A 251,807-nucleotide genomic window follows, 5' to 3' on the forward strand; every position below is an offset into this window, starting at 1 on the left:
ACTCAATCTTATAGTGTGATCATTTTCATTCCCATTATATGATTTTCATTAAGGTTACACACAGACTCACACACACAAACACACACACACACATGCGTGCACGTACACACACGTGCGCGTGTATCTTCGAGTTGGATTTACATAAATTATATCATTTAACATTGATAAAAGTTATGTGAGATACCTAGTTAATGCACTATTATCCACAGCTGACCTAAGATAAAACCCAGGATTGGGAAGGCTAATTATGTTTAGAATTGGAACTATTTAGTAAGCTGTGGCACAACTGGGATATGAATCCAAAATAGCAAGCACCTCAATTTTAGCCTGTGCTGAGTTCTTGCATTTCTTTAGTCCTATCAGCCTAGTGCACTGACTCTTGAGGTAGGTCCATTCTGGGACAATATACAAGAGAGGCAGGAAAGCTTCCTGGGAGAACATTTATTATAAAGGAAAAACCAATGGGTAAATTTGATGATGGGTAAAAGACCAGGATCCCAGGTAAGGAGAGATACTGAGAACAGCATGTTGTCTTACCACTGATTGCCCTCTTTGTGGCAGTGTGCTATGGGGACATTTTGCCAAGAGTCATGCAAGGGAGTTGTTACTAGGGATGGTTTGGCCACTAAGGTGAGAATTTCTATGCTTACCGAAGGTGACAATGAACCCCCAAAGATGGGGCTTCTGGTGTTAATGCTTTGACAAAATAAAATAAACTCCCTCACCTGCTCTCCCAAGTAGATGCCAACCCTATCCCACATTGACCTAAAATCTGTGATATTTTCCGCAGAAATCTAGTAAGCGGTATGGGTTTGAATCAGCACAATTGTGTTAACTCTCAACTTGGTATTATTGCTGGCGGTGTGGGATAGGGCAAGTTACTAAAGCATTCTGAAACTCTGCTTCCTTACCAATGAGAGGAAGACAATAATATTACCTTCACAGTGTTCCTGGTGAAAGGTAAGTAGGGTAATATTTGGGAAGTATCAACAGAATCCTCAAAATAATGTAAACACATCCTTTTTCCTGTACTCTCAGACCCTCAGCCCTCTGAAAACTGTGACTCATGCTAAAAATAATAAATATATATACATATATATATAATGCCAAAATATAATTTATTAGAATCCTAGTACTCAAATACCAAGAATTAATAGACGCTTCTCGTATAGTCAGCATTTCCTGCAATTTATTAACAAAACAGCGTGAGTGAGTGAGTGAGTGAGTGAGTGTGTGTGTGTGTCAGAGCCACTTCTCACACTTCTCAGACTTATCGGAGGACATCTCTTTATAATTTATCTACATCACAGTCACAGAAGCTTGGTCTTTTTGGCCTAGTCTTTCTCAAGAATTTTTGAACTGAAGTAAGAGTGAATGCCAGCCACTGGTTTTTCCAATAAGCCCTTGTAGAAAAGCTCTGAATTCACACCTATAGTTTCTGTTTTGTGTGAGAGAAATTATCTTATATTTTTCTCTTCCTCTTCCATCTTAGGGTCTTAACTTTAATAGAAGGTATACATATGTTAGAGAACCTAATAATATTTCTAGATATAGTTAAAACGTCAGTTTTTATGAAACTATTGCCTATTTTTTTTTTTTATCTTTCTACCTTTAAAACAGGATACACAGTAATCCATAGTGCTTCTTGTTACATTTAGAACCAATATTTATTTCCTTGTTCAAATTGTTCTAATTGGGGTCAGGGGAATGTGGGTCAAGGTTCGTGGATTTCTGGGCATGGAAATGTCCTGATACTGCAGAGATAAGAAGACTAAGATAATGGCCAGAGACACAAGTGTTGCCCACTTAAACTAATGAGCAGAACTGTCAATGAGTAAAATGCTCAGTAATGAGGCTTTTTGAGAACTGAGAGGAAAACAGGAGAGAGGATAGAGGGAAAATTTTTACCTTTGTTTCCTAATTTCATGGGAGAAGAAAGATATGGAATGATAATGCCATATAAGAGAATTAGATTAAAAAAAGAAATCTACAGAAAACACCGTAATACACTATCGCATATACCACACACTTGAATAGCACATGATACATCAAGAATAGAGAGGAAGAGAATTCAAACGGTACCATAATGATCGTATTAAATCACTATTATCATACCGTGCTGGCCGCTTCAGTCTCAAACTTGTGTTAAAAGAAAACAAATTTTTCTTCCATATCGTTCTGACAATCTGTGGCCAGAATAAGTGATTTACAGCACCTAGAGCAGGTGCTCTTTGGAATTTTGTGAGATTCCTACAAGTCCTCATCAGACCTGTCGTGTTATTGGTGCTCGACATGGGTCTAAAGTGCTAGGTCAAGCTATCAGCCTCCCTCCACGCTTTCTTCCTCCACAACACTTCTTATTTCTGTAATAGTTTCTGTAGTCATCATCCTGATGGTCAACTGTCACCTATATCCAACTCTGTAACCTGAACTCTGGAAACGGTAACTCTCCCTAATAACTGACTCTCACATTATTCTAAACACGAACTCTTTCTACTCAAATGGTGAAGAGTGGAATGAAATGAAACAAAGACCCTGATATTTCTCTGTCTCTCATACAGAATATTCAGAAAATTAAGCTTTGGTGTGCATAGAAACAGATTCATTAGGCTCAGATTCAGATGCTTTTCCAGAATGAATGTCATCATCATTAGATGTTAAGTTCTACAGCAGGCAGCTGACTCTACCCATAGTCCTTCCTGCATTTTTCCGTAGGGGACTGCTTCTCCAGGGTCGGTATTCCATTTTGTTAGAGGTGTGCTCCTGTAGCCGCGCAAGTTATGGGATGATTAGCATATGTGTACAGCAAAAAGCGAGTTGGAAATGACTGAGAAATTTACAAAGATATTTGAGAGAACAAATCCTCAGAAAAACAGAAACCAGACCTTAGGTAGCGCTGGGTCCTGGCTGTAGAAGTTCATAGCTCTATCTCTGTATTTCCACTACATGACTCTTATGTCATAGCCTGTGCTCTCTGTGACTTTCTGCTTACGCTTTGTGGTGTGGACATTACCCCATGTTTAAGGACAGATCTCATCAATGCACGTTCTTGATATCAGAAATCTAAGACATGAGATTTTAGGGTATTTATATCACCATTTCCTCAAATCTCACAGAGAACAACATCTTCCACCTTCAAGACTCTCCCTGGCATGTCTCACATTGATCTCTGTTTCCACTTCACTCTCCTCAGGGCGCCCTTGACCTCTGCGTTCCTCAGGCTGTAGATCAGTGGGTTCAGCATAGGGTTGAAAAGGCTGTAAAACAGGGAAAGGATCTTCTGCTGCTCCTCAGGATGGCGGGACTTGGGGGCCATGTACATGACGATGGCACTGCCAAAGAAGAGCCCGACCACGCAGAGGTGGGACGAGCAGGTGGAGAAGGCCTTTCTGCGGCCGTCCCCAGACTGGATCCGCAGGATGGCAACAAGGATGCACGTGTAGGACACCAGCACCAGGCTGAGGGGCCCCACTAGGATGAACACAGCAGCAGCAAAGATGACAACTTGGTTGAGCCATGTGTCAGCACAGGCCAGCTTGAGGACAGACAGGATTTCACAGAAGAAGTGGTTGATTTCATTGGGTCCACAGAAGGGCAGCCTCAGAGTGAGAATCACATGGACCAGAGCCAGGAGGGAGCCACATGCCCAGGAAGTGACACCAAGGACTGTGCATGCTCTCCAGCTCATGATGACGGAGTAATGCAGGGGGTGGCAGATTGCCACAAACCGATCATAGGACATCACCACCAAAATCAAGCACTCTGTGTGAGCAAAGGCCATGTACAAATAAGTCTGCATAAGGCAAGGGACAAAGGAGATGGTTTTTCTCTCATTCAAAAGGTTTGCCAGCATCTTAGGAACATTGTTTGAAGCATATGAAATATCAACAATGGCCAGTTGTGAGAGGAAGAAGTACATGGGGGTATGCAGTCGGGAGTCAAGCAAGATGAGCCCCATGATGACCCCATTCCCCAAAAGTGTGAAAGCATATAACAGGGAGAACAGCCCACAGAGAAGCATCTGCATCTTTGGGCTGACCGAGAATCCCAGGAGAATGAATTCTGTGACCCATGTTTGATTTTCCATCATGCTCTGGCGAGTGCCTATATTGGTCACTGAGGTGACTGTGCTCTGAGGAGCAAATGCAAATCTGGATTAGTTATTAAGCAGAAATAAGGAGTTTACAGTGTACACTGTGTTTGGCTAGTTAGAAATCCTTTTCAGAGTCATTGTGTCAAGTTCTTTAATCCACAGTAAAGCAGAAAGACAATAGGTTCAGAAAACTTGCATAAGTAAGCATGGGGTGTCATACATCATTTCCATTTCTACAGAATTTTATTTAAGTTTGATTACAAGATCCATATTTTAACCATGATGATAGCAGACACAGAATAAACTATTTTCCAAAATAACTAAGCATTTTATTTTTGAAAAAGGCCCATAGTCATATTCTCATATAATTTTACTTTCTAATTCATTTAGTTTTCAAATTTTGTTCCCACTTTCTCTTTATCATTTGATTCACTCTTATTTTATAATGTGTGCAGAACATATTGAACATAGTAGGTACTCAATAAGTGAACACAGAGTAAATATATGAAGCCACTAAACTAATGTAAACTAACATATGAATTAGGGAAAGAGATTTACAAGTGCAACTCTGTGTTCACTAGGTTTAGGGCTTAAGCAAAGGAAGTTGGCACTACGTTTTTTTATTTCCTAATGCTATGCAGGAAAACCTGGCTGTTTCCCTTCTGGCACAAGCAGAGCGATATCACTGATCTGGCTGGCATTCAAAGAGTAAGCAATATCAAACTACCCCTCCTGCCCTGCCCCAGCCTCCTGCAGGGCTTCTTCCCTGGTCTGAATAGATGCTCTTTTCTGGGCCCCATTGCTTTTGAATAATGTCCAATACATTTGGATGGATGGATGGATGGATGGATGGATGGATGGATGGATGGATGGATAGGTGGGAGGACAGATGGATGGATTAAAGGTATTATATTAGAAATAACATCTACAGTGCACATCCTGTAATTTAATCAAGTCGTTTGTTTCATTTTCAAGTCGTTTTATCATTTTCTCTGGCTGCCATTCCATCAACCATGGAGCCACAGGGATGACAGAAAGGGAAAACCTGAAATGTTCCATAGAAGTGTATACGAAAATTTGTGACAATGCATGATACACAGGATCATTCTCAATGGAAAGCTTATGACCCAAGCTCTGCAAATTCCAAGCCTGTCTTAAGCCCTGAAAGCTGCCTTTTTGTTGACCCTGAACCTCCCATTCTGGAAGCTGCCTTCTGGAGCCCTCCCTTCCTCCAGACCCAGCTTCTCTATCTAAACTGCCACGCTTTGCAGAAGATATTTTACTCACTGTGGCACCAGCCCTGGCCTTATCTCAGAGATACCAGATTTAGAGAAACTTGCACAGAAGTGAGAAGAAATTATGAAGGTCAGACATGAGGATCTTTCTCTCTCCAACAGTCTCTGAAAGCGGGGGACTCTGAGATGCAGGAGTTGTCTCTGTTAACTGGATGCAGACTGACACAGGAACTGAGACCTGCTCAGCTGTGAGACCCAGCTGTGAAGATTTTATAGTGAGGTTAATCTCCACTCAAGCCCTCCCAGATTGTTCCTGGGGGTCTCTGAGGGAAATGGGACAAGGACACAAAAGATGCAGACATCATCTCTACCAGGAGAACCAAAAGTTGTTTGTCTTTCTGTTTCCATTTCTCTGGGCCCTGGGGATGAATGTTCAGGAGGAAATAAAACAAGCTGATATGCTGGTATTATTGACTTAATACCCAGATGGGTCCATACATATGAAACTTGTATAGTTGTAAGGACAAACATTCTCCTGGGACCACCACATTGTAAATTATACTCCCCAAGTACTTGGGTGGTGATGGGTTCCTGGATCTCAGTCTTACCCCAGATGGATTTAGTGGAGCTTGGAGAAGGCAAAGGATCATCCTTAATGAGACAATGACTTCAAAATTTAACATTAATGTCTTTCTCTTTTTCTCCTTAGATAATTCTAAGTTGGGTATTGGTAGATAACAAAAACACCTCTATCAACTTTTCCACCCTATGGAAAGACAGACACTGAGACCTTTCCACATGGCACCTGAGATTTTATATGGGGTATTGTAAATAAGGAAAGAGAAAATCTTGAAGAAATGTTGTGGAGTTTAGAGGGCAGGAAATGTTGAATTCTTATTTTTCCTATGATATAATCACGAAGTTCAGTGAACCTTCTGATATGACGATGCCTTGGAATAAGGTGTTGTCTTTATATTCACGTAATAAAATACAAAGAGAATTTCTTATTTATTTCCGATTGTCCCCATTATGTACATCAGGCCTACATAAGTTAATGCGTGTATTTATGTGTGTGTGTCTGGATGTGTGTATTTTCTCATTGGGCAAAGTTTTGGAGAGAGACATCCCAAACTCATTTATCAGAATACATTTGGTTCTTAACTCAAGAGAGGATTAATGTGTGAGCAGTGTGGTTCTCTGTTAACAAGGGGGAGAAGAAAATATGTCTATGGTTTTGGGCTCAAAGACTAATCAATAATTCAAAACACATATTTTTATAGACAAAAGAAAGAAGCTCAATGAATGATGTCCTAAAATCTTTGGAGAACTGAAAAGTTTAGAAACTATATATAGTGGTTACAAAACTAACTGGAACACTTAACGAGATAAAAATAGATTTACTGACTACTGAATAATTAAATAAATTAAAACTGAATAATTAAATATTACCAAGATGTTTCCATTTACATATAGTATCCATATATGGATACTTTATATTCATAATTTCTATATGTAGATACTTAGTAATTAGAGTCATTCATTAATCGACCCATTCAATTTACATTTATTGAATATCTGCTATATGTGGGCATTGTCTGAGACACTGGAGAAGCAAACACAAATGAGATACTGCCTTGATCTTCGAGGATCTTATAGTTTCTCTACAGAGGGAGCCATGCAAATAAAAAATTTAGGGGCTGTTTTAGAAGTATGCACAGTATACTATGGGACCAAAGGAGGGTGTGTTAGATTATTCTGAAAGAGAGTGGAGATAGGCTTCATGATGAATGGAACACTTAAACACTCTCCAGGAAGATATGAAATAGACAGGACATGCCAGCTGTAATTTGGGGTATGAAAAGGACACAGCAAAAGAAGGGTATTGGAAAGGGGGTCCACAGACAAGTTTTGGTAGTGTGTCACAGATACTGTACTTCATTATAAATAAAGAGTAGAATGATATGACTAAATATGTGATTACAAAGATTACTTTTTGTTCAGTGTAGAGGGTTCTTTAAAAGAATAGGTTTGGAGACTGTGAGGCCAAATTACAGGAAGAGTCGATGATACATTCAAGTGAGTACCCGAGTTAAGGTGATTGCCATGGGAATGAGTAGGAGAGAATGTATATGAACGGGCAAAGGAAATACAATTATCAGAATATAGTGACTTTTTGCTGCGGGGTGAGACAAAAAGCAGAACTGGGATGTTTCCCAGGTTTCTGGCTTAAATGGCCACACATAGGTAGAGTGGTTTCATTCATTTATACAGAGAATACCTGGAAGAAATGTATTTATGGCAAGGGTTGAAAAGGAGTATAGTGTTTAACATGACGTGCCTATGGGATATACAGGTGGGTATTTCCAGCAGAAATAAACTAAATTGTCTTGGAGTTCATGAAAGATATCTAAGCCAATGATATGGATTTAGGAATCATATGCACAGGTGATAAAGTCATGGTCATTAACAAGGTCACATAAGGAGAGCAGGTTCAGTGAGAAGAAGGAGAAGAACCATATCTTCAGAATGACCAATATTTAAGACACAAATAGAAGAAGATGCATCTCCAAAAGAGAATGAGAAGAAAGATCAGAGAGACAGGCAGCAAACTAGAAAATAGGCCAGGATGCAAACAAAGATATTCACTTTAATCGTGTGAGTAATTCTAATTTTTAGATGCAAGAGTATTTTTCCATAGGGCTACACTGAGGTTAACATTTATAGAAAAATAAAATATAACCAAAATTACTAAAAGAAAGGCATTATTTTCCTTCAAAAATAATATAGCACTTTTTTGCATCATTTCTCATTTGCACTGACAAGTACAGAGGTGAATATTATGCTACATGTATAGAAAATTTTAATTTCCAAACTTCGTGGGATTCAGCAGTTAACCAGAAATATTATACAAATGTTCAGTGACTTCATTGTGAAAATTGAAAGTAGTTATTACCCTGTGTGAAACAGGACTAGATGGATAGAATATGATGTCCAGGATAGACAGATGATCAAAGCTCCCCAACAAGATACTTCAATAGTCTACCCTGCCAGGAATCCGCCACATTCAAAAGGAGCTTCTGTCAGTACCCAGGAAGCACATCTCTACTCCAGCAACTTATTAAGTTTATTCTTAATTTTTCAGCACACTCAGAAAGGGCTGATGATTGAGAAAGTAATCAATTTCACACTATCTCATTTTTCTCCAATTAGAGGACAAAAGTCAACACTCTCTCTCAGATCTCCAGGACCATAGTATAAACTCTAGGGGAAGAACAAGGAGCAATGGCATCTTCGAACACAGAAAAATCAGTATTAGATATTCAGTGCATTAATCAATATAAACCTAAAAGACAAATTGTACACCTGTTAATTTGTTGGGGCTTTTTTTAGAAAACTATTAAATTCTCCTTCTTTCTCTCAACCGCTAAGCATTTGATAAGAGTCCTTACATGATAAAGTGTTTCTCAAAGCAGGGTCCAAGGACCACCAGCATGAGAACAGTACTTTACTCTTAATAAGAAAACAACAAGCACTTTGCAAACTTGAAGGCTTAAAGTAAATGTAAGGTATTATTTTAAAAAAAAAGTTTTTATGCATGCAAAAAACCTCAGAGACCACTGTAACCAAAAGTGTCATTTTAAAGTTAAGAATACTGAAGGTAGGAAGCTAGGACTTCTTCAAGACTAAAGGCAGATTTATGATAAGAACCCAGACATCTCGAATTTAGTGTATTCGAAATGGAATGCTTAATTTTTCTTGTCTTACCTTTCACAGTAAGTTTCATAACTATCCCTTCGAGGTACTCAAGTGAGAAACTGAGTCATTCTTGCGCTGCTTCTTCTCCAAAATTTATCTGAATTCTGTTCACTCCTCTCCATTTCCAACTTCGATACTCCACAGTCTCTGAGGGGTGCCTGGATTAGAAGAGAGGGAGAGAGGTTAGAGCTTTATAGTTAAAAAGGGCCTTAAATATATATGTTTAGCTTTAATTTTAAATTTAATAATATAAAGATATAGATTAGCTACATCGATTAAAACTTATTGAATAATCTTAAATATGTGTCCTATTTCTGGACCACACTGCCTATAGTATACTATAAATATTATTTTATAATCTCGTAATTATCTTAGCTCTAACAAAGAGATTGTTATTATTTTTGCCTTAAAAGCATTAATTAGTTAAATTAAAATACTCGATCTTGTACCTTTCTTAATTTCTGTGGGGCTTTATTTTAGTTGGGCTGACAAAATCCAATAAATGAATATAAAGTCTCTTAATTTGGCCTCTGGCTTCCATTCCTGTCACCACACAAGCCATTCTCTACATGGTAACAATTATTCCTTTAAAATGCAAAGCATATTAACATATTTCTCATGAAAATCTCCAACACCCTCTCTTTGAACAATAAAAAATCCAAATTCCCTTTAAGTCTTTGACAGCACTGAATGTCCAGTTCTTCCTCCCTCTTAAACCACATCTCTGTTTTTCTTCCTCTTTCATAGTGTGTTAAGCAATACTGGACCTCGAACAAGTTGTAGATCAGATTAACATTCTAGCCACAGGGTTTTTGCACTTGCTCGTCCCTGGGCCAGAAGTGCGTTCTCAGTGTATCACTTAGCTCCTTCTTCCCCAATCACACTTACCTCATCTAGCACAGCAGCACATGTCACAAATAAAATTGTCATTTCATTGTTTGCTTCATTGTCTTCTCTTCTAGAAGGAAAGTCCTTAAGTGCAGGGACTAAGTGCTGTTTTATTATACTGAAATCTCGGTAGCTTCTTGTAGTAGGTGCTCACTTAATTTGCTGGATAAATAAGTCAACACATAAATGGTGATTAGCCTTATTTCACAGTGACTATTTAAATAATTAAGGACATAATGTATTCGTCATTTTCTTTATCCTTTTCATGAAATAAACGTTTTCATTGAAAAATATTTTTATGGCCTTAGAAAAGCAGATTTTCCTCATATGTTTGCTCATGGATTGCCACTGTCACTAAATTAAACTTAGCATGACTTATAAGAGTGGGAATTAACCATCAAAGTGAATTACCAGTCAGTACCCTTTGATAAAATCTTTTCAAATAAATAAAAATTGTCTAGTTTAAATGTGTGCACTCTGCTTAGTTGTATTCTCTATCGGGACCTACATTTTGTTGCTAACTTTATCCTCAAACCTTGAATTGAGTTCTAGAAACATAATCTTTCATCTTCTAAAACCCTAACTGGTAACGATAAATGACATATCAGTTCAAGTCTTGATACATGTCAGAAACTGTTCCAGGAACTCTCATGCAGCAACTGATAAAAATATACTGACACAGAAGGACTAGATGTGAATGAGAGGATTGAGACTCTTAAGAAGTTAAATAACCTTGAACCCAGGTCTGGCTGACTACACATTCCATGCTCTTAACCACTGCCCTATGTTGCATGTGGTAAGCCCAGGAGGCACATGAATATAGATGCCCTATGGCAAAATGGTCCTGCTCCCACTCCACTTTCATTTACCTTACTGCTTGTTACACAGAACAGCTTTTAAATTCTTTCTTCCTTCCTTAATTTTAAATTAATGTATATGCTCAAAATAGAGGAAAATGAAATTCACCCAGACCACCATTCAGAGATAAATTTTAACATTCGCTGTATCTTTTTTCAGATTTCATGTATTATTAACATGGTCGAGCTCATGAAACTTCCTATGCTGTACTACTCACCATCATAATTTAGGCAATATATCAATTAACTTCATTTTAATTGTTGTATAATATCCCATTGTATGAGCATATCATGATTTACTTAATCATTTTTTAGATATTGATTTTTTCATGTACTAAAAATATTATACTATTTTTAAATACTATAGTAATGTTATGCAGATTATAGTACATACATACTTTTTCTATAAGTTTAAAATAATATCAAGATAAATAATTTACAAAAATAAAAAAAATTATTACTAAGAAATTTCACCTTTAAAAAAATTATCCTTTACAACTTTTTAAACTTATATTGAAAATTTTACTGGTAAATTTAAACTATGCAAGGGATTTTGAAATTTACATATGCACATACATCTACAACTATTATTATATTTATGTGCATATTTTTAACCATGACTTCACTAAAAAATGATAACTTGTACTTCACCAAAATTAAAAACTTCTGGTTTTTGAAAGCACCAATAAGAAAATGAAAAGGTAAGCTACTGAATTAAATATCTGTAAGACACATTTCTGAGAAAGGACATCAATCCAGAATATATAAAGATTTCTTAAATTTAAAAAGGAGACAAATGACTCAAATAATAAATGGGCTAATGGTTTGAACAGATACTTCACAAAAGAAGATATATAAAGAATCAATAAGCACATTAAAAGATTTTCAACCAAAAGTCATCAGAAAATACATATCGAAACAAGGAGATACCACAAAAGCCCACTATAAAGGTTAAAATTTTAAAACCCAATTATAGTAAAGATGTTGGTCAATTGGAATTCCCACATACTGCCAGTGAGTAATGTAAAATGGAACAATTTTTCAGTGCCTCATCTACTAAAACATTTCTACATGGTAAAGTAAGGAAATATTTTCAGGTATTTTCCAAAGAAAATGAAAGTATGTTTACACAAAGACATGTACACAAATGTTCAGAGCTGCTTTATAGAAAATAGCAATAGTTAAGCGAAAGAAAACAGGCAGAAAAGATAATATTCTGTATGAATGCATTCATATGATATAGTGGAACCAGCAAAACTATTCTACAGTGGAGGAAATTTATAGAGCTGTTATCAGTGGTTACATAGGTCAAAGAGTGGAGAGACATAAATACATTGTAAAAAGATACCAGAAAATTTTGGGGTGATGGGAATGATCTATATCCTGATCATATTGATTTGTCATAACTCATTGGACTATATTCTTAAAATAGATATACTTGTGTATAAACCAGTAAAGTTGACTGTAAAACAAAATAACTTTATGCTGATGTTTCCAATGCCAATCTTACCTATCTGCACGCTTTCTAGCCTATCACCAGCACACAGCTGTATCTTCCTCAACTGTAGGAAAGTTCTCAAAGTACTTGCTTATTTGCTCAATAAATTACTTATTTGCTCAATCCATCCAATGTCCCTACCATGCTATCTCCATACTGTGCATCTTGGGTGCCTCCAGTGCATGTCCACAGGTTCATGCACCACCACTCAACCCACACCCAAACTACTGGCTCATTTCTTCTTCTAGGAAAAGAAGGTAGGAAAATGGTAATATCTGTTATTTCATAATTTTTTTCTCTTTTCTTTATCATTTCTGTTTTCACTGACTTCTTTCTTTTGCTTTTTGTTTTTCCTTCTTATTGGAAAATCCATACATGGAGTTTTATATACGATGATAGGGTGGTCCAGCTAGTCATTTTATTGTGATACTTTCAAATACAAATGTCTCTTGGACTGTATGGCTTATTCAATGAGTTCTTCAACCTCTTGTCTAATTGTGAGCAGGAGGGGTAGCATACACCTGAATGTGAGAGTCTGGGGTACAGGGAGTGTAAATGAGCTCACACTCTCATCCATCAGTGCTCAGACTTTCTCTTAATTCCTGTTTGCAGACCCAAGCCTCATTGGCTTCTGTTTTGTTTGGGATCCCAGAATCTAGGGTTTCTTATCTTCAGTTTCTCCACAGAATGAACCTCGGGGCTCCAGCACAGAGTGAGTTTTTGCCTAGCTGTGTGGGGATGCTGCAGAAGTCAGAAGATCCAACCGCTGTCACAACAGACTTTCAGCTTACCTCCACTGCGCCCGTTCACATACCCCCACCCTCCACTAGTGCTAGGTCTGTAGCCCAGCAGGGGCCCCTGGAGGTAGCCTGTCTTACTTCCTGTTGGCTTCCCCTTCTGCATGCTCATTAGTAGGTAGCTTCTTCTCTAATAAGTTAGTTACCATTCCCCTGTGTGTTTTCCATATTCAAATACATGCTGCAATTTCTCTTGTTCACATATGCCTCCTCTGCCATTCTATTTGTTCCTGTGGGTTATGCCTTTTGCTCTTGTCATTTCAATGGTATCTGGGAAGGGAGAAGAGATAAATGTGTACAGTTTCCTTGTGCTAAGAGACCACTTATTATAACTTATAATCGTGTATTTGTCAATTCTTCACTCTAAGAATTCTCTCTCTAAAGTGAATTAAATCTAATTCATCTAAATTGTCACATAAGAAAATTGCCATAGCATATTAAAGAAAATATTTTGACTATTAGTACCTTGCTGGCTTTCTTTTTTTTTTTTTCAGAAGGGATTTGAGAAACAGGGAATTATTTACCTACAAGTTATAAACTGAAGATCCTTTATTAAATTCTATTAGAGATGTCATGTTACTATCTTTCCTGCCTAAACTGTCCATAATAAATCTAATCCATCCAAGCTTCTTCTTTCATTTAGCTTAATCCCAACACTGTTCCACTGGCATGTTTGATAGATGGTAAGCATGAAAACCAATGTAAACACAAGGTCAAGAAATTCGAAAGAATTGGTCACTTCAACAATAAATATCAGTCTGCTCCATTGCTTAGCTTCATGAACCCAAACTTACTCCTACAAAAGAGTATGAATTAATGTTTTTCATCCTTAATAGATAAATCTGTTTAATTAAATGTTCAATCTGGTTTGAGTATAAGCAGATATATACACATTCTTTGTGTGCTGATTTCCTCGGGTGAGGGTATCACCTACCATACCCGTCAGGTCAAAGACATGAGGTAGCCTGAACGTGTGCATGGGGTTGCTGAGAGGGCATTTATACTCTTCATTGCAGACCAGGTCAGTGCTCTATGTCCTCCACTTGCTAGCTGACAGGACAAAACTGAGAGGCCCAAAGTTTGCACTCAACTAATTGGAAGAGCCTCAACCTATCAGTGACCTATTAAGTCCCTCTGGAGTACTCTCCATCACTTCCTCCCTCCCTCAGTGGCTATGAATAAATCTAGAGAGATTCTAAGTTGAAAGGTATGTGCCCTTCTGAGTCTGCCCAGAGAATCACCTTCAGGGTTTCACATAAGTTTTCTTTCCCTTGCTCCCAAGAGCTCCTACAACTTCAGTTATTTCAACTAAAGAACTTCAAGGCTCAGGTGCCATTTAGAGAACTCATTAAAAAGACAAAGCTGGAAATTACCTCAGACATCTTGACAAAGATATTTTTTAAAGTTTTTAATTGATCTCAAAGGGACAGAAATTATTACAGGATCTAAAAAGTAAGTGTCAGGAAAAAAAAACCTCCTTGTGGAGTTCATTAACACTTCACCACTATTAATTACAGAGGATCACTCTCATCTAGGCAACTGCTCAAGAGACCAAGGGGGCAGTTGGCCTTTTGGGGAAAAGTCCTTGTTATTTAGCTGCGGGGCCCCACAGTTAATGCTTAAGTATATTGAGACACTTTTGTTGGAGGCTGCCTCTCCAAGCATCTTATCAATGAATTGCGCTCTTTTCTCATCCACACAAAAAGACAAGAGAATAACAAACCAAATAAACTGCTATATATTCCAGGCATATTACTAAGACCTTCATATGAATTATTACCAATCATCAAAATATTTAAAAAGTGAATATTTATTGCCTTGTTTATAAAAGAAGCTAGTTCAATCAAGTTAAATAACTCATCCTAGCTCATGTAAGTGACAGCCCCCCAATTTAAAACCGATTCCAAATCTTTTCCCATTTTTCTACTGATACAGTCTAGCATGAATTCAAGCACTTTCTCTCTAGGTGTACTCATAGTCCCTAGTTCAGCCACCTAAACCACTATGCTGTATATTTCTTCCTTGGCACAGCAAGTAAGACAAAACAGGGAAACATTACATGAAGACATGATGATAAAGGATATAAGCCAGAACTTCTCCGAATTATCATTATTCCAACATTAACATTTCCTGCTGCTATCGTATGTCTGTCCCAGTTACTATTAACTCCAGGTCTGACTCCACCATCTCCTGTCACAAAGTCCATTTGGACACCTTTACTGATGCACTAAGACAATAGAATCTTTCTCAGTACACGGATACCAAATTGATGTTAAATTATTCAACTCTCTTAGTCCTGTAAGCCTTAACTAAGTGTGAAGGAATGCTTAGGGTTAATAAGCTGCGATGTTTGTCTGAGTCCTCCAAGATCAGATATCAAGACAAGATTAGATGTGCAAACGAAACACCACCATGAGGTAAAATTAGGAGGGATCCAATGAAAGTTTGGAAGGCCATTTGATGCAGGTTTGTTTCCTGTGAAGGAGAGAAGGAAGAGATCAAGGCATATGTATTAACTAGAGTCACAACCAGAAACAGATGGTTCATTCAAATTTGGTAATTAGAAGAAAGTTTAACAAAGGGAGTATTTATGAAGGGCATGTGGAAACCACAAGGGAAAGTGCAAGATCCCAGGATAGTGCAGGATCCTCCGCTGGCAATAAAACCTCTTGATAAATTCTAGGCCCGCAAAAGGAGATTGCTGATCCTAGAACCTAGAGACAAAGAAGAATGTGTAGAAAGGGTGGCCTGATAGAAACTGGAATCATAAATCAATTGAACCAGTCCACACTGACCTAGTAGGAAGTGAAAGAATTCTAGACTTCATTCTCCTCCCTCTCTCCAATCTTTTGTCTCTGTTTCCAATTAGCCAGACCCAACAAGAACCCAGAGGGCAGTGAAGCCTCATAGTGTAGGATATACAGATCAGGCTTACCGAACACAGAACAGAGCAGAAAAAGATGAAGTATGGATATAGGGGGCAAAAGAAAGGTGTCCACATAGCATTTGGTGTGTATATTCATCAAAACTGGCCATGGTTTTGAACTCCGTCAGATCAGAATACTCAAGGAAATTTCATACATTCTATTTACAAATATTTACTTATAAGAAAAATAACATTTTGAATTATCATAAAAAGTACATGACTTAATAGTGATAGGAAAGAGAGAAAGTTCTTCAGAAAAGAATGTCAATTAACAGTTGTAAAAAGTTAATGACAGTATTAGAAAATCACTAATTTAGAGCCAACTTAATAGCTCATTCAATAGATGCTAAAATTATTGGCTGAAAATATTGTTAGGAGATAGTTTCCTCCCATAATCTCCAAGATCAAGCTATAGAATACAAATTAACTTAAAAGGAGGAAATTTTTTTTTTAATGAAGAAATCTGGAAATCTGGAAACCTCTTAACCAAATCACCAACCTTAACATGATCACTGATGGAAGAGACTGACATCATGTGCCTCCTAATAATCTGCACTGAGAAGAGCACAACATCATCTGTACAGAATTCCTCCCAAAAAAGTTTGATCTCAATCTATATATGATGAATCGAAATTTCAGGACGTTTTACAAAACAACTAGCCTGGACTCTTCAAAAATGTCAATGACATGAAAGAAAGAGGAAAGAAATCCTTCAAGATTAAATGAGACTGAAGAGATATAAAACTAAATGCAATGAATGATCTTTGATTAGAGCCTAAATTGAAAAAAAGCCCAGAGGTTCATTAGTAGTTAATATTATTGTATCAATGTTAAATTTTGTGAGTGTGATAATGGTATTGTATTTAATACTTGTTTTTAGGAGATACACACTAAATTGTTCAGGGGTAAATAGTGTATACATACATGCTCTTTTAAAGTTAACTCATAATGTCTAAATCATACTTTTAAATGAGTCGGCAAAATTATATATTTGGGAATCATATATATTATTTTATATATGTTATCATATAATTACAGGTATTATATAATATTGTTATGTGTGTGTGTGTGTATACATATTCCCCTCCTTAATCTCAGCACTATTGACATTTTGAGCTTGGTAAGCCTTTGTTGTAAAGGGCTATCCTACACATTGCAGGATGGTTAGCGGCATCTCTGGTCTCCACCCACTAGATACCGGTAGCACCCTTCTCAAATTATAACAATCAAAAACATCTACAGGTATTATCATCTGTCCCCTGGGAAACAGGCACAAAACTGCCACTAATATATGTGTATTTATATTAATGTCTACGTAGCTGGCTATGAAGAGAAAGCAATATAGACAGATGATAGATAGATGTATATACATACACATATACATGATAGAAAATGTGAAAATACTAACAATTAGCTATTAGCAAATATAAGTGTAGATATGGATATTCATTATATTATTCTTTCCAAAATTCTGTAATATAAAATTTTCACACAAAAAATAGAGAAAAAGAAAAATTAAATAATATATAATATGGATTGACAAAAAATGTAATTAAAAAATAAGACAAAAAAAAAGCAAAATATATAGAATACTGTATGACAGTCTGACTTTGACTCACTTTTCTTCTCATTATTTACCTTGACTTATTTTTTATAGCCACAAGGTACAAAAAATTTGTTCATATATATTTTATATCTCTTACTTTTCTAAATTATCCAACACAGACCAGTTATCTGGCACAGAGGTAGCCATCAAAAGTCAATTGTTATTACTGTAAGACTTTTAGGGTCAATATCAACTTTAGTCATGTTAAATAATCAAACTAATATACGAAGAAACCCTACCCTGAAAGGTCAGTCCAATTAATGAGCACACCTCTCCCAGGCGACCTGTTTGTGCTCCTTCACTCCGATCTTTTCTCTTTTTCTTACCCCATTTGCCAGTCTCTCCTCTCATACATAACTCCTGAGTTTAATTTAAATGTTTTTTTTTAAGTGTTTTTTCCACATTTAAGCCTTCCAATAAGGTCATTCATCTTTGGTTAATTGTAATTCAGTTATTTAACCTAAAGCTTAGTAATTTTACTGAGCTACTTTTTAAAAAATGAAACTGATGTGACTTAAAAAGAGAAAAGGAAGAAAACACACTGGGGGGATAAAAGGCACAGATGATAGAGGCTCTGTTCATTCCTCTTGCAACTAAATCAAAGTTGTTGTAGAAACACGGAGCAAACAGCAAGCAGTCACCTGGGATCTAGAAAAACAGAAGCACTACATCTAGGGAGAGAAACAATCAACCTGCAATGGTAGAAGGTAGGAGGGGGCGAAGATACAAGGCTGCCCGGTCCCAAGTGGCTGAGTGGGGCAGAGACTGTGGTAGTGGCAGCGGCAGCTGCAGATACCTCTTAAATAGGCCATGTCCACCAGCAGACTTTCACGGTGACAGACCTGCTCACTCTGAGCACCAGTACTAGGTGGGCTGCCCCAGGGGCACTAGGGACTTACAGGGGTACACCGAGTTATCAGAATGAGGGCCAGAGGTGAGGCTCTCTCCAGGGCAGAAGTGCCTTGGAATCCACTGTTCCTCTGCTGAGCCCTCCCCAGTCTCAGTGTGCAAATGCAGTACTACCATAGCTGAAGGGTCATCGAACTGGATAACAGAGGTTCTCCGCAAAGAGAATTCCCTGGAACTCTGCCTTCCCCAACTCACGGCCCCATCCAAGTCACACTGAGTTTGTCCTCTGTGAGTCCGGTGTTCCTTGCTGAGCTAACTCCAAGACTCACACCAGTGGCAGCTAACCACGGTTTCTGGTGTGGCCTCTTGAGGCAACTATAAGCACAGCATCTGTGGATTGCTTGCCAAATCTTAACAAGTGGCCTCATGGGGGCACAGGCTGGGGTTAAACTTGGCTTGCAACTGAACGCCTCTCAGATCTGTGTCACTGGACACCTACTACACAAAGCCGCAGTAATAAGTCCAGGAGACTCAGGAGCTTTGCTTAATACATAGAAACAGACACAGAATGGCAGCCAAAATGGGAAAACAAAGAAGCAGAAACCATATGAGAGAAGAGAACGGAGATCCAGAAATAACGAAGTCAAGCAATCTTAACAGATTTAGAGTTCAAAACACTGGTTATGAAGATGTTCAATGAACTTAGGGGAAGAGTAGATAAACTCAGTGAGAACTTTAAAAAAGGGATAAAAAACATAAAATGAAAATGGAAATTATTAAAGAGAACCAGTCAGAAATGAAGGACATATTATCTGAGATGAAAAGAATGGTAGAGGGAATCAATGGAATTAATAGAGAGGATCCAACCACTGATATAGAGAATGGGGAAGCCAAGGACACCTAATCATAATGGCAAGAAAAAAGACTCCAAGACTATAAAAATTTAAGGAGCCTATAGGGCACAATTAAATGTAAAAATATCCATGTCATAGTGATACCGAAAGGAAAACAAGAAGTTGAAGAGCTATTTGAAGAAATAATGATGGAAAACTTCCCTCGCCTGATGAAGGAAATAGACATACAACCCCAGGAAGCTCAGAGAGTCCTAAAAACCAGGAACCCAAAGAGGCCCACACCAAGAAACATTATAATTAAAATGCCAAAGGTTAACTACAAAGAGAGAATCTTAAAAGCAGCAAGAGAAAAGCAGTTTGTTACCTACAAGGGAGCACCCATAAGACTGGCAGCTAATTTCTCAAAAGAAACTATGCAAGACAGAAGGGCTTGACACACACACACACACACACACACACACACACACACACACACACACACAAAATTCAAAGTGATGAAGACCCGAGATCTACAACCAAGAATACTTTATCCAGCAAAGCTATCATTTAGAGTTGAAGGACAGATAAAGAGCCTCCCAAAACAAAACAAAAAAATACCTAAAGGAATTTATCAGCACTAAGCCAATATTACAGAAAATGTCAGAGGGACTTTTTTAAGAAGAATAAAACAGGTATCAAAAACAAGAATAAAGAACGGTTAACAACTACAATCCTATCAACAAGTACCTCAAATAGAAAATAACTAAGTGCTCCAACCAAAAGACAGAGAGACTGAATAGATAGAAAAATAAGACCCCTACATATGCTGCCTAAAAGAGATTCAGTTCAGATTAAAAGACACACACAGACTAAAAGGAAGGGGATGGAAAAAGATACTGCCTTGGTGGACCTAGAGAGTATTGTACTGAATAAAATAAGTCAGATAAAGACAAATATCACATGATTTCAAGTACGTGTGGAATCTAAAAAACAAAATAAACAACAACAAGAAAAACAGAAATAAACTCATAGATACAGAGAATATTTTGACGGATATTAGATGGGAAGGGGTTGGGTGGGATGGCGAAAAAGGGCAAAGGGATTAAAAAGTTCAAATGGATAGTTACAAAATAGACATTGAGATATGGAGTGTAGCATAAGGAAAATAGTTAACAGCGTTGTAATGAGTATGTAAGGGGAAAGAGGGATACTAGATTTAGTGGGGTGATCACTTTGTGGTTCTATAGATCTCTAATCACTATGCTGTACAACTGAAACGAATATATTATTGTATGCCAACTATAATTGAAAAAAACTCATTGAATTGTACAATGTAAAAAAAAGAAAGAAAGAAAAGCACACTATGTACCTATTAATCTCCTTTATTTCCCCTTCTTTTCTCACTCTCTGCCATTGTCACAGGGAGCCTTGTGGTCATTCATAACCTTTTAAACATTAAATCCACTCATCAGCTTTCTCATTCATTTAAGTCCACTTATCCTGGTTCTCTGACCACATAGGAACCTCTTGTCCATTGTTCCTCCTTTTCTTCTATTAGCTTTCACTTATTTTCTTATCATGCTTACGCTCCATGTCCCATCATTTTAACGATGTTTTTAATAGATCATCTCATTCTTATTGTCCTTTCACTGAAACTTCCTGAAACACACATCATTCTTGAGTCAATTCCATGGTCTTACCATTTTCCCCCTCACATTCAGGCTTACCACTGACACACACACACACACACACACACACACACACACACACACACACAAATGGCATTACTGAAGAAGCAGTTTCCAACACCTTTCCTAGAAAATATAATGGCGGATAAAGAACTTCACATACAAAAAAAAAATTTCCCCACACAACATGTGAAAATGTAGCTGACAGAAGTGAAGTATGAAAAACAAAGCTTAAAACAGAAATAAAAAACTACATTAAAATACTCCAGAAATGAAGCTGAAATAGGAATGGGGAAAACAGGAGAGAGACACTGGTGGAAACACACTAAAGAATACTGAACATTTAATAAGAAAAGCACTCATAATCAAACCAAAATTGAGAATTAAAATGAAGTAGTAGGAAAATAAAAGGTATGGAAGATAGGCATATCAGAGCTAATACTTATTTTTTAGAAAATATAAGTTATAAAATACAAATATTTTAAAATATAATTCAAGAAAATTTTCCTCAGGTAAAAAAATACATAACTCTAGAGATTAAAAATAAAAACTAAGTCTCTGGGAAACTGACACAGAATGGTTATATAATGATATATCTTACTATTATTACTAGGTTAAAAGATAAATAATTATAAAGTTACCTGGAAAAAATTAAAATCTACTTATTAAAAGCAAAAAGAATCAGTTGGAATGTATACATTTCCATAACAATATTCAAAATTTGTGAAAAAACACCTACGCAATTCTCCTGGAAAGAAAGTATCATCCAAGTTTTATACCTAGCTGAATGGTTGTACAAATGCAAAGGCACAAACAGTATAGAAAATGAAGGAATTAAAGAATATTAGTCCTAAAAAATCTATAGCAAAACAATTGGCAGTGAACACTGAATCTTTTTTAGTTGTAGGACTGTGAATATAAATATGAGGATTAAGGTGGTAGAACAGAATTCAAATGCTTAAAATGTGCTCTGACAATGTAGAAACAAATATTAACAACAAAAGTTGAGAGAAGATAGGAAATTGTGTAATGCTGAATTCCTTACCTTTAATAGTTGGGAGAAGTGTTTCACTTAAATATGATAAATCAGTTAAAGAGATATAAGTGCATTTAATTGATGAGAGTAATTACCAAGTGTGATAATAAAATCAAAGAAAGTCAGGTGAGGCAGGAGAAAGAAGGCAGGATAAAGAGTATATAAATTTTATTATTGCCCATAGTAGGTAATTGTCTACCATTGACAGGTAATTAAATTCAATATGAAGAAATAGAAGAATAAGGATGCTATACAAAATTATAGATATAAAATAGAACCCTTAGGAAGAAACCATTGTCATAGCAATAAATATAGTCTTAAACTCACTTATTAAAAGAACTTTAAGATTGGATTTTTAAAAAGTTCAATTCTATACTGCTCACAAGAAATAGTTACAGCAGAGAAATCCAAAATATCAAGAAAGAAAAGTGTGGGGGAATGGTAAACGGCAAAAACACAAAAGTATGAGTTGTAATCTTACTATCAGAAAAAGTTCAATGCAGAGCCAATAAAGCATCAATAAATCATGTAATAGCATTGATAACACCAAGAAACAAAACTAACAAAGATGATAGTTTTAACTATATAACTTCAAATAAAAAAGGTTAACCTTCAAGCAAAAACTACAAGCTATTTAAAAAGAAATGGCAAGGAAAACAGAAGCAATAGGAGACATTAGTGTACCCTGCCCAGACTTTTCAGATCTTTGAAAAAATTTAAGATCTAGAGGACTAAAAATAGTATAATTAATAAAGTACATCTAATTAATATTTCACTGACTCTGAATCCTGAAAACAGACAATAAGTCTTCTTTTCAAATGCTAAAACATCTCCAAAAGAGAAAAAAAGGGAAAGAAAAGGATGAAAAGGGCCATGTATCAAGTTCCCCAAAATACTAATTTCAAAATATAGAATATAGGCACTATTTTCTAAACACAATGAAAAAACTAGAAAATACTGATAAGAACAATGAAATTCCATACCTTAAAATTTTAATATAACATGTAAACACTGTGAAGAAAACTTTAAAACACTCCTTAGTAATACAACAACCTAATCTAATGAAAAATTACCATACTCTTGAATAGGAAGCATTACAAATATTCCAACTCACCCAAGCAATTCAGTAAATAGGCAATCCCAAAGCAGCAACAGTATTTGTTTTGTAATTATATAGGATGATGCTAAAATCATACAGAAAAGTAAAAAGTATGAACTACCAGGAAAATCCGATGAGTTACAAGGTAGATCAGCCTTTTTTAAAAAATTATTTTTATGGTGACATTAATTAATGAAATCCGGTTAAGTTTCAGCTATAAGATACACACACACACACACACACACACACACACACACACACACACAGTGTGCTCACTTCCCATAGTTAGATTTCTTTCTGTCACCACATATTTGACCCCTTTTCCCCCATCTACCTCCTCCCTTCCCCTTCCTCCTACCCTCTGTTAACCAGTAGTCTATAGTCCATGTCCATGAACCTCTGTTTGTCCTGTTCCTTTGTTGCTTTTAGGTTTATGTTCCACATATAAATGATATCATGTAATTTTCAATTTTTTGTCTGGCTTATTTCGCTTGGCATGATTATCTCAAGGTTTATCCATGTTGTCGCAAATGGCAGTACCTCATCTCTTCTTATGGTTGAGTAATATTTCATTGTATGTATGTACCACAGCTTCTTTATCCAATCATCTATCATAGGACATTTCGGTTGCTTCCATGTCCTGGCCATCGTGAATCATGCTATGAAAATTGGTGTACAAATACCTTTTCAGATTTGAGTTTTCAAGTCCTTGGGGTAAATACTCAGTAGAGGAACTGCTGAATCCTCTGGTAGATCAATTCTTAGTTTTTTGAGAATTTCCATACTGTTTTCCATAGTGGCTGTACCAATTCCAGTCCCACCAGCAGTGTGCGAGGGTTCCTTTTTCTAAGCCTCCTCTCCAATACTTGTTATTATTTGTCCTGTTGATAACAGCTATGCTAACAAGTGTGAGATGGTATCTCACTGTGGTTTTGCTTTGCACTTCCCTAGTAGCTAGCAACATTGAGCGTCTTTTCATATATTTGTTGGCCATTTATTTATATGTCCTCTAGGGAGAAGTGTCTGTTCAGGTCCTTTGCCCATTTTTTGATTGGATTGCTTGTTTTTTTTGTTGTTGTTATTGAGTCGTATGAGTTCTTTGTATATTTTGGATATTAGGCTCTTATTGGAGGCGTTGCTTACAAATGTACTCTCCCATTCGGATAGTTGTCTCTTTACCTCATTGACAGGTTTTTTTTTTGCTGAGCAGAGGCTTTTTAGTTTGATGCAGTCTCATTCATTTATTTTAGCTTTTACCTCCCTTGCCTTTGAGTCATTAATCCATTTTGAGTTAATTTTGGTGTGGTGATGGACAACAGTCTAGTTTCACTCTTTTGCAGGTGGCCATCCAATTTTCCCAGCATCATTTATTGAAGAGGCTTTCCTTTCTCCACTGTATATTTTTGGCCCTTTTGTCAAAAATTATTTGCCCATATAAATATGGGATTACTTCTGTACTCTCGTTTCTGGTCCATTGGTCTGTATGTCTGTTTTGCTGCCAATACCATGCCGTTTTGATTACTGTCTCTGTGCAGTATAATTTGAAGTCAGGCAAAGTGATGCCTCCAGCCTTGTTCTTTTTTCTCAGGATGGCTTTGGCAATTCGGGCTCTTTTGTGGTTCCATACAAATCTGATTTTTTGTTCTATTTCTTTAAAAAATGTCAATGAGATTTTGATGCGGATTGAGTTAAATCCATAGAAAGCTTTAGGTAATATGGTCATTTTAACTATGTTGATTTTCCAAATCCAAGAACACAGAATATCTTTCCATTTCTTCGTGTCTTCTTTGAGTTCTTTCAATAGGGTCTTATGGTTTTCCTTATATAGGTCCTTCACATGTTTCGTTACATTTATTCCTAGGTATTTTATTCTTTTGGTTGCACTTGCAAAAAAATTATTTTTTCCTTTTCTTTTTCTGACACTTCATTATTAGAGTATAGGAACGCTATGGATTTTTGAATGTTGATTTTGTATCCAGAAACTTTACTATATTTGCTTAGTTTCTAGAAATGTTCTTGTGAAGTCTTTAGGGTTTTCTGTAGAGAGAATCTTGTCATCCACAAATAGTGACAGTTTGACTTCTTCGTTTCCTATTTGGATGCCTTTTATATCATTCTCTTGCCTGACAGCACTCGCTAGGACCTCCAATGTTTATTGAATAAGAGTGGAGATAGTGGACAACCTTGACTTGTTCTTGATCTTAGAGAAAAAGTTTTTAGTTTTTCACCATTAAGTATAATGTTGGCTGAGGGTTTGTCATACATGGCCTTTATTAAGTTAAGGTACTTTCCCTCTATATTAATTTTGTTAAGTGTTTTAAAGATCAGCCTTTTTGTATTTTCAATTTAAATAAAATCTTTCATTATTAAACAATATGTTACTGGTTGATGACTAAAGAGATATATAATAGAGCAGAATAAAAAAACTGGAGATAAATAAATAAACTAGAATTTTAATTATGATGAAAATATCTCAAATCGGTGATGCAAAGATGGATTACACATAAATGTACTGAAACTATTAAATGTACTAGAAAATAATAAAATTGGATGTATATCTCTTGCTTCATACTGTTATTTCTTCCAGAAATCCAAATTCATTCCCAAGACGTAAGAAGCAAGGAAAACATTTTCGCTATATTCTTTTGAATTTTAAAACATGTAAATGCATAAACTTTTTTAAAAAGTAAAATGCAAAGATATTTTTATAATTTTCAGTTTTGAAATAGGGTATTTTTCTTATTATAAAAGGGACATATGTTGTAGAAATGTAAGGAATATAGAACACATAGAAATGATCAAGACAAAAAAATTTCAATAAATACAAAAAGAAAGCAAACAGCCTCATTATCTCCTCCTCCCTTTTTATGCTTCTGTTTAACTTATTTAATTACTTTTTTCAATTACATGTAATAGTCAATGATGAATGATTTAGGCATAATACTTTTTTTTTTTTTAGGTGAGGCAACCCTTGGACGACCTCACAGATTGCAAGGACCTTGTCAGTTTACAATCCCTTTTTTTTTAACATCTATAGCACTTGGTTTTCCTAGGTGGTCTCCTATCTAAGTACTAACCAGGCCTGACCCTGCTTAGCTTCTGAGATCAGACAGGATCAGGCTTGTTCAGGGTGACGTGGCTATAGACTACATAATTCTTTCTAATTTAATTTCATGCCTCAATTTTATTCTAACTCTTCACCTATGTCTTTGACATCAGAGTCTTTGTCATCAGAGCTACATTTTGAATTACCTAACAGTTTTCCATACTATTTTCACCTTCCTTTAAATTATTTGAAATAGAACATCTTTTGAATCGACATATTACTCTTTAGTGAATCTCATAAGCTACAAGTGCTCTTTCATATAACCTTAGACTATTTGTCTTTTTTCTTCCTATATTAATTTTTTAATATAACCACTGTTAAGAGAATTTAAATTACAAACGCCAAGATTTTGCCTTTGACTACATTCGCTATACTGACTCAGTTTAATGATTCAAATGTACAGTTATCGTTTACTTTCTCACGCCAAGTTGATTTAAAGCTTTCCTTTATATTTCATTTTCCCAACCTCCATTTCACTTAGTCAGTGCACTATTATCTCTCTCATTCTTATGGCCATTGACCCCTAACTATATCTTAATCTGTCCTTTCCATTGCATTAAATGTTTCTTGCTTCTTTAGCTGTCCAAATCCCCAAATCCTACACTGCTTTCAGGATTCAACAAAGTCCACCTCCTCTAAAAACTTTTATTTTTTTTATTCTCTGACCACTTATAGCAGTTTTTAAAGCTTCTAATTCAGAGAAATTTTTTTCTGTATATTTTATCAAGCAGTTTTTACTCATATTAAATAATTCAAATATTTTATTGCCGTCTTTTACATATCAATTTATCTTACATCCTCAAGTCGGTGGTAAATGATGTGAGTGTCTGAACCATACAATTCTCAGTAGCCCATCAGTTTAGTTCATATATTAGGTGCTCTGCCTTATTCAGACCTTGAGAAACTTAAATTTTCAAAATCTCAGTTTATAAATTTGTATAATGGAAGAGTGTTAGACCCGCCCAAAGATCTTCAAAGGCCTGTCTCTGATGAACTGTCCAATGTCAATTTGTCGAGCATTGCTCATACTTCCCACTAGATGGTACCAGCGCCTAACACTACTTGAGAAAATTGACTTTTTTAAATGAGTTGCAAAAATGAGTGATCAGAAAAGGTAGCCTGTTATATATAACAGTTATAATTTGTGAAATAAAATATAGAAAATTATAGATTTTTTTTCTAATTTGTTCACTGGACAGGTATTTGGTAATAATTTAATGAGCATGCCCCTAAAAATATTTAGTGTAATGTTTATGAAATCAATCCAAAATCTTATTTAACAAATATTTACTGTGTATAGCTCTGTACACAACAATATGACAATGTTTGTGGCTACAGAAAGACAAATCATACATGACGCTCTTACAAGGAAAATAAGACTTACGTTTTTAAAAGCCACATACAAGTGAAAAATGAGAACATTCAGAGCTTGTGGACACTACTTTCAGCTGTGGAAATGAGCATCGGTCTTCATGGAAATTGGGGTATTTTAGATGAATTTTGGGTTATGAGTTCAATTTTCTATGTCACAAAAAAAAGAAAAGCATGTTCAAGCAGACAGTGGAGGATACTGAATGTCAAACTCATGTCTTTGAACTTTATTTAGTAGTTAATGGGACAAAATAAAAGACTGTACAGAGTTTCATAATCAGAATTGTGTTTGTAAAAGTTATGTCTGCTCAGAGGAAGACTGTCTGAGGTCACTTAAAATAATCTAGCTCATAGAAGCAGAGAGTAGAATGGTAATTGGCAAGAACTGGAGGGAGAAAGGAAAGTTGATGGTCAAAGGGTACAAAGTTTCGGTAATGCAAGAAAAAAATAAGTTCAGGAGATCTACACAGCACCTATAGATAACAGTACTGCATTGTATACTTAAAACTTTCTAAGAGTATAACTGAATGTTAACTGCTCTTATTACAAAAATAACAATAATTAATAATAATAATAAAGGAGGCAGTAAGAAACTTTTAGAGGCGATGGATATGCTTATAACCTTGATGGTGGTGACAGTTTCAAGCATATATACTCATCGAGTTGTATACATTAACTCAGTACATCTTTTTACATGTTAATTATAACTAAATAGAGTAATTTTTTTTTTTTTAAAAGATACATCTGCTGGTGGTGTGGCTATTTGAGAATGAGAGAAACAAAACAGGGCTACTTGTTGAAGAGATATGACTGCCTATTCACAGGATGGCTTGAAAATGAACAACAGTTACAGTGATGAAGGATTTAAGGCATCGGTGATCTTAGCAAAGGATGAATTGAAATGAAAGTCAAAGAAATAAGAACAAAGATTAATAGCTAAAAAATAAGTGGGAAAAACTGGAATTTCTTGTGAGTTATAAAGGAATTAAAAATCATTAATTCCAGATATCTTGAGTTTTAGAAACTGACACTACAGCTTCTCTCCCAATAAATGTGGGGTTTTTTTCTGCTCAGTAATAGCAACAGCTCTCAAATCCTGTTTTTATAGCATGCTACGTCTTTGCTAATGATTTTAAAAGCTACTCAATCTGCTGATCAAGTATGATTGCAGCACCATCTAAAGCAAGTAATTCATGTTGTCTTTGCTGAGTCTGTTAGTAATAGCTACAGAACTGTGTAGATTTTTTAGATTCTTCTTTTAAGAAATGTTTTCAAGACATTTAGGGTAGTAGTGGAGAAATACCCTGCATGGCCCCAGGAGATTTCTTTGTCCCTTTCCTTTTTCTCAGAAGCACTAATTCTCCCTTAATTCAGTTCACTTTGAATCAACCATGTTTATCGAACACCAAATATATGCCAGGGACAGTGAGAGATTCTAGGAGCACAAAGATGAGTAAGACAAGATTCCCGCTTCTTGGAGCTCAGAGAAGAGAAAACTCTGGCAGGACGAGGAGGCACTAGTTGGTAAGGTTCCTGGAGGAAGCGATCCCTAAATTGAATTAGGAGAAAAACAACAACAACAACAACAACAACAACAACAACAACAACTAATCACATACCTGTAGATGGAAGAATGTTTTAAGTCCAGGAAATAGCCTAAACAAGACAAGGAAACGGTACGGTGTACTTTAGAAACGACAAGAAAATTGAGAACATAAAGTGCTGGTGGGAGGATCGGGCACTGATGCTGGAGAAGCAGGTGCTAAGGCCGGAAGCAGAGGCAGGAACACATCTCAGAGAGCTTATGACCAAGCAAAGGACCCCACTTCTGTAGACGGTGGAGAGAAACACTGACATGTTTTAAAGACAAGTATGACAGTGCACATTAGCATTTTAATTTAGACAGGGTGGATTATTTTATCTTAGAAACAAGCAATTCAGCATTTATTAAATTTTTTAAAAAAGTAGAAAATATGAGGTAAATGAAAAAGGAGGAAGACCAGGGGGATAAAGGAGAAATATAAAACTCCTGCTGTCCATGTACTCCTAGACAAATACTTCTTAAATTTTGTATCTATACCTTATGATTATTTTCTTATTCAATTATTATTGATTACATGGTCTCCGCACATAATGAGAATATTTCAGTGTCTCAGCCTAAACATGATTCAAAAGGGAAAATCTCCAAATGTTAACTCTGTTTTATGTAAACTTATAATAGCTGCTTTGGCAGACTCTCAGGTCTGAGCCCTACCATCACCATGACAACCTTCAGAGCAAAAGGCAAAGTTGATGAAATTGATCTGATCCACAAGTTTTGCCCTGCTGTTCAATGCTTCATAATTTCTCACAGCAAATAAATCTCAGCCAGCCTTCATGCAAACTCTGTCATATGTCAGAAATCTTAAATACCTGAATTTCATATTTCAATATGACATGTTTTCCCCATGTACACACTTATGAAGTCATAACTAGCCCATCCCATGGGTGTTTCTGGATCTCAGAAGAATCTGGCAGTGAACGAAAGAAGAAAAGGAAAATCATTCTGTATGTATTTTAACACTCATTGTTATTGAGCCTTGGTATAATGTCCTAGTACAAAATGGGAGAGGAAGCAGGTTTAAGAGGCAGCTGCCTCAGTTTTCTTAAACTCTGTTGGACTATTAAACCTTGATTAGTATTTGACCCATCTTCTCCCACCTCTGCGTCCCTAAACTTATCAATGTTTTCTCCTTTTATTCCTTTTCATAGAAGTACACATATGCCACATAGGCATGCATTTTTATGGGGTTATTCTGTACATGTTTTTGTAAGTACCTATTTGCAAACTATTTTTTCACACAATAATATATATTACAAGCCACTTACTGTGCCATTCTTTTAGCTACATTTTCCATAAGGACATGCAACATTTTACTTTATCCAACACGTTGGGGTTTCCTTTTTTTCCTTTTATAAACAACATTGTAATGAGCATCCCATTAGTTATTTCTACAGGTATGCATTTCCTTAGTATAACTGTCTAAATTAGATTACACTGCAATTTTATTTTACTTCCAGCATTATTAGCCTTCTTCATGGAACATACTACTCTAGTTCTCACTATAAGCTTCTACACTAAATATTTGTTCTGCCTATAAAGATTTTGTCCCGAATAAAAAATATATATACTTCATTGAACATATATTCAATTCTGAGCACTAATCAAAGTACTTTACCTATTCTTACTTATTTAATCTTCGAAACAATGCAATGGGATAGGTATAGTTATTAGCTTATGAAGAAAATGAGGCACAGAAAGATTAAGCTTGCCCAAGTGTACACAGCCACAGAGCCTGTGCTTTTCAGTCATACACTATACTTGTCATGATCCACCCCCTCCCATCATTCAGACTTTGTGTACAGTGCTGCCTCGTCCTGGGCCTTCCCAGACCACTGTCTGTGAAGAACTCCCCGTCACACACACCATCACCATGCTGCTTATTCCACAGTTGCCTTGCCCTGCCCTGCCCCACTGCCCTTACTCTCTGACAAATGAACGTGCCAATCTTGACCTTGTTAGTGAAAGACACAGCAGGAAAACAAAAGGAATTGTTCCAAAAGCATTCGGGAACAGAAATTCATAGTCAGCCAGGAAAGGAATACCAAAATAAAGTAACCGAGTTAGATAAAAGCCTGGCAAACTTTTTACAGTCCAATAAGCCATATTAACTTTGACTCAACTTCTCTAACTAGGCTGCAAAATTATAACATCTTACCAATGCCCCCTTCTCTCATTAGGAACTTGTCATTGGATTTAGTGCCCACCCAGATAATCCAAGAGGGTCTTATTTCAAGATCCTTAAATCTATTTTAAGACCCTTTTTTCAAATCAGTAAACCAAGTTGAAGATACAGATGTATCTTTTGGGGAGCCACCATCCAACCCACGACAGGTATGTTTATAGGTATGTTTATATGTATTACATATGTACAAATATATAGCCTGATATTTGTTCCAACCTGTAAGGGTTGTTACTATGTATCCCTTCCAATTAAAATGGTGCCTAATATATAGTAGATACTCAATAAATATTACTTGAATGAATTGTTTTTAGTCACTAAAAAATATATATTATGTGTAATTAACATATTTTTATTTCATTTTATGAACTTCTTAATGAGTTTGATTGGTGATAACTAAGTCCTGAGGGCTTAATCTCTAGGTGAACTGCTAAAGCTGACTACAAGAGTCTATATCATGGCTACCTAACCCCAAGAACACTGACCCGAAACTTCTAAGTTGCTTTATGTGTCGCACCTTACAAATTCTATGTGTATGTAACCATTACACTGCTGTAAATTATCTCCCTCCAAAGGCAGATTCCTACACTGGTCTGCTCTGTACCCCTTATTTTACTCAGCCTGTGCAGTTACATGCTCTTCTCACAAAGAGGTCGAGGCTACATTGATTCCCATCTGCTCTTTGAAACACAATTTCATAAGAGTTTATAAAGAAATATTACTTCCACTCTCTCACCAACCCGTTTATGAGAAATAATAAAGAAACGACAGCCCTGCTATTTGGAGTCTCCCAGGGTAGGTATGAGGAGCTGTCGGTGTGGGATGGTTTAAGACAGGCCTGCACAGCCTTCTCCACTGCTTTTCCCTTAAGCCCAGGTGGAGTTTCAGCCTGCTTTGATCTTACACTGGCCCGGATTTTAATCAAGGTCTTTTGCATCACATCGGTTGATCCTCATAACCATTGTGTGGGGAAGCAGAGCAAGTATTACTATTCCTATTTTACATATGAAGTATCAGTGTCTCATAAAGTTTATATGGGTTTTCCCAGGCCACGTGATAAAAACATATCTAGGACTAAAACTTAGATAGCCAGTCAGTTCTTTTCATGCCTCCTTTATTTATTCTTGCTGAATACGTCTTCGTCTGCTTTCCCATGTACATTACTTCATAGCCTTACATGCCTGTGCCACTACGTTTTCACATGAATTGTCTCAAAAAATAATCGCTTTTCTTTATATGTTTGGGTTTTAAATAGAAATATATATATTCACAACCACTTCGTTGTATATTCTCTAAAGTGAGGTAGGCTTGCATTTCCTCTTTGTTTCTTTTCTTTCCCGAGTACTAAACTTCACATTTCGTCATTTTTATTTTACTAACTTCTCCAGGTATAGTAATTGATGATTCCAAACATGTCCCTGTACAATTTACTTCCAAATTCAGCTTGCTGAAGAAATGTTTTTCTCTCTCTGGAGAGATCCACAAGCTAAGAAAGGACCCAGGGTTCAGAATTAGGACACCTGGGCTTTTGACCTCCGCTCCCCACTGTCTATGAATGTACATTATTTACTTCCTTAAGCTTATGTTCTCAAAGTTTATAAAACATAGCAAAGAATTCCACTTAATTCCTCTGCAAGAGAGAAAACATTCTTGAAAATGTTATTCGCTCTTAGATAAAAGATTGTTGCAAATGCTAAAAGCGATCCTATTTTTCACTATTCTGAAGAAATATTTAAATTCCCGCTGACACTAGCATGTTATATGGAATATGGCTTAAAGTATAGATATATTTTCATCACTGGCAGAACTATAAACCAAAGAGGGCATAACTATATAAGAGTCTGTGGGTGTGTGGGCATGTTTGATAAGAAAGGACCAGCATACATGGGTAAAGTGTCAGATAAACAAGTGAGAGACTGGAGAGTCGCTGTGGCATAAAACAAAAATCTGTCAAATCCTAAAATTAGGCTCACTGCTTGTATATGAGGTGTGTGCTAAGAGAGTGAAGGCCACAGGAAATATAAAAAAATGAAGAGGAATGAGAGAACATTGAGCTCAGAAGAAAAGCTGACTGATGAGGGTTTCATTCAACAAATATATATATTTGATGATATTTATTTACTTATCTATTTGCTCATCCACAAAAGGATACAAACATATTGTGACATGTAGAAAGGAAATGAGAAAGTCAATACAAAGCAACTGCGTAAGTTACATCGGAAGACAAAATATAATTGTATAAGGCATTGTTCACATACAGATAGCAGAAAGCACTCTCGCTATCTGAAACAGAAAGCTGTTTCATACAGGAAACGAGGTGCTAGCAAAGAGTTGGAAGGCCTAGAGGAGAAGTCTCCAGTCTCTGCTACCAAGACTGACTCCCAACTCAACACCCTGAATGGGACTGCTGGGGAAGCTGCTATATCTGTCTCAGTTAGGAAGCTGGAAGTCAGGAAGCCATCACCAATCTGTTGGCTTCCAAGCCCTTAAAGTGTGCTAGATCCCAAAACAGGTAACTCATACGTTGCCGTATCTCTCCCCCACTTAACTCAGTTTAGAATTACTCACAGTCTTAGAAATCCCATTTTGGGTCATAGCCAAAGAGAATCCTCTATACAAGGGCATTTTTGTAAAGCACAGACAACATACACAGATACAGACTTCATTCGGGACACAACCAAGAGCCTATGGTTGACGAGGTTGTTGTGATGTTCTAGTAACATGAGTCATACAGAGCTGAGGCATTAAAAAAGAAAGAACAGAGAATGAAAGATCAGGCACCAAATCAAGTCATTTCTTTTTAATCATTTGTAAGAGACTAGTCGGATCGGATGGCCTGGCAATAGATCAGTTTCTTCAAAGCCTCTTTGACCTCTCGGTTCCTTAGGCAATAAATGAAAGGGTTGAGAGCAGGGGTGACAATGGCATAGAAGATAGAAATGACTTTGTTCATGTTGAAGGCATGGATGGCTCGGGGCCGGGCATACATAAATATTGTGGCAGAATAGAAGATGGTGACCACCACGAGGTGGGAGGCACAAGTAGAGAAGGCTTTCTGCTTTCCTGTGGGCATGCGTAGAACAGTGGCCAGAATGCATCCGTAGGACAGGACCGTGATAGACAGGGGAAAGAGGAAGATGACCAGTGCCAGGACAAAGTCCACCAACTCAGCTATGGACATGTCTGTGCAGGAGAGGTTAAGTACTGGAGAGATGTCACAGAAGAAGTGATTGATGACATTGGGGCCACAGAAGCTGAGGCGAGAGATGAAGTAGATCTTAGCCAAGGAGATGCCAAAGCCAATGGCCCAGGAAGCAAAAGCCAGGCGGAAGCAGAGCCCATGGCTCATGATTGTGGGGTAGTGGAGTGGGCGGCAGATGGCTACATAGCGGTCATAGGCCATGGCAGCCAGAAGCACACACTCTGTGCACATGAGCGCAATAAAGAAGTAAAGCTGTATCATACAGTGAGTGAAGGAGATGCTATTGCTCACAGACCAAAAACTAAACAGCAATTTGGGTACAGTAACTGAGATGTACCACGTTTCCAAGAAGGACAGGTTGGCCAGAAAGAAGTACATAGGCTTGTGCAGCGGCCGGTTCTGTTGCACCAATAGGATGATGATGACGTTTTCGGCCACTGTCAAAATATAGGCCATGAGGAACATGAGGAACACAGCTGCACGCATGCCCCAGTTCCCAGGGAACCCCACCAGAATAAACTTGGTGACTCTTGTCTGGTTCTCCACTTCCATATTATAGACACGGGGCTTAGCTCTCCTGGAGGAAAAAAAATCACTTGGTCAGGCTCATGGTCCAGTTAGAATTTTTCACCCTTTGCCTTCTCTAACTAGCATTAACAGTAACAAATATCATTTAGTAAAACTATATTAGAGGGTAGTCCATACACTGGATACGTTATGCAGATAACGTAACTTAATTCACACATAGCCTCTTTATATATGTTATTATATGATGAAGAAACTGAGTCTTACAGAGGTACCACATTCAAGTCTAAGTCTAAAGCCTATGTTCTGTCTAACATCCTATACTGTCTTTCACAACCTTCCCTGAATTTAACATTGGCAAACCTCCACGTCCCATGTTACCTCACCAGTTACAAAGAATATACCTGGCTCATCATCTACCCAGAGCTCTGGAAGTTCTTCAACACTCAGATATCCCTCACCTGCTATTACTTTCTTTTTCTCTGATATCCATAGATATGGAGTCATAGCTGTCATCAACTGTGAGGTACATGAGAAAGTGAGATGGGAAGAGTCAAGACTTGGACCATGTCTGTTATATCACCTTGAAATATCCTCTCTGAAACCCAATTTCCTCCTCTGTAAATAGTAAATATTAATATTCATTCAGCTTATATTTCTGTGGATCAAAACCCAAATGAAATAATGTAAATAAAATTTTATCTGAGCTATAAATAACAATAAGTATGAAGGGGCTCTTATCCCATAATAGAGCATTAAAAAGGTAGGTATGGGCAGGGAGGGGAGTAAATGCTATGAACCAAGCAGAGTGGGAGGAAAAAAATTATGGGCTTCTTCTCAGGAAGCTTTCCATTCCTGCAGAAGGGGGTGAGAGTCTCTGGATAGAGTTTTTTTAAAAAAATAAACAAAGACGGAAATATATAATAAAATTTGAGACATTTTCTATGAAGGTTAGAAAACAAAATGATGCTAATGTGATCAGGAAAAGTCCTCTGACCAAGGAGCAGTGACATGCAGGCAGAGAAGGATTCCATGGCCCCAGCCCTTTGAAGAGCTGAGCTGAAAGACTGCTGCTCTAAAATGAGGCCACCACTGCTGTGCAGTGATGGATGGGGAGGGCGCAGAGGAACAGGTGGGAAGGGTGGGCAGGGCTAAAATGTCCAAGACCTCGTGGGCTGTAATAAAGGATTTGAATAGTGTTCTAAATACAATGAGGAGCAAGTGAAGGTGAACACGGGCATGATATGATTTTTGCACTGGAAAGATAACTCTGGAATCGCCAAAGACTTCACGAAAGCAAGAGTGGGAGTTGTGAGACTCACTGGGCGCTATTCAGAGAAGTCAACGGTAACCTTGACTACTGCAGTGGTTTCAGAGAAGTGGGCTGATATAATATACATTTTAGAAGAATCTTTACCATTAAGTGATGGACTGAATATGTGGGTAAAGGAAACGAGAAATCAAGGAGGAATCTCATATATAAGCTTGTTACAGAGAAGTGATGCCAGTTACTAAAATGGGGAAAACTTGGGATGTTTACAGGCATCCTTCTCACAGCTGAGGACACGTCATTGGGCAAGAATTTGGTAGGCTTATGGTTTGATTAGTTTTAATGTGAAGCCTAAGCAATCCAGAAAATTCTCTAATAATCTTTTGAGCACTTACTAGGTGCCAGAAAGTTTGCTAAATACTTTTCACACACTACCTCACTTAATACACACTACAATGCTAATGAGTTATTGTTAATTTAATTCCACAGAAGACACTCACTTAGATTACCATTTCCAAGTTATAGATTTAAAAAAAATAATAAAGCCAAGGTCTATTTGAATGTAGAATGGATTCAGACATAATGCGTAACCATTAGGCTGTCATACAGAGATGAAGAATACCAGATTTTGGACTCGCCACCTCTTTTTACATTTAAATTTTCTGACTGTTTTAGGAAATGTTCTCTAATCCTACTGAAATTTTGTATAGGCACAAGTTATAATGATAAGCCCAGGTCCATAGGAGTCTGGGCATATGCCACAGACACATATTCAACTAGACATGCAAAGGAGAAATGAACAGACAGAAATGCTTGGTAAATACATCAGAGAAGAGGTAACTATTGGACTGAGTCGTGAATTATAAATAAGAAAAAGGATGAGGCAGTTAGGCAGATGAATGAGAGAACAGAGGCATGGAGGTATGAAACTGCCTGGAATTTTCAGGGAAGCAACTCATTATGGCCTGATTGCAGTGTTGAGTGGACAAATTATAAGTGAATAAGGGTGAAAAGGGATGGAGGGAGAGAAAGAGAGACTAAAATAGTGTCAAGGGCCAGATCATGGAAACCTTCACATCAAATATGAAAGCATTTAAAAACTATCCTGCAGTAAAGACAATAAGTAATCACTGAATGTTTTTTAGATGATTTAAACATCCTATCACCCTGGCTTTTGACGTGGGTGTGGGTTTGGATGGGTCAGGGATGCCAAACTAGAGATTGAGAGACTAGTTGGAAGACACCCTCATAGAAGACACTTAAAGACACGCAAAGAGAAAAACCACCCCAGTTATATCTGTTAAAAAAAAAATAGACATAGTTAGACATCGCTGTTCACAAATTACACAAGTTACTTTGCACTCCTAGAGGAAGCTGAACAACAAAAAATATTTCCTATTCCTTATCAACTAAATGAAGAGTGAACAGGCACTAATTATTGCATACTAAGGGAGGAATTAACTGTATTTGTCAGTGTATTATTTTGCCATAAAATTTAGACTTTTTTCAGTCATAATAGTTTCTACTCCATTATAGTGTAATCACACCTGCTACCCCTCAAACAGATTTTTACCATTGATCTAAGATCAAATATCACAGCTGCTTCTATTATTGTGCCTGTCATTTGTGGGCTTTCCCTTAATTTTGTCTGGATTCTGCATAATTTCATCCGTAGGTTCCAAGTAATTCAAATTTCATGAAAATATAACTTTCATTCCTGCTACAACAGCAGCAGTCGTTGCAAGCACCATCACGAAGGAAGTGCTGGGAAGACGCAGCAGCCTGCAGTGCGGAAAGCCAGAAGCCACGGCAGGGATCTGCAGGTTGAAGTCAGAATCTGGGCACTTATTTCTGATACAAAATGAAGAGATGCCCCTCAGAAGTAGAGGGAAGTATGTTCCCTCAGCTCACTACATACCTGGCTGCATTTAAGAGTTCAAAATATGAGATTATCAATCACCCTCTCCGATAACTGGGAATAGAGTTTGAATAGAGGGAAAAGTGTGACTATAGAATTAAATGTTTAGAACTTAAACATCATTGTGCCATAGGAGCCTGGAACAGAGCTGCCTGCATAAGCAGAAAGTGATGCTCTAAGAAGGGACACTTACCTTGGCTTGGCAGCCTCTGATGGGGTGGAATGTGGGAAAAAAGTCTTCACTAATTCTAAAATAGGAAGAAGTAGAAAAGAAAGATTCAAGTGTTGAACAGATGGGAGGAACCCACTCTCTAAACCTGGGAGTGAATGGGCACAGGTTACCCAAGTGCTTCCAGACTGACAGCCGGCACTAGATGAGAGGTGAGCTATAGGCACTGAGACCACGGTGGTGCTTGATGTGGCACCACGCTGGTTCTCTGAACACCCTGGGGCCAGAACACCCATCGCCTGCCTGCAGAAAGCTGCAGTGGTCTCAGGCACACCAAGCTGTACAGATCTTTGGATTCTGAGGGCTTTATATGGTTTCAAGACTTTCCTTCCATCTCTGCCAAAACCCAAGAGAAAAAAAACCTTGCTGATGGCAGTTGAGGTCTCTGTGGGAGCCATGAAAAATTTCTCTGTGCCTATTGTGGCAGTCTGGTTTGTTTTAGATACTAGTTCCATACAAGTGAAAATCTACTTATGGCTACATGCTTTGGGAAAAAAATACATTCGAATTCATTCTTTATTGAAATATAAAGAAGAAAAAATTACTACCTTTAAATCTATTAATGTATTTTCAATTATTATTCAATCATCAGCTTACTTGAAACAGGAGTTTTATCAGTGCTCAAAAAGATATTAATACTCAAAGTACTTACTTGTTGCACTTTAGTAAATTTTTTAATTATTTTATTGTCATAAATGATTGTGCCATAATTGTGTGCTAAATGAATTTATCATGATGGGATCATCGTTACTTTGTCAGCTGCCTTTGGGAGCCACTTGACCAATATTTTACATCACTTTGCTATAACCTGTCAAATTCACTGTGGTTTCATGAAATGGTAAATGAAAATATTGACAGTGGTAAACAATTCAGTCTGCCAAACTTGGTGATGATAACTAAGCAGCCTTTAATACAGTTTCTCTGTAGGGCTGAAGCATGAAAACCAAACTGCAGCAAGTAAAAATAACGTACTTCTTTCAAATTTCAGGCATTGATTTATCTCAAAGTCCCAGAAAAATTGACATCCCCTAGAATGTGTAATTTGATATTATTTACAATTTTCCAACAGGGATTTTAAGTATACTGTGATGTGGTAGTCATTAATAAAAATAAAATTAGTGTCCACCAAACAGTTGCACTAATGACATTCTGGTCACCTGGGTGGTGGCAGTTGCCAAGGAGACTGAAAAGGGGAGTGCCCTTCTCCAAAGAGTTCTATGGATTACTGTGGCTGCGATGCTTCATACGAGATATCTTGAGTGCAAATTCCAAACGAAGAACTCCAAATAGGTTGGAGATGTTCAGCAGATACAAACTGGCTATATCCTATGACATGGCGATACTGTCTTATCCTAGAATTCAACTATATAGGCTTTTCTTGGATCTGTTATGTGTATCTGTTGGTAGCTCCAGCCTGGAGAATTCTGAAGATCTCTGTCTAGGATATACGAGAAGCAATCAGAAAACCCAGAGAACTCATTGTCGTGCTATCCCTCAGGTCCTGATGTCCCTTGACTGTCTTTTTTTTTTTTTTTGTCTCCTGTTATGTCCATGTTTTTTAATCGTAAGGGACAGGTTTTTGTTTGTTTTTTATTGCTGAGTAGTATTCCAGTATATGGATGTTATCACAGTTTGTTATCTAATCACAACTTAGATATTTGGTTCTGTTTGGGGCATTCCTTCAAAATTTACCTAGGCTATTTACAACACTGCCTTCACCTCTATTTCCTACTGTGCAGAGACTGAAGTTTTGTTCAAGATTTTTCTAAGCCCGTGTCCAGCCCAGGGCATGCATTTGGCTTTCTCTTGCTATTTTTGGATAGCAACCTAAACCAGAAATGCGGGCTGTCACCTTGACTGTCACCAGTCTGGGAAGGGGGGGGCCGGGAGGGGGGTGACAGGTGGGCAACTGAAATGCCCAGCATTACGTTATCACAATGCAGCAGCTTCATTCTTCATTAATCTTTCCTTTCTTTGTTGTCAATTTTTTACTAAATTCCACAGTTTGAAAGATTTTTGTCAGTTTATTAGTTGTTTTTATGGAGAGATAGAGTCTAGGCTTCCCTACACCTAGACTCAGTGATATTTACTGAAACATCATTAAAGTAAATATATATTCCAACAAAACAGGTTTGTGCTGCATGGATCCACTTATGTGAATTTTTTTTCAATAAATACTATAAATGTATTTTCTATTCTTTATTACTTTCTTAATAATTTCATTTTCCTTAGCTTACTTTAAGAATACAGTATACAATGTTTACAACATACAAGACATGTGCTATCGATTTTTTATGTTACCGTTAAGGCTTCTGGTCAATAGGCTATTAGTAATTAAGTTTTGGGGGAGTCAAAAACTATACATGAATTGTTGACTGTGCAAAGGGTCAGCACTCCTAACTCTCCATTGTTCAAGGGTCAACTGTATATATATACACACTATGCATTTATTTACATATTCATATATTACATGTATTTATATTGACACATAAATTTATATATTTATATATTTATTTATATACTGTCTTTGCATATTTCTATCTTGTCAGTCTCTTTTATTAATTCTAGGACCTTTATTGTAGATTCTTTGGGATTTTCTATGTAGATGATAATGCTGCCTGAGAATAAAAATGATTTTCTTTCTTTCTAATTTGCATTCCTTTTATTTCTTCTTCTGGCCTTAACACTTTGGCTAGAATTTTCAGTGGAAGAAAAATGATGAGCATGAACACCCAGATCTTATTCTCAATCTCACAGGGAAAATTATTCAGTCTTTTACCATTAAGTATATTTTAGCTGTAAGTTATTTATACAAACTCTTTATCAAGTTAAGAAGTTCCCTTCTATATCCAGTTTTTAAAAATCTTTGTTAAAAAATAATGCTGATTAACCTCTTTTGCATCTATCAAGATAATCAATTGCTTATTGTTTTAATCTGTTGATAGAATAAACTACACTGATTTATTTTTTGATGCTGAACCAAACTTGCATTCCTTGCATATACTCCCCAAGGTCATGATCCATTATATCTTTGTGAATTATTGGATTTTATTTGGCAATATTTTATTAGAACTGCTGTGTGCCTGTTCGTGAAGGGTTTTGGTCTCTGGTTTCCTTTTCTCATGTCTTGGTTTGGTTTTGGTGTAAGGTAATTCTGGCTCCATGAAATGATGTGGTAAATATGTCCCCTCATATTTTCTAGCCATTTGTATAGAGCTAGTATTATGTATCACTTTTGGTAGAATTTATTAGTGGAGCCACCTGCACCTGAAGTTTTCTTTGTGGGAAGATTTTTAACTGTAATTTCTTTCATAGAAAATTTTCAAGCTACCTATTTTTTTCCTATGGGGGCTTTGGTAGTTTATTACTTTCCAGGTATCTATTTAAGTTCAAAAGTTACTTTCCAGGTATCTAAGTTCTAAAAATAACTGATGTAAATCTATTAAAAATATTGCCTTAGTATTTTTTAATGTCTGTAGAATCTGTAAAGATGTGTCTCTTTATTTCTTAATATTGTTATTTGTGTTTTTTCTCTTTGTTTCTTGGTAAGTCTTAGCTATGGATTTATCAATGTGATTAAACTTGAAAGAACCTGATTTGGGTTACATTGAATTTCTCAAATTGTTTTTCTGCAGATTTTTTTTCCTTCTGCATCTTATGTGTTTAATTTTATCTCCTTTGTTTAGTTTCTTAAAGGTATAGCTTGAGTCATTGATTTGAGACATTTTTAACATAAGCGTTTAATGCTTTAAAATTTCTTATAAGTTCCGTTTCAGCTGCCAGGTACAAATTTTATATGTTGTATTTCCTTGTTATTCAAATCAAATATTTTTCTAATTACCTTTGTGATTTATAGATTACTTAGAATAAATAGGGTTCAGTTTGCACATATTTGGAATTTTTCAGAGGTCTTTATCTTACTTATTTCTAATTCCATTATGTTCAGACAAGATATTCTTAATGATTTCAATTATTTTACAAGTGTTGGCATTTGTATTCTTCTGTTGCTGGACGAAGTGTGCTAAAACTTTCAATTAGGTCAGGTTGTTTCAAGGATGTTATATCTATTGGTTCTTATCTATTTGATCTATCAAATACTGAAAAATTATGTTAACATCTCCAGTAATGGTGGTGAATTTGTCTATGTACTTTTTATGTATTTGTAGGTCTAGTAGATTAGAATATTTGTCCTCTTGATTAATCAATATTCTTATTGTCTTATTTTTCCTCCAATATTCTTTTTTCTTCTGATTACTTCATTTGATGTTAATACACTCTAACTTTCTGATTTTAGTATTGCATGGTATGTCGTTTTTATCTTTTTACTTTTAATCCATCTATGTCTTTATATTAAAAATAAATTGACTGTATAGAGCACATAATTAAATCTATTTTTTAAATGCCTACAGCACTGAATCTGTTTTTATCATATGATTTCCTTCTAATTACTATGCTTAGGCAGTTTTCATTTAATGTTATTATAGACAAACTTGCATTTAAACCTACCATCTTGCTATTTGCTTCCATTTTGCCTCATTTGTTCTTTGCTTCTCATTTCTGCTTCTTTTTATGTTATTTGAATTACTTTATTTTATACCTATTGGCTCATTAAACCTCTTTCAAGTAAGCAATAAGATTTGGAAGAACTTTCCAGACTAACACTCATCTCCATTCATGACACTGGCTGAAGCAGCACAGTGAATAGTAGTATTCTTCAAAGCCATTCCTGAAAGCCAACCTGTGTGACTAGCAATAAATTGGACTGTGAATCATATTAAAATGTGTCCTACTGAATTCGAACCAAGTGTACCTACACTGGTTTGACTGGTGTCCCCTCAAAATACATGTCTGCCCAGAACCTCAGAATGCGACCTTATTTGGAAATAGGATCTTTGCAAATTTCATTCCTTAAGGTTCTCAAGGTGAAATCATCCTGGATTTAGAGTGGGCCCAATATTCAATGACTGGAGTCTTTATAAGAAGAGATGACACAAAGAGCTACATAGAGAAGAAAGCCGTGTGGAGACAGAGGTAAACAGAGATGGGAATTAGTCTGACACAAACCAAGGAACATCTGGGGCTACCAGAACCCAGAAGAGGTTAGGCATGATTCTTTCCCAGAGTCAGCAAAGGGAGCATGGCCCTACTGACATTCTGATCTAACTTCTAGCCTCCAGAACTATGAGGGAATGAACTTTTGTGGTTTTAAGCCACTCAGTTTGTGGTACTTTGTCATGGCAGCTCAAGGAAATGAATTCAGTACCTCAACTCAATTTTCCATTAGTTGGATCCCCAAAATGCTCATAGCCTCTCTAGTATTACCTGCCTCTAGGGTAAGTATGAAAAATGGAAAGTAAGAATGGGAAGTGATATTAGCCCAACCAACTGCAATTAAAATTCTTAATTTTGAAAATTTTCACAAGGCATATTTAAAAAAACAAAAACACATAACCATGTACCTTGGAGGACCTCATGCAAGTAAAAACCCATGAAGCTTAAGTTTATTAGCTTCATGGTAAATCTGCTTCTGGATATAGGAGAGGGGGTTTAACTGCAGATGCAATATCCTTGAGATGACCACAGAGTATATGTAAGGAATGATCATACAAATGGGCATGGAACCTGTGCTGGGTAAGAGGGGTGATAAGACAAAGTGTAGATGAGAAAAATGTGTTAAGGTAGTAGAGGTCAAAATCTAATGAAGTGATAAGACTACATGATATGAACTGGAAAGATAAAAATTGGAGCGAGCAGTCAGAGCGGGGTCCCTGATATGGAGATGTTAGAGGCAATGCAGTGATTGGCAATAGAAAGGGCACCATCACAGAAGTGGGTGACAGAGGTGGTTAGTGGTCGAAAACACAGGAAGGAGATAGAACTCAACTGAGAGGCCAGGATGCCAAATGGATCTCCTGCATAGATGCAGAAATTTACATATGATGACAAAATTAGTGGTAAAACAGTTTTACAAGGAGGATAGATAGTAAATGAAGAAAAGAAGGGATGATGGTGCTATAGTTTGACAGCATGTGCTTCAGAGAAGCTAAAGTTATTTAGAGTAAAAAGCAATGGAAGTAGCAGAGCATCAAGAAAGATACCCTCTTTACCTGCCTACCCCGTATCAGAGGAAATATCGGAGGCGAAGGGTCTGTATTTGAGAGGGATGAGGGAAATAAGAATTCTCAGTGAAAAGCCAGGTTAAAGTTAGAGCAAAAAAAAAGAAGAATGTATTCAAGAAAGACACTCAGCATATGGAGTCTTTTGCTGAAAACGGAGCATGAGTTTCAGATGACAACTGAAAATGATTATGGTATCACAGGAGGTCATAGTATTTTGGTCAGTTGTGTTCGGCAAACTGAGATTTTAAAGCACAGATTATGGACAACCTGTAAAGTGTGGACCTCCTGTCAAGCCTCAGATAAACAGGTTTTTGATGCAGGAAGAATTCTTTGGGATAGTCTTTTAGGGAAAAGCGATTAATCGGATCTAATTAAAACCTCTTTCTCAACTGGGCTCTAAGTCCTCATTGTTGGGGTAGGGGGGGCAGCAGCTTCATTTTGTATTGATTACTCTGGCTTTGATTTCTTCACTTTCAATACATAAAAAACATAAAAGTATATAGCTTTTAAAACTTAATTTTATACTTAGAAGGTTTTAGCTCATTGCTTGTCTTATTCACACTTAATTTTTATGTTGCCAGTTCTTTATTTAAGCCATTTTTTGTTACCTCAAGTTGTTTTCACATTTTTCTTGTTGTAATTGTTACAATCTTAATAAAGAATGAAAGGATGAATGTTCCTGTGTTCTTGCATATGTAAATATGTATTTCTGTCACAATTGGAAAGTGAAGGATGTCAAGAGAATGAAAAGACAAGCCACACACTGGAAAAAAGGTGTTGCGAAAGGCGTACCTGATAAAGAACGGTTATCAAAGATAGACAAAGAACTCTTAAAACTTGACAATGAGAAAACAATCTGATTAAAAACGACCCAAATACCTTAACACACACCTCACTAAAGAAGATATACAGATGGTAAATAAGTATATGAAAATATATGCTTCACATCATATGTCATTAGGGAAGTGAAAATTAAAACAACAATGAAATAGCACTACGCATCTGTCAGAATGGCCAAAATTCAGCACATCGACACCACCAATTGCTGGTGAAACATGGAACCACAGAAATTCTCATTCATTGCTGGTGGGAATGCAAAATGGTACAGCCACTTTGGAAAAACAGTTTGATGATTTCTTGCAAAACTAAACATACATTTACCATATGATTCAGAAATCATAGGTCTTGGTATTTACTCAAAGGAATCAAAAAATATGTCCACACAAAACATGACACAAATGTTTACAGAAACTTTATTAATAATTACCAAAATGTAAAAACAAACAGGGTGTCCTTCAGTAAGTGAATGGATAAACTGTGGTAGATACGATGGAATATTATTCAGTTCTAAAAAGAAATAAATTAAGCCATGAAAAGACATAGAGGAAATTTAAATGTGTATTACTAAGGCAAAGAAGCCAGTCTGAAAAGGTTATATATGACATCTGGACCCATTTTTGCTACCTGGATGTAGGTTCACAGTAATATATAATTGACATGTACTATTTTGATATTTCTTTTTATAACTTTTTCTGCTTATTACATTTATAGAACAGAAAGATTAAGTAAACTAATAGAACTGGAGATTCATAATTCAAAATAATCATGGCAGGCTCTGTGATATGTGAAAATCGATAATAAAATTAGCAAAACTAAATATATGTACCTACATTTAAGTTTTAAAAAAAAGAGTTCAAAGGGTGCGGAGACTTTGTAACCAGTGTATAGGAAACAGGTCTTGGGAAATTAGTTAAATAAAATACTACGGCGATGAATAATTTTGGAAATAAATATGGTGATGTTTGCACATCTCGAATGCAATTAATGCCACTGAATTGTACACTTAAAAATGGCAAAAATGGCAGATTTTATGTTATATTTATATTTTACTATGATAAGATTATAGTAAAGCCATGGATATTTTGTATCTTAAAAACAAATTTGCTTCTTGAAAAGGAAAGTGGATCCAGCATACTGGTCTAAACAAATATTGTATATTATTTATTTCAGGATACCATTTCACTTTCTAGATTAATGCATAAAAGGTGCTGAAAGTTATAAAATAGCTGTCATTCAAGAAAGAGATGAAGAAACCATTTGTAATTATTCTGGAGGAAATCAGGTTGTTCTACAAATAACTGACATATTGTCATGTAGAAAGAGGAACAGACATTCTCCATTCTGTTCCACAAGATAGAGGTAGACCTAGTAGGTAGAATTCACCTGTCTATTCATTCCACAAACCAGGTCTGCTTGCTAAAGCCGTGGGTCATTCCTTTGGGCATTGATACACTAATAAAAAATGTGGATAGCTGAGACAAGATGATCTAAGATGAGGCTCTCATGGATCACTGACACGTAAATTATGTGATATCGACCTATGTAAGAAAATTCATTAATCGGCGGGGGGTGGGGGGGGAGAGGACACTTTATTTAGTGCAAGGAGCTGATCATAATAGTCTTCTTGAGCGTAAGTGTAGGAGTCCCACCTACACTTATCTGATCTCCTTTTCAGTTTTGATGATAGATAACAGTAAGTTCTTACAGTCTACTCTTTACTCTGAACTTCTCTAAAACTTTCCAGAGAGCAGCCAGGACATCCTTATTCTTCAAGCTGTAGATCACAGGGTTTAACATAGGTGCCACCACAGCATAAAATAGAGCAATCATCTTCTCCTTTTTCACTGAAGATGCTGACCGTGGCCCCAGGTACGTAAACATGGTAGCCCCAAAGCACATGCTAACCACAGTGAGGTGAGAGGCACAAGTCCCAAAGGCTTTGCTACGTCCCTGAGTAGAACGAATGCGCAGAATGGCAGCAACTATATGACCATAGGAGAATAAAACCAGGGAACAGGGAAGCATGATCACCAGAAACCCTGAGATGGCCACCATGACCATGTTGAGGGAAATGTCCACACAGGCTAGCCGTAGAACAGCTAGGGTCTCACAGGCAAAGTGATTAATAATATTGTGGCACAGGGGAAGTCGAAAAGTGATGATTGTTTCCATCAGAGAATTAATTAAACCAGCCCCCAAGCAGCCAGCAGCCAACCCCAGGCACAGCCCTCCGTGCATGATGACTGTGTAGTGCAGTGGGTGGCACACCGCCACATAGCGGTCATAGGCCATAGCTCCCAGCAGGAAGAACTCAGACCCACCCAGTGCCAGGGAGGCATAGAGCTGGAGCACACAGCTGTGGAATGGGATGGACTTCTGTGCTGAGAGCAGGTGGGCCAGCATTTGTGGGACAATACTATTTGCATAACAAAGGTCTACAAAGGATAAAACAGTAAGGAAGAAGTACATGGGGGTATGAAGCCTGTTGTCCAGTCTGATCAGAAGAAGAAGAAGAGAATTTCCCACAACAGTCACCAAGTACATGGTCAGAAACAAGACAAAGAGAAAGACCTGAGTCCCCCAGTCACTGGACAGCCCCAGCAGAATGAACTCACTCACCCATGTCTGTGTTTTATTTTCTTGGCTCATGAATTTCTGAAGACCAAACTAAAGATGTCAAAATAACAAATGACAGAAACTCGGGATTAGAAGAGTGGCTCTTAGACCATATGGAGAACCTGCCCATCTGAACTTTTAAAGTTTTCCTAGAACATCTCAGCCAAATCACCAACCAAACTCTGCTTGAACATATCCATAGATGAAGAAGACAATGGGACCCAGCTGTGCAGCTGGAAATGAAGGAAAAAAATAAGTTACATTCTTGGAATTCAATTTACTGTAACATAATTTCTCTCAAACATCTGCTCTTAAACTGGGAAAGAAAATTAATGAAGTATTTAGACTTAAAATCCTACTCAATTTGTTATAGGAGATAATTCCTGTCTTTCTGGTGAGAAAGTTTTTGGTCTACAAGGCAGATTATTCTGATTTCTGAATGATGTTCAGTACCATTTAACCTCTTTTTGTTTACTGAGTTTCCTTTCTATGTATCTCTGACAAAACCCTACTTGCCTCTCCTCGGTGTGATATATCGATCTATGAAGCCCTGAATGTTTTACATATTCTTACAGTTTTTTTACTAAGTGATTTTAAATTTATCTTCTGTAACTTGCCTTTTACTTTTAGAGTTTCAAGTAGGAGGTCTCTTCTTCACCTGCCTCACACCAATGTGGCTCAGCTGGGCAAGATGGCCAGCTTCAAGAATCAAGAGTCACATGAAGAGAAGTTATACAGAGCTTCTAAACGTCATCTCTTATGGGGGCAAATTTGATGAAGTGTTTAATGATGTCAGGTTATTACTTAGTAACAGTGTTTCTCAGGAAAGGAAAGCTCATTCATTTCACAATGTAAAACTGATTAGTCCTTGCCAGTGAAGATAGAAGGATGATCAGGTCATAATTACAGAACATGATGACATAGGCACTAGTAGTTTTTTGACCCCGAACCAAAATTTCTTTATTGTTTGCTCACTTACCAAAGAAAAGAAGTGATTCATAACTAAAGTATACAGATGAGAGTCTGAGGTCTTAGAGACAATTCTGTGATAGATCCACATGAAAATTCATTGTTCCAATGGCTTCTATATTATTCATTCTATAATTATAGACAGCAGACTACAGCTGCATTTATTGAAAGCCTAAAAATTTTTAGAATAATTGTTAGATATCATACTACTTATATCAATTGGTTTGGAAGACTTAAGGTTTTAATTCATAATTATAAAGATAGTAATATTCAGATGGTTAGTCATAAAATAGTCAGAATTTAGTATTGTTTTGAGTAAGGTCCAAAATTTCAAGCAATTTCTTAAAAACAGAGCTTTCGGAAATTAACTGTCACACAATAATTAGTGGAAATGATAAAACAATGTCAGATACCACATTCAAGCCCTTACAATAGAAGCTTCAGTCATCTCATCAAAATTAATTGGAACAAGACACTCAGCTACAAGACTGGTAAAGAAATATACAATCCTTAAAGGTGTAAGGAAGATTCGGCACTGAGTCAAAAGATGAAATAAAGAATTCAAAATCTTCATGACAAATAGTTTATAATCAAGAATAATAGTTTTTCAGAATGTTCAAAATTAACAACTTGTTTAGTTTCATGGCTGAAAACCTTTGTATTATACCTACTTGTACATCAATTTCTTTTAACACTGGAATAGAAAATATTGACATTAAACTAGTTGGAAAATTTCCTAACCATGAAGCCCTGATAAAAAATATGGACAGGTAATGTTTACAGTGCTTGCCCAGCCCTATGTAAATGTACTTCTGAATCTCTTTTTTTTTTTTTTTTTTTGAGATTTACCAATAGCTAAAGAAAACACACTATAAAATACGGCTAACTGCAAGACTCATCCATCCTTCCCCATCCAGCTGCATTGTTCCCAACATATGGCTTCCTACCCTTATAGTTTTCAGAATATTTGGAACTGTGGGGGTCATCAGGCCCATTTTCATAGGCAAGGAAGTTTTCTGGAAAATTCGTTATAACTACTTTCCCTAGGGATATCATTTTAAATATGAATATCTGAACTATATTTCCTCCATATGGAAATGTTTGCTTTTATCTTTTTATTTTTTGTACCTAGTATCATAATGGCTACAGATGGCAAATATGTGTGTATATACATATACATATATTTCAAAAATTGTTGGTAACATAGACGTTGAAGAAATCAATAGTTATTTTGTGCTTACTAGTTTGTGTTAGAATTTAACTAAATATTTAAACTGAACAACTACACAAATCACAAATAAAAACTAAAACATACCAAAGTGGGATAAATTGTCTTCAATAAGTGTTTCTATGGTGCCCTATTTTTTAAAGGCATACCAGTGACTTTCTTCTACATTATATGTTAGACCTATCATCAATAACCTTCCTTCAGTCCTGTCTGCCAAGGGTTCAAAAGGAACTGTGATACAGCAACTCCTCTAGGTTTATCAGCACGTATGTATGTGCACAGTTAGGTGGCATGGACATGAAGGTGATGGTTAATGGCAGATTCACTTATACTATTTACACTTCTATAATCAGGACTTAAAGTGTGTCAGTTTTTAAAAAGCAAACAAATAACAACAAAACAAGTGGTATTTTCCTACCTATCTCTGAACACATTTCCAAAGAAGGGTATTTGTGTGTAAAGCCATGCTGTTTTTGCTCAATACTTTAGGCAGACAAGTGTATTTCCAAGTGACACAATACTTGTGTGAGCAATTTTTTAATAAAATATAGTTGATATTTTTTAAAAAGTGATGTGTTAAAGTCAAAGTAAAACCTGTTTCTCTGTAAAATTGTTTCAAATAACTTATCCAAGTCAATTACCCTGTGAATCATTGAATGGTCAGGTTCGGTTTCAGAAAATCTTCTCAATCCTGTGTATTATTTTGGTGGCAGACAGTGGGAAGAAAACGAACAAGTTCCTGAAACACTCTTGCCAAGACAGAGTGCAAACAGTCCCTGGGGTGGGAAGAATGTTAAGAGAAGAATTTAAAACCATAACTGTACTTTTTTCTATATTAAGTTGATATAAACACTTATTTGCTGAACACTTGCTCTAAATATACATCTATATACACAAATAATAATTTTCACAACAACACTCTGAACTTTGGCTTATCACTTCTATTTTGCAGATGGAAAAAGGTGGAGCAGATAGTGAAGTTAGCAGGTAAACTGATTATCTGATAATTTGGGACACACCACCATGCCACTCCTATACACGGCATGAACCTGCACACAGCACAACAGCCATTGCTGAATGGCTGTGGATTCATCTAACACAAAAATCAGGAGACTTACCAAGAGGACTAATTGAGTTCCTCCACACTTTGGTCTCATTCACTTTGAAGCCATGGTGGACCAGAGTAGGCCCCTCCCACTCACCTGTGAAGTTCAAGTCTGGCTCTAAGCCATGTCGCCAACATGAAGAGGAGGAGGAATACAGCACATGTCTCCCATTAGAGACTGTCTTGTTGCAGGATGTGGTTAACTGGCCTCTTCTGTAAACTTGAAAAGGTAATCACACTTCTTTGTGTCTGGGTGACGAATATGACAGCTTATGGGGGGCTCCATGGCAGGAAGTCGATTCTTCCTCCTCTAAGAATAAACGAAGGGCTCTGATTATGTACAATAAGAACACGAAAATGCTCTAATATCGGGAACAGATATATTAAGTACTTAACATTTAAAAATCAACTTTCAAAAGATGTGAACCTGAGGACATTTTTGTATAGCCAAAAGAATATCCTTAACAGGTAAAAGGTGAGGCCTGATATAGGATTCTGGACTTGCGGGGATGAGTCTTATCTGGTGGGAAAGATTTGTCCCTTCTGAGCTGTCTCCCCAGGGGAACTAGATAGAAGTCCAGTGAACTAGATAGCAGTGAGTGCTTATAAATAGTGCCAACACATCCCCCACTGTTTGTGTAAATAGTCACTGTCCCACTAACATAAAAAGAAGGTTGTTTCCAGGTTACTTGGCAATCATATGAAAGGCAGAGGTAAACTCTGAGTGGCCATGTAGTGAAGCCAAAGTCATTATGAAGGTGGAGCTAAGAACCAGTTCTTTCCAGTCACAGGAATGCTTTCCACAGTGTCCCTTGGGATGCCATATACGAACACACTCACTCATGCCCAAGCTGTTCTCAGACTTCTTTTCATACCTATTTAGCTATATAGTCACATGCATAAAACCAAAACACTGTGCATGTACTAAATGCCACTGAACTGTACACTATAAAATAGTTAATTTTGAGTTATGTGAATTTCACATTGATTTAAAATGAAAAAGGCTTCCCAGACTGGTGATATATATTAATAAAATGTCTTTCTCAAAAAAAATAAAGAAAACTAGCCCAAATTTAAATAAATAACTAGTAGATGTAAACAGACAAATATCTGAAAGAGAAAGATAGGCAAAATGGGTAAATAAGAAAAGGAGAGGATATTGAAATGTTAATGAAAATAAATGGGAGAGGTTACTGATAAGCCATCTGTGAAAAAAGTAAAATATTAGAGAGAGAATGAATAGTTAGGGAAAAGGAAATCGGAAAGGAAGACAAAGTAAAAAGGGCACAATGAAGAAGCCAAGGCAATAAAAATGAAAAAAAAAGAAAGAAAGAAATGCAAACAATGAAAAATTGAAATAAGCTTTTATAAATCCATTTTATCAGCATTTAATCAATTTACACATTGCTAGTTATCTATTATTTTATATACGAGGGCTTCCAATATTTTATTTATCCTGGTACTCAGTCCTGGAGTGTTGTTTAGTCCTTCCTTGCAGTGAGATTTTCTAGAATTTGATTCTATCATGGTGGAAATACAATTACAAGAAAAATCAATGGATCCTCAGAAAACTTGGACAGAGAGGTCCAAATTTAGAACACTCTCCTCCAACATACATACGAATCTTCGCAATTTCTTTTCAGTTACATTACTGAAAAACCTAAAATTCCTCACCAAAAAATAAAAGATTCAGACACACATAGCTAGTGGATATATATTTGGCATTATTATTTTCACACGAGCTTAATTTCTGTTCTTCAGCCCCTTTATCATAATCTCCTTTGTAAAGAGGAACAAATACTTCACCAGAATCATCCCTGTATTGCCAAAGCACAGTGGAAATGATCATAAACCCATGTTCCTTTATGTAAGCCTAGTTTTGAGAGGAGACGGATACTGGATGAAGACAAGACGACCAAGCAGGATGCACGGAGAGAAGAAAGGAAGCGGGGCAGATGGCACAGACAGAGCTGGAGCAGAAGCCAGGGCTGCAGGATCATACTGCCTCCCGTGGGCCTGTCTCCCCTCCGCCCCACTCAGACCTTTCTAGCCCTCTGCCGCTATCAGGTTTTCTCTTCTTTGCCCAGAGTACTTAGAGAATGAACACCAAGCTAGAACGGTCACAGGAGTAGCTGACACAAATTTTAATTACAAGTAGAATATCTGCATTTATCATAACCAACAAAAGGCTGCACCCTTGGATCATTTTTATGCAGCTCAAACATCTTATTTTCATTTTCGAAGACCCTTTCCACTGGACTGATGCTTTATAGAAATGCACATATTCTCCTAAAATCCTACTACATCAGTTTTCACATCTGTAAAATGAAGGTAATAGCATAAATAATCCCTTTCCCAGAGGAATACACATAGTTAGCTAGCATTAATAAAAACAACAAAAATGATTAATATACAAATGAAAGTAAACTTGTAAAATACAAATGGAAATAAACTTACGATGTTTAGTGCATAAGTGTAAGACTTTTAAAAACATGCACTAGCTAAGTAACCTATTCAGCATGCAAGTGTGGAGACTGGGACCTAGCCCTCGATTTGCAGTCCTGGGAAGCATTTCAGATAGGGATGTTACTTTAAATACTTTTCCCTACACAGAAATTCTATATGGAGAGAAATAAACTAGTTTCTGAGGGTTATCTTTCTCCTGGCATCTGCAAAGAAAATGTCCATCAGTACAGACTTGGCCCCTGACCCCTATTTCCAGGAGTCAGTGAAAAGGACAGATAGAGACTACAGACCTGATGTTGACTCATTAGTAGGCCCGGGCCCATCACAAGTGGGGAACCCTTAAAACACTTGAACAGTTGTGGCTTCCTAACTTGAGTAGCCAGAACATATTTTCTCAGGACAAATTTCTACTAGAGGACAGTTAAGTCAAACCACCATAATCTTGGGCTTAAAGATTACAGGAAGAAGCCATGGATTGCAGGATTTGGTTTCATAATTTATGCGCCTAAGTAAGTGTTGAAGACCGAAAAATGCCAGACTCACCTTTGGAGAGTGGAGGAGGCCGTCCTGTGCAGGGTGGGGAAAGTTGTGCAACTTGAAGCAAGTGCAATTGGAAAAGGTAACTTTAACTTTACTTATGACATCTCAAGGGGCCAATTATGTTTTGTTTATTAGATTTCTTTTATTTTCCCTCTTCCTGTCTAGTCACTTCTGCACTGAACATTCTAACCTATATTTCAACTTTGCCAATGAAAGTTGTTTCCTTGTCCCTGGGGCATGGGAAGAAACTTGCCAAACTTTAATTTCTCGGGGGAGGGGGAGTTACAACTGAGTGTTCAGTGATATCACCTTCAAATGGTAAGAACTGTCATCCATTTCATGAGCATGAAGATGTGATTACATCTCAACTTCCTCATTTCGATTCACCCATCTCCACACTCCTTTGAGCAGTAGCTCCCAGGCCAGGTGACTCAGGGGACCGCTGAGACACTCTGTGGTACATCATCTAATCTGAGCATAGGCAAGAAGACTTTTTATGCCAGTCTCTAGACAGAAGCTGCTTACTATTGGGCTGCTCTCCACATTCTGGAATGTTCTTAAAAACTTTACTGTTCTTTTCACTTTAAGGAAGACAACCTCCTAGAGCCTTCGTTTGGACTTAGGGATCTTCAATACTCAAAATTGTTAATAAAAGTAAAACCACCCTGCATGGAAAAAACACAACTGAGGGTGTTAAGCACAGCACAATGAGCATGAAGAAGCTCCGTGCATTCCTCCCTTCCCCTCCACAGGACTGGGGGAGACTTCCACCCATGTGTCCCGTGTCCACGCGAGAAGCAGCAAGAGCAATAGTTCTTTTTTTTTTCTTCTAACTATGTTAAGAATGAGATTCATGTGATATAAGTGAAGGTGTAAAGCAAGCAACCGGGCAAATATGTTTAGGGCTCAAGAGAAAGGTCTTGCCTGGCTTGGAGCTAAGAAAAACAAGACCTTTAGCAATGGATTGTATGGGAGGGACTGGACAGGAGGGATGTATGGGTGGGATAGGTAGGACGGGTGGATGGGTCGGAGGAATATCTCTGAGACTCTCCCCAGGTCTCTGTATCTCTGGGTCTCCCTCTCTGAGTCTCAATCTCTGAGTCTCTCCCTTCTGTGCCTCTATCTCTGAATCTCTCCCTCTTGAATCTCATAATTCTCAGTCTTTTGCTCTTGAGTCCATTTCTCTGAGTCTCTTTATCTCTGAGTATCTCTCCCTAAATCTTTATATCTCTGAGTATATTTCTGAGTCTCCATCTGGGTCTCTATATCTCTGAGTCTCCCCCTCTGAGTCCCTGTATCTCTGGGTCTTCCCCAAGTCTCTATATCTCTGAGTCTCCCAAGTCCTGTATATCTAAGTCTAAACAGTCCATGTGAAGCACTTGAACATGGCTTGACAAAATCAGCTCTCATACGCCAATCCAACTAGTCAGCCCTCTAACCCACACAATCAGTACTTGTTTCTTTATCTCCTTCCTGGTTGCCAGGGCAATGCAGTTGATGATTGTCATATCTGAGTTGGGTGGGAGAACACACAGCCAAAGCTCTTTTCTCTGAATGATGCTCATGATTCATCAAGTTGCCAGTTTTGATGTTAATCCAGATAATTTCCCTAACAGCTTCTGCCAGGCCCCCTTCACTTCCTTATTCCTTAGACTGTAAATCATGGGGTTCAGCATGGGTGTCAAAATGGCATAAAAGAGAGAGATCAGCTTCTCCTGAAGAACAGAGGGGCCGGAGCGGGGCTGGATGTAAGTGAAAATGGCCATGCCATAGCACAGGACAACCACTGTGAGGTGAGAGGTACACGTGTGGAAGGCATTCTTTCTTCCTTCTGTGGACTGAATCTTTACAATGGTGGTGATGATCTTGATATATGACAAGAGAACCAAACAGAAAGGTGTCATCAGCAGGACAATGCTAGAAACCATGATTGTGACCTCATTGGAAGAGATGTCCACACAGGCTAGTCTGACCACAGCCAGGATTTCACATGATATGTGATCAATAAACTTGTTTGCACACATGGGCAGCTGAAAGGTGATGGTAGTATGTACAAGAGAGTTGATAGAGCCACTGACCCAGGATGTGATGGCCAACCTAGCACAGAGCCCTCCACTCATGATGACCGAGTATCGCAGGGGGTCACACACAGCCACATAGCGGTCATAGGCCATCACCGCCAGTAGAACAAACTCAATCCCACCCAAGGCCAAGGAGAAAAATAACTGGGATGCACAGCTCACGAATGGGATTACTTTATGTTCTGCAAGAAGATGCACCAGCATCTGAGGGACGATGCTTGTGGCATAAGAGACATCGACGACAGAGAGGTGGGTGAGAAAGAAATACATGGGAGTGTGGAGTCGGCTGTCCAGTCTGATCAGAAGAACAATGAGGAAGTTTCCCAGCACGGTCACCAGGTATGTGAGGGAGAATAAAACAAAGAGAGGGACCTGAGTGCCCCAGTCACTGGACAGGCCGAGGAGAATAAACTCTTTCGCCCACGTCTGGTTATCTGTTCCCATTTAAAAAATGTGAGGATTATTAATCTGCAGAGAGAGTCAGAAATAACAGAAGCTGTTGAATTACAAAACTATAAGAATAATTTTTTATCAATACCTGCTATATACAACTGGCCAGCCTTAGCCAGATGTTTCAGATGATATGGCCCATCGTCACAGGCTGTATCCCAATGTACGTTATATATATTCTGCATCAGAGACAGGCCAGCACCTTGATAAGGACAAGCCTGGAGATAATGCAATTCAATTTTAGGAGTTTTACATTTTTACCAACTTACCTCAGATTTGGGGGCAAGGAGAGCTTGGTGGGTGACAGTGGTGGGAAAGATGAAAAAGATCTCAAATCAGAGAAACAAGTTTGAAAACTAATTTTATTTGGCAGTTATGTGATTTTGGTTTAGAGACAAATTTTAACGTATGAAGCAGAATAGTGTTTTACAACTCACAAGTACATTGAAGCCCAAATGTAAATAACTTATGAGGAAAGTATTTGTGGATTGTGACTGGTAGTAGTACATAACAGCATGAATATTAGTACTAACATGATCTCTACCCTGTGGTAGATAAGATATCAAATGTGATTTTCTCTCAGACATCATCCAAAATTTCAGACATAAATAATTGGAGGCTACCTTTAATGAACCTGAGGGCTTCGGGATGGATGGGAATCTGAGGACCTGCCGTCCTTATGGCGTTTTCATAGCTCTGGTCTCCTCATCCTTCAGTGAGATGAGATGGAGAAGGGGATTGTAATTGTAATCGTATGTTGTTCTTTTTATTTTTATTATTTTTACAACTACCACTATTAATATCTGCCCTCTGTATACAGACTCAAAAAGAGCAAAGACAACTTGGTACAAGAAAGAAAAGCAAATGTCTAAGTACTCTTTATCGTTCAAGGCAGAGAAGGGGGCGTGGACTCACGCAGCTGCACATTCGAGCGGCGTGCCCGTGCCCCTTTTGTTTTCTTTTGCTTGGGAAGTGCTTTTTAGTAGTCCTAGCATGTTATAACATTTTGAACATTAAACAGAAATGGTTTAATTTTAAAAATGTATTTGAAGCACCGACTCGATCTTATTGTGTCTTCATGTCTGCCTATTCGCTGACTTCCCTTTTCTTCGATGTTCAAAATAAGTGAAAGTCGGAGATACAGGCAGCAGGTAGGATTGAGCAGCTTTTCTCATTCTGGAACCATACGGGGGTCAAGTTAGGGTCTCTGAGCAGAAAAGTGAAGACTTTCTGTGCTTAACTTACCTCTTAAAGGACAAAACAAAATAAATCATACCAGAAATGCCCATCTAGTCATGGTTAAGAGACATACGCTTTTATACACCTCTTTCCTCATGTCTTCCCAAAACCCGATCTCTCCTTCGACGGTTCCTCCCTTCCCACTGCGCCATCGCACTCCCATCACTACTCCTCACTCTGCTTTTCTTTAATCATGATCAGTTCGAGAAAACGCCTACTTGCCTGGAAACCAGTGTTGACAAACACCACAGTTAAGAGTCAGCCCTAATTAGCTCTTTCTCCCGCGTTCTCTGTTCAGTATTTATTACAACTCTGGCTACTATATATTCTTGCCAGGTACCTAATGCTCCTTTAATAGACAATCAAATCTTAGAAAGGATGTCAGCAAATTGGCAGAGTAAGAGTGTCCTGATGTTCCCTCCTCTTAAGGATGTACTGCATAACCACCTACACACAGATCGACTCCCTGTAACAGAAATCCAGAAACTAGTTGAGAGACTCCTAAACACTGGATGTTGAGAAAATACCCACATTAAAACAGGTGGAAGCTGCTGAGGCACATTTGTGCTACAAACACCACCACTAGCACAATGCCTTACAATTGGGGAGGAACCTAGCTTCTCCCTAAGGATCTAAGGGCTAGGAACACACATCCAGCAACCCAACTTTTATGGCTGTGACCTGAGGTACTGGCTTCCAAATCAACAGCTCTGAGATCTAATGGGTCTCAGCATTCAAGAGTCCTCAAAGAGTCAGTTTCAAAGAGACGCACAAGCGTTTCCAGTAGCTATTTCTCTGGGCTCAGTACAGAGGGAGCAAGCAAAAATCTATAGCTCCAACCTACTCCCTGGAAGGGGCTGACAGCATACTTTCCTAGCTGGTCCCTGAGGGTCAAGCTTCTAATCTGGGAGAAAACAGATTGGTAGTCCTCCATGAGACTGAACAAGTGAGTGGGCACTTCCCGTGCCTTCTCTCCCCAGAAAACGGAAAGCTTCTAATCTAAAATAATTAACACAGCAAGGATTCCTATTCTCATCATTTCTACTCAATACAGTACTAGATGTATTACCAAGAGTAAACAGACAAGAAAAAAAAAAAAGCACCCTAATCAGAAAGGAAGAAGTAAAATTATATTTTTGCAGAGATAGAGTATTATACAAAGAAAACCCTAACTACTTCATCAAAACAGAACTATATCTAGATTCAATAAAGTTCCAGGAGGAAAATCAACTTACAAAAATCATTGACATTTTTTATACCAACAACAATCTATCCGAAAAGGAACTCAAAGAAACAATCCCATTTACAATAATATGAAAAGAACAAAATACTTAAGAATAAATTTAACCAAGCAAATTAAAGATCTGTACACTGAAAACTACAAAATATTGATGAAGGAAACTGAAAAACAAATAAATGGAAAGAGCTTCCATATTCATGTTTTGGAAGAATTAATATTGTTAAAATATCCACATTACACAAAGCAATCCAAAGATCCAATGTAATCTCTATCAAAAATCCAATGGTATTTTATACAGAAATAGAAAACTTATCCTAAAATTCATATGGCAATACAAGATACCCTAAATAGACAAACAAATCTTGAGAAAGAAGGCATAACAATTCCTGATTTCAAAATATTACAAAGCTATTGTGATCAAAACAGTACGGTACTGGCATAAAAACATATACATAGACCAATTAAACAATAGGGAGCCCAGAAATAAACTCAAACATATAGCCAACTAATTTTTGACAAAGGCTTCAAGAATACACAATGGGGAAAGGACAGCCTCTTCAATAAATGGTGTGAGAAAAACTGGATATCCACATGCAAAAGAATGAAATAGATTATAGTCCCCCCACCACACACACACACATACACAGTCATAAACACACCCCTCAAAAATAAAGACATAAATGTATGACTTGAAATTTCACAGAAGAAAATATAGGGTAAGCCTCCTTGATAATAGCATTGGAAATAAATTTTTGAATGTTGACACTATAAGCTCTGGTGACAAAAGCAAAAATAAACAAGTGAGAATATGTCAAACTAAAAAGCTTCTGCACAGCAAAGTAAACAATCAATAAAATGGAAAGTCAACCCAGAGATTAGGAGAAAATATTTGCAGCCATACAGCTCATAAAGGATTACTCTCCAAAACACATGAATAGGCATACAACTCAACAGCAGAATCAATGACCCAATTTTAAAAATTGGCAAAAGTTCTGAACAGACATTTTTTCCCAAAGAAGACATATGAATGGCTAACAGGTATATGAAAATATATCTCAAAATTACTACTCATCCTAGAAATGCAAATCAAAACCCTAATGAGATATTACCTCACACCTGTTAGAAAGGTTATTGTCAAAAAATAAATAAAATATAAGATAACAAGCATTGGCAAGATTGTAGAGTAAAGGGAACCCTTATGCACTGTTGGTAGGAATGTAAATTGGTACAGCCACTATGGAAAACAGTCTAGAGATCCCTCAAAAAATTAAACATAGAACTACCATATGATCCAGCAATCCCACCTCTGATATATACCCAAAGGAAATGAAATCAGGCCCTCAAAAAGACATCTGCACTCTCAAGTTCACTGCAGCATTATTCACAATAGCCAAGATACAGAAACGAATTGTCCGCAGAAGAACAGATAAAGAAATTGTGCTATACATACATAAAATGGAGTATTTTTCAGACTTAAAAAAAACAGATCCTGTCATATGCAACGACAAGGGTGTACTGGGAGGACATTATGCTAAGTAAAATAAACCAGATTCAGGAAAAAAAAAACACTTCATGTTCTCAATTATATATAGAATCTAAAATGTCAAATACAGAGAAACAGAATAGAAAGGTGGTTAGCAAGGGTGAGGAGGTGGAGGAAATGAGGAGATGCTGGTCAAAGTGTACAAAGTTGTGGTTATTTAGGAGGAGTAAGTCTAGAGATCCATGATGACTATAATAATACTGTCTTTAATAATGTAAATTTACTAAGAGTTTAAGTGCTCATCATGAAAAATTAACTATGAAATATGTTAATTGACTATAGTAACCATTTCACTATGTAAATGCAAATAAAATCATTTTGTACACCTTAAATAAAATTTAATTAATTATTGCTACTTTACATCCTTTGTGTCATAGCATGCTAACAGTCAGCAAATTTCAAGCCACACCTCTCTATGTATGTTTTGAGCTTTCCTTGTGTACTCAAAAATAGTCAATGCTGCCTACTCAGAACATTGTAATGAAAAATGATATACCCCTGTGGTTCACCCACTTGGACATGAGTACCATGAAGAAAAGAATTCACCATGTTTATGTTTAATAAACTATGGTGGATATAGAATAATTACTGTGGCAATAACTAATAGAACACAATACATGATAAAATATAATAGGTGTCACTGAAATAGTCCATGAAAAATTATCTGTTTAAGGCACTGTCACGGATGTCTGAAATCTATTAATTTTATGTTAAACATAGTACTTTTTATGAAATGATTAAAAATGAAATAGAGATGAGAGTTTTAAAATATGAAGTACCTCATCTTGCTGTGAACTAGTCTTTCAGGTTACACTGACCTTAAACATAGGTCAAGCAAGAAGAGAACACTGAGAGCTTCCATGTGAATGACACTGAAATTGCAAGACTGCAAAGACCAACTTTTTTAATTTAAAGTATTACCTTTCTGGGACTCTAGTTAAAAGTACTTCCATATCGTTCAGCTAGTATCCAGTAATTATTAGTTACAGAAAATATCAGTACTGAAATGTTTTCATCTCTTTGACAAAAGTAAAAACAAAAAATAGATATTCAGATTTTCAAAAAAACCCATTTTACACCTACTTATAAGTTAAATTTTAGTTGATCATTATATTCATTTTTTAAATAAAGTGCATTTGTCCATCAATTCTAGAGAAACTGTTATATTTTCATATTCTAAAAAATGATGTAAACTGTACCAAATTCAATGTTATTTTTACCTTATTCTAACTCCAAAAATTCAACTACAATTATTTTTCCTATTATTTCAATCTCCTATTACCTGAGAACACCTTCAGCTGAAAATATATGTGGAAAGCCAAGTAAAGAAATCCAGACTCACCGGCTTTGTATCTCTTGTCCCCTACAGATAAGACTAGGACATTTTTCTACAGTATAATTCCCTCAGTTTACATTTCTCCACAGTGCAGCCCCTACAGCCCATTCCAGAGGACCCAACACTAAATGAGAGTCAGGAAACCTCAATTCTAGTCCCAGCTCACAGTCTGAGTCTCTATGACTTTGAGCAACCCATTTAACCATCTTACATTTCAAATTTCTCTCATTAATAAAACAAACAAAAAAACAAATATTTTGAATACATACTCTTAGGAAAATAATTGAGAAAAGATATTTTAAAGAGGCTGATAATTTATCTTTTCTGGAAATGTAATATACTTCTAACTTCTACTACATGTTCAAAATTATCAATACCTAATTGACTATTTTACAGATCTTGGCTTGTTTCCTAAGTGTATTGTCCCCTAAAATGCAGAATTTAACCACAGGAACTCCAATTTAATCTTTCTCTCTGCCAGTACTAAGTTTAGAATTGAGAATCCTATAGAATAAAATATAATTAAATATAATTAATCATCCAGCTTCTGGAAAGCAGAATCATTTTACTACATTTACCACACTATTTAGGGTGACATTTCAACATTCATGAGTCAATCTCTGATTCAAAGTCCATAACAAATCACATCGGTCCTATTTCTGCCCCTCTGGAAACCTCTGTGTACACCCCGCCCTCTGCTGATACCTCAAATACCGATATTAGAGCTCTCAAATACCGATCAGTGGCAGACAAAATGTCCATGTCTACTTCCATCTAGGTTTAAGTTGGTTTCTACAGAGTGCCACCTTCCAACAAAGTGACAGACCATGGAGATGAAGCGGCCCAGACTCCTTGGTTCCCAAGCACTCACCTGGGACTAAGAGCTGACACTGAGGGAAACTGCTGGGAGGAAGTTCACAGGTGCCCCCAGTTGGCTCAGAGACAAACCTAATGAAGTGCAGCAGTGGCTGAATTAGCAATGTGGGGCTGCTGGATTCCCCCCAGGAGCTCTATGCGTTAGTGTTAATTGTTGTCACCACTCCCCATTCTCAAGGGCAGGGTCTTGATGCTGCCCAACTTCTCCCTGTGCGGGTCTATTCTTTCCATCCTCCTCAGCCCACAACAATCCACTGAAGCCTAAGGTCACTCTAAAAAGTCAATGAAGCCAGTACTCATGCCCCTATTCTAGTGAACATGAATAGGCCTGCATCCAAACCCTGTGGAAAACAAAACACAACAAAACAATTATCCCCTTAGGCTCCAGGATGCCCTCATCTGTCTTTCAGAAGATAAGAGCATTGTGCTCCAGTCCCCCCAGGTATGCGCGAAGGGACTAACAGACTGCTGCCGTGAGCATTGTAAGGTCGGCAGGGCACCTCCACACATGTCTCATAACACTATTCAAGGTTTTAAAATAATAACATTGCATAAAATGATTTAAGATTTCAAATAAGATCCCAAAAAGAAGATGAAGAGAATGTTATGACTCACAGGGCAAAAAAAAAAAAAAAAAAAAATGGCAGGGGCAAGGGGAAGGTCATCTGAAATCCTCAACACAGAGTGTTAACTTTCTATACCTCTTCCCTCTTTGAATCTTTAATGCTTATGAATAGATTCAATGTAATTTTGATAGAATACAGTAGCATTACCACTCTCTGATATATTTATGTTCAGGTGCTCTTTAAGTGAATCATTTATCCATTTATCATCTGCCAAGTAGAATATCAGGAACTCTCAATACCACCATTTACATATCCATTCATTTACCCAACACTCCATCACCATCTCAATACTCATTCCTCCATTTGCTCATATGCTCATCCGCCCATTTATGCATTCCATCAGTCATCCACATGATAACCTATCTGTAGCCCTAATGTCCATTAAATATTCATCAAATCCTTTATACACACCCAACGTATCATCCTTCTGCTTATCCACTAATTTACTCCATCATGGCACCATGGCCTCTGATATTACAGCACCCAGTGACTATGACAAAGTGATAGTCCAAGAAATAGAAACTAGAGATGCTTCTCATTCCTCACCTGAATTGCTGAACTCACATAGAATTTTCTCTGAAGAAAGCTGGAAAAATTCCATGGCTGTAAAGACTTTACTCAAAGTGTCCAGAAGTTCACATGACTACTGTTTTTCTCCACTCATTTGTAGACAGCAAAGTTGAACTCCCAAATTCCAAGCTTTCAACAGGAACTCCACAGCACTGTCACTCCGCTCAAAACTAAGGGAAATCTTTCTTCTCGTTCACCCTCTACTCAGTAAGTTGTATTAACTCTTATTTTGAAATCAGAAGTCCTTATGACTTGGATTAAATTTAGCTTTAAATTCTAACTCTAGAAATCATCTCTTTATATTAACACTTACTTTGAAACATGTCACATAGATCCTTCCTTTTCATTATTAATACTGCTGGTCTCTTATCGTTTTAGTATTTGTACCTAAGAGCCTTTCAAAGAGTGATAGGCTTCATTCTCCCAACTTACTAAAGCAGAAATTATGCAGAGTCCAATAAATTGTGTTTTAATGAGCATTACAGGTATTTCAGAATAAAATTTGAAGCTACTAGAACAATTCATTCTATAGACCACTTTCATGTTACTATTTCATTACAACACTTGATTCTACCACTACCCACCTCACAAAGATTTGATCTAAAGTTTCTAATGACTCAGTGCCATATCTCAGCTGAGAGTGAAGAGCTTCAAAGTCAACCACAATCTAAGTTCTTCCATGCTTCCCTCATGTGAGCTCCCACCCATCCTTCAATTCTATTCCCCAAACAGGAAACGCTCTCTCCTCTGCTCAGAAAGGTCATCTAATAGGTATTTACCGAGAAATTGAATTAGTTTCTTCAAGAAGCATTTTTGACACACACTAATATATACGATCAATGTGTATGCTTGGATTTGCAAAAACAAAAAACAAAAAAACAAAAAACATGTACATAACAAATTATTCCATCCTAGGCACTATGTATATAATTTGGATAAGTGACTTACAGAACAGTTGTTTGACTTAAAATACCTTGGCCTAAAAGTATTATCTGCAACTGTTACAGTATATAGTTAAAACAGCAACTATTTCCCCCATTTTACTTTGTCTGTTAACAGACCTTTAAAGAGTAATCTAGCTTCTTTCAGATTCCATTTAGTTTGTAAAGGAGAAAAAACCATTACTTCTACCTTAAACAAAAAAAGACCAGATAATCTATGAAATCATAACTATTCTTGAAACCATCCAAGAGCTGAGGTTGCAGGAAAACCAGCTAGAAATAAATCTTGGGAAAGATAGGTACATCCAGAGAGCCATGAATGTGAGCACTGCCTTACCTGGGCCAGAATATGGGAGAAATAAGGTGCCACCAGAAAACTCGTTTTATCAAATTTAAAGGCTCAATTTATGGGTAGTATGGATATATAATGGCTAAGAGACACAGAAAAGAAACAACTTCACATCTATTCTCAAGATTCCTCCACAGACTTAGAACAGTCCCCACAAGAACTTTTGGGGAAGGGAGGAAAACCAGACAAAGCCCCCTTCATGGCGCAGGTCTGGTGACAGCAGCCACGGCCTCTGCAGTAAGCAGGAGGCAGGCTCCCACCACCAAGTCTGTCCCCTTATGGAACAAAGGCCTGAAGCCACTGGCGAAGGGCAGCAAACCCCGTTTCCCTCAGAGACAGATGAGGACTCACTGCTGAGGGAACAGAAGTGGGGCGGGGGGGTCCAACTCATGTGGGGAGTCCCTGGGGTGGGAATCACTGTGTTCAGACCACAGTCTCCATGTCCTCACACTGTGGCAGAGCAAGAGCACAAAGAAAGCCCCCACCCTGAGGCTTAGGGACACAGGGAGAAAGGACCTGCCTAAGACTGAGATGGAAGCAGGACAACAAATAATAATCCCTCATTCTCCATCACCCACTGAGCAGGAACTGAGGGACAAAGAACAGCTGTTTACCGTGGGGAGAGGCAGGGTGTGGGCAGACACACTCTGACAGTCCCACGGGGAGAGCTTAAAACTAAGGGTGGAGCAGCAATACTGGGGAAAACCCTGCAACCCCTGAAGATGCCACCTAAGCACAAGTAACGCTGGAGAAAACCGAGTGTCATGCAGTGAGGATAACCACGGCAACAACAAAACTCAAACCGAGCTCAACCGTGACTGCACTGATCCGCACAGTCTCTCCCCACTAACAAGACTGCAGGACAAACAGGAGATGTGCCCATTGCAAAGCATAATACTGTTTTATCTCAGAGTCTATGATTCTACACATAGAATGTCTGGGTTTCAATCAAAATTAAAAATCAGAGAAAAGCAAAATTACTGTTCCTGGCTGGACAAAGCAATTAACAGAACCAGAATCAGATATTACTTGGGTATAGAAACTATCATACAGAGAATTAAAAAAAGTCTCACTGATAAGTCACAAGACCTAGAAGAAAAGATGAATGTCCTGTATAAATGCATGAGGAATTTCAGGAGAGAACTGAAAACTACACAGGAGAATCGAACGAAAACGCTGGACATGAACACAGTAACAGAGATGAAGGAGGCTAACCAGAAGCAACAATCAGTGAAGATAAAGATAAGTCAATAGAAATTAGCAAAACTGAAACACACAGAAACAATGATGATAAAAAGAGAATATCCAATATCAAACAATGGGACAATCATGCAATCTGACATACATACAATTAGAAAATCTCAGAAAATAACTTGGGACAGAAAGAGTACAAATATTTAATGTGATAATGGTGAGGAAAACTTTGAAAGTAATCATAAAAAGAATAACTAAAAACAAACAAAGCGAAAACTAGATACATCATATTCAAACTGCCAAAAAGCCAAAATAAAGTGAAAAATTTTGAAGGCAGTCTGAGGAAAACAGACACCACCTAGAGAAAAATAAATATCCAAATCAAATTAGATTTCTTGTCAAAAACAATCCCATCCTGAACAAATAGAATGACATTTGAAGTCTTGGAAGGAGATTGGGGGGAACTGTCAACTGAGAATTCTTTATGCACAGAAAACATTTTTTGAGAATTTAGAAAAAAATAATTTCTAGACAGATGAAAATTAAATGAATTCATTGCAAACTGATCTAGACCACCAGAAATGTTAATGGAAGTTCTTCAGGCAAAAGAAATGTAATACCACACAGAAAATTGGACCTATACTCAAAAAAAGTGAGGAAGAGAAAAAAGAAGGGAAAGAAGAAAGGAACAAAGAGAGGAGGAGGAATTGCCATCACCATCTTGAAAATAGTGCAATTGAAGGCTAACATAAAATTTCTTTAAAAATTTTTAACACACAGTCAGATAATTATCTGATGCAAAAAGAATGTATTTACCAACGTACTTAATGTTTATACCTTATGTGATGTCAAATGTATGACAATAATACAAAAATGGGAGAGAGCAAACACGTAGAACCTGTTTCAAGATTCTTATGGGACACATGAAGAGATATTGAACCATTTATGATCGACTATGATTAATTTTAAAGATGTATCATGTAAACTCTAGAGAAACCACTAAAGTTTTTTAAGTGGTGTAAAAATAAGCTAATAGTAATGATAAAATACAATAAAAACACAATTATTCAAAAATCATGTGAGAAATTTAAAAAATGAAAAAAAAAACACATGGACAAAAAAAACTAGAAGACTGTAGGGTGAAATCAGAATAACCATAATTACATTGAATAGAAGTGGTCTAAGCAGACGGACTAAAATTTGAGATTATGAGATTAGATAAAAACATCAGATTTAATTATATTCTATCCACAAGAAAAGACATAGATATGTAAAACAGATGAAAAGGGTATGCCATGGAAACATCAATCAAAAGAAAGCTGGAGTACCTATATCAATATCAGACAAAATAGACGTAAGAACAAAATATATTAACAGGGATAAAGAGCAACATTGCACAATGAAAAGAGTCAATTAATTAAGAAGTCATAAATGTATTTCAATCCTAAATGTATATGCACTAACAAGAGGATTCTAAATTTGATAAAGCAAACTGATAGAACTAAAAAAAGAAATAGATAAACTCACAATTTTAGTTGAAGATTTCAGCATCACTTGCTCAGTAACCAAGAGGAAGTACACAGAAAGTAAGGATATAAAAGACTTGAAAAACACCACCAAACAACCTGATCTAATGACATTATAGACCATTGCACCCAACAGAAGCCAAATACACATCTTTGCAAGCTCACTAAAAATATTCACCAAGATAGACTACATTCCGAGCCATAAAAAGCTCCCAAAATACTTTTTAAAACTTGAAATAATACCATGTTTTTATTTTTATTTTTAAATTTATTTATTTAATACTAAGTATGTTTTTAAACAAAAGTGAAATTAAAGTAGAAATCAAAAACAGAAAAATATATGTAAAACCTCCAAATATTAAAAAAACTAGGCAATCCACTTCTAAATAATTCAGGGATGAAAAAAATGGAAATTAGAAAATATTTTAATTGCATGAAAATGAAAAAAATCAAAAATTGTACAACACAACTAAAGGAGTACTTAGAAACTTAGAGAATGGTATGCTTATATGAGAAAACAAGAAAAGCCCTAAATCAATCATTTAAACTTCCAGCTAAAGAAATAACAAGATGAACAAATTGAACTCAAAGAAGCAGATGGAGGAATAAAATAAAAATAAAGGCAGAAATTAATAAAGTTGAAAAAAGGAAAAATAAAGAAATATCAATGAAACCAAAGATTGACTCTTAAAAGACTGAATTGATCATTGCATCCACATTTCAGAAGTTAGAACTTGGCCTCACTGCAAGGGAAGCTCACATTTAGTCTGTATACCAGTCAGAAATTAGTTTGGTGAAGAACTAGCTCTTAGTCTCTCTGCCACATGCACGGACTCTGACTTGATCAGGCTACATTTGAGATCACGTGCTTACGTCATACCTTTACAATTTAAAAGAAAACTTTAGAATATTCAAACTCCATGATACAGTAATCAGGGGGATCACTTTATAAACTATGTAAATGTCTAATCAATGTACTATATACCTGAAACTAATAAAAAATGATAATAATAATTTTTTAAGATTTTAGCATCATGCTCCAACATGCTTGTCAAATGTCTAGAATTATTGCTGGAGCCACTCCCAAAGAGGGCAAGTGTCCTTGTTGAAGATACTGAACACGAGAACCTCATTTGAGAGGGATAATTTTCAGCGTTACCACACTCACAAAAGCCAGTAATATCTGCATTCACCAGGCAGAGTTTGTTTTACAGGTGTTAGGAAACCTGTGGGACCTCCGAGGCCCTACAGTCCCAATAAACTCTGAGCTGCAAGTCTCTCTGAAAGACTCATTTGGCCAATTCGAACTTCTGGCAAAGAGAGGCAAAGGGAGGCTAACCCTGAAGGTCCACGACAGCTCCACTGATCCCTGCAGGAACTGCAGACTCCTTTTGCTCAATCCTGCTTTTTCTTTCCTCTCACAGGTAGTAGTCCCCAATAAACTCCTGTATTAAAAAAAAAAAAAAAAAAAAAAAAAAAAAAAAAAAAACCAGCAAACCCCATAGAAGAAAGCCCTTACTGGTACGAAGTCTGAAACCATGCTAGGGAGTAAATGTTGAGGAGCACTCGGCCTCATCATTTCCTCCCCCAGTGTCATCTCAGAAGGACCCAGGAGCAGCTTGCAGTCTTCAACCTCAACAGACCAGATAACAGAATCTGATCCAGATTGGAGATAGAGTTTGCTTTTAAACTGATTTGCTCTTAATTCAAGAAAAAATTAGTACAAAGAATATTCTTTAATGTAGGTAGGGAACAGGTTGCATCTCATAAAAATTCCTTGTAAGTAACAATACCTGCAGCCCATGAAGTAGGACAGCAAGTCAGTAGGACAACATTACACCATAAGAGGCAAAGACTTCTCTAATCAATGAACTATGTCATGAAGGCCTTAATCACTGAGTATCCAGCCTTGAATTTTTTTTTGTAAAAACACCAATGCAATCTCCCGTTTATCTGCACCTGTGCTTCAAGACTCAGAGTTTTCCATATTTGTCTGTTTGAGGGTTTACCATGAGAAGGCTAATCAGGTCAGAGTACCATGGATGCGATTTTCCAGAGCAGCTCAAAGAAAGAGAAGACTCTCCAAATGGTTCATCTGCAGTACAAACAATTCTGCTACTTGGTCCTTATGACCCCATGTTTCAACTGGTACTTGAAGTTTCTACGGCAGATTGGGATGCTGAATAAAGCCGGTGGAGAGAATTGATTGAAGAATCAAAGTGCCGGTCCATAGGGTTTGGGGAAAAAAATTATGCCTCTTTGTCAAAGTAGCTGCTCTTTCAAGAAAAAGATCTTGCTTATTATTGGACCCTAATAGGAACTAAATGGCTAGCTATGGGAAAGTGGTCACCATGCACTAGAAGAAACAAACCATAGAGCAGTATATACGGAACGAGGTCTGAAGTGATCCTGAAGACTCAAGCAACTGTCATGAACAGCTTATACTCCCATCATGTCTTTTCCTAACATACTGACACTGTGCCTTCAACCCAGAATATGGCCTCTTACATTATCTTTATGACTGTTTAACCGAGAAGGTGTTGACCTGAAAGACTATGGAGAAAGCATTCCTCCTAAAGGGAAGAATTTTGAACAACACATTTCACCACCAGTTTGTCTGGAAGGAAGACAATATGAAGCCACGGTACACACTGATTTAAAGGCCATGCATAATCTTTGCCTAGATATAAAAGATGAAGTTCAGAGGGTTGGGACACAGCTTTAGGAAAGAAACAGGAGTAAATTTGTGTGTGTTCCACATGAATTCTCAAGACAAAGGAGGTTCTGTTTTCATCTGGACAAGAATATAGGCATACTGTAGCAGTAAGTCAGCCTCATTTCCCAAGCATATGAGTAGTCATGGTGGCAAAGGTGATGGCTATTTATGTGTTCAACATACTGGATTTCATCTAACCAAGACTAATTCAATTCTACCATTAGTGACTATCTGTCTTGCCAACAGCAGAACCAACTCTAACCTCCAGCAGAATATGGTACTCAGATTGTGGTCTCTAAATTTCATTTCCACCAAAAAGAGCAATGCTTCTTGGAGAAATAATTTCAATTATAAAACAGGAAAGGTAAATGATGTGATTATAATACTGTAAAGGAAGCTATTAAGATTCTAAAGTCATGAAGAAATAAAATTAAGTAGCCAGCCTGAATAGGCTCTTTAGTAGTCAGTTATGACCCCCTTCAGACGTTCTCCTCCAGAGATGTTCTATCTCCAGACCCTATGAATATGACGCCTTACAAGTTAAAAACAGTGTAATATTATATAGGTTTACTTCTATGTTAGCAATACATCCATAACATTACCCAGTTTCAACATGCTTCTTTAAAATAAACCCTAGAAAAGAAAAACCGAACACTGTTCACCTCTTGATAGAAGTATATGCCACCATCTAGAAAGTACTCTTGCCAGAAAAAGCACACTCAAATCTGATTAAATCACTAGCTCTAACAGGAAATAACAGGGTCAATGGAACCTGCAAAACTACATTCAAAAATGGGATATCATCAAAATGTCCTGACTACTTGGAAATCCAGGTGGGAAAAAACACCCTGTTTTATTTAACAAATAATTCCAAGGGGATAAAAACGAAATTGAGAGTGAACTTACAGATCAGACAAGTGTTCAGAGACATAGTAGACAACTGCAAATGTATGAATCTTATTTAATATCTTATTTGAATAAACTGTAACTTTTATATATATTTAAGCTATTTTTTTACAAAGTACCTCAGCGATGTCCTTATGGTTATTAAATAATAAGCAAAATTTTAATGCTCAAATATTTTTCAGTGTCTAACATTTGAAAAAAGTTCTTTAATAGATTTGTTGTTTAAAATATCATCTTATTTTTGCCTCTTCATCAACAGTACATTCCTCCCTTATATCGGAAATGCTATTCACAAGCTGCTACTAATGAGGAATGTCTTCTGTCACAAAGTAGCCAATAATTTAACTAATGAAAATTTAACTTACTAAGAAAAGGCAGTTTTAAAATTAAAAGTCCTTAAATGAAAAGGATAAAAAAGAAATTTAAGATATGGAATATAAGGTTACACTTATTGGTTTCTACATATTGAAAGCCCATTCTCAACATATCTGCTTCCTAAGAAATGACCATTTGGATAACCCTTCTGGTGAACCCAAACATGCTAAGTTGCTAGGGGAGGACAAAGGGATCATGGGACAGAAGGTGGAGAAAAGTCAAACTAGGACCACGGACCAGTCATAGAAATGATGATACGGCATCTTCACAAAGTATCCTTCAAGTGTCATGTGTATATTTGTAATTTTTTTCTCTTTATGTATGTACTTCTGACTGATTTTCTTCTTTCATCTCTTTCTCCTCCCATTTTATCTGGGGTGTGTTCATGGTGGAATATTTTTCAGTTAACTCCATAATTTTCATAATATTTAGACAGGATTATGACATTTTAGGGAATAGGATCCACGTAGATATTCAAAACTGGAAAAAAGTAAAGTGTCCCTCTGACATCTCTTTTAAATCATGTGACATGACTTTCCTCCTTCCCCACTGCCACTACTCCAGTTCAGATTCCAATAATGTCTCATTAGCAATTGCGGAGCAGCCCCCTAACTGGTCTCCGCGGTTCCTATTTTTCTTCTGACTCACGTGACAGAGTGATAATTCAAAAGTGTTAACTTCGTCAAGGCGTGCTTTTGCTTAAAAATCTTTACTGGCTCCTGTCACTACTGAAGGTAAAAGATGTTTTGACATCACTGCCCTCAATGATTTGACCCTTCTTTAGCTGCCAGCTTCATCCCCACTACTTCCTCCATCTTCTCTGCCCTGCAGGTGCACCTCGGGTCACTCTTGAATCCTCGCACTCTCCCGCCGCTCTGCACCATCCACAGGTCACTCCTGTGCTCCGGTCGCTTGCTATCTGGACCGCTTGTTCTCACTTTCCTGGTCTCCACCTAAACTTTTCTTGGTCTTTGCATACAGGAAGACCTCTGCGATCGCCCCGGAGGCTCAGTCTCTGTGACACGAGGCTGCATTTTAATTGTTCGCTCTCATCCTGCTATGCAGTCATATCCTTCTCAGAACTGTGGCATATCGACTACTGTGTCTCAAGAACCATTCGTTGTTACAGACACATTGACTCTCCTGTAATTTTTCCTTGAAATAACACCGAGAAAACTATAGCTCCCTAGCACTGACTTCTTTGGGATGCTTAGACAAGCATTGCAAAATTTAGGATTGAATTTTTTTAAGGTAAAATTAAAATATCAAATGGGCTCTGGACTATATGAGCCTTCAACTCTGCTTCAATGCTGAGAGCCTGCGTTGTATTCACAGATGAAAGAACTACACATCGACTGACTGAAAGAAGAGACAATGGGAAGAAAGGGCTTTGAGACTTCTTCAAGGAAGACAGAGGATGAGCTACTGTCACATTCTGTCTCCTCTTTCCCCTTCCTTATCCCTTGTACAATTATTCCTTCCCCCTCTTCAACCTTATTTAACTTGTGCTTTTCCTCAGAGGTGCAGTCTACTCTCAGACTACTCCAGCTCGGTTGATTTACGAACACCAAGCAGGCCCTGTGGTGTGTGTGGATGGGAGAAGGGTTCAACATGGAGACTAGAGGTGACATCTGCACAGAAGACTGAACTATCCGGAGTCACAAAATCCATGTTAAAGTTGTCTTATCTCTCATAGCCTTTGGCTGAGGAATCTTCCCTTAGATAACTATGTCTTTAAGATTTTACACATTATTTCATATTTTATGTGCTTATTTTGTAGCACTGAGTTACCCCTCTAGCAATCAAGGCAAGCACATTATGTCCACATGAAGGTCCTGCACAAAAGCATTTTAATCCACTTGATAGCAACCCTCTCCTTAGAACAGTAACTCACACAATGCTGGATGTGGTTACCTGCTTCTTTTTAAGTGATTCTAAAATGTGAAAAGGTTTTGTTCCCAATGGAAACACAATAACCTTATACAAAATGTGGATGCAGCAGTCCAAATTAAGTCCATGATAGGTCCATGGCAATTTTTCTTTCAATTACTCTCATATCATAGAAAAAGAGACTGAGTAGTTATGAAGTCATTACAGCAGTGAACATGCTGCTGTGAAAGAAAAAGACTCCCACATCTCACACCCCAATCCAACTAGTCAGCCCTCTAACCCACACAATCAGTACTTGTTTCTTTATCTCCTTCCTGGTTGCCAGGGCAATGCAGTTGATGATTGTCGTATCTGAGTTGGGTGGGAGAACACACAGCCAAAGCTCTTTTCTCTGAATGATGCTCATGATTCATCAAGTTGCTAGTTTTGATGTTAATCCAGATAATTTCCCTAACAGCTTCTGCCAGGCCCCCTTCACTTCCTTATTCCTTAGACTGTAAATCATGGGGTTCAGCATGGGTGTCAAAATGGCATAAAAGAGAGAGATCAGCTTCTCCTGAAGGACAGAGGGGCCGGAGCGGGGCTGGATGTAAGTGAAAATGGCCATGCCATAGCACAGGACAACCACTGTGAGGTGAGAGGTACAGGTGTGGAAGGCTTTCTTTCTTCCTTCTGTGGACTGAATCTTTACAATGGTGGTGATGATCTTGATATATGACAAGAGAACCAAACAGAAAGGTGTCATCAGCAGGACAATGCTAGAAACCATGATTGCAATCTCATTGGAAGAGGTGTCCACACAGGCTAGTCTGACCACAGCTAAGAGTTCGCATGATATGTGATCAATAAACTTGTTTGCGCACATGGGCAGCTGAAAGGTGATGGCAGTCTGCATGAGAGAGTTGACAGAGCCACTGACCCAGGATGTGATGGCCAACCTAGCACAGAGACCTCCACTCATGATGACCGAGTATCGCAGGGGGTCACACACAGCCACATAGCGGTCATAGGCCATCACTGCCAGTAGAACAAACTCAATCCCACCCAAGGCCAAGGAGAAAAATAACTGGGATACACAGCTCACGAATGGGATTACTTTATGTTCTGCAAGAAGATGCACCAGCATCTGAGGGACGATGCTTGTGGCATAAGAGACATCGACGACAGAGAGGTGGGTGAGAAAGAAATACATGGGAGTGTGGAGTCGGCTGTCCAGTCTGATCAGAAGAACAATGAAGAAGTTTCCCAGCACGGTCACCAAGTATGTGAGGGAGAATAAAACAAAGAGAGGGACCTGAGTGCCCCAGTCACTGGACAGGCCGAGGAGAATAAACTCTTTTGCCCACGTCTGGTTATCTGTTCCCATTTAAAAAATGTGAGGATTATTAATCTGCAGAGAGGGTCAGAAATAAGAGAAGCTGTTGAATTACAAAACTACAATTTTTTATCAATACCTGCTATATACAACTGGCCAGCCTTAGCCAGATGTTTCAGATGATATGGCCCATCGTCACAGGCTGTATCCCAATGTACGTTATATATATTCTGCATCAGAGACAGGCCAGCACCTTGATAAGGACAAGCCTGAAGATGATGCAATTCGATTTTAGGAGTTTTATATTTTTACCAACTTACCTCAGATCGAAGCTGAAGAGAGTTTGATAGGTAACCGTGATAGATAAAATGATAAACAATGAAGAAAACCCAGTAGGAAAGTTACAAAAACTACCTTAAAAATGTCAACCAGACCCATGTTGATGAAATGGGTAAAGTTATTACAAAAGGAAATATTGGGAAGAGGCTGGTGCTTGTAAAAAGATCAGGAATTAGAGAATGTAGGTTTGAAACCTCATTTTATTTAGCAGCTATGTGATTTTGGTTTAGTGACAAACTTTTATATATGAAACAGGATATTATAAAACTTGCAAGTCTATTTAAGCTCAGATGTAGATGATGTTGGAAAGAGTACTCCATGAACTGTCCTGGTAGTAATATTATAGTTGGATGAATACCGCCTTGTGGTTGATAAAGCAGCAAATGCGATTTTCCCATGCATCCCCTCCACAAATTCACACCTAAATAACACTGAAGGTATTCTTTAATAGAACTGAGGGCTTAGGAATAATTGGGTCACTTCGAGGACATGGAGACCTTTTGTCTTTCTGATGCCCTTTGATCTCTTCAGCCGCAGTGGCATACAATGGGGTACAGGATTGTAATTGTATCTTGTTATTTTTATTTTTCTCTTTCCAACTTGCTGCTGTTAAGAATCCATTTTTATATGAGCTCAAAAGAAAGGAAATAAGAGTGAATGTCTGACTGTCTACTTAAGTGAGAGGAAGGGAAGCAAATGTTTAAGGACAGTTCTTCCTGGTCCAAGGCAGAGAAGAAGGTATGAACTCATGAAGATGTACATTAGAACAGAGTTTCTCTTGTGTTTTGTTTTGTCCCAAAAGTGCTTCTTCAATGGAACTATATGATACTAATTCTGAACATTAAATAGAAATTGTTTACATTTTTAAAATTTTTTATAGAACTGATTTATTACTATTTCCCCTGGCTTAGTTACTAACTTTCCTTGTCTTGCAATGTAAAAATAAGGGAAAATAGAGGATAAAAGTAGTAAGAGCACTTGAGAGCAGAATAAAGATGTTTGCATCATTCCAAAACCTATAGGAGCCAGCCTAGGATCTTTGAGTAGAAAGGTGAAGACTGTCTACACTTCAACACTCTTACCTGATAAAAACAATAGAAACAAACAAACAAACAAAAAAAAAAAGTAGTTCCAGAAATGTCCTTTTCTTTCATGGATAGTTCACGCACATACATTTTTATAAACTTCTTTCCAAACCTTATCTCCCTTTTCAACAGTTCCTCCTGTACTATCCTATCGTAATCCTTGAGAAAACATTTACTTGTGTCAAAGACTTTCAAATTTAATTCTAAAACCTCAAGAAAATACTTGATTCTAAAAATCTGTTAGTTGTTGAATGTATAGATCAGCAGCAGAAAGTAAACATTTGCTTATCTATTTATTTGGCAAGCATCTATAAAGTATCATCTTCACTAAATGCTAGTATTTCAAAGTGATTATTACACTTCCCTGTGCTCAAAGATTTGACCCATTCAAAGAAGAAATGACACAAAACCGACTGTCATCACACATCATTTTTTCCCTTGTACATATAACTGCCTGGAGAACATGACAGCCAATGACTCACTGTTCCTCTTACAAACCCTGCAAATACCTCTACTACAGCCTTTATCTCATTACTAATGAGTAACTCACATCCCAGAGAAAGTGGGATCTTCAGGGCGTCATTTTCTGCTTTCCTCTCTGAGTCTCATAATTCTTCATCTGCAAAATGTGGCTAACATTAGCCAACAGAAGGAGTGACAGGTGAAATTAAGGAATTGAAAATTCTACGCCTTTTTATCAGTGACTTGATTTGGGGCAGGTACCTATTATTTTACAATTGATCTAACCTTTGATTTGATTTCATGCTCTCTATCTCTTTCAGTGTCTCAGTCCTTCATTTATCTCTCTTTGCCATCCTGGAGTTTCTCTTGCTCCTGAATGACTCTTTTTTCCTCGTTACAAAATACAAACAGACCTCTCATTATGGGGAAAGGAATCTTGGCTATTTATGATGCTAAATATTTCTTCCTTACACACCCAGAGTTCTCAAATAATAGGCATCTACTTGCTGGGTTTATTTCCTCATAATATTCATCTTTTAAGCCATGGAAAATTGGTTTTAACCTTCCCTAATGTATAGAAAATGTACTTTAAGGTCACTCGTGGCTTTCTAGTCATGAAATGTAACCACTTTCATTTGATTTTTATTGTTTACTTAACTTTTAATGATGTTAACTATTCACTTCTTCAAACTCTCAACTCTTAGACACTTACCTGATTTTCCTCTAATCTATTATTCTTTATCTGCATTCTTGGATAATTTTTCTAAATTCTCCTACTCCAATACTAGGTGCATTTTGTAAGATTCTGTGTCACAATCTGAACTCTTCTTTCCATAGTTGTTTTTTTTTTTTTTCCTTGAAGGGCTCATTATTTCTAACTACAAGAATTACTATCAACTATATGTGGTTCACCTTCAATTCTGAATTTATCTCCTAGACTTCTCTCCAAAGGTCTAGATGCTTTTTCCAACAGCTTAATAGCTGTTTCGTCAATATCTCCCCCAATGACGCCACTCATCTCTCCACACGCTCTGTTCCCTCCTGACTTCTCTATCAATGGAACTAATATTCTCCCACTCTCCCAACACATCAAATGACTTCTCCCTCCTCCTCACCACCCCATGGAATTTTTTTTTAATCACATATCTCCCATCTTTCCCAAAGTGTTCATTCACATGCTTGCACTCATCATAACCATTTTAAATAGTGCAATGGCTTCCTTGTAAATTTACTTGACATAACTTCCTTTTACCCCACACATCCTACACATTCCCTACAAATTAATCACCCAAAATACAAATTTATTCACATCACTTTCATGCACAAAAGATCTATGTGGTCTAAATATATACAGAATGAAGTTCATCTTGGACGGAAGAATCTCCAAACAACTCACAATCTGGTCTTGCCCTATTTCTAACTTTTATTTTCTGTAGCATTATTACTGTATTGTGTGTTTTACAGCAAAGTATTTTATTAAAATAACTGAAATACCTTTCATTGATACGTTAGCTGACTATTTTTTGTCTACCAAGTCTGCTATTTATTTCCAAAGACCATTATCTCATAATCGGTATTATCCAAATGTACCTTTTGTCCACACTCATATAGTCTCTTTTGGGTCTCATGGTAAAGCAAATAGAAATAGTATCTGGAAAACCAAATGAAGGAGGAACCATGTGTTCACCAGATACTCTTAACACATCCTGTATTTAATACCATCTCCATCTTACTTTGGGAAGAGCTCCATCGAAACAGAGATGGGTTTCTATCCTGGTTTAGGATAGAGAATGGACTAGTGTCTGATAATGTGCTTTGTATTTCACTGCTCCTATCAGGAAGCTACAGCATAGTCTTCTCAGCTCTAACTACTTTATAGGATCTAAAGCTCTCCTTAAATACGTATTTTTTCATTGAACTAAAAAGCTAAGGGGAAAATGTGGGAATGTTTTCTCCACTTGTCTGCACAAACACCACAACAAAAACCTCTTAGTACAGGGTTAAACATGCAGCTGATATCAAAAGCAAGTATTGAACAATGACCATAGTTAAGAGCCAAATCTACTCAAGTGTGTTTTGAGTTCTCTTTTCAGTATGTCCTAACTCTGGCTACTTTATCTTTTTTGCCAGGTCCACAATGCTCCCTTAATAAACAACTAAATCCTATTTTACATATTTTGGGTCATAACATGTTCATACGCAACAAATCTCAAACCACACCTCTCTACAAATGTTTTGAGCTTTCTTTTTCTACTCAAAAATAAACAATCCATGTTGCCTCCTCAGAACACTGTTGAATAACGACATACCCCTGTGGTGCATTTCTTTAGACATTAGCTCCATGAAAGAAGGACTTCTTCATGCCTGTTTTTATAAATTATGGCTGATATAGGATAATTACGGCAGATACAGAGTAATTACCTTGACCATAGCAAATACAGTATACTATGCAACTTAGTATGAAAGGTGCCATAGATATATTCTACGAAAAAAAAAAAATTTTCTCTTTAAAGTATCGCTACTAGTGCCCGAAATCTGTTCCTTTTATGTTGAACATTGTCCTTTTGGTAAAATGTTTAAATATAAAATAATATAGAGAGCCCAGAAACAAACCCATACATATATAGACAACTCATTTACAAGAAAGGAGCCAAGAACATGCATTAGAGAAAGAAAAGTTTCTTCGATAAATGATGTTGGGAAAAGTAGACTGTCACATGAAAAAAAAAAATGAAACTAGACCACTATATAAAAATTAACTAAAAATATTAAAGACTTGAAGGTAAGACTTGAAACCATAAAATACGCTAAGCTTTTGGAGTCGGTCTCAGTGATGTTTTCAGGATTTGACTCCAATGGTAAGGGAAACAAAAAAATAAACAAATAAGACTACATCAAACTAAAACGTTTCTGCACAGCAAAGGAAACCATCAGCAAAACAAAAAGGCAACCAACTGAATGGAAGAAGGTATTTGCAAATAATATTTCTGATAAGGGATTAATATCCAAAATATATAAAGAACCCATATAACTCAACAACACACAACCTGATTTTTAAAAATGGTCTGAATTGACATTTTTCCAAGGAAGACATACACATAGCCAACAGGCATAAAAAGATGTTCAACATCACTAATTACCAGGGAAATGCAAATCAAAACTACAATGAGATATCACCACACAGCTGTCAGAATAGCTATTATAAATAATAATAATAATAATAATAATAATAATAATAATAAGTGTTGGCAAGTTTGTAGAGAAAAAGGAACTGCTGGACACTGTTGGTGGGACTGTAAATTAGTACAGCTGCTATGGAAAACAGTAAGAAGTTTCCTCAAAAAAATTAAAATAGAATTACCATATGATCCAGTTATTCCATTTCTGTGTGGATCTTGACTGTATGCTTAGTGAAACACATCAGATGGAAAAGGACAAAAACTATAGAATTTCACCCACCAAACACATAGATAACAAAGAACAGATCAGTGGTGATCAGAAAGGAAAGGAGTAGGGGGAAGATGAAATGGGTAAAAGGGCTGAAATGTATGGGGACAGATGGAAACCAGACTTTAGGTGGTGAGCATGTAATAGAGTATACAGATACTAAAATACAATGTTATATTCCTGAAACTTATATAATGTTATTAACCAATGTTACCTAAATTTTAAAAGTAAATCAAAACAAAGAATACTATTCAAGAAAAAATAAATAAATGAATAAGAAATAGAATTAAATGGGAAGTTTAAAATATTAAGTACCAAATCTTATTGTAAACTAGTATGTGAATGATACTAACATGGAGGAAAAGTAAAGGATACGTATGAAGAGGAAAAATAAATTTTCTCAGTTAAAATATTACCTTTTGAGACCTTAGTTAAAAGTACCTCCATGTGCCTTCTCCCATTATCCAGTAATTATTACTTACACAAATAACAGGACTAAAATGTTCTCTTAATGACAAAGAAATAAAGACAAAAATAGGTGTACAAATTTCTCATATAACTCCTTTCATATGACAAAATACACCTATATAAAAGTTAAATTTTTGTCAATCATTTATAGGCTTTTTTTAAAAAGCAAATCTATTCATTAACTCCATGGAAACTGTTACATTCTTTGGATTATAAAAACTGAAGTAAATTGTAACAAATGTTATTTTTCACTCTCTTATACCTCCGTAAACTAAACTACAATAATTTTTCTTATTATTTCAATCTCCTGATATCCGAGAACATCTTCAGCTGAACAAGAAGATGAAGAGTGAAAAATCAGACAAGCGTGCTAGCTGATGTTAAAACCAAAACTAGTATTTACCTGGGCACAGGTAGGTGGGGAAGTAGATAAAAGTTCTCTTTATCATGTTTCTGCTTTTCTTCTTCTGAGTTTGTTTTCTAATCCTTCATCTATGAGCCAAATAGTTTACTGTATTCACTATAACTCTCTAAAACAAAGTCTGCCTCCAGTAGAAATGGCCCTAGCTCTAAAATTGTAATTTTCTCTCCCCATCTTAAAAAGACTATCAGGAGAGTCAAGGTCTTAAGTCAAGTTAAATATATTTCTTTTTAATTAAGACATAAATGACATATAACATTATATTATTTTCAAGTATATAACACAAAGATTTGATATTTATATATGTTGCAAAATGATCACAGTAAGTCTAGTTCACATTAACATCCATCCACAGTTACATTATTTTTCTTACAATGAGAACTTTTAAGATCTACTCTCTTAGCAACTTTAAAATATCCAATATAGTATTATTAAATACAGTCACCATTCTGTACATTACATCTCATGACTTATTTTATAACTGGAAGTTTGTACCTTTTGGTTACCTTCACCCATTTGGCACAGCTCTGACAACCATGAATCTGGTCTTTATATCTATTTGTTTGGGTTATTTTATTTTGTTTTAGATTTCACGTATCAGTGAGATCATACAATATTTGTCTCTCTGTGTCAGACCTTTTTTACTTAGAGTAATACCCTCAAGCTCCATCCATGTTATTACAAATGCCAAGATTTCCTTCTTTGTTATAGCTGAATAATATTCCATTGTATGTACATAATACACACACACACACGCATGATGTGTGTATCTATGTGTGTAAATATCACATATTTTCTTTATCCACAGATGGACATTTAACGTTGCTTTCATGTCTTGACTACTGTAAATAATGCTGCAATAAAGGTAGAAATGCATATATCTTTTCAAGTTAGTATTTTCTTTCCTTTAAATATATACCCAGAAGTGGAATTGCTGGATCATACAGTAGTTCTGTTTTTAATTTTTAAAGGGACTTCCATTCTGTTTTTCACAGCTATTGTACCAATTTACATTTCCAACAACAATGTACATGGGTTCCCTTTTCTTCACATCCTCATGAACATTTGTTATTTCTTTAAGTCAAGTTAAACATATTTCTAATGGTAAGCTCTTGGGCAGTGATTTTTGGTAAAATTTGTAAACATCTAGTATTTTGGAATCATGGAAATCAGCATTTCCTAACTGGTCAATTATAATTTACTTAAACTCTGACCAGTAGATCTCTCAGATGGGAGCCCCTTCCATGCCTCACTCATGACAGCTCTGCAGTATGCTTGAGAGAAAACGGTATTAATAGCCCACATAACAATATGGCTTCTCAACATAAGGTGTCCTTTTAGCCTTTTACCACACCCTCCCCAAACTCCTGCTCTAACACTATTGATAAGGTCTCGAATATCTACCAGCAACTGCTCATCAAGAAACATGAGAAAATAGACACCTAGATAAAATCAAATGAACACTGATAGAACTTTTCGTGTGTTGGCACCACAGAGACAGAGTCATTATTTTTGGTTCTCTGGTGGTGATGTCTTCAGATCCTGTTGTTCACATTTTTAAATCACTTTTTAATTACATTTAGTTTCCATTGCTACTCTACAGACCAACACTCAAAAATACTCAATTAAAATTTGCAAGCATGGAAGTGTTCAGGACTTAACACATAGGTACCTTTTCCACATGCAACATTCAATGCCACATTTTATTTTCCTACTCTAGTAGTGTACTATACATTTAAAACGATCTAAAATATTTTCCACTTCTTTGAGCTGGATGTTTCAATAAATTATCTTCTCTCTCCTATCCCTACATTGGAAGATGTATTAATGTGAAAAGACTCAGGAGGTATGCATACTACAGAACGATGCCTCAGTATCTCAACTTCCAGAGTTGCGCTGTTATTTCAGAATAATAATCTTTTCCACTATTTATGTCAATTCGAAGAGTACATAGGTGGACAAAACTTTGAATCAGCTTAGATTTTCACATAATCTGCAGTTACTGAGATCCAGTTTCTCTAACATATGCAAACTTGAAATAAACTTTGATATTTTTGAGCATGATTTCATCCTATAAATGCTCACCTTCTTTTTATCTCTTGTCCCCTACAAGTAAGACTTGGGCATTCTTCTACAGTACAACCCCTACAGCCCATTCTAGAGGACCCAACACTGAATGAGAGTCAGGAAACCTCAATTCTAGTCCCAGCTCACAGTCTGAGTCTCTATGACTTTGAGCAACCCATTTAACCATCTTACATTTCAAATTTCTCTCATTAATAAAACAAACAAACAAACAAATATTTTGAATGCACACTCTTAGGAAAATAATTGAGAAAAGATATTTTAAAGAGGCTGACAATTTATCTTTTCTGGAAATGTAATATACTTCTAACTTCTACTACATGTTCAAAATTATCAATACCTAATTGACTATTTTACAGATCTTGGCTTGTTTCCTAAGCGTATTGCCCCACAAAATGCAGATTTTAACCACAGGAACTCAAATTTTTAGTTACTAATTATTTGCTTGACTCCATTCCCCTCACCTCACTCTTTCTCTTTCTCTCTGCCAGTACTAAGTTTGGAATTGAGAATCCTATAGAATAAAATATAATTAATCATCCAGCTTCTGGAAAATAGAATTATTTTACTACATTTACCACACTATTTAGGGTGACATTTCAACATTCATGAGTCATATCTCTTATTCAAAGTCCATAACAAATCACATCGGTCCTATTTCTGCCTCTCTGGAAACCTCTGTGTACACCCCGCCCTTTGCTGATACCTCTATTAGAGCTCTCAAATACCGATCAGTGGCAGACAAAATGTCCATGTCTACTTCCGTCTAGGTTTAAGTTGGTTTCTAGAGAGTGCCACCTTCCAACAAAGTGACAGACCATGGAGATGAAGCGGCCCAGACTCCTTGGCTCCCAAGCACTCACCTGGGACTAAGAGCTGACACTGAGGGAAACTGCTGGGGGGAAGTTCACAGGTGCCCCCAGTTGGCTCAGAGACAAACCTAATGAAGTGCAGCAGTGGCTGAATTAGCAATGTGGGGCTGCTGGATTCCCCCCAGGAGCTCTATGCGTTAGAGTGTTAATTGCTGTCACCACTCCTAGTCCTCTTATGCTGCCCTTTTCTTCCTTGGTAAGCTATTCTCTCCATCCTCCTCAGCCCACAACAATCCACTGAAACCTATGGTCACTCAAAAAAGTCACTGAAGCCAATATTCTGAAGTTGTAGGATATCCTCCTCAAATCCAAACCTGACTTTCAGGACTCATGCCCTTATTCTAGTGATCAGTGACTAGGCCGGCATCTAAACCTGGTGGAAAACCAATTATCTTCTTCAGCTCCAGGGTGCCCTTACCTTTCCTTCTAGAGTAAAGAGAGTTGTCTTCATTCCCCTGAGATATGTGTAAAGGGCTGCTGTGAGCACTGCAGGTGTTGACGGACATCCAAGTACATTTTTCGTGATATTATTTAAGTTCAAAATATAATAGCAATGAATAGAAAGATTGAAGACCCCAAATAAGATCTACAAAAATAGTCTTATGGTCTCCAGGGGGAAAAAAGGAAAGGAAAAAGAGGATGTAAAATTCTTAATACAGAGAGTTAACTTCCTGTGCCTCTTCAAATTTTAATATTTATAAAAAGATTCATTGTAATTTTGACAGGATGCACCCACATTACCATTCTAACACTCTAACATTCAACAAGTTCTATCAACTCTTACTTTGAAAACAAGGGTCCTTATGACTTTGATTAAATTTAGCTTTCAATCTTAGCTCTAGAAATCGTATCTCTTTCTATATGTACACATAAAGACCTAGCCTTTCCCCAAGATAAATAACACCACAGGCAGCAGAAGACAGAAGCCCATACCTGACTAATGGTCACAAGGTCTGGAGCTCTGGCAGGCCAAAGATAACATCTTGGCCTAAAGTTATATTTCAGTTCGTGAACTCTAAGGTGGATTGACCCCTTGGCTGCTTTCCCATGAAACCAGACAGAGGGACACTGGAACAGACCTCAGAGCTGTCCTCACGACCTGGAGAAATGATTTATTACCCTTATCTCAGCTCTGAGCAATCAGCTCCCAGCATGACCACAAACTCCCTAACCTACAGTGTCTTGTGATTTTGCCCTATATAATCTGTAACCTACCCACCATCAGGAAGTTTAGGCTTTTGAGCATTAGCTTCTCATTCTCCTAAGCAGGGCCATTCATAAGAAAACATTTTTCCACTGCAATTCTCAGTGTTTAGTGTTTCGCAATTCTGGGGCCAGAGAGACTCTCTCCATTCTGTAACGTTTTGAAGCATCTGTCATATGGATCCTTCCTTTCCATTATTAATATTGCTGGTATCTATTATTTTGTTCCTAAGTGCCATTTTGTTCCTAAGTGCCATGTAATCCAGTGCCTCTCAAAGCATGATAGGCTTCATCCTATCCAGACTTACTGACAGAAACTATGCAGATAGGATCCAGCAAACTGTTTTTATGAGCCTTTCAGGTGATTCTCATAGAATAAAACATTTTTCAGGAATTTCAGATAGAATAAAATTTGAAATCACTGGAACAATTCATTCTGTAGACCACTGTCATGTTACTATTTTATTACAACACTTTATTCTACCATTACCCATCTAACAAAGATTTGATGTAGAGTCTCCAATGACTTAATGCTAAATCTCAACTGAGAGTGAAGAGCTTCAAAGTCAAGCACAATCTAAGTTCTTCTCTGCTTCTCTCCCATGTGAGGCCCCATCCATCCTACAATTCTGCTGTTCCCCAAATAGGAAATGCTCTCTCCTCTGCCCAGGAAAGTCATCTCATAGGTGTTTACCCAAAATTGAATGAGTTCCTTCAAGAAACAGTGACAGACACAGTAATATATACTATCAATACATATGCTTGGGTTTGAAATAAAGAACATGAATATTACAAAGTATTTGCTCCAAACTCTATGCATATGTCGAGTAAGCTCCTTCTAAATAAGGTTTGTTTGACTTAATATGTGTTTGTTTAAAAATCATTATTTTCCATTGTTACATTTTACTTACCTATAAATTATTCCCTAAATCCTCTACTTGCAATTTGTCTGTTAAATAGAACTTTAAAAGTAATTGAAAAAGTACAACTCTGGTGCAGGATGTTTATAGAGGGAGGACTGGAGTTGGGGTACTCTCCGTACTTTCAGTTCAATTTTGCAATAAATCTAAACCTGCTCTTAAAAATAGAGTCTACTTGAAACAATAAATAGTTGAGCTTGTTCTGGCTTCCACTTAGGTGGTAGAAAGCTGGAAAGAATATTGGTTTCACCCTAAAACTAGAAAAGGTTAGTAATCTACAAAATCATAACTATCTGTAAAAGCAGTAAGCTGAGACTGCAGAATAACCAAATAGTGTAAAATCTCAAGAAAGATAGGTACATTCAGAGAGAGATAGGTGGTACACTCTTACTTACCTGGGCCAGAGCATGAGAAAAAAATAGGGCCACTAAACAAGCCAGTGAGAATTGCTTTAACAAATGGTTAAAGCTCAAGCGTAGGGTATTATAAGTACAGAATGGCTGAGAACACAGCAAAACGAAAAGTTCCCACCAATTCCCAAGACTTTCTCCACAGACTTAGAACAGTCCCCACAAGAACTTTTGGGGAAGGGAGGAAAACCAGACAAAGCCCCCTTCATGGCGCAGGTCTGGTGACAGCAGCCACGGCCTCTGCAGTAAGCAGGAGGCAGGCTCCCACCACCAAGTCTGTCCCCTTATGGAACAAAGGCCTGAAGCCACTGGCGAAGGGCAGCAAACCCCGTTTCCCTCAGAGACAGATGAGGACTCATTGCTGAGGGAACAGAAGTGGGGCGGGGGGGGGTCCAACTCATGTGGGGGGTCCCTGGGGTGGGAATCACTGTGTTCAGACCACAGTCTCCATGTCCTCACACTGTGGCAGAGCAAGAGCACAAAGAAAGCCCCCACCCTGAGGCTTAGGGACACAGGGAGAAAGGACCTGCCTAAGACTGAGATGGAAGCAGGACAACAAATAATAATCCCTCATTCTCCATCACCCACTGAGCAGGAACTGAGGGACAAAGAACAGCTGTTTACCGTGGGGAGAGGCAGGGTGTGGGCAGACACACTCTGACAGTCCCACGGGGAGAGCTTAAAACTAAGGGTGGAGCAGCAATACTGGGGAAAACCCTGCAACCCCTGAAGATGCCACCTAAGCACAAGTAACGCTGGAGAAAACCGAGTGTCATGCAGTGAGGATAACCACGGCAACAACAAAACTCAAACCCAGCTCAACCGTGACTGCACTGATCCGCACAGTCTCTCCCCAGTAACAAGACTGCAGGACAAACAGGAGATGTGCCCATTTCAAGGCATACTATTTACCAGAGTTCATTATCCTACACACGAAATATCTTAGTTGCACAATCAAAATTAAATGTCAAAGGAAAAGTTAAGACCAATTACTATGTCACTGAACAAAGAAATTAAAAGAACCACAATGAAATATGCTTGGGTATGGGAACTATCTCACAGGAGTTTAAAATAACTCTCATAAATAAGTTAAAGGATATAGCAGAATAAATGGACAGCCACAACTGAAAATTTCAGTGGAGAACTGAAACAACGTGGGGGAATCAAATGGAAATGCTGGACATGAAGAACACAGTAACAGAGATGAAGGAGGCTTACGAGTGAACTCAAGAGAAACATTCGGCAAGGAGAATAAGTCAATAAAAATTAGTAAAACTGAAGCAGAGAAAAAATAATGGTAAAAAGAGAAGAGAGGTGTGGAACAACGTTAAACCATCTAACATACATGAAATTGGAAATCACAGAAAGAAAATGGAGACAAAAGGAGTTCAAGAAATATTTGAAGATTCTATAATTCTGATTGTGTGATGCCTTCTTTGCCTTAAAATCGCACAAGGATAGGTATTAATAAACCAAATCCCCCATGCTGCTATCAACCTGGCATTTCAAGGTCATCCATTTAATTATGTCGCTCTGTACCTCCAATGCACACTCCCTGTGCCAGTGACCACAAGGTTGTTCATAACTTGAGCCTTAGCCCTTACCTCTCATGTGCTACTTCCGCAGCTTGCTTTTCTAAAATCAACCATCTTGCTTTTTCAAGGACTGTACTACTTTTTGATTCAATAACGTGGAACCTCTTATAGTTTTGATTTTTTATGCTTCTGAATCTTTTTTCATGCTGTTTTCCATGCCTACAATATCATCACAACTTTTCCCCCTAGTAAACTCTTATCCCTTAAACTTTCTTATATTTCCATTCCGTGAAGCCTTTCCAGAGGCACAGAGTTAGTTATCTAGTCCTACCTATACCTCTGAAATTGCATTTAAAAATTTTCCTTTTGTATTTATCACATCACATTTTAAATGTTTGCTGTTTTCCCTCTGTTTCTAACTGGTCGGAGAATTTTGAGAATAACAAACATAACATTCATTTATATATCCATTATTTTTCAGAGTATTGGTATACAGTAGTTGTTAAATAAATGTTAATTAAAATGAATTTAACAACCAAAAAAAAAAAAAGAAATATTTGAAGAAACAATGGCTAAAAAAAAAATACTGAAAGAAATTTAAGCATAAATCAAATAAAGTCAGCCACACAAGGTAAGGAAAAAGCCTAGACACATCATATTCTGTCTAAAAGCCAAAAATAAAAATCTTGAAAGCAGCCTGAGATAAAAAGATATACCACATACAGAACAAAGATCTGAATCAAAGCAGAATTCTTTTCATAAACTATGCGAGTCAGAAGACAATGAATTAACATCTTCAAAGCCTTGAAGGGAAAAATACTGTCAACAAAGATTTCTACATGTAGAGAAAATCTTTTGAGAATGAAGGAGAAATACATTTTCATACAAACAAAAACTAAATACTTTCCAGCAGACCTAGATAACAAGAAATGTTAATAGAAGTATTCAGAGCTTCTTAGAAATATAATTCCCACCATAAGGGAGGAAATGCAAAAATTGGGACTGTAGTATTATAACACACAAGAAAGTAAGAAAGCTGTTGAAGAGGATCCTTAAGACTATCTCTTTCCTTCTTTTCCTCTCCTCTCCTCTCCTCTCCTCTCCTCTTTACCCTTCGGAGAACTAGCCTTTCCCCTGAAACACCCAAGGCAGCAGATGACAGTAATCCAGACTCAAGATAATATCTTGACCTATGTTCTGTTCCAGCTCCTAAGCCCTAAGGTAAAACAACACTCCGGCTACTTTCCTATGAAACCAGACAGACACTCAAACAGACCTTAGAACTGCCTTCAAACCTGGAAGAAATGATTTATAACCCTTACCTCACCTCCAACCAATCAGCTACTAGCACAATCCCAAAGCCCCTAACCCACAGTGTCTTGTGATTTTGTCCTATATAATCTATAACTTACATCCCATTGGGGAGTTTTGGGTTTTAAGCATTAGCTTCCTGTTCTCCTGAATAGGGCCATTCATAATAAAATAGCCTATGTCTCTCCACTGCAATTCTCAGTGTTTAGTGTCTGGCTCTGCTAATGCTGGGTGAACAAGCTTTCTGTTCAATAACACTAGGGTCATGTGAAAAACTAAGTGGCCAGTTTGAAAAGGTCTGTGGTAGACTAAGTAATGCCCCCCAAAGATGCCTGTGCTTGTGTCCCAGAGCCTGTGAATATGCTGCTTTTTATGTTAAAAAGAACTTGCAGATGTACTTAAATGAAGGATCTTAGAATGTGGAGACTATCCTGGGTAATCGTACTGGTCCCAATGTAATCACAAGAATCCTTCTAAGACAGCGTGAGAGGACCAGAGGCAGAAGAAAGAGATGTAAAAATGGAAGAGGATCAGATTCAGAGAGAGGTTTCATCTGCTGCTGACTTTGAAGATGGAAGAAGAGGTGATAAGCAAAGGAGCAGAGGCTGGGTGAAGGCAAAGGGATCACGCACGCAGTGAATAGTGGAGAAAAGTCACGAACATTTCAACCAGGTGCAGAAATGCAGATATAGGATCTTCATATATTTTCCTCCTTGAAGTGTCATCATGTGTGCATTTGTATTCTTTTAATTAAATTTATTGCGGTGACGTTGGTTAATAAAACCATATAGGTTTCAAGTATATAACTGAATAATAATATATCATCTGTATGTTACATGGTTTGTTCACCGCCCAAAGGCAAATCTCCTTCCATCACCATATATTTGACCCCTTTACCCTTATTAACCTTCCCCACTCCCTTTTACCTCTGGTAACTACTAAACTGTTCTCTATGTCATGAGTTTGTGTCACGTTTATCTGTTGCTTTCAGTTTTCGATCCTACATGAGTGAAATCATATGGTTTTCAACTTTTTCACTGTGACTTATTTCATTTAGCATGCTCAAGATCTATCCATGTTGTAGCAAATGGCGGTATTTCATCTTTTCTTTTGGCTGAATAATATTCCATTTTATGTGTGTACCATATCTTCTTTATCCAATCATCTACCAAAGGGCACATCAGTTATTTCTATGTCTTGGCCACCACAAAAAAAATAATATTGTAATGAACATCAGGGTGCATATATCTTTATGGATAAAGTTTTCATATTTTTAGAGTAGATACCCACAAGAGGGATTGCTGGGTCACATAGTAATTCTATTCTTGATTTTTTGAGGAAACTTCATATTGTTTTCCATAATAGCTGTACCAACTGACAGTCCCACCATTAGTGTATGAGGGTTCCTTTATGCCACGACCTCTCCAACACTAGTTATCATTCATCCTATTTATAACAGACATTCTAACAGGTGTGAGGTGGCATCTCATTATGGGTTTGATTTCCATTTCCCTAATAATTAGTGAAGTTGAGCGTCTTTCATATATACGTTAGACATTTGTATGTATTCTTGAGAGAAGTGTCTGTTCAGGTGCTGTGCCTACTTTTTAATAGAATTGTTTGTGTTTTTGTTTTTGTTGAGTCTGGTTTCTCTTCAGATTGTATCTTTGTATTTTTGACTAATTTTTTCTTCTTTCATCCTTTCCCCTACATTTAATATAGGGTGTGTTCATGATAGTAAGTTTTATGGTTTACTCCACAAGCTGCAGAAAATTCAGACAGAATTATGACACTCTAGAGGAGATACAGGGTCCATATAAGAATTCAAAACAGAGAAATGAAGTGTTTCTCAGAGTCCCTTAAAAAATGTGACTTGACTTTACATTCCTCCTTCCCCACTGCCACTACTCCAGTTCAGATTCCAATAATGTCTCATTAGCAATTGCGGAGCAGCCCCCTAACTAGTCTCCGCGGTTCCTATTTTTCTTCTGACTCGCGTGACAGAGTGATAATTCAAAAGTGTTAACTTTGTCAAGGCGTGCTTTTGCTCAAAAATCTTTACTGGCTCCTGTCACTACTGAAGGTAAAAGATGTTTTGACATCACTGCCCTCAATGATTTGACCCTTCTTTAGCTGCCAGCTTCATCCCCACTACTTCCTCCATCTTCTCTGCCCTGCAGGTGCACCTCGGGTCACTCTTGAATCCTCGCACTCTCCCGCTGCTCTGCACCATCCACAGGTCACCCCTGTGCTCCGGTCGCTTGCTATCTGGATCACTTGTTCTCACTTTCCTGGTCTCCACCTAAACTTTTCTTGGTCTTTGCATACAGGAAGACCTCTGCGATCGCCCCGGAGGCTCAGTCTCTGTGACACGAGGCTGCATTTTAATTGTTCGCTGTCATCCTGCTATGCAGTCATATCCTTCTCGGAACTGTAGCATATCGACTACTGTGTCTCAAGAACCATTCGTTGTTACAGACACATTGACTCTCCTGTAATTTTTCCTGAAACAACATCAAGAAAAATACAGCTCCCTAGCACTACTTTGGGATGCTTAGACAAGCATTGCAAAATTTAGGATTGAATTTTTTTAAGGTAAAATTAAAATATCAAATGGGCTCTGGACTATATGAGCCTTCAACTCTGCTTCAATGCTGAGAGCCTGCGTTGTATTCACAGATGAAAGAACTACACATCGACCGACTGAAAGAAGAGACAATGGGAAGAAAGGGCTTTGAGACTTCTTCAAGGAAGACAGAGGATGAGCTACTGTCACATTCTGTCTCCTCTTTCCCCTTCCTTATCCCTTGTACAATTATTCCTTCCCCCTCTTCAACCTTATTTAACTTGTGCTTTTCCTCAGAGGTGCAGTCTACTCTCAGACTACTCCAGCTCGGTTGATTTACGAACACCAAGCAGGCCCTGTGGTGTGTGTGGATGGGAGAAGGGTTCAACATGGAGACTAGAGGTGACATCTGCACAGAGGACTGAACTATCCAGCGTCCCAAAATCCATGTTAAAGTTGTCTTATCTCTCATAGCCTTTGGCTGAGGAATCTTCCCTTAGATAACTATGTCTTTAAGATTTTACACATTATTTCATATTTTATGTGCTTATTTTGTTTCTAAAGTCTAGAAAAGAAGAGTTAATAGATTTTTCAGAAACTGGACAGCTTTAATATTTAAATGATACCCCTTTTATATGCTGGAAAATTCCTCTCAAACTGTTCATATACTCAACACAGTGCTTGAAACATAATTTCCCTTGGCCAATTATAGTCTCATGTACTAATGACCTTTACTTAAGAGTCTCATCAGTGTGAAACAAGACTTTTAGCTGTTGCTTCTCCACTGAATTACCCCTCCAGCACTCAAGACAAGTACATTATGTCCACATGAAGTCCTGCACAAAAGCATTTTAATCAGCTTGATAGCAACCCTCTCCTCAGAACAGTGACTCACACAATGCTGGATGTGGTTATGTGTATTTTAAGTGAGTCTAAATGTGAAAATGTTTTGTCCCAATGGAAACACAATAACCTTGTACAAAATTTAGATGAATAGGAACCAGTGAGCTAAAGATCCACGAATAGGTCTGTGATTACAATGTGGCAAGTAAAAACAGTAACTATTGTGGGATTTTTTTTTTTTTTTAATTAATCTCAGGGCACAGAAATGGAGATTAAGCGTGGGAAATTGTCATAATGATGCTTCACTCCTCTAAACATGCTCCTGTGACATAAAAGTAACCCCACATCCCATGCTCCAACCCAACCACTCAGCCTCCTACCCGACACCACCAGTACACATTTTGTCACCTCCTTTCTGGTTACCAGGGCAATGCAGTTGATGACTGTCACATCTGAGTTGGGTGGGAGAACACACAGCCAAAGCTTTTTTCTCTAAATGATGCTCATGATTTATCAAGTTGCCAGTTTTGACATTAATCAAGAAAACTTCCCTAACAGTTTCTACCAGGCCCCCTTTGCTTCCTTATTCCTCAAACTATAAATCATGGGGTTCAGCATAGGTGTCAAAATGGCGTAAAAGAGAGAGATCAGCTTCTCCTGAAGGACAGAGGGGCCGGAGCGGGGCTGGATGTAAGTGAAAATGGCCATGCCATAGCACAGGACAACCACTGTGAGGTGAGAGGTACAGGTGTGGAAGGCTTTCTTTCTTCCTTCTGTGGACTCAGTCTTTACAATGGTAAGGATGATCTGAATGTAGAACACAAGAACCAGGCAGAAAGGTATCATCGACACTAGAAACCATGATTGCAATCTCACTGGAAGAGGTGTCCACACAGACTAGTCTGACCACAGCTAAGAGTTCACATGATATGTGATCAATAAACTTGTTTGCGCACATGGGCAGCTGAAAGGTGATGGCAGTCTGCATGAGAGAGTTGACAGAGCCACTGACCCAGGATGTGATGGCCAACCTAGCACAGAGCCCTCCACTCATGATGACCGAGTATCGCAGGGGGTCACACACAGCCACATAGCGGTCATAGGCCATCACTGCCAGTAGAACAAACTCAATCCCACCCAAGGCCAAGGAGAAAAATAACTGGGATGCACAGCTCACGAATGGGATTACTTTATGTTCTGCAAGAAGATGCACCAGCATCTGAGGGACGATGCTTGTGGCATAAGAGACATCGACGACGGAGAGGTGGGTGAGAAAGAAATACATGGGAGTGTGGAGTCGGCTGTCCAGTCTGATCAGAAGAACAATGAGGAAGTTTCCCAGCACGGTCACCAGGTATGTGAGGGAGAATAAAACAAAGAGAGGGACCTGAGTGCCCCAGTCACTGGACAGGCCGAGGAGAATAAACTCTTTCGTCCACGTCTGGTTATCTGTTCCCATTTAAAAAATGTGAGGATTATTAATCTGCAGAGAGGGTCAGAAATAAGAGAAGCTGTTGAATTACAAAACCATAAGAATAACTTCTTATGTATATCATATATGCCACAAATGTTTCAGTTAATTGATGGGCCAGGATGACAGGCTTGAACCTAATATGCATTATATCTACCTCTATTCTAGAGAGAGCCTAGGCCCTTCACGAAGGCATGATGTGGTCTCAGGGAGTCAGTTAATACCTGTACATAATGCAGTGCAAGTTTTAGAAGCTGTTTATCTTTTCGATTTAACTCAGTTTTCGGAGCAAAAAATGATGGTAAGTGACAATGAGAGACAAAGTGATAAACAAGGAAGAAAAAAATTGTTTCAAGTTCAAGAACTACACATATGTACTCCATCAAGTTACAAAAAAAAAAAATGGAAAATATAGCTGTATACTGAAGATAAGACTGGTGTCTCATAGAAATTCCTGGAATTAGAAAACCTAAATATGAAAACTGTTTTTATGACTTACCAGGTGTATTATTGGATTAAAGGTTTAAACTTTTACATACGAAATGGAATAACGTTATATAACTTTCGAGTATATAAATGCAAATGTAAACAACTTACGGAGAAAGTACTTTATTAACTGTTACTGCTAGTAGTACTTCAGTCGCATGGATATCAAGTATAGTATGAACTTCGCCTTAAGAAAAATAGAGTAACTAACAAATGTGCTTTCTTCTCACGTCCCCACCACAATTTAAGATATAAAAACAAAAAAAAATAGAAAGCAAAACCTTTGATAAATTTGAAGTCTAAAGGGTAGCTTGGATGCTTTGAAATTCCAGAATCTTTATGAGAATTTAGTATCTCCATCTTAGGAAGGAAAGAAAGAAGTGATAATTTCATCTTGTTTTTTTTTTTTTCTTTTTCTACCATTCTTTACTAATTCTGATTGCTCTTATTAATTTCCTATGACTCTAGCCCTTCTTTCAGCAAAAAATACAGTACGAAAATGGGTGCACAGGCTTTCTAGTATAGGTGGAGGAAAACAAATCTGTTCACTTTTGTTGACTAGCCCATTTGCATCAGAAGTAGACATTTCATTTTGTTAATCTGGCTAATATCTTTAAAAGTGTCATCGTTGTTAGATGCTGTGTTTTCAAGAGTGAGTATTACACTTCCCCATGTTAGTCATGCTCGGGTGGAACAAAACAGAACATCATCACTTCATTTGCTCTTCTGTTACGCATGCAAACTAGAGAACTCACTGTGCTCCTCTCACTCACTGGCACATTTCTCTACTGCAGCGCTTGTCTCATTACAAATGAGTGACAGTGTCACATCCCAGAGAAAGTGTGAGCTTTAGGGCCTAACATTTCCTGCTTTCAATCTATTCTTTTCTGCTCCTCAAGATCTAGAGCAAGCTACTTAGCCTCTCTGAGCTTCATATTTTATCTGTAAAATGTGGATATATTGGCCAACTGAGTGACTGAAGAAGTCGACGTGTTGAAGATATACAATTCCTAGTGAATGAATTAGGGCAAATGTCCATCATTTAGTGATAATAATTGGGTGACCTTTCATTTCAAGGTCTTGATCACATTCAGGATCTTACTCCTTCAATTACTCTCCCTTTCTACCACTCTGGGCCTCTCTTGATCCTGATTGATTCCTTCTCCCTTATTGTAAAAGTTATTCAGGCTCAACCTGAGGGGAAAAGTCTTTGTTACATAATTATCATTCTAATTCTCTCTCTTCCTATTACATACAAAATTCTCAAATGATTAGTATCCCTTTGCTGGTCTTGATAACATATGTCCTTTCAGCTGTGGAAATCTGGTTTCCACTTTCATTAATCTATAGAAACTGCACTCTTGAAGGTCACCCGTGGTTTTCTAATCATCGAATTCAAAGAATCTTATTCTACTTTAGTTCTTTATTGTTTAATCAACTTAACTATTTGTTCCTTCAAATTCTCAATTCTATGATGCTCTTTTGTCCTGATTTTGTTTGTATTCTTGGATAATTATTTTAAATTCTCCTGCTCCATTACTGTGAGCATTTTCTAATGACATGGTCTCAGAACTTGTACTTTTATTTTTACAGCTCTTCCTTGCAGGACATACCTGTAACTATAATAATAATCATCAACTCTACATGATTCACTCTCCATTCTACACTTTCCTCCTGGACTTCTCTCCAAAAGTCCAGATACTTACTTCAACGGTTTAATGAATGTTTCCCAAATATCTCATCATCGGCTCTTTTCTCTACAAACTGTATTCTCTCCTGACTCCTTTATTTCTAGCAAGAGACTAAAATTCTGCCACTCTCCCAAGGTATCATGTTTAATTTTTCCCTCTGCATCAACATTCCATAGAATAAATCATTTCCTTTCATTGTTTTACATATCTCCCACCTCTCCCTTTGTCTTCATTCACACTGCTAATGTATTAACACATGTCTCATCACCTACCATCTGAAAATGTGCAACAAGTTCCTTTTGAATATGACTGATTCGGCCTGTGCCCACTCCAAATCAGCTGATACTCTTCTACCAGAATGACCATTCTAAAATAAAAAATTTATCATATCCCTTAAATACACAAATATATCTTGTGATGTCGAATTGGTTACAGAATTAAGTACATACTGGGCAAGAGAGTGTCCAAATACTCATTAGTAAAATCCTGCCCTATCTCTTATTATATTAATTTTAGCATTTATTACCATGTGCATGCTTTAAAGCATTCTAATGTCATGCTAATACTTAAATATCTTTCAAAGATGTCAGCTAATTACTTTTAATCCATCAGAGTGTATTTGTTTCAAAAGTCCACTGTCTTAATTGTATAAAGTTTTAAATTTTAATTGATATTTATATATTGATGTTTTCTACAGTCACAGAGTCCCTTCTTGGACACCTGGTAGATTAAGAAAACAGTAACAGTATCTACATTTATTCCTTTATGTTGAGGTCATCCCCTTTGTGAAATTTTTAGAGTAATTACTCTAAGTGAAATTTTTAAAATATGAAATACCTGATCTTACTGTCACTTTGTAAATAGATCATGTAAGAGAAAACCGAGACCCTTAAAAATGGGGGAGGGATAGAGAATGACATTGAAATTATAGGCAAAATCAAGTATGAGGCATGAACAGCAAAGACCAACTCCTTATCGTTAAAATATAACCTTTGGTGACTCTAGCCTTCTGCCACTGCAACTGTCAATGTCTTGCTGTCATTTTAAGCTCATAGAAAGAACAGAGTTGGTTTGTGTGGGGTTTTTTAACTACTTTGCCTAAGGAAATAATTTCTCCTTGCCCCACCCACCTGAAACAGAAAGAGCAGCTCTGTGGGCATGTAAGGGCCTGTGCTCCTAAAGCACTGGAAAGCCCAGGGCCATGACTAACTCTTCCCATTCCTAGAAGGCAGCTCAGCTTTTTATACTGCACTTATAAATTTACTTTAATGGCAAGCAACCTCCTTCCTTCTCCTTTATGCTTCTTTACCCAATAGCTTCTTGGGGATCATTTTCAAAAATCTGTTGGAACTAGCAATTTCCAGCTATGCAGAATGTCTCTGATAGCATTTCAGTGAAAAAGCTGTGTCAGAACCAATGCCTAAGAACTTGATCCTTTCAAAGGAAAAAAAAAAGCACATTTTAACAGGACTAAAAAATTTTAAATGGTTTTATAATTTCATTTATTTCAGCTCTATGAATTTTCCAAGCATATGAGCCCCATAAGCTATATCTATAAATCTTATTGAATCAGCTTCCACAGCCCCTCAGGCCTCAGAAGGTAGAGGCTTTGATAGACAATAATTCTCCTTTTCACTCTCCTTTCCCACTTTTTAAAACTCCAGACTGTTTATCTCATCACTTCTCTGAGGATGACTCTCCTCCTCAGCAGAAATTATATCATAAATGAGGACGATTTTACCTCTAACAGTTGCTGGAATATGGCAGATTTAGCTACACAGGCATCACAGTGAGAGGGCAGGGAAGTTCCTTGAGTGGGGACAGAGAAGGAAGCAGTTAAAACTGTGCATGTGGTTGGAATGACAGATCTTTGTGAATGTGTAAAACATAGGAAGGTTTGTCTATAGGTTAAAAACTTGTGAGCCCAAAAGGGGCAAAAGGTGTTTTTTTTTAATGATAATTTTCTGTTTTGCTCCACTAGTATTACTCTCATGCTTTATTTCTGTCTCAGAATTTCATAGTTCTGACATATTCCTTTTTTTCCCATAACATGCAAACTGAGGTCCAAAGAAGGAAAATGATTGCTCAGCATGACACAGGAATTAATGACAGAGTATAGGCAGAACTCCGCAAGTTCGTTACCTCCCATCTGTTCTTTCTGCTACACAAGCCCTGGAGCTGAGAGACAGGACATAGCAATCGACCACCCAGCACCCACACACACAGCACCCAGGCCTGGGTGCGGGCCCCACTCATGATGGCAGATGTGGACACAGCTCTTTCTCTCCCATCCACCTATGCCATCCTACCATCTCCTTACCCACTCATCAACTCCTTCTCCTCTTTTGAAAATCAAAGTTTTGTGTAATTTCCCAACCTAGTATTTAGACAAATAATTCTAGTATATATGTTTGATTTTATACGGAATAAAAGGATTTCTCTAATTAGTCTTCCATATAAACGGTTGTATAAGCCTGAGTAAATATACTTACTTCACATTAATGTTTACGTTAAAAATTAGATATTGGAAACCAATGGCACAGTGTTCCTACATATAAATTGGGGATACTAGATATTAAGAAAAAAAGGTAAGAAAAATGTTCTAAATAATCAAATACAAAAGGTTAATGTGACACAAAACTGCAAATCCAAATAAAGCCAGGTCAGTGGCTTTAGGTATGCCCTTGCCACCACTTTTGGAAAAAATGAGTTTATGGCATTATGAGGTAGGGTATACTAAATTAAAATAGCACTGGAAGACTATATTATAGGGGAGCTAAATGAGAATATTTTGCTAAAGCAACAGCTTTTCAACTGCTTGGCAAACACCACCTTAATCAAGTAATGAGCATGAACATCATTAGTAGTGGGATAAATTAACATCGTGTGACATCCAACAAACTGAAGAACTCAGCATCAGTTTCATGATACCCTTGCCAAAACTGAATAAAAGTGAAACTAATCACAAAAAAAAATCGAAAAAATTCAAATTTAGAATATATAAAATAGCTTGCTTCCAAAGTGTAAAGGTCATAAAGTGAGGGAAAGACTGAAAAACTGTTCAAGATTGAACACCAAAGATAATGACAAGTAAATACAACATGTGTGACTCTAAACTAGATCCTATTGCTACAAATACCATTATTCATATAATTAACAAAATTTAAGATGAAACCTGAAGATTAGATGGTAGTGATGTACCGATGTTAATTTTTCTGATTGTAATGGTCATACGGTGCTTATATAGAAGTCTCCTTAATATTCAGATGTGATTAGGACATTACATTAGCAACCTGCTCTAAAATGGTTCAAGAAAAGTTCTTTGCACTTTAAGCTCTTCTAGAATTTCCCACAATTTGAATTTGCTAATGACATCCCTATGGTGCCATTTTACATATTCCTTTGTCCTCTATATTTCTAATAAGACGGTAGTTGGTTTTCTCCACATTTTAAAGTATTTAATATTAAAGAACCTGCTGTCTTCTAGGTAGAGGACTAAACTTAACCATTCAAAAGGTGGGCCTTAATCATCTTATCTTAGTTGAATTTTTCATACGTAGTAACATGGGCAGTTAAATTTTAAATTAAACTTGGAAGCCTAATTGTAGCTAAAATTTCCTCAGAGATATTTTTCTGAAATTCAATTTTTGATAAAAATTTTAATTGAAATGAAGTTTTATGTATATAGAATATGATTTACATAATGATGTAAAATACAAATTTATTATAAATGAAGTGAGGATTCATCAAAAGAAAAATTCACAAACTTCCACACCGTCTTGTGAAGCAACAACCAAGTGCTTCACAGGATCTAACAGAGGTAGATTTACACAGATAGAGATGCATTTCATTTGGTCATCAAGATGCATGCAAAAGCATTACCATTCATGCCTTCTAGATAATTCCATTTAAAAGAGTAGGCACTGCCAAATCTTCAAAGGAGATAATGGAATCTCCAAAGGTTAGGGAGGTGGTGTGATCAATAATATATGGAGCAGGGCTCATTCAAATGTCCAACATCTATCAGAAGCATCAAACTGACAATTAAGACATTTTGTTTCACTTCAACACTAAAGTGAAATCCCCACAGAAGAGTAAAGTTTGTGATCTCATGCCCATCCAGTCATCAAGAATAACAAAAGTTGAGGTGTCCTTTCCACTTGCATCCTCCCCTGATCAAAGCAGAATCTGCTGCCTCTCCATTCTCCCTGCCTTTAGGAGAGGAAAGCCACCATCAGTTAACCTGTCAGCTTGTGCAACATCCCCCAAGACTTGAGCTTGGGCCCAAGATGCAGTCTCACCATTCTACCCTGAGTCTCATAATTCTCCCTGGCTTTGCCTTCCTCCTCTTCCACTTCAACTACATATTAGAAAAAGAACCCCAGATAGCTCTTGCCCTGTTAACTCCAGTCGCCATTCACAAAATCCTCTGTGCCAAGCCTTCGGCTAGACTTTTCTGCCACTTTTCTTGCTCCATTCAGCTTCCCTACTTAATAGGAGGTTCTAGCGGGGAAAAGGAAGTTCTTTGGATGAGACGATGTAAATAGAGTAGAACTCTTACCTAAACCAGCCTCTGAAAGATTATCTAAAAGATACATGGACTTTTAAACTACAAATACTAATTTTTAGCTAATAAATCTTCCCAACCTCCCCATACCCTGGTTTATATTTCAAAATATGCCTTTCTCTCATTCTGGCACTATATATGTTGGGCTCCAGGAAGGAAAGAAAGGAGAAAAAAACCCCTTCTGCCACATATTTCAATCTGTACCAATAAGGATTTCAGATAACATGTAGAGGGACTACATAATGTTTGGAAAATAAGGTATTCAGTCCAGCAGAAGTCCAGACAGATACAGTCCAATTGAATTGGTAGGAGTATAAATATATAAAATGTTTCTAAAAAATAATTGGGTACTATGTATCAAAAACTTACTTTTGACTTGTTAATTCTACTTCGAGGACTACAATGATAATCAAAATGAGATCAAGATGTTAAGTAAAACATTTTTAACAAGATTTTTGTGACTAGCAAACTTTTGGAATCATCTGATTTTTAAAATGTAAAATAAACATAACTTCAGTAAATGACATGAACTATTATACAACCACTAAAAATGTTTAAAGAATGTTTAATGGTATGGTAAAATGTTCAAAATATAAATCATGGTGAATAAAACATAGAACTGAATGTGATATACAAAATAGTCTCAACTTTATAAATATAGGAACATACATAAATATATAAATGCCTATATATATAAAAATTTATCAGAATGTTAACTATGATTATCCCTAATATTAGGATTATATGTAAGTTATTTAAATTTTTTTGTTCTATGATTTTTGTATTTTTCCAATTTTCTATACCAGACACAGTAGTTTCATAATTACAATAATGTTATTTTAACATAAATAATCCAAAATATTGACAAATTTTTGTTCACGTGCAGATCCTATAAAGCTAACATAACTCTAGTGATTAAACCTGGCAAAGTCAGAAAAAAATCCACAGACCAATGTGTCCCTAAGTTGGTATTTGCAGAAGTCTGTCCAACACATTTTAACAGGCATTCCAGGGGGGGAAAAAATCATTTCTAAATAAATATAAACAGTGTGACATTAAATAAATTTAAGCAGTATTATCTGCTACAGGATAGCTCAGAGCCTTTAATATGTTGATATGACTTAGCATTTGTAAAAACAGGTATAGAACATGGAATTTTCCAAAGTTATTTGAGCATACTTCGCTTACTAATATGTTCCTGATCACAAAAATAAAAATCTAAGAAGTGTTGTATAGATGAAGCTCATTTAAAAAAACAATAGATCAAAACTCTTAAATGTTAGTAAGTTTAACAGCTTAATGAAAACATAATTTACTATAATCAAGTGCATACACTCCACCAGTGTAAAAAGTTAAAACCTGAACATCTACTGGATCAATAAGAAAAAAACAAAAGCAATTTAATAAGATGCTTTGCCCAGGACAGACTTTAGATATTTTGGTATGCTAGAAATATATTTCCTTAACATAATGAATACTATCTCTCTATTTTAAATCAATATGTAACATCACACGTAAGTTTCTTTAAAAGAAAAAAAAAATTAGTAGTATTCCTCAGACCAGCAATGAACCATTAGACAAATGTAAAGGAAAAAAACACAAATGCTATTTTAGATGGAAAAAAAAAGCAGGATATAAATAGAATCTTTAGAGGATTTATATCCATATATAAAATCAAAATAATCAGAGTAGTAACACATCTGGTTTGACCTCTTCAGCCCTTCTGCACTTACCTTTGAAAGTTCATCATTACTGTTGGTAGTTTGCATCGTTTTTTAAGGATATTTCTCAGTTAATCTGCTGGGGATCTAACTTAGTGGAAATGTTTATTTTTCTAACCATAAGCAATAAAAAAGGGGTTGAGATTTTTTTTTTTTCTTTAGCAATAGCAGAGGTTGAGAGCAGGCCTGAATACCTTTTAGATATAGAGAGATCATTACAAGCATAGACTGACCATCACTGCACCTTCCCAGGGTTCCAGGTAGAACACAAAGGCCCTAGAGTGTGATAAGGTGAGAGCAGAAATTGCAGCTAGCTCAAGGGGTGTGGGTGGATAGAGAAAATAAGATTCCCTCACACCTAAGGGTCTGTTGGAGTCTCTTGTCTTTCAGAACATGTCAGCTTTCAGCATCTCTGGACTCTCCAGTCTACCATCAAGGCACTGGAAATAAAAGGAAGAGGGCAGAACAGCTGGCCTCCTCAGTAGGGGTGGGAAGGGAGGCTTCTCCTGCCCCTGGATCTGTTGAAGTAGACTCCTAGTGTCTTCAGGATCTGGGGACTTCCTCCAAGAATGGCCAGCCTAAATCTGACTTTCTCAGGGGATACATGCCAAAAATCCAGGCCCTATATGTAAGGAAATGGAGGTCTAGCTAGCTATAATAAATTGGGTGGATCTGGGGTTCCTTTGCCCCCAGGCTGTTGGTGTCTTCACCAGTAACTTCTGTAAGCCAAGAAGTGTTCAAGAGTGTCCCCATAGGTGTATCCGGGCCCGAACCAGAGCTGTCAAGACTTTTTTTTTGGATCTTGCTTTAAAATAGATTGTTTTTCTTTCCTTAGAAGGACAGTAAGGCATTTTTTTCTTTCTTGAAACTACCCTATTTGAATTTCCTAAATGAGATTTGGTGGAGGGGGGGCGGGTGCGGAGAGAAAGAGAAAGCAAGAGAGACTACAAATTTATGGTGCAGAGGATGTATATTTGAGTGACCAGGAGAAAAAAGACATATAAAACTGTTTAACTTAGAGGAAAAACAGTGAACATCGAGAATTTGTAAGAGAAACTAGGTGAAATTCTTCCAGGAACATGTTGGTTAGCATAAATGCTTACATCTGTTAAAAGGCAGTGGCAGGATGACAGATAAAGAGGCTAGATCACACAATTTCCTTCCATCGTTATCTAATAAAATTAATTTTAAAGAAAGTTGTAAGATAACTATTTCTTAGCATAGTGCAAAGAAGGAATGGGGTACGACCTCATTCTATGAACTTCTAAAAGTGACATTAATTTAATAATAAATGTCTGGCATTTACTGAGCTCTTGCTATGTACCAGACTCTCTCCAAATATGTCTCATGTAAGAATGGATATTTGAAGCTAGGCTATTTGGCTCCAAATCCTGCCTCTGCAAAAAGCAAGGTTCTCATTCATTTTGGAATGATGTTTAAATTCTATCCTCCACTCATTCTTCCAACAGCCCCTTCATGGCCTAAGAAATTATACTAAGGAAATAAAGTAAGTTGATAAAATGCTCAGAATTCTCCCTGATATCACCCAATCATGAGATAGTGGACTGAAGTGGTGTGTAGCCCTAAGAAAAGTCATGGTCTTCACAGCGAGAGACCAACGAAACCAGCAGCACTCAGTTTTAGGCACTCAGGGCCATTTCCTGAGAAGATGATACACCCAACCAAGTGGAGAAAATCATGGTGTAGCAGCATTCTCAGCAAGAGTTCAGATGTTCTTGTTATGAAGAAACATTTATCTGAGCCAATTTTTCACGTTTTTGTTGAGTTCAAGTTAACTGTTATGAACTAAATGTTTGGTCACCCCAGAATTTATATGTTGAAATCCAAACTCCCAATGTGATGGCATTAGGAGGTGGAGCCTCTGGGAGGTCATGAGGTCATGAAGGTGAAGCCTTCATGAATGAGGATAGTGCCTTTGTAAGGAGATGAACATACCTGAGCTCTTTTTTCTCAGCGATGTGAGGACACAGGGAGCGAAGACACAGGGAGAAGACGTCTATGAACCAGGACGAGAATCCTTGCACGACACCCAAACTGCTGGCAAGTCGATCTTTGGACTTCCCAGCCTCCAGAACTGAGAAACAAATATTTGTTATTTAAGCCATCCAGTCCATGATATTTTGTTACAGCAGCCCAAACTAAAAAAAAAAGAAAAAAAAAAAGAAAAAAAAATCTTTTAAACTTAAAAATATTCAGTACAATTACTTTTTTCTTACTTTCCATCTATCCATGCACTATACTGCTTTCATAAAAATGTCATTATCCCAAAGACACCACATAACCTTTCTCTAAAAAAAAAAAAAATTCTCCAGCTTCATCAATTTTTTCCAATCCTCCCACTACTTTGTTATTTATTTCTCCATGACTTTCCTGAACAAATTCGATTTCTAAACACAAAACGTTCCAAACATAAGCTTTTAAAGCTTTCTCCTTCGCATCTGTGTTTGTAGTAATTCCGTTTAAGAAATCTATTTAATTCCCTACAAAAGTTCACAGGGAGGGACATGAGGCGAGGAAGAAAATGGGGAGAGAGAAGCAGCCTTAACGGCCCTCCTGCAGCAGATGTATTTTCGTGCGGTTTTTATCCCAGACTGTGGAGAAGAGTTCCCGTCAGTGGACTTCTCCTCCCTTCCACACCCCAAGTCCCTTCGGTGGGACAGCGCAAGGCTGCAAGAAAACGGAGACACAGGGGGAGTGAGGTCTGTCCCACTCTCACCCTCCCCCTCTGTGAACAAGGAGCCCCTGCGAGGAGCTGGTACTCGGGAGTTCTCAGCTCAGCAGCGGCCAACAGCGAAGCCACGTGGAGCCCAGGAACAGCGAATTCCAAATACACAAACCAGTCGGCCGCATTAGTCAGGCTTCTCTAGAGAAAAAGAACAGGAGAGACGGATAGAAAGATAGAAATTTACTCTAAGGAACTGGCTCACTGGATCATGGAGGGACGGCAAGCCTCAAAAGACGCAGGGTGTGAAAACGAATAACGGAAACCGCGTTTAGAGCGAGGGCCGGAAGCCGGAAGGGCCGCCGCACCGCCGCCTCTCACAGGAAGACGCCTACTTTACTACCGGAAGGAGGACTTTTTCCTTGCCTAGCAACAGATCTAGCCAATGAGGAACTGCCATGACTCGACCAATGAGGAGCCACTACACTTCCACCGCCAGGTTTTACCAATGGCCGTTTTGTTTACAAGAGCCACGTCTAACTCCTCATTTTTCTCTGCAAAGTAACATTCCTCTCCTTGGTTCTCTAGACTAGCCTATGGTTTGCTATATAGCTCACGTGTACTGAATCGCCATTTCTCTGTTATTCACTAATAAACACATTTTTTACTGGTAAAATAACTAGCAGGATTTGTTTTGTTTTGTTTTAAGGTGGACAAGGGTGAGCCTGCAAGGTGGAGCCTCAGGAGAGCTAATGGTATAGATCCAGTCTGAGGCCCAATAGGCTAAAGACCCAGGGAGAGCCCATCTTCAGTTCAAGTCTAAGAGGATTGCGGGGGAGGGGGGAGGCTATGTCCCAGTTTCAAGGCAGGAAGAATTCTCTCGTAAAGGAGGATCACACTTTTTGCCCATAGGCATAAGCTCTACTCCTTCTTCCCTACCTCCTTCTCAAAATCTGCAAGCCTTTGTCCTCCCCTCACTTAGCCTCAAATCTAATCTCCCTCAGAACTACCTGCCAGGCCTGACTTGAGATTGGTGTGCAGATGAGGGGGTTCACTTCTCAGAGGTTTCGAGAAATGAGCAACTTGGCTTCCCAGACACAGAGGGGTAATTTCTTTGAGGGTGAAAGGGGAAAACATTGTTGAAAAGGGTGTCTGGGGGACCTGTGAAGACCGATGGGGGTTTAGGGATTGCAGAATAATTGTTCCTGAAAGACCCAGGTTCCTTGGCGTTAAGCTTTCCCCTTCTTATTCTCTCTGCCAAGACAGCTGCATTTCTCTCCTGCCACATCCCTCCTCCTCGCAGAAACTGATAGTGAACATAACACATGCCTGCCAGCACTCCCCCCATACACACCGCAGAGCACACCATTTTGGTGTTATTCTTGCTGTGTATATGGTCACAGCTTCAGAGCTAAAACGTCTCATTCAGTGTCCTCCTTAATCAAAAAAAAAAAAAAAAAAAAAGGAACACTGAAATGCAGGCAGCAGAGTTAGCACAGATAGGAACATAACCTTGACATTCAGATGCCCACTTAAGGTTCCAGAGTTTTCAATACAAAATCTGTGAGGCCAAGATCGTGGTCCTCGAGGCTTTGCTCCGTGTGTGCGCGCGCGCGCGCGCGCGCGTGTATGTGTGTGTGTGTGTGTGTGTGTGTGTGTGTGTTTGGAGCTAGGAGGAGACAGGGCCAGTGCAGACTACAGCCCTTCACCCTGCAAACACACACAGACTACAGGGACCTCTGCCAGCAAGTTCACTGCCAATGGGGGCCAGACTGTTCTGCTCAGCAGCAATCCTCCCCCTGCTGCCTCCTCTCACTCCAGGCTCCGCACCCCTCCCCCTCTGACGTCAGAGCCATGTTCTTCCTAGACTGGCTCTGGAACTAGGTAAGCAAGTCTGGCCTGGGTGAGGGCTCCCAGAAGAAAAGAAGAGACCAGACTGGAAACAGTACTGACAGCCTCTAGGAGTTTAGAATGTCCTTTCTCACATGTTGTCACACGTATTTCAACAACTTTGTAAAGCACCTGACTTTTAAGTAACAGTAAAAGGACAGCGTAAGTGTTCTGTTGGTAAGGTGTTCCACCCACTACACTTTCTACCTGTAAAGAAGTAAATTATCTGGGGGACAAAGACAAACAATGCAGAAGACAGAAGATGAACATAAATACCTAAGGGAAATGAGGATACAGGGACAAGTGAGATTTAGAATTGAGGGAGGCCTATCGGATCCAGGACAGAAAGGGAACTAGCAGGTCAAACTTGCTCAGTAATAAGTGAAAGAGGAGAAGCAGAGAATGAGATGTGACAACAGAAGCAAAAGTCCAAAGGATGAGATTGCTGGCTCTGATGATTGATGAGATTGCTGGCTTGGAACGAGAGGTCTCATGCCAAAGAATTTGGGCAGCTTCTAGGAGCTGGGTAAGGCAAAGAGATGGATTCTCCCCTAGAGCCTCCAGAAGTAACACACCCCTGCCTGCACCTTGATGCAAGCCAGTGAGATGCTGGCTGGCTGGACTTCTGACCTACAGAACAGTATAAATGGTGTTGTTTCAAGCCACATATTATGGCTGCCCCAGGAAACCACAGGTACTCACTCCCCAGCCAGTATGCAGGGAATGTCACAGTGACTTTGGAGTCCAGGCTTTTAATAACCTTACCTTGTCTCTCACACATGCCTAATATCTGTCACCTATTATTGGTTAGTAAAAATTTTAACCCATTCTATTTAATTCATAAAATTCATACATGTGAGGTTTTTTAAAGCAATTCAGTGGTTATGAAGAAGTACTAACTTCTTCACACTTAGTCCTGTCCTTCTATAAGCGATGCAAAATTTTCTTAAAAGAATGAAGTCACAGTCTCCATTTTAATACGAATTGATTATTTTAATTAAAAATATATCTGTAACCCATAGATTTTTAACTCCTCCTTGGATATAATTGTGATTAATATATATAAAAATATATTATCATCAACCTCTCATTTGTTCATAAACAGTCTCGGGGATTTATTTTTCAACAAATTGTCCTGCTGGCGCTCCCAGGTAGGGCCCCAGTGTCTCCACCCTGGATTTGGGGCCCCATCTTCGTGCAGAAATTGACACAAAGCGGAGCCTCTGCAGGCTGGAGGCGGCCAGCCAGGCTCCGCCCCCTGCCGCGGCCACCAATCAGCTCCCGAGGTGGCCCCTCTTCGCCCCGCCTGCCTGCGACTTCCCAAGTCCCAGGCCTTGTCTGCATCTCGGTCCCTTCTCTCCTGAGAAGCTGCTTTCTCTTGGGAACTGCCGCTCCTCCCTCCTCGCCAGCCCTCTCAGTCCCCGAATCCACACTGCAGGGAACATTGGGGCAGACGGTGAGTGGGGCAAACGGTGAGTGTAGCTCAGCCATAGGGTCTGGTCCAGGAAAAGCCCGGCGGTGACACTAGCCACAGCCCATAGCTCTGGTGGTTCCGGAGGGGAGGAGGGGAGATGTGGCGAATGACCCGAGAGGCTGTCTGGGCGTTAATATGGGATCAGGAGGGGTGGGGACCGGTGTGGGGCCTCTGCGTGTTCCCGAGGGGGCAGTGACAGACGTGTTCCACGCAGGCTGCCTTGCCGTTTGCCGCTAAGAACCTTCTCTGGTACCCCACCCCCTGCAGCTCGGTCTCTCTTTCCTTCTTGCCATCTAGTTATTCACCCTTGTTTATCGGGAAGCCATGCTCTCCTATTTTCTTGTGATTTCTTTGTGCTCCGCCAGAGTATTGAGATGAGAGCTGAAAAGAATTGTGGAGGCGATGGCATCTCACCACCTGGAGCTCGCTCTTGAATTTTTTCAGTGTAGCCTGACTCTACATAACCCTCCCTCCCCCAAGGTTAAAGTCCTCACCTACCCAAGGCCTCTGCGAGGGGCCTTCAGAGTGTCAGTGGTGGGGGAGGAAGGGGTGAGGCGCGGGAGGGGTGATGGTGAGAGGGGGTGCAGGGGACCAGGTGGAATGTTAGTCCAGAATGCATTTAGCCTCTGGTAAGTGCTGGGTTAAACAGTTACTAGATGAATAGCCCTGGAGCTGGCCGCTGAGTTGACTCAAAGGGCAATGGAGGGAGAAGGCCTTTAGCCTAGGAGGAAAACATTTACCAGTGAGATAATCCTGGAAACTGTGGGAAGAAGTGCAGGCCTAACCAGATGTAGAGCACAGAATGTACGTCTAGCTGATCACCCATCCATCATCCATCCTTTCATACTCCAAATTATTTATTCGTACATTGATTTAATTTCCCACGATTCCACCATTTCAGTTACCCACAGTCAACCACAGTCTGAAAACATTAAATAGAAAATTTTAGAAATGAACAATTCATAAGTTTTAAATTGCACGCTGTTCTGAGTAACGTAATGAAATTCCTGCACTGTCCCTGGTATCTCCCCCAAGATGCCTCAACCAACGAATCCACTGTCGGGGGGGGGGGGGGGGGGTGGCAGTGCTTATGTTCAAGTAACCCTTACGTTACACATCAGTTCCTTGCCACGTGGGCTTCATCGTATAGGAGCTTGCTTCCCCCAGAGTGAAGACTCTCCGAGAGAAAGAGACAAATGAACGAAAGCCAGATTCTTTTTGTAACCTAATCTCAAAAGTGACATCTTATCACTTTACCATACATTCATTAGAAGCGAAACACTGGTTCTAGCCCACACTCAAGGGGAAGGGATTAGACAAGACCATGAATACCCAGAAGTGGGCATGATTGGGGGCCATGTTAAAGGTTGCTTACTACAGGGCAGATTAACAAATAACATTGTCTTCTTAACATTCTTGTACGTGACTTTTAGTTCACACAGGCAGTTTTCCTGGAGTATACACCTAGGTGTAGAATTACTGAGTTATAAGATTTATGTATATTCAACTTTTTTAAGTTATTTCCAAGTTGTTTTCAAAGTGTTGAGCCAGTCTGCACTCCAACAACAGATGATCGTTCCTGTTGCTCTACATACTTGTCATAACTTGGTATTATGAAATTTCATCTTTAGCTAGTCTGGTAGGCATGAAATAACATTCCCTCGTGATTTTAATTAGCATTTCTTTGATAAGAAATGAATTTGACCATCTTTCATATGTTGATGAGCTATATTGCTTTCTCTCTGTGATAATTCTGGTTCCTGTCTTTTACTCATTTTCATATTGGGTTTTCTTTTTCTTATCAACTCATTGGAATGCCTTCTTTATATAATCTGAATACTAATTAATCTTTTGTTAGCAATATATACTGAAAATATCTGCTTTCTATTTGGTACTTAGCTTTTCTTTCTCTGTATGTCTGAAGTTTTGACTTTTAATTTCAAGTGACCATTATTTTCCTTTATAGTTGTCTTGAGAACTATAATAAATAAATTAATAATAAATTAACTTTGCTGTATTTTAAAAGCTTTTATTGTTTTGCATTTGGCCATTAGTCTTAATTCACCTGGAAATTGATTGTTACATTTTTTATTCCACATGGGTAATAATTATCGAGGCGCCAGTGATCTGCATGAATCAAGTTTTTCACACATGTGTGAATTTGTTTTGAGCTCCCTACTCCCTTTCATTATCTCTGTCTAATTCTGCACCAATACAAAATTGTTTTTAATTACCGCAGTTTTATAATAAGTCTTGAAACTTGGTCAGAAAGATCCTCCCACCTCTTTATTCTTCTTCTAGAGTGTTTTAGCAATTCTTGGACCTTCAACCTTCCATATAAATATTTAAAGAACAAAATGAGAAATAAGCAAATAAATCTACTAGAATTTTGAATGATATTAATTCTATATGTCCAATTTGGGGAGAAATGGCCCCTTTAAAATGTTGAATTTTTCCACCTATGAGCTTTGTACATAATGCTCTTTATTTAATTCAACTTTAATATTTTAAAGGTTTTATAATATTTTTTCTCGTTTTCCTTTTGTTCCTTTTTTTTAAACTCATTTATAAGTACATTTTATTTTTGCTATTGTAGATGTTTACCTTTATAAAAATTATATTTTGTAGCTTATTGTTCCTAGTGTATAGAAATTCAACTTCCTTTTATATATTGATTATATATCAAACTTGATAAAACTCAATAATTCTAAATTTACCTATAGAGTCTTTCAGATTTCCTGCACAAGTAGTCATATCATCTAAAAATGGCAGTTTTATTTCTTCCATTGCCATCCTTTTAACTTTAATTTTTTTATTGTTTTACTGCTTTGGTTAGTACCACCAGTAGAATATTGAATTAAAGTAGAGAAAGGCATCTTGTTTTTTCCGTTAAATAAAGAGAAAGATTTCACTATATCAACTTCAAATATTGCACTCATGATGGTTGTTTTGTAAATGCTCTGTCCCGTGATAAGAACGTTCAGTTCTCTTTTTAGTAAGCACTTTTATTATGAGGAGATGTTTTATTGAATGCTTCTATAGCTATTGATTTTTACATATAATTTTCCATTAAATATGTTAATATGATGAAGTGTAGTATTTAATATTTAATATTAAATCAATGTGACATCCAGGAATAAACCCTCTATGGTAAATATGCAATTTATGTATAGATATAAAGGTAAGCATTAGATATTTGCATCTATATATGTGAATTGAGGTTGGCCTATAATTATTCTTTTTGGTACTAACCTTATCTGTTGCTGTTATTATCTCATAAAATAAGATAGGTAGTATTCTCACTATTAATATTCTCTGGAAGAATTTGTGCAAGATTGGAATTATGTGGTCCTTGAATATTTCCTCAAATCACCAAGAAAACCATCAGGGTTGGAGTTTATCTTGTCAGAAGATAATAAACTTATTGCTTCAATTACTTTAAGGATTATAGGACTATTTAAGCTTTCTTATGAGTCAGTTTTCATAAATTGTAATTTCCAAAATATTTAACCATTTCATATATATATACATATGTTAAAAATAGAATAAAATTGTTCTTAATATCCTCTTATTATCACTTTAAATATTTCCATTTTCTATTATTATGACCTCCTTCTCGTTACAAATATGTGTATGTATTATTTCTTTTTCCGTTTGTCAGAACTTGTGCTACTTTATTAGTCTTTCACATACACAAAAAACCTTCTGTCTTTTTTCACATTGTTATTTTATTTCTTCCTCCTATCTTCGAATTTTTCTTTTACTTGTTTTCTAAGCTCTTACGATGTATGCTTAGCTTATTACTTTGAGCTTTTCTTTGTAAGCTCTTAAGGCTATAAATTTGTGTCGCTTCTTTTTTAGCTATATTTCATGAGTTTCGATACAACTATTTTGTTATTAGGTAGCTTTAAGTATTTTTAATTTCCACTTTGGTTTCTTATTTGAGCTATGAACTTTTTAAAAGTGTATATTTTAATTTCCAGTCACTCAAATGAAGATTCTTTTATTATCTTGTAGTAAACATTGCCTAATTTATAATATAGTCAGAAAATATATGATGTCAATTCCTTTAGAGTTATTGAAATTAGCGTTATTACCTAGCATGTGGTCAGTTTTACTTGTATACTTGAAAATAATGCATACTCTCTAATTATATAAAGCCCTATGTACACTTTTAAAACAAGTGTGCTAATTATGCAATCCAGATCTGCCGTATCTTCTTCAATTTTTATCTGCTTGAATTATCAATTACAAAAATAGGTGTATTAAAATCTCTCACTATATGGTAGATTTGTAAATTTCTCATTACAGATTTGTGTATTTTTACTTTATATATTTCAAAGCTATATTATTAGTGAATTGGAGTACATTGAAAATTTTATCATAATGTAGAGATACAATATTTTGGCTACCTATTAATAACTTTTGTTTTAAATTTTTAATGTGTTCAGATATCAAATTAAGGTTTCCTTGATTGGTGTTTACTTCATTTATCTTTCATCCTTTGAGCTTAAATCTTTCTAAATCTATGTTTTAAAAAAGTCTCAAAAACTTTTCTATATTTTTTAAATCCTAGGTTTTTAAAATTGTTTGACAATTTATAACCTATTGAATAATTTAATCATATTGTGATTAATAATACTATTAGGTTTATTTCTACCATCTTATTATTGGGTTGATTTTTCTGTTTTAGGTTTTTCATTCATTGCCCTTCTTTCATTTTTCTCTTTTCTTTTTTTCTCCTTTGTTTCCCAATTTTTCCTCTTCTTGTTTAGAAGTTACATGTTCTATGTTTTACGTTGAATGCTTTAGAAATACTCTAATCAAATAACACATTTAACTCAGAACATTTATTGAGGTATAATTGACAAAAAAAATGTGTATATATAGTGAACAATGTTATCTTTAGATGTACGTATACGTTGTGAAATGAGTACCACGATCAAGCTAATTAACAGTGATCATCCACAGTTTACCCTTTTTTATGAGAATAATTGAGATCTGCTCTGTTAGCAACATAATAATTCAGTATTATTAACTAGTCACTATGCTGTATATTAGATCTTCAGAGTTTATTCATCCTACATATCTGAAACTTTGCAACTTTTGACCACTATTTTCCCATTTGCCCCACCCCAATGCTCCTAGTAACCATCATGCTATTCTCATAAACCACCATAAATGCTATGCTTTTATGAGTTTGACTTTTAGATTTCACATATAAGTGAGGTAATGCAGTATTTGTCTTTCTCTGAATTCAAAATGTAGCATAAATGCCCTCAAGTTTCACCCATGTTGTTGCAAGTGGCAGGATTTCCTTCTTTTTTTATGACTAAATAAAATCCATTGCATATACATATCACAACTACTTTATCCGTTTATCCATTTGATAGACACTTAAGTTGTTTCCATAGTGAGGCTACTGAATAATGCTGCAATGAACATGGGACTGCAGATATCTCTTTAGATGCCGATTTCATTTCCCTTGACTATATACCCAGAAGTAGCATTGCTGGATAATATGGTAGTTCTATTTTTAACTTTTTGAGGAACGTGTATGTACTGTTTTCTGTAATGACTCTACCCATTTGTGTTTCCACAACAGTGCACGAGGTTCCCATTTCTTCACTTCCTCACCAACGCTTTTTATCTTTTGTCTTTTTTATATTAGCCCTTCTAATATAAAAGAGGTGAGGTGACATCTCGTGATTAGGTTTGCATTTCCCTGATGGTTAGTGGATTTGAGTGCCTTTTCATAACCTGTTGGCCATTTGTATATCTTCTTTTGAGAAATGTCTATTCAGGTCCTGTGCTCATTTTTAAATTGGATTGTTTGCTTTCTTTCCATTGAGTTGTTTAGGTTCCTTATATGTTTTGGATGTTAACCCTTATCGGATGTATGGCTTGCAAACATCTTCTCCCATTCCGCAGGTCGTCCCTCCACTCTGCTCTTTCCTTTGCTGTGCAGATGCTTTTTAGTTTGATGTAGTGCCACTTGTTTATTTTTGCTTTTGTTGCCCATGTTCTAGGAGTCCTATCCAAAAATTTTATTGCCCAGACCAATGTCAACAAGCTTTTTCCCTGTTTTCTTCTAGTAGCTTTACAGTTTCAGGTCTTACATTTATGTCTTTAATGCATTTTGAGTTGATTTTGTATATGGTGTGGGATAAGAGTACAAATTCATTTTTCTTTATGTGGATATCCAGTTACTCCAGCATGGTTTTCAAAGAGAATGTCTTTTCCCTGTTTTGTACACTTTGCACCTTTTTTGAAGATCAGCTGAAGTGTGCGGGTTTAGTTCTGGGCTCTCTATTCTGTTTCATTTGTCTATGTGTCTGTTTTTATGCAAGTACCATACTCTTGATTATTAAAGCTTCGTAGTATAGATTGAAATCAGGCAATGTGATGCCAAAAATTTATTCTTCTAATTGATTTTTTTTTTTTTTTTTTTGGCTATTTGAGTTCTTTTGTGGTTCCATACGAATTTTAGAATCGGCTTTTCTATTTCTGTGTAAAATGCCACTGTCGTTTTGATAGGGATTGCCTTGAATCTATAGATAGCTTTGGGTAATATAGATATTTTAACATTATTAATTCATCCATTCCATGAACACAGAATATTTTTTTTATTGACTTGTGTCGTCAATTTATTTCATCAATGTTTTTTAGTTTTCAATATACCAATCTTTTACCTCCTTAGATAAATTGGTTCCTAAATATTTTCTTGTTTTTGATTCTCTTATAAATAAGACTGTTTTCTTAATTTCTCTTTCAGATATTTTGTTGTTAGTGTATGAAAACACAACTGAGTTTATATTTTGCAACAATACTGAATTCGTTTATGCTTTTATTTTTTGGTGGCGTCTTTAGGGTTTTCTATATATAAGATTATGTCGTCTGTAAACAGAGACAATTTAACGTCTTCCTTTCCATTTTGGATGCCTTTTATTCTTTTTCATGCCTAATGGCTCTGGGTAGAACATCCAGTACAGTACTGAGAAGTAGTAGTGAGAGTTGGACTCCTTGTCCTGTCCCTGGTCTTTGAGGAAAAGCTTTCAGCTTTTCACCTTTGAGTACGAAGTTAACTATGGGCTTGTAATATGTGGCTTTTATTATATTGAGGTACATTTCTTTTATATACAATTTGTTGAGAGTTTTTGTCATAAAAAGACGTTGTATTTTGTCAGATGCTTTTCTGCATCTACTGAGATGCTCATATCATTTTATCTTTCATTTTTTTTAATATGGTGTAGCACATTTATTGATTTGAAGATGTTGAACCATCCTTGCATCTCTGGAATAAATCCCATTTGATCATGGTCTATGATCCTTTCAATGTACTGTTGAATTCAGTTTGGTAATATTTGTTGAGAATTTTTACATCTATGTTCATCGAGATGTTGGCCTGTAATTTTTTTTTTCTCATAGTATCTTTGGCTTTGGTATCAGGGTAAAGGAAAGGTTCGAACAATGCAATAACATTAAAACAGCTTAGTTTCATTAATCTTTATCTCGTAGCTGTGTTATTAGATGGTATATTTCATTTTCATATGATTTTATATCTCACAAGACATTGTATCTGCTTAAAACAGTCAATATTAACTTTACTTGTATTTACTATATGAAAGAAAAGTATTCTCTTTTCTTTCACAGAGGCTTCTATCTGGGATAATTTTCTTTAATCCCAAAGAACTTTTTGTAGTTCTTATGCTATATTGCCAACAAATTCTCTAAGCTCTGTTTATCTATAATTGTCTTTATTTTGCCTTCTATTTTGCTGTGCATAGAGTTTTAAATTGGTAGATTTTATCTTTTTTCTTTTTAAAGCAATTCCATTGTGTTCTCATTTCCATCATTTCTTTTGAAAACCCAGCTATATTATTAATTCCCTGAATGAAAAATATCCTTTACTCCTTGGCTGATTTTCAGATTTTCTCTCTGAATTTGGTTTTCACTATGATGTGCCTAGGTATAGTTTTCTTTGTATTTATTCTACTTAGAGAATATAGAGTTTTTTCAATTTGAGTTTTGATGTTTTTCATCTATTTCAAGGAATTTTCAGACTCTGATTACACGTCATCACTTTTTACCATGTCTCATAATTATATTATGCTCTTTCAATGTCCTTTTATCTCTTTGGACATCAGCTTTTCTTCCTTCTGTATGCTATTTTTGATACCTTTTATAGGTATCAAAACTATGTAAACTTTGTTACAGTTCATTGATTCTCTGGTCATTTGTATCTAATATGCTATTAAATCCAATTATTGAATTTCTGATTTCAATGATTTTTTTTTTATTTCCAACACTTCCATTTTACTCATTTTGTGAATTTTCATTCCATACTAAAATTCTCCAGTCTTGTTCTGTTTTAGACATATTAATCACAGTTATTTTAAAGTCGGTCCCTAAGAACTGAAATGTCTTACCCCCTGTGAGTCTGTTTCTATTATCTCCTTTTCCTGAGTTCTTGGCAATTTATCCCGATTTTTAACCTCCCTCTAAATTTTTTGATTGGATGCGGAACACCATGAATGAAAATTTACAAAGTTCTGCTTGATGTTATTATTTTTCAAAGTGGATTTTTTCAGAGGTGTGGGACAGATAAAGTACCAGCAGATTAATTCCATATTATCAAAGGTTAGTTTCAAGGTTTCTTAGAACTGGTCCATCTCAGGTTTTTCCTTTCTCTAGGAGCATAGTTCTTACTCTTAAGATGTCATTCTTAGTCACTTGTCATGGATTTTTCATGTCAACTGAAAGCAGAGTGTTCTGCTAAGAGTCATTTACTTTGGTGAGACGACCTCCACTGCTTTGTTTATTCCCAGAACAGCACGGCTACTGAAATGGCTACTCAGCTGTTTAGCATTTTTGCCACTGTTTTCTTCAACTCTTGTGCGGGGTCTCTCCCTGTACATGCGCAGCTTAGCAGTCAGCCAGTGACTTACGGGGAATGTGTACAGAGGTTTTTAGATTCACTTCTCTGAAATGTCCTCTTTGAAATTTTGCCCTTTCAGTCCCAGTCGATTTGGTAATCTTGAGCCAGTAAGACGGACACGTTCTGCTTGGCCTCAGTTACCCTGCAGAGTAAACTGGAAAATGCCCTGGAGGAAGCAAAAGCCATCTTGACCGTGGAACTCCTTTGCCCTGTTTTCCTTCCCCCGGGATCCTAGCTTCTCAAGCCCTGCTCATGTCGTTTACTCCTCAGAGGCTTCCGTTGATATTTCGTCCAACTTTCATTGCATTTTTCAGTGGGAGGGTTGTTCCAAACAAGGTGCTTTCTCAATGCCAGATCCGGAAGTCTCTTGCTAGTGTGTCTTACATCTCAGATTCTTTAGCTGAGATTATTTTATTTCTCCTTGAAATACAACCTTGAGAATTCCCTTGAAAGCAGATCTTTTGATGGTAAATTCTCAGTGTTTTTTTGGTCTGAAAATAACATTTTCAAGACTCCTGTAATAGAAGATAATGCCTGTGTGGCACTGGGTGTAAGAAGGCAGGGAGTATAGCACGTGGGTGGTTTCCAGTTTTAGGCTATGGACGGCTAGTGCATGTTTTTGGTGACATGTGTACGCATTTCTGTTGGGTGTATACCTAAGAGTGGTGTTACTGAACAGTCGTTATTTTTTATTTCAAAGTGATTTTTGTAACATTTTAAAAATACAAAACGTCTAAAGAAAAAAATTACTGGTCAGCCCTCCCCACTTCCTGAGTCCACCAAATATGTCCTTATTTTTCCTGTTAGATAAACATAAACGAAAAAGTAGGATCATAAATTTATCACTGAAAATATATACTGAACGTGTTCTTCGAGGTCTGACTTGAGCTCATCCTTTTGAAGAAATGCATAATATTTTGTAGTATGGATTTTTAATAAGTTGTTCATTCATTCCTATATTGCTGAGTATTTATAGAACTTAATATCTCAAAAGTTATTTCAGTGCTTTAAACATTTCATGGCAATCTCTATTTACTCAAGACAAAAAAAAAAAACTGGAAAGAAAAACAAAAACTCTAAGGGAATTAGAAATAGAGAAGGATATAGGATTTAAAATCAAAGTAGTAATGTGGAGTCTGAAACAGATAAAGAGAGGATAGAACCAGCTGCTACGGAAAGAAAACAAAGGCTTGAGGGAGAAAAAAAAGGAAAAAAAAAAAAAACATGAAGGAGAAAATTTGCAGTATAGGCAATTTGTAATTGGATCAGTTTTCTACATGGAGCTGCTGTTTGCTTCGCTTGGGGGTAACCCCGGGATTGCTTTCCTCAGCCCACAGTCATCTATTTTGTTCATCGATCTACCAAGTGGACATTACAGAGCATGCACCTATGGCCACATGAAGTGGAAAAACTAAAGAAGAATAAAACACCATTCTTGACATGCCTACTTTGGTTTGGGGAGTTATAATGAAAAGCCGAAGTAATACTGGACGTGGTACTCTATCTATCCCCTTTACTCATGAATCCACGTTCCAGTGGAAGGTCCAGCCTGAACACTGTTTTGTGATGGGACAGAAAGCTTTTTAATGGTCTCTTCCCAGGGACAGTTTGGTCTGGGGACACCTCCTCCTTAGGTCTCCTAAGAACCAGTGTCAGGGCAGTGAGGTGAGGGGTGAGGAACCAGGAGAATGTAAAGGAGCCACAGAAATCTTTCAAGGCTTTGGGGCCAACTGTGAAAAGGGAGAATTGGTTTCCCCCCAGGTTCTAAAGATGAACTCACAAAGCCAGATGAGCAGACACCAATTCAAGGCAGGACCTGGTCAGGCATGAATCCAGGCCCTGGCTCAAAAGGCAAGTGCTGGATCCCACTCTTACTTGATTAAAATGACTCAGGATTTGGAACAAATTCAAGAAACCCCCACACAGGGAGAAAGCTGTATGAGCAAGGGTATTTTATCTATTTTTAGTTGATTAAATTTATTTTATCACAAAATAATGCGTAGTACTATTAAAATTTTAATGAGGTGTATGAAGGAAAAAATACTTAAAAGTAAGCTACTCTTTCCTGTCTGAAGTAACTAATTCCAATAGCTCGATGTACGTTTTTTCATATAATTTCTGTATTTATATAAGTATGTAAAATATTTTTAAAGTTTTTCCTGCAAATATGCCAGCTCTCCATTTTACTACCACGTTAAATGTTTATTTAAAAGCCGAATATAAATATAGCCTCACTCCTGGCAAATATGTAGAGATTTAAGGCATCCTTGTAAACATTTGTGTATAATTTGTTTAAGGATCTATCATAATGTACCAACCCCACCCTCGTTGGTAAACAGTCTCACGGATTTATTTTTCAACAAACGGCCCTGCCGCACTCCCGGCTGCGATATTGACACAAAGCCGGGCCTCTGCGGTCCGGGGAAGGGGGCGGGTCCGCCCCCACCGCCGCGGCCGCCAATCAGCCGCGGGATCGGCCCCCTCCGCTCCCACCTCTGCACCGCAGCCCACCTCCCCTGACAGGCCTCCCACCACCATCGCCTCCGATTTCCAAACACCCAGGCTGCCTGTCCCCTCTCCTCGTCACGTCCCTGCAGAGGAGTCCCTGCCCCCTCCGAAGTAGCCCAGTGGAAATTGCTGGACAACCGGTGAGTCTGGTCTAAGGATGGTTTCTGGAACCGGAGCAGGCCCGGGCGCCCTGACCGAGGTGGGAGAGAGAGGGACCCGGCCCGGATCCGGGGTAGCGCAGGGGATGGGGCGCCTGCAGGGCTGCGAAGGTGGTCGGGTTTGGGGCCCGAGACCGCTTGGGCCTAAGGAGGCAGATGTCTCTCAAAGCAGCATCCCTGCGGTTTCTCCATGTCCGTTTTGCCTTTATTTTTTTTTCCCCCTACCTCTCTGGCTGTTAATTATTGTTCTCCAGGAACCTAACCATCAGGAGTCTGATATATCCCTGTCCTTTTAAAACATTTTTCATGATGAAATATTTCAAAGCTATAGATATGTGCAGAAAACAGATTTATCAGATGACATTTTATCACCTTTGCTTCAGCCGCGTGTGTGTGTGCGCGCGCGCGCCTTCCTAAAAAACCAAACCTGACCATTAAAACCTTTTCCCCACCAAATCTCATGTCCCTATTCTCAGAGGTAAGTCGGGTGGTACCCTGTCCATGTATATTTTTGTTCTTTTATTAATTTTTATGTAAACAATATATGCATTTTCATTTTTTTTTATGAAAATATTTTGGAGTTTCACCTTGCGGTGCTATTAGTCTTGGCATTTCAGACCCGAAAGGGACTTAGCAAGCAAGTCACCAGCCCTTCTTGTTTAGCTGAGAACCCTGAGCCCTGGCGAAGATAAAGGACTGCTCACTGTCACTCAGGTGGCCCTTGAAGACTCGGATTTGGACAAAAAAAAACCCTTGCTAGGAGTAAAAGGGATGCATTTTCCTGAAACATGAAGTATTGATTCTTAGGACAACCTGAATATTTATTTTACTTAACAAGCACTCATATAGTCTTACTATCTGCCAGCCATTGATCTAAGAACTTTATGAGGGTTCACTCACCTAATTTAAACCTTATAAGAAATCGGTAATGTAGATACTCATTTCCTCATCCCTATTTTACAGGTAGTGAAAGTGGGGCATAGAGGAATTAGGGAACTTGCTCAGTCACTCAGTTACTAGTGTCACCCTGAGAGCTGAGTCTGGGCCACCTGGTGACAATCTGAGTTCCTAACCACTATACTACCCTGGATTTCACTTGCTAGAACTGCCACTAGGCTGACGTGAAGTCACCACACGAAGTAGGGAGTTGCAATTCATAGACAGGGGAACAGCTGTCAACTGATTATTAGAAAGGACTTGGAAAGAAATAGGGTTTGAAATGTACACTGAAGAATAAATTGTATATTGAAATACATTCTTATTTTTAATTTACAATGCAAACAATGTAGAGCTATACAAAATTGCCCTCAGCTGTCTCCCAGGTTAAGCAGTATTAGCAAGTAACGCTGTAGCCTGCCCTTCTCCCACCATGATACAAATATACGCGGAGCTATTTTTTCTTATAAAAATATAAGCATATTCAACAATTTCCAGAGTTTTTATTTTCTCCTTGGCAATACTTCAAGTACATTCCTCTAACTGAAGGGAGATCTAAGGTCTTCAGAGAACTGAGTAATATTCCGTAGGATGCCGTATAGTTTGTTCAGCCGTTTCCTTACTCGTGTGTAGTCAGAGACGTTTCTGTCTCTAATAAAACGGCCGGCCCCGCTGCCGGGATGGGGGCCGCCGCCGCGGTGCCGAGCAGACGGGGCCGGCGACACAAAGAAGCGCTGTCCCCTGCCAAGCGCCGCCCCTCGGGCTCGAGCCCGCCCGGGAGGAAGTGAGGAGGAGGGGAGCCCGGCGCCCCTCCCCCCGCTCCCCCTCCCCAGCTCGTCCCTGCTCCCCGCTCGTCCGCCCCGCGCTGCTCGCCGCCGAGCCCCGTCCCCGTCGGAACGCGCATCCCCTCTGCGCCCAGCCCTGCCCCCGTCCGCCGCGGGCGACCAGGTGAGTGGTCCCCCCGGAAAGCCTGGCAGGCGGCGGGCCGGCGCGGGGCCGAGGGGGGCAGCGGCCCCGGGGGGCGGGGTGCGCTGCCGCCGTGTGTGTCGCGGTCCCGTCGGCGCTCGTCCCGTGCTCGGGCCCTGCGTCGCGCCCGCGCAGTGCTGCCCCTCTCGGGCCCCGACATCCGATGTTCGTCTGCCCGCTTTGTGTCGTCGAGCTGCGCACAGGCCTGACCAGCAGGAGCTGCATCTGGTCCGCTGCGTGAGCGGATGACAACACCGTGGCCCAGGGAGGAGGCAGGGCCGGCTCGGGCTCGCACAGGTGGCTCGTGACAGCATCGCTTCTGGCCTGCTGCCCTTCGATCTGTGCAAACACCGTGCCTGGGACCGAGATCCCGCGCCCACTCGCCCTGGCCCCCTGGTCGTGCGAGGAGGAGGGGCCGACCCTCCCAGACTGTGCCAGCGGGCCACAGCGGCCTGCCGACCCCAGCTTTTCCTCCCGCTGCTGCGCCCACTCCCCCACCTCCACCCGCCCCCATCCTCCCCTGACGTCACCGACGCGGCGCTTTGTGGACTGGGCCCGGGGAGGAAAGGCTGGCCTGAGCGAGGGCCTGGACACGAAAGCGGGGTGCAGGGTCTCTCGCCAGAACTTAACGCTGACGGCCCCTAGGAATGTAGAATGTCCTGTCTCCAGCATCGTCCATTTGATAGAACACCCTGTGAGGCAGGCTGATCAACAACGGCTAGTAAGAGGCAGCACCACGATTTTTCTTAAAAAAAAAAAGGTCTTCTCACTCCTAGGCTAGTGGTCCTCCATTTTGCTGTTCTCCTGGGAGTTTTGCAGAGAGCGAAGTGAGCGAATATGAGTGGGAGAGAGACAGAGGGACCCAGGAACACTCAGGAATTAAGAAGGGGTGCAGTAAGATCAAAATAGGGATCCAGAAAAAGCAAAGTCTTGAATCGTGCTTGCTTTTATGGGAATGCGGGAGGGACTGACTGGGAAGGGCCACACACAGACCTCCGAAGATAATAGTCATGGTCTGTTTTGTAAGCTGGGTGTTTGGTATATGAGTCTAATTTTCAAAATTGTCTTCTTATTATTTTATCATCTGTATTCTTCCACGTGCATTAAAAACTTTTTAAAGTATGAATTAAACCATTTTTAAGTGAAAATTAAATAAGGTTGCCCGGGGAATAGTCAGAATGCAAAAGAAGGGGTTGAACCCACCCTAATTCTGGCTTAAAAGAAGTTGATGGATATTGGAAAAGATTTGGGGCATATAAGGAAAAGGGAACAAAGGATCATGAAGAGAACAGCTTGAGGAAGAGAAGACCTACAGAACTGGATCTCTGTAATGGTCATCATTTTTCAAGGCCAGGGTAGCAATTTGCTGGAGGAGACAACCTAGGTTGGTCCTTACACCTACACCTTACATCCATCATTCAATCATCAATCCACAGACTATTCATTCTCCTGGCAAATCCAAAGAACAAAACATGTCCCCTAACCTCAGACACTTGCCCTACTTTGGGATTTGAAAGCAAAATATAATGCAGGATGTGATGCAATATGCAAGACGGGCCTGCCACCCTCCTTCCCTTCCATATACACCTCTGAAAGGCGAACCCCGTTGGAGTGCCCTGAGGCCACGTTGTGGTACAAACAGGGGATCTGTAAAGCCGCCTCCCGGAGTTACAGGTTGTGCCTGAGGTACCTTCTGCGTTTGAGGTGACTGGCGTTCCAGAAAGTTGGTGGGTCTAGCGGGGAGAGAAACGGGGTCCATGTAAGAAGAACCAAAGATGAAGAACTTAGGGGGAGAAATAAAAGGGGGTTCTCCAGGCTGTGTCCATCTGAGCTCACCGAGCTAGGAAGGCAAACGGATTCAGGCACAAAGAGGAAGCATTTGGTTCGAAAGTCGAGTGTCGGAGTCACCCGGAGCTGGTTAAAGTGGGGACAGAACCAGCTGCAAAGCTCGAGGAACCTACCCAGGAGGAAATCAAGTTTATCGGTGGGCGGATGTACGTCCTGTTGGGAGATGAAGGAAGATGTCTGAAGACGAGTGAGACAGGATCGCTTGGTCAATCTAATCATTTATGTGTGTGATCATTTAATGTGTGTTTACTTGGTTGAATTTTATTGCCTGTGCTATCTTTAAATTGTAATAGTAATACAATTCAAAGGATGCAGACTTGTATAAAGAGGAGGAATACTGTTCACCTCTTCTCTTCCTAATGCAGTCAGTGTTAGCATGTTGAAATGCGGCCTCCACAGTTTTTCCGTGTATATGAAATCCTGGTGCGTAATAGGCTTATCTATTACTTAAGAACGTGGACTGTAGGACTCGATTTCCTGGGTTTGGATCCATGTGATGCGAGCAAATTACAAATTCTCTGGCCATCAGGTTTTTTGTTTTGTTTGTCTTTTACCCATCTGTAAAATGAAAGACAGTGATAATACATACGTCATAAGCTTACTGTCAGGATTAAATAATTATGTAAAACACTTATTATAATGCCCAGAACCTGGTAAGTACTGTATTAAAATTACTAATAGCACTACTACTATTATTATCTTCACCCATACAAAAATGGGCTTGTGTCCTACATATTATAGTGTTTTGGAATTTTCATTTAAAATGTATCTAGAACATCCTCCTAGGTAGATGCAGAATAGATTTAACTCGGCCTTTGTAATAGCTCCGTGATATTCTATAATGCAGATTATCATGCTTGACGCAAACATTCTCCGTCTCAAACACCTTGCCACGTATGCGACACTGGTGTCAGACTCAGGCTGGCACTGCGGCCTCACTCACAGCGCAGCAAAGGGGGAAACTGGCAGAGAGAAGGGGCTTGGGCGTTCCCAGCCAAACCCCACCCACATCCAGCCACTAGGCTGGCCCAGGAGAGAGGCAGGAGGAGGGCCGCATCAGGACAAACCCTCGGCCCCCTGCTCTTCACACCTCCAGCCATCTGCCCGTCCCTTTGTCACTTCGCAGATGCTGCTTCTCCCATGAGCTAGCTCAGTACAACCAGAGAGACAAAAACGTGAGTTTCCGGTTCCAGGTGTGTTTGAAGTATCAGCACCAGCAGTGACATAGGCCCAGATAGAAAGGGTCCTATGGACAGGTCTTCCAAGGTGTGTATGGGTGGCTGGCGGGGGGCTGTTCCCCCCGGGTTTTATGTTGGGCGCAGTGGGCTATGGGGGTGGGATGTGTGGATAACGGGTGTCGCTTTGGGTTAGAGATCCCGTACCCACAGGACTCAAGAATGGTTCTAGGACACATTCCTTGTCATTTATCTCCACTTCTAGGTTTCCACTTATCTGTCTCCATTTGTCATTTTGTGTGGTAAAGAGCATCCTTGTATGTATACATTCAGGACTGCGGCTCGTTTCTGTCAGAAAGGTTATTAGAAGAGGGATCTCTGAGTCGTCACTGTCAGATGGCTGTCAAGTTCTCAGTCCTTCCAGCAGATGTGACAGAGTCCCCAAAGCCGTGTGGCTAGTGGACATTATTGACTGCCTTTGTCTCCCTCACCTTCTCCTCTTCCTCTGCCTTTCCCTCTTTCTCCTTCTTCACTGCCTTCTTTTTCTGACAGTCTTACGGGCCACATGCATTGTATCTTCATTTGCCTGATTAGTGAGATTGAGCATATTTTCATAAACTAATCAGCCATTTCAATTTCCTCTTCTGTGAATATCATATCTTTCCTTAGGAGGATAGGATTTCAGTAGACAGAAAGATGTGGGAGAGGAAGCAGGAATTAAAGAGAATGGGAAGAGAACCTAATGTTTTGAAAGCACGGCATGTCCAGGGAGGCCAAGTGTTCTGGAAACTGCAGAGGGTTGGGTGATGGGAGAGGGTGGGTGGCAGGAGATAGGGCTGGAGAAGTAAAGAGCACCCAGCCCTGGAGGCCTCGCCCGCACCAGGCTGAGCTCAGACTTTCCCCTGCGGGCCAAGGCGAGGCCCGGGGATCCTGTTCCGGGAAATAATCCCGTCTCTGCCTTTAGATACTGGTAACAGATGCCGGTGACTGAGAAACTGGATCTGTCTAGTCGAGGAATGAATTACTGAGGCCCCGAGTGAACTTAATGGCAGCGTGACTGGAAACCATGAACGACAGCCTTAGCAGGACTTGGGAACAGCTGGGTATGGAGAAGGAGGGAGAAGGGACACAACTGTGACTCTGGTTATTTGTGGACTCCGGGAGAAGCAGGGAAGGGACGCGCTCTCGCTGACCAGCCGTGTGCCGACTGTATCTGCTCAGCCGTACTCCAGGGTGGAGGCCACCCTCTTTGACAGCTGCGGACATCAAGCTCCCGTGACTCCCGTGACGTACTGAATCGGAGCGAGTCTGGAGGGAAAGCGTGAACGCAGGGCCCCTTTCCTTTCAGAGGCCGCCACCGGTCCGAGAGTGTACCCTTTAAGTCGGGGTCTTGAGTTTCTTAGTTGCGTCAGGACCCAGGACCTTTTTGAAATCTCTGGCCTGGGGACGGCACAGTGCCTGTGCTGAGGACTTTTCCAAGGGCCCAGAGGCACACTTGCCGACTGAAAATAATTAGTATTGGCTCCAAAATACAAAAACTATAAAATCAGAACCAATAAATACTTAAGCCAGTGTTTGTAAAATCGAACGTTGGGTTAGGTTTTTTTTTCTTATTTATTTTATAAGAATTCTCTATTATGTGCATACTTCAGTAGTTTACTCTGAACCAAATAATTATAAGCAAGTATACATATATATGTGCACATATGTATGTATACGTAAGCACATACATATATATAATAAATAATCGAACGCTCGTATGTGTGATAACTCATCGAAAGGCACTTAACCCTTAACCCCCAGGACAACCTCAGGTGGCAGTGCTGTCATCTCCACTTAATGAATGAGAGAAACTAGGGCCGAGATGAGTCGCCGGATCTCGGTGGCAGTAAAGCTGAGGGTCAGCCCCAGGCAGCCTAACTCCAGGGCTGAGTGTGTAAGGCTTCTACACACTGCCTCAGGGGTGAGCGCCTTCAACAAAAGAAACAGAAACGAGGGAAGGGCCAAAGCTAGAAACGTAAGGATTTTCAGAAGAGGTAATGGAAGGATAGGAAGTAAATGGTTCAAGAGGTGGCGGATGCTGATGTTGGCTCAGGCCATTAGGTTAGAGGTGGCAGGAGCCTCGGGGACAGGGAGAGAAGCACTGTCCAGAGCCACCGAGTGGAGTGGTTGGCGAGGATGACAAGCCCTGGGAATCCCGAGTACGAAAACGTGTCTGTCCCTGGGGGAACCGTTTCGGTAACAGGCACGTAGTGGAGGTGAGACTGTAGAGCGGCCTTAAGTGGGGAGCACGTGGAGAAGCAGCGGAGGGTTTTTGTGGGTACACATCATTTCTCCACTGTGTCCGGGTGCAGGTAAGAATCTGCCATAAGCTCATAACTCGTCTTTCGCCTCTGGTTGTCTGGGAGCTGGATTCAAGCCACCGTGGACTTCTGTTTTCCTCTCCCCAGCCTGTGACTATGACCAAAGAACCTTCTCTGAGGACCCAGACTTTTCAGACTGAAATTCTGGGTTCCCCAAGCCGGGTTGAATCAGCTCATTGTGGAGCTGGGTAGGGTAAGGTGCGGGTAAGAGGACAGCATGCTGCATTGTATTTAGTTTCCAGGGGACATCAGAGCAAATTACCACAAACTGGGTGGCTTCAAACAACAGAACTTGATTCTCTCACAGTTCTGGAGGCTTAGGAGTTTGAAATCTAGCTGTTGGCAAGGCTGGTTCTTTCCAGAAGTTCTGAAGGGGAACCCGTTCCATCCCTCTCTCTCCTGGCGTTTGCCAGCATCTTTGGCGTGCCCTGGTTTGTAGATGCAACGCTCCAATCTCCGGCTCCATCTTCTCAGAACATTCTCCCCTGTGTATCTGAGTCTGTGTCCAAATTTCCTCTTCCCAGAAGGACGCCAGTCGTTAGATTAGGGCCCCCTCAAATCCGGGATGACCTCGCTTTAACTCGATGACATCTGCGAAGACTCTGTTTCCAAATGAGGTCACATCCCCTGGGGGTTCAGACTTACACACATCTCTTTGGGAACACAATCCTGCCTTCATTCTTCACTTTCGTTTGTTTCCTTTGATGATGGAAAAGCGCGGAGCTCTTTTAGTTTGGCCAGAAGCGTTTAAGAGAACGGGAAACGATCGGGCCTCCTGGGTGGGAGACACTGGCACTCCCGGTGAGTGCCATGGCCATTCCACAATGTCGGTCTCATCGGTCTCATCGGTCTCGTCCGGGTGACCGGCAGAATCGCCCCAGCCCGCGGAGGACTGAACTGCTTGGCTGGCTTTATCTGTTTGTTTGTTTAATCCAGTCTTCATCAAGCTGAGTCTTTGCTCTCTTCTTTGCAGAAGTCCATCCAGCCATGGCGACTCCCTCTGCTGCCTTCGAGGCCCTTATGAACGGAGTAACAAGCTGGGATGTCCCCGAAGATGCCATCCCATGCGAACTGCTTCTTATCGGAGAGGCCGCCTTCCCGGTGATGGTGAATGACATGGGCCAGGTCCTCATCGCAGCGTCCTCGTACGGCCGGGGCCGCCTGGTGGTGGTGTCCCACGAGGACTACTTGGTGGAAGCCCAGCTCACTCCCTTTCTCCTCAACGCAGTGGGGTGGCTCTGTTCCTCCCCTGGGGCGCCCGTCGGTGTACACCCATCCCTGGCACCTCTGGCCAAAATCCTCGAGGGCTCTGGGGTGGAGGCAAAGATTGAGCCAGAAGTGAAAGACTCCCTGGGAGTTTACTGTATCGATGCCTACAACGAAACCATGACTGAAAAGTTGGTCAAGTTCATGAAGCGTGGAGGGGGCTTGCTCATTGGAGGCCAAGCCTGCGACTGGGCCAACCAAGGCGATGACGAACGGGTTCTCTTCACGTTCCCTGGGAACCTCGTGACCAGCGTGGCCGGCGTGCACTTCACTGACAGCAAAGGAGACACTAGTTTCTTTAAAGTGTCTAAGAAGATGCCCAAGACCCCAGTCTTGGTTAGGTGAGTGCTCTAACCAGGTTAGAGAGCAGACCTGGTTCTTGTCTGCCAGTTACCCCACTAACAGAAAAGAATTTGGCGCTCAGGCATGGATTCACCATAAATCAACCAGATTTTTAAAATACCCTGAGGCACAGGAGAGGCAGATTCTAGTGTCTGCTCCCTCCTCAGACCCGACCACTTAGCTCTCTGACAGAAGAAACTTAGTGACCCTTATGTCCCTCAGTGTCTAGCTTAATAAAGTACGTTGCTGAACCCCAGAGTGGGCATGGCTAATCTGGGAAGGTTCACAGCAGGAGATTGCTGACAACCGAAATGTGAGGAAAAGGGACCCTGTCCGACAAAGACCAGAGAGCTCTGGGCAGTGCTGGAGAGGCCCGGTCAGATGGGATGAGGGCGGCAGCAAGAACTAGAGGCGTCGGAAGCGGGGAGAGCAGAAAAGGTGGCGCGAGTTATCTGCGCTAAACCTGGGAGGAGTTGGGGGAAGGTTTTATCTCTGGGGGCAAACGGCCTGCTGGTGGAGGGTGAAGGAGCCGGGTGATGGGCGCAGAGACAGCTGCGCCAGAAGTTTCTGTGAGTGTAGCCCAGCGGCTCTGTCCGCCTTGTGCTCCCGCGCCTCGGACCCTGCTGAACGTGGAGCAGGTTAGTGGGCGCTCAGGAAACATTCTTTGGCTGGATGACTGGAGGGATGGATGAGAGATCAGAAGCTGGAAGTCCCGGGAGTAGAAAAGGTACATCGGGCCACGCCCGGTATTATACACTGAAGCTCTCTGCATTCCTTGGAGCAAAAGGCAGTGGTATTTCTGAGCACTGGAAGCAGAGTAAGGGAGGACTGGGTGAGGAGGGCACAGCAGGGTTAGCAGAGAGACACAGGGAACGGCCGGTGGCCTCCCCCTGGCATGGAGCTCCCGGAATGCCCCACAGCTCCATTCTCACATGTGCAGTGAGGAGAGACACAGTTATTCAGGGGCATAGCGGCTGAGCAAGTCGATCAAACTTCAGCTTACCCCAGCGACCCTCGTCCTAAGGAACAGGAAGGTAAGACTTGGCCATAATTGTACTTCTTAACAGCTTACTCTCTTTTAGTTGCCTTAAAAGATATTTACTCCACCAAAACCATACCTCTTTTTTCATTGGCTGTGCCTAAATCATCTCCCTTCATCAACGATTCCAAATTTGGGGGGTGGTTGGGTTGTATATGTATACGTATGTATGTGCACACACATGTGAAATTAACTTGAAGGCTAACACTCGAGGAAAAGTCAGACAAAAAGGAAGTATATAGAATCTACTGTGAAGATTGTGGGTTATTAGTATTGGTTATTTGCTAGATAAGATTATATCACAACTCTTGACTATTTATACAGGTAGGTATATCATAGCATTACTCACATGTCAGCCAGGTAATTTTTTGAGTCGTGGATGGATTGAAGATGGCAATAGTGCTGTTCCTGAGCTAAGTGACGAAGATGAAGTAAGAAGAAAGTAAAAGGTGCACGAGGGTGTGTCTGTGTGCACTTGCACGCACACAGAGAAATAGGCTGAGATGAGTGGGGGGAAGAGAAAACCACCCCTCCTCCTCCTTAACCTGCAGTGTTCCTGACGCTAGTGCTCAGGTGCCCAACGCTGAAAGGTAAACACTGAGCTCACTTTCTCCCGCCTGGTGGTGTGGGAGAGAAACTATACATATTTATCAAAAGTCATTAATTGTACACTTAAATCAAGTTACGTAAATTAAACCATTATGTAAATTAAACCTCAATAAATCTTTTAAAATAGGTTCTTTTAATAGAACTTTAACATATAAAGAAATAATCAGGATATAATCAGATTCATGTAAGAGTATATGCAATTCATCATTCTAATAGGGAAGAGTAGAATGGTTAAATAAGAATTATTAATCAGCCATTAAAAATATTATGTTTCCAAGAATATTTAAGGACCTGGGGAAAATCTTTGGGGGCACTATTAACTGAAATAAAGTAGTATGCTAACCTGTTGTTCAATGCATTCCCAATTTTTCTCAAAAAAATATCGCTATATTTAGAAAATATTACATAAGAAAAAAGCCAAAATATCACTAATGGGTAGATATCTGGAGTGTGGAATAATGGTAGGTGATTTTTACTTTTAAACTTTTATTTCCCAAACTTCCTATCGAATTTTACTGATAAGGTATATATTTCATTACCTCACTTCACATGCAAGAAATTGAAAGAAAAATAATTCAGAAGTCACATTAAAGGTCTTCTACATCTGTACAACATGCAAGCACTTTTTATTCTCTAAAAAGAAAATATAAAACAATTTTCTAATAATTGATTTTTTTCTCTTTCCTTTCTACTGTCTGATATACATACATATATGTGTGTTTATGTGTGTGGTATTATATATCTAATATATGTATTTATGTGTATTTGGTATTATATATACTATATATGTGTGTGCGCTATTATATAATTATGGTATATATGTGTATATAGTATATGTAATACATGGTGTATGTGGGTATTATATATAATATATAGTATTATATATAATGTATATGTATGTGTGTATGGCATCACCAATACTTTTGAATTATGTTCTTCATGGGGTATTTTTTTTTTAACTACTTTTTACATGTTGCTGGATCTCTTTTTAAAATTTCGTTTTAAAAAGTATTAAATCAAAAACCCGCAATACAATTCTTTTCCCCTTTGCATATTATTTTCCCATTCATTCATAATTATACATTGTTGTCATCTTACTATACACGCTATTTTGAATTCTGCTCATATGATTTTTTTATTCTATATAACCTTTAAAATTGTATTTGATTCACTCTATGCAAATGCAGCACGTGTGCCCTATTTATTTAATCATCGCCTACTGTTGGGTCTTTCTCCACTTGTTATACTGTACAAAATACCTTCAGAGCATTTTAGAAACACTAGACACTACAGGCCACTAAGATGCTTCTGTTAGAATTCGAGAGGAAAGATTGTTTCCATCACAGCCTGAGTGAGGTTCGGATTGAAAGCCCCTTGCGGGTTTAGTTACTCTGCGAAAGTGTCCTGTTATTTATTTTTAAACCCTCATTTGAGCATGTAAGTGTGAACTAAGCTTTAATCTTATTACTTTCACATTTCTTACTAAATTCTAAACAACATCTTGGGATCCTCTCAGCCTTCTCAAAGAGTGTCCACAGGTCTTTAATAAGATGAATCAAATTTTTATCAGAAGAAGTTACTACTTTTATGATCAGGAAAATTAAACCCTAAGTAATAAAAACAGGTGATGACTTTTAGTCTGGTGCGAACACCCACAGATGGCAGGACTCGAGCCTTGTCTCTCTGCCCTGCCTTCCCGCCTGGAAGGCATCACGATCTGCATTCGGAATGCCAGCCTCCACCTCCGAAGCCACCTGTCGTCTGTTCCCTGAGCAGCTTCTCCTTTCCCGTCAGCTTTCTCCTCAGCGGCCCCTGCCGCACCTCCAGCTCCGACTTCATGTACAGACCTGGTCCCACCATCTTTCTGTTAAGTATCTCACAGGGACAAGCACTGAGTATATTGTCATAAGCTACTCACAGCCCCATTGTGGGACTCACGATTCTAGTAAAAGATTCCAGATGTCCTGGAAAATGCACAGAATTTAGAGAAGGCACACTTCAGTAAATTCCCAGACTCTATCTGGGGATCGTTCTAAAATCATAGTTACCCTCTGTGAGCCTCATCTCTGTCTCTAAAGTGGGATGACTGTCTGGCCTTCAGGGTGGTTGTGAGGATTAAATGAATTAGGAAACATGCTCAGAGAACCTAAAACTTGAATTATTTGGATTTCCTGTCTCCGTGCTGTGGTATATTAGCACACAACGTCCTGAGTAAACATCACTCCCAATCACTGAAACTGACCTAGCGCCCATCATTATACTGCTTTGCCCCAAGTCACGTATGTTGTTCCAGTTGTTTAAGGTATTGACATTTTAGCTGATATTTTTTCCTACTTCCTCCACCAAACTGAGATAGTGTCACAATGATCAATTGACGTCAGTTGACATTTTACCCTCTTTATAACACTTAACAAAACAGGCTGAATATAACACTTACCACAGACTGAATTGGCTGTACCCGAAAAAGGTTTGATGCAGATTAAACAGATAACCAGTCTTAGGGAGGTTTCAGGAGAATCAACCAAAATATTTTGTCTGCTCTGCCTTTCAGATAAGAAGGCCCTGATCTCATTTTAACCCAAATCTCAGGCTTCTATTGAAGAGTTCTAACTCTATGTTACAGTCATTTAGCTAGCATTTTCTGAGTGGTTCTGTATCCCAGGCATTATTTCTTTTTTAAAGAAAATGATTTCTGAGAATTAGGAGCCAGAAACATCTCCAATTACCAGACCTGGAAGAAACCACAAAAACCAAATCATCGTTCAGGCAGAAGGCTGTTTGTCGTGTTTCAGCAGAACCCAGAACCCAGGCTCCACTGCCGCTAACCGCACAGTGCGACCTCAGCGTGTCCTTTCCACTTTCTTGTTCCCTGTAAGTGGAAAGCTTTGGAGTAGAAGGTCCTTGTCCCCATTTTAGCTTTTACCTCATTGAGACTGTGGTTTTCAGCTTTCAGCGACGCCTCTATACTCAGTCGTCGAAAATACATAGAAAAGATTGGTGTACAAATGGTCATGCTGTGAAATGTCCAAATGCTCCCATGTGTTAGCTTGAAAACACCTCTGTCAAACCTGAATTAACAAACATTATAAATAGATGCTACATATCTGAAAGATGCTGAAAGGATGTTACACACGTGCGCGCGTGCGCGCGCACACACACACACACACAGAGTCATTTTGAATTCCGGATTATTAAGAGTTCAGAATTTCGAAAATTGAACTATCTGCTTGAAGTTAGAGCAGACCAAATGAGAAAACTGCCAAATTACTGAAGGTAAACACGAATAGACTCCCCACAGTGTTTGGAAAACAAAAATATCTGAGCAGACATTAAAATAAGAGTATTTATAACAAGGGCCCACAAGTCCCTGCAGGTCATTGCTGGTTTGTTATACGTTAGGACTGTATAGAATGCCGATTATTGACTTTATGTCGGATCGTGGCCAGACGCGGTGGGCTGAGGATACTTTCCTAACTAGTGTTGTGCTTCTTATTATATTCTTAGCCATGTATAATAACTTGCGTTAACTGGTTCTCACACAATGAACTAGAAGCTTTTAGTGAGTGAATGCAACTGGGATGATATGCCACCATAGAAGAGAAATTGCTGAGTCTCAATCTAGTTTTCTTTTCCCTTTTATGAACATTTTTTTAATTTCAAAATATATGCTTTTTAGGAAAAAAGAATGAAATCATCTAGAAGTAGACAAAGTAAAAAGTGAAAGATATTCATCCTCCACCTCTCTTTCTGCCTCTTGCTAATTCCATTCTTCTTCCCAGAGATGATCACTGCTAACAGTTTGGACTGTGTCTTTTCTGATGTTTTCCTGCATTCTTGTGTATGTCTTAGGGTTGGAGTGGGAGAGCTGGAGGAGTAGAGGGAAAGACGGAGAGAGATCTGCAACTTGCTTTCTCACTTAATATGTCTTGAACATTTTTCCATATGTGTGTAAAAAGATGTTCATCACCCTTTGGAATGGCTACATAGTGTTTCCCAGTTGGATGGTTCCATAAGTCATTTAAACTTCATGTATTAGTACACGTTAAGGTTATTTTCTAATTTCTTCTCTTATAAATCGTGATGCAATGAAGATTTTTCCACTAAAACGTATTCATTTTAAATACGTTACAGTTTCCTGTTAGAAACATCTTGAATTGGAAATCTTCACACATGTACAGAATAGAAAACAGAGCAATGAACAAACATATACCCATCACCCAGGGACCTGAGTCATCAACTCCGGCCTAACTGACATCGACAATATATGCCACCCACTCCCTCTTCTGGTTTCATTTGAAGCAGGTCCCTGTCATTGCATCATTTATCCACAAAATCATGTGTCTCTAAAAGATAAAGACTAATTTTTAAACATAACCACAATACTGTAAACACATTTTTTAAACAGCATCATTTTTCTGACCTAACAAAATGGCAATAGCAATACTGTTTTTTGAGAGCACTTTGTAAATATCCAGGGGGTTCTGTACATAGCTTTATAGTTATCCCTTGAATCAACTGGATTAGTGGTGTTTTTTTATGAACTACTTAATTTTTATATGCTTGATCTAAAAGAGATTTCTAAAACAATTGCTTCATATCCCCCACTGTGCTTCTGGGACTGAATTTGGCATTTATTTTATATATTTCAAAGTTATATTTTAGATTTCTAAAAACTCAGGAAATGTCTAGTTCATTTTTATGGTTTATTCATTTTTGTCAATATATAATATCTGTTCGTGCAACTAATATTTTCCACTCTATTTTGTCTAATATTATAATTACTATTCCTATTTTATTTGTTTGCTTTATTTATCCTTTTTTAAAAGACTTATCTTTTAAAAAGAATTTTCTCTCAGCATCAATCTTATTGTTTAACCCTGGAGAGACTCTAGGAAAAAAAAATTCACTTATATAATTGATCAAATTGGTGTTCTAGTTACTATCATCTGGGGAGAGAGTGGGCAGGGTATAGAATTGTTACGCTTTCTTGTTGCTCTTTTTAAATATTTTGCTGATTGGTTGAGTTTCTTTTTCCCTTTTCCCTGTTTTAAAATTACACATAGTTTTTCTATTCTTTCAAAGTTACCTGTAATTTTTTTTCAACTCTTTATTTAAATTTTTCACATGGGGAAGTTGCAAGAATAAGATAATGATAACTGTACCCTTCCCCTAAATTCACCAGAGTTTAGATTTTGTCACATGTGTTGTATAAACACGCAGGGACAGATTCTTTTTCCTGACCATTTGAGAAAAACTTTTAGACACCACGATACTTGACACTTAAATACTTCAGCATGTATCTCCTAAAGACAGTGGCGTTCTCCAGCTGAACTACAACACTGATGTCCAGATTCAGATCTCTCCAACTGTCCTAACTACGTCTTAAAAAATGTACAGGTTCTAATCAAAATAGTTCTCAGCTTTTATTTTTCAAGACATCAGCATTTTTGAAGTATCCAGCCCAGCTATTTCATGGAATACCCCTCAGTTTGGGTTTGTCTAATTGTTTCCTCATGATTACACTCAGTTCAAACATTTTTGGCAAGAATACTACTTAAGTGGCATTGCGTTCATCACAGTGTATCAAATTGGGAGGACGTGAGGTCAGTTTATAAATTGTTGGCGATTTTTGAACTGGTCATTTAGTTAAACCTGAGTTTGCCAGATTTTCCTATTGTACTAGTGCCTTTCTCCCCTTTTTAGCTGAGTTAGTCTACGATGTGACAATTTGAGACCATTCACATCCTGTTCACCAACAACGCTTCACCCTCTGGTTTTGTGATCTTGATGGTCTTTGCATTAGTCAGTATTTATAAAAATGTTTACTTCTACCACTTGAATAGCCTCCTGTACTACTTTTCTTAAAGATTCATGTCAAGTATCACCTCCTCCAGAAACTGTCACTGCCACCTCTCCTATTCTAATGTAGATGGTTCTCTTATGTGCTCCCATAGCAACCTGACGCTAGGACTGACCCCAGCAGAGTTTCTCCCAGAATTGGTTGCATCCTTCTGTGACAGGTGCCTTCCCTTCCCACCTTCACATTCGTTGTTGGTTTTGTGGTGGTTTTTAAATTTTGTCTTAGTATTACTATATACTCATAGACCCTTTGTTTTTAAAAAAAAAAATCAAACGTGTTGTAATTCATGTCTAGCTGGTATTTTTGAAGGTCCAGTTGTTTCAAATTTGGCAAGTAGAAGCCCCACTGAGCTGACTCCTGAGTCCTTTGACACATCCCATCAGTTTTTTAATACTTAATTTCTGGCACAACAAGAAGAGCAGGTTTACCTTGTCTTCTTCCAGTCCAAAACCTGGGTTCAGCTGTTTCTTCGAGGAATCCTGGTTCCTTTAGCGTGAATGATACTGGAAGCCAAACCCATCTAGGTATGCTCATTGCTGTTGGACTGTCTTCATTTCTGGACCCCTAAGAAGACATAGCCAGGAAATATATATCTTTTAATCATAAGTCCATACCGATACCCTGAATTTTAATCCAGAAGCACAGATTCTCCTCCTTCACTCATACCACATTTCTGTCTTTCTTCTCCCATAGTGAGAATACTGGTTTCCAACAACTTCAGTATGTGCTCGTTTGCCCAGTCCTACACTGCGTACAAAATAACTCCATGCTGTTACCAAAAGCAGACTTACTAACTTAAGATCAATTTTTTTTTTGTAGGTTTTTTTTTTTGGTTGTTCTCTGAATATACTACATGAAGCAAGAAAGTTTAAGTACTCTGTTCAAAAATTACTTGGATTTTTTTGTTCATTTGGCCTTATTTTCGTTTAATGAGAGTTTTCCCTCATATTTGTTGTTTTAATTTTAATTTTTGAATGGGTAAACTATTAGCATGGTTACGACAGCAGAATGCATATTCTTTTTAAGTGCACACGAAACATCCGTGAAGCAAGACTATATGTTGTACCATAACATGTCTCAACAAAAATTAAAATGTTTGAAATCATACATAGCATGTTCTGATCACAATGGTATTAAATTAGAAATCAATAACATTAACAGATCTGGAATATGTCAATATTTGTAATTTAAAAACACAAATACTCTAAGTAAATAGGAAATTAGAAAATATTTTGAACTGAATAAAAATGAAAACACAACATGTCAAAATTTTTGAACTGCAGTTAAAGCAGTGCTTAGAGGGAAATTTAAATGCTTTTATTAGCAAAGTGAAAATTTCAACTCAATGTCCTAAGTTTCCACATCAAGAAGCTAAAAAAAAGGAAAATCAAATAAAACCCAAAATATTTGGGAGGAATAGAAGATAATAAAGATGAAAGGAGAAATGAAATCGGAAAGAAAAATAGTAAAGAAAACAAAACCAAAAGCTGGTTAGTCGGAAAAAAAATAAAAGTGATAAATATCTAGGTACAGATTATGACAATAAGAGAGATGACACAAATTACAAATTCCAGGAATGTAATAATGGACATTAATACAGATCCTACAGACATTAAAAGAATAGTAAGGGAAGATCGTAACAGGTTTATGCCAATATATTTGACAGATGAAATGGACAAATTTCCTGATGGACAAAAACTACTAAAACTGACACAAGAAGAAACAGAAAATGTTAAATGAGTTGAACTGTAATTAAAAACATTTCAATACAAAATGCAATGTGGTTGCCTAGATAAGATCCTAGAAAACATTCATGAGAAAACTGGTGAAATTTACACAAAGTCTGGAGCTTAGTTAATAGTATTTCACCAACGCTAACTTCTTAGGATTAACAGATGTACTATGATTATACAACATGTTAACATTAGGGAAATCAGGTAAAAGATATATAGGAATTCTTTGTACTACATTGGCATCTTTCATACTTTTTATTTTAAAATAAAAATTTTATTTAAAATCAACAACGATGCAGAAAAAAAAAAAAAGACAAGAAAAAAAGCCCCCACCAAAACAAACAAACTCCAGGCTCAGGTAGCATCACTGATGAATTTTATCAGACATTCAAGGAACAAATAATACTTAACCCTACATGAACTCTTCCAGAAAATAGGAGAGGAGGAAAATTTTTGTGTCTTGATTTATAAACCAGAGTTTCTCTGATACCAAAACCAGAGAAAGACATTGCAGGAAAACTACAGAACAACATCCCTGGTGATAGACCCTAAGAGTAAGAACAAGACAAGGAAGGGTACTGCCTGCTCTCACTGCGTTTACTCAACATTGCACTAAAGGTCCTAGCCAGTGCAATAAGACAAGTGAAAGAAGGCACAGAGATTAAAAATTAACAACTAAACCTATGTTTATTTGCAAAAAAAAGACCCTTTGTGTAAAATTTGTTTTAATCTATAAAAAAGCTCAATAACTGAGGTTAGCAAGGTTGCAGGCTACAAGGTCGATATACAAAAATCAATTTTATTTTTATATACTAACAGCCAAAAAGTTGTCATTGAAATTTAAAATACAATATCATCTAACACAGGACTCAAAATCATGTGTTAAATAAGTATAACAAAATGTTATAAGAACTGTATGCTGAAAACTACAAAACATTACTGAGAAATTAAATAAAACCTAAAGGAACAGAGAAATACACCGTGTTGATGGATCAGAACACTTGATATTTTTAAGATTTTTCCCAATTGACATCCAGATTCAGTGCAATCCCAAGCAGAGTTCAAATTGATTCTTAAATTACAAGCAAATGAAGGGTACTAACATAACCTAATTTCAAGACTTACTAGAAAGCTCATCAAAACACCGTGGTTTTGGCATAAGGCTAGACATACAGATGAATGAAACTGTACTAGCAGTTCAGAAATAGACCCACGGATTTATGCTCAATCATTTTTTGCCAAAGGTGCCATGGTAATTCAATGAGGAAAAGAGAATTTTTTCAACAGATGGTTCTGGAACCCTTGTGGGGGGAAAAAAAAGTGAATCTTGAAGTTTGTCCCATTCATGTAAAACAAATAATTAAAAATAGATCTAGACTTACACACAGAAGTTAAAATTTTAAAACCTCTAAGTGGATGCACAGGAAAAAATATCTGTGACTCTGAGGAAGGCAAAGATTGCCTAGATAGGACAGAGAAAGTACATGAGTCATACGAGGAAAAGATTGATAAATCAAACTTTATAAAAAAATAATAATAATAACTCCTGCATTTCAATATATAGTATTAAAACAAAAAGGCAAACCACATACTGGAAAAATTTTTGCAGTACTTATATCTGACAATAGACTTGCATTCAGAATACATAGAGAACTCTCCTACATCTCAATGAGACAGACACGGTACAAAAATAAATAAAAGGGCAACATATTTTAACACACTTCACAGAAGATGATGTAAGAAAGGCCAGTAAGTCCATGAAAAGATTCTCGACAGCATTCATCATCAGAGATGTGCAAATTAAAGTCACACTCAGCTACGCCACACCCCCACTGGAATGGCTAAAATTAAGACTCACAAACCAAGCGTTGGCCCGAACGTGGAACAGCTGGAGCTCTCCCGCGTTGCTGCCGGGAATGTAAAGCGATACAACCACTCTGGAAAATAGTTTGGCAATTTCTCGTAAAGTTAAACCTACACCATTTCATCCCTGAGCGTCCTAAAGAAATGAAAACACGTCCACACAGACACTTGTACGTGAATGCTCACGGCAGTGAGCCCCAAACTGGAAGCTACGCAGGTGACCGTGAACAGATGGACGGGCGAACGAAGTCGGGTGCATCCGCACAGCGGCCAGCTGCACGGCGGTGAAAGGGGATGCATTCCCGACAGGCCCGACAACGCGGATGCCTCTCACCAAACTATTCCAAGTGGAAGAAACCAAGCACCAGAGTAGAGATTTTATTATTACGTTTACATGAAACTTTGGAAGAGGCTAATCTAATGGATACTGAAAACAACCACATCAGTAGTTGCCTGAGGGCTGGAATGGGGCAAGGGGTAGCTTTTTACAGTTACGGAAAGATGATATATTTTTATGGGGGTTATACAAGTGTATAAATGTAGCAAAAACTCTTCACGATGTACGCGTTTAAGTGGGTGAATTTTATCACATGTCAGTGAAGCTGATTTTTTAAAATCAGCATGTTTAACGCAATGTTGAGGGAAAACAGAGCTGGAGGACTGACATTACCCAACTTCGAGACTTACTGCAAAGTGACCGTAACCAAGCGAGTGTGGTACTGGCGAAGGGACAGACAGACAGCCCCGCCGAACAGAGGAGAGAGCCCAGAAATAGACCCATGTAAATGCAGTCATCTGATCTTTGACAGAGGAGCACAGACAATAAAATGGAGCACGGGCAGTCTTTTCGACAAATAGTGCTGGAGTAACTGGACATCCACCTGCAGAAGAATGAATCTAGACACAGACCTTACGCCCTTCGCAAAAAAATCAACTCGAAATGGATCATAGAGCTAAATGTACAACATGAAACTATAATAAAACTAGAAGATAACATAGGAGAAAACCTAGATGACCTTGACTATGACTTCGACTTTATAGATACAACACCAAAGGCACAATCCATGAAATAATTGATAGGCTGAACTTCATTCAAATTAAAAACTTCTGCTCTGCAGAAGACAGTGCCGAGAGAATGAGAAAGCAACCCAGACTGGGAGGAAATGTTTGCAAAAGACATGTGTAACAAAGGATTATTATCCAAAATATACAAAGAACTCTTAAAACTCAACAATAAGAAAACAATCTGATTTTAAAAGGGTCCAAAGACCTTAAAAAAACACTTCACCAAAGAATACATACAGATGGCAAATAAGCGTATGGAAAGATGCCACATTATATGTCCTCAAGGGTCTGCGAAACAGCGAGATACTGCTACACACCTGTTAGGATGGCCAAAATCTGAAACACCGGTAACACGCCGGTGAGGATGTGGAGAAACAGGAACTGCCGTTCATTGCTGGTGGGGATGCAAAACGGGATGGCCACTTTGGAAGATAGTTTGGCAATCTTTTATAAAACTAAACATGCTCTTGACCATACGCTTTAGCCATCACACCATTTACCCAAAGGGGTTGAAAACTTATGTCCACAGAAGAATTTGCACGTGGACGTTTATAGCAGCTTTATTCATAATTGAAAAAATATGAAAGCGACCAAGGCGCCTTTCAGTAGGTGAATGGGTAAACAAACTGGCATACCCAGACAATGAAATATTCAGTGCTAAGAAAAGAAATGAGCTCTCAAGCCATGAGAAGACATGGAGGAACCTTACGTGTGCAAGGTTAAGTGTATGATTCCAACTAGGTGACATCCTGGAAAAAGCAAAACTACAGAGCAGTAAAAAGATCAGGGGGTGGGGTGAGATGGGAGGATGACTAGGCAGAGCGCAGAGGATTTTTAAGGCAGTGAAAATACTCCGCATGATACCATAACAATGGATATACGTCATAACTGTATAAAGTTGTCCAAACCCATAGAATGTACAACAACAGGAATGAACCCTAATGTAAACTGTGGACTGAAAGTGATAATGATGTGTTATCATAGGTTCATCAGGTGTAACAAATGTACCAGTCCGGTCAGGGATGTTGACAGTGGGCGCGGCTATGCGTGTGTGGAGGCCAAGGGTACATGGGAAATCTCTGTACCTTCCCCTCGGTTTTGCTGTGAACTCTAAACTGCTCTAAAAAAAATAGTCTTATTTTTTTAGTTGACATGTTTAAAGCCTCAAAACCACTTAAACGAGTGAAATAAGAAAAGTCTCATTCCCTTCCCAACTGTTTGTAACCTGTCCCCACCCTTGTATGGTAACCAGTTATGTAGTTTCTTGATTATTCCTTCCATGTTTCTTTTGGCAACTTGTATGTGTGCGGATACATATTGTTCCCAAATTAAAGGTAGCGTACTATAAATACTCTCTTGCGCCTTGTTTTTTTCAATTAACATGTCTTGGCAATCATTCTTTGACAAAATTTAGAAATCTCCTATATTATTTTTCCGTAGTTGCATTCCACCCTGCTGTGTGCATGTGCTGTGGTTGACTCAACCCATCTCTAATGTAGGAGCATTCGCATTATTCCCAGCGTTTTGCTATTATAAATAATGTTGCAATGGCTAATTCCGTGCCCTGTGTTTTCACCTTTTTGGAGCTGTGCTTTTTGGGTAATGTTTTAGAGACGGAATTGCTAGGTCAGAGAGTAAAGGGACGTACACTTTTTTTAGAAATTGCCAAGCGCCTCTCCACATTGGCTGGTACCATTTGTCATTCCCGCCAGCAATTAGGAGAACGTCTGTTTGCCCACAGACGTCCAGCAGAACAGCTGCCAGATTTCTGAATTTTTGTCCGTCTGATAGCTGGGAAATGTTAGATCTTTTGATCTTTCCTTCATTATCTCTTAACTTTTTGGTGATCATGTTTACCTTTTTGTCCTTTAGTACTGCTGTTTGGAGGAATCACTTGATTCAATTTTCCCGTTGGCTTGTTTACAGTGTTCATCTATGTCGAGACATTTTCTCAATTAAAATTGAGATTGGAAATTATATTTTTATTCTAATTAGTAACTTTAGACAGCAGCCTGTCTGTGCCCCCCTTTTTTTGTGGGAGACTGAGAGAGAGATCTCAAAACTCTCCAGTGATGCGCAATTTTTATTTAGGACTTTCTTCTCCATTTATCACTGTCGTTTTCTTGGGAGCCGGTTTTCTCTGTTCAGTTTGGCATTTCTCTTTCATGCTGTAAATTTTTACCAAAAATTTGATGTTTCATATTCATTTAAATGTTAGGTGGTATTGAAATTCTAGATTGGTTATTATTGGTTACTGAAGTGTAGTTTCTCAGGACAAACCATAATCCTTGTCCCTTTCATTTTCTTAAGCTTCTCTTTCACATTTATGCAGTTACAGATTCTCTTGTTGTCATGAGCTTCTGATCAATCTGATTCCATTTAATTTATATTTACTGCACATTCCTCGCGGTCCTAGTTTGCCGATTGTACTCTTCTCAAAATACAGTGCTATCGTGGATTTATTCTTCTTAAATAAAAAAGAGAATGGGAAAGAGAAGTAAAAGTCCAATCTAAACTTTTTCAGTTGATGGATCAGTTATTTACCTCCCTCTGCATATTAGCCATGGCTGTTGGAAGTAACAGACAGGTGTCTCTGAGGGTGCCCCCTGGCTCAGCATGAGCAGGACCTCACCTAGGGTCCTTGTCTAGATGAGGGACTAGTGACTCAACTAATGTCTGGATCTGGGTTTCAACTTTGCACATTCTGTATCACTCATCTTGTCCTAATAAGCTAGTATATAAACCTTGATGCCAACGTATTAATTTAAAACACATTATCCTACTTCTTCACTGACTTCATTTGGAAAATGGTTATCCGCATGATATTTATAAACAGAACTCATTTTAAGAATTAAAATACATTTTCCATTCAATTTTATATACATTTTTAAAGTACTAATATTTTTTTTAATGAATATATTTTTTAAAAAATTTTAGAATCACCAAATCAAAGCTAGGCTGTCCAAGATATTTCTTGAATAATAGAAATGTCACAAAACTAGAATATTCTGGTTGGCCTGGTCAATGACTTCTTTCTTTACGCCGATCATCAGAAGCAAGGTCATAATCACCAGGTTGCTTGATAAACCTGGAGTCAGAGCAGGACGAGCTAGTTGAATAATTTTAATGACTAGTTCTTCACAGAGCAGGAGTCATCTAGCAGGATGACGCCTTTATCTTCGGGAACGTCCTGCTGAGAGCATCAGTCGGGTAGGGTCCTCTCAGCCACACGGGTGCTCCACGTAGGCTGCCGTCTGCCTGACCGCCGTTTCTCGGTGTCCCCTTGCAGCTCCCTGCTGACCATACAGTTGCACAGCTTCGCCTAACACAGGTGGCAGAACCAGCCCTGGGGTCTCACGCTTACAGAGGTTGCTCTACGCCTTATCTCCTGTTACCCGCTGGGCATCCAGGGCTGTGTCTCCCTTTGTGAGCTCATGGGTGTCCTGAGGTGTGTTAGCACAGACAGGAACAGATAGTGCTGAGAAACACCTCACAGTGTGGATGTCCGTCACTGCTGGGGGCAGGCAGCGAATGCGTGGAGTGCTGGGTGCAGACAGTCCATCCTCTGGGGTTCAAGTGACAGGAAGGGCTTGCAAGGGTTGAGGTCACTCAGCTACCTAGCCCACCTTCTGACACAACAGGGAGTCTTCACCATGAACTCAGTTGTCCATTGAGCTCATTTGCAGAAAATGAGCTGCATGAAATTTATAAACAAGATTCCTTATAAGGGTGAAAACATAATTTCCCACTCAGTTCTTTATATAATGCTTAAAGGGCACTCTTAATACTTAAATCTGGACTAGTTAACATGTAGCGTTGGCAAACGCAGCAGGGCATCCTTCGGAGAATTTGAAGGCGGACAGTGAGCAGAGCAGAATTCTCGCCCAGCTCGTCTGTCTGGCCTCGGCAGGAGCCGAGTCGAGGCAGCGTGGACAGGGTGAGACGTGCAGGGAGGGAAGACCTGCCCCCTTTGTTCTCCCAGCTCCCTGCACGAGCTGGTCATGGCAGCAAAGCTGGCCCTCGGGCTGTGCCTGGCGCTGTTCCGAGAGCTTCATGACGAGCCTGTTCTTTAACAGTGCCCGTGTGTCCTTTGCAGCTGTGAAGACGACCTCTCCGAGGACAGGGAGGAGCTCCTGCACGGCATTTCGGAGCTGGACATCAGCAACTCGGATTGCTTCCCATCCCAGCTGCTGGTGCACGGGGCCCTGGCCTTCCCCCTGGGCTTAGATTCCTACCACGGCTGTGTCATAGCCGCCGCCCGCTACGGCCGGGGCCGGGTGGTCGTGATGGGCCACAAGGTGTTATTCACCGTGGGTAAACTGGGCCCCTTTCTGCTCAATGCCGTGCGCTGGCTGGACGCGGGCCGCCGAGGCAAGATCGTGGTGCAGACAGAACTGAGGACACTGAGCGGCCTGCTCGCGGTGGGGGGCATAGACACCAGCATCGAGCCCCATCTGACCAGCGAGGCGAGTGTGTACTGCTTCGAGCCCGTGAATGACGTGGGAGTCAAGGAGCTGCAGGAGTTCGTAGCCGAGGGCGGGGGACTGTTTGTTGCAGCCCAGGCCTGGTGGTGGGCCTTCAAGAACCCCGGGGTGTCCCCTCTGGCTCGGTTCCCGGGTAACCTCCTCCTTAACCCTTTCGGCATCAGCATCACGAGCCAGAGCCTGAACCCAGGGCCCTTCCGTACTCCGAAAGCAGGGATCAGGACCTATCACTTCCGCTCCACCCTGGCCGAGTTCCAGGTGATCATGGGCAGGAAGAGAGGGAACGTGGAGAAGGGCTGGCTGGCCAAGCTGGGGCCGGACGGCGCGGCCTTCCTGCAGATCCCCGCGGAGGAGATCCCGGCCTACACGTCCGTGCATCGGCTCCTGAGGAAGCTGCTGAGCCGGTACCGGCTGCCGGTAGCCACCCGGGAGAACCCCGTCATCAACGACTGCTGCAGGGGCGCCATGCTGTCCCTGGCCACGGGGCTGGCCCACTCCGGAAGCGACCTCTCGCTGTTAGTCCCAGAGATTGAAGACATGTACAGCAGCCCCTATCTGCGCCCCTCGGAGTCGCCTATCACCGTCGAGGTCAACTGCAACAATCCAGGTACAGAATGAGGGGCGGGAGCTCAGTGTCGGGGGGCATGATGACTTCAGCAACCCAATCTCCTCCAGGAAGCTCTCTCCACTCTTAGCCATGCACTTGCAAGGAGACGGGGGTCGGGGGTGGCGGGGGTAGGTAACGTTTGCAGTGGTCGGGTCAGGGCAGCGTGGACCGGGTGAGGAGCGCAGAGCCCAGGAAGGGGCTGTGGAGATGCCGCGTGCAGGTAGGATCATGGAGGAGGGCTGACGTCTGTCCCTTTGCGCTCCTGACAGGCACCAGATACTGCTGGATGAGCACCGGGCTCTACATCCCCGGAAGGCAGATTATAGAGGTCTCACTGCCTGAAGCCGCTGCCTCTGCTGACCTGAAGGTGAGGCCACGCATGCCCCATCTCCCCACGAAACATGGAACCCTAACGTCCTGGCCTTCACAGTCGGCATCTTAGTTGACCCTCATAACAACCCTGTCGGCAGTCGGGGTGTGTACTTGTATACCCATCTGAAGGAGGAGGCAGCTGAGGTACAGAAGAGCTCATTGGCTGATTGAAATGTATATGTCTGACACATTTCAGAGCCCGGGACTCGAACCTTCTGGCTCTGGAGTTTGTGCATTAGCCGATGGCACAGAGTAGGGAACAGGAAAGGGACCAGAGGCAAGGCGCCCCGGCACGCAGAGGTATTCGGCAAGTCGTGGCTCCTCTTCCGTCCCGTACGCATCTCCTACTGTAGCACAGGCCATGCCGACTCCAGCTTCCGTTCAGACTCCAGAGACTGCTCCTTGCTTGCCCTGTCCCCCTCCAGCTCGGTCACCTTCACTTACATACACCCTGGTTACAAATTAAGTTGCCATCCTGCTCTGTTGCCCTTGAGAGCCTCTGTGACGGTTTGGGCCTACTCTGGGCCTGCATCCCTCTGGAACGTCTAGCATAAACCTGGGACACCAATCCCAGGACTCCACCGAGGACAGGAGTCACTCTGTCGGCCCAGAAAGGGGGCCCTTGGAGACGGGGAGGAACTGAATCAACCTTCCACTGCATCAGCTGGCCACACTGCCTCCCACTGAACGCCTCTCGAGTCAGCAGAAGGCAGGGTCCCTTCCACCTCATTCCCAGCACCAGAATCTCCACTGTGGAGACACCCAGGGACCCTCAGAATTAGCCCGTGGTTACACCTGGTGCCCCTTAGCTCAGCATCTCAACCATCACCCTGGGTGGAGCTGTTTGACTGCCCCAGGAGGACATTTACACATGACGGGGTCCATGGCACCTGAGAAGCAATGCAGTTTTATGGGTTTATTTTTAGCACGCAGGTTCACAGACGGGGAAGGCTGAGCTTACCTGGAGTCATAGCCCAGTGCCCTTCCTGTCCCCACCTCCTGGGTCCTCACCCCTTCCACCCACACGTGCCCCGAGGTGACTCTGGGGCGGATCTCTCTGCTCCAGGTACAGATTGGCTGCCACACTGATGACCTGACCAGGGCCAGCAAGCTGTTCCGTGGCCCACTGGTGATTAACCGCTGCTGCCTGGACAAGCCCACGAAATCGATCACCTGCCTGTGGGGCGGCCTCCTCTACGTCATCGTGCCTCAGAGCAGCAAGCTGGGTGCCGTGCCCGTCACTGTGAAGGGGGCTGTGCATGCTCCGTACTACAAGCTGGGTGAGTGGGGGCCGCGGAGTGAGCCCGGAGGGGACAGGAGAGCTGGGAGTGACATCGTTGGGGCTGTTGGGTACAGGAAGAGAGAGCTTCCTGTTGGTGGAGGGAAAGAAGGTAAGCCTCACTCGATTCAGCTTTGGGGCCCAGGAGATAGACCAGACCACGTCCACGAGGACTTCACAGAAGAAGGATGGAGAGGGGGCCGTGCTCGGGCATGACCTTGGTGTTCTCCTGGGGTTCAAGTTGCATGCTTTACCGTGAGGGATTTGGGAAAGTGAGTTTCAAGCCCCTTGGTCTTTTTTCCCAGGGGAGACATCCCAGGAGGAGTGGAAGAGGCGGATCCAGGAAAACCCGGGTCCCTGGGGCGAGCTGGCCACGGACAACATCATCCTGACGGTGCCGACTGCCAACCTTCGCACCCTGGAGAATCCCGAGCCGCTGCTTCGCCTCTGGGACGAGGTGATGCAGGCTGTGGCGCGGCTGGGCGCCGAGCCCTTCCCCCTGCGTCTGCCTCAGAGGATTGTTGCCGACGTGCAGATCTCAGTAGGTGGGTGCCCTGGGCGAGCCGGCTCTCCGCGCTGCTGCCCCCGAGGGCCTGCGGTGGCAGCCAGCAGAGTAAAAATGTTTTCTTGGCAAGACTTATCAGGTGTAATCCTTGCTATTTAAACGAAAAGGGAAAAAATTGATTTAAAAAAACATAGACTCAGCCACTTCCTTTCATAAAAAAAAAAAAAAATTGGGAACTACCTAAGTGTCCAACAGTTTTGGAATGGTTAAGTAACATGTGTGTGCGCCTTCAGTAAACACTGAGGAACATTTAAAGGGATATTTTGATGGCGTTTTACCAGTGAGCCAAGAGGTCTAAAGAACTGGGGTGAGGAGCCTATAAAATTTCAAGAACCATGCACATCACTATAGACCCTAGTTTTCTTGACTTACATAGAAGACCGCTCTAAAGTAATGCAAATGTGGGCAATTCCACGTCTAAATAATGAGAAGGCTGACCACCCTCAACGATTTCTTAATTTCGAGAGAAGAGTATAATGACACGGGTTCACATGAGCAGGGCCCTCTCGTAAAAACAGAAAAATCGAATCGTAGCATGAACCGCAGTCTGTAACCTGCATCACCTCCTGTAGCCCCGCTCGCGGGTCAGAGTGAGGGAAGGCGTTATTAGAGAATGAGAGGCTGAGGGTCTGGGTTTGGGTTGCCCTACTGAGAATTGTGGGGTTCTGCAAGTCATCAGGGCTCCTGAGTATCTGGGGAGCTAGAATACAGAGAAGGATTTTGCAGATGCGTAGGGAGCACCCTAACCCCCTCTCCCTCCCTCGTGTGTTTCCCAGGCTGGATGCACGCGGGGTACCCCATCATGTGCCATCTGGAGTCGGTGCAGGAGCTCATCAACGAGAAGCTCATCAGGACCAAGGGGCTGTGGGGCCCCGTGCACGAGCTCGGCCGCAACCAGCAGCGGCAGGAGTGGGAGTTCCCGCCGCACACCACCGAGGCCACCTGCAACCTGTGGTGTGTGTATGTGCACGAGACGGTCTTGGGCATTCCTCGCAGCCGTGCCAATATTGCTCTGTGGCCCCCAGTCCGGGAGAAGAGAGTCAGAATCTACCTGGGCAAGGGTCCCAATGTGAAAAACTGGAATGCGTGGACAGCGCTGGAAACGTATTTACAGGTAATGGGCGAGCATGGAGGGTGACGGGCTTTCCCCTGCTGTGGGGACCGCCAGAGCATCATTGTCAGGCGACATTCTAGTAACCCAGGAGGCCTCTCACTATACCCGTCTCCCACTGGGCCTCAGACACCCTGACAGCCCTATTTGATGATGCGTCACAGCACGTCACTCTGCAAGACCCTAAGGCAGACTTAATTGCTTCAGCCACCCCGCACCCCCGCAACCCCATGTCTTGAAAAGATTCCCGAGACTAGAAGGCACCAAGAAAGATGAAAACGTGGCCGAGGCACATGCGGCGTTATGAGTACGGTTACTGTCGCTGGCTTTAGACCCAGACACACCTGAGGTGGAGGCCAAACTATGCTATTTAACAGCCGTCTGAAACCAAATAACTTCTACCCCAACACAAGCACATGGGATAGGACCTGCTTTTTTTCCTTAGATGAGTGTACCACCTTCTCGTTAAGACTTGGCTGGGCCCCCGTTTCCACCTCATAGGCAATCCCAGATTCCTCGTGGGCCTGGATGTGTCTTTCCCTTGAGCTGTTGTTCAGCACCCCAGGGCCCGCTCCAAGTCCCCGGTCAGTTCCTAGCTCACCGTGGAGCGTCATCATCTGGGATTCTGGATCTCAGTCACAGGCCAGGCACACTCTATTCTGGTCCTCTCGCCTGCCTCAGTTCCTCTCTATTCGTCCCCACGGCCACGAGAGTGACAACGAAACTGCCAGGAGATGACTTAGACTTGTCTTTGGGGCCACTTCGCCCCAGAGACAGCAGTTCCTCCTCTGTGAAATAAAGTCGAGGTCATCTAGGGAAGTGTGAAGGCCCCTTTGAACCCTAACGCTCTGTAACCCGGCTTCACGCGCGCGATTTCCAGTGGCCTCAGGACGGCCACCTTTTTCTAAAATTACACTTAACTTGTAATTCTAGCTACTTAGATTATATGTAGTCTTCTGCTTCTACCGGACTCACTTTTTTTCCCCGTCAAAGTCCATTTCAGTAGCCTTGCAAATTAACACAGATCTGAGTAATGAGGATTATGTCAGGATCGGGCCGGGTGTTCCCCACGTATTGGAGTTTAACTTTGCAACTGTGAAAGACATGAGAATTTTTTCACTTCAGCCCACATTAAGTCTATGTAATATGTTATAACCATTTTCATGATGATAAATACTCATAATGATCATTATGCGATAATAATCACATAAAGGTATTGGTGGTAAATAAAATGACGACATTATAGATATTATTACCACAGCCACCACGCATCGAGCGTCTGCTTGGTGCTAAGCGCTGGGCTAGCCCCGAGGCCCTGCTTCAGATCAGAATATGAGGGAGGAGGGCCTGAGGCCAGCAGGTGAGACAGGGGAGAGGGAGGGTACCAGTGACAGACACGAAACGAGCGTTTAAGGGGCGCAGCGCACTAAGTTCACTTCTCAGAGGGCTGGTCTTGCCGACCGCCGGTCCCACGCCCCTCTTCCTTCTCCTTCCAGCTGCAGGAGGCCTTTGGTTGGGAGCCATTCATCCGCCTCTTCACCGAGTATCGGAACCAGACCAACTTGCCCACAGACAACGTCGACAAGATGAATCTGTGGGTGAAGATGTTCTCCCACCAAGTGCAGAAGAACCTGGCTCCCTTCTTTGAGGCCTGGGCCTGGCCGATCCAGAAGGAAGTGGCAACCAGCCTTGCCTACCTGCCGGAATGGAAGGAAAACATTATGAAATTATACCTCCTCACACAGATGTAAGGAGTGCCCAGCGAGGTGGCAGGTAGAGAGGTTTGGGGAGGTAGGCAGAGATGGGGATTCAGTCCTCGGCCTCTGTCTCTTAGGGCCTTAGCCTTGTCCGCTCAGCTCACTGGCCCTAATCCAGTCGCCTAGCTCTGTCTCTAGGAAGTGGGTCCAGAACACAGCAAAACAGCGTAATCAGAAGCGTAATCAGAAGCGTAATCAGCGAGGCCTTCTGTGGACGAGTTTCCTTCTTCTGCTCTCAGCTATCATTTTCCCTCCTGACCGTATGTGGCCCAGTTCTGACATATCTGGCCCCTGTGTCTGTGCCGGCCTCAGTTCATCGTCACGGGCCGTCGCCCATAGACGGTGCTTCTCATTCTGACATCCTGGGGACTCTGGGCTTTTATTTTTGATAAGTTATTCTAAAAACTCTGACCATAGAACCCAGCTGAAACACGAGTTTACCATGATAGCCAGACAGCTCCCTGATGACTCACATATTTTGTGTCTTGGGTAGTTTCCAACGAGCTTGAAAAGCAATCTGGTGAAACAGAAAGAGCCCACAGCTAGGGGAAGCTCTTGGGAAAGTCATTTTATCTCCGCGTTCCCACTTCTCTGTGTGTGAGATGAGGACAGAAACCCACAGATGTTTGTGAGGACTCAGTTCAGTAATCCTGAAGAGCTTCGTGGACAACTTCATGCTGTCCAAGGGACCGCTTTATTTTATGCTGGTCCTCAGACTAGTGAGCTGACTCCTTCCCATGACCTCGAGGTTAAGGTCGTCTTCTGTCACAGTTGACTCCCCACATCCAAATCCTGGTTCTTTGACTCGTTTCTTGAGTAACTCTGGGCAAGTTCCTCAATCTTTCTGTGACTCGATTTCCTCATCTGTAAAATGGGATCTATTTCTTGGGATTATTGTGAGGATTAAATTTTAGTGCCTCTGAAAGTATTCAAAACAGTACCTGGCAGTTGGATACTGAGGAAATGTCAGCTGTCATTATTTAATTACTGCAACTTAATTTTAGAACTAGACTTCACTTTTGGATGGCTTTTACAGATGCAGTATAATTAATCCTGTTCCATTCTACACATCACAGACCAGCCTCTGAAAGGGTTCTGGTACACTGCTTTATGATCTAAAACAAGACCTTTAAACTCACAGGGTTTTAAAAGCTACTTAGGGTCTGCTCTCTTTATTCATTCCATTCTTCAGGTAAAATTCCTTCTTTAATTAAGAGTAGAAGACGCTTGAAAAACCACAACAATTCCATGAGTGTGCTTGTCTTTGGCAAGCAGTGGGCATCCAGCTCAGTGATGGTGTTTACGTTTCCATAGAAACACAGGTTTCTATCCCTATCAAGACTAACTTACCAATTGGGCAGTTAAAGTCCACACACATACAGAAACCTTTACTTTGGAACAAGATAAGTAGGTATAGCTGACTCAAATTTCATTTAATTACAACATATTCAAAGATTTTCTTAAATTGTCTTCTAATCATAATCAGAACCTCCCACTGCTTTATAGTTTCAGCTAGAGTTGGAGCTGTAGCATTCATGTTGTAGATATTCAAGCAGTTTTCCTTTAGCTCACTGCTTTTTAGTCAGTCATTTTAATACACTTACTTGCTTCGTTGGATATTGGGCAGATTCATAGACAATAAGATTTGACCTAGATATTGTTTTTCTTTGGATTCCTTTATCATGTCATTTTTCGATCATAAAATTACGTTCCCTTATTTCACGGATATCTATCACCTAGGTGATTAAACGCAGATGTTGAATGTTTGTTCAACATTTAAAATAATTGCTGTCAATTAATGAGGTGTTGAGTATGTGCCAAGTATTGTACTAGTTCCTTTATGTGGATTGTTTCACTTAATCTTCACAATAATTTTATGAAATGGAAACTTATGGATCCCTTTTTAGGAATGAGTGAACTGAATTTTACGGCAATTAAGTAAAATGCCTAAGGTCTCATTGCTAACAAGTGGTGGACCTGGGATTTGAACCTGGGCATTCTGATTACAGCATGGGTGCGAGTAACTCCAGGGCCTGAAATGACCAAATTCATGAGTAAATGAAGAAACCAACCAGCAAACAAAAGGGCCTTTATGTCCCTACTTGCCAGCAGTTTGGCTGCTTGTACTTACCCTTCATCTATTTTTATCACAACAAAAAGTCCCTTTGTCTATCCCAAATTCCAGTTCAAAAGAAGAATCTGAGGTAGGCTCCCGAAGTGCTTGTGGGTTCCCAGTTATTCAGGTTTCAGTCATTCCCTCCAGGGCATCATGAAAGCATCCTACTAGCTTATTGGATTTTGAATAATTGGGTTATTTTGGTACAGTGCCTGACTCCCAAAAGCCCCAGACGCTGCATGTTCTCAGAAAGGAAATTAGACGCTCGGTCATTTAGAATAATATTTATGTCCATTTCCTCCCTCTTGAATCCATTTCAGCAGTACGGCCCCGGGATATTTTAAAAATGTAAAGTTATCTATGTCACCCCACTTATCTAAATAAGCTTCCAGTGGGACTTGGACTTTAAGATGATATACTGAACGTGTAAGTTTGCATTCCCTCCCTCCCCAGGCCCCACTGAAACGGAAGTCAAGAAATACAAAAGAAACCTCTCGACAAAGAAAACTGAAGGCATTCGGCTATAAATGAAGAGGACCTCAACACATTTCTGAACGAGAGAAAGTTGGTGGAGCATGAAAAAGAGAGAGTGAAGGTACCTTTCAGACAGAGTATAAGCTGATCTGAAAGACCCAACCCCCCGAGAGCCTTGGCACCTAACATGTCTGTCTATACCAGTTGTAAAATTGAGCCCCATCTCATTCTAACCCATCTCTTGTGCACAGAACACAGGCAGCCAACTCTTGGTACCAGTGAAAAATCTGTTGTTATTGTTTGTTGTTGTCGTCGTTATCGTCATTGTCGTTTATATAAAGGAATTGAATAAACTGCCTGAGGAGAGGTAGGAGTTGGTGCGCCACAATAAAGTTTCTCTTTTCGTGGAAATAAGTGATCCCCCAGCCTGTCAGCCAATTCTCTACCGACGGTCAAGACCCCACTCCCCTCAAGTAACCAAGTGCTTTCAGTCACTGAAGAGGCTTCATGGAAAAACGGATCGAACCATAGGATGACAGAGGAAACCCACACCAACTCCAGTAAAAGTCAGCAGTTATAGTGATTCTTAAATGCAATGGTCAACTAGAAACTCCCAGACATTGGGCATGAGGGGGTAGGCGGGTGAGAGGTAATGCCAGAGGAGAAACATATAAGAAAAAATTACCAATTAGAATTAGGAAATTTGAAAAACACAACAAATTCTGGAAGAAACAAAGTTAAAATGGAAAAAAAAAAAAGTTTAAAAATCTAGCTATATCTTTAGAGAGAGCCGAGGTATATTTGTAAGATAAAAAGCTGAGGGAAAACTCTGAGAATAAAAAGAGCCTTTGAAAATGAAATAAGACTGCCAAAAAATTCAGTAAACATGCTAGAAAATAAAGTTGAGGGAATTTCCCTAGATATAGAGCAAAAAGAAATAGAAGAAAATAGCTAGAAAAGACAGAGACATAGACAATCAGTATCTAACCATTAGCAGTTTCTGGAAGAAAAAACAAAATATAGGTTAAAAAAAGAAAAATGAACAGAAAGAACTAAGCCTCCAGAATGAGGGGGCCTCAATGAAACCTACATTTTGAGACACAATCTTGTGACTTTTTGGAATGTTAAAGATGGAGAGAAGACATTAAAAGTGCCCAGAGAGAAAATAAAATTAGGTCATCGTATTTAACCAAAAAGAGATAAGAAATAGATTGGCAGCAGATTTTTCATCAGCAACACTGAAAGCTAGAAGCCAATGGAGCAATGTCTTCAAATATCTTACAAATTTTCTATCCATGAGTCCCTAGCAAGCCAAACTGTCAAGGGTCAAGCCAAAATAAAGACATTTTCTGACATGTAAGTTTTCAGAAAGTCTACCTCCTTTGCACCCTTCCTGAGAAAGCACCTTGAGGAAGTTCTCCAGCAAAACGAGGGTGAGAACCAGGAAAGGAGCAGCAGCAAAATTTAGAAAATGATGAACCTCGCCCAGGATGCGTCACTTCAGAGTGACACTTATCCAGTAGTACGTCTCACTCCAGAGAGAGAGTTTTATCCAGCAGACCCATTTCAGATGAGAGCACATAGTCTCTGGCTCTCAGGAAGAATATATATTCTGTGCCATAGATCATATCATTGAGATGCCAGAATGTTTGAGAACGTGGAGAACATAGATCCTGTAGTCAATAGAAAAGAAAACAAAACAAAAACATGTCAAGAAATGCACACCCGATTATGAAACAACAACGAAAATTACTCATGTGATGTAAGAAGACCCCATTTGACATTGGCGGCAGGTACATTTCACGTGGCACAGTCACGACATTAGCTGTGTATTGAAGAAAACATCCTAGCTTCTATGTGGCTCTCAATAAACGATATTCATGTAGCCAGAATAATGCAGATGCTATTTATTGGCATACAGTGTTCTGATCAGTCTATAGGCAAAACATGAAAGGCTTAATTTTTTATGTAGAAATGAAGTTGAAAGTAATTAATCCTGACAAGGAAAAAGAGAGAAGAAGTTGATAGTTAGTTATGGGAAGAGAGGTGAAAGGAAGAATGGGCTGCTTATATCATCAAAGTGGGGATGAAAAAAAGTCTACAGTTAATGAAACAAGAACTAGAGGATTAGTACATTGTTCAAAGCTATAAATTAAATGAATAGAAGTATTAAAAATGACATCAAAAATTTGGGAAAGGATAAACAAAGGAAAGGTGGGGGTAGTGTAAGTTAAATCCTTATCTTTTGTAATGGGGTATTATCAAAGATTGTGTAAAGTTAATAAGCCAAGAAATTATTGTTCAAACATATTATTTAATATTAGGAAGTTTAGATAACAGGAGATCTAAAAATAGAAATTGTTAAATGCATTGCTTCTAGGGAATAGGATTAGTTAAAGAAGGTAGGTTGGGGATCTGTGTTTTTCAGTTTAAGTTCTTCTGTACTATTTAATTTTTTACCTTGTGCATGTATTACTTTGAAAAAATTTTTAATAAACTCAAATAAAAATCCTTCAGTGGCTTCTTACTAAGATACAGTCCAACCAAAACCCTTAAAATGGTTTAAAATGCCCTCAAATGTTTGTATCCACTCATTGTGTCCAGGCTTATCATACCTCCCCAATATTCTAGTTCTAGCCACACCTAATATCCTCCAACTATTCAAACACACCTCGCCCTGTTTCTACAGGTGTTTCACAGAAAACAAAGCCTGCCCCTTATCTCTCCATATGTCTGGTGACTGAGCTTATTGTCCAGCAAGTTTTCAGTATTTGTTGAGTAAATGTACAGCAGGGTGTTGCATGAAGACTGCCAGCTAGTGTTCTTTCCCAAGAAGGCACATAGATGCCCTAGTCCAAGAAGTATTTCAAGACCACACGGGGCTGCAAGCTTTCTTGCCCTCCCATTCATTTAACAATTTTCATACGTTTTAGTCTTATATGAGACCAGGTGGTGTCAGAAGACTTCCATCCATCTGCCAGTCTCCTTTGCCACTTTGCCTGCAATCGTAATCTGTTTTCAGCTATTTTTTGTTTTCCTTCATTAGTTTACTTCCTTCTATTATCTAGTTCCCAAGGCCAGCTGAGGCTCTCTAATGCGTACTGGCCTTCCAGCCAATCATCAGCAGCTGCCTTTATTGGAAATTCTTCCTATCTCCTCTTCATAAGATTAATCTGACATACCTCATCCCTAAACCAATATCCCCACCCAATGTCACAACCCCACCGAATGTATGCACTTAGGCCAATAGCAACCCAGATATGGCCTTACGTGATGACTATTTTTGCTGATAAAAATAACACACCCTTCTTTCAAGACTGCTTCACTTCTATGTGCTTTACTCCAAAGATTTTGGACCCTACTTGACTTCCGCTTTGAAATGACTTTCTTTGACCCATGTCACCGGAGTCAGTCTTCCAAGTTTGGCAGAGAAGGGGGCGGGGGGTGAGCCTCGACTTTTCAGAGATCTTCTGACTATACAAACACACAGACAATTCCACAGCTAATCCAAGAGAGCTGTAGAAATGCTACTTATGCATTTGGATGCCTATGCATTTAAATGTTTGTTTGTTTTTGTTTTAAAGAAGCATTTATTTGATAGGAAAGCTTGGGCAGTTGAAGTTAACAATGTTCCAGTCTCGTGTTGGGTGGTTGATTTCATAGGTGCTCATTATAGGAGAAAGAAATAGAATAAATAAAAGTAAATTAAAAACAAGCCATTCACTGACTATTGATGACTGTCGGGAGCCGAGGATTATGTTAATACAAATATGTGCGCCTGAGAGCCATTAAGAAGTTACTTCTGTTCATCCACACTATATAGGAATTCACATAATTATTTACGAAACATGTACATGTAGGTACCAAAAATTTCTTTGCGTGAACTACCTAAAGTTTGACACAAAATTCCCTTTCGCAAATTGCCAAAATTATTTGGTGTAACTTGAGATCTGAGACGGTATGGAAAGGATAGGAAGAAAGGCAGAATGACCATATGTACCATATAAAAACCAGTCAAAGCATTCACAAAAGGCCCCAAAGACATAGAAGAACCCCTCGCCCCACCTTTCTCAACACAACCTATAGTCCAAGACCCAGATATACACAGCAGGCTGTACCTACACCAAGTCCTGTTATCCGTGAAGTGTTTGTGCTTTGAACAGGAGCCGAGGACCTAGAACAAGACCATGAACTCCTTCTTCACTTCCATCACAGTAAATAAAGATGAGAGACGCAACTCCAGCTTTTTTTTCTTTTTTTTTACATAGACTTTATCCTTTTGTTCTTGCTGTCTGGCCACCTAAGAATTTGTTCAACAAACATTTTTGAACACCTATGGCAATGCTAGCTACTATTATGGGGTCTAGAAATATAAGATAAGAAAACTCCTGCCCTTCTAAGTGCTTACGTTTCAGTTTGAACATAAAGATGAACAAATAATCATATAAGGTATAAAAAGTACTATAAAAGAATATAAAACTAAGCAAAGATGTGGGTAGGAGAATGCACAATGGGCCCAAGAAAGCTCCTCTGATAAGGTGATATTTGAGCAGATTCTTGAAAGAAATGATGGAACAAATGATACAGATAATGTAAGGCAAAAAGAGGTAAAATTTTGCTCGACATTGAGAACAGCAAGACAGGCATGAGTTTCATCCTATAATGGTCAATAGCTACTTTCTCAGATGCAAGTCTGGATCACAGATGTCTGACCTTGACATTATGATAGGAGCTGTTGACTTTTTAATCGGTCTTCAAACTTCAAAGTCAAGGCACACTTTCCCAGTACATTTTGCAGCTTCTCTCCTCTGAAATTTCTCTATGACCAAGAAGAAAGAGGAGCTCATCCCAGTGGATGCTATGGCCTCTGCCAAAGGTACTGAATAGAGACATAACTCCATAAACTAAGTTCTGGGCCCCGGCCAATAGCCTGCTGGATCCATATGAATTTGGAAGCAAATTCATATGGAGAGAACTGATCTGGAAACAACTGAATACGTTTGCATAGCGCTGAAAGTTTTAGCCTCACATATCGATGTCCATCAGAACAAATGTGTAGAGAGTAGTGGGGACCTTAGATTCAGTCAGTCTTGGCTTCTCAGTCCATATCCTCTCTCCACCCCCAAGCTGAATAACGTTCATTCGACCTCGGTCAAAATTAAAAGACACTTTGGATCACACTTCTCAATACACAAAGTTAAGTCTTGAGAAGGAAGACTTTAATGTCACGGAAACTTTGGAATAAATCAATTTGGAAAGAACTATTTACATTTGCAGAAAAAAAAAAAAAGATAACGTTGCTGGTGCCATAAGACTAGGAACTTTGACACGTTCTTCGTGGGAATTTTGTTGTAGATATCCGACCTCTATGTCTCCCAACCCCCACACTAGCCCCTCTGGCTTTGGTATCTGCAACCCTCGTGGATCTGTGCGTGAAGATGTATAAAGCACACTGGTGTGGGTGCAATTACAGGAAACTGGATCTGTTGTGCACCCACCCAATGGGTCTGACATCTCAGAGCCAAAGGAACACATCCGCTCTCAGCCCTGGGTGAAGTCAGTTTTACTGGCTTCCAGGCAACTGAAGTCTTCAGTACAAAATCAAACTTCATGTCTAACCTGGGGATGGGAGGGGTTTAAGAATGTAAGAAGACCCCTGCCTTGCTCCCTGCTGGAGAAAGAGAGCTCCAGCATGCATATCTCTGGAGTGGCAGTGATACGATCCAAGGCATCCTCCGTGACTGCAATATTACTGGCTCCTACCACATATGTTCCACATCCTTATGATCCAAAAAGAAAACAGAGGCCCTGGTTAATTTTGCAAATACACCAAAGGAGACCATGGAAGCTTCTATAACTGAATTAGGGCTGGCCAATGGTCAGGAGAAGCAGCAAACTTGAGCTTCGTTGCTTTAAATAAACAGGCAGGCAGGAACTAGCCCGTAGAAATGGACCGTGCTATACTTTGAACAAAGGTTACCATACATGTACTAGAGGGTGAAAATGCAGTGGGTGGGTCTTATAAACGCGAGTCAATGGCTCTGTTCTTTACTTCCACTGCAACACAATTTCGGTACATACACTTGAGCGTTCTAATGTTAGGATATATAATTATAGCAGTACTTGTGCTAGCCTGGTCTTTTAAGAGGCAGAAGCCAAGACGAGATCAAATGTGTTAGGAGAGCCATAAGACTATGATGTATGGGGAGCAGAGAGCAAAGGAAAGAAAGGCCAGTGCCACAGCGCAGGTCTCACAGAGCTTTGTCAAGGCCAGTGGGGAGACCTGGAGCCAAAGCCGACCATCACAAGAGCCCCACGTCTCCCAGGAGTGGGCCTTGCTTAGTACCCCCGCCACACTTAATCGCGGACCAGGAGAAGCCCCTGGGCAGCATGGCCTTGGCGCCAAGGACTCTAGAGCCCGCAGCTGGGGCCGTCTGTCAATTACATACCCACTCCCTGCCCTTGGAGACCTGAGAGGACCATTTTCATGGCCACCACAGTATTCTTAAAACAGCTGTAGACACCTGTTACGGATCATCTTAAATAGTGACTTAGTCAACCTCCCCAGTGACTCCTGCCAGTAAATGCACACAGGTGGATCCATCCATCTCTATTCCTAAATTAGCGTATAGCTAATCCTTTCCAGATTCTTGAGGCCCTTCAGGGAAAGAACATATTGGGACACATAAGTTTAACTCGCAGCTAAAAATAGTTGAAGAAGAAGGCCAATGACTCTTAACACCAGCCCATAATTGGAAAGCACATGTATCAAGTAACTTCTGCATTTGGCTTAGTGAAAATTCCTGAAAGGATTTTCCTCTATTTGACAAAAATGGAAAGTTCAAACTACCAGCAAGTTAATGGTTAAATTATTGATTAGGTAATTTTGAGTCGTCTTTGTCTTAAATAATAGAAATTTATTTTCTCACAGTTCTGGAGGCTGGAAGTCCAAGGTCAAGGTGCCAGGAGAATTTGGTTTCCCTAAGGCCTCTCTCCTGAGCTTGATGACAGTCGCCTTCTTGCTCTGTCCTCATGGTTTTTCCTCTTTGTGTGGGCATCCCCAGTGGCTCCTTTTCTTACAGGGACTCCAGTCATATTATATTTAGAGCTCGCCTCATTGGCTTCATTTTAATTTAATCACCTCTTTAAAGACCTTCTCTCCAAATGCTGTTACATTCTGAAGTACTGAGGGACTTTGACATATGAATTTGAGGAGAGGGACACAATTTGTCCCATAACAAGAAGCATTTCACAATGTATTACAATAAGGATCAGCACTTCATTTCTGGTTGCCCCGCTCTCAAAAATAAAATAATAAAATAAAATAAATTAAATTAAAAATAAAATAAAATGTAAAGTAAAATAAAATAAAACTGCTTTAAAATATTGAAAATATATTTTGGTGACATTCCAAAGATAAACACGGTAATCATTCAGCATTATGCTAGTTTAAGAGGAAAAAGTGAAAAGGAAGAATCAGCCAAGTGCATGCGGGAAGAAGTCCACTAGTGACCTTGGAATGAAACGAAGTGGTCCAAGCAGAAGCTGCATTGCTGAGATCGGAACCTCATTCTTGGCAAATGAAAAAATGAACGCAGGGAAGAAATGGCATGCTGTCTACAGAGAGGCAAGGAATAGAGTTTAACCAACATATATTTCAGTCCAGGAAAGATAACAGGAGGAGATAAAAAAAAAAAAATTAAACACACACACACACACACACACACACACACGCACACACACAAAGGAGAGGGAACTGGACAGTGAGACCCTGGAGGAGATGCGACCTGTTTTACAAAGAGAAAGGGCTGCAGATCTGGTGAAGAGACGGGCCTTGACAAGCCCGCAGACAGAAGAGAGAATACGAGTGGAGTCAGCTACTGTTTTAGAATTCAATGAGGCTGTTTGAGAGAATAACTGCAGCTTTTAAATAATACCCACGAAGAGCCAGTCATAAACCTTATTTTTAAAAATTAGGTACATCTGATAACTTTATAAACAGTGCGATGGTTTACATGCATAATCAGTGGCAGCCCCAACGAGGGGCTTTAGAAAAATAAGGGGTCTAAAGCCTCGGTCTCCATAACGCTCATCTCCCTTCCCCTCTCTGTATCCTCTCTCCCCCTAAAAACAAAACAAAACTCATCCAAAGTAAAAATAGTCTATCTGCGCTGCAAAGCTGAGCAAAATCAGATTCATAGCCAATCTCCTAGTACTCTTCCCTCGTGATTTTCACCTTCCCATCCCTCCTAGATATAAATTCAGGCAGCAGCTGTAGCTTCTGCAGCCGTGCATGAACGTGTCCGCTTGGTGATGTGACAGGCCTACTTTCTTTTCATCGGGACTGTATCACTAGTCCTCATTTCTGTCACCTCTCAGGCCCAGTCTCCTGGTTGAGTTTTCTGGAGCACGGAGCGTCTCCCCGGCACGAGGTGCATGGCCGGCACTGACCACCAGGGGGCAGGCGCTCAACGCAGAAGCCCTAAGCGACAGTGACACAGCAGCCGCGGTTCTCGGTTCTCCCGCGCCGTGGTGCCCCAGGACCGGAGGGAAGGGGGCCCAATTCCACGCAGGGCCAAAGCAGACCCTGGGCCGTGGGTTGCATTGTTGCTGGGGGGCTGTTTGTCCCTAATCGGGTTTACTGGAGACCTGGCGTTTGCTTTTCTCACCCAGTGTACCAACGACTTGGCAGAGCTCCCTCTCGGACCCCAGGACCCCTTGGAGGGTCTGGGAGAGCCAGTTTCCGCCCCGATCTCCGCAGGTCCAGGGACCCCGCCTCGCGGGGTGGCGGGCTGCGCACCCCGCAGGCACCCCGCAGGCACCCCGCAGGCACCCCGCGAGCCCGCGGCGCCGCCCTCGGTGAGGCGGGCCGGGGAGGGACCGCGGGGAGGTGGCCCGGGGCGCGGCCCTCCCCTATCCTCCGCTCTCCTCCCCTCGTCCCGCTCCGCCCCGCTGGCCAGTACCCGACCGCCCGCCACACCCCTGCACAAGCGCCGGCTCCGGAGCCTGCGCCTAGGACCCGACTACCCGAGCGTGAGTTTTTGGTCCGAGATCGAGCTGGGCGGGCCGAGCACCCAGCACCCTGTGCGCCCTGGGGTGCCAGACGCCTGCCCGAGAACGAGCCCGCGATCGGGGGATCCCTCCTCTCCTCTTACGGCCAGGTTTTTGTTTCGTTTCGTTTCGTTTTGCCGGTTTGGCGCTATTATCTACGGGTCTGAAAACACTTTCCTCTCGTTTCTTTGAATCGATGATGAGTCAAGAATTTGACAGAGACGCCGGAGTGCGCGCGCGCACTGATGCACAGAGTTGGAGTCGGTGTCCCGGGAACATATTGCTCACCTCCTGGGTTTTCTGTTTGTTTTTCCTGTAAAACTAGGGAGGCCCACATTAGTGAAAGACTTCTCTTGTGCTCTCAGAGGTAGTTAGCGGGAACCAAGGGCCGAGATCGCACCCCCACACGCCCCAGGCTCCAGCTGGGGATGGGCTCTCGTTTGTGAAATCACTGTCTCCAGAGCAATACTGAGAAAGAGGGGGTAGTGAAGAAGGAAAGTTTAAAGGAGCTGGAATTCGGAATTTTACAGGAAATACAGGTCATGCTCAGAGAGATTTCGCGGAGAACAAATGTAGCGGGATAGAAAGTCTAGAAAACGATGGAGAGCTCCGACCCTGAAGGACCAGAGTGAGACACCCAGCTTTTGCCGTAGGGGGATGAACCTGGAAGGCTCTGAGAGTCTGAGGAAGATTGTAGAAGAGAATACGCCCTGGGAGGTAAAACCAGAGTGGTCTCGTCTGGACACGAACGTAACAAGAGGAACTGAGTTGGAGACCCAGTGGGGGAAGGCACACAGACGAGGTGGCTGGCTGCACACGGAACTGGAGAGGAGGAAGGTGGCCTGGGGCTTTGGCATCTGTCTCGGTCTAGACTCTCCTCCAAAGCCGAGCCCAGCAGAAGGAAGGAGGGCGGACGCGACAAGGAAGGAGAGACAGGCAGCGGAGGAAGGCCATGTCACCGAGGTGCTTTCCACTGTGGGCGGCTGGAGCTCGGTTCCGCCTGGGACTCTCCGGGGGACTCGCTCTAGAGCACACCTCAGGCAGCCAGCGACGTCAGAAGTGGGCCTAGGGGGAGTGGCACTGGTGCCTGCAGCGTCTGCTACGTAGCCCTTGTCACTTGAGAAAGCTAGAAGGGGTAGCTAAGGGACAGACACTCAAGTTTTCTCAGTGCTCACTGTGTATCTGGCCCAGGACAAGGCGTTTTTACGTGCATTCTCTTCATCTTCAAAAACAATCCTCTAAGGGATGCATGATTCTCTCATTTATCCAAGAAGAGCTATTCTGAGGGGAATAATGGGCTTCGTTTCAGGCACGCCTGATTTTGGAAGAGCTGCCCTGACAGAGGCGGGGAACCCCCAGTTGGGCAGACCCGATAAACCGGGAGGCCTTTCCAACTCTTTTAGTCAAAGCTGCCAGCACCGATGCGGTTTCTGAAAGGTCACCTGACCTTCCGTCAACTCCCGCTCATCACCTCTCTGGCCGATCCACCAGGCTCTGCAGGACCCGCCTCCCCTGAGGTCCTGCTGCTCCCCACCCAGCTCTCTCCAGCCCCCTCGCTGGAACTCGCGTCCTCTTCAGCACTTCAGGTCTCAACTAAAGGTCAGGTTCAGCTCCAGTGTCACTTTCCCATATGGGCCTTTCCTGTCACCCCATCGCTCATCACTATGTTTTATTTTCATCATAACAGTTTCCAATCGCTGCATTTTATGTTTACCCACCTATTTATTTATTGTCTTTCGCCTTCTAAAATAGTGGGCTCGTGAAAGCAGGGACCTTGCTGCCGCGTTTCCTGCTGCGCCCCCAGCGCGTGGCACACTGTGGGGACCCGCCGAGGTGTTTCCGTCCGGAGGCATGTCGTTCACGCACCCCTCCCTCCGTTCTGACCACGCTGTCTTTGCTTTCCTCCACAGCAGCTGACCGACATGGCGACAACTCCCGCTGACGCTTTCGAGGCCCTTATGGATGGAGTGACAAGCTGGGATGTCCCCAGAGGCCCCATCCCGTGTGAACTCCTTCTCACTGGAGAGGCCGCCTTCCCAGTGATGGTGAATGGCAAGGGCCAGGTCCTCATCGCTGCGTCCTCGTACGGCCGAGGCCGCCTGGTGGTGGCGTCCCACGAGGGCTACCTGCTGGATGCCGGCTTGGCTCCGTTTCTTCGCAATGCAGTGCACTGGCTCCAGCCGTCCCGCGGGGCTCCCGCTGGCGTGCACCCCTCCCTGACACCACTAGCATGCATCCTGCAGGCCTCGGGGCTTGAGGCACAGATTCAGCCAGACCCTGGGGACCCCCTGCGGGTTTACTGCATCAACGCCTACGACGACACCCTCACTGCAGAGCTGACCCAGTTTGTGAAACGTGGGGGGGGTCTGCTCATCGGGGGCCAGGCCTGGTATTGGGCCAGTCAGCACGGTCGTGACAAGGTGCTGTCCAGGTTCCCCGGAAACCAGGTGACCAGTGTGGCCGGAGTGTACTTCACCGACATCCGTGGGGACAGAGGCCAGTTCAAGGTCTCTAAGAAGGTGCCTAAGATCCCACTCGAGGTCAGGTGAGTAACAAGTCCCTACGGGGAACCGGAATAATAAGCTCCACGAATGCGATGATCTTGCCTGTCATACATGCTGCTTTATTCTCAGGGCCAGGTGTGTGCAAGGGAGCAACATGTATTTGTAGACGATAGAAATTAATGAGTAAATAACTGAATGGCTACTCATCCAAAACCGGAACAAGAGAAAGGTGGCCTGGTGCACCGGTGTTAGCACCACAGACAGCTTCCTGTCACGAACATACTGCCTGGGGAGCTGAGACTCAGAGGCTTCCAGCCCCGCCGCAGCTGACCAGCGAGGTCGGCTATAAAGCCTAAGACGGCCCTTGCGCTGAGCCCGGGCCCTCGGCTCAGACTCCTGTCTCCTTCATGGGTACTCCCCCGCTGAGGTTTCAGTGAACTTTCCTGCCAGTAAATCTCGGTCAGGGCCCTCCCGGACTGACCGAGCAGGTTTGCTAACTTCAAAATCTGCCGAAGGCTCTGGAGCTCTTGCAGGGAGTCTCTCGGTCTGCCCAAGGGAAGGGCCACAGCTCTAAAAGCCAACAAAAGATCCTCTCACTCACGTCCCATCCCCAAGGGCAAGAGCTGACTGCATGCCTGGTTTGTCTGCCTTAAGAGGACGCTGCAGTTACTTTTATATGCAGAACTGGATCCAGAGTCACCTGCTGCTATAATATCTAGAGACATTGAAGCCTCTGGGGAAAACCTAATCTCATTACCCTTCACCTACAAGGTCTAGAAGGGATTAGGAGCTGCTGGAAGGGAAGTGCACACGGACTACTAGCTTAGGTTCCTGCATCCCATGGACGTTACACGTTAGCCCATTTGCTCTTCACCGCAGTCCCGTAGCGTGCAAGGTTTTTGCCTCAGAACTCCCAGCTCGTAAGCAGCACCATTTTGTTTTCATATTCAAGATCCATAAATGAAGAGGGTTTCTAGTTAAAGACTGTGGGAAATGAAGCTAGCTCCTGGAATTGCCCTCTCCACCAAATCTGACCAAATGAATGAAAAATAAGAAGCAAGCAGCTGAACTTGGGGGTTTTGATGCCGATGCCTAAATTCCTAAGCACTGGCCAGTGAGAGAGACAGGTCGCTGATGGGTGGTACGGCATCTCCTGACAGCAGCCCCGCCCCAGACGCACAGCTGAAAGAAAAGACTTAAAACCACAAATCCAAGAATGGTCATTAATGCCTTCTCCTGCCGTAGAGGAATGAACAAATTGGGGCAGTGGACATTTAAGATAAAACAACCCTTAAGTGTAAAAGCAGCAAAGCCACTTCGAGATTCGGGGAGGCAGAAAGGGATGCTGAGTTTGTCCCCTTCCATCCCCACTTGGGTGGAGCACGCCCAGCTCTAAGTCCCCAAAACGTGGAGGGACCGGCCACCAGCGAGGACAGTACTGGGCCCCAGCTGTCATAGGTCTTCAGTTAGTGCTACAAATCTCAGGTGCTAAGAAGCTGAAAAGAAGCAACATTCGGTATAAATTGAGGAGGTGGCGGGATGTGTGTGCGTAGACCAAACTGGTGCCCTAGAATTCACCCACGCTATTCAGAACACGGACAAGATCTGCCCACGCCAGTGGTGGGGGAAAAAATAAGTAACTACATACCAACGCTACAACAGACTCAAAAGAGAAATATAAGAGAGACGGGAATGACAAGGGGATCAGTCACACCAGGAAGAAAAAGGTGACTCAGTGAATGGAAGCAGATTTTCTGAGAATGCTTCCAGCTACGGAAGGACTTTCTGGAAGTATATTTTAAATAAAACGAGGGGCACATGAGATGAAAAGGGGAATTTCAGAGTGGAGAAAAGCAAATTAAAAACGAAACGCCTCAGGTAAAATAAGTCGATTTGCCAGCACAAGGAAAGAACAGGCAAGGCCAACGAACGGTGAAAACGACGACGGCTCCCTGCCCAGCGAACGCCCCGATCACCGGCGTCTCTGCCATGGCAGCTTTCAAAGCGGCATTCAGAAGGCCATCGCCCGTATCCCCTGTCTGCTCAGGTGTGACTTGGTCTGTTACCTAAACATCACCACCTCGCCCTTCATGTCTCCCTCAGTGCCTTCCGCCCTGTCGGCTCTGAGGGGACACGTGTCTTTTTTCTTTTTCATAAATGCAGTATTATTATTCACATCTTCACATCTTTTTAAAGGCTCTTTTGCACAAACTATAAGTGTTGATTGCCAAATACCCAGCTGTGGGCTTCATGCAAAGACTCAGCAAATGGTGAGAGATTTCTGTGACGACCAGCCCAGATTTGCTTCCTGTCACTGCCAGTTATCAGCTAAGAAGCATAGGCAAATTGCCCAAGGATTCTAAGTCGCATTTATAAAGCAAGAATAAGAACTTGCAGGTTTATTATGTTGATTAAAAGAGAGAATCCCTATGCGTAAGTGCCTAGCATATATTAAACCTCCTGAAATAATAACCACTTTCATTAAGTCATTACCCAGACTTAACTATTATAAGTAGATATTGTATAAGACTTAAATATTGGTAAATAGACATCTGAGGTCATGAATATTACCCTTATAATACTGTCAAGCCGTCTGTTGAGAATAATTGCCTGGCTTCCCTGTCACGCCTCGGACCTCCCACCCCACTCAGCTGCAGCCACACAGGCCTTTCTGTGCTGCAGACTCTACCAGGCTTGTCCCTTCCGGCGACCTTCACACTGGCAGCTTCCTCGGCCTGAACTTGTCCTTTCTCAGATTATCTGCCTGGCTGATAATTTTTTCAATAATGTTTTGCTACGTGAATGAGTAAACCATTTTAACATTTGATCTTTGTTATGAGACAAAGTCTAATAAAGATAATTCAGATCACTTATAATTTCACTAGTCAACATGATCACTAAAGACATTTTGATAAATACGCTTTAAATCATGTTTCTTTGGTTTTGTGGGTTTTTGTTTACTTTTGGTTTGGTTTTAATGTTCGTTTTGCAAAATTTGGCTTATTTACTGCACAGTATCTTGGAATCTGATTTAAAAAGTTTTTCCACTATCTAATAATTGTTTTAATTACCACATGGTATGCTATCTGTGGTTAACCATAACTTATTTAACCAATTTCCTGTTGTTTGACATTTAGAATATCTACAAATTGGTTAAAAAAGAAAAATCCTGTAATACAAAACCTTTTCTGAATTCACATTTTTATCATTTCTCAAAAAGTAGTATATATTCTCATCAAATTTAGATGAGAATGTTTTTTAAAAAGAGTATGTGTTTGTAATAAATCTTCAAGTGCAGTAGTAAATAATTTCCTTGTAACATGTTTTTAGATCAGAGCTAGCACAAGGTGAGGACAATTTGATGTTTTTTACAGCCCTCCTATGCAGAAAAATTAGCTCTGAGAAATGTATATTACTTTCTCTAGTAGTAAAATACTATTTTTCCTCATTTACTTCATTTATATGTTTAATCATTTAAAAAGATAGGAAATTCAAGTCAGAATATTCAATACTCAGTTGACTAACATGGGAAGAATTCCTAGAAGTGTTTGTTTGGAGAATGAATTTTAAGATGTGCAAAGAACGAGGCCACTACCTCATTCTTCAGCATTGCCTCAAATCTGTGACAACATGGACTATAAGAAACACCATTATTTTATGTGTCACTACGAAAGAGCAAACGATGCCAATTAAACAATGATATGACATCAAATGTTAAAAGGTGAAAAAACAGGTCTTAGACATGATAAAAAAAAATGGTGTCCCACACCTAAATGCCAAATGGCGTCAGTAACAGTGAGATCTGTGTGAACGGTGTAATCCTTGTACCCATGCGTAGATTTCTCTATTCAGTGGGCTCATTTCAGTGGTTCCTTAACTGACTGCAGCCCCTTTGTCCCCCGTGTCACTTTCCAGGTGTGGGGAGGACCTCAGGCAGGACCAGCGCCAGCTCCTGGAAGGGATCTCAGAGCTGGACATCAAGACAGGAGGAATCCCCTCGCAGCTGCTGGTGCACGGGGCCCTGGCCTTCCCTCTGGGGTTAGACGCCTCCCTCGGCTGCTTCCTGGCCGCTGCCCGCTACGGCAGAGGCCGGGTGGTCCTGGCTGCCCACGAAGGCCTGCTCTGTGCTCCCAAGATGACGCCCTTTTTGCTCAATGCTGTGCGCTGGCTGGCCAGAGGCAAGGCGGGTAAAGTTGGAGTGAACACACGTCTAAAAAACCTGCGTGCCCTACTGTCAGAGCATGGCCTGAAGTGCAGTCTGGAGCCCCATCTGACAGATGGCTTGCATGTCTACTGCTGTGTGGCTTACTGTGACAAGGAGGCTAAGCAGCTGCAGGAGTTTGTCGCCGAGGGAGGAGGCTTGCTGATCGGGGGCCAGGCCTGGTGGTGGGCCTCCCAGAACCCAGGCCGCTCCGCATTGGCTGGTTTCCCCGGTAACGTCATCCTCAACTGCTTTGGCCTCAGCATCCTATCTGGGACTGTTAGCCCAGGCCAGTTCCCCGTCCCCACCCACCAGATGCTGAGCTACCACTTCCGGCGGGCGCTGTCGGAATTCCAGGCTGTCCTGAACCAGGGCCGTGGGGACTTGGAAAAGAGCTGGCTGGCAAGACTGGGAGTCGATGGCGCTGCCTTCCTGCAGATTCCTGCAGAGGGGGCCCCGGTCTACGCATCCTTGCACCGACTCCTGAGGAAAATGCTGCGGTCAACCGGCCTCCCGGCGGTGAGCCGAGAGAACCCAGTGGCCCGTGACTCTTGTGAGGCTGCCGTGCTCTGCCTGGCCACGGAGCTGGCCCGCTCTGGGACTGACTGCTCCCAGCTGGTGCAGGGACATGGAACCTGGACCTGCCACTCCAGCCTGGACCCCTCCGAACACCCCATCACTGTGGAGATCAATGGAAGCAACCCAGGTATGGAGTGAGGGCAGCGCCTGGAGCATTGCGGGAGCTGGGAAGCTGGGGCCATGGACCTCGTGGGCAGAGCAGGTCCTGGAGCTGAGGCAGGCCGGCTGCATTCTCTCAGGCACTTTTAGGAAGATGGGCTGGGGTTCTGCTCGGGGTTTGGAAGGGAGGAGAAGCAGGGATGCGGTGAGGCATCAGGGGAGGGCTGTACCTCTGGGAGGAGCTGGGAGGCCCCAGGTCCGGGGAGAACTCGGCCTTTCCTATGGCTTTTGTCAGGCGACGGGGAGTCCTGGGTGAGTACGGGGCTCTACCTCCTGAACGGACGGAGTGCAGAAGTCTCGCTGTCTGAAGCTGCAACCCGGGCCAGCCTGAAGGTAAGGCCAGAGCGCCCGCCGCCCACATCCCGAAGCCTCAGGGCTGGTGCGCAGTCATCCAGCACACGGCAGTGCCACCCGCAGCACAGGACAGGCCTGTTCTGCCCATTTTGCATTTGTCACAGGCAAAGCGGTTAAATTTCAGGGGTCTCAGGGCGCGGGGGGGCGATGCCGGAGCTCTGTTCCCAGCTCTAGTAATCGGACCTAAGCCTATGACGCAAGGTGCTTCTTGCCTCGCGGAGGGGATGCAGGGACACCAGGTGTGAGGAGAAGGCAGGCCCACGGCCTCCTCCCGGCCGCGCCAGTCTCCCCGTGGCACGCGGCCCTTCTGGACTTTAACCTCTTTACCTTGACATCCGAGCCCTCACGAAAATAGGCCCTACGTGCAGAATGGAGATTCCTCCTGCTACGATTCTGAGGGTCGCTTCCTTCCACAGTTAGTCTCTTTCATGTCAGCCTCCTTCCGGGAGCTCGCTTGCATTAATCCTAAGAAAATCAAGCCCAGGACCCCAAACACCACAGCACTCAGCGCACCTGACGAGGTCCTAGGCACAGGGGAGCGAGAATCAGGTGCCCCCAGGACCAGATCCCACCACCTCTGGGGGGGCCTCCTGTCTGAGCAGGAAGGGAATCGCACACCGGCTCCACTCTACGTGCCTTTCGGTCCACACGGCCTTTGCGAGGCTACCGTTTCACAGGTCTTCGTGCACCGCTCACAGAAGGGGGAGGCTGGAGTTTTTCTAACACCCCCATCTACACAGCACCACACGCAACCCACACGCAACCTACACGCACGGCACAGGGACCTAGCTCCCCGACACGTGGCGGCATCCCCTCCCCAGGTCCAGATTGGCTGCCACACGGATGACTTGAGCGAGGCCAGCAAACTGTCTCGAGCCCCCGTGGTGACTCACCGGTGCTGTATGGACAGGACCAAACAGTCGGTCTCCTGTCTCTGGGGTGGCCTTCTCTATGTCATCGTGCCCAAGGGCAGCGAACTGGGGCCCGTACCCGTCACCATCAAGAGGGCTGTGCCCGCCCCGTACTACAAGCTGGGTAAGTGCTGACCGCCGAGGGCAGCGCGAGTGCTGCGGGGACCACGGTCGTTAGGGGCTGGTTGCTAAGGGAGCGGGATAAGGATGGGTGGACAGAAGGAGGGAGAACTGTCCACGGTGACGGGGGCGGAGGCAGGAGAAACGGCACACGCGTGTCTGCAGACTCCAGGGCAGGACCGAGGAGAGGGTCTGGAGGCCTGTCCTTCGCTTCGTAGCGTGGACGCCCACGGGATAACAGTTCATCACCTCGTGCCCTCCTGAAATGAGTTCCAGCTGTGCTGTTCAGCTCAAGCAGAGCTGGGGAAGCAGGCAACAGGCTGCATGATATTTATTCGCAGGTAAGACATCCCTGCAGGAGTGGAGGAGTCGCATCCAGGAGAGCCCTGCTCCCTGGGGCGAGCTGGCCACAGACAACATCATCTTGACGGTGCCAACTGCAAACCTCCGGGTCCTGGAGGACCCCGGGCCCGTGCTCCGCCTCTGGGACGAGATGATGCGGGCCATAGCCAAGCTGGCGGCCAAGCCTTTCCCGTTCCTCCGTCCCGAGAGGATTGTCGCTGACGTGCAGATCTCAGCTGGTGGGTGCTCTAGGGAAGGGTGCCGGTCAGTGGACACCACCCGTCTGTTATTTTGCCTTTGGTCAGTGTCCAGTATGTGCGGGGCGTGATTGTGTGCGGAGTGAGGGTAAAAAGATGGAAGAGACGTGGAGCTTAATGGGCTGCAAAGATGCTCGCCTGGGAAACGTCTGCGAGCCGAGGTGTCACAGGATTGGTAGAATAATCTCAGGGGGGAGGAAAAAAGGTACCAGGAGTTCACAGGTGACAATGAGGTTCACTTCAAGAAGAGGCTAAAATAGAAATATTTCCTTCGAACCTAAGACAGAGTTGGCAATGGAAAGAGGGAGTGAAGAGGTTTATGTTAAGTCTTCAGTGTTTCAGAACAGGGGTCCCCAAGCCCCGGGCCACAGACTGCTACCAGTCTGTGGCCTGTTAGGAACTGGGCCGCACAGCAGGAGGTGAGCGGCGCGCAAGCAAGTGAAGCTTCGTCTGTGTGGGCAGCCGCTCCCCGGCGCCAGCAGCCCCGCCTCAGCTCCACCTCAGGACACCAAGCATTAGATCCTCCCAGGAGCACCCGTCTCTGGTGCCACAAAGGGTGGGGACCACTGGTTTAGAGGAAAGAAGGGCATCTAAAGAAAATGAGGAAATCTGGTTCCAACGTGGAGAAAATTTCGATGCATCTCAGTTTTCTTATTTTTATAACAGGACAGAATTCTCTCTGTTAAAGAGCATAAAACTGGATGATAGTGATTCACATAGGAAAAGAAGGGATGATACTGTTCGTGCCTCAGGGACCTCCAATTCAGACACAGGACATAATGTCACAGACTCACATGCATGTGAGACGCACACACACACAGACGAAGCCCCGAACTGTGGCGAGAATGGCAGTGTGAAGTGTATTCTCACTCTTCGGGGCCAGAGTGAATAGGGGTCACTCCGGTGAGAGTGGCGAGGGTCAAGGACGCCTCACTTTCTGACCAAGCAAGGAAAAGCCACCGACTCTCGGCAGCACAGAGACTGCGGAGTCACCGGGGGGCAGAGGGGATGGTGAGGAGGTCGCGCGGCAGGGAGGGATGGCGGGAGCTGGGCTCGGGAGCTCTCCCCCACCGTGCCTCACCGCTTCCTGCTGGGTTCCCAGGCTGGATGCACTCAGGGTACCCCATCATGTGCCACCTGGAGTCGGCGCAGGTGCTCATCAGTGAGGCCAGCATGAGAAGCAGCGGTCTGTGGGGACCCATCCACGAGCTGGGCCACAACCAGCAGCAGAGCGGGTGGGAGTTCCCGCCGCACACCACCGAGGCCACGTGCAACCTCTGGTCAGTCTACGTGCACGAGACCATCCTGGGCATCCCCAGGGCTCAGGCCCACCCTGCTCTGAACCCCGCACAACGAGAGGAGAGGATCAAAGAGCACCTGGGGAAGGGAGCCCCACTGAGCGACTGGAACGTGTGGACAGCTCTGGAAACGTATCTGCAGGTACCGAGCCACAAGTCAGGGAGATGGGGCCACCAGACTCCCCGCCACGTAGCATCCTGGGTCCCGCCGCCCCCCTGGACATGGGAGACGGGGCCACAGGCTGGTGCTTCTCAGGTTACACATCGCTCAGCCAGAGAGAATGGTACCTGTCCCACGTGCCTCCTGTGATTTTGTGATGATTAAGGAAGAGGAAATGGAAAGCGAGATATAAAAACAAAAAAAAATAAGGAGAGAGATATACAACAGGAGCAGAAGTTACGAGGTAGACTGAACCACAGCTCTCCCCTTCACGGGTCCAGTCTCCTCATAAGCGCTCCAGAAATGGTCATAGTTCTGTTTTGCTTTGTTTTTCCTCATCTTAGTTTTATGAGTCGAGTGTTACATCCGTTCATCATGACAGACATGTCTATGGGACAGCTGCTCTAAAAGGGGGCATGGTTAGAGGTCAACCTGTTCACCAGATTCTCAGCCTTCTATCACCCGACATGAAACCAAAATGATTTTAGAACAAATAAATAAATACCCAACCCACCCGGCGGGAGAAAGCCCTGAACCAGGCCGACTGCCTGTGAGATAAGCACAAGTCCCTGTCCCCTCCCCTAGTCCTGCTGTGAACTGTAGTGTTTTGGAGATGTCGCAGCTGATCTCCACATCAGACCTCGGAGGCTGTCCGCCTCGCCCTACAGCTAGGAGCTGGACGGCCCACTTTCTCAGAGACGCGTACTAAGTTAAGGAGTTTACGCGGTCCGTCCAATATCACACTTAAAGGATGGACCCGGAACCTAAAACCAGGAATCAATGGCGAGCCGCAGGCTCTGGCACTTCCATACGCTTTCTTTGATTTGTTTGTTTGTTTGTTTGTTTCACGCATTTTCTAAAGAGTGCGTGCCAGTGAGATAATCGCGTCACTTCTGTATTCTCATAGGGCCCGTCCGAGGGTCCACAGGCAAACAGACCTTAAACGGCAGGCTGCCACTGAAGTGGAAGTTAGAGCCCTAAGTCTGCCCCCCCACACCCACCCCCCACCAACCCACTCACCACGGATCCTGAATATCATTTCGCAAAAGCTAAGGAGACGCCTGTCACCTGGGAGTCTGAACCTCAGCCTCGGGGCAGGCAGATCCCTGCTCCCTGTCACTCCGCCTGCTGTGGCCTTAGCTCAGGAAGCCGCGTAAATCATTCCAGCATCTTGCCTCGCTGCTTCCAAAACAGGCTTCGTATTCCAGGTTTGACACGCTCCCAGTGCTCTCCTTTCCGCACAGCACAAAGTCGCAGCTGCCCTTTGCCCTCAGCACCTCCAGCTCCACCTCCATCCTCATCCTCCAGCACAGGGCGCTGCTCCCCGCTCTGAGCACCCCTGGCCGTTCCAAGCTCCGTGCCTCCTCCCCACGCTTCCCGCCTGCGGCTGAAATGTGCTCGGCTGTCTTGTCTATTCTCTGTTAAGTCACCTGTCAAGACTCAGCTCCGTCGCCCTCCCATGCCACCCCAAATACGTATGATGTAAGGGTGTCTCATCTCACTCATGCTCGAACCTGTCCGATATCTAGGAAACACATTTTTTTTAATTAAAGGTAATAATCATGGTTGTCGTTTATTGAGGATTTACCTTTTTTCAGATATTAGATTACCATGAAGTCTCCTACTAGATTCAGACGGTGTAGGTTTTGTGGCCACGAAGTAGAACGAACCAATAGCACTGTATTGATGATGCTCAGGGGCCATGCGGGAGACAGGGGCAAATGATACGAAGGGGCAGTAATCACGGAAAACGAAACATTCTTAAGACCGCGCACGTTGCAGTTACTTTGACAGGCTTGACTCATCCGGCCCCTTCTTCCTCTCCCCAGCTCCAGGAGGCCTTTGGGTGGGAGCCGTTCACCCGGCTCTTTGCTGAGTACCAGACCTTCTCCGGCATCCCCAAAGACAACGCCAGCAAGATGAATCTGTGGGTGAAGAAGTTCTCCGAAAGAGTGCGGAAGAATCTGGTTCCTTTCTTCAAGGCCTGGGGCTGGCCCGTCCAGAAGGAAGTGGCCGACAGCCTGGCCCGCCTGCCTCAGTGGCAGGAAGACCCCATGCGGGCCCGTGTCGGCACCGAGGGGTAACGTGGGAGGAGAGGAGGGGGCAGGCCAGCGCCACCGCGCGTGTGTCTGGCCGCGTGGACCTTGAGCCCGAGTCCTGCGTCCTCCCCGTCTTCAGGTCACGAGATTAAAAGAAACCCACTTCCTCAGGAAACGGCCCTGGTGCCTCCTCGAGCCGTTTCTCGGCTCGCACTCATGCTCCCGCCTGCTTCGCCATCCTAGTCGGCTAGGGCGGGATCTTTCGTCTCGGCATCTTGAGGTTCTGCAGGCTCTTGGCTTCTGTTCTGAAGGCCGTGGGTTACCGCGGTGAACCTCTACCATGCCCTCACCGCCGCCAGCCTGGAGCATGGCTCTTAATTTCTCATGCTGTGAGAAGTTTTCTAGTTGCGAGAGGGACAGGCTGGCGCCGTGCAGAGAGCCCTGCGCCAGCTTTGGTGCCGTGGGGAAGTCACTTAGCATCTCTGTGCTTCTGCATGCTCATCCGTGACATGGGGATAAAACTTCATTTCTTGATAATGGTGAACGTGCTCGTGCACCACAGCATGCGAGGGGACCTTCAAGCCTTCGCCAGGTCCTGCAGTGGCCTGTCCGTCCGGTTTTTCCCTTTTGGACAGCCTGAAAATTGAATCTCACTTCAGAGTTGGCCACCTTGAGACGAGCCTTTAGTCCTCATGAAAGAGCATTTAAGGAATACCAGTGTCATTCCCAGACGTGTGTCCGTAGTAGATGCTGAGGGCCTCGCCCACCCTAGATCCTCTTCCTGCCTCTGGAAGGATTCTTGGGGATAACCTAAGAGGTGCTGTAAACTCAAGCTGGATGTCACAAAGCTGGCGGGGTTTGGTCTTCTTGGTTAGTTCCACCGCCAGGACTTTTATTTCAACCGAAGGTCAAAGTCCCTTTAGCAGCCTCTACCAAGTCCGTGAGCCTTTGTTCTTAGCACGAAACAGGCCGATGACTCCTCTGGTCACCGTGGGACCAAGGCAGTCATTTGACAGCAGCCGTGCAGAGAGGTGCGGGGACGTGACAGGCTTCACCCCAGAACAGGATTACTGGATGCAGCACGCCAAATAACCCTCAATCGCCTAATTAACCCATAACCCGGCATTTCCTGATCTTTCACATAACCTCATTCCAGCCCCTCCCAGCCCTTTAGCTAGGTGGGGTTCTATCTGGAGACCTGGCTCGGGGATTAATGGGGTGTACACCTAGCTGCTTCTCTCTAGCTTGCTTTTGAAACATATTCTTTTGTTGTTTCGAGTATCATTCCATGAGCTTTGCTGAGAGCAGAGTGGCTCCTCGGAAGGAATGTCTGCTTCTGCGTTCGCCAGCCCTTCCCTCAATTCTAGAATAACTTCCTCTTATTTCCCTAGTGTCCTTCGCCAGGTGCTGTTCATATAAAAAAGGTGCTCAGGAAACGTGTGCTGATTGAAAGAGCTGTAATGACACCAAACATATAATGAGCAGTCACTGTGTCCCAGGCATTGTGTGAGGTGTTTTCTATGCATTACGGAATCTTTGCAACAGATCTGTGATTTAGACACTTTTATTATTCCCACCTCACACGGACACTAAGGGATATGAAATAACTTCTGATGTCACAAAGCTAAGCGTCGGGGCTTGGCTGAAGCCCAGAGCAATGAAAAAATGTGTCGCTTATCCTCCATGAATGGGTTATAATTTAAACAAAAATTCACCTAGAAAATGGATGAAAGGAAGTTCAACAAAGCTCCGAGTTAGCCCACGTTTGCTATTGAATTTTTATTAAATATCAAATTTAACCTCCAAAAAAGTATTGCTAGCCGACTTCTCATTGTCTCAGCATGTCATTCATTAGCCTCTCGGTTAGGCAGAGAAAGGATTTGAACCCATGCAGTTCTACCCCAGAACCGGGTGTCCTTAATGACAAGAACGCCATGGTCTTAGTTCGAAGTAAATGGATGGATAATGCTGGGTGTAGAAAGTGGTCACAGAGACAAAGACAAAACCTGACTTCTCCCCACACCCCCTGGAGAGGAAGCTGGGGTCCTTCTCTTACAGAGACTCGGTGGCAGCCACCCGTTTCTAAGTTCACAGTTAATTGTAACTATGACACTCTCCGAGTATCCTTGAATGCACAAAACCTCCTTGGATGATCTATGATTTCTGAGACATTTACCTCCATAATTTTATAGTTCTAAGTCAGAGAAATTATTATAAGAGAACAATAGGGTAAGTATGGAATCCAGCTTGTCGAGCTCGGGAACTAGTCCTCACAGTTTTCTTTGGATTATGTATTTTTTGCCTTTTCACGATGGGTACCGGATATTGGTTTGGTTTTCTGGTGTATGTGTTTTTTGCTTGTTTGTTTGTTTGTTTTTAATGGCCTCCCCTCAGCTACTTTGTTGCTTTGGCAAAAGCCCCACCATTCCCTTTGGCGTCGCCACGCTCGGCACAGACAGCGCACTTAGTTGGGAAGGGTGGGCACCGAGCCCAGGCCGGGCGCATGTGAGCATCTGCGCTTGGCCGGTTCAGGTGATGGACGGTGGCCCAGGCCAGGCTGGGGCCGTGTGAGCCGCCGCCTTTCACTGGGCGTCCTGGGAAGCACACGTTTTCTTCAATTACTGGAGAGGGAAGTGTAAGGAGACGGCCAGGTATCGTTGGTTTTTGAAGCCGGGTGAAGGGTACCATCAGCCTACTTCAAATTTCGGTCCCGCTCCCTGAGTCTTGCACATAACTTCCTATGATAAGAAGTTATTTCTTCAGCCTCTGGGCCATCTTGATTTACTGTCCTGAGGGTCTTCAGCCCGCTAGGCTATCTTAACCAGGAACTTTTAAATAGAAACTGAGCTTGCTGAGCATCTCTGATGGGCTTATCTGAGAACAGAAGTTCCCCCAAGGCCTTCGGCTGTACGAGCATCTCCTTTGTGGCCTGCGGACAGGTGGTCCAGGACGGGTGGTCCACCAAGGCAGGGCACGTACTCCAGGTACGTGAAGGAGGGTGGCTCCTTTTCAGCTGGTGCTGCTTCCTCGCAAGCACGTGATGATTCCACGCCCTCTCAGCATGCTCGTTTCGTGCCCTTGTCCCTGTCACCAGGTTGCTGGTGTGTCTATGAAGCTACCATTTTTCTTCGTCCACAAGCTTGGAGTGCTTCCTCGTGTGTTAGGAAGATAATTCAGTGCCCAAACTCAAGCTACCGGTGACCCTACAAGTTGTACATGTAACTCTCTGTACTGATTCACCTTTTGTTCATTAAAAAAAAAATAAAAACTTTTATGATAAATAATTTTTCATAAACAATATAAATGTCACCTCCATAAATTCCTAAAGATGATGACAGGAGAGAGAGCACTATTTTAAAATGTTAGGTATAGATTGGGAAATAATGGGGTTGAGGAAAAAAATTAGAATTGAAACTCCAAACTACCTGTCAAGCCAGAGACCCAGGGAACAAAAAGCCGGGTGGGTGGCACCACCCACACGTGGAGAAGAAGAAATCCTCGCCGTGGGAAGCACCCAGGTCCAGTGTGAGAGCAGAGCCACCTCATCACGGCTGCGAGGGTCGTGTGACCTCACATCGAGGGGCAGCGCGTAGAGCCACCCTAGATGGAGCAGTGCCACAGCCACTTCCGTCTTAGACTTCGGCAAGGACCCTACTTAAGATATATATATATTATTTTTGCTCGCCTTTCAACAAACTTACAAAAGCTGCTTCAATTTATCATCCTTTCACGAAGAATAACCCGAAGAAAGCGAATCTTTTTTTTCACTGAGGATTACAGGTAAACGGGAGAATCAGACAAACCAAGAAAGCCACCGACAGCTGCTTCTCTCTCGTCGCTAGTCCCTTAACAGCCCAAAGACAACTCTCGGGGGTGAAAGAACAAAACTCAGGGCATATTTGGAAATTCAGACCCAGCACAATCGGCCTAAGGAAAACGAAGCTATGCGAGGGCGCTCACGACGAGGACTCTCGGCATGCCGGCAAAACAGGGCTTTCCTGGGTCTGCAGAGACGGGGACCCGGGGCGCTGTGTGCTTCGGTGAGGTGACGCGAGTGGCACTCACGAGCCTGGGCCATGCTCACAAACGACGCCCGCTCTAATAGAGCCACGCAGTCTGCTCTCAGCCCCAGCATCTTAATTCATCTTGAACAAGCTGCAGTTTGAACAGGGAAGTTGAAATACATGGGCACTGGGAACTATTCAGGACTGAATTAGTTAAGTTATAGATGAGAAAAGTCAGTGGACGGACACAATGGATGGAGCCAACCAGGGAGTTTTAACAAATACTGTGCATTTATCTAATCCCGTTCAAAGCAAAGAACCTAAAAATCTATGTTGCAGAGTACATTTATTCCCAAGGATGTCAACGCAGGTGAATCATCATAAACTCTTGTTTGCTGGGAACTATTATAAGTGCTTTTATTTATTTATGCCCACAACAGTCCTAAAGAACACAATTACTGTCCGCATTCTGCACAGAAGGAAGCAGAGACACGGAGCCACCGTGAAGCTGGGCTTGAGAGCCCACACTTTAAGCCGACATACTGCACAGTTATTGTACCTGCAAGTCTACACGCGTGAAACTGTGTATATGGCCACCGAATCACAAAATGACCAGATCCGAACTGCTAAAACCTGAACAGATTATTTCTAGTTATTAAAAAGCAACTGCTCAATGATAAGGGTCATTCTTCTAGGACAGACATCCCTCAGTGCCAAGACCTTGCCCTACCTAGTCTGGAGCATATTAAAGATCCTATACTTCGAATAACAGCTTGGTGGAGTCCTACGAGAAGCCTGTCCTAACCACACGGCTTGCATCCGGGTGCGCTATGCTCATTCTTAAGGAAGCCCCAACCTCCAGCCTCGTGTCTGAGAACACAGGATGAGGGACCACAGACATTCTTGGAGGTTATTAGACCCAATATCTGAAACACCTAAACTCTGTGTATGTGACAGTGGCCTAATAAGGTTAGCCTTGTTAAAATCTTTTATACTATTTTTTATTGCACCTTATCTATGTTTGGATATGTTTAGACACACAAACGCTTAGCATTGTGTTACTTAGTAAAGTAGCATGCCTTACAGGTGTGTAGCCCAGGAGCAATAGGCTAGCCGTACAGGTAGGGCGTGCAGTAGGCTCTACCCTCTAGGAGCACTCTGCGATGTTCACACGCTGGCGAAATCACCCGTCCTTAAGTGGCACATGGATGTAATTTCTACCTTGAATGAACCTTAGACATTGTAGCCTGTGTTCACCTGTGTTGCTCTCTTTCTCCCCCTGGTGGCCATTTAGAAAACCTTACAGTCCCTGCCCAGGAAGATTTTTTTTTTTTTTCCAAGATTATGGTTTCTATGAGCCATTAAAGGCAAGAGCTGCCTTTTAACAATATTATCTTCACACAAAGAGAGGCTGATGAACAATGCAACCCACACCAAGGAAAGCGATTTTAACTCAAAGACAAAGATCAGTATCCCTGAGGACACGGGTCTTACTCCAAGTTAACTCCAAGACTTTTTTGTTTCTTAAATCAGTAAGTTGCTTCCTTTTGCTTCTACCAGTTTGAGGTACATTTCACATGCCATCGGAAAAGTCCGACTAAGATATCTCCCCCGTCCTCAAGTCCTCTCCAGTTTGCTGTTGGTCCCCCGCCTCTTCTCACAGAGAGTTTGACCCAGAACAGACATCTCTGTTAAAATCACATCTCTGTCCCCGACTCGTAGTCGGTGGGCTCCCACATGACACGAGTCATGGCAGTGACAACACAAGCCAGTTTTCCACTCATGGTAAAGACAGCCAGTGGTCACCGAAGCCTCCACCTCTAGAATTCCATGAGTCGGAAACCATACACTCTTGCTTTTAAAGGTGTCTTTGGATAGAGAGGATAAAAACAAAGAATTTGTTTATTTCCAGCTTTGGAAGAACAGGAGTCTGGCCAGAAAGGCTGACCAATGCTTGGGCGTCTCATCTTTTCAGTCTATTTGAAGATCTGTGAATACTGCTTACCTGCAGCCAGACCACCCATGTTTTACATAATGCTTCTCATCACATTTGCAGTTAATGCCTGTTTAACGTTCTCTTTCCTCACTAGACTGTACACCTCAGGAAGGCAGGGCTGATGTCTGCATGTCTCAGAGTTTTATCTCGAACACACAGCACAGTGCCTGGCACATCAAAAGTTTGCCATAGGTATTTGTGGACTCGGTAAATGTATTGGAGACTGATTAAGGATTCTCAGCTCCTGCATCAGTTGAACATCCTAGAGAGGCCTATGATAGTTACCGAATTTCAAAGTAATCCTCCCATTAGTACTGAAGAAAGTTGCAAGATGACTTTAATCTTTTCTCCACTTTTTTCTACCTGTAACTGACGACGCAAGTTGGGGTCCCGTTGGTGGTCAGACTGGATGAGCGGGAACTTTCCTTTGGTTTCCTCCCCGCCCCTTTTATATAGTCAAGAATTATATGATTACATTTTCACCAAATATTTTTTGTGGGGGATGGAAATTTTCAAAGGAAATAATTAGTTTTTAATTAAATTCCCTAGATCTTGACATTTTACAGTCCATCTTCACTTTTTTCCATACCCATTTCTTTTCTCTCCTAACTTGAACTTTAGCCAACATTAATTTTGGAGAGGCTTTCTCTCTCTCTCTCTCTCTCTCTCTCTCTCTCTCTCTCTCTCTCTCTGAATGGTCACTTCCTCCAGTCCTGCTACTTGTCATTAAATTCTGGATCAAGGACCTTTCTCTCAGTCACGATGACCCCCTAAATCTTATTATCATCAACCAAAATAACTCGAGTCCTCTCCTGCCTGTCCTCAAGATGGCATTCTAAGCACAGCCTCCAGCCTCTCCAGTCCCTGGCCCTAAATTACTAGGAAGATGAGATCTTTTCTAAAACACTAATACAACATTGGAAGAACAGAGGGGAGGCTCCCCCTAAAGATCAGGGGAGATGGTATCCCCCGGTGACAGAAAATCAAGAACCTGCCCCATGCCAAGTGCTTCACAGAGCAGGAGTGACCCCGGAGCTCCCCAGGGCCAGGGGAAGTGGATGGGGGAACGAAGGAATCTCAAAAGTGCAAGAATAACACAATACTTCTATATCTAATATGTTCGCTAGATTCGCAGATTTCAAGAGAAAAACTTTAGGATCATGTCAAAAAATAATTTGAAAAATCCAAGATCCGGTCACAATTAAATACCTGTAGTGCGGTAAAGTAGAGAGAAACATCCAGTAACAAACAGCATATCTGCCAGAAATGTTCAGCAAGCATCATACTCAAGCAGCAAAAAGTTAGACGCGTTCACATTAAATCCAAGAACGTGAGAAGAGTGTTTATTCTTAATGCTGCCTTCCGCAGGTCCCCGGAGAGCCTCATTAACGCATTCAGACAAGAAAAATAGGGCAACTGAAAAGAGAGACGAAGCAGTCATTATTTTCAGAAAATATGATCCTCTATATTTGGGGGTAGACCTAATAGACTTAGCTGATAAACTGGATGTGATGGAGACAGGTAAAGAGAGATCAAAGGTGACACGTGGGCTCTTGGCTTGAGCCCTCGGTGTTCTTCATACCTTCAACAAATTTAGTAGGAAATGGGATTATGGGATTAAGAGATAGAATCAAAGAGACAGTTGGCTATATGAGTCTAGGCGTTAGAGGTTTGGGGTGTAGACTTGAGGAAGAGATATCAGATAGGCAATGTGATAGATGAGTCCAGACTTCAGAGGCGAGCTTAGGTCTGAAAATATAAATTTAGAACTTATCAGAATATAGATAATGTTCGAAGGTTTAGGCTGAATCGAATTCCTTCCAAAGGACATTGAGGATGCTGCAGGCCAGCATTTCGAGGCAAGCGAATGAGCTTGAGAAGGACCAGCCCGGCGAGATAAGAGGAAAGCCCAGACCTATGGGAGCGTCACAGAACCATGGGAAAGAAAATAAGTTTTTAAAGCAGAAGAGGAGGCAGATGTCAACAGTCTCATGCTGCTGAATACTCATGAAAAAGGAGAGGTAACTTCAGGATCAGTCTTCGGGAGGCTGCCAGTGATCTCGTCACGGTCACGGTCGATGGTGACTGGGAAGGAACCCAGCTGGGGCAGGGTGAGGAGAACGGGAGAGGTGAGGACGCTGCAGAAGAAAACTCTGGAGCTACGAGAGGTTATTGGTTCATGAGGTTTGAGGAGAGAAGCCGTCTCCGTAACACAAAAGTGCCAGGTGGAGCAGCAAGTGCTGGTACAGAAGCTGCAGAAAGTTATCCAGTAACATTTTGGATCATGAATCAGGCGGCTACACCAAACAGATTTTCAACGTAGAAGAAAATCTACAATTTAGAGGGGAGAAGATGCTACCTAAGACTTTCATAGCTAGAGAGAAGCCCGCGCCTGGTTTCGAAGCATCAGAGGATGGGCTGACTCTAATGCAGCTGGTGACTTTAAGTTGAAGCCAGTGCTCATTTACCATTCCAAAAATCCTAGGGCCCTTAAGAATTATGCTAATTCTACTCTGCTAGTGCTCTAAAAATGGAACAACAAAGCCTGGGTGACAGCATATGTGTTTACAAGATGATTAAGTGAATATTTTAAGCCCACTGTTGAGATCTACTGCTCAGAAAAAAAAGATCTTTTCAAAATATTACTGCTTACAGACACCTGGTCACCCGCGAGCTCTGATGGAGATACATGACAAGATTAATGATGTCATGTCTGCGAACATGACATCCTTTCTGCAGCTCCTGGATCAAGGAGTAATTTTGACTTCCAAGTCATATTATTTAAGGAATACATTTCATGAAGCTCTAGTTGCCATCAATAGTGATTCCTCTGATGGATGTGGGCAAAGTAAACTGAAACCCTTCTGGAAAGGATTCACCATTCTAGCGCCATTAAAAACATTTGTGATTCAGGGGAAGAGGTAAAAATATCCACCTTAACAGGAGCTTGGAAGAAGTTGATTCCAGCCCCCGTGGATGACTTTGAGGGACTCAAGATGTCAGTGCAGGAAGTTAACTGCAGATGTGGTGGAAACAGCCCGAGAACCGGAACCAGAATGGTCCGGAAGGAATATGCGGCTGAGCTGCCGTGATCGCGTGAGAAAGCGTGATCAAGCTGGATGAGCAGAGAAAGTGATTTCTCGAGACAGGATCTACTCCCGGTGAAGATGCTGTGAACACTGTGGAAATGACAGCGAAGGATTTTGAATATCACACAGACTTGGTTGGCGAAGCAGAGCAGGGTGAGAGAAGGCCGACTCCAGTTTAGAAACAAGCTCTGCTGGGGGTGAAATGCTACCAAACAGCGTCACGTGCTAGAGAGAAATGGTTCACGAAAAGGAAGAGTCAGTCAATGTGGCAAACAAACTTCATTGTCGTCTTACTTAAAGAGTTGCCACAGCCACCTCAGCCTTCAGCAACCACCCTGCTGATCAGTCAGCAGCCATCAAGGTCGAGGCGAGACCCTCCACCAGTGGAAAGATTATGACCTGCTGAGGCTCGGATTGCAGTTAGCTTTGTTAGGTTCCCTGACCTTCTCTGCGCGGTCCCTCTCTTTTGCTTGCTGTGCAGAAGCTGTTCAGTTGGCTCACCATTTTCTCTCAGGAGGATTTGCTCTAAATGTGGGTGTACATGCCATGTGCTGTGAGGGAGCCAGGTCAGCACCCACCGACACAGCCATCCTTGACCCGCCTCCAATAAACCATTTTTAAATTAAGATACGTATATTGTTTTTTAGATTTAATGCTGTTTCACACGAGTACAGATGATTACAAACGTAACTTTTACATGCCCTGGGAAACCAAATTGTCACCTGACTGCTTTACTGCAATATTCTCTTAACTGTGGTGGCCTGGAATGGAACCCTTAGTACCTCCGAGGAGCGCCTGTGTATCTGAACATAGGTCCCGAGTCTTCGTGTATTCAGACCTGGTTCTCCATCAGTCATGCGATCTACCCAAGTTATTTCTAGCAAACTTCTTTCCTACAGAATTTAGCCAAGGCTTTCCTTTCTGTTGCTTGCCAGCCAAGATCTCCGAGTGCCACACTAGATATGCTCACAATTATACCATCCTCAGGCCAACCCGACAGCCCCTTCCTCCAAGAACGCCGTCCAATCTTTGGAATCTCTTTAAGGCCCAAAAAGTACCTATATTTTCTCCTTTGCAGCATTAGATCCTATTTGGCACACGATGGGCTAAACCCCGATCTCCTAAAGTCAGTTTTAGAGTCAGGCAGAGGAAAGGAAGAGATAGAATGAGGGTAAGACTGTTTGTATCCGGAGTAGAATTCGCTCCAGCTCCAGCTTCGTGTACTGCTCTCCCCAGCGGCTAACCAGTGCATTGCACGTGGGTTTCAATAAGTATTTGTGGAATAAATAAATCCAGGAAAAAAAAATAGAAAACAGTATAAAATATAAAAAGAGCTGAAATAGGGACCAAAATTTAGAGTACTATCTACCATTTCTTCCTCTTCAAATACTCTGGATATCATTTTCCTTATTTGTAAAATGAAGAGGCAAAATAGTTCTAAGTTCCTTTCAGCTCAGAAATTCTTTGATCTGGGAATAAATATACTTGAGTAGTAGGACTCAAAACTCTGTTGTACAGGTTTTAAAAAAATAACAATTCTTTCTTTGGGGGAAAAAAAAATGAGGCTCTATCTCGTTTATTTTTCCCAGCACTCAGCAGAATAAATGTAGGTTTCACTCATTAGCAAAGCTGTAAACGCTGATGTGCTCACGTTTGCACGCAACCACGCGTTCCCACGGGAACGCACCGGAATGCGCCCAGTGCCTCCCCGAGCTGTGATGCACTGCGATGCCCACCGAGAGTGTCACCTCTGAGGCGCCAGCAAACCTGTATTCCCACAGCGTCTTCTGAGGCTACCCTGTCCTTCTCAGGGTTAAACTCACTCGGGGATGCAAATTGCCCAGCTGGGTTTTAATTAAGGCTCTGCTTCCGCCCTCCCTGGGGCTTTTCTGTCTCATCCGCCTCCTCTTCCTCCCCCTCCTCCCTACTGCTTCCTGAGTCACTTCTCTCCTTTCCCTTAACTCCCTCCACACAGGCCCAGGGCGAGGAGAGCTGGCAATAACGAGGCCTCAGGAACCGGTTCGAAGCCTGCGTAAAACTTTTTAAATTAAACCCTCGAGATTTGAAGAGCTGTCATTATAACGCGTGACTTGAAGCGAACGAACGTGACCCTGCCATCTAGCTGGCACGACCCTGTCCTGCGCCCGTGGGTCGGCCGGGCTCTGACGCTGACGCCTGGACAGAGAGGACTGTTCCAACCGTCAGCCTTCCTGCCCCCCGAGTGGGCAAAGCCTCCCTTGAACGTTTCTGGAACTGTCCCCGACTCTCCTCTTGCTGAACAGTCAGGAAGCGTTTAATTTGCCACTGTTAGGATTAGCTGCTTTGATAACTATCTATGGGAATAAGTCTTTGCATTTGTGGAAAAGTCCACAAAAATTTTGGATTCCTAGAAGTGGAATTAGAGAGCGAAAGGGCTATATATTAAGGACTCAATATAGATGCCAATTTTTTTCCTTTCACTCATGCATACAACCAAATATTTATTGAGCCTTCTATATGGCCTTCTTCTAGGTGCTGGAACATGTCTGGGAACAAGCTAGGCGAGGTTTCCGATCTCACGAAATGGCTATTCCAGTGGTTAAGGAAGACAATACGCAATTAAGAAAGCACGTGTAATATAATTATAAATGGTAACAAGTGCTATAAAATACATAAATGGGATGACAGAGAGTGGATGCTAGCTTCTTGCCTCCTTCCACTCCCTCATACAATCACCAGCAGACTCGGTCCGCTCTACCTTCTAGATACATGCAGTGCTGAATTCAATCATCTCCCACCTCCTTTACTGCCTTGGCCCTCATCCCAGTCACCACCACCTTTTGCCGGGACATTTCCGATATCTATCTGCCTTTGCCTCCATCTTCCTTCCCTATGTCCTCTTCTCCCCACAGCGGACGGATTGATTCTTTCAAAGTGTAAGTCAGATCATAGAACTCAGCTGCAAAAGCGCTTCAAATAGCGTCTTTCTCTCAGAGTAAGATCCAGGCACTGCCATGGTCTTTAAAGAAATCCGTGGCCTGGACGCTGCTGCCCCAGTTCCCATATCCATCACTCCCCTCCCCGCTCACGCTCCTCTCCAGGTCCGAGTGTGACCCTGCCCCAGGGCCTTTTCACTGGCTGTTTCCTCTCTTTGCAATGCTCTTTCTCCAGCTATCTCTCATTTTTTTTCAGCTCTTTGCCCGAATATCATTTTTTTAAAGAGAAACAATCACTGGCCATCCCAAATAAAATCGCGTAACACCCCCCATAGCTTCCTTATCTTGTTTATTTGCACTTACCATCACTTGACATGTTTATTTGTATAATTTGTTATGGACTGTTTTTACCCTCTAAGATAGAAATTTCATAGGTAAATGATTGTATCTATTTTACCCATTATTACATTCATAGTGCCTACATTCAGATCTGGGTTCAATATTTGTTGAATGAATGGATAAACCACCATATGTAAAATATGTTCATTAATGACAGTGTTTCTACCTGGTGAGAGATTTCTAGGGGTATTCTGTAGGACTAGATAGTGTGCCCTAGCTTGCTTTCATTTTTATCAATGACATGAATTAAGAAATAGTAAAGATTTTCTCTAAATGTTGTGTATATGACCTGTTATCAGAATCATCTTCAGCAATGTTTTTCAAACTGTAGATCACTAACCATTAGTAGGCAGTGAATATAGTTTCACAGGTTCTGAACATATTTTTTTTCTTAACCAAAGAGAATATAGCTAGGCTGTAACATAATGGAATTGAATTGGAAAAAAATTTAATTTATTTATCACACATAATACATAAGTGTCATACACACACACACACACACGAGGGTTTTGGTGCACATACTTAAGTATGATGTAAAAAGTACCTATTATAAGTCACAATTTTTAAAAAAGTTTGAAACATAATGACCTAGACTGTTGATTCCAGGAAATCAATCCAGAATGCCCTGGACGTAATGAGAATAACAGCAGAAAACAATGAAATGGAAAAAAAGAGACAGAGAGAGAAAAAAAATCAATGAACCAAAATGCTAGTCCTGCAGAAGATGGTAAAGAAGTATCTCTCAGGAAAATTCCATTTATGCATGAGACCTACCATGTAAGATCATCTCTGCTTCCTCTCACACCTCACTAAAATGACAATTAAGGGACTACAAAAGGCATAAGGATTTTCAAGGATCAAGGAAATCCAAGTGGAGATGACAGCAATGAAATTTTAGACTTTGCAAAACAGACAGTTGCATACCCAACTTAGCAGAGCAAAGAAAACAGAAACCTAGGCTGGAAAAATAGGAACCCTGATCCCAGATTTATAGTGCAGATTACCAGGGAGTCCTAGAATTTGGGAGGAGGGGGGCTCTGAAGGGCAAAGAACATGAGGGCTAGTTTAAAAGTCTGCAGAGAAGCAGTTAGAGCCCTACCCTACTCTACCCCAAATGTAGATGGGGGAGGTTAAACTGGAGGAACCCTGTACTCAGGGACACCGTACTATGCAAGAACAGGTGTAGTATGCTGAAAACAGGGGCGGAGAGCAAGACTTCTTCCCCCTCTCACCCTCAGATCCCTTTCCCTATCATATTCTCAGAATGTCGACAGCCAGACTTGAACCCTACAGGCTAGAGATTAGTGACTCCCTTTCTGAGTACGCTGACAAGTCAGTAAAAGAGATTTACAGATCCTGACACTTAGAGGTCCCTGCTGAAGTAAATGAGGGACCACTCAATTGTTAAAGCCTGCCAATCAACAAGCTTTATCTGTACATACTGTTCTTCTAAATAGTTTTTATCGACTCTTCATAAGTATGAACAGAGAGCTAGGAAGCACCAGGCATTTTTTTTTTAAACTCTAATGTTAAACTAAACATAATACACAAAAAGAAATTTCAGGGGAAAGAAAGATATTACAAAAAATATATATAGCAAATTTCCTCTGAGAAATTAGAAAAGATATTGCGTCCATCAGATGAAAACAAATAGAATATCACATTGCACAAGGAAAGGATACACCAGAGAATACAATGTTCTTTAAAATCATAATCTTGACAGTAGAAATGGAAAATTAAATGAAAGTGTTGGAAAATAGGCAAGAAAATCTCCCATCAGTAAAGCAAAAAAAGACAGAAGGAAAACTAGAGAAAACATATACTTAAAAAAAAAAAAGTAGAGGAGCAGCCAGAGGTTCGACCCCTGAACAGGTGTTTCACAGAGAAAGAACAAAGTCAACGGGGGGAACAACAGTGGCCGAAACGTAACCACCGAATATGTTCCAGGAACGAAAGCCACGAGGTTCGAGATTGAAAGGATCCACCCAGACACCCCTGATTCATTTCAAAAGTGACCCACGCCACAGCACAGTGCCCTGATACTTCCTTCAGGTCCCTCTGGACAAAGAGAAGACACCAAGTGTTTTCAGAGAAAAAGAGAAAATTAGGTGACATGAAAAGGGGTGAGAATCGGAATGGGACCTCGCCCCTGAAGAGCAACCCAACGTGGGTAACGATGGAATCGTCCTCACGATTCAGAGGGATAACGACTTTCAGCAAAAGATTTTACAACCCCCCCAAAAAAATATTAATCCATTGTGTGGACAGATAAAGAGATTATCAGACATTAAAGGCCTCAATACCTCTATTTTCCCACATTCCCTTTTTTAAGGAAGTTTCTAGGGGGATATTTTCCGACCAATAAAGGAGTAAAAAAGAGAGAGAGAGAAATCCAGCATTCAGGAAGCAGGGATCCAAGAGAGAGTGAGATGAGCTCCAGGACAGAGATGGGGGGAGATGCCGGGGAGACAGCCGTGCGGCAAGCAAAGACCAGCTGGTCCACACTGGGGCGGGAGTCTGAGGCTTCAGGAGGGACGTCTCCACAACCATGGTGACGGCTGTAATGAAAGCTAAGCAAACAACGACAATAACAAACATGAGGTCATTATCAACTCTGGGGAAATAAAAGTTCGACAAGAAGGGAAATGTAATAATTGGCGGTAACAGTATATTCTATGGCTCATCCGTGAATAATATTAGCATAATCACAATCACGTACATAATGAATCTCATTCTATACCAGAACTATGATGTCGTTATTACATGGGGAAGAGATGTATGTGTTTGTCTTATATGTGTTTGTGCTGGGGAAAAGGAGTGTAACAAAGCCAAATTTTTGTCTTCCATAGTAGAAAGCTGAGAAATAACATATAAAACCAAAGAATAGATTCTGATTTTTTTTTAATACCTTGCCAGACCAAGTAATCAAAAGAGTTGACACTGAGGAGAAGTCAGAGGCAGGCAAGGGCAAAGTAAGGGACGGATATCTTTTCAGCCTTATCTAACTATGTTTTAACTTGGATAATGATAAAATTTCAACTAAGAAGTGCATTTCCCTGCCAGGAACTTGAGTATTAAGTATGTGACGAGGTTTATGAAACAGGCTTAGGAGGCATCGCTCAGCCAACAGCCAGGAGAGGCACCTGAGCTGTGTGCCGCACCCTGTCCAGCTCTGAGGAACGGGACCCCTGCTGAGGCGCCCGCACGGCATGCCCAGGGCAGGAGAACTCTCCAGATGAGACCGCAGGAGGGAACTAGAAAGATGCCGCCTGCGGCCAAGAGTTCTAAGAAATTTCTCTCGGTTCCTTGGAGTCTGTAATGAGACTTGACTTTAGATTCAAGAGCGAGGCAGGTCCCTGAGAGCTTGCAGAGGGTCAGTCCTCGAGGGGAGGTTATGACCGTGTGTTGATGTCGTTCTGTGGTAAATGCATCGAGATATAAGAAGATGGTAAGGCGTGGTCTTCGGTGAGGACCAACTCTGTGCCACACATTGCAGCCATCGGCACTGCGCGGAATTATCGCTTCGTGCCCCCCTCAAGCCCCGTAAGTTGTCACAGAGTGGAACTGGCACAGCGCTCACCACGTCCTGGGTGTCAGGCTAACGACACTCCACTCTGGCGGAGGTACGACTGGTGTTGTGCCGACTTTATAGACGGGAAAACAGAAGGAGAAAGACTCATCATTTTCCTCATGGCGCACAGCTAGGAAAAGACCAGGCCAGGATTCAAAGTGCATGGTTCCGAAACCAAACGTGGACTCGTCACGCACAATACTAGCCTCAAGCGACAGGTGACAAAAGGCGGGCTTAGAGACTGTCGGTAACCAGTCAAAGGCACGTGGTCACCAAGGAGTGGAGCCGGTCCTTAGGTCCAGTCTTCTCTGAATGCAAAGCCCACCCTGCTGCCACCGTAACGGAAGATGCAACAGAATTAACTAAGCAAGCCACTGTCCGTCGTAGGATTAACACCCACAGTGATCGTGAGTAGACTGGTCAGTGGAATGAAAGGGTATGAAGAGCACAGGGGTGTAATAAAGTAAGAACGGCCAACCCCTGGGAATGTGGGTGCGGCGGGGGTTACTGCCCTCTGGGAACCTCCCTTTCCTTCTAACACCAGCGGCACAGGTAGAGGCAGGACTTGAAGGCCAGTCGCACAGCACATGAATCCTGACTCTGGTACTTCCTAGCCACGTGCAAGTCACTTCACTCCTGTGAGCCTCAGTTTCCTTATCTGGAAAATGCTGATAATGATGGGATTGCCTGAGGATGAAGTAATTCAGTCTAAGCGAAGAGCCTGTAATAGTGCCTGGCACACAGTAAGTGGTGGAGTCTTGGTGATTGTTTTTGTACCTTTATTACTTAAGGACCTCCTCGCGTAGGCTCTGCTCCCAACTCTGAGACTAACTCTTGCTGTTACTTACCCGCTTGGCATTGCCAGACTTGTTTCTGCTCTGCTCTGGGCATTCCAAAGAGCTGGCATCCTCACCCTCTGCTCTAGGCCTGCTGCTTGGATTTCTTCCATCACACAGAGCGCCCTGTGGCCTGCCCCCTTCTGCCTCAGATTCCCAATGAGTAGATCTCTAACTACTGCTAGAACTGCTCGTTATAACCAGTTCGGCCACTTGCCTCCTCCATACCAGTTCAGTTCCATACGTCCTGCCATTTGTGCAGACACGAACATACTGGTTTTTACTCACTGCTCACTTACCCTGGGACAGATCTCTAGATCCAGGGTTGACATTTCAGGTTCCTACTTCCCTAGACTTATCACTCACAGTAGTAACTAAAATTGGTACAGCCCTTTACAGTTTATGCTACACAAATACTACCTAATTAAACCTTCACAATGAGCCTTTGAGATAGGCATTTTTGTTACATAATAGAGAGAGAGAGAGAGAGAGAGAGAGAGAGAGAGAGAGAGAGAGAGAGAGATGATGGATAGAGAGAGATGGATGGATGGATGGATGGACGGACGGACGGACGGATAGATAGATATTCAGGCAAGATAAATAAATTGTCCAAAGTAGCTAAGAATTAGTGGTGGAAACAGAACTAGAAACCAGAACTCCTGTCTCCAGATATTGTATTCTTTGCAGAATAGCACAGCACCTATAACATCTGCACAGACTTACACCACTCGGAACCCAGCTGTAAACATTGCCAAGCCTCCACGTCCTGCCCGCCCTCTCTCTCCTGGACTTCCACACTCACGTCGGCCGCTGTTATGCAGCATCCCCTGAAGGCTCACACGCAGCTCAGAGCACACGGTTCTGACCTCGGCGTCCTTTCCAGCTCACTAGCTCTGTGCGTACGCCTCCGCTTCTATCAACGGCCTGAATTTTTTCCTACACAGAAAACCTGGGAATAACACTTGGCTCATCCTTCACCCTCATCTGTCCCATTCAGTTATCTTCTGAAAGTGAACGTTCTTTCTTTGCGTTATGTCCTATATGTGAACTTTCCTTCCCATTCGTACACCCCCTCCTGGAATCCAGGTCCTCAACATCCCCCTCTCAGCTACACTATAATCTTCGCCTTGCTTTCATTTTCTCCCTTTTCATTTCTTCCTAAAACCACACCAGATTAATCTTGGTTACATGTCACATTGTCTCCTGCAGAAAAGCTTTTGGTAGCTCTTCATATCTTTTAAGATAAGTTTCTTAACACGGCGTTTCCTAAACCACGAGCTGAGAAAATCCATGTTCTTTGGGATTCATAGATGCTTCATTTAGAAAAGGAAGGAGAAATGCTACCTTCTATCACCTCTTCTCCACGTACATGCCCATTGGTTCAGAGCTGGAATATGTGATCAAGAGACCTAAAACTTTCTTTGCAAAGCAGTATTTTCAAAATGCACTTCACCCCGGAGGTTTTCATGAAAACAGCGACATCTGATTGGCACTGATGTTCCAAGAAACACAGTGTACGGCATTCGCCCCCTCACCTCCATGTGCCTTTCAGAAATTACCTTCTACCACTACTCTATGCAAATCCTCCCTGGTGTTCAACTTGGCTCCTGACCAAGTCAAACCAAGTCCCGCCTTTGAGTCTGACACCATCCTCCTCTGACCACCCGAGGCCTGCCGAATGCTCCAGACCCAGCTCACTGCTCTGCGAATCACAGTCCCAGGTTTTCTACAAGGCCCTGGTTTTGCATGATTTATCCTTCTTAACAAAGGTAATTCAAACACAGTACGAGATGTGATTATTTGAAGGATTCTTATTATAAGTAAATTCACATTCAAAAAAAATATTAAATTACATATCCTGACTTACGATTTCTACAGTTGGTTCACTATAATTATTGAGCACACCTATTTTTGTAGTTTATCAGAGGCACTGTATGCACTCATGTATTGTTAATTATGCTTTTATCCCTTCGTACCTCTCCTACTAGGTTTGTCCATTTATTTCCAGTACTTATTTATCTCCCAGAGTGAGATGCTCAAAAACTCAGGTTGATTATAATAATCATTCTAAGGCTACGTATCAGACTAGCTCAGGGACTTTCAAATGCAAAGTCCTTTTTACCCAAAATGCAGATCTCAGCTTTAAAGACCAAGCCAACTGCCTAAGAAAGGCATACCCTGCTTTAATTCAAGGAATAAGGTCTGGCCCTCAGTGGGGCCTCTTAAAACCATGAAATGTAAGGCAGCAGAAGGCACTAGTATTGGAGTCTTTATGACATCTGTCTGCAGAAAGAGCTGAGCTTTAAGGCTACTGATCTTTTTAAAGACTCGCCTGGTACTCAAACATCATAACTGAGGAACCAAATGAAGAACTGTACAAAAGCAGAAAATGAGCCAGTGTAGGCAGGTGCTTAGGCGCAAAACAAGTAAATGAACTAAGTTATCTGTGGGTGAAATAACAGGATGTTTTGGATTTGCATTAAAATGTTGCAACAAAAAGAAATAAGCCAAAGAGTGTGGGGGAAGATTCGACAAGATTGGCAAAATGTTGATAATCGCTAAATTGGATAACAGATGCATGCACGCTCATTATACTACTCTGTTTTATGTATATATGAGAATTCCTATAATAAGAAGCTACAAAACGTGCAGATCTGTACCTCTACCAGGTTCTACTCATTTCACTGCCAATTAACAGCAACAGGTCCTCGCCTCGCTCGCCCAATCGCCCAGCCTGCTGCCATCACCACCTCTGGCCTCTGAGCAAGGCCAACCCAGAATTAACTTCCACCACTAGGAAGTAAGCAAATGGAGCCCAGACTCCTCTTCCTCTATCTTTTCTTCTGCCCACCAACTGACCGACTTACCTATCGTCCCGCCCAACTGCCGCCCACACACCTCTGCCTTTCCTTGCTCCAGCTCCATCAGTTTTTTATAAACACTTTGACGAAGTGTGCCCAGACACTCACAATATTTCACCTACAACTGCAGCTACGTCATCTGTCAACTGATGCCAGGTATATGCCTTTCTCTGCTTTCGGTGTCCTCGTGCTTTCTCTGTGACAGTGTGAATGCTGACCCTACTATGCCCCAACCCTGACCTTCTGTGCATGCTCTGCTTCCAAGGTCCCTTAGACGGTGCCTTCACATGATGCTCACCATCTGGCCTTAAAGAGGCACAAAGAGGCAGAGGAATGTGTCCAGAAAGCTGTAAAAGAATCAGGATGTGCCCTATCATAAAAACCAAAGAAGAAAGAGTTGCAAGCATACAGTGGTCATGGCAGCAAAATGCACTAGAAAACTCTATGGAGATTTTAGTTAGAAGAGGGTTTTGGTAACTAGGAAATCAGGACCGAATGTGATTACTTCCGAATCAATCGGGATGGGTTCCAGCAACATGGAATTCAGGCAAGAAAAAGGCAGAGGATAGACTGAAAACTTACCTAAGAATATGTATATAATGAGAAGGAGGCAAATGTGATAGAATCTTATGCAGAAAGAAGTTCAAACCTGGGAGTTTTCAAGACAAGTTAGGCAGACCTGGGCATGTTTTGAAGGTCAAGAAAAGAGCCAGTGGAAGAGGAAGAATGAAGAAAGGACTGAAGATGAAAATACATATTGAAGTGCTGGCCTTGGAGAGGAAGAAAACATCTCCTTTCTGACATTATAAAGATAAGTGGAATACATTGATCAATGGAACAGAATAGAGAGCTCAGAAATAAATCCATGCCTATACGCTCATTTAATATGTGACAGAGGAGGCAAGAATATACAATGGGGTAAAGACAGTCTCTGCAATAAATGGTGCTGGGAAAATTGGACAGATACATGCAAAAAGAAGAACCTGGACCACCTTCTTACACCATATACAATAACAGACTCAAAATGGATTAAAGACTTAAATGGAAGACCTGAAGCCATAAAACTTCGAGAAGAAAACATAGGCAGTAAACAATCTAATATTGCTAACAGTAATTTCCTTTCGGACATATCTCCTCGGGCAAGGGAAACAAAAGAAAAAATAAACAAATGAGACTGCATCAAACTAAAATTTTTTGCACGGTAAAGGAAACCATCAACAAAATGAAAAGACAAACAACCGAATGGGAGAAGATATTCACTTATGATATATCTGATAAGAGGTTAATATCCAAAATATATAAGGAACTCATACAACTCAACAACAACGATAACAACAAAAAACAACCCTATTAAAAAATGGGCAGAAGACCTGAATAGATATTTCTCCAAAGAGGAAATACAGATGGCCAACAGACACATGAAAAGATGCTCAAGGTCACTAATCATCAGAGAAATTCAAACTAAAACCACAATGAGGTATCACCTGACACCTGTCGGAATGGCTGTCATCAATAACTCCAAGAACAACAACGAGTGCTGGGAAGGATGTGGAAAGAAGGGAACTCTCATACACTGCTGGCAGGATTGTAAATTGGTACAGCCACTATGGAATACAATCTGAGATTCCTCAAAAAATTAAAAATGGATATACCTTTGACCCAGCAATTGCGCTTCTGGGTATTTATCCAAAGAAAACCAAAACAATAATCCATAAAGATCCACGCACCCCTATGTTCATGGCGGCACAATTTACAACAGCCAAGATATGGAAACATCCTAAATGTCCATCAACAGATGATTGTGGCTCATACATGCAATGGAATATCATTCAGCCATTAAAAAAATGAAATCCTACCATGTGCAACAAGGATGGACTTAGAGGTTATTATGCTGAGTGAAGTAAGTCAGAGAGAAAAAGATAAATACCATATGATTTCATTTATATGTGAAATCTAAGGAACAAAAATAACAAACTAATCAAAACAGACTTACAACTATAGAGGACAATCTGGTGACAGCCAGAGAGGAGGGGGATTGAGGGGCTGGGAGAATGGGGTGAAGGCTTAAAGAAGTACAAATTAGTAGTTGATAGTTGGCCAGGGGGATGGAGAACACGGCACAGGGAATGCAGTCAGCACTCATGCAATGGCTAGGTGGAGGGCCAGAGGAGAGAAAGAGCAATCGGGGGGATTATTTTACAAACTGTATAAATGTCTAACCGATGTACTCTACACTTGAAACTAATAATAAAATTCTTTAGAAACAGAAAGGTCAATGGAGAGCTCAAATTTTAAAGAAATCAATTTTGAAAAACCTAAGGGTTTTTCTTGAGTGGTTTCGACATACTCAGTAATAGCACATTAAAGTAAATGAGATAAGATATGTAAACTACTTGGCGCTAGGATTAACACACAATTGTTGGACGTATGATGGTCCTAGGAGACCTAGCAGTATGGGCAGTGAGAAGAGCAGCAAACATTCATTAAGTGTTTACTACATTCCAGGAACCTTTCTCAGCTGTTGTAGAGGCAGTGGTGGAATCAGAAGAAACATGAACAGCAATAATCGATAAGAAATATCTGTTTAAGAATGAAGCGAGCAAAAGCAAGCTTGAGAAAAACAGAAGAAGGTTGGTTGGCAGAGATGCTTCGGCAATTTTACCAGCGAACGAACAAAGTATGCGTAGGAATTCACTTGACGTCTGCTCAGGCATTGATCGGGAAATGTCAGTAGCTGCCTGGTCAGTAAGGAAGCTAGTGGAAGGCGTGAAACCGGACTAAGCAGTCATGCTACACACGCAAGGGTGCGACTAGCTAAAAGGTTGCACAGATGATATCTTAGAGCAGGGCTGATACTGAGTCATGAAGCGTAAGCGTCTCCTTGCTCCTAGCTGAGCAAAGGGGTGGGAACGGTCAAGCAAAGGGGTGACATCACTGGACACGCAGAAGATAAACAGACAGGAAACTCAGGACCACGGCTCTGCGGTGTTGCTTCACTTAAGCAGCTAACGACGTGACTGCCAGGAGGTTGAAAACGCCCTCATCTTCACATCGCTGGGTGGTTATTATGAGAAATCCTCAGGGGTGGTGAAAGTGATCTCAGGAATGTGCTAACAATGGCAGCAAGAATTTCCTGTATGAACTGGCGAGCGCATAGAGATCACGTGGATAAAAAGGGAAGGATCAATCACTATTTGATATTAATTGGCTATTACCAACTATATTCTTTCCCATTCCTACTGATTTTGGAGGAGAATGGGAAAAACTAAGTCTCAGGGAGTGAAGCAAAATAACGTGACCGCAATCACTTGTTAGCACAAGAACATCATCACTCATGCGCACTTCCTATTTCCATATTCTTATATTTAATGACAGTATGTTAATATTATATTAAGGTGTTCACTCTTGTGTGATTCATTAACATACCCAAAATCATGCTATGTATTTTTTTACTTTTCTTTATTCATCATTATGTTTTGAGATTTATTAATATAGACATACCTAAATCTAGTTCATCACTTCTCACCCCTCCATGGTATTTCGTTATCTGCATATATCACATTCTCCTACCCATTTCTCTACATTCAGTTATTTCTAACTCTTTGCTGGTTCAAACTACACAACAGTAAATTTCTGAGAACTCATCTTCCCTGTATCTCCAAGAGAGTATATGAGGGGCATATATTCAGGCGTGAAACTTCAAAGACACAGTATATGAACATGATACAATTCCACTAATATTCATTAAGTTGTCTCTACAATAAGTGCACAAATTTATGCTTTCACTCAAAGACAGGAGGGTGGTTCTTGTTTCTCCACAAACTCACCAGCACTTTGTACTATCTGTCATTTAAATTTTCCCAATCTGATGGTTATAAATGGGTTTCTCATTTGCTCTTGCCTTTTTTTTTTTTTGCTTATTTCATTTAACTGTTGTTTAGCATCTTGTAAGTGCGATGCACAATGTGTTAAACCACCTGGCTGAGGTTGAAGGTGTAGCCTCAAAGTCACATTTGGGAAATACGTTCCTTCACAAACTGATGTCTAACAATAGTTAAAAAGATATCACATGTATTTAATATTAAACTTCGGAAAACTAAGAAGAGAAACCTCATTGGGTATGTATTCCAATAAATTCCAGGCAGTTACCATGAGAGGTACTTGACTCAGGGAGGCATAGTAGAGATCATGGAATCAATGCAAGATAAATATGTGAGCCAACACACGCTATCTTCTTGTAAGCCCAGCTTGGTCACTCTCCCATGTCTTTTCTTGGAGTCATAATTGATCTGATTAGCGGTTGTTTTAAAAAAAAAAAAAATCTCTTAAGAAGTAGGACACTTTTGCCTTTGCTTCTGACAAATGAAAACTGGATCCTAAAAGGCGAATGCAAAGACATGGTTCAAATGAAGGCTAAGTAGCAGTGACATTGGAGAAGGAAAAAAGGGAGACTGTGTGGTCGTTTAAATGTTATTATTTCTGACTAAAAATGATGCCAAGAATCTCTTTAATGACTTATTGGCTATTCAAATTCCAACTTATGTTGTCCTTTGTTAACCAAATATTTATTTTTTAATGTAGTGAAATCTATCCATTTTTTTCTTAAAGGTGTTGTATTTTGCATCTTTTGGTCTACCTAGAGCAACTAACTGATTTCCCCCCAAGTAATGAACCTACTTTCCTTGAAACATTTAATTTTAAATTATTTTCCACTGATTTATGATGCCATCACCATCATTTACCAAGTTCACATAAAGACGTGGCTCTGTTTCTAGACTGTCAATTCTGTACCATATGCCTGTTTTTCTTATATAAATATTTATGTAGTTTACTAATTATTGATTTGCAGTGTATCTTAATATCTAGAAGGGTTACTCATCCTCTTCTCTACCTTAGACCCCAAATTTTTACTTTTATTAACTATTTTAGAGCCTTTATTTTCCCAAATATATTTTAAAACCAATATGCCAATTTGCCTCATAATTCTCATTGTAGTTATTGAAAATGCATTTAATATATCCAAAAAATTAAAAAATGACATTTTTGCAAAGAAAAGTCATTCATGAACACAGTATATTTTTGACATTTATTTGAATTTTCATTCTTGTCCTTTACTAGAGTTTAATAATTTTTAATAAAGCTCTTGTGCATTTTGTTAAATTGCATTATTATGGCATGTAACAGTATTTTATATTTTATTATATTTTCTAACTGATTATTACTGGTATACAGGAATCTTATCACTTTTATATGTTGACATACATTGGGAAATCTTGCTGACTAATCTGCTTATTAGTTCTCTTGGATTTTTAAATGTAAATGATACTATCACCAGCAAGTAATTATAATACATTCCCCTCCATATTAATTTTTATTTTCTTTCCTTTTATACTGGCTAGTCTAGTAAGAACTGTGCTTATAAGCATCATTTATGCAAAGCATATGTAATTTGTTTCTGACTTTAAAAGAAGTACCTCAGATTTATCCATTAAATATGAGATTTGTTGTAGACCTTTTGTATATAAGTTTTATTAAGAAATTCTTCTCTATTTCTAGCTCTCCAAAAATTTTCATTATATTTTCTATATGTATTGAAATAACTCTATTTTCCTTCAGTCAACCAATGTGATAGTGAATTCATAGATTTTCTGAAATCTCTATATTCCTGGGGAAACTGTCACGTGGTAAAAATCAGATGTTTTTTAAAAAATACATATATATTGAATTTCCTTGGATAATATAAAAAGATGCTTTCATCTATAAAATTAGTGTATACTTCTCTCATAACATTCTTATGAGAATACTCTGGGTTATATAAACCTCATAAAATGAGTTGGTCAATTTTTCCTTCTTTCATTTTCTGAAAAAAAACTTATTAACATATGGGGATTATGTGTCTTGTGAAACTTTGGTAAAATCCCCTTGTAAAATTATTTTTCATGGATATGATGAGAAGGTCAGAGAGGTTATCTTTTTAAAAGAAATTCAATGTCACTAATGATTATAATTCTATTTAAGTCTTCTGTTTCTTCTTAGGCCAATTAAACTTTTATTTTTCAGATATGTGTCTATGATACCCATAAGAACTTTTTGATAGTATACTTTTATTACTTCTAATCTCTACTGTATTTTAATTTCCACTTTCTCATTTTTTAGTTCATTTGTATCTTTTTCTCATTTTTTCTTGGTAAGAATTCCAGAAACATATCTATCTTCTTAAAATTTTCAGAGAATCAACTTAATGTTTTGGTTATACTCTGTTTTGTTTCTTTTCTACACCCTTAATTTTTTTACATATCATTAGAATTTCTTTTTTTTTTTGATACTTTAGATTTACTCTATTGTTCTTTTCTATCATCTATATTTCTATAAATTCACCCCCTAAAAAACATGCCAAGCCCCCAAAGAAATTAACTTTTCCTCTTTAGAGCCATAGGTATTCATCAAACTCAATAACTTAACTGAACTCTTCTCTGCTGAAGTCAGAGAGTATCCTTATCTTTCTCCCCTGGAGGCAGGCATTCCACCAGGCCATGTGCAAATGGTTGAGGAATGTGGAGATGATGTAAGAATTTCCAGTCTATGTCCAAACGCAGACCCCACAGGATTCCACATCTGAAAAAACTCGCAGCAACCCTCCAAGAGGAGACAGGCACCGCAGAAATGAGGAATCCCTAAGCCTAAGGCACAGAATTCCCTGTGTTGACACAACTCATCGAATAAAGCTAGACACCAGCCAAGGAAAACATTATGCATAAAACTCCGAACTCCTGTCACTGGTAAATTTCGCTTTAGGTCAGGGCTTATACATCCTGAAATTATGTCCAAGATCCTCTAGGAGCGGTTGCCAAAATCCCGAACCATGACAACACTGCTGTTGTGTGTGGTTATCATCACGTCTGGGAGTCCTGATCACTAGGGAGTGCCCACCTGACTGCCCCTTATCTTCCAGGAAAACTGTGTGCATGAGAAGAGCAGGCGAGAGGGCACTCTACGTTCAGGAAGCTCAGAGCCCGGGGAAGGTGGGACAGAGTTCCATATCCGGAAACACGTTGATCATGGCTCTTCAGTATAATAACAATTATAAGTGATACTTATTTTGTACTTTAAAATTTTCAAAATGTTTTCGTAAGTACGAGCTCATTTAAAATCTCAAAACGGCACTTTACATGTCAACTGGATCTAGATAACGTGGTTTTTAAAAAAGGAGAGAATAAGAGGAGGGGAAATAATAGACAGCAAGTACAGACAACTCACCTGAGGAGTTTTTCTGACTGCATGAAAGTAGGAGCCAGATGGAAAAATGGGATCGAGAAAGAGTTCCTCTAAGATGGAGGAAACACCTTTGATTTAAGTCCACATATATGAGGAATCAAAAATAGTCTACCTCATAGAAGAAAAGAATATAGCTGTGGTTGCCAGGGGCTGGGTGGTTACAATCGGTGACTAAATCCTAGAGATCTGTGGTACAACTTTGTGCCTATAGATAACAATACTGCATTGTGCACTTCGAAATTTATTAGGGTAGATCTCAGGCTAAGAAAAAAAAGAGAAAGAGAGACCCAAGGAAACGCTGGGAGGCACTGGATACGTCCACTCCCTTAATGATGGCGACCGCATCGCGCGTGTTTGCATAAGTCCAAATTAATCAAATCGTGCACGTTAAGTGTGTGCAGTTCTTTGTATTTCAATTATACCTCAATGAAGCTGTTAACAATAAAATGTTAAAGTAAAATCTGCGAATTAGACACAGGTTGTATTATTATTCTTATGCATCAGTCATGCAAACTAAGGTTCAGACAAGGTAAATTACTTCCTAAAGTATACAGAGAGAGAGAAAGAGGGGGGGGCAGAGAGAGAGAGAGAGAGAGAGAGAGAGAAAGAGAAAGAGAGAGAGAGAGAAATTTAGCATAAGAACCTAGAAGTTTAGAGCCCAGAAGTTCATTTCCTTCTCCATGGGGTTCGGGTTCGCCCTCACCTCCAGCCTCTGGTGTAGCTCCTGGCACTTTGGAAGACGGGGAGATGGGAGGGTTTCCTCTGCTTCCCATATGACCACCATTTGATGCTCTACATTATCTTTAATGGAAGACTTGTATAAGGATTAAAATTATTGTTTATTATCACTAGGTCCACGTAAATATTCTATGATGATGAAGATGCACAAATTGAGTGGCCGAACACAGATGTGGTTTCCTCAGCTGGAAAACGGAGGCTGTAGACTGCCCCACGCACCCCCTCCCCCTGCCCCAGGCTTCCTTTCTGGTTTCTTCTCATAAACTGAAGTCCTAATTTCAGATACCACTGGGTTCAGTTTGGGGATCCCTTATTTCCTGTAACTATATTCATTTCCATAATGACCTCACCATTAGTTTCATGACTTTAAACTTCACCTATAACTGATAACTTCAAATTACTGCTAACTTGGGCATGTCCTGTGAACTGCAGGTCATATGCCCAACCATCGATGAGACAGACCCACCTGGACATCTAACAGGCATCTCAAATTTAATATGCCCCACCCTGAACTTCTGACAACTTCTCCTCCACAAACTTGCTCGACCTAATGCCTTCTTCACCTCAGGTAATGACACCTCTATCCTTCTTGTTACTCGGGCAAAAAATAAAGTCATTCTAACCCCTCTCTTTCACCCCGTGTACCCAATCCAACAGGAAATTCTGCTGGCTCTACATTTAACACATTTTCAGAATCCAAATACGTCTCACTTCTACTGCTAACCTCATTCGAGTCGTATTTTCCCTCGCTTAGATTATTGTAATGCACCCTGGTCCCCTATGGTCTATTCTCAACACAGTAGGTGGTGATCCTTTTATAGCGTTCGGTGGGTCCTCCAAGGCTCCAGTGGCTCCCCATCTCACAGATGCAAGCCAAGTTCTCGCAATCACCTGAGCGCCCCCTACTGGCCACACCTACTTCTCTGCCCTCACCTGTTGCTATTCTGTCCTCACTCGTTCTACCCCAGACACTGGCCTCCTCACTGTGCCTCGAACAGCCCAGGCCTGCTCCCCACTCAGGGTCTCTGGCTGGCTAACTCTTCTGCCTGGAATGTTCCTCCCCCAGAAATTCATGATTCACTTCTTTACCTCCTCCAAGTTTGGGATCAAATGTCTTCCTCAAACATCCTATTTCGATGTGCATGTCACCCCCCTCCACTGTCCTGTCCGCCTTTATTTTTCTCCACTGGATTTATCCACTTTCGAATATGCTATAAAGTTTACCTAATTCAGCTATTGTCTCTCCTTTCTCCCTAGAATGTAAGCTCCATGAGGGCAGGCAGTTTTGTCTGTTCTGCTCCCCGATCTACACCGCAGTACCTAGATCCAAGCCTGGCGCATGTAACGTACTCAGTAAACATGTGTTGGATTGTTGAATCGATGAATAAATAAACAAGCAACTGAATTAGAACAGAATGACCTCATAGAGTCCTACGATGCTGGTAACATAAACTCACGGATGTGCAGAATAACCACCGAAAAACCAAGAGCAGGCCTTCAGTTCCCAAGCCTGGAAGGACCTGCCAGAGCTGTCTAGTTCATACTCCAGGGCCAGGAGTATCCACTGGTGGAGGCTTCCTAGTGCCGTTTCCTGGGTCCTTGCACACACGTGAGAGTTAGAAAGAGGATTCATCCATGCACCTGAACAGCCAGCTCCTGCTCTCACCATTGGACAAACTAACACATCGTAGACCTATCAGGCACCTGACACTTCACTATGGGTTCTGGAGCTGCCACCTGGTCCAGCACACAGAGATGGGAACTGTCATGATGAGAGAGGAGCAAGGAACACTCTAGGGAAAGAGTGTTGCACCGACAGGACAGGCAGCACCCTGGACAGGTGGGCCACGCGACACAGGAAGAGCCGTTTGTCTTTGGACAGTGGCAGAGTCATTGTATGCGTGCCAAGCCCCTCCTAAGTCCAGCCTCAAGGAGGGTTCCGTGGTGTGTGCATTAATCACAGGTGCTTCGCTCTTGCCCTCCCTCCCTCTGGAAAGGATGCGTACGCCTCTCCCCTCTCCCCACCTCTCCGGGGATAAATAGCAAGCTAAGGTTTAAGAACCAGCCAGATGCAGCTAACCAGACACTACCGTGGAGATCCCCTTGGGTGCTCTCCACTCCTGTAGTCTCTGCGTCCTTTATTCTTCTCATTTCAAGCCCTCCTTCCCCTCTACGACCACCCACTGCAACTCTATAATCTGCTGGTTTTCACTTTCCTGTGATCTCTCTAACCTCCAGTCACCATGGTCTGAGTCTCCTCTCCACTCATCTCCAAGTCATCTCTCTCTGCGTCCAGGTAAGGAGAAGCCCGGCATTTGCAGGGTAGGCAAAGGCCAGAGTACGGAAACAAGGAAACCCCAACACTTCCCAAAAGAGGGAACTACTTGTGAGAGAAGCGTTTCTTCCCACGCCACGTAGTTCGAACCCTATATCCCACATCGGTAAATCTTGGGGCACCCAGTGCTCAGTGTGCTCTACCTTGTGGAACCCCTGTTTTGCAGGCACTGAGGTGGGGTGGGGTGTGAGGAACAGGAGCTGCAGATGCCAGGGTTTTTAGGTTCTATATATATTTTTATTCAATATCTTTGCCCAAACGCATCTCTTCTGCCTCAGCTTTCCCATCTAAACATGGGAGAGCCCTGTCTTCTCAAGGGAACAGAGGTTCTCATGGAGAGGCATTCAATGATATGTTGTTTCTATAGAATAAGGTGTAAGACTAGAATTTAGGAAAATATTATCTCTTCAACTCTTAGAGGCAGAATAGAGAGTATTCATGAAGATGTTCCATGATTTTTAGCTCCATGAGACACAAAGATTTAACCACACAAAAACCTCCTGTCACGGCACCTTCAGTGGCTCCATTTATTCCTTGCTTCCTGGCCAAAGAACTGAACCCCCAGGCCCCAAATCGCACCAACCATAGTGACCCGTCCCCTTGGAGGAGACCTGGTCCCCCATCAGAGTCCACCCTGGGCTGTCTGAATCCTGTGCATTCCGTCCCGTTTCACCTAGGCCTCTGTTGCTTTTTCTCAGCAACCACAGGAGTCCATCCTGGAAATGTGGGGGTGGGCAGTAGGCGGGAAGACTGTCCCGCGACAAAGAGCTCCTGAAGCCACACCTGTGCAGGTATCCTCACAGGCGAAGGGTTCCTGAGGGGCCCGGAGTGCTGTCTCCTGGATGGCGGCTGGTGCAGGTCAGCTGCGCCTCCCTCACCAGTGCTTTGTTAAGTTTTTTCATTTTAGTAAATCATGAAAATACCCTGGCACGACGGAGGTAGCCTGGACTTCCTCACCCAAACAGCTGCCTCTCCCTGTTCCTTAGTTCTAGCTGTCAGTCCGTGGCCAACAAGAAACAGAAGGGCATCTTTCGGAAGCAGGTCTTCTCGGTTTTTGAGGGAGCCCTCTTACTGTTTTGTGGCATGAGCTGCAGTTTACAAATGAAAAGTGTTTTCAATTAATAAAACCAACTTCGGGGAAAATGATAGCTGACTTCGAAAATAAATTTAGAAAACAAACTAGTGTCCCTATAGAGCAAAAATGCTCATATTTTTCCAGGTAGATAAAATAACTGACCCTCAGGCCTAGAATACTTTTCGAAATGTCACAGTATGATGATCACGCATTTGTGTGCAATAAAGATGACCTTCGCGAAACTGGGACAGTCTCTTAGCCAGACAATTTTGATGTTGAACATTAAAGTGCTCATTTCTGAAGCATAGCCCTCTTCCTCCGGCATAAGCCTGGGTCAGAGATATCAATTTAAATGGATGCTGCTTTGTTCAAGCAGAGAGTTTCTTTAAAAGTATCAAAAGCAGAGAACAAGCTCTAAAACCAGTAGGACTCCTAGGTTTGTATGGTTCAAAGCTCCTCTTCAGGTGAAAATAAAAGAGAGCATGAAGCCAGAAATGACACTTTGCTCAAAGCCTTCATCTCACAATTGATTGAAGAAAAGAGAACTATGCCGACTGTAATTTAAAAAAATTTTTTTTTAATTATTAAAAAAAGAGAAAGAACAAACAGTAGCAACTGTTTAGGGTGCTCTACACGCAAGTGCACACATTGCTATAATTCTGAATTGTCAGGAAACTTGAAGAATGAGTGTTGGCCAAAACACAAAACCCAAGGTAACGTATTGACCCGGAGCCAGAGAACTAAGAGTGACCTGCAACCATGACCTGCAACCATCAGTTTAAGTAGAGCTCCAGAGGAGACACAGGAAATACCAAGGGCATCTCACTTTGATGACCTGTGAGATCGCTAAATACTTCGGAAAACACCATTAGTGAGGGAAAAGCAAGGATGTTTTTCTAAGGAAACCATTTCCTATTAGATCTATTTAAATGCTTTTGGGGATAAAGATGCCAACAAGAAAGTAACAATGACTTTCTTTTATTTAGATTTTCGAAAAGCCTCTGACAATCTATCTTATCAAATTTAGTCATCAAGGACTCACTAGACTGCTTTGTCATGTAAAAGGAACTAGCTCATAAGACAGAAACACCATGCCAGAAAAGAGAAGAGGCATCTATCCTGGGGAGGAGGGACGGGGTTGAGACCGAGATCATAAATGGCTGGAAGACAGAGCACACAGTGAAATTTCTGCCTCCAGAGATGATATTTAGCTCTTTTGAGTAAAAGCATTACCAAACCAATGAAGGGAAAAAACGCAAAAAGATGTTAAGTGTGCATGACAGAGCAAGAAAATGGGGAATGAGTGTTAACTCAGGGATTTTTATTTCAGAAAATCTAAATTTGAAATACATAATAATGAAAATATATGTAAGTTAATGAGTTTCAAGTTACAACCAAGACAAAGGCTGATGACACAGGGAAAAGGGTCATCCCAGAAATTACAGTTGTCAGGCTCCCATGATACTGCAATCATCAGAAAGAAAGAGTCCGGAGGATTTGGCTAGAAATGAATGATAAAGATTTATTCAAGGTTTATTAGAGTTTGCAAACTAGGCACATGGCTGGGCGAAAAACCCAATAGTGTTTCAAAGAAGAAAGAAACATTGAATTCTTATAGTAAAAAGGGTATTCTTAAGAATTTTCAGTTCTATAGTTTTCAGCCCTAGGATTGGTCCAGGATGGTTATCAGTCAGATGCCAGGTGGTCTAGAGGAAGGTGCAAGATGGTCTAAAGGATGGGCACCAGGAGGCCTGTTCACGTCCAGTGGTCTGGATAATGGATACCGGGTGGATGTCAGGAGGTCTGGATACGCGAGTCCTTCAGTGGAGAACTCAGAGGGTCATCTGAAGGTCTGCTGTATATCCAGATGTATATCTAGGCATTGACCAAGGACTGGAACGTTTAAAAAGTTCAAGTTCCCAGACTAGTCAGAACAAGAACAGAATCTTTCCTCAATGCTTCAAACTTCATAATGTTAATCATCTTAGCAGCTTGGTTAAATCACTCCATTTTATATATTCCCCATCGTTATTCTTTCCTCACACAATATGATTAATAACCACCAACCTTCTGCCTGGTACTGTGCTGTAGGCTCCCTTTGTTGTGTGCCTACTTCTCACAACCACCCTATGAATCAGAGACCATCATCCCCATTTAGATGTAAGGAGACTGAGGATCAGGGAAATGGAGTACATCACTCAAAGGTAATGTAAGTAAGTGGTCGAGCCAGGGTTTGAACCCACAGATGTCTTCTTCCGGCGTCCACAGAGTCTTACAAAGACAATAGGAGAGCTAGGAGAAAAATAGAAAGACAGAAAGAAAGAAGAGAGAGAGAGAGCTGATGATGATGATGATGATGATGATGATGATGATGATGATGATGGAGGAGGAGGATTATGATGATGATGACTATGACAAAGAAAGGAAATAAGGAAGGAAGGAGGAGGGAAGGCATAGGAGAGAGAGAGAGAGGGAGAGAGAGAAGTAGGTAGATTTATCTACATCTTTGTCTACTTATCTCCCCTTGAGTTTCCTAAATCCAGAATATTATATATACTTCTGCTTCTTGGACCCTAGAAAGATAGAAATAACACTAGGAAAGCATCTGAAAAGACAATTAAGTGAGAATATTTTCACAGTGGAAAGATAAACACTCAGAGGAAATATGACATAAGCCTGTCAAATCATGAAGGATAAAGCTAAGATGAGAATGCTTTTCAGCCTTTTGCGTGCTTACTGTACATGGGGTCCTGTGCTAGTTTTGACATGTTTTCTCATGAAATTTTCACGAGTCCCTCTTTTGTAACCCCCACTCAACAGTGAGGAAGCAAGGCTTTTGAAGTGTTAACTAACTTGTTCCCACCCCAAAGCAAGGATCTAGCAAATAATAAAGCAAAAATTTAGACTTCAGGACTCTGTCTACTTCACGAAGGATAAAGGATAAGAAAAAACCATCTTTTGAATGTACAGTTTATGTTTTTCCTTAAAAAAAAAAAAAAAAAGTTGTTCTGAAAATAAATTCCAGAGCAACTTGTATAAATTCATAGACCAGAGGTCCATGACAAATTATTAAGTCAAGTTAGAGAAATTTAGGCATATTTATCATCTAATTTTAATGTCCTGTGGGATGATGATCTCATTTTTCTGTGAGCTCACTGTTGGTCCTTTCGTAAATAATACTAATCAATATGCTCGGGAAAACAAAATCTTGTAGAAATGGAACCACCAGCCAGGAGCCGTGAGACCCAGGCCCTTGTTGAGCTCTGCTGCCCACAGACTGGTCACGTGACCTCTCCGGGCCTTACCTGTTATAACATGAGGGTCTGGACCATCCAAGGTCAGCATTCAGTGGAATCCTCAAACCCAGAGAGGCCTGACCTGTCTGCCTCTCATATCTTTCATTTCGTCACCTCTCCCTCCAAGTGCTTCCACTGACTACTGAAACGACCAATTAAAAAACATCACTCCGGATCATTTCAAATATTTTACGCAGCGAAAAGCGACCCGCAGCTCTGCAGCCCCAGCCCGGCAAGGCTCCCAGCGCCATCCAGATGTCCCGGGCCACCGGCCAGCCACCTCTCTGTGGGTGCTCCGCGGAGCCTGACGCAGCTAGGGAAGCAGATCTGCCAGAACAATCACAATAGCAGCGACGAATGGCAAAGCTAAGGAGGGATTATTTTTAGATTTGCTATCTTAGATTATCTGTATTTCTGCTCACATCCACGTGTCCTCAAGGGAAATGTCATCAAAGGGAAATCTGAGGACAGAAACGCCTAGGAGAGTGTGCCTAACTTCTGGGTGGCGGGTAGGTGGACAGGAGAGAGGGGCGGGCTGTGTCTAACATGGGAAGGATGTGGGGAGAGGTGTAAGGAAGACTGAATGGTGGGTGGGACCACGGACTGTCAAGGGTGGGTTGCTTGGGCGTAAAAACTGATTTTACCACTAACTAGCTCACGATATGTAATTTCTTTAGGCCTCAATTTCCTCACCCGTAAGATGAGTATTAAGAATCTGCCTACCTCATCGGGTTGTTGCTAGGGTTAATCGGGTTAAGTATGTAAAGGCCTTATGAGCATTTGCCTGCCCCTCTCTTAAGCACAGCTATTATGCTGATGTTATTAACCACCTGGAAGAGTGAGAGTATCTGCCCCCCTGGGGGTCTCAAACAGGCCTTGCGGCCACTCCCCTCCCCCCTGCAGCTTCTCCCAGGAGGATGGGGCTGGGTTTTGAAGAGACGAAACCACTGACGTTTTGAAAGTGTCTTTTCCCCCAACCATCCCAGAGGAAAGACCTGCCTAGCACACATCCCGAGAGCTTGCGACAAATTGTCCTAAAACGCTCAAGTAGAAACACTCTTCGGTCTCCCTTCGGTTTAACTGGCCTACCTGGCGGGCTTCGCGCGGCCTAGTTTGTAAAACGAGACGTTCCTTCAGGGTACAGTCAGCGGTGCCCTCACCGGGCCTCTCCTGTCTTCTCCATTTCTGTGCAGTATGACCATGGAGGCAAAAAACCTGGACCGTTTCTGTGCCTTGGCGCCCCTCCCCCTGCCCCTCCAAGGGGACAAAAAGGAAGAAGTAAAGGGGGAGAGAGCGGAGGCCGAGTGACGAGAGCTGCCGGGGGTCCTTCGGCGGTGTCCCCCTGGACAGCCAGGCTTCTCTTATTCCCACCTGCGGCTTACAGCACCTGGCGAGGAAGGGGCATTCAACCAAAAGAGCTTCGTTAAATGTGTTCAATAGACTGAATATCGGCCAAAAAAAAAAAAAAAGGCAAGGACTGTAAAAGAGATACGAAATAACTGTACCTCCCTCAGACTTACCTCCCCACCTCCCCCCAAAAATCCCACCTTAGTCATCCTCCTTAAGACTGCTAACATCTATCTGAAGATGCTCCCCTCGGGTGACAAGAAAAAGCGCAGGGTGACACTGATACATACAAATCCTCAGAATTCTCTTCTCAAACACGAGCATTAGCCAAGCTCCCAGCATGCCTCCCAGTTCTTTCATGCGATTTTACCTGGGGCCCCTGACCCAGCTTTATTGCTATTGCGCTCTATGGTAATAACAACAACTGTGTACAATATCAGCTTCCAGCGTTGATCATAAACTGTGACTCAGAGTCGCCACGAGGAAATAATAGTAGAGTTTACAATTAAAATTAATAAAAAGAGGTAAAGAAAGAAAAGATGCCATTAATAACTACTTGGAAACTCACACACCCTCCGGTTCTCATGACCTTGAATTTCTGACCAGTTCATGCTCCCTCACTCCAGAGGTTGATAACGAGCACAGTCGACCTCCACACTATCAATGTTTTCCAAATGTTGGCTGCAAATGAGTCACAATAATGCTCAGAAAGAAACTGTTCAGTCGGCAGTTTTGGAGCGTGCTGCTTGCTAACTGGGAAAGGCGAGTTAGAACAGATACACATCTTCTCTCATGCCGAGGCGCCAATAAAAACGTGAGGGACCTACTGGTCCTGATGTGCCCAGCGAGCCCCTCCCACTAACATCCCCCGCTGCCTAAGTACCCGCCTCGGCGCCTGGCACAGACCAGGGTCTCCATTTAAAGCCCAATCAAAATAGGTTCACCGATCCCAGCGACCTTTTTTTTTTTTTTAAACAACCTAACTTGTCACAGGAAGTTCTGGATTCGGCCTCAGGAATGCGGATCCTGTTTATAATTTTCTATGGGCAGTTAAGCCCTTCACCACCCTCCAGCTGTATTTTTCTCTTTAAAATTATGAGGGTGTAGGAGGTGATCTCTAAGGTTTTCACCTACATTATGTTTTTCTGATTCTGTGACACGCCTCGGACGGCGGCTCAGACGTAACAGAGCAGGGCAGGGAGGAGGAAACAGAAGCAGAGGCTAAAGACACATTTCCTCCTTGGGGAGCTAAGGCTGAAGGGACAAAAACCTTGTGGCTAGACAGGCCCTTCAGAATAGTAACTGGAGTCCCAGGGCAGGGAATTCTCGGTAGGCGATCATTCATGTTGAAAAAGCTTCTACAAGAATTCTAGTCCAGCAGGGAGGAAAACCTGCACCATTTTTCTGAACAAGTTAATAAAACGTCCTTCATGGGGAGGGGGGCTGGGAATGCACCGGGTGAACCCTCCGCCTGTCTCTGCAGCCATTACTCCCTCCCACCCTCTAACTTCCGCCTGGCCCCTTCTCCGCCAGCTCTGCGGGATGGTGGTCCCCACAAGCTGGCCCTTCCCTCATTTCTCTCCCGCAGGAGCCTCTGAGTGACCGCTGGGCCGGCGCATGGACAGCCTCAGCAATGCCACCATGCCCTGGGGCTTTCTCCTTCAGGGATTCTCTGAGTTCCCGCGCCTGAGGCCCGCTCTCTTCCTGCTGCTGCTGGCAGTGCACCTGGCCACCTTAAGCGGGAACCTGCTCATCCTGGTGGCGGTGGCCTCGGTGCCCAGCCGGCCGCCCATGCTGCTCTTCCTGTGCCAGCTGTCCTCCATCGAGCTCTGCTACACGCTAGTGGTGGTGCCCCGCTCCCTGGCCGACCTGGCCTCTCCGGGCCCCGGCAGGGGCAGCCCCATCTCTTTCCTGGGCTGTGCGGTCCAGATGCACCTGTTCGTGGCACTGGGCGGGGCCGAGTGCTTCCTGCTGGCCGCCATGGCTTATGACCGCTATGTGGCCATCTGCCACCCCCTGCGCTATGCGGCCGTGGTGACCCCCGGGCTGTGCGCGCGACTGGCCCTGGCCTGCTGCCTCGGAGGGCTGATGGTGTCCGTGGGGCTCACGGTGGCAGTCTTCCACCTGCCTTTCTGCGGCTCCCGCCTGCTGGTGCATTTCTTCTGCGACATCACGGCTCTACTGCACCTGGCCTGCACGCGGAGCTACGCCGACGAGCTGCCGCTGCTGGGCGCCTGCCTGGTGCTGCTGCTGCTGCCCTCCATGCTTATCTTGGCCTCCTACGGGGCCATCGCTGCCGTCCTACGCCGCCTGCGCTCCCCCGAGGGCCGGCGCAAGGCCGCCTCCACCTGCGCCTCGCACCTGGTCGTCACCTTCCTGCACTATGGCTGCGCCACCTTCATGTACGTGCGGCCCAAAGCCAGCTACGTCCCGCAGCGTGACCGAACGCTGGCACTCGTCTACACCAACATCACCCCGCTGCTCTACCCGCTCATCTACAGTCTGCGCAACCGCGAGATCACCGCCGCCATCCGCAGGGTGCTGGGGCGGTGGCGGCCTGGCCAACCCCAGGGTCAGAGTCTGTGCGAACACTGACAGCAGGCCAGAGTGGGCAGCTCTGCCACCTAAAGTTTCCATCTCTCAGGAGGCGTCTGCATCAGGAGCGCCACCAGGGGGGACTCAAGGACCAGATTCTGGAAAGAGAACCTAGAGGTGTTCACGTGAAGAGCGCCCCGACCCAACAGTCGCCCCATCCTCCACCGCTCCCCGGCTGCTTCCATCGCCCCCTTCTCCACATGGGATGCCTACTTCTGCACATCCCTCTGTCTTGAAAGAAAATCACGCACAGGCACCTGACTGAGGAAGTCTAGGTTACCCGGAAAGAGGCAGCTCCGGCTGGAAAAGGGATTTCAGGGGAAAGTCAAAGAGACTTGTGATTTCCAGGAAGGCTTGCCGTGTGCTGAGTGAGGTAGCCCTCCCTCCCTCAACCCATCAAACTCCACAGTGACATCAGTTAGCTGTCAGGGCATTGAGATTTGTGGTTTCTGTGGAAGGTGCAGTTCCGTCCTGGCCATCGGCAAGGGAAGGGGCTCCAAGGAGATCCGGGATGGCGCGGTCATGTTTGCAAAAATGGGCCTATTTCAGCTTTGTCCAGTGTCACTACTGAACCCGAAAGTGGTTTATCACTGACAAAATGTTTTGCTGCATGAGTAGTCAAAATGAGAAAATTCAGAAGAAATTCACCCCTATTTTTTTTAAGACCGTTTTATCCACAATATTCTTGGAAATTTACTTCTAAAAAGTATGACATGATATAAATCATATTTTCCTATAAGAACAATACTGTGACTATAGTTAACACTGTATTACAGATTAGAAAGTAGCTAGGATCTTGAACATTATCATGAGAAAGAAAATTTATAACTACGTATGGTGATGGGAATTAGCTGAGCTTATAGTGGTGATCATTTTGCAATTTATACAAACATCAAATCATTACATTATACACTTGCCTGAAATTAATATGTTAGGTCAATTATACCTCAATACAAAAAATATAAAAAAGAACAATATTATAAATAAAGGGCTAGTTTTCCAAACTAAAAATTGTTATTAAATTAATCCTCTACCTGGCCAAAATGTATCATAAAATAAAAGTATTATACACTCTTAAATTAATTTAAAATAGTGAAATAAATACTTGTTTGCCTTATAAAATGTTCAAAAGCAGTACCTATTTTTAATGCACAAGTTCCAACCATAAAAGGCACATATAGATCATAAAAAAATAACTTCGTATTATAAATTTAACTTTTAAAGATAATATGCTAGCTTTACTAATATTTAATAATTCATTGTTTTCCTTAGAAATTTAGAGTAAATATTTGGACAATCTAGACATCTTAAAGTCATATTTCAAGGATATGTAAAATAAATATCTTTTTTTTTCTCTGAATAAACATCTCTTTTATAAGCAGAAGCCTTCAAAATTATTCTACTGATCTTATTGCTACCTCAAATTGGTGGAGCAGGATTTTAAATATATATTTCCTGGTTGTGATATCGGTAAAGATTACAGTGCTTCTTTCACTAGAATTTTTAAAAGTAAAAGAGCCGACCTACTCTAAGCCTTGGCGTCAGACCCCCTGGAATCGGTTTTGGGGAATACTTGATATTGCGCAAACTTTGTGGAACCTAACCCGGCCTCAATTTTCTCCATTCTAAAACGAGATGGTGACTATGAAATTCCCTGAAAGAACGTAGTTGGAGGTATCACGCTACCCGATATCAAATTATACTCCAAAGCTACAGTAATCAAAACAGCATGGTACTAGCATAAAAACAGATACTTTGATCAATGGAACGAAATACAGAGCCTAGATATAAATCCACACATATTCACTCACTTAGTATATGACAAAGGAGGCAAGAATATACAATGGAGTACACACAGTCTTTTCAATAAATGGTGTTGGGAAAATTGGATAGATATATGCAAACAAGAAAAAAGAAACTGGACCACCTAAAAAAAAAAGGAAAGAAAGGAAATTCCCTGGAAGTAATTAAGCACAATACAAATGTAAAAAGATTTTTTCCCCCTTTCTCAGGATAAGAAGAAGTGGAACCCCCATCTAGCAAGGTCTGAACTGGAGAGTCATCTTCCTTATGGGAGCTGGGGGGCTTTCTCTGGAGACAGATGGAGCAGGGAGACGGCTGCACGGCGGTTCCTCAGGGCAGCACCCCTCTCCCCGCTCCCACTCTTGGGGAGACTGGCGGCAAGCTCACTGTTCACGGGAACGCAGGCAAGACAGGAAAGGGTTCTGGTTGCCTCTGTGAATAGCTCCTGGCCCCAGATTCGCACTCAGGTGACCAACCCCAGCGCTTATACTCACTTTCCTTTTCGGCCTCCCTTCCAGCTTCAGTGCCCCTATGCCCACCCGCTGGCCGGAGAAAGGCTTCCTGCGGCGGGGGGAATCTGCCCTCTGCTTCGGGGCGACCCCCAGCTGCCCCCTGCATCTCCACAGGCTGGGAGCTCTGATGCTTTCTATACTTAATTCACAGTGTGAGGAGCAACCTCAACCAGTGAAGCTTCTAAAAAGATATTTCCAAAAACATCGCTCACAAAATCCCAAGGGTGGCATAAAGCACTTTGGGTTTGGTGCAGAGAACTGTTGGAACAGCTTGTATTTTGCAAAAGAGAGAGAGAGAAAAAAAAAAAAAAAGAAAATGTTGAGTTTACAAGGCTCAACAGTAGTAAAAATATGAGGGGGAAAATTAGTTTCTATTTGTACCATAGGTTTGTCTAATTCCTTTCTTCTAAAGTGTTGAAAGTATTTCAAACATAAAAATCCCTAAATTCGTCAAGGGGTCACCAAAAACTGGACACCCAGCTAAGTGCTTTACATGGATTATCCCATTTCTTCTTCACAAGAGCCTCACATGACAAATATCATCATTCTTCCCATTTACAATTGAAGAAACTGAGGCAACAGAGACTTTAACTGGCCCAGTGTCAAAAATGTGCAGGGTGGGAGCCAAGACTCAGACGAAGGCATTTAGCTTCCCTGAGCTCCCAGGCCTTGCTTCCTCCAGCCAGGCCGTGGTCTGCTAGGTGGATGAAGCGGCCTCTGCTACACAGAGTGCATCCGAGACTGGAAAAGGCTTGATGTTCCAAGGGAAAGATCACAGCCAGGATGGGATTTCCAGGCTCCAGGCCACCAGATTTCAGTTCTACCATGTTCTGGAAACTAAGAGGAACTGGTTCTTCGGACATGCTGAACTCTCAGAGTATAAACAGAAAACGACTTTACTCCTCTTACCGTCATACCCTCACACCTGCTCGGTGGGGACAGTCCTTCCCCGAGCTGTGGATTAAACCCATAACACGTAGCAGAATGTCCAGGCTCCCGTGGAAAATAAAAAGGTTTCCAGCCACTTTCAGTCCCCAAAACATTCTCATTTCAATATTGAAAGGAGCCAACCCAATGTCAAATAAAACTCCTAAACCTCACTCTCCTTCCTCTCCCCTCCGCTGACCACACGCAGTTTCCCCCCCTGGGTACCCGTGGGTCCACTCCCTCTGTTAGGGTCACATTTCCCCTCCAAGTCTTCTCTTGGGAGAGCGTCAAAGTGACAGCAGCCGACTCACTTCCATGGAAGCCCCCTTGGTCTACAAGGAACCCTTGAGCATCTCTGCTGTACCATCAAGAAGAACGCCACCTACTGCCTCTGCAGCGCTTTTCCCGCTCTCTGCTCTGCCCTCTCAAGCCCTTTGAGCCACAGCTCTTCTCCCAGTCCTCAGGCCCCCTAAACATCGAAGGATGCACCTGAACTAGTGCGAGAGAACGGAGGGCTTAAGGTGCAGGGGAACCCCTCCCGTCCTTTGTGCACGTAGGTAAAGGAAGACAAACACCAAAGAACACCAACTCGCTCCAAAAAATTTCTCTCTCCAATCCCAACCCTTTCATACTGGGCTGAGGGAATGGGACAAGAGCCACCGACTGATGTTAGAAACCTTCTTTGAAAACTCTGCAGAAGTAAGCAAGCACTTTACTTAGCAGATTTGGGGATGCGGCATGGGTCTGATTGTTCTCACGCAAAGACAAAACTGAAGCCATTTTAATATCTTTTTATCAAGTTGTAGAACCTTTGGAGAAGTAGAAGAGAGCATTAGGGGTAACGATCTGGTATCCAGTGACAGATATTTAAGTAGCCATCGTGATGCAGAATGCCACTGGGACCTGGACAGTGAGCAAGTCATAGGGCTGTTGTAACTTGTGCCCTGAGACAGAGCAGCCTGTGCTCAAGGGAGACTCGGACACAGAGAGTCCCACGCCCACCACATGAGAGGCCCCTCTAAACCAAGTCGGCGAGAGGCATCCCTCATCGTGGAACTCAAGGCTGGCAGAGGAATCACCTATTCCTAGAAAAGGTAGGGTTTCTCATTTGCACACACGACTGGGAGAACTGATGATCAGGCGATTTCAAAAACAGAGTTCACAGGGACAGGGAGAAGGAGGTCAGATGCAAGAAGACGAGCAAGGTATGGAGAAGCAAGCAGGAGCATCATTAATTGCAAACTGATGCCAATGGAACCTGGGGGTAGAGAGTAAGGGAAGAGATCAGAGTCTGTATTAGTATCCTATTGCTGCTGTAACAAATTACCTCAGATGTGGTGGCTTAAAACAATACACATTTATATTCATATAATTCTGGAGGCCAGAAGTCCAGAATCAACTGTACTAGGCTCAGTTCAAGGTGTTGGCAGGGCTTGTTCCTTCTGGAGGCTTCAGAGTCGAACCCTTTCCTTGCTTTTTTAGTTTTTAGAGGTCGTCGGCATTCCTTGGCTGGTGACCCTTTCCTCACATCACTCCATACACTTGCTTCTGTCATCTCATTTCCTTTTTGACTCTGATCTTCTTGTCTCCCTCTAACGAGGATCCATGTGACTACATTGGGTTCACCTAGATCATCCAAGGTAATCTCCCCATCTCAAAATCCTTAATGGAATCAAAGTCCCTTTGTCCTACAAGGTGAAATTCACAGAATCCTGGCATTAGGATGTGGACATGTAGGGGAGGGTTATAGGCCTGGATGAGAGCCAGAGGAATCTAGAGAGAAAAGCAAGTCAGCTTCTTTATCTGAAGGCCAGGAAGCCAGTTGTATCAACAAGCAGCAGGAAACACCCAGCCAGAACCCTTTTTCTCTGCCTTTTTGAAGGTATTAAGAAACATCATTTTGCCTAATTGGGGCAGGGAAAAGATCCTGAAGCCGAGAGATACTGTGTCTCCTTCTGCCAAGAGAATTTCAGAATGTCAGAGCATGAAGAGACCTCCACATCAGACATATCTCAATTTTCATCGCAGCTGGCTCTTTACCAATTGTCTAGCTCTGGCCAAGTCTGTGCCTACTTCACAGCATTGTTCCGAGTTTGACAAATAATGTTTTTCCCTTCTCACTCCCTGGGACATGGCACGCACCCAGGTCCTAACTCACACCAAGCTAGGGGAACTGCGAAGGCCCTCTCGAAAAGAATCAAACAGGCTCTCTTAGCAAAATATTTCACGTGCCTCATGCTTAGTGATCACAATCTCATTGTCATGTAGCGGCTCGGTCCTACGGTCAGGCCTGTCGTGGTCGCTCGCCTTCATTCCCTTTTCTACCCACATGGATCCACGGCCCCAGTGAGCTGCATCCATGAAAGAAAGGAATGAGACAGAATGACAAGCAACCCAGGCCTAAACCCAAGAAGAAGCAGCTGAATGCAAGGTCAGGGCTGGGAGGCTTATGGAGCACAGAGGCTGAAGGAGCCAATGGGAAGAAGAGATCCAAGAACTCCCTCGTCGGAAGTTCGTGGAGTTGAAACCGAAGTCCTCACCTGTCCACTGCGGGTAGGTGTGATGAGCTGAACAGAGAAGAGACGGCCGATTCCTCACGCAAGATCATACCCACTGTATGGACAACAGTGGGTATAACAGTTAATACTTTGAGAATATTAGATCGATATACCTTTGTCTTTATTAATTCCAAATTTCTAGGTGTTCTGAGGCACTTAAATCAAAACCCACAGGCTTTGGACGTGAACACTGAGATTTTATAAACTAGACGCATGGGAGACTGAGGATATGATACTGGGGAAGTCCCTGCGCTCCTTCGAGAAGGACGACTTTCCCCTTCTGGCACAGATGTGGGGAGAAAGGAAGCAACGAGAAAGGAAAAGAAGAAGACAGTCAAACATGTGTCCTGACTTCTGCTTCTGAGAGACTCAGGTCCCTCAGGACGGTGAAGCGATGGCGTGAGGAAAGGGCCAAAGGCAGAGGCGATTTCTCGATCTGATTTGGAGACCCAGTGGGAGGCTATGGTTCAGAGTGACCCAGAGACTCCAAGGTGGTTGCGAGACAGCAGAGTGGCAGCCATGGAGAAGGGCACCGGCAGGACATCTGAGACACGCTCCTGGCTCCTAGAACATGGGGCATTTGCCTCAAGTTCCTGATGCCTCAGACAGGAGGTGGACGGGAGCAGGAGGCAGCTGAACGCTCAACCAGGGAACCGACCAGGGAGGACCAGGTTGGTGGACAAAAAGGTCTACAGAATAGACTTCCTAAGCCAGGGCCCCAAAAGGAATCGCGGTCACTTCTTGGAGGTATGTGGTGTGCGTGTGCGCGCGCACGCGTGTGTGTGTGTGTGTGTGTGTGTATCATATTAGAAAACCCTGAAGTGGGACGATTTCAACAAAAGGACCCTGATGAAGCCAAGACAGAGAGTCCTGCAGCCACAGATGTCATCCGTGGACGCCACAGCTAGATCTACATCAATGGCACCTCCGTAGGGACCAGCCACGTGCACACACACAGATGAGAGTAGTTGCCCACCACGGAGACCAGCACCAGTGGAAGTAAGAGCGACTCGACACCCTCATCCCAAGCTCCGCAGTATCCCGGTAGCATTAGGTGTTCTCGTACACCCAGAAGCCACCTTGAGAAAGGAGAGAAATAAACCATTCTGATCAAAGGTTGAACTCTGACTTAATTAAATATTTACTGGTATTCAATTAAAGATTAAAAAGAAAGATTTAAGTCAAAGAGATTGCTTATACTGTAGAAAACTAGGATATTTCTAATTGGCATATTATATCATTTGCTTTTGTTTTTCCCTCTTTCCATACGACCCACCAGGATGTAGACTCCAAAAGATAAAGTCAAGTGTATTTTAATTTGTAACTCCATCCTATAGGCAAGGTGACCTTGAAGTAAATGTTGCTCTGACTCCATGTGTGTGCTAGTAATCTATTATGGAAAGACCAATTTTCCAAAAATGAGTTGTACTGTGCTCGTCCAAGGTTAATGCATAATAAGGAAGCTACCTCAGATTTCAAGATGATTTTTTTCAAAGCATTTAGTACTCGTTAAATATTAGTTGTCAAGTCTTTCTCGTCCCCACCGTTACCCCAAGTCGCACGGAGAAGACCTAGTGTGCAGAGGCAGGAAGCAGAGCAGAGCGCAGGCCATCTCCTGACAGAGCTAATCGGTGGTGAGCTGCACCCAAGACTCCTGAAGCCGTCGTGAGTTAAGCACAGCAGTCAAACCTGCTCCCTACAAAGTTGCTCTTGACATTTCATTGGGGAAAGGTAGGGAAATGCTAACTCTGGTTATAAAAAGAAGCAGAAAGAACTGAAAGGGGAACCAGATGCATGAGAACCAGACGGAGCAGTTCCCTGGAAGTGAAGCAAACTCGCCCTTGCAACGCAAAGCCGTGGGGCAAGCAGATACTCGGGTGAAGGTGGGGCTCAGGAAGCGAGCAGGGGTGGGGCAGTTGCAAAGGGCAATGGGAAAGATCCAGCCAGACAGCAGGCCTGGGCTGTGCCATCACTGCAGGAAGGGGGCATTCTCCAAGAGCTAGAGGTCCCAACGGTGTGCAAAGTGTTGGTGCTGTCGGGGAATCGGGCTTAAAGTAGAGAATTACTCCTATGTCCTCAGACAGCGGTTGGGAACCCACGATGATCTGACTTCAGGCTCGAACCCCAGCACCCAGGGTGAAAGGAGAGTACCATACTGTCCACACCGGAAGACGTTGGCTTCCAGAGCTGCAGGATCTTTAGCGGTCTAATCAAACCTGTTTCACAGATGAGGAAAGTGAGACTCCGGGAGATTAAATGACATGCCAAAAGTCATGGAGCCATTTATGCCCAAGCCAGAGCAAACACCAATTACCCTGTCCTTAGCCCAGAGTGCATGCACAGCAGAGTATCTGCAGATTTACCTTTCCGGGTACAAATGATTCGAAACCTGTAGTCACGGCTACTTCGCTGAGGAGGAATTTTAATTTTACCTTCCCTCCATCCCTTAACACTCACACGTACCGTCCAAAATCCACTCAGCAGTGTTGGCCATTAGGCCAGGGAGTTGATTTCTGAGCATCCCTATCTCAATATGACATATCTATATACAATTTTAAATTTTCAGTTGGATTCATATTAGAAAAATGTTTATTGTAGACACTTTTTAAAAAGTAGAGGAGCAAAAAGGAGAAAAGAAAAATAGCTATACATCTATTACCATGGATAACCCACTGATATTTTAATGATCAGCCTTTTAATGAACAGTTCTTTTTCTATGTTCCTGCCATTATATACATCCAAATATCTGTATGTTATTCTTTGCAATTCAGGATCATACTGAACCTACTATTTTATAAGCCTTTTTTCATCCAGTTACGTATCTTCTGTAACCTCAGCATTTGGAAAAGTAGGAAAGATGCATTTTTGTTTCACCAGCAAGGAAATATTTGTATCAGGTGATCACGCACTGTGTTGTCTGGGAAACGGCGCCCAACAGCTCCTTTCCTTCCCCTTTGACTCACCTACCCCAGGTCATGCTAACTCTCCCCTATTTGCACCTGGAATCCCACCCCGCGGGCACCACTTCCTCTCTCTTCTCCCTCACGGTGCCTTCAGATTTCTTTGTACCTCTGCCATGTGCCCTCAGCTCTTGGCTCCAACTGTCAGGCAGAAGGTTCCATCAGGTTTTGCTTTTGATGGACTTTGAGGTTGGAAGAGCTCCAGGTCCTTTGGGTTCTGGGCTAAGCTGGGTGGTGGGCGGAGCAGAGGTAAACCTGAGATTCTACACATTCTGCATGAGGGGAAGACCATAAACTGAAACTGCCATTCCCCAACCTATTGTCCCAAAGGGTGACAAATCTTCAAGGTAATTAAACCTGTATCTTGCTAATACTGGACAGTTATTAGCAAAAATATTCTAGAGAGTTAGTGGCTAATGATGTGTCTGCTTTTTTTCTTCCCATATTATCAAAGATCCATGTTCTATTACATAGAAACAGATAGGTAAATATTGCAAGTAAAACCTCATCCTGACTCACTTTCTCTATTCCTTCTAGTAATTCCAGTGAAGACATTAAAACTTGGTGGAAGAGGATCAAAAACTGGGAGATCAAGCTTAGTGAAAGCTAGAAATTTTCTGGTGGTAGGAGAATACACCAAACATACACACACACACACACACACACACACACACACACACACACACACCCCTCAACAGAAATGTGATATGGAAGACCGCCAAGGGGCCTGTAGAAATGTTTTAATGACTATGAACTTGGGACTTCTCGATGGCTTTCAGGCCATGGACAGGATGACTCCACCGTGCGGTGCTCACTCACCGCTCCCTGGTTACTGAAACTCGATATGTGGAAGGAAGGGAGAAGACGCATCCATCTTCTTCCCTGAGGAAGGAGAGCAGGCTCTGAGCCTTGTTTCCTGCCTCCTGACTCCTGCCAAAAGTCCCCAGCAATGCCATAGGCTTGAAGGGCGGGGAGATACCCCAAGGAGTCACGAAAGGGCTCGGAGCCTGGTAACTAGAAGAACAATTAAAAGTTGAAATAAAAAGTTGTTTTATTTCCAGAATGTTTATCCCATCGGGAACTTATAAGAGTGAGGAGGTGTGTTTGCTTGGGGCGGGGTGGGAGGATAAGCAAGGAAACACACCAAGAGCAAGTAATTGCCCTCTGGGGATTCTCAGGCTCTGAAAAGTTATCGGCTAAGGCTGACAAAGCAAAACCTCCCTTCCCGGGAAGAGGACAGACAACTGCTTCAAGGACTTCCTGAGAGATGGGCTTCCTCCCCACCCCAAATAGCTCCCTGCACAAGGGGAGCACTGAGCCTCCATGAGTCTGCCACGGGAAGGTCATGCCACGGCCGCTCTGAGGTCCCCCAATGAGCTTTCCTCACTGGCTGTAGCTCGTTGATTGTTCCCATGACCTAGACGATGCCACTCCTTGTTTGCGAGCCACTCGGCGGCCCTCGGTGTTGGTCAGTCATCCAACCGGCGGGATGAACTAAAGTGCTCAACATTTACAGACATACACGCAAAGGAGGAGGAGGAGGAATGGAGAAGGACTGGGACTGGCACCAGAACCACAGACGGACACGGGCCTCAGCTTTTCTCAGGTCTGGTCCCTGATCTGGCAAGAAACTTGGTGTCAGGGATCACCCCACTCTAGAAAACATTTGGGACCAACTGGAGAAAGAAGGTCATGTATCAAAGGCTACAAGTCTTTCGGCCTTGACCCACTGCTATTTGTATGGCCCCTTCCCTATTTCGTTAGCCTCTGGCTTTCAAATCAGCTTGGTCAGGCTCTGAGCCTTGTTTCCTGCCTCCTGACTCCTGCAAAAGTCCCCAGCAATGCCACAGGCTTGAAGGGCAGGGAGATACCCCAAGGAGTCACGAAAGGGCTCGGAGCCTGGTAACTAGAAGAACAATTAAAAGTTGAAATAAAAAGTTGTTTTATTTCCAGAATGCTTATCCCCGATGGGATAAACATTTGCTGACACGTCCCCAAAGAGCTTTCTGTGATATGAATGCTGATTCCTAAACCCGATGCCCCATAGCATGTTACTGCCTCTAGTCCCACTAGCTATGCATACTTAGAGGGATCGAAGACTGAAGAATTTATTTTCCCCTCTTTATACTGCTTGGAACCATAGTTTATGTATATTTATTTATTGCAGACCTTTAGAGCTGGGAGAAATCTTGGCCTTTACCTAACTTGCTCATTGTGCAGATGAAGAAACTATGGTTCAGAAAGGTAGCGGTTTATAGTGATACCTTGATGGTGTATTGATACAAGTTGAAATGCAGGTCTCCTAACTACCAATCTGTATGCACCTTAACCCTCATCTACTTTTTTTCAAGAAGCAAATGGACTGGTTGCTCCTTTACTTTTATTGTTTCTACAAATCTGTCTGGCTATTTACATACTCTAACTCTATGTCTCCAGTTACCAGACTTGATACTTGAGCTTCCTCTGAAAACTCTGATAAGATCATAACTCATTCTCTCTGTCCTCCTCCTAGGCTGAGTTCCTGGACGGAGACACGAGGCTGTACTGATCCCTGGTGTATCCCAGTGCCTGCCACTGGACCAGGCACTACTCAGTGTCCGGTAAATATTCATTAAGTCAGGCAGAGTGGAATGCAATTTGCTAATCACCGCCAAAATGGGAGGACAAGGCTATCTATTAATAAAAATAGTTTATCATCATCTAAAAGGGTACTAGGAAAAAAGGTCTTCGTTTCTTCAGCTATAAAATGAAATGGATGAGAAACATGATGTCTATGACTCCTTTCATTCCTAACATTTATTTTCTATATAGTACCAGAGGCCTTCTGGAGGGACCCTTGACCCATAACAGTGACTCTGAAGGTGAAAACTCTGCACGCTACAGCAGCAGCATCTGGGCCACAGCAGATCAGAGCTGACTTACTTCCTATGCTGAGACAAGGAGCAGACCCTGTGGGCAGCCACAGGCTCTCTGGGGCCGTGCTCAGAACCCCAGGCTTCCACCAGCTACCACATTCTGACCCTAAAACCCAGTCTCCAGCCCCGAGAACACAAAGCCCGTTTCTAGTCCTAGCAGTTTTTATGGGGACACCTTCTAGCTACTTCAGGGCCAGGGCTGAATAGAAGGCAAGAGAGGCCTGTTCCATCCAGGTTCTCTGCTCCTTCCTTCCACTAGGAGTCCAGGCCACCACTCGCAGCCAGAAGAAACCTGCCTTGGAGTCTGCTTTTCAATTCTACTGTGTTTGATTCTGGGGCTCTGCCGGAGCCCGCCGGCAGAGATTGATCAGTACCTGAAAGAGGGGGGTGAAGCCTAAGAAAAAAGAAGAAGATAGGAAAGCACTTGGCTTCGCTTCGGGAGGGCATACTGTCAATACTGCAGCCCTGAGTTTATTCAGCACAGCCTTTATATAAGTTTTTGGATACAATAGCAGAGAACTATAGCAAAGCACAGAGTACAATACCAAAGGAATGCTGGCATTTACAGAAGTTCCTAAATATCCTCCCCTCAGGGTACGAACATCCTTTTCTGGGCTGTAAAACATTCCACTATCTTAAGAGGATTTCTTTAGGAGGCAAACCTCCCCTCCAGGGTCAGTAATGTTTTAACTCCACACCCTGCTTCCTAGAACCATTGTTTAAGCAGTCTCAGCAGCTGCTCCGTGGCCATCAGCTACGGGACTTCTTCGGTGCCTCAAAATGGCTCCCGACAGGGCTCCACTCTGGTTTTCTGATGCATTGCATGTGTCCTCTGTCTGGCTGTCTCGTTTCGTTCTCACAAATTTCACCAAGATCCAATTAAAAATTTTTTTAATTTAATTCTGCGGCGCTGCCGATTTCCTTAACACAAATTCCTAGTGTCAAAAGCCAGCATTTCCTAGACCCTGCTTGAAAATACAGTGCCTCATATATTTGATCATATTTTTAATAAATGAGTTAATTAGTTTACTAATTATTTTCAGAGCAGGAACTATGCCTTGATATTCCATTTGTATCAAGAAAAACTGATGGTGTTTAATTCTATGTTTATAGAGGGCTGGCCAACACTTCGGAATGGAGATCATCACCCAGAGCAATCTTAACTGAGAAAGGAGAATCCACTCCCTCTGAAAAAAATTCAGTGGATTTCAATCACTTCACACTCAATAGTAATATGTGAGTATCATTGGCTTCCAAATGCTCTCATTATGTTATTTTGTTAATTGTTTATTTAAACATCTAAATAAATGCCTGCAACTTACTATATACGTTGAACATTATTAAGAAAGAAGGCACAACTTCAGTGGTAATGTAATTACAGCTGCAAATTTAATTAACTAACTACTAACCTGTTCTTCATAGCACTTAGCACAATTATACTTAATTAACTTTTGTCATTATTAATTTCATCTCTGTGTTCCTGATTAAATTATAAGAATCAAAGAAGCAGGATTGTGCCTTCTTCCTCTCTTGTTTAGTCAGGTGTCTAGCACAGTCCCTGGCGCATGCAGGGTCTGCACAGGTCTTGGTTTAAAGAACTTAAACTTCATCTGGACCCAATGAGAATAATGTGAGAGGATCCCTTTCTGGGCAGTAACCTAGACTGGACCCTCAGAGAAACACAGAGAGCAAATGAACCCACTTTTTTAGGAACACCTTACCCACTGCTCCCCCACACTGAGGAATCCTTTCTTTCTTTCCTGTCTTCCACTTTCCTTCCCTCCTTACCCACTTCCTGTCTCCCTTCCTTCATTTTTCCTTCTCTTGTACTTTTTTACTTTCCATCTATCACTCTTTCTGCCTTTCCTCTGATACTGCTTTTCTCTATCTTCCCTTCTGCTCTGACAGATTATCTCCTATATAACTAACTGTGCTGGATCCTAGAACTACGAGAATGACCGGGACAGGGACTATATCCTTGAGAGTCTCACAGTTTAGTGTGAGGACCCAGCTGCGCCTTTCTCTGCCGGCACCTTACTTGCAATCTCCCCTACGCACCTAGGTTAAGGAACCTGCGGGAAGGCGGCCGGGTTCCTGCTCCAATCTGCCTTATCTGAGACTCTGAAAGTGTGACCTTTTCTTGCCCGTCTCTGACTCTGCTCCTCCCCTTGCAGCCTGGCCCCTCTGCCCCATGGGGAGAGACAACTTGACCTGGGTGGATGAGTTTGTCCTACTGGGGCTCTCCAGTGACAGGCAGACCCAGGTGGGACTCTTTGTCCTGTTTGGGGCCATGTATCTGCTGACCTTGCTGGGCAACGGGCTCATCATCGTCCTGATCCGACTGGACGCCCGCCTGCACCTGCCCATGTACTTCTTCCTCTGCAACCTGTCGGTGGTGGACATCTGCTACACCTCCAGCGGGGTCCCGCAGATGCTGGTGCACTTCCTCCTGGAGAAGAAGACCATCTCCTTTGCCCGCTGTGGGACTCAGCTCTTCTTCTCGCTGGCCCTGGCGGGGATCGAGTTCCTGCTGCTGGCCGCAATGGCTTACGACCGCTACGTAGCAGTCTGTGACCCGCTACGCTACGTGGCAGTCATGGGCCCGAGGCGCTGTGCGGTGCTGGCAGCGATCTCTTGGTTCGTGGGCACAGCTAATTCTGCAGTGGAGACAGCGGTCACCATGCGCCTGCCCACCTGCGGGCACAATGTGCTGAACCACGTGTCCTGCGAGACACTGGCACTCGTCAGGTTGGCCTGCGTGGACATCTCTCTCAACCAGGCGGCCATCGTGGCCTCCAGCGTGGTGGTGCTGCTCGTGCCCTGCTGCCTGGTCTCGCTGTCCTACGCCCGCATCGTGGCCGCCATCCTGCAGATTCGCTCCACTGGGGGACGCCGCAAAGCCTTCGGGACCTGCGCCTCCCACCTCACCGTGGTCTCCATGTCTTACGGGATGGCCCTGGTCACCTACATACAGCCCCGCTCCACGGCCTCAGCCAACCAGGACAAGGTGGTGGTGCTCTTTTATGCCGTGGTGACCCCCATGTTGAATCCATTCATCTATAGTCTGCGGAACAAGGAGATGAAGGCTGCTCTGAGCCGGGTTCTGACGGGCAGCTCTGACTCAAAGCGTTAGAACGCGACTCTGTCAACAGAGGGTCGCACTCTGAAGACAGTGGGAACTGGGGCGTGCCTTCCATACAGTGTGTGTGCGTGTGTGTGTGTACACGTGTGTAAGGGGGCAAGTGCGAGGACCACAGTTGGCACTACTATCTTTCGAGGTCACAGAGAAGTGGAATTTTGTCTCTGAACTCTATTTCTAGTCTCTGACTTACATCTAAAAACAATGTGACTAACAACAACTTAGAAATACACACATCCGACAGTAAATTAAATGGAAATGTATATATATTTCTGTACCGGCATATATGAATTAGAAAGGAAGATTAAGCCAGAAGTCGGGGCAATACACAAAACTTACGCCAAGCAAATCAATTTCCTTGCTAAAACTTACAACTATATGTCTAAGTTTTTCTGCAATCAGTGAAAAGGAACAGGAAGCTATAAGCTACAAAATTCGCTCTGCCCATGGGATCAAACTGGCCTTAAGCCAGAGGTGCAAAGGCCACCCCTGAAACTCACACAGCTCGGCAGGGTGGAGGACTCGCACAGGGACCTGGAGCCACCATGCAGCACGGAGCCCACAGACCTGATGAGCAGGACTGGACCGCGTGTGAGTCACATGCACGTCACCCTGCACGCTTCCCGCTCAGACTTGCAGCGGTGGCAGATGGCTGGCCAAAAAGGCAAATGTTCAGGACCGGAAAAATATTGTCAAGAACAACGTTAAAAAATCAGAATCAGGCACCTTTTACCTAACTATTACTAATATAGTTGGGACAGTGACCTATTGACACCTTCTAATGATGATAATTAAAATATATTTTTTGTGTATGTTTTATGTACATAATTCTTATATTCTATTGTCCACAGCAGGAGTACATACATCCAGTTTATCCAAAGAAAGCATCAATTCATTAAATTACAGGTTAGAAAAGTGGGGAGGAGTCCAAAATACCTTCCTACCTCCGCATTGTTTGAGTTTCAGAGTTTAGATTGCAGGGGTAGGTGGGGAGGGCAGGGTGGGTCTTGTCTCTTTAAAGAGAGATTCAACATATTTAAAGGACACTCACTAATGGGGAGGTGGGGGCGGGAGGCAGGGGCGGGGAATGACTGGTCCCTTAATGGACCCTTCTGTCATTCTAGACTTGGCATCACAGAGCGGACTCGGAAACCACCCACGAGGAGGTTCTACAATGAGCTTCCAGGTGAGAGAATGGATTTTAAAGAAGCCACTGCTCAATGCAATATCCTCGCCCTCAGTCGGTCCACTAGCTATATGTCAATCTGCTAGAAACCTAAAAGGGGCACGATAAGCAGAACACACGTCCTCTCTGCCCTCGAGCACTTACTTGGGAACCAGAAAGGGGAAGAGAGACGGAGCTGAGTGGAGGGTTTTCCACTCTGCCTCCTGGCTGCTGCGAAAGTTGAGTGTTATTGGTATATGGGCTCCGCAGTGTCACTCAGCTATGGGGTGGGCGCTTCCCTTTTACAGACGAAACGGAAAGAGGTCCACTGATTGACTAACCGGGCCTCCAGTCCACTGACCTGTCCGAACTGCTCTTCAAGCTGTTCCCCTGAGTTACTCTGTGGCAGTTCAGCATCCCCGGCTCGTCCTCCAGGAGCAACGTTCCAAACACTTCACCTTGCCTGACCCCGCCCCCCCATAAATCAAACCTGCCCTGCAGGTCATGCTGTCGTTGCCGCCCGCTGACTGTGATGCTCCCTGTGCTCCACGAGGGAACAGCGGGATGTAGCAGGAGGGACGTGACTTACGTCCTCAGACTCCAGACCCAGCTCCATCCCTGCTCTCAATAGGCAGGCCGGTCTTGAGCAAACCACGTCTGCTCTCTGAGCCTCAGTTTCCTCATTTGTAAAACAATGAGGTTGAAATGATCCTGAAAGTTCCTTCTGGCTTTCATTCCTTCCTGTGATTCTCGTTTTACATTTCATTTTCCTCAATGGTGAGAATTTCAGTTGCTGTTTTCAGCACTCGGAAACCACATTTGGGGACTAAGTCTTGGTTACTTACTGTGGTGATGAGAAGAAGAAGAAAAAAAAACACTCTGTGGAAAGCCAGGAGCTCCCATCCAGGTGCAGGGCTCAGAGGCCCGGCCACTGGGTATTGCACCAAAGCCTGTTTCTACTCTTAGCACTTTCTACAGTGACGCCTTCTGCCACAGAAGGACTGAAGGGAGGAAAGGGTACCTTCCGACTATCCAGGGGAGACAGAGGACAGCGTCCACCTGCTCCGCCCTCTTCGCCCCCATCCAACCTCCAGCTCTATCTTCAAACCCTGATAGAAAGACTTGGATGAATTGTTTTCATTTCTATTTCACTGGAGTCTGTGTCCCCTCTCTCATGTCCTTAATTCAAATCCTTTTCGTTTAGAGAATGCTCTGAAACTTGTGAAGGGCTTTCTCATACATTACCCCCATTTGATGCTAACTAGTACTTCCCTGGGTCTAAGATATTCTGAAATGTTGTTTTTGGACCAGACCTCAGGAAGCAAAGGCCAAGGGAAGACCCAGCACACCAAAGCCAAGATCGTCCGGATCACATTTTCTCTGATTCACGGTGAGATTTGAGGCAAACCGTTCAAACTCTCTTGGCCTCAACTTTTTCCAACAAAGAAAAAGTACACTAGCCCAAAAGATCTTTCCTTCCCAAAGACCCTTCTAGGTTTATCGCAAAACATAACCCTCTCTCAAAAACCATGTCTTGAGCTTTCAGAAATAAGCTTAATGATTCCCTCTATCCAGGAGTTCTCAAACTTAACCTAACATTTTAATTACCTGGGAAACATTAAAAGTGACTATTATGCCAATGTCTGGGTTCTACCCACCTGAGATTATAATTTAATTACTCTGGAGTGCGGTCTGGGCTTCTGGAGGTGTCAAAGCTTCCCAGGTGACTCTAACGTGTGGCCCAATGTGGAAAGCACTGCTCCGGGAGCCACCGAAATCCTGTGGGCTTCTCGTAGGAGAACCTTATCACCTGGAGTTTTTCTCTTCCCTCTCCAGCTTCCCTAATGGGCATTCAGGTGGGCTGTTCCAACACTCGGACCCTTCCTGTCCCTGTGGTCTCTACTTACTCTATCTAACTCTGGCCAGTGGCATTACCTTCTCCCACCCTGTCACAAAGGCAATGGGGCGAATACTGAAATGGGGCTACAGGGACATGCTACTAATAAACAGAGAAATGAAGACTGTAACATTGCTTAGTACATTCGTATTAACAAAAAAAGAAATGGCATCCTTATCCTCTGATAGAAGCTAAAGACCAGCAAAGTACGCAGGGAAGTGTTCCAAGGGCAAGCTTGTCTTTGCTGTGACAGAGGGTTTATACATAACGAAGCTCAAAGGGTTTCAGAGGCACTCCCTCACTGACTTCATCTGCAGGCACTGTCAGTTTCCAAATGTTGTCACTGCGGGTTAAGAGATGTATGCATTCATCTTTTATTAATCACTTACTTTAACATTCAAATAAATGCCAGCAATTCACCAAGGAAATAGCGTAATCGCAAGAAGCTGGGACATAATTATAGTCGGTGTAATGTTCTACAGTGAGACCTTGATCTTATCAGCCTCAGACTAAGCTTCGTGAATCAGTGCGCTGAGAACCAAGTGAGCAGTTTTCTCTATCGCTGACCCCGCCTGGCTTATAGGAGGAATAAGAACAAAGGGGAATCCCAGCCCTACGTCTTGGGATCAGAGAACAAGACTCAAGACCTTTGAACTCTTTTTTATTCATGCACCTAACAAAAATGTTTTATTGTAAAACATTTGTTAGGAATCTCTCTATAAAAGAAAAATCGGAAAAGACTCCCGACTTTAAGAAGCTCAGAGTCTAATGGAGAAAACACACAAGTCCCTGCACTCCCATTTAAAGTCCTTTGTTCAGTACCAGACTGTGGATTCTGATTCTGATTCTGATTCTGGCCTCTCCGACCACTGCCTCCTGCAACAGCCTGCCCCACCTGCCCCATGGGGAGGCCAGCCTGACCTGAGTGGTTGAGTTTGTCCCACTGGGGCTCCCCAGTGACAGGCAGACTCAGGCGGGACTCTTCGTCCTGTTTGGGGCCGCGTATCTACTGACCCTGCTGGGCAACGGACTCATCATCATCCTGATCCGACTGGACGCCCGCCTGCACCTGCCCATGTACTTCTTCCTCCGCGGCCGCTCAGGGTTGGACATCTGCTACACCTCCAGCGGGGTCCCGCAGACGCGGGCAGACAATCTCCTTGCCCAGCATGGGGCCCCGTTCTATTTCCTGCTGGCCCTGTAAGGGACCAAGCTCCTGCTGCTGGCCTCTATGGCCTATGACTGCTGCGTGGCCGCCTGTGACAGCATGTATGCTGTGCAACCATTTGTGTAGAAAGACATGGGGAAAACATAGTTGATAAGTTATTTGGTTAGTTAGCTACTAGTGTATATCTAAATTAGCTGACTGGTTTGTTATTTAGGTATTAGTGGCTTTCCACTATAAAGTATCTCCAAGACAGACAAAGAGATAAATAAGAATGCTTCAGAAGTAAAAAAAAAAAAAAAAAAAAAATAGTAAAAGGGGTATTTTTATATATACTCCTTAGTACATTTTGAATTTTTCACCATGCAAAGGGATCGCCTAGTAAAAAATAAATGTTTAAAGTAAAAATGTAGAATAACTTGCCCCAAAAATGTAGTTCATGAGTATGGATCCACCGAGCAGCATACACCCTAATTGGTAGGGAAACTGTTTTCACTCTCAGAGGAGATTGAAATTTCTGCCTATCAAGAAGCCGTTTGCAAATTAGTGTGTGAAATTTGCACACTGATGCCCTTTAGTGAAAACTTTCGAGCCTGCCTTAAAGACACTCAGCTCTAATTAGTATTTTCTACAAATTATTTCTAAAAACATTTGCACCGTAATTGGAGCAAGCTATTTTAAAACAACATTTAAACGTAAGATTTAACAGGGTGATTCCTTTTTCTTTTTTAAGAGGTTAAATAGTTTTTGGACACAAACTAAGTGAAATTCTTGAGTCTTTGTTTTTCAGGAAAAAAAAAAGTACATGTTTATTCAATTCGCATGCGACTTTATGACATTTACTCGAGGGGGGGTGGGGAAGAAAATTCCAGAGACAATTTAACAAAGGAGAAAATCACAATGTGTGATTCTAATGGAAGAATAAACATGGAAAAAGTCCGGCTGCCACTCAGACTTTAGAGAGGAGAAAATCAAAGGCAGAACAATGAAATAGTAATGAGAAAAGAGATGGGACGGTATAAAGAAACTGTCCAGTAGTTTTACTAAAATTAAAACCGAATTATCCACGTTTGACGAGAAGAAATCTCTGTAGAAGGAAGGGCTACTAGACCTCACGGCTCTGGCCACCACGACTACCGTCCCCTGGTCGTAACCACGGCACCGTCCCCATGAAGGCGCCGCCTCCCCCTCCACACCCTCGTGTTCCCTCCATTCCCCAGCGGGCTGTCGAGACAAGGCAGCACGCCGGCTCCCGGCTTTGTGACCGAAGGCTTCTACGCAGCAGAGAGGATACGGGGACAGCAGCGCAAAGTGTTATACTCTGACCTTCTGGACAATACTGGCTCTCTGGGACCCACACGGCCCCTTTTTAATATGGGGCCCCGAGGCAGGTATGATGCTCAGAGTTCCCAGATTTGACTCTCTTCCTCCTTCCCAAAGGAGGGACCCCACAGCACGATCCAGGACACATCTGCCTATGACGGTGTCCCCAGGTAAGCAGCCCGTGGTTCCGTCATCCTCACCCGAGTCCTTTCTGGGGATCTGGATAGGGAGACCATGCCACCTAGGCCACCCAGAAGCCCCTGACCAACAGGAGTAGCTGCCTGAACACCCCTCGAAGCCTGAGGTTGCTGTGGATGAGGATAAAGGGATGGACAGATGTGCACAGGTAGATTAAAATTTGCCATGGCCAGTACCAGTCACTCTCTGAGGAGAAGAAGCCTGCAGCATCGATGACCAAGGACACAAAGGACAGAGCATAGAGCACGAGGAAGGAGATGAGTGACTTCAGAGCCCTGGTGTGAGCCTCGGTGCTGGGGTCCTGCAGGCTGTGGGCATTGTGCCGCATCGTCCGAGTGTGTCTCCTCAGGGAATTAATCAACAGCGCCGTCGAGACCAGGAAAACAGAGCAAGGGACTGACAATGTGACAAATTTCAGGGGCAGGAAATAGTGAATTTCTAGCCACCTACTCCACTCCTCGTTGGTCCTGTTCCCAGAAAACCTTCCGATGAAGAAACCTTGGTACACAGCAAAGTTCCCCCAAAAGAAGAGCATAGTGACGATGGAAGACACCAGGAGGGAACCCAGCAGCAGCCAGGGCACAGACCTCGGGAACCTCCACTTCAGCCAGAGGAAGGTGGGGTGGGAGAGGTTAGCGATCTTCATGCAGAAGAAGACACTGAGCCAGGTGCCGAACCAGAAGGTGGTGGAGTTCAGGAAGTCCCAGTACAGACTGAAGAGCGGATGCGCTGGGCCCCTGAAGTAGTCCGCCAGGTGCAGGGAGTAGTAGAAGTTGTGCACCAGTCCAACACCCTGCAGGCAGAAGCGGGAGGCGCCCAGGCTAACGAGGATCATGTCCGAGGGGGGCAGCCGCCCACGCTGCCTCCACTCTCTGCTCAGCACCAGCACGATGAACCCATTGGCCAGGATTCCCAGGAGACATAGCACACAAAAGAGCAGCATGAAGAGGAATGTGAGTGCTGGCTGCATTGCAGCCTTTCCTCGGGGCCCCGGCCGGTGCCTTGGTCCCTGGCCACCTCCCTACCCGGGCCCACAGCCCCTTTTATGATCTTTCCTGGGGGCGTGAGAAGAAGGCTCAGGCTGTGCATCTGAGCCGGAGCTCACGTAGAAGGAGGATGCTCCGGCTTTGGTGAAAAGGTGAGCTTGGCTCGGCCAGAATGCAAATTGGCCCTGGGCTCAGTTACCACTAGGCCTGCCAACTGCCCCTGATTTGCCTCCCCTGGTTTTTCCCACATGCTGCCGTGGTTAATTTAATACCAACGTAGAGGGCTTCTTAGGGAATCTGTGACTGGGTTCCATCTTTATTATTCTGCCCCTGGACCTTGTAAATACACCTCTCCCCATCATATCATTCTCGAGATGTTTAGTATATAGGCAACAAGTATAAAAAGAGGAATCAAGGATGGATCCTAAATATTTCACTTCGGAAACTTGGAGAATTTTATGAAACCATTTACTTCGCTGAGAAAGACTGAGAGAAAAATATGTTTGTGGGAGAAGCTCTGGGTATGTTAAGTTTGAGATGCCTCTTAGATATTTAAGATAAGACATGAGGCAGACTATTGAAATTCAAGTCTGGACCTCAGTGAAGAGTGAGGGCTGGAGTAACAGGTTTGGGAGTCATCAAACTAACACAGCATTTAAAGCCATTAAACTAGATGAGATCATGTTGGGAAAAGAATGTAGATGGAGACTGTTAAGGGGTGGGAAGTAAGTCATGCACCTTTAACTTTTAGGGATCGAAAGCCCAAGGATGCGGCAAAGAAGATTTGGCTGAGACTGATACTAGAGAGCGATCCCATTCCATGAGCTCATGCTCAGGGTCAAGGGAAGGAAGAAGCAAACAGGTACGGAGGGAGACATGGGAGTGAAAAATGTACTGAGATTCAGATTCTCCGAGGTGACCTGCAGCCTGGGATCGTACGCTGTGCTCTCTGCGGAGATGCCCGAGGGCCGACACTGTTAACGTGTTCTAACTTTGAGAGGCCCTTTGGTTGCGACCCAAATCTAGCACAATAGACTGTCAGTCTTGAAATTGGCACCTGTCCTGTGCTTTACCCACTAATTGCCTGAAAAGAGAAGCCTCATTTATAATTCATCCATTTAACAAAATCTATGCAGCATGTACTGTTTGGTGGGTACCGGGCCAGGGACAATAGGTACAAAGAGTAAGACAGTCTCTTGTGAGAGAAAGACAAGCGGACATACAATGACAAATTAGTATAATACATGATAAAATAATAATAACTAATATTTACTCAAGGCTGCTATGTATCCCCATGTACTATTCTAAGTGCTCTGAATATGTTAATTTTTTTGATACTAATGAAAACTCAATGAGTTTCAAAAATGGTGCTGAGACAACTAGATATCCATGTACAAAAAAAAGAAGTTGGACTCCTTCCTCACACCACACACAAAAAATGAACTCAAAGTGGATCATAAATCCAAATATAAGAGCTAAAACTATAAAACTCTTAGAGGAAAATCTAACAGTAAGTCTTCATGATCTTGGGTTAGGCAAAGCCTTCTAAGATATTACTTTAAACACACAAGTGACTAAAGAAAAAATAGACACATGGATTTGATCATAATTTAAAAACTTTTGTAAAACAAAAACAAAAACAAAAATGTTTGTGCTTCAAAAGATACTATCATAAAAGTGAAAAGATAACTACATAATAGGAGGAAATATTTGCAAATTGCATATCTTATAAGGAATTCACATCCAGAATATATAAAAAAAAATAATTATTCAACAATAAAAAGACAAGTAACCTAATTTTAAAATGAGCAAAAGGATTTGAACAGACATTTCTCCAAAGACAATATACAAATGGCCAGTAAGCACACAAAAAGCTGTTCCATATTATTATTACAAAAATGCAAATCAAAACCACGAGGTACCACTTCACACTCATCGGGGTAGCTAAAAACAAACAAACAAACAAACAGATAATAACAAATGTTGACAGAAGAGCAGTGGGACTGCAAAAAACGGTGCCACTGCTTTGGAAGGTCTCAGGTGCAGTTCCTTAAAATGCTAGACACTGTTCCCACATGATCCAGAAATTCTATTCCTAGGTATATGCTCCCCTCAAAATGAAAATATACTTGTACATACATGTTCATAGCAGCATTACGCACAATCACCCCAAAATGAAAACAACCCAAATGTACATCAACTGATGAATGGATAAAGAAAACATGATATATTAATTAAGCAGAATATTATTTACCAGTAAAAAATAATAATAAAGCACTGATGGGTGAATTGTATGACATATAAATTATATCTCAATAAAGATTTTTTTTTAAATTAATGAACATTCAAAAGACACATCAGGAAGTTTGGGAAAATTCAAGCTTTGACATTAAAAACAATGCAAAAAAAAAGAGAGAGAGAGAAATCCATTGAGATAAGTACAGTTGCTATCCTCATTTTATAGGTAATAAAATGCAGGTTCCTGAGAAGTAACTTCTCATAGTTATACATATAAGCAGCAGAGCTAGGATTTTAATTCAGCCAGTCTAGCTATAAAGCCTGTATTCTTTTCTATTACAGTATCCTGTCCATATAGGACAAGTCCTCAGCTAACATCGCACTCAACAGTAAAACACTGAAACCTTTCCTAAGATCAGGAACAAGACAGGGATGCCCACTCTCATGACTTTTATTCAACATAATGCTGGAAGTCCTAACCATATCATTCAGGAAAAAAAAAATAAAAGCCATCCAAATCGGGAAGGAAGAAGTAATATCGCCTTTGTTTGCAGATGACGTACCATACATAGAAAACCCTAAAGACTCCACCAAAAATTGGTAAGAACTAAAAACAAATTCAGGAAAGTACAGGATAGAAAATCAATATACAAAAATCATTTGCATCTATACACTAACAATGAAATATCTGAAAGAAAAATTTAAAAAATGATTCCATTTACAATAGCGTTGAAAACAATAAAATACGTAGGAATAAATTTATCTAAGTGGGTAAAAGTTCTGTACAGTGAAAACTACAAAACAAGAGTGAAAGAAATTAAAGACACAAATAAAAGATATTCTATGTTTATGGACTGGATGAATTAATCTTGTTTAAAATGATCTATACGTTCAATGCTATCCCTATCGAAATTTTAATGGCAGTTTTCATAGAAATAAAAAGAATCCTAAAAATTCCTATGGAACCACAAAAGACTCCGAATAACCAAAGCTATCTTGAGAAAAAACAAAGTTAGAGGCATCACATTTCCTCATCACATGCTATATTATAAAGCTATATTATTCAAAACAGTATGTTATTGGCATAAAAATCAACGGATCAATGGAATAGAATTGGAAACCCAGAAATAAGTCCATGCAATCATTTTTTGACAAAGGTGCCAAGAATGCATGATGGGGAAAATAGTCTCTTCAAGAAATGATGTGAAAACTAAATATCCACATGCAAAAGAATCAAAATGGATCCCTATTTTACACTATACACAAAAATCAACTCAAAATAGATTAAAGACTTGAATGTAAGACCTGAGGCTGTAAAACTCTTAGAAGAAAACTTAGAAAACTTAAGCTCCTTGAAGCTTGGTCTTAGCAATGACTTTTTGGATTTGATAGCAAAGCAAAGGCAACAAGAGCAAAAATAAATGATTAGGACTACTCAATCTAAAATCTTCTGTATAGCAAAGAATCCATCGTCAAAATGAAAAGACGACATATGGAATGGGAGAAAATATCTGAAAACCACATATTCCATAAGGGATTCTCACTCAAAATATACAAAGAATTCACAGAACTCAGCAGCAAACCAAAACGAAACACCACCAACACAAACCCACAAATAATCCCATTTAAAAATGGGCAAAGGACCTGAGGAGACATTTTTCCAAAGAAGACATACAAATGGCCAACAGTTATATGAAAAGCTCAATATCACTAAATATCAGGGAAATACTAATCCAAACCACAATAAGATATCACCTCACACCTATTAGAAATGCTATGAACAAAAAAAAAAAAAAACAAGAGATAATAAGTGTTGCCGAGGATGTAGAGAAAAGGAAATCCTTATACACTATGGGTGGGAGCTGGTGCAGCCACTATGACAGACAGTACGCAGGTTCCTCAAGAATTTACAAAGAGAACCACCATATGGCCCAGCAATTTCACTTTTGGATGTATATCCATCCAAAGGAAATAAAATCATTATCTCGACGAGATATCTATATTCTCATGTTTGTAGCAGGCTATGGACCAACCGAAGTGTTTGCTGATGGATGAGTTGATGAAGAAATGTGGTATACACTCACAAAGGAATATTATTCAGCCTTTAAAAAAAAAAGAAATCCTGCCATTTGTGACAACATGGAAGGAAGTGGAGAGCATTTTATTAAGTGTAATAAACCAGAGAAAGCTAAATACTGCGTGGTATCACGTACATATGAAATTTAAAAAAAAAAAAAATTTAAGTCAAATTCATAGAAATGGAGCAAAATGGTGGTTGCCAGTAGTTAATGGGTGGTTTATCTTGGAAATGGCTGGGAAAAAGTTACAAACTTTCAGTTATAAGATTAATAAGATTTGAAGATCTAATGTATGACAAGGTGATTCTAGTAGCTAATGCCGAATTGTATAATTAAATTTGCAAAGAGAATAGAACTTGAGTGTTCACACACACATACAAAAAGATAAGTACGTGGGATAATGGGTGTTACTTGATCATGTTATGCATACACCAAATCATCACATTGTACACTTTAAAAATATATTTAAACTTTATTTGTCAATATTACCTGGATAAAACTGGAAAAAGACTGGAATCTATCAAAAAATAATTATGAATGTAAACTTAGAAATGTAGAACAAAATATGCTTGTTAATTATTATATTAGTGTTCAAATATTTATGTCCATGGCAGAATAAATTGATAAAAGAATAAACACATAATTGTGGAGAGAGAGACAGAGAGAGAGAGAGAGAGAGAGAGAGAGAGAGAGAGAGAGAGAGGGAACCACTGATACTTTTGATGCAAAAAAAAAAAATTAGTCATAATACATATCCCCAAAGTGGCAGTGTCAGCAAATATGGTCTCTAGGATAGTCTTAAATAATATATCATTTGTCTGTAGTGGTCAAAAATAGCAAATGTAAAGTCAACATACATAAAAGCATGCTCCCTGGGACATAATGTTATAATGCAGAATAACACTGGCCGAGAACCTGGGGTGGGACTGGCCCATGATTCCTTCTTTGAGGAGAGCAAATGGAATGTTTAAAATGACAGTCATCAAAGTGTGGACTGCAAAACAATGAGCCAAGATAAAAATATTGCCTGCAAAAAAATTGTTCAGACTCTGTCCCTTCCCAGACTGTCCTGCTGGGTGCTAGGCGGGGAGAGTCCACTGTGGTAGAGGAATTCTGAAATGACATCACCAAGTTTATCACATTCTGGCTCCATTTAAAATCACTATGGAAGATTTATAATAAAATCTTGCCTATTCAGCACAGTTATTGAATCAAATATTTTTACTCCTAAGCTTTTTTTTTTTTTCATGTTTTATGCCCCAGTTTCTATAAAATATTTGGGTGTCCTAAAAAACAGTTATCTGTGAAAACAAATGAAGTTTCCCTATGTGAAATTAAGAGTTATCTTGCTCATTATTTATCACTTTATATTTTTCATGCTTTTTCAGTTACATATTTCAAAGTCTCTTTTGATATTTATTGAAAGGCTTTTTAGTGTCTGTTATTGCAGAAGAGGGAAATAGTCATAATACATAAATATATGTTTATTATCCTAATTTTATAAAAGCTATTTAAATGTCTAAAACATCAGCATTATTTATTTTTGTACACGCATATATGTAAATACAATTCTATGTGAGAACAAAATATCTGGAAGGAATAATGAAAGTTAACGGTGATAATCTTTGGACAATGAAAGTTCGAGTGATTATTAAACTTTTTTACAACGGTCTATATTTTCCAAGTTTCCTGGGATAACCATGTATTATCAAAAAAAATTAAAGTTTTAAAACAAATATATCATTTATGATATATTTAAGGGAGACTAAATAACTCTACTTTATCTCCAGTATCAACCTTAGCCTGAAAGACCCTAAGATTTGAGACTAGTAAGAATTAACAGATCTGGCATAGAGCAGGGGAAGGTAGGGCAGAGCACAGCAGGACGGAACTAGTACCAGTATTTCATTTTCCACTATTATGCAAAGTTGTACATTAATCTTCCGAAGACTGACACACTGCTGCTTTCCTGCAAATCTTCTATGTAAATACTGAGCATTTAATTAATTGGCTGAACTAAATTTTCCAGCACATCTGCCCACCCCACCTGCAAACACAAATAACCACCATCACTGCCATCTTACCATCTGAGGACTTCAACCTCCACTCCCATCCTACAGGCAAGAAAACTGAGACCCCGTAAGGGGAACTGGCTTCCCCAAGGCCGTAACATAAGTAAGAAGCAGGGGAAAAAATGAACTCTTAAACTCGGATCTTGACTCCAAGACAGTGTACCACACTGTCCAAGAGCCCTTGTGTCATTTGGTTTAGTTCAACTTGTCATCAGCAGCAGTTTCACGTCTAAGGAGCCCTTTGGTTTCCAAGATCGTGACCGAAATTGGAACCCTAATAGTCTCTACTCCCCAAATCCCTGCTACTGTATGAGGAAAAGAGAGTGTCTACAGGGTGTGGTGCACGAATGTGTATTGGCATTAGTAGTAGTAGTATTAATAAGTTAGTATTAATATAAGGTCCTCACTGGTATGCTGAGAATTAGCGATGACAAGGGCAACTGGGTATTGTCAGGACTCTTGACTAGCCTATTCCAAATTCCCGGGTTCTGGCCCTACGGAGTCCCCCAAGTTCATGAAAACCATTCACAAATTTCAAGTCAAAGCACAACGAAACAGAACAAAACAAAAAACTGTCTTTGAAGCGTTGGCGATTTCTCTTCTGGTTGCTACAGGCCTGAGCTGTCCAGGAGACACTAAGATGGAGACCAAGCTGTCCAAAGCAAGCTCAAGGCAAAAGGAGGCCGGTACTGTGAGTCAAAGAGAGAGTCAAAGACAGCAACCACAGGAGGGACGAGACCAGCAGAGTCAGCCTTGGGAAACCAATCCCCTTTGTAGATGTGTCTGTAAGGCAGAAGAACCTAAGCAGAAGTCAGAGTCCAGAGTTTAAACCAAGCAAAGAATTATGAGTACAGAGCATAGCGAAGCAGAGGAAAACGTCGCAAGGGTTAACTTCATTTCACCCCAGGTTTTCATGAACTTAGGGGATTCTGTGGGAGTTTGCAGTTGATTTAGGAACAGACTCACTGTCCTGAGCTCTGTGGTTTTAAGGCCCTTCCTGATGTGCTTCTGGCATGTGTCACTCCGCAGAGCGGCAGGGCTCTGTGAGTTCCTGGGCCTGTCACTCAGCAAAGCACGTGGCTTCCTCTCTGGGAAGACTCCAGGGTTCTAAAATGTCATTCCACAAAGCAAGTGCCAAGCTGCCCCAGACAAGGACTGCACATTCTTGACAGCCAAGGTACCCTGCAATGTGTTTCTCTTTCATTGCTCTAGTAGAATAATAATAATAACAATTTAAGACATTATAAAGTTTGATCCTTCACCCATCAGCACATATAAATACTGTAATTCACTGTACCTCATTGATTCTTCCTCACGGTGTTCATCCCCACTCAAACTCTGATTCGAAAAAGTATTTGCTCAATCTCGAACAGATATGTGTACCCCTGTGCTCACGACAGCATTATTCACAGAAGCTAAAAGGTGGAAGCAAGCCAGTGTCCATTAACAAAAGAACGGATAGACAAAATGTGGTACACACATACGACGGAATTGTCATTCGGCCTAAATAAAAAAGGAAATTATGACACATGCTGCAAGATGGATGCACCTTGAAGACATAGTTACTGACATAAGCCAGTTACGGAAAGACGAATGTCGTAGGACTCCCCCTCCAGGAGGTACCTAGAGCAGTCAGATTCACGGAGACAGAAAGCAGAATGGCGGCTGCCAGCGCTGGGAGGTGGGGGAGATGTGCGGAGCTGTCTGACGGGCAGAGTTTTAGTTGGGGAGGATGAAACATTCTGGGGAGGGACGGTGGTGGAGACATAGCGATGCCACAGACCAAGACAATTAAAAGTGATTAAAAGGATAACTTTATACCGTGCGTGTTTCACCACAATTTAAAAAAGTATTTTCTCAAAGAATACTTTCTCGACATACTATAAAGTCTTAATCTTCTAATTACATGCTTCAATTTCAGACATTGTTCTCGGTCTACTAGAAAAGTGTGTTTTTCTTTTACAGAACAAAGACTGTGTCTTCTCCAGCCCCCACATCTCCCACGTAGAGGGCGCTCAGGAAATATTTGTTGAATGAATGAGCTTGGTTGCTTTGCCTTTTTAAAACAGTTTTTTATGCGTCACCCTACTACAAATTGCATTACTGACATATTTTGTTACAGATGCTTTCAATACTTGGTTATTTGAGGAGACTGGGTTAGCAATACTTTATATAAATGCTATGATAACAGAAGCAGGAATGTTTGTGTCTAGCTCGGAAATGCTGAGAAGCAAGCATATTGTGCCTACAAAGATGTTCAGTCTTACTGGTTGGAAGTCTGGTTTTCTATTAAAGGTTGGTGATGATTTCCCCCCACAAATAACAGACTAGTAAAACCTCAACTATAACGATACGTGTAACAAAAAATTTCAAATACAAATAAAGTAAAACATAATGATTTGACTTACATAATATAGCCACCGGCTTTAAATTGAGACATGTAGCTTTCCCCCTGCTTCATAATGGATTTCCCTGCTGTACTAGGGGAATCAGAATCTAAATGCTTTCCGATCTCAGTCTTTGGACCAGTTGTTTCCTTCTCCATTTGACACTTTCCAGCAGTAAGGACAAGAGTTTCGTCGTATCTGATCCTTTCGGAATTGAAGGGATCCTGCTTTTGGTGCTGACCCAAATCAGAGTGCCCCCAAGGAGTTTGTCAGAAGGGCAGGAAGCCATTGACCTCAAAAGGTCAAGTCCTAATCCTTTATTTGATGAAAATGATAGTGCCCCCTGGAGGCAGAAATCCATGTTGATCTCAATAACTATAGCACTTTAGTTCTAATAAAAAGAAATATAATCTTGATGACACTGGAGTAATTTCATATTTTAAAAAAATCACCTTGAGCAAAATAGAAAATGAATAGTATTATGGAAACATCATATCTTAAATAATTTATTCAACCTCTTGTTAAAAATGATGTCATTTTACTAAAATAAAACTAAAAGTCCTCAAAAAAAACTGCCATTGCCCAGCGTTCTCTGCCACCTCAGCCTTGGGTTTCCATTGCTATAGTGCAGGACAACAATTATGCATAGTTAAAAGACTTGTCAGTTAGCTCAGCTTACAAAAGTTCAAAATGCATTCAGCTGCCCACTGCTAAGCCCAGTTTCAATAGCATTTATCTGTTACCAAGGCCAACCATCCAAACGAATGGATTCATTACAAGCGTGTGACAGAGGCCAACCCCAAGAGAAGCCACCAGAAGCCACATCCTGACTCACTCTCTGCTTCACAGTTCTGATCTGATTTCAAAGGTTCCACTCCCCTCATAAGTCTCCTCCCACGAGAGCCCTTACCCTTGAGATATTTTTTAATGTCAAGATTACCCTCCTTTCTCTAAATGAATCACACAAGAGTGGCCAGAGATACAGGCCAAAAATCGACAGGAATTCACAAAAGGAGGCAACATTAAGAAATGTCAAAACCAAACAAACTGTTATGAAAGAGAGATGGAAACTCCCTAATATCACATATTACAGACATATCGAAGTTGCAGCCAAACATTAGACATAAATAATTCTAGACAACGGTTTCTGATTAACTTCTATTTTAGAATTCTTTCAGTGCCAGGGTCAAATATGAACTATTAGTACTTGTTTAATGGTCACTTTAGCTTGTCGATGTTTTATACTGCTCTAGCTTGTTTATGTAAGGTAGATTTCTTGAATGTTTAGATCCTACTTTCATATCCCATTGCAATTAGCGGGAAGATGTGCACCTACGCCTCCCTGTCTTGATGTTCAAGAAATTCTTGTTAAAATGTAAAAGGAGCATAGCAGCAATTCCCTCTAACGATAACTGTAGGAAATGTGACGTGTGGGTGTCACACCAGTGAACCAGCCTAAGTCTCTGGGGCGTTTGAATTCATAAGAGAATGTCAATTGATAATCAGGCTTCTAGCAGCCATAGATACTTCTACCAGTACATAAATAATACATTTTTGCTTTAATAAAGTAATCTAGTTCATTATAATAAATAATTCATTCATGTGTGCAACAAATATTTACTGAGTGTCTACTACTTGCCAGTAGGGAGCAAAACGGACACAAATCCTTGAAGCCTTGGCATTTACATTAGAGTGAAGCAAACAAACGATAAGAATATACATAAGTAAAGTGCATCATGGCAATGCTAAGGAGAAAAGCAGGACAGGGACTAATAATGGGAAGGATTGCAACTTAGAGTGGCAATGACAACGCCTGAAAAAGGTGAGGGAGTGAGTCGTGCTGATATCTGGGGAAACAGCATTCCAACCAGAGAGACCACCAAATGCAAAGGCTCTGAGGAAGACATGTGCCGGGCACAGTCATGGGACATCAAGGAAGCCAAAGTGGCGGGAGCAGTGTGAGTGCGGGGTGGAACAGCTGGAGGTGACTTCAGGGATGTGAAGTGAGGACGAAACCATAGAGGACATTTTAGTTCAGTATGAAAACTTAGAAGTTTACCCTAGATGGAAAAGCGAATGGAGACCTAGGATAGACATGTGACATGATACAACTTAACATTTTTAAAGGATCCTGTTAGATGCTGTGTTGAAAACAGACCCCAGGCAAACGAGGGTGGAAGCTGCGAAACCAGTTAAGAGGCCGTGGCAACTATCCAAGCAGAGCTAATGGCGGCCTGCGCAAGGGCAGCAGCAATGGAGGTGGTGATGAGTGGCAGAATTATGGGTTCATTTTGAAAGTCGACAAGTCTAACCCTAATTCTTTTCAAACTCTTATATCAAGAGTTGACTTTAATAGATTGCCATCAAGGAGGTGCTTGCTACATATGAACCCCCAGCCCAGAAGGAGCTTATCTAAAAATGTCTTAGCACCGGCTAAAATAGTTTAGCATCAGAGCTGCTGAGTGATCAAACGTGGGTTGTAAAAAGTTTTGTCCAGAGCAATTGGAAATTGCGGTTGCTGCTACTGAAACAGGAAAAATGGTGATAGAAGCACGTTGGAGTAGGAAAATATCAGTTCAGTTTTGATATGAGTTTGAAACGCTTATAAGACGTCCATGTGAATATTTCAAGAAGGGATATATAAGTGTAGACCAGAGATATGCAGTCTGAATGAAGATCAGACCACTTAGCTCAAGCTCTCTAGAGGTAGAGCCTGTGATGGAAGTTCTTGTGCAAGTGATTTTTGAGGAACTGCTTTCAGGAGGAATCTGTAGGGAATTAAGAGACACACAATAAGGCAGGAGGGAAAGCTAGACCAAAGGAAAAAAAAAAAGAAAAGGGGTTTAGAGGCTAATTAAGATCCAGTTTGATACACTATAGGGAGATCTGGAGTATAGATTGCTCGAAACTTAAACATCTAAATTCTGTCAAATCTTTACCAATAGAGGTAACTCTTCCTGTTTTATCTGAGGAATCTGGTCCTCCCTTCTCTTTAGAGCCTGGAATGGACCGCCCTCTATGAGTTTCACCGCAAGGCATTGCTGGCCCTGCTAATGACCCACGTCACCTTGTCTCATTGCTTCTAGACCTATAACCAGACTCGAGTCCCAGCAGGCCCAAGAGATAAGGAGGTATGATACACACTAAAGTTCTGGAGGGGGACAGCTGGGGCAAAGCGTGCATACGTTAGTAAAATTGGTAGGTACTGCCCTCCGTGGAGATCGTGCTCAATATATGCTCCCATCAGCAATGTGTTTGTAAAAGAACATGTTTCCCCAATAACTTGGCAAAAAAATGTTGTCAAAATTTAGTAGTTTTGACAAATGGATAGTTAAAAAATGGTATTGCAGTATCACTTTAATGTTCATTTTTCTTATTATAAATTAGGTTGATTATCTTTCATATGTTTAATAATCATTTGTATTTCCTTTTCTGTAAATTGCTTATTCGTATTGTCTTTTTTCTTTTTTTTTTGGGTTATTGATCTTCCTATCATTTCCAAGAGCTCTTCATAATTAGAAATTAAATTTTCATTATGAATGCAGATGGTTTTCCAACTTGTTATATTTTTCATAAATTTTTATGAATTTTTACTGTGCATTTTTTATTTTAATTGATCAATCATTTATAAGAATAAAAGATTTTCTACACCCATTGTTTTAAAAAAAATCTTCATCCTCCCATTTTTTCCCCCAGTAATTGTCTCTTTTGTAACATTAAAATAATATATGTGATCCATTTAAACTTTATACTGATATATCATTTGAGGTATGGCAGGACCTAAATTTTTTTTCAGATGGCCATCCTGTCATATCAACATCAGTTATTGAATGATCCATTTTTTCTGATCTGAAATGTTACTTTTATCTATACTGCATTTATACTAAATTGCCATATTATATGTATTCACTTTCTGAACTATCTATTCTACTGGGGTACAGCCATGAACACATAATAAATTTTGAGGTTTGTACTATAGTTTAATGTATGATAGGGCTTTTCTATCTTCATTGTTTTCTTTTTTGGTTTCTTTCAATTTCCATAATAACATTAGTCTTATTTTTACAGGTTTAAAATGAGGGGAGAAAGCTGGCTATGAGTTTATGGTAAAGGTTGTTTTAAGCCACTGAGTGTCAGGATAATCTGTTATGCAGCAGAAAATAACTAAACTAATACATGCGTACTAAGGGGCTTCTGCATTTCAGGGTGAGTCTCTTTTTCTGCAGAAAGTGTATTTTGCTGGAATTTTAGCTCTGCCCGCACTAGGTTCTCTGACTTCTCAAACTTTTCACTTTCTCTTTGGACTCTACCTGATTTCATCTGTGGTTGGCAGTGATTCCACATAATTTGAAATTTGTGGGTTATCTGTCTCTCCGTTTCACTGAAAATGGAGTTTTCAGACTCTTTTTCAACTTCCTTGTTGCTTTTACATGATTTCCAGGGAAAGAAGGGAGAAACCACTGACTTATGCAGCTATATTCACAGCAGAGTCTTGTTATTTTAATTTGCATTTCCCCATTTTCAACAGTGATTATAATCTTTTCGCATTTTACTTGGCAATCTATTTTTCTCATTTAACCATCATTCTATTAGTCCATTTGTATTTTTCTTATTGATTTATAAAGCTCTTTGTATATTAGAGATACTAGATTTATCTATTAAAAGTGTTTATAAATATTTTCTGACAGTTTATTGCTGGTCCTTTAAAATTGAAAAAGACTTTAGTGATTTCTACATTAATAGCAGCTTTTTATTTTAAAAAAAGTTTAAAGTTTTCTGTAGTCCAATTTGCCAACTATTTCCATCATGACTTGATATTTCAAGCCTTGCTTAAGAAGCTCTAAGAAAACAGGGTTTGTAGGAGCTGAGAAGATGTCTACAATGACATCCAAAAAGATAGAGTGAGGACAGTCAACATTTCTGTAAAACTTAAAGGCAGTATTTTATGATATAAAATATAGGAAAAATTGAATTATTCAAAAGGGAGGCTTTTAAAAATTAAGTACCATTTAGATGAAAAATCATCTGTCTTTGGAATTTATCCAAAATACATCTATATGGAATTTATAATAAATTGTTGGCTCTCACTTTATTTTTGTTTTCCAATTATAGTACCAATATGTACATATCTATTCCCACACTGTTTAAAATACTATAGCGGTAAAGTATCCCTGTTCTACCATTTCCTGGCCACGGGACCTCAGTAAACTTCTCTAAGCCTCAGCTGCCACTTTGCAGTATTGTTTTAAGAATTAATTATATAAAGGATTTAAGTAAATAAATTGCTTAGCCCTTCACCTCACACAAAATGGGCATTCATACACGATTGTTATTAATGCCATCATAAAGCATGATGGAATTAGAGTACAGGCAAAAATTAATAATAAGTTAGTAAGTTAATAAGTTTGTATTTTGAAAATACAAAAAAAAACCCTACTTCTCTTTTCTTTTTCTGTGTATTGAGCTCCAAGAGGACTTGTCGCTATGGGTCAATCAATCATTCAGATTCTGCTCTGTTCGCCTGGCCTAATGACGTGAAGAGTGGAAGAAGGGGAGTAGCTTATAGAAGGTTCTTCAGGACGGGAGCCAGGGCGGGTAACAAAGAGGAAGAAGAGGCCATTCACTTAGATTCCCACAGGAAGTTGCTAAAAGCTTGTTGTTCACAGTTGCTTAGCGACATGTAAATGCTCGAGAAGGAACGAAAGTCAAGGCAAGGCAAAAAGGGACAAATTTTACTCTCACTTACCCGTTTATTATTTCTACATTGTGCATAAGTCAAAAAGAAACAGGATATGTTTGACCTCCAAAAATAAGTTGGCCAGACAACGAAGGGAATGTAAACCAAACATAAGTATAAAAATGTAATAGGCAGGTAAATATACAAATACGAACATGTGCTTACAGCAGGGTTAAAGATGCAATAGGATCATTCTGTTCAATGTGGCAAGTATTTATTTGCAAGTGCTCTGGGGGATACTTGGAAGACCATGAAGTAGCCCATACCTTCAGAAGCTCCGAAATCCACTAGGGAGAACAAGTACACAGATGTATCACCCTGGGGCAGAATTCATGTCACAACTGAACAATCCCCCATTTATATATCCTAGAAGGGGAGAAAGATCAAAAGGGGGAGGAGGCATCCAGAAAAGCTCCCTAAAGAGGAGCCATTTGAA

The 251,807-nt window shown here is 41.4% G+C and overlaps 11 protein-coding genes, 1 long non-coding RNA gene and 2 pseudogenes across 24 annotated transcripts in view; 4 read left to right on the forward strand and 10 right to left on the reverse strand.

Moving 5' to 3' along the window:
• Positions 1-10,134, reverse strand: part of LOC107516938 (olfactory receptor 2A5) — a 40,802-nt gene extending 30,668 nt beyond the window's left edge. For both annotated transcript variants that reach the window (XM_016157176.2, XM_016157175.2), the window contains exons 1-2: positions 9,973-10,134; positions 9,094-9,242 (exon numbers count right to left, since the gene is read on the reverse strand). The gene's annotated coding sequence lies outside the window, so the exon portion shown is untranslated. The remainder of the gene's footprint in view (positions 1-9,093; positions 9,243-9,972) is intronic.
• Positions 3,124-4,323, reverse strand: LOC107516942 (olfactory receptor 2A5). Its single transcript, XM_016157183.2, has one exon. It carries the CDS (start codon positions 4,088-4,090, stop codon positions 3,158-3,160), a length of 933 nt encoding a protein of 310 aa, XP_016012669.2. The 5' UTR covers positions 4,091-4,323; the 3' UTR covers positions 3,124-3,157.
• Positions 10,135-26,189: 16,055 nt separating the features above from the next.
• LOC118611154 lies at positions 26,190-26,308 on the reverse strand (annotated as a pseudogene).
• Positions 26,309-33,921: 7,613 nt separating this feature from the next.
• Positions 33,922-35,317, reverse strand: LOC107516934 (olfactory receptor 6B1). The gene has a single exon (XM_016157170.2). The coding sequence runs from the start codon at positions 35,172-35,174 to the stop codon at positions 34,239-34,241; it is 936 nt and encodes a 311-aa protein (XP_016012656.2). The 5' UTR covers positions 35,175-35,317; the 3' UTR covers positions 33,922-34,238.
• Positions 35,318-46,632: 11,315 nt separating this feature from the next.
• On the reverse strand, positions 46,633-49,789 carry LOC118610755 (olfactory receptor-like protein OLF3). Its single transcript, XM_036230762.1, has 2 exons — positions 49,119-49,789; positions 46,633-48,372 (listed from the first exon to the last, which is right to left on the reverse strand). The coding sequence occupies exon 2, from the start codon at positions 48,170-48,172 to the stop codon at positions 47,225-47,227; it is 948 nt and encodes a 315-aa protein (XP_036086655.1). The 5' UTR covers positions 48,173-48,372; positions 49,119-49,789; the 3' UTR covers positions 46,633-47,224.
• A 558-nt stretch (positions 49,790-50,347) lies between these two features.
• On the reverse strand, positions 50,348-217,834 carry LOC118610757. 3 transcript variants are annotated; one of them, XR_004954016.1, is made up of 5 exons: positions 217,609-217,834; positions 138,007-138,142; positions 105,480-105,618; positions 51,539-51,751; positions 50,348-51,112 (listed from the first exon to the last, which is right to left on the reverse strand). It is a non-coding gene; the product is annotated as an uncharacterized LOC118610757 (long non-coding RNA). The 3 variants fall into 3 exon arrangements; XR_004954017.1 differs by lacking the exons at positions 138,007-138,142; positions 217,609-217,834 and adding an exon at positions 106,472-106,532; XR_004954018.1 differs by lacking the exons at positions 138,007-138,142; positions 217,609-217,834 and adding an exon at positions 106,454-106,493.
• LOC107516937 (olfactory receptor-like protein OLF3) lies at positions 55,929-57,104 on the reverse strand. Its single transcript, XM_016157174.2, has one exon. It carries the CDS (start codon positions 56,970-56,972, stop codon positions 56,019-56,021), a length of 954 nt encoding a protein of 317 aa, XP_016012660.2. The 5' UTR covers positions 56,973-57,104; the 3' UTR covers positions 55,929-56,018.
• Positions 74,718-75,671, reverse strand: LOC107516936 (olfactory receptor-like protein OLF3). The gene has a single exon (XM_016157173.2). The coding sequence runs from the start codon at positions 75,669-75,671 to the stop codon at positions 74,718-74,720; it is 954 nt and encodes a 317-aa protein (XP_016012659.2).
• On the reverse strand, positions 93,527-95,046 carry LOC118610756 (annotated as a pseudogene).
• LOC107516932 (TRPM8 channel-associated factor 1) lies at positions 109,409-157,516 on the forward strand. Of its 5 annotated transcripts, none has more exons than XM_036230759.1 (9): positions 109,409-109,568; positions 129,436-130,069; positions 146,336-147,330; positions 147,600-147,697; positions 148,769-148,982; positions 149,287-149,526; positions 150,323-150,660; positions 152,154-152,404; positions 154,984-157,516. In XM_036230759.1, exons 2-9 carry the CDS (start codon positions 129,450-129,452, stop codon positions 154,991-154,993), a joined length of 2,766 nt encoding a protein of 921 aa, XP_036086652.1. In that variant the 5' UTR covers positions 109,409-109,568; positions 129,436-129,449; the 3' UTR covers positions 154,994-157,516. The 5 variants fall into 5 exon arrangements, with proteins under 5 accessions (XP_036086652.1, XP_036086654.1, XP_036086651.1 ...); XM_036230761.1 differs by having other exon boundaries at positions 109,409-109,552; positions 152,154-152,430; XM_036230758.1 differs by having other exon boundaries at positions 109,409-109,552.
• On the forward strand, positions 163,944-180,263 carry TCAF2 (TRPM8 channel associated factor 2). Of its 6 annotated transcripts, none has more exons than XM_016157161.2 (9): positions 163,969-164,165; positions 165,365-165,654; positions 165,966-166,600; positions 170,475-171,466; positions 171,734-171,831; positions 172,674-172,887; positions 173,225-173,464; positions 174,585-174,922; positions 176,770-177,024. In XM_016157161.2, exons 3-9 carry the CDS (start codon positions 165,978-165,980, stop codon positions 177,022-177,024), a joined length of 2,760 nt encoding a protein of 919 aa, XP_016012647.2. In that variant the 5' UTR covers positions 163,969-164,165; positions 165,365-165,654; positions 165,966-165,977. The 6 variants fall into 6 exon arrangements, with proteins under 6 accessions (XP_016012652.2, XP_016012647.2, XP_036086650.1 ...); XM_036230757.1 differs by having other exon boundaries at positions 165,969-166,600; XM_016157166.2 differs by lacking the exon at positions 165,365-165,654 and having other exon boundaries at positions 163,944-164,037.
• On the forward strand, positions 213,652-216,310 carry LOC107516935 (olfactory receptor 10AC1). The gene has a single exon (XM_016157172.2). It carries the CDS (start codon positions 214,334-214,336, stop codon positions 215,309-215,311), a length of 978 nt encoding a protein of 325 aa, XP_016012658.2. The 5' UTR covers positions 213,652-214,333; the 3' UTR covers positions 215,312-216,310.
• A 9,673-nt stretch (positions 217,835-227,507) lies between the features above and the next one.
• Positions 227,508-230,992, forward strand: LOC107516933 (olfactory receptor 2F1-like). The gene is made up of 3 exons (XM_036230763.1): positions 227,508-227,580; positions 228,100-228,222; positions 228,895-230,992. The coding sequence occupies exon 3, from the start codon at positions 229,178-229,180 to the stop codon at positions 230,117-230,119; it is 942 nt and encodes a 313-aa protein (XP_036086656.1). The 5' UTR covers positions 227,508-227,580; positions 228,100-228,222; positions 228,895-229,177; the 3' UTR covers positions 230,120-230,992.
• A 4,633-nt stretch (positions 230,993-235,625) lies between these two features.
• On the reverse strand, positions 235,626-238,072 carry LOC107516944 (taste receptor type 2 member 41). The gene has a single exon (XM_016157185.2). The coding sequence runs from the start codon at positions 236,841-236,843 to the stop codon at positions 235,917-235,919; it is 927 nt and encodes a 308-aa protein (XP_016012671.2). The 5' UTR covers positions 236,844-238,072; the 3' UTR covers positions 235,626-235,916.
• Positions 238,073-251,807: the final 13,735 nt, after the last annotated feature.

Source organism: Rousettus aegyptiacus, unplaced genomic scaffold (assembly GCF_014176215.1).
Source record: "Rousettus aegyptiacus isolate mRouAeg1 unplaced genomic scaffold, mRouAeg1.p scaffold_m13_p_13, whole genome shotgun sequence".
Taxonomy (NCBI): Eukaryota; Metazoa; Chordata; class Mammalia; order Chiroptera; family Pteropodidae; genus Rousettus; species Rousettus aegyptiacus.

Bases quoted from the DNA above. Each gene is read 5' to 3' on its own strand.
- LOC107516942 (XM_016157183.2), bottom strand. From the start codon at position 4,090: ATGATGGAAAATCAAACATGGGTCACAGAATTCATTCTCCTGGGATTC.
- LOC107516934 (XM_016157170.2), bottom strand. From the start codon at position 35,174: ATGGAAGTGGAGAACCAGACAAGAGTCACCAAGTTTATTCTGGTGGGG.
- LOC118610755 (XM_036230762.1), bottom strand. From the start codon at position 48,172: ATGAGCCAAGAAAATAAAACACAGACATGGGTGAGTGAGTTCATTCTG.
- LOC107516937 (XM_016157174.2), bottom strand. From the start codon at position 56,972: ATGGGAACAGATAACCAGACGTGGGCGAAAGAGTTTATTCTCCTCGGC.
- LOC107516936 (XM_016157173.2), bottom strand. From the start codon at position 75,671: ATGGGAACAGATAACCAGACGTGGGCAAAAGAGTTTATTCTCCTCGGC.
- LOC107516932 (XM_036230759.1), top strand. From the start codon at position 129,450: ATGGCGACTCCCTCTGCTGCCTTCGAGGCCCTTATGAACGGAGTAACA. The intron at 147,331-147,599 runs GTACAGAATGAG...CGCTCCTGACAG, and splicing joins GGTCAACTGCAACAATCCAG to GCACCAGATACTGCTGGATG. The intron at 147,698-148,768 runs GTGAGGCCACGC...TCTCTGCTCCAG, and splicing joins CTGCCTCTGCTGACCTGAAG to GTACAGATTGGCTGCCACAC.
- TCAF2 (XM_036230756.1), top strand. From the start codon at position 164,713: ATGAACCTGGAAGGCTCTGAGAGTCTGAGGAAGATTGTAGAAGAGAAT. The intron at 166,601-170,474 runs GTGAGTAACAAG...GTCACTTTCCAG, and splicing joins AAGATCCCACTCGAGGTCAG to GTGTGGGGAGGACCTCAGGC. The intron at 172,888-173,224 runs GTAAGTGCTGAC...ATTTATTCGCAG, and splicing joins CGCCCCGTACTACAAGCTGG to GTAAGACATCCCTGCAGGAG.
- LOC107516935 (XM_016157172.2), top strand. From the start codon at position 214,334: ATGGACAGCCTCAGCAATGCCACCATGCCCTGGGGCTTTCTCCTTCAG.
- LOC107516933 (XM_036230763.1), top strand. From the start codon at position 229,178: ATGGGGAGAGACAACTTGACCTGGGTGGATGAGTTTGTCCTACTGGGG.
- LOC107516944 (XM_016157185.2), bottom strand. From the start codon at position 236,843: ATGCAGCCAGCACTCACATTCCTCTTCATGCTGCTCTTTTGTGTGCTA.